The sequence below is a fragment of the Cupressus sempervirens genome, chromosome 2 (genome assembly GCF_028749045.1).
Source record: "Cupressus sempervirens isolate cs-2001-9-10 chromosome 2, ASM2874904v1, whole genome shotgun sequence".
NCBI lineage: Eukaryota > Viridiplantae > Streptophyta > Pinopsida > Cupressales > Cupressaceae > Cupressus > Cupressus sempervirens.
Genome location: NC_143119.1, coordinates 646,870,858 through 647,159,215, shown reverse-complemented (window position 1 = coordinate 647,159,215; position 288,358 = coordinate 646,870,858). Strand labels below are relative to the sequence as shown.

General features: G+C 35.1%; 1 protein-coding gene across 3 annotated transcripts; it reads left to right on the top strand.

The window, feature by feature from the left end:
* The first annotated feature begins 163,520 nt into the window (after positions 1 to 163,520).
* Positions 163,521 to 284,947, top strand: LOC149575035 (thioredoxin reductase NTRC-like). Of its 3 annotated transcripts, XM_089814898.1 has the most exons (11): positions 163,599 to 164,024; positions 183,703 to 183,916; positions 184,129 to 184,234; positions 184,348 to 184,613; positions 199,044 to 199,323; positions 233,839 to 233,946; positions 234,530 to 234,619; positions 234,802 to 234,906; positions 253,898 to 254,028; positions 277,716 to 277,760; positions 284,648 to 284,814. In XM_089814898.1, the coding sequence occupies exons 1-10, from the start codon at positions 163,757 to 163,759 to the stop codon at positions 277,723 to 277,725; spliced, it is 1,578 nt and encodes a 525-aa protein (XP_089671024.1). In that variant the 5' UTR covers positions 163,599 to 163,756; the 3' UTR covers positions 277,726 to 277,760; positions 284,648 to 284,814. The 3 variants fall into 3 exon arrangements, with proteins under 3 accessions (XP_089671022.1, XP_089671024.1, XP_089671023.1); XM_089814896.1 differs by lacking the exon at positions 277,716 to 277,760 and having other exon boundaries at positions 163,521 to 164,024; positions 284,648 to 284,947; XM_089814897.1 differs by lacking the exon at positions 277,716 to 277,760 and having other exon boundaries at positions 234,533 to 234,619; positions 284,648 to 284,947.
* Positions 284,948 to 288,358: the final 3,411 nt, after the last annotated feature.

The window sequence follows — 288,358 nt, the reverse complement described above, 5'->3', positions numbered from 1 at the left end:
AGGATGAGGATGAAGACTTTCTAGAAGAGTCTAGAACTTCTTAGGATGAGGATAAATTAGATTTTTAAGAAATAAATAAAGTTTTATTTATTTCAAGGGTTTGGGTTGAGGAGATACTTATTAAAACTTTTGTAATAAACATGAGGATTAATATTTAATCTTAATTAAATATTTAGAGTTGGGATTAGGGGTAGGAAATGATGGGATTAGCCTTTAATTAAAATTAAAGAAGGATTAGAAGATTTTGGAAGAGGTTAGTGGTCTTAAAGAAATTGGCCAAGTTTTGGGAAAAAAATAAATTTTTTATTTATTTTGAGTTTTTTGGTCAATTTATTAATTAAATAATTAATAAATAAGGAAATAATGTTTAAATAAGATTTAAACATTTTTGGGAGGGATTCCTTAATTAAATATTTTTAATTAAGATAAAGGGATTTAATGGCATAAAAATAAATAAATTAATTAATAAATGATGATGTCATCAGGAATTTTTCAAAAAATAAAAATTCTTTATTTTCTAAAGGTTTTTAGGTGTCTACAGGTATATGTATGTTGACTTGGTATGTGGTGTTGGTTTTGGATGAGTGTTCTTTCGTCTTTGGTTATATTTTCTTCATGAGTAGTTTGTGTTACCCTTGAGGTAGATTTGGCTATTAGGATTCCTTGACTAGGAATGTTTTATGGTTTGATGTTTTCGTATGTGGATCATTCATTATCTTTGCTACACGGTGGGAGTGGATGCTTGACTAGGTAGCCACATGGTTGGGAGGTAATGACTTCTTACCATTTGGGTCCCCCCCAGATCTACAGATGTTGGAAGTTCGATGATGCAATTGTACTTTTATCATTCTTATCCCTATCTTGAAGACTTCTATTCAGTTGATGTAATTATATGTTATCATGTATCTTGTATTTTGATATACTTGTATCTATTCTCGCATACTCTGCAACATGTGCAGTGGATAATATCCATTATATGTATTTCATTATATCAGTTGTATTCATGCATTTTCTTATGAGATTAATATATTATATTTTATGATAATGGAAATTGTGCTTAAGACTTAAACAATTAATAAAAAAATCTTAAACATGACTCAACATGAAAGAACCCTTTGTAACGCCCCGCTCGGGAACCCAAGAGAAATAAACCTAACGTGTTATAATGTTTATTGAACTTTTTTTTTTTTTAAAGTTTAAACAACATCAAGATAACATTAATGCGGAAGCAATATGAACATACACATCAAATACACATATGCAAATATAGATACAGTTTCAATTCCTCAAGAGTTCCTTTACGTTGAGTCACATTTAATAATTTTAAATTAATTAGTTTAAGTTCCAAGTACAATGTCTCAAGATCATAAAGAAGTAATAGATACATAATCGCATAAGCAAAGCATAAGTATATCTAATACAATGAAAGTACATCCAATCAATAACATCCACTGCACATGTCGCAGGGTATGTGAGAAAAGATACAATACATCAGAATACATGATAACATATATACATCATCTGAAAAGAAGTCTCTGAGATAAGAAATAAGAATGATAAAGGTACATCTCCTGCAATGAACCTCCAACAACTGGCAATGTGAAGGGGGACCCAAATGGTAAGAAGGCACTACCTCCCGACCGCGTGGTTACCTAGTCAAGCTTCCACTCCCACCATGCAGGGAAGATAATGAACGATCCACATACGGCTATCAAACATAAAACATTCCTAGGCAAGGAATACCTACTAGCCAAAACTATCTCAAAGGTAACACATACTACTCAAGAAGATAAAATAATCCAAAAGTAAGAACACTCAATCCAATACTGACACCACATAACCAAACATCATACACGAACCAAGTATAAACCAAATACCAAGATCATAAGATAAAGTCAACGAAAGATAATCATCTCAAGTCAAAAGCCACATGTCAAAAGTACATCATCCATGAATCACCAATCATCATCAATGAAAGTAAATAGCCATAATAAACACATTCGACAATAGATACACCACATCTAACAATAAGTACACCACCAGAGATACACAAATCTACAGAGGAGACTCAGGCTACATACTAGGGAGTGTCATCACATGGCTGCTTGAGTTACTCTGGACTGATCTCTTAAGAGACCCCGGACCCTCAAGCGTTGAGTTACCCCGGACTGGTTACTATGAACCCCGGACCCTCAACATCACACATATGGAAACTAGAAAGCCCTCTCAAGAAGACGAGGCACTCATCTCATTCCCATCCTTAGTCTATACAAGCACTCAAGGCATGGGTAAATCAAAAATCTCTAACTTATCTTTTTACTGTGTTTTCCCCCCCATAAATTTTAATTACTAGGTTATCACTTATTACATAACTTGCATTAGGTTACCCTGGTACTGACCACTTTGGGTCCCGGACCCCTATGCAAGCCACTCCCAAGTCACATACCTAGACAACCTCTCCTAAGCACATAAAAACACAGTTGTGTCCCATACCACAACACCCATAAAGATCAAACTTGGTTCCTTAACAGGCAACCTGATAACAAGATGGATCAAACTAAATCCAAATACATAAATGCTCACAAAACAAATCTCATAAGTATAAACTCCAATTTGAATCACAAGAATCATCATAACATCTAGCCACATAATAGTATCCAAGAAATCTCACAAAACCTTTAGTGTACATCCTAGACTGGTCGACATCTAAACAACACCAAAATCCAAAAAGAAATATAGACAGTACATAGAAAACATCATAGTCTCACATTTGGATTTGATTGATAATATATTGTTGAATTAATGTAAGGTTTCAATTTTTGTTTTCAATATAAGTTTCAATTTGCGTTTCAATGTATGTTCAAGTGTATACGATTCTCAGTATTACTCATACAATACACCCGTGTATTTGTTTGAATTAAGGTTTTAAATTTCCAGTTTAATACATGTTTTCAAGTAAGTAAGTTTTCCAGTTAACCTTCATAATTAACCCTTGCAATTAAACTCATTCTTGTTCATATAATAACATATCAAGACTTAGAAGTAATATTAATCATTTATTAAATTATTCGATTACTAAATAGAAATATTTTCCAATTCCATTAATAATTCAAATGGTTAAATAGTAAATATTATTAACCATATTAATTGCATTAATAAAATTAATAAACATTATTACATTTTAAAATTAATAAAAAAAAAGATTAATCAACATAGCGTATTTTTTTAAAAGCCCACCGGCTTTATAAAGGGTCGTCGGCCTCCCCATAAAGGGGTTGCCGAGCAACGTACCCTGCTGCGCAGGGTCTGCGCCAGTAGTGGTACGCTGTACCACTGCTGTCGCAGCCTACGTCAGCAGCGTACGGCGCCGGTAGGGGTTATAAAAAATTTCGTTTTTTTTTTTTTTTTTAAATTAATTTTTTTAAAATTAATTTTATTTTATTATTATTATTATTATTATTATTATTATTATTATTATTATTATATTTTTTTTTAACTAAGTCAAATTTCAATAATTTTGTTTATTAGAAGAACAACCCTTCTAATAAATTTAGATAAATTATTATATATGAAAATTTTAAGAATTGTATTATAATTCTATATTCTTTATTTTATAATATTTTTCTCAACGAACTTCATAACAATATTATTTTAATATATACATATTTTAATAACATTTACGATATTAAACTGATAGGAAAAATAAATTGAACCCTTCGAATTTTCAATCCTAAGATTTTCATTTCCAAAAACAAACCCCTTCCAAATTTAAATTTCTTAATTCCATTTTAATTCATAACCCAAATTTCAATTTAATACTAAATTTCTTTCAGAAGTAAAACAAGGTTTTCTAAATAGTTTTTTTCAATCCCGATTCCCAGAAGAAATCAAATCGCAAAAGATTCAGAAGAAAGGTAGCAAGATTCATTCAATAAAATTTGAGAAAGCAATTTCCAACAAGCACGAAGAGGACAAAGATCCGAAAGTGTTTCTAGAATGGTTCACAAACCCTACCTTGATCTGATGCTAACAATCTGGTGAAACCCTTGCTAATCCAAACCCTTCCAAGCTTCCAAAGATTTCTTTGCTCCCCTTTCCAAAAGTGTGTTCCCTGAAAACCTGTGTGTGCAATAATGACCCAAAACCCTCTAATATAGAATCTAATTACCTTTTAGGGCTTCTGTCCCCACAACTCTAAAATAATAATTACTTTATTTGATTAATTCATTCATGCACAATTAATTTCTCTTTTAATTAAAATTATTATTTTATTATTCCTTTCATGCACGTTAAGTGAATTGTTAAATTACTTTATTTAACTTTCCACTTTACTTTAATAAATTTATAACTTTTTAAATCTCATGTGCACATTATTAAAATATCTTTATTCAAGTTCACATTTTTATCTTTTAATTAATTTTATTTTTAACTCATGCATAATTCATGCGAACTATAATCTTTATGATAATTAAATATCTTTTCACTTTTAATTTCATTTTTAGAAACTTAATTGATAAAATATTTATTAACTTAAATAACAATAATATTTAGCATTTATTTAAAAATGCACTCTAAATATATTATTATTAAATTAAATAAATATAATCACGTTCTAAATTTAAACTTTAACTTTTATCTCCAATATTTAATTCTCTCTTATTAAATTAATTCATTCATGCACAATTAATTTTCTTTTTAATTAAGATATTCTTTTATTAATCCTTCATGCACTTTAAGTGAATTGTTAAATTACTTTATTTAACTTTCCACTTTGACTTTGCTTTTAAAGTTAATTTATAATTTTAATCTCATGCGTACTTTATTAAAATACTTTTATCTTCAATTTAATTCTTTATATTTAATTAATTTCTCAATTAATTAAATATAATTAAATATTCATAATATCATAATAATTTTTCATTAAATTAAATTATTAATTTAATCTATTAATTAGACTTAATTAATAGAAATTCATCAAAGACTCACAAAACAACATACGCACAAAATACACACTGGTTTAAAAAGGGTAGACAGTCTGTTACGAGTCCTCCTTGCAGGACAAGTATTATAGGCTTATGGCTAGGATTGGACCTGATCATTATCTTCCCATTCTCACCATTTGAGTATTTGTAATAGGGCACGCTCATCCTGGCAATTCAGGGAAGTCGATGCCCGGTACCTGCATCCTGCATAAAAGCCAAGCATGTACATGTATATAATATATCTAAACTAAACAGACAATGGCATGGAGTGGTTCATCGTGTAGATCCCGACTAGCAGGTGACTACGACTCCCTCCCTTAACCACATCAAACATGTCAGACAGAAAGATAAAATAAACACGCGCACCATACACATGCAAGTATGGGGTAAGTATCGTAAAAATCACAAGTCTAATATCAAATGCGCACATGTAATAATGCATCTCTATCAATACAACATAATCATCATTAAAGATATCATGTTAACATTGTTACAAAAGAAACCACATTTACTAATTAGGAATCATTAAGACATCATTAACGACACCTGAATGAAATCAACTAAGCAACAATAACTGATACATTTGTAATCAAAGTCATGAAATAATATCATAATATTACAAATCTAGTATCTCTAAAGCTAATCAAAGCATAAAATCAACCTAAAAGAATTTGACAATGATAACAGAAATGTGATCTAGGGGCAGGCACTACACCCTTGAGGAATGAAATCTATAATGTAATTGAATGTGTAAATGTTGTGTTTGTGTATATTGCTTCTGTATTGTTACTTTCTTGTTATATAAACTTTAGAAAAATAAATAGTTTAGTAAACTTTGTAACATATTAGTTTTATTTCTTTTGGGTTCCTGAGCGGGGCGTTACAAATTATATGTTTAGTTATATGGGTAAACGTTATAAGAATGAATGTAAATCTGTTGAATGAGGTTATTCATGTACTAACAATTTTTGTAGCACTTAGACATTAAACAACTAGGTTACTTTACGCAATTGAAGTTTGTTGTAGTTCTTGCAACCATATGACAAAACAACTTTGAACTAATCAAATTACATAAATTTCCTTATTGACATATCAAAGGATAAGGGATTACCAAAAACCTATTCAAAAAGAATATATTTTTTACAATAAACTAGGTAATGTCTTTATCATCTCATAGAAAATGGAAAACTATTTTTCTATAACTAATGATGTTGTATAGTACTAGTAAGACTCTTTTGTGACTGTTAATTCTTTTTATGATTCAATAAATCTCCTCCCCTAGATTTGAAGAGCCAGTTGTAGGTAACAGAAGGCTTTAGTTGTTAGGTAGCTTTATGTATAACAATTTAATGTACTTGGGACAATTAACATCATTTTCAATATATTGCTACTTTCAGTTGAATATAAAGCTTGTCTATAATTAGTATGCGTATATAAATCTTTGAAGCTTTGATTTAGTTATTTTATTATGTTAGCACAATTGGATTGTTTTTGAAGCAAGCCAACTTGCAGTACATGCCCCTGTTCTTTTTTCTTTCATGTTAGCATAGATAATTAACTTTTATAGAGAGTAACTTAGCTTCTGCTAAACTTTACTATTGGATTGTCTGATGCTCTTGCAGCTTAGACAATATTTCAATAAATTTACTTCTGGCATGCTTTTAGCTTACTTTAGATATAGATAATCTTGTATTTTTCATGTTTAATTAGTTATTTGAGAACTACTTTGTTCATTGTTTTGCATTAATCATTATTGTTCATAGTTTTGACTCATTAAATGTGTGATTTTTTAAGCAATTTTATTTTCAATAGAATATATGACAACTTGAGTAAAAGCATGCACATATAGTGTTTAACCATTTCATGCCTATGTCACTAGGTTAATGCATAAATGTGTTCTATTGTCCATAAGAGGTTTAATTTTTAGATATCTTATGTCTTAGTTTATGGAGAAGGAAATTTGTCACCCTTAAGATTGATGAAATCTCAAGGTATAAATTGACCTAATAGCATGTCACTTTACTATCACTTTGGTGAGCTAGGGAGATTAAATAATTAAATTAGAATATAAGTTTAATGTGGCTGAAAAATATGTGAAATAGAAGTAACATTATGCTATCGAGAGATAAAAATATTTAGTCTACTTGAAATAAAGGAGAAATTGGTCAGAGATCAATTGTGGGCTCTATTACTCATTGTGTTGGATGCATATACAACTCAAGGACTGTAATGTGGATTTGGAATCCAAAGCAACATGCATGTATCCTATATAAACAAGGTACAAAGGCTAAAACTAGAGAGTATGAAATCAATAGCTATAAGGTTAAAGTAACTATTCTAGAGAAAATGAGGTAGTATTAAGAAGCTACATCATTCTTCCCCATGAACCTGCACACACATTGATGAGAAAAGTGTTTGGTTGTTTACTTAACAGGCCTATAGAAGTTAGAACAAAATTTTCTTGTTTCTATCTCCATGAACAACCAGATAGATATATATGATAAGAAATAAACCAATAAATGATAAATGATAATGGGTAAAGAAAGAAATTCTTAAGATAGTAATATATTGATTGAACAAGAGAAAAGATACATGAGATAACTCCCCTTTGAAGCCAAGAAGTTGGATATGGTGGACTAAAGACCAAATGAGCCTTTGTGTGTTGGAAAGTTGTAGAGTAATAATGAAAAGTGAATAACACATTGGAGGGAGGTAGTGAGAGTTGTTTGAGTCAAGAAGTTGCAAAGATTGCTTGAGAAATCATGTGGGTGACCAAGAACTTATTTTTCAAGCTCTCTCTCTTCATGTGTGTGTGTGTGTGTGTGTGTGTGAGAGAGAGAGAGAGGGGGGGGGGGAGGAGTTTAAACAAGAAATGAGGGGTCCCAATGTCAATGGTCTACCAAGGGAGACATTATACTGCCAAAGCCAATGTGTAACATCCCAACAACTGCTTTTGGTGAGTATGTGTCATGCAAACATCTCAACAACACATGAGGAGACCATTATCCTATTTATTTCATTAGTTATTAAATTATTACCCCATCATTATAATTTTATATATTTCCAAATGGTACATTGATCATATGCAACATTACCAATGGTAAATAATGTTTGATTAACATTAGTATATTTAGTTAGTTAATAACTAAATAATAGTAAATATTATATGAATGGTGATTACAAAATGATAATTATGTTGAATGAGAGTGCAAAAAATTTCAAAGGTCCAATTTTCATAAAATGGGCATATATTCCTCATTTTTTAATGAAATTTAGATTTTTAAAATTATTTGGAAAGCCATGGAGCATGAACCCCATTAAACCATTTGAGATAATTTAAAAAAATAAAGAAGCACTATTCAATTGAAGTAAACTAAGTAAAAATAACAACAAAATAGACAATAGACTTAGTCAAACCTCTTTCATTTATTTTAGCATGAGCTATAACTTGAAAAAAGGTTGGATATTAATTATAATCCATTTATGTACACCCAAAAATATCAATCAAATCAGATTTTTCATATGAGAGTCCAAACAAAACCTCTTTTATAATTAGTTAGAAGACAAGTTACAATAGGACTCTACTTCCTAATCATTGTGTTGTTGTCACTTAGAAAAATAAATTTATTCCTTGTTTAAAGAAATAATGAGACACATATTATCTATGCTTGTTAAAGATCAATTATCCTGTATATTCAAATTTGTAATCAAGCAAAGGGTACTAATTAGTTAGAAGACAAGTTACAATAGGACTCTACTTCCTAATCATTGTGTTGTTGTCACTTAGAAAAATAAGTTTATTCCTTGTTTAAAGAAATAATGAGACACATATTATCTATGCTTGTTAAAGATCAATTATCCTGTATATTCAAATTTGTAATCAAGCAAAGGGTAGTAGTTAGTAGGTGATAATTAAGATTATAGACACCAATCTATAACAATAGATCTATAAAAGTAGCAATAATTTTTTGAATTTGTAGAATGCATTTTCAATCAAAAAAGTTACTTGTCCATAAAAAAATTATCACTTACCTTGGAGTGTAAATTATCTAAGTAAGGGCCACTAAAGGTATTGTACTCCTTTGATATTTACAGAAGAAAATTCAACAATAAATTGTTGTGTTATGACATTTTTTCAGCAACCGTTGTTGCATAGATTTATTTTCAACATTTTTTAGTAGTTTTATTTATTTATTTTAGTTAATTTCTTATACACATCAATAGAATGGCTTATAAATTCCCATAGTGCAAACATATTTTAATTTTATGTTCATAGATTGACAATTTATATGTGGCTTCTAGTCCATCAAGTATTACTCAAATAACATAACTATCCATATGTTGTGAAAGTTATTATACCATCACAAATATCAAGTGGGTATAAGAGCCCCATTATTTTTTACATTGTTTTTTAGGATGGTTTCAAGCTATGAAAGTCTCTAGTTTTCATTTAAAATACTTAGAACTGTTAGAGAGTTTTGCAAATTTAACAAGGGCAACAAAAAAAGAGATTTTCGTCCCTAAAGCATAACAACTAAGAACTAACGTAATATGAAACAACTTTGGGAATCACTGAAGACATGTTCTCCAACATAATAGAAGAATTGTGTTCATGTATTGATGGCAAGTTATTGGTTTATAAGGAGGCAAACGAAAAAAACCATGTTTTTCAAAATGAAGAAGTTGACATACATAAGGTTGTTGGTCAAGATGAACATGATATTAAATCAAAAATCCTACTTCAAGAAGAGAGTTGTAGTAAAGAAAATATCAATCCTCTCATGCATAAATGTAGAAAATATATTAAAGAAGACCAAACATGGGATGTCTTAGAGGTTTTTTTCTCAACCTTCTATGCTAAATTGATATCTTTTGTTGAAAAAAATAATGACCAGTATGCACATGGTGCAGAATTTTGTGTACTTCTATCAAATAAGTCACACAAAATTGATCTTTATAAACCAACAAGAGAATTAGCCCATCAACACAAAATTGACAAGGAGGATTTAAAATGTATATTTTCATGAGGATGCCCTATTAAACATCTATATCAAATGGAGGTGAACAAATCATTGCAAGTCATGTTTGTAGTAAAATAAGAGGTCACAATTAAAGATGAAGTGGAATGTGTAGTTGCAAATGAAGGAGAATTGTTATATCCTATTTGTGAACTAAAAAATATCAATATTTAATGCACAATTAAGTTATAAGTGAGTTTATTTATGCATTTTTTAAGGAATTGCATGTATTTATTAAATTTATACATGTGTTGCGCCTCTTTCTGGCTACCTATAAGCATGAAGCATTGCAAGTTGTTGAAAAAATGAAGCTATTTCATTAACCAATGAATGATTTTATTTGAGTAAGTTTAGTTTTCTTGTTAGCATAGGTTAGGATAAGATTATATTAAATAAGTGAAGATGCACAATGTTTTAGATGTCATTATTAGTAATTGTTGCAATATAGCTAGTTTGGTGTTCTTGTCTAGTTTTTTCCTAATTGATCTTATTCAAATGACCATTTTTGGAGGTGTGCTTGGTTCATTCATATTATGTTAGTTATTTGTATCTCAAGACATGCATAATCAAAAAAAAATTGTTAAGGTGGTTATGTCTTTGTGAGATAAAAATAAAATCTCCATCCAAATGGTATTCTTCTAGTTAACCAATGTCAATGGTTATATCAAATTTCATTAGATAGAGAGATTTTCCAATAGGAACTACTATTTTATGTTTTTTTATACTACTATATTTCGATTAAGTAAAAATAGGTTTTAAAGGACCCAAAACCTTGTACAAGAAACATAAGTCTAAAAGGATAAGCAAAAAGCTAAAAATAGAGAAAAAAGCACAGATCAACAAAAGATAGGCCTCCAAGAAGAGCAAATAGTAGGCCAACCAAAAACCAAGCTGTAAAGGATAGCCAAAAGACAACAAAAGACCAGCACCCGACCAGCTAAATAGTCTTTGTCAGGTCAGTAGCCTGGTCTACCAGAATGTGCATATTCTCTACAGTGGCCTTCACCTCTCCCATCTTGTTCACTTCCTTGTTCTACTTAGAGTGAGCTCGAGTGCATTTACTAGGACCCTGGTTCTCAACCACCAAAGGGGAATCCTGTTCTTTGTCATGCTCAAAAATTTTCAGAAGATAGCCCACCTTATCAACCATAGCCTTTAGAGATTTGCTATTATTATCTACCATTTTCTTGATCATCTTTTCAATATTATTTAGTTTGGTTTCTAGTCTAATAACCTTACCCGGATTATCTGTATTGGCCTTCTCCAGCACCCTATTTTTAACTTCGAGCTGTGGAATCTTGTTCATAAGGTTTTTAACCTCTTTAGCATTTCCAATTATCTCCAAGAGTCAGTCAATATGTTGTCCTAAGGTATGCTCTCCTCTGGCGAGTTTGCTAACCTACTCCACTTCCTTACCAATAAATCGCATTTTTTGTTTCAGGATGCCAATCTCCTTCAGAATGGTCCTAGGGTTTCTTAACAGACCTTTGGAAGAACCAATCACACCCTCTATTTTAACACCATAATTCAGATTTTGCTCCTGATCCCCCTCATCCTCTTTCTCCAGCTCCACATTCTTCAAAGCATTCTGACTCTTCTCCCCTTGAAGCCTCAAATATTTTCACTTCCTCTCCATTATGTGAGAAAGAGGTTCATCATCAGATGGGGTTGAAGTCCTACCATCATTGTGACCCTTGAAACCCTTTCCTTTGCCCCCACTCCTCTTTTGGTAATCTCTCACCATTTCCTCCACGAAATCACTTTTATGCTCAGAGTCACTCCCTTCAAAAATCTTCTTCTTCTTCTGAGAGCTACACCCAAAACCTCTTTGCAAACTCTCGTTAACCCCCTCTGCATCATCTTGAGCATCCGAGTCATAACCTTTCTCCAAGAGACTGCCCTCCATGTCATAATTTGTTGCCTTCAAGCTACCCTTGGGTTTCATAGCCTTTTTGGATTTTAACACATTCATAACAAGAACCATTAAGCCCTCATGACACACATGTTCTCCATTCAAATCATTTTGAATAGCCTGGATTGAGAGGCTCAGAGATTGCCTCAAATAGAAGAGGAAATTGATCTTCACGTCATACCTAAAGTGATTAGCTAACATAAAATGATACCCATATAGCTTTGTAAACCTACCATCCAAAGTAAGGTACTCCATAATGACAAACAACACAAATCTCCAAGGTCAAGAAACAGAGGCTGTGTTGACATAAGAATTACCTATTTTCACCAATCGGCTTCTCTCATTATTTGACTTCACAAATTCATCAATGTTCCTATCCGACAACTTCCTATCCTGAATTAAAGTTGATGTCATCCATATCCAACCCTGTAGCCTCCACTATCACCTCTTCAATCACTTCTATACACTGATTTCCAACCATGATAGAGTCATCCCTCCAAGTTTTAATGAATTGTTGAGTAATGGCAAGATTATTAGCTTTGAGTCTTTCCATATAACTTGTGAAATTCTAGTGCCTAAAAATGTCCCAGACCTTTGTTTTCTTCATCCACTCCTTGCAACTTGTAGGTTCCACTCTCCTCCTTTTTCCTCCCATATTACCCCCTTCAATGTCACTAGATTTCTCTCTCTAAAACACCTGATACACACTACTACAAAAAAAAATCACATTCGAAGGACAAAATGGTAGTAACAACCCAGAATCCATGTGAAATCAAGCTCAGCTTTCTAAAAATCATAAACCATTACACCCTGAGAGTAATCAACACACAATTACAAATCTCTAACATTATCATTATTAAAATATTTTTGCTTACACCTCAATTTATCATAATCAATAAATTGGCGACCATCAGCAAGTAAAGGCTCATTATTATCCCAAATAACTTTATGCTCACTTGAACAGGCCACATTAGCTACCCAATCAGTAGTACAGTTAGCTTCCCTAAAATTGTGGGTGATAATACATATATCAAAAGAATTGATAATATGAATAGCCTGAGAAATAATATTACTAATAGTCCATGAAGGCTGAGTAATTTTATTAAGATAATTTATGATGTTGAGAGAGTCTCCTTCCACCCAAACCTTCGTCAAATTCAAACTCTTTACATAAATAAGACCATGAAGAGCAGCACAAGCTTCAGCCACATGATTAATTTGATTGCTAATAGGAATAGCCATGCAACCCACTTTATCACCATAAGAATTCCTGATAACAACTCCACACCCAGCAATGCCCGGGTTCCCTTTAGAAGCCCCATCAAAGTTTATCTTAAACCAATTCGTCAGAGGGCTATCCCATCTAGCACTATCCATTGGATTAGGTTCCTTTTTATCCTTACATGAGCTCCTTAGGTTCCATTTATGGAACACCCAGTCTTCCCAATCATTATGAGGTTGTTGTCCCAAACCATTAGTTTTAAGATTCTCTATTATAAGGGCCTTGATTTTACAAAAAACTTGATCTAAACTAGATTCCACTCCTCTAAAGACCCTATCATTGTGCTCCTTCCAAATACCCTAGCAAAGATAACGAAGAATGAAATCCCACAGTTTTAATATCATAGCATTCTTGGAAGGAGGTTTCCAACTAGTAAAGAACAACTGAATAGTGGTAGGGAAAACCCAATCCAGATTCAATAAGTTATAAACATTACCCCATAGAATTTTGGTAAATAGGCAATGCCAAGTGATATGGTTGACTGATTCACAATCATTCTTGTAGAGAACACACCTATTGATAATGATGAAGCCTCTCTTCATTAAATTGTCAAGAGTCAATATTTTATTCTACAGAAGAATCCAAAAGAAGATATTAATTTTAGGTGTCAAGCCTTTCAACCAAGCCTTAACCTAGCAAGGTTCTTCATATAATTCAAAAGAATTAGCATAGGCTGATGATATAGAAAACATTCCACTAGGATCTGACTTCCAAATCAGAGCATCCTCCTTTTGACTTTAAAAGATAGCATTCAGACACTTATTAAGATCAACCAAGTTATCATCCATTATTAAGATCAACCAAATCTTTTTTAATATTCTTGGCATTTCTAACTGAGGCCTATTGGTGTTTGAAAATGTTACCCGTTTCCAATTATCCTGATGAGAACAAAACATATCTAGGGGTAGCTAACTCCCATTTTCAACATGCCCATTTAGACACCAGGCCAACTGTAAGGCATGACCCTTCTTCTTCTTCAGGCTCTGCAAAACCTAGGCGGGTGAACCTCTTTAGATCTGACTATGTGACCAGTGCAATAACCATATTCAGGATCTATAAAAGCAGATGAAACCCCTAATTCTTCTATGTTTAACCAGGAGATCACAAGCATGAAATAGCTAAGGACATGACTAATGAAATTGGAAAGCTAAGTGCGGGTTATACTTTGAATACCTTTCAACATAAAAGGGAAAATTGATTTATATTGAGAAAAGACAGCATGTTCAATATGCAGCAAAACTTTAATGATCCTACAAATGACCAGTGCCTTATCCATTAGGGCAATCCTACACTCCAGAATTATGCATCCTTGAACATCAATCAACATATGGCATACGTTAAGACATTCATGTTCAATCTATTCACCTTATGAATTAGACAACAATATCCAATATAACCCCATACTTTCTCACATCCTTCTTAGTTAAATCTGCAACCTTGTCTGAAACCATAAGCAATTATATGACTCCTTGAGTTAAAGGCAAGCAAACTTCAAACATACAACTGGGCAATTGGAAATAGGTTCAAGATCTTTGTTCTTGAACATATAAGATTACAAACTCAGCAAGAAAGGAGACAAAATTATATTGAAATTCAAAACCTTTTGCACATTGTATTTATCTCCTTGAAATAAGTACATTAGGAATGCATAAAACAAGATACAAGATCACACTACTGTATCAGAACTATCTATGAAATCCATATGCTATTCATACAAGACATGCTAGGTATGTGGTTTTCACAGCCTGAGCAGAGCTCTAAGAACTAAAAAAATAGAAAACCAACCAACAACCCCCTTTCTCTAGCCTTGGGATCCCACTTAAATACTGTGAGATGCAACAAGCTTTAGGCATAGAGAACTGACAAGTGTCCCTTACAAAAGATATCACAAGTTTGTAATGGAAGAAAGAAGGAAAATGATTAATAGAACATCTCGTAGATCAAAAATTTTCCTATAAGCTCCTTTTCTGTTACCACTTTTTACTGATTCGGCTCTACCACTGATTTGTTGTGTGCGCAGTTGCTAAAATCACCTTATCAATGACAAAATCAACTCTGAAAAATACGCACCAACCTAGGCCCGTGGGTTTTTTCAAGATGACTACTGAATGAGAATCATCTTTACTTCCCACTCTTTACTGATCATGCCAGGCTTTAGAAATAACAGAATCATTACTTAGCATGCAGTACAAAAGTCAAAAAACAATGTGGTTATTAAAAATAACAAAATAGGGATGCATTGATCCCCAACCACGTCTTCTTCCTTAACCAACTTCTTGCCAAAATTTGCCATCTACTAACACAAAAGGGGGAACACACACAAAAAGTGAAAAAGACTATACCCCACGGTATAAAATCTTCCTCACCCTCTTCCAAAACTATGCACAGGGTCTCCAATATTTCTGCTACCCTGGCATCAAACTAAGATGCTTTGAAAATTTGTTTAAAAGATGATGTTTCTGCTGAAAAGGTTGTTAGCTTACAAATTCTATTCCTTGTTCTTCTTACCACCTTGGTGACTTGACTATGACACCTGATTACTAGCTTTTCTCTATCAAAAAACCATACACAGGCATACGAAGCTAACATTTTCCTTTTTTGAACCATCCTCTGAAAATAAATAAATCATTTTTCAAAGTATCAGTGTCCCAGAACCAACTACTCTTAATGAACAATCCTTCCACTATCCATACCCTCAGACTTAGTGAAATCTTTAGAAACATCTTTTGAATCAATCACCAGGACTGAAAAATGAAAAGACTTTGGTATACAAACTTACTTGAAGCCTTTTCTTTTATCTCTGTAACTTCTGCATTTTATCCTTGAGCCAACTACTTGACACTCGTGCCAAATTTATCTCAATCCCAGCAGCAATTTTTTTTTCTGTTCATAGATGACTCACGAATTTCTACTCGCACAAGTTGATATTGGGAAAATCTCACTCGTTACACCCTGTTCTTTACTTTCACACGTGAAGGTTTTGATGTCTCATTAATATGCATAATGATACCACCTTCAATAGTAAAATATGCATTGTCGATCTTGAAGATCTTATAAGTTGAAATTGTGAGCATGACGGCTTCAAAATCCACTAGGCAAGCTGGTCCAGAACAACCCAATCAAAATTAGCCATGTGTGCAATTTATCTTTTAGTGGGCGCTTCTTGCTTCTAAGAAATGCAAACACGCAAGAACCACAGATCTGAATTGAATCAACGACCTGAGTCCGCCCCACATGTCAGGCTTGCGCATTCCCGCACTTCTTATCTTGCGAGCATGTTGATATAGCGGGTCAGTGCCCTCCATCGATCTAAAGAAGATCAACGGTTGATGAAGAAAATCTTGAATAACCATTGCACTGTTCCTTTATCACAAAACACGTGACACTTCAAAATGGCATGATTTGGTTAATTGTGATACGGGTCCACAATCCTTTTACCCGCATTATAAAATCATACGAAGATAAAAAAATGTGAGCAAACGCTAGCCTTTGATGCTGGCTTAGATCGACGGTGACTCAGAATTTCAATAATAGGCGGCCCATCACAATAATCCTGACCAATGAGAAAATACCTTTTATTGCATGTGTTCTGACAAACTTGACTGCGGCATTCAAAACTTTGGCGCCCATGACATCGTTACTTCCTCGCATTTTGGTCCCACTGTGCCATGCATCGCAAAGTGGCATGCTCACAATATTTATCTGCCTCTCATCTTGAAAATGCAGGTATGCCTCATTCGTCGATCTCACACAGATCGACGATGTTCATAACTTGTGCTCTTCACTCGTACAAACATCTCCTTGTGTCTTCATAAAGGACAGATGTCACTTATGCGCTTGTCCGCTTTATTTAAATCATGCTCATCTTCATCTTGCGGGCAAGCGGCATCCAGTGATCTTAACCAAGATCAACAGTGAGTCAATCTTTTGAAAAATCTTGGGCCCACGTAATCAGACTGTGCTACGTGCCCTCTTCGCGCTTCCCCGCATTTTTGTAATGGCCTCGCATTTTGAAAATGCGAGAATGCATGGTCCGTCGATCTGAACATGATCTACGATCACCGAGACTTGCATGGTAAGTTTGAAAAGCAACTTTTTGGATTTAAAAATGTGTAAACCCTAATTACCTTAAACTTGAAATAGATTTAATCAAAACATTATTTCAAGTTTGCCTAAGTTTTAAAAAGGCATGCCCTGAGCAAGGAAACGAGAAGGGGCTAAAGGATTTCAAAGGATGTGGTGGATTTGTATAAGGAAAGGTTCTTGACTGAATTCTGCATATTAAATGGGGTAGAAAGCAGATTTTAGTATTTTTTCAAAATAAGAGTTTGTCATATAACTCAAAATGACAAATTATCATCATGGAAGGCTTAGGCAAACTGAATGAAAAGTGTTAGAGACATTGAACATCTTAAGGGTCTCAAATGGACAGCCGAGTGCACATTCAATTATGGGCATTCATAGGGCTTGACTTTCTCAAAATTTCAAATGGATGCTCAAAATGGGAATGCAATTTTGAGCGCCAAAAAGGCCTCCCCCATAACAATAGATTCATCAACAAATTGTTGATGGGAGCATATTAAAGTAGAAGAGGAAGGATTAAGGCCCACAAAGTCTCCCTTCATCGCCATATTTTCCACAAATCTCCCCAAACATTTAGCTAACAGAATGAAAAGAATAGGAGAGATTGGGTCTCCTTGTCTAAGACCCCTAGAAGCCTTGAAGAGGGGAGTAGGAGATCCATTAACAAGCACCGAGAAGGAAGTCAAAAAAACCAACATGAAGATCATATCTCGGAATCTCTTATTAAACCCAAACACTTCTAGACCTCAAAGAAGGAAGTTCCAGTCCACTCTGTCATAAGCTTTGGAAAGGTCAAGATTAAGAAGAAAATGTTCTTTCTTGGAAATCGAAAGGGAGTGAATATTTTCATGAACAGTAATAATGGAATCCAAAATCTGTTTACCAGGAACAAACCTATTTTGATGTCTTGAAATGACAACTGGAAGAAGAGGAAGGATTCTAAAGGTCAACACTTTGGATATAATATTATAAAAATAATTACACAGGCTGATAGGCCTAAACTGATCCAAGCTATCTGCTCCTGGCTTCTTCAGAATAAGAGCAGTGAAAGTTCCATTCACTTCTTTAAGAATATTCCTAGAGCCAAAGAACTTCTTAACCCCATTACAAACACCAAAACCAATAATGTTCCAGTACTGATGAAAGAAGAAAAACGGGAATCCATCAAGACTAGGGGCTTTATCTCCCTCAAAAGAGAAAACAACCTTGGAAATCTCATCCAAGGAAGGGATAGAAGTGAGAAAATTATTTTGATCCTCAGAGACACAAGAAGGGATGCAATCAAGAAACAAATTATGCTTTTCCAAATCCAAATCAGGGTCACCATGAAGCAAGTTACTTAAAAACTCCACAACCTCCCTTTTAATAACCTCCTCATTTTTAGTAAAGCCCTCTTCCATTTTAAGTCTTAAGATTCTATTTTCCATCCTATGCTTCAAAGTAGTCATATGAAAGAACTTAGTATTACGGTCACCTTCCTTCAGAAAAAGCTTTCTAGAATGCTACCTCCAAAAAATCTCCTCCTTAATGATAATGTCATGAAATTTGACCAGTTTGACGCTTTCCTCCTCCCTTGAGACAGCCTCATAACCATCAATCTGAATCCTATCCTGATTATCCTTTAGTTCCTCCAAAATCTTTTTTGAATTCTCAAAGATGTTTCCAAATGTGTCTTTATTCCATTTTTTTATATTTTTCTTGACATTTTTCAATTTAGTTGCTACTTTAAACATTGTTGTACCTTCCACATGAATACCCCACCACTCCTTTATGAGGATCTCCATGTCCAGATGAAGAGTCCACATTTTTTCAAATCTAAAAGGGAAATTTCTCTGATAGTTAAGCTTATCAGCCACTAAAAAAAATTGGGTAATGGCCTGATCCAACACGGACTTGAGCACTGAGAGAACATTTGTAATATAGGAACCAATCATTGCTAATAAGTGCTTGCTCCATTGCTAATTTTTTATACTACTATGTTATTGCACAAAACCAATCAACAAATTTTATAGCTATGAATAATATTATTGAAGATAGTTCTTAAAGTTGTTGAAAATAATACTGGAGATTATTCTTGTAACCATTGACAACAAATCCAGAGGTGGTTCCTACTGTCGTTGGTATTAGTTCCAAAAATAGTTTCTACAACTTTTAATAGTAGTGTCTAAGACATTTGTTGAAACCAAAGGAACCAAAGTGTGGAGTGAATGCTCATATGATGAGATGACATGTCAAATAGTAAACATGTAACAATTTAGGGGTATGTATATGTAGTCATTTAGGGCATATCATTCAATTTATATGGGCTAGCACATTTAGCTATTCACGTATATTTTTATGAATGTCTAGTTTTTAGTAATATTTATCATTTTCTTAGTCAATTTCCTACTAATTCATTATAATGTTTAATAAATTATAATTTCTCTAACTACATTATTCATAAATGATTTATTCTTACACCATCATCCATACATTTTCAAATAAGAACAAATGACCTTTCAACTAAGGTAAAATGTATATGCCTTATATTATATCCTAGACGATAGGAGAATGACATTTCTATAGTTGTATATTTCATTAATTTCTCTAAAACCTAGTTTCCTTTTAAAGGTTAACAACTCCTCTTGATTTATTTTAGTTTCCTGAATAAGAATAATGTCTAGATTATAGTTACTTAGACAACACTTAAGTAATCTTTTTTTTTTAGGTACATTAAGGCCCCTAACATTCCAAGTTAATATCTTCATTTTTCCTTGGCAAGGATTTACCCCTTCCCTACATAAAAAAGATTAGTTAATTTGGTTTGTCCCTCAGCTTCTACATTGTTGGAGCTAAGTGTACTTGGAGACTTCTTGCCTCTTTTTCTTTTAATTCTATTTAAATTTGGAGTGGTCAAAGCTTCCTCAAATTGTTCAATGCCTTTGAGGTTATCCAATTTAACCATTTGGATTAGTTTTTTTATAAGATCATTTGCAATATATCCTTCACCACTTGATTCCAAATGTTGCCTTTAACATTTCTTTTTGGAGAATCATTCCCTCACTTACAACTTCCTTAGTTAAAGTATTGATTAAATCCTTTGTAAGCTTATCATAGAAAGAATCTTTATCCTCTCGATTCAATCCTAAGATGGAGGCTTTAGCACCTATCTAGGAGCTTGGCTCCCCCTTTGATGTTGAAAGTAGGAGAGCCTCTATGGGAGGAGCAAGGGGATTCAAAGGACCAAGCTCATGTAGCTGAGGTGGTGTGGCCCTAATACTATCGAATTGGCCACCTTCATCATCAAAGGCCTTAGTAGTATTAAAATTTAGAGCACTAGCCACAAGATTGAATTATGCCCCTCTCTCAAAGTTGAGGAAGGAGTTGAAGGGGCCACCACCTTAGCCAATAGGGATTCTACAATTTCCCCTTCCTTAATAAGAGGTTCTAGAGGAGGGAATTGAGTATGATCAACATAAGCGGGTTCTCCACCAGAGATGACAACCCCCCACCCTCCCCCAAGCCCTTACTTCTATAATTTCCCCTTCATCAATAAGAGGTTCTAGAGGAGGGAATTGAGTATTATCAATATAAGGGGGTTCTCCACCAATCATGACAACCTCCACCCACTCAACCCCCACCCCCTCCCGGCCCAGAAAATTGAAAACAATGTTAATATCAAAGCTAGGGTAAGAGTAAGGATTTAGAATCTTATGATCCCTAATTTTATTACACTTCCCACACATTATACTTCCCACACAAAGGAAGCTTCTACAAAATATTTCTTTATAAATTTCCCATATATAGTTTTGATTGGAAGTAGTATATTGATTAGATTATCTATATAGTGCTAAATTTAGTCTTAGATAATTCCATTTCTACTAACATTTTAACATCCATTGAAGAGACAAATTATTCTGCTAACCCTCTATAACTACCTATTGAATCCCCATTTTGTCTAAGAATATCACTCTATAAGAGTTCCACCAAAAGATTTTTAGAAAATATACATTTTAAAACTTTAAGATTGTAGAAGGATAAGGATCAAAATTAGGTTCCCAACTAATCAATTTAAAGTGATACCCTTAAAATAATGGGATTACCATACAAAAATTTATTTCTAAGATCTAAATTTTTACAATATAAGAAGAGAACATTGTTGCTAAGAGTAGAGATACTTACCTGGTTGTCAAGAGATGTCTTCAACCAATCTCTTGCTTTGATTCTAGACGGTTTCACCCCATACCATCTTGCAAATAAGTTATTGGTTTTTCAATAGTCCCAAATGCCACTAGTGTAAATATTGTTGAGAATTAGAGTTTGGTATTCCTCCGATGGGAGGATAGGAGCCCCAGGTATCCTAGGAAGAGAGGCATATGCCACTTCTACGGCATTGGAAGGACATGAAATGTGATGCTCAACTTTATTACAAATTGGATATGGAGAATGGATTTGAATAGGATAATTATTCTTTGGAACCCTAGGAGGACCCAAAGTGATCACATTTGTGCTAGTTGTAAAAGGAGATGTGCTAACAGGGAGAACCCACATCCTATTCTTTTCCTTTTGTAGCTTACATTGTCTTGATCCATGGGATTCCTATTAGTCTCTAATTGTCTCCTTCTTCCTTCTTTTCAAGTTAGGCATGCAATTTACCCATCCTAAATTAGCATTTTGAGATGCAAAGATGGCAAGAATCTTTGTTGAAGCTGGAAAGTCCCCCATTAATGCATAGAAAGAATTCCTAGTAGGAATAGCACCAAAGAACCCCTATTTAAAGATCTTGAGGAGTTGGATGGAGGGATCTTAATTGGAGGAGCTGAAGAAACTACAAGATGAAGGTGAACATAAAAAGGAGGTCAAAAATGTGTAGAACCCTTCTTTTTGTGAGCCACTATTTCTTTGCTTTGCTTTGGAATTAGAGAAACACGTGAACTAAAAACCCATTGAATTATATTCAAGTATACTCTCTCATTTTAAAAGTTTTATTGAAAATTTCATTAATTTAATACTTGAAAATTTTCCACTCTTTTAAGTTTAATATAAGCACTTGTAAACTAAAATTATAATTAATAGACACCACAAGATAATTTTATTAATGCTCACCTTTCTTTGTAAGATAAAATAAATTATTTTATTAGACAAGTCACTGCTTATATTAAGCAATTTACGAAAAAAATTATTTCATACCTTTGAATATATTTTCGCCTATTTTTAATTTTGTATTAGAAAAATAAAACATCAGTGTCATTTTGTTGTCTAGCAGAAATTATCTTTCTTCGTCTTACTATTTAGCTTTTGTTTTTGTAACTAAAAGAAAATACTAATCTTCTATTGTTTGATATTCCTACATTCCAAGTTATATATCAATTTAAAAGAGTAAATGATGGAGCTTGTTACACCTTTGTTATAATTTTTTCTTTCACTGTAATTTCCTTTTCCCTTCTATCATCTATGTAATTCAAGTGCTAAGTATCCACTCAAAGAAAAGATCTACTTAATTGCAAGCAAACGTACCCCAAATCCTATTAGTGACTTGGTTGTTTTCTTAATTTCCCACCCGTTCCTTACTATTTAGCTTTTGTTTTTGTAACTAAAAGAAAATACTAATCTTCTATTGTTTGATATTCCTACGTTCCAAGTTATATATCAATTTAAAAGAGTAAATGATGGAGCTTGTTACACCTTTGTTATAAATTTTTTTGTCACTATAATTTCCTTTTCCCTTCTCTCATCTGCGTAATTCAAGTGCTACATATCCACTCAAAGAAAATATCTACTTAATTGTAAGCAAACATAACCCAAATCCTATTACTGACTTGGTTGTTTTCTTAATCTCCCACCCCTTCCATATTAATATCTATTCTTTTTATTTCTAAATATATCATATGATTTTTAGTATTACAAGCTTGTTGAACAAGAATAGAGATCCCAAGAAATTTCATCATATCTCTACCTACAAATGAAGCCATTGTAATATATCAATTCTCCAAATTAAAAGTGTGTTTCAAAAATTAAGCATATCCCTGCAAAAATGTACATGTAGGACAACAAAAACCTATCAATAGTATATCATCATGTCATTGAAGCATGATAACCCAAGTGATCAATATGGATTATGTATTATGATGAATTCATCTATAATACTTTTAGATTTTTGGTATAGTGAATTAGTTTTCCATTAATCAAAATTTATTTTAAAAATTACTAATTCTAACTCTAAAGTATAGTACTTTGTAAAATAATTAAAATTTTAATAACAATTATAATTAGTATGATAACAACAAGTGCATGCCACTACATGGCACATGTTGGAAAATATAAATGATGATCTCAAGATTTATTTCCGTCAAATTAGTCTTCCATAAGTGAAGAAAAGGTCATATTAATACATGTAGAAAAACACACACAAAAATGGTTATAGATGAATACAACTTGTATCAAGTAAATTATATGGTGAGTGCTAACAATTCACTTAACAATATATATATATATATATATATATATATATATATATATATATATATATATATATATATATATATATATATATATATATATATATATATATACGCATATGTATATACGCATATGTATATACACATATGTATACATATACATATATGTATATATGTATATATTGTATATATATACATATATGTATACATATACATATATGTATATATACATATATGTATATATATATATGTATATATATACATATATACATATATGTATATATATATATATATGTATATATATACATATATATATATACATATATGTATACATATACATATATGTATGTATACATATATGTATACATATACATATATGTATATATACATATATATATATATATGTATGTATATCTATAGATATATATATACATATATGCATATGTACATATATATACATATATACATGTATATATGTATATATATGTACATATGCATATATGTATATATGTATATGTATATATGTATGTATATATATACATACATATATATATACATACATATACATATATACATATACATATATACATATATATACATATATACATACATACATACATATATATATATATATATATATATATATATATATATATATATATATATATATATATATATATATATATACATATATATATCCTAAAAATCATTATATATATTTTAATTGATTTGTTAGCTACACATACGACTAATGCTTGTGAGCTATTTATTGTATTTACTACATAATAAATATATATATCCTAAAAATCATTATATATATTTTAATTGATTTGTTAGCTACACATATGACTAATGCTTGTGAGCTATTTATTGTATTTACTGCATAATCAATTAAAATAATTAAAATATTAAATAGATTTATAGATTTTAACTAGTATTAACTTAAATTATTATATTTTCTTTATGTCTCAAATTTTGTAGTTGTAAAGAGTACAATAACTTTGAAATAGATTAGATGGTCAAATTATTGGAAACTACAAATGATGATTGTGAGTCCAATTATTCTATTATATATTTTAGTTTTTATTAACATACGTTAATGCATTTTTTTTGTATGACTCAAATTTTGTAGTTGCTAAGAATATAAAACAATTTAGTTCTTAGATAGGTTAGATGTATAATTTATTGTAAAATACAAATGATGACCCTAAAGATTTTTCTTTGTCCCAAAGATGAAGCATAACTCATACAAATACACATGGAAAGAACAAAAGATGGTCCCACTTCTTCCCTTATATGAGTCAATTGTCTAGTCAAACTCATTGACCCATGTAATATCACCCCAAAGTGTACTATTCCAAGTGAAAAGTGCTTAGCAATGAAATTTCCTAGAAGATTAAGTTGAGGAGTTAGAAATTATAATAGTGCATGATTCCAAGATCCTTATATATAAATACAAAACTCTTATTCATTAAAACACATTTAACAAATTCTTTGCATAAGTCAAATTTTTTAGTTGTGAATATTATAAAACAAATAGTTTTAAAATTAACTAAATTGTGAAATTATTGGAAAATACAAATGCTGATTGCAATACCATTTCTCTCTTTATAGATTTTAATTTTTATTAACATTCAATAATCTATTTTTTTATATGTCTCGAATTTGTAGTTTTTTTAATGGAATAGACATATCAAAATATATTATTAAAATAAGCTCAAAAAATCAAACAAGAAATATAATTGGAAGGAAAAAAACATCTCCCCCGAAATTCCCCCAGATTCATATGGACAGCTCCCAAAATTTAGTAGTTGTTATGAATAGTTCTAAGCTAGATTATATGCTTGAGTTATTGGAAAATACAAATGATGATCATAAGATAGATTTCCTTGCATCCTACAAAGGTAAAGAAAATTCATACAAATACATATGGAAAAAAGTTAAATCACAGTCAAAAGTCAAACTCATTGACTTGTGTAATACCACCTCTCCCTATTCCAAAAGAAGTGTTCTTAACAACAAAGTTTCCTCCAAGATTAATTCCACTAGACTTTGAAATTATAATAGTAAATAATTCCAAGACTTCTTTATATATAAAATTGTATACAAAACCCTTATATCTTAAAATGTATTTAACAAATTCATAGGCCTTTAAAAAAAAAAGTACATCCCTATATAAAGTGATAACTTGGTAAGTTGCCACAGTAGCAACCAACAAATAGCACAGAGGGTTGTATAGAGGTGAAGTCATAATTCTAGTCAAGTCAATCTTTACAAAACTACTAATACTAACCACCCTTTTGTAGTTGATGAAAATTGTTCATTAACACTTTATCCATCCTGAGTGCACCTATGTGCCTTATTTTTAAAATTTATAATTTTTGTTTGACCATGTTCCCTCTTAAAATGATCATTTTATATGAGACCACTACGTCACAATTCCCCTTTCAACTAATATTGTGTACATGTCTAGTTATGACAAGAATAAAGGTATTAGAAATTCAATGACTAGTAAAATTGCTTCCCATTTGAGCTCCCCAAAAATTAAACTCTAATGTTTTTTTCCCTTGAGGATGACCCTAAAGGAGAAGACTATACATTGTCTACCTCCAAGAGGAAAGGAAAAAAACTTTATCCTCCCCCTAAAGAAGATAAATTCTTTGTACAAGAGGTTAACACTGATAATAATGAGGAGGTGGAGGAAGAGCATAGTACCCCTCAAATATCCAATATACTAGTAAGTAGGTCTGCTAAAAGAGGAAAATTGCTACTTGTCGATTATGATTCTGAGGAAGACACAAAATAAGGGAATCTAGTAGTTGATAAGGAGATTGGTAAGAATAAGAATATAGAGAATGAGGATTTGGAGAATACTGATAGTGGTAGCTAGCAAGAAATCAATCTCCAAGAGCTCATCGTACACTTCTGATAAAGTGAAGGGAGGACCTATCAATCCTAGCACTAACATGTTTCTAACTAAGGAGAATGATAGTGTATCTACCATCAACGTAACTTCTACCTCAGATTTGATAAGCTTATAGAGTGAGGTGGATAGTCTTAAAAAGGATGAGCGAGAAGAAAAGAAAACTTTGAAGCATTTCTAGGTCTAGTCTCCATGTGATGTGGGACTCTACAACGTATATCTACTTGATGCAAAAAATAATTCTTGGGGGGCATAAAAAGGAGGAAGGAAATGATAAATATTTTCTCAAAATTCCTCATTAACAATTAGTCTCATGTATTACATCAATCTTGTTTCTATACTAACAATTAGTCTCATGTTACCTCTCTAGGGCTTTCTTGTATATTTTTGTTGATAGATCATGTGGCTTTTTGAACTATTTTTAGTTGTGTTATAGAAGGCTATACTAGTAGGTTTTGGGATATATTTTCAGTTTCTTTTTGTTTGTTTGGTTTTACTATGTACTATGGTGCTATCTTTCATGGGTACAGGCTGTTGAATTATTGTCTATGTTTATCTCTTTCTTAGTTATGTTCTAGGTTACTTTTGATGTTTATTTTTTATTTTTGTGTTGTGCCTATGTGACCTCTAACAATGGTGTTGTAAGGGTCGACACCCTATTTTTTGTTGTTAATAACAAAAAACAAGTCACGCATAAGAAACAAACACAAAACACAATCTCTTTAAAGTCATACAGTTTCCCAAGTCTATAATCTTAGTATTTTTTATTTTTACTTTAAAGTATGTAATATTTTTTATCATCAACCTTTGGAATCATTGTGCATGATTCATCATTGCAATGAAAATAATAATTAGAAAACATAAGTATTAATTTCATTCTAATGATGGATCATGTAATATGATGTGAAACTAAAACCAATTCTTATCAAGAACATTTGAAATCAAAATGTGTGGAATATTAAACATCATCGTTCTTATTTTCTTAAAGATCTAATTTATTACTTAATTATTTTTATTTTTTTATTTACTTAAACTACTTCTTTTCTTAGTTTAGATTTTTAAATAAATAATAATTCTAATTTTTATAAAGTATGATATAATAAGTACCTAGATGGATATATAGCTAGTACTTAGATAGATAGGCAAGAACCTACAACATAATGGTAAATTGTGAACCTCTTATCTAGGAGGTCTTGGGTTTGAATCTACTTGAACATAATAAATTATTATTATTAGTCGCGATACATAAGAACAATTAAAAAAAAGGTACTTAGATAGATGTATAACCAATTTTCTATATAAAAGTTATTTTGTTGATTAAAAAATTCAATGTCTTTATTATATTTATTGCATATTCAATTCAGTTAAGAAAATAAAATTTAATTGTATTACATATTTATATTTTTGGTAGCTATATATTATATTTTTAAATTAAAATAAAAATATATATGAAGATTCAAAATTTCTTTAAAATGATTCTATTTGTTTTATATTAGGGTTTCTAATATTATTATATTTTTGTGTACTTCATATTACTTTTGTATAACTAATGCTTGTAATTTAATAGGTATCTATTGCATTTATTATATAATTAATTAAAATAATTAAAATATTCATAGATAAATTAATTTTAAGATAGATTATATATCAAGTTATTGGAAAAATATAAATGATGATCTTAGGACTGATTTCCTTCAATTTAGTTCTCCATAAGTGAAGAAAAGGTCATGAACATGTAAAAATGTAGCAAATTAAAGGGTTTCAACACATTCTTGTACTATGGGCAAATGCCCTATCACTAAAATTAATGAACAAAGCCTATACAACTCGACACTTGGTTCATCTACATGGATGCAAAACATGCAATCAAACAAATTGTTAATGATATACATTTTAACGAGAACCAAAATGAATCTAAATGGTCTATGAATGCAAGGTTTCTAGGAATAGTTATAGTTGAACAAGAAGGATGATGATGATTGCTAGAGAGATTGCCAAATGATCAAGCCTCTATTTTTTCTTTCAAGTTTCAATTTCTCTTTTTGTGGCTTATTTGAAAATAATGCATTTAGGAGTTTATGGAAGGCATGATCCAACAATCATGTAATCTCCTAAAGAAATCAAACAAATTGTTAATGATATACATTTTAACGAGAACCAAAATGAATCTAAATGGTCTATGAATGCAAGGTTTCTAGGAATAGTTATAGTTGAACAAGAAGGATGATGATGATTGCTAGAGAGATTGCCAAATGATCAAGCCTCTATTTTTTCTTTCAAGTTTCAATTTCTCTTTTTGTGGCTTATTTGAAAATAATGCATTTAGGAGTTTATGGAAGTCATGATCCAACAATCATGTAATCTCCTAAAGAAAGCATTTTAGTGCAGTGATGAAGTTTTAGGGTAAGATAGACCTACATTTGTATTTCTTTAGGTGTTGGACCAGTGTTGAAAGAGAACATCTCATAGTTATTCCACAAGGACTTTATTGAGGAGAAAATGTAACTATCATTAGTATCATACCAACAACCCTATTATTGATACAAATGATGAGAAAAAGAATGCAATCAAGGTTGTTGAGGGATGAGATACTAAACAACTTATCCAAAGGGAAAACACCATGAGAGTATTAGCTCACAGTTTCTCATCGAACTAAAAATAAGATCACGAAAAATATTTGTAGATGTAAATTGGAAAATTCAAAACCAATAAATTGAAGTCAGAACTTTTGACAATACATAAATTTGTTATAGATTAACTTGATTAACTCAATCAATATTTTAAGTGGGGTAAGGAGTGATGTTAGTTAGCATAACATGTCCAAGTGGAACTAAAATAACCAACAAACAAAAGAGCATTGAAAACCATATTTCAGGGACACAATAGTAGCAACAAAAACCATTTTGGATACATTCAGTTGTAATGTTGTGAGAAGAAGATCATTGACCATTTCTATGACAAGTTGATTGTGGATTTATTAATGCCTTGCAAGTTTTTCCACACAAAATTTTTACATGTGCATATGGTACATTTACACATATCCTACAAACAACCTAGCCACTGATACAAATTTTAGGAAGATTGATATTGTGAGTGCTTCTGCAGGCATTCAATAATTTATACATCCACTTTTTCCCTAAATTTTTTTTTTTTTGTCACAACATCAACAACCTACACTCTTTTGCCATTGATTCTATGCTTATGATATTTTGAATATAGAATACTTGTTAGAAGTTGTAATCTTTCCTTGGTGTGTTTATAAACCAAGGTTAGACCTCCTTTCTTTATTGTTATAATATATTAGGATATAAGCCAAGGCATCCTAATATATTTCTTTTTTGTCCTTTTTCCACTACATCTTATTTTGTCCTCTAGTGGAATATGTGAGGACAAATATTTATTGTAATTTGTAATTTAGATTATTCCTCCTTAAGAGGAATCTCACACTTGGCCTCACACACTTATGAATGGTGGCATTCATAAACATGTGAGTTACATTCTAACTCCTCTCTCTCATCTCTATTTAAGAGATGACCCTCCTCTCTCATTTCTCATGAGGTTTCTTCCTCTTCTCAATTATTGTATGAGTGATTGCTCTCTCTCTCTCTCTCTCTCTCTCTCTCTCTCTCTCTCTCTCTCTCTCTCTCTCCTTAAGATTTTCATGCCTCATTCATAATGTCACAAGGGGTTTTCTTTGCTTTCCCTTTTTCAAATATCTTGTCTCATGGAGTTGAATCTTGAAGCTTTCTCTCTCCTATCTTATGGTAATATCTTTTCATGCATTAACTTGCTTAGATTCTTTCCTAGTATTGCTTATTTACATATTTCTTTTTCCATTTCTAACATGGTATTAGAGTGGTTTAATCTTTGTTTTTGAGTGTTTGCATGAAGGTACGATTCAAAGGAGACTGTTTCAAGAGAGATTTCACTAATTTCTTTTTTAATCTTCTTAAGTTGGAAAAAATTAAATTTTTTTGGGGGTTTGGCTAGTTTACTACCAAACCCGATTAACTTTTGGTTTCATTTTGTACTTTTGGTTTAATTTTGTGTAGGTTTGAGAGAGTTTATTGTTTTTTACTAATCTGGTTAAGAGGAAATTTTTTTTTAAAAAATAAAATTGGCTGGTTTACTACCAAACCCGATCTATCAAATGGATTCATTTTTTCTGGTTGTGCTCTACTCTCTGTCTGCTTTTTTTGAAAAGTTGATATTCAAAGTTAATAGCCTTGTTGCTGTTGACTATTTTTTTTTCCCTTGCGCTTCTTTGCCTATTGTCTGGATCAATGGTTTTTGGTTAACAATGTTTGATTAAAACAGAAGATCTTGAAAAATTTAGGAAATATACTCATTCCCTCAAAGATTCAAGAAAGCTCAGTTAAACTGCAATTTAAAGGGAGAAAGATCAAACTCCCTACCATTTTTTTGTTTTTTTTGGGAGATTAAACCTTGCATGAACTTCAAACAAAACCCTGTTATAGCTCTATATGTAACGTCTTCTCATTGCCTTAATATTTTTTTTATAATGCTTCCTGTTACTTCCCCTCCCTCTTCATTTTGTTTCATTTTATTCATATCACTGCATTCCTTTTAACATTTCTTTTTGGTTTGTTTAAATTAAAACATTTCTTAAAGTAGAAATCATTTTACTTAATAACATTTTTTGTATCAATTTCAATTTACATCAAATTCGTCCAGCATAATCATTTTCAACACCTCTTTTTTAATTCATCGACAGGTATACTGAAGAATTTGGTAATGGCATAAGGTTTTCATAACCGTTTAACCCCTTGTAGCAGAACATAATGTTATTATAAATTTATTTTCAGTACTAACGTTAATAGTTATACTAACATTTCCTTTGATCATTGCATATACTTTTTTAATCATTCTTAATCATTGCATAAACATTATTATAAATTATTAAATTACATGTTATTAATCCAAGGTTTGACTGTTAGTAAATAGTTTCTTTTTATCAAGTTACTTTGTCTATTTATTAAGTTTCATATTAGTAAAAACATATATTCCTAAAAGAAATGAAATTCATTTTATAAAATAGACAAGTTTCAGATTAGTAGAAAATAGATTCATTTTCTGAAATGTAACGTTTCTGACATTAGTGCAGTGACTTCTTTCAAATTATTTTATTTGATTTGCTATTGGTCGTTTTTCTTTCATTTGATGGTAGTGGTAGTGATTGTAAACTGTTATATTGACTTAGTTTAATTGGAGGCAATTGTTTTAGAAATTTTTGCTTTCATTGAACTTTTCTTGAAGACCTTTATTATGCTCTTTTTTATTATATTTCTAGTGATTTGGTGTAAATTTTTTTCTTATAGGTCTGAATTCCTAGTTCCTTTGATTTCAAAGTATCTTTCTTGTTTCAGCTCTTTTTTACGGTTAAACGTTCCTTTTCTTTCATTTGAAAGTCGTGGCCTTTCAATTTCAAGTTGAAAAACTTATCAGTGTTTTCCTTCCCTTGACGTGTTTTCTTGTTTTATCTTCTTTTAAATGGTTCTTAGAATACATCCACCTCCCGTTCTTCCTGTGACCGTTTCCTTGGTCTCTTATCTTGCGGATCTGCTCGTGAGTTACCTTGTCGAGTTTGTTCTTGCCTCAAATTCATGGCCTAAAGCTGCTATTCTTTTATCTCCTCTTCCATCTTTGTGTTTAGTTTTGCGTGGGCGGCTGGTTGTTTCTCAGCCCTTTCCATGTTGGTGTCTTTCGTTGGTCATATTTTGTTGGAGAATATCTACAGCATATCAATAGATTAACTTTTGTTTTGGTTTGTATCTGTTCTTTAGATGATGAATTAACGTTTCTTTAAGTATCAGTTAAATATTCATACCTAGTCTCTTCATTCATTTCTAATCCTAATAGCGATGTTTGGTTACAGTCTTAGTGTTCATAGTGTTCCTTATTTGCTTGCCTTTGTGACTAGAAAAGAGTCTCGTAGAACTAATTATAACTTGTTAATAGTTTTAGTCTTTGGTTCACTTTTGGTTCTATAGTTATTTGTTTATTTGGTTAATCATTTTGTTTATAACATTATCAGTTCTTTTGGTTCTCGTTTAATACTTATCACTATTGTAATAGCATTTTTAGTTCTTTTAGTTTTAGTTTTATTTGTCACCTCTTAGTCCAAGGAAACTCATGTTTGACTGTGTATTAAAAATTTCATAATCTCTACCTTTTTAAGTTTTTTAGTCTACATTTTTAATTTAGTTTTTTAACTTTAGTTTAAAGCTTAAAACTTTAATAGTTATTCTTAGTTTTATAGTTAAGTTTTCTTAAAACAAATAAAAATAATTAACGTTTCTAAATTTATTTATTTTTTTTATTTAGTTTGAAATTTTAATTCTTAAGTATTTTAATTTATTTTAATAAATTTGTAAAAAAAAATATAAATATAAATATATTATTATTATTATAAAAATTATATCCTTATTTTGAAAACCTTTAATTATCATTAAGTTTTCAATAATTTTTTGGATTTCAAATTTATGTCTTGAATAGTTTTAATGGAAAGGCCTTTAGTTTTTTTTTTAATTACTTTTAAATATTTGTAATTATCATTAATTTAGAAATTTAATAGTATTTTTTAAAAATTTAAATTAGAAGGGTGTTTTATTACAAAAAATATATTTTTTGATAATTCTTTTAAACAAAGGGAGTATTTTTTTGATTGATCAAAAGAAATCAAAGTCATTGTTTTTACTAAATTATAATTGTTCAAACAAAATTGTCTTTATAAGTATTATGAAAAGTTTAGGTGACTCCTTGGTATAAGTTCAATATAGCTAGATCATAGCTTTGTCTTGTAAATTTGCAAGTGTATTTCAATGTGGTCTAAACCACATATAAGTTATAAATGAATAGTGTTTATTGATTCAAAACTCAATATGATTCCATGTATATGTATCTTTGAACCACGTATCCTTGAACTATGGTGTTTCAAACCTTTTATAAGCTTCTTTCTTAATCATTGTTTAACATTCTGTTAAACTAACTTGCTCGTTAAATTGATTTGCACTTTAAACTAACTTCACTATTTCTAATTGATTTCTCGATCCTTTCTTTGTTCATATCTCTCTAACCATTTTCTTCATTTATTCAATTTCTTTTCTGGATACTTGTTTTTGTTCTTTCATATATTTTCCTTGGTGGGCCCATCCTTTCTGTATCCACACTTATGTTCACCTTGCATGGAGATTTTAACTGATATCTAATAATTTATGCTTATTGCTCTTCCAAATACTTCTTATTTATCTCAAATTATTTAGGTTTATGAGTTATTTTACACTATTGACTTCATTATTTAATGATTTGATTTAATTTTACTATGTTCTATTGATCTATCTACAAATGGTTGCAGTTTTATGCTTTTATAGCATATCTTTATGCTCATGGTAGTAGTTTATGGTTTTATACCATTGGTTTATATGATTTTTATTTGATTTTGTGTAAGTTGCATCTGGAGCCAATTTTTTCAAGGTTAACTATGGTGGACCCGACAATTTTAACTAACTCGTAGTTGCCTTATCTGGCCCGTGGAGTATCCCTCCAACCTATAATTGGTGTGCACTTACTTCAATGGAGTTTCCCTCCATTTGTTCCACTTTGTTCCTCAATGTGAGGATGATATTTTATGGGGATTTCCCATTCCAAACTCCTTGTCTCCTTTGTGTATGCTCCTAGTTGTGATTTATTCATGGTATGACTTCCTACACTTTGCTCATTTTTTAGTGTATAGGTGATGAGGCTACCATATCTTGGAGCACTCCAATATTGGAGACTCTATTTGAGAAAGTTGTTTTGACCCATGTTGATCTTTTTCCTCGTGGCAATGATGTTGCTTGTCCATGATGGATTTCTTATTTGAAGATAATATGTTGTTACTCCTCATAAACCCTTCCTTTGGTCCACATCAGCAATCATTCTTGGAAAAACTGTAACTTGAATTATTTGGTGCTTGAGGCACATGTTCTACTTACTTATTATTGTCTCTCTTATATTTCTTTAATAAATATACAATGTGATAATGTTCTGCATACTTTATTGCCTAGATCATGGGTCATGTAGGTGATGGAGTCACGACCCATTCACTTGTAGTGGGATGACTCATTAGTGGATTGTCTATATCCATGTGATTGACACAATGTTGATGCAGGTTTCATTAGTTGTCCTTGCTTGTGGTCATTTTTGCATTAGTATGTTCCTTTCATGAGAGATTTATTGCATCTATTATGATCATTTTGAGCTTATGACTTATTTTAGATATCATGTTAACTCCACTGCATGTTGGTGAACATGTTCATTTATCCTCATCTCTCTTAGTTCCTCCTTGATTAAATTATTATAACTTCATTTTTTTACTAACTTGACCATTCAATGTAACTCTACTTGTGGATAGTTGTCGTGTTTTTTGTTCTCTGCCTTTTTTTTTTTAGGTGATCCATCAAGGAACCTTCTCAATTTTTCACATATGAAGATGTGTCTATGCTTCCACTTGATCACATTCAAAGGACTCATGTACTTCTCTTGGATCTACAAATGTACCATATGGCTTGAAGATAATCAAATTACTTCATATTGAAGATTAAGTTGCAGATTGTTGTAAATTATGGGTTTAATACCCCTTGATATATTTACCCCAAGTAAAGATTAAAGAGGGGTGTTAGAAGTTGTAATCTTTCCTTGGTGTGTTTATAAACCAAGGTTAGACCTCCTTTATTTATTGTTATAATATATTAGGATGTAAGCCAAGGCATCCTAATATATTTCTTTTTTTCCCTTTTTCCACTACATCTTATTTTGTCCTCTAGTGGAATATGTGAGGACAAATACTTATTGTAATTTGTAATTTAGATTATTCCTCCTTAAGAGGAATCTCACACTTGGCCTCACACACTTATGAATGGTGGCATTCATAGACATGGGAGTTACATTCTAACTCCTCTCTCTCATCTCTATTTAAGAGATGACCCTCCTCTCTCATTTCTCATGAGGTTTCTTCCTCTTCTCAATTATTGTATGAATGATTGCTCTCTCTCTCTCTCTCTCTCTCTCATTCATAATGTCACAAGGGGTTTTCTTTGCTTTCCCCTTTCAAATATCTTGTCTCATGGTGTTGGATCTTGAAGCTTTCTCTCTCCTATCTTATGGTAATATCTTTTCATGCATTAACTCGCTTAGATTCTTTCTTGGTATTGCTTATTTACATATTTCTTTTTCCATTTCTAACAATACTAAATATGAGAATTTAGAATTCCAAGCCTATGTTGCCCAAGAGTAGTAGGCAATAATTTGTCGATCAAAGCATTGCATGAAAATGTTGCTAAAATATTTTCTAAAATTACCTTTAGAAATAATGTGTAAACATATTCCAAGATAAAGCATTCAATCTAATATACTCAATTTGATAGATCCAACATCTTAAAGCAAGTTGTCAATATTGTCAATTAGCCATGTGAGATTTTAGCTTAAATTTAGCAAAATATTATATAAATGTAAACAAAGCACCATCATTAATTTATTAGATCATTACATGTAAATTGGTTAAATTAAAATATAAGGAATTATATTTGTGAGAGCATGTTAATCTGCTCAATGCCATTCATGTTAATCTTCTCAATGTCATTCTAATAATGACCGGCCGTATTTTCTCTATGTTAGGAGAAAGAAGGAGAAGCCTTTGTGATCTCTCATGAAGGTGAGTCAGGAAAAAATGGGTGTTAACCTTATATAAGAAATGTACCAAGTTAATCTAGGAGAGTAGAGTAATGGTAATAATGGAAAATAAATTGCGATGATTTAGCTTTTGATACCATATATCATCAAAGAAGAGCATAGTGGAAAATGATGCTCATTGTACAATTAGAAATGTAATTAGTAATACTAATGCACTTGGACCTTCTTAGAAAGAAATTTTAAATTAGTCTTAATGTTCTTTTGGTAAATCTTCTTATATAGTAAGCTCTATAATTCTATCTTTTAAGAGTTTTTTTCGTTTTAAAGGTTATTGATTTAGATGTAAGTGTATTGTTGTCATTATTGTCAAATTTAAAAATCAGGTTTGAGTGTTGAGAGAAAATAAAACTTTGTGAAAATGATATATTTGAAATTTGAAAAAAATTGGGAATTTTAGAAAGGAAAGAAATAGAAAAGAATTAAAAATGGTCCTCCAAAAGTGGAGTTCATATAAACAACAACTTTCTTAATTTTGGAGTACAATAGAAGAATGTTTCTGGATGCAGTAGGAACTAAGCTTGCGAAAAGAGTACAATGCAACAACAGAAGACTCCAGATGAGAAGAGGAATAGAGAATTATGATGTAGTGATTGTTTATAACAATCAATTGTACACTAGGTGTTTAACTTGTTCTTATTTTTTAATCGAGTATAAAATAATCTGTAAATGTATAATTATGATAAATAGAAAATATAAATCCTTTTGTATTTTTCTTGTATTGATAGTTTTTCTCTAAATAGAATTTGCACTCTATGTAATATTGAAATTTATTTTTAAGATTAAAAAATATAAATTAAAAATAATAATGTTATTTAGGAAAGTTAAATATCCACTTGCTAATCACAAATGGAGATCATTTTAAGAAATAGTATATACTATAAAATTATTTAGCCAATCTTCCCTTCCCCAAATCAAAATGTCTAGTTGCCAGTTGTAAAAAATATATCTTCACCTAAGTCTTAAAAACTATAATTTGTCCAACTTTTAATTCAATCTATTTTTGTCAATATAATCCAACTTTTTTTTATTTTCTAAATCATATTAAAGTCTAAGGAAATCGAAGAATTCATAACCACTATTGGTCAGATTCAATCTTATAATCAATCTATCATTTCATATAAATTTATCATTCTATATCTTCATCACACACCCCTCCTCTTCATACTTTTTTCCCTCACACTCCATTCCTCTTTGTATCTTGATATTTGATTTTGATCCATCCATCTATACACTTTCTCTCATTGTGTGATGCCCTCACATTCTATCCCTCTCCCTCCCCATATATCTCCATGTCATTGTAACTGTCATTTCCTATATGAAATAGACATCACATCTTTTTTAAGTCAATAGCTCAAAACTCTCTCTCTCTCTCTCTCTCTCTCTCTCTCTCTCTCTCTCTCTCTCTCTCTCTCTCTCTCTCTCTCTCTCTCACACACACACACACACACAGAGCTATTAGGATTTAACTATGTAGTTTTTGAGTCAAACTCGTCGAATCATTTTTCATGAGTAGTGATTCAACATGAATCCATCTCTCATGAGAATAAATGGAACACTCAACACTCATTGGATCTAGGTGATGCTCATAGAGGTGAAGCACCAGGACTTCCCAGGAGGTCACCCATCCCAGTACTACTCTAGCTTGAGCGTGCTTAACAATGGAGTTTCCTCCATGGTTAAACCCACTATGCTTTCTCTCTTTATTATTCAAAAAAAATTATAATCAAAATTTGATTTTACAAGTTTATTTAATAAAATAGAAGGGTTGATTATTTTAAACTTATTATTAACTTTAAAATATGTTTGGTTAAGATTTATACATATGAAATTTTCATTTTTATTACTTTGACCTTAAAACTTGTGTCATTTCATTCACAAATGCTAAAGCATTTTTTTTTTTTTAAATGATTGAAATAATTTTAAAAATGATATGATCAAAGTTATATCCATTTTTTTGTGCAATGGGCCTAGATTTGTATACTCTCATTTTGTTATGTTATTTTGAATAAGGTGACATCTAAGATTATGATTTACATAAATTTGTTCCTTAAATTTCACATTAATAATGATAATTTAATTATATGCAACTTGAAACAATGTATATACTACATTTTTTCAGATGCTACAAATGTTGTATATGGTTGCATGAACTATTGATCATTACAATGTTTATTTTCTTATCTCGTCTAACCTTCTAGATCCAATAAATGAAGTGTCTCTTAATTATTTTGAATTTTTTCTCCTAATCCTTGACAACTTTTTATATATTTTTTGTCATATATTTTATGCTAGGATACTCTAGTTTTGAGAATGCAAAATAGTTGTACTTTTTTATATATAATGACTATAAAATGAGAATTACGAATTTGATGGCTCATTATATTTATATTAAAAAAAAATGAATGAGATGGTGATGTCTAAGATTATGATTTTCATAAAGTTGTGTCTTAAATTTCACATTAATAATGATAATTTAATTATATGCAACTTGAAAGAACTTACACTAAATAATACAAATGTTGTATATGGTTGTATGAACTATTCATCATTGCAATGCTTATTTTCTCATCCCATCTAGCCTTCTAGATCCAATAAATGAAGTGTTTCTTAATCATTTTTATTTTTTCCTCCTTTTTTGTCATAGAATTTATGTTAGAATATTCTAGTTTTGAGAATGTAAAATAGCTTTACAGTTTTATATATAATAAATATAAAATCAAGATTGAGAATTTAATGGATAATTCTATTTATATATAAAATAAAATATATAAAAATATTATAAGATCTAAATTTGATCAAATACTTAAATTTATTTACAGACTAAAAAAAAACTACTCATATAACAAATTATTGATATAATCCTTAAGAATAGTAAATAATGATTTTAAAGCTCTTTCTAGATTTTATTCTAAAGGAAGCATGGACAATATTTAATGTTGTAATGAAGACAAATATATTTCTGCACTGGACTCAATTTTCCCCATTCTACAAATTTTTCCCTCATTTCATGAATTGTCAACATCGTTCAATGTTTGCCAGTGATGCCAAATGTTCCAACATTTCCATGTCATTTATTTTGTAAATCCAAGATCCCTTGTATCTGCTCCATGCAATTTTGTGTACTCACATTAATTTTGTAGGTAATAATTACAACGACGTGTATGTACTTGGCAATTATCATTTTTATCTCATTATATATGTGATGCTAGTATACGGATCATGTGTTCCAAAACCTAACTGATACCCTCTATACGTGTAGCATACTACTGATAAAAAAAGCTCTCAGCTACCAAATATATCATGACTTCAAATAAGAACACATGATAACTACTCTCAAACATGATCATAACTCTATTTTGATAACAATGTAAATAGATGAAGGAACCTGTATAATGTCCCAAATGTTTGTTTGCCAATCACTGCTTCTATTTTCCCTTTTGTGTCTTTTCTTCAAATTGTAAAGTGTTAAAGAAAACAACCAAACTAGGACACATCGTAAGACAACCATTGAGTATAGGTGTTTGACAACATCAAGATGTCAAAACAATCTGACAACAATCCTTTCAGTAATAAGCCTATCAGTTTAATAAATTTTAACATTAAATGTTGTTCTTGGATGTGAAGTCCAACTGTCAGTTTTTTCATTTCACATTCTTCTTATTTGTATCTTCATCTTCTATTGAAGACTGTTGTATAAATATAAGGGCAAAGCCCTGTACATGTAAGCTGCAATGACTTAATAATATATTTTCTCTACTCTCAGTGTGGATGTAGCCACATTTGTGGTGAACCATGATATATCTTGTTTCTTGTCTCTATTTTGTGCATTCTTAGTTTATCTCTTAAATTAACAATTGGTATTAGAGCATGTAAGATCTTGAAGAAGAAAGCAAATTATAAAAGTCTGAGAAAAAAAAAGTATGTTGAAAAGAATGTTGCGTTGGAGAAGAATAGGCCTTGATGATTGGTTCTCTAGTTTCAGCGAGGTACAATCTATGTTGAACCAATTTTTCTAAAATAAATTGCACATTTGATAAATGAAAGACAAGTTTATTATGGAAGCATGACGTTTACGAAGAATTTGGGTATGTTTAGTTTCTTGTCGCAGGTTTTGGATTGGAAGCGGTGGCCTCTTTAAAAAGAGATAGAATGTAAGATCTGAGAGAGAAAAATCAATGACAATTGTGCCAAGACAGAGATGAAGCCCATTGAAAAGAAAGTTGTGAAGGAGTCATTAAAGACATATGGGTGTTTATGCATAAAGCACACAAATAAGCCATCCTAGTGTAGATAGTGGGTGCCCAAACGATTGGGGCTTCCACATACACGTAGAAAAGAGAGTTTAATTCTTGAAAACCCAAATATTTCTAAGTTAGGATTATGAAGATTGTGGATTGAAAGAGATTGCTGCCAAGTTTATGTGGAATCTGAAGAGGCATGGAAGAAATAGAGCTTAAAATAGGAGGGCTTCATTATTTTCAGATTGTATGGGAGATCACTTATGATTTCTATATAATGAAAAGTGTTTCATGACTAAGGGATGGAGCTGATTGTAAAAGACAAGAGAACTATGAGAGAAAAAATACTTTGCAGTGTTATATATTGAGCCTTAGATCAAAATATTATTTTCTTAGGATTCTACATATCTTCTTTAAAATATTTGGTTGTGGAAAAGAAATTGTGTGAGCAGCACAACAAACAAAAGTTAAGAGGAGAGAGAGTGTAGAAGCACTCAAAGGTGGGTGAGATGTTCCATCGAAAGGATGCTGAAAAGAATAAAGAAATTATGCGAGAGATATATATTAGAGAGGAAGAAAGAGTTTCAAGAGGAGGAGTCTTTCAAAGTACGTTGGCAGATTTTTTTGATTTCACTTCTCTAGGTTATGGAGAATTCGGTGTGATATTTGGTATCATTTTTATTTTGTTTTTTATACCATAAAAAGTTCATTGTCATCATGCAGTGGGAATTTTTTAAAAAGTGTTAGCGTGCTTTTAGCACCCACATTTTAAACTTCCAAATTAACCCCATCAAGTAAATCTCTTTTTGGTTTGTTTTGCTGATTATGATGTTGTAGAATATGACTTGTGATAAGATAGTGTTTAGAGAAAGCATTGAACTTGAATCCTAATCCTCGAAGTTTAGAAGGTCAAGTTCAATTGTTCAAAGCTTGAGATACAGTTCAGATATACATGGCACTTGGTTTGGGAATCAAATTTAATGTTCAAATTCTGACTTACAGTTTCAAAGGCCACCCTTCAAGCCCAACTTCATGAGCATGAGTTGTTAGTTCAGATAATGAGATTATCAATTTAGAAGGTCAAATGCATAGTTTAGAATTGCAAGCTTTTCCAAAGTTCAAATGTGAGTTCAGGGTTCAAAGTTCAAAATGCAGATTCAAGTTTATTTTAAGGTAATCATGGCTTAAAGAATGATGAAAACACATAGAGTATGTTTTTCCTCACACATATGGCTCCACTAGAATCGACATGATGCATGATATGAGATCCCTATGAGGTTGAGCATTGCAAGTAGGGAGATTTTGAAACTCAATGAATATGGGAGATGCCATAGGTTCTGATAAAAGAATCAAAGGAAAATCCTCAAAGTCTACATCACATGTACAATCAACATTCTAATCAATTAATAAAGACATATTTGAGACTCTTATTGGGAGCCCTAAATTGCCCATAAGATGAGCCACAAACTTCTATATAGATCCCGAGTGTCTTGTAGATGGAAACCCAATTGTATGAAATCTATTGGAAAATTCTATCAGTCGAACCAGTTACATACAAATAAGAACATTCATAAAATTCTATTTGGGGGTGAGGATGAATCATGTAGGAGCGACATGAAGAATTTGGTCAAAGTGTTTGACCAAATTTCGATAGTCTCCAGTGGGTGATTAGCTCAATGCATATGGGAGTTTCAAAATAGTTCATAATGGGATGGCATGACTGTCTTCCTCACACTAGCCACCTGCATAAATTCAAAAGGTATATATCTATGATACCCAGTGCCACTGTATAATCCATCACCATGTATGATCAAGGAGTGGAGAGGAAAGTGTCTTAGATATCACCAGTAAATGTTAAAGATGTGTGCTAGGCTTCCATGATGGGATCTTGTGTTGCCTTTATGTCAAGTGCCTTGAGGAAAATGTTGCGAGACATAATGTGTCCACACAGTGAAGGGAATGCATACAGACGAAACATGTTCAGCTGAGGACCTTCATTTAGATAAAATAAGAGGTGAAGATTGATGTCTTATACAGATGGCCTTGATCACCTCAATGTGAAATACAACCATTATATGTGCAGTGGCATGTGTGAAGCTACCAAGGAAAGAAAGAAAAATGGGAATTATCTTAACCAAGACCTGCAAACTGTTTGTTGGAATGCCAATCCATAAAATTATATTCTTGGAAAATTTTTGGGTTCCATTTCATGAGAGCCCCGTGAAAGCAGTGGCATTGAATCATTGCATTTTTTATTGGTGGCAGGCCCAAGCTATAATTGGAGGGTGAAGATATCAAATATTAAAGGGGCAGGATCCCAGAGGTAACTCCAACCGAATGCAAGATAATTCGCCAAGTATCATCCTCAATAGGTCACTCCAAATATTACACAATGTATAATCCTTTGAAGACATAAAATGGTGGCAATTAACATTTTATAATATAAAGAGTTCGAACATATCATTAGATGTGAGAAACATAAGGTATTGAATTGGCTCCCAATCATAAGGCTCGGCTGTCATTACCTATCAATTTAAAAGTTGGAGCCATTATGACACATCACAGATTACTTATCACAAGTGTCCAATTGGTATTTGATTGTGTATCGAATTTAAATTTTCCTTCCTATTAGTTAATAGATTGTCTTCCAAGAAAATACATACGAATTAACTCCAAATGCCCAAATAAGAAGACTAAATTAGCACTAACAGTTGGATAAGTTATCATTGGATTGATAACCTTCCTCTAAATTTTATTAGGTACAGCTCCCTATACATGATTTATAATGAATTAAATGTGGATACTTTTAACTAAAAAGCATAAAAAGTTTACAAACATCTACCCGTAAACACAAAGTAGATGCGAAAAACTGAGTGACTAAAAAGGAAAGAACAACAGATGACACAAAGTTCATTTGTTGGATGTTGCATTACAAAACAAAAATGAAGAATGCATCTTCCATCATCTTGAGAAAATAAAAAATTAGAGCTTTAAAGGAGATCTTGAAATGATAATGTAATCAGAAAATAATGATGTTAGAATGTATTTCAGAGAAAACTAAAAACAATACAAAGATCATGATCAGTGGAAAGAAATTGCCTCATAATCAAAGTTCTGATGCAATTATCTTTCAGTCTCCCTTCTCCAAAATCTAAAAGACAGCAAATATCCCCTTACACATTTATAGTCAAAGTCACTATCTAAATAAAACTAAAACTCTTTCCTTGCATTACATAAAATAAATCAAAATCTATCCTTATTTCTAACACATAGTTCGGAAATAAACTTTTCCCTCTCTTTCTCACAAGAAATGGAACAAATTTGGAAAACTTCCCTTCCCTACTATAGCACATAGTCTACAATCACCAAAATAAAAAGTGGAACCCCCAGTGGTTTGATAATACCTTCATAAATAGTTAGTTGATGTGTATTTTCAGTTTGCATAACTAATTCCTGGATTCGTGTAACTCTTATTTGACTACCCCCTCTACTCTTCTTATGTTCTCTCATTTATATTTTGATAACCTTATAAAACATTGATGTAAAAATTTTATAAGAATAATTTGACATATTAAATGAGACTTGGACAAGTGGCACATTTAAAAAGGTGTCACTTGCTGGTTGTAAAGTGATGCCATTGTTTCATGATAGTCATATGCAATTTTGACAGCACTGCACTCATAATTTTTTATCTAGAATGAATCTCACAACACCGTTTGGAAAGGATTTTTAAAACTATGATTTACAACAGAAATCCAAATTTTAGAGAAATCCAATAGTTTTATTGTGAGATAAAACCCTTGCAACATGACTGTTTTATTGTGTTGCATTTTGTGACTGTCCTGGGTAATTTTGATAGACCTGCACACATTTATCCATATCTCACAACCAGATTGAATTTTGAAAATTTATTCAATGAGAATTTAGATATCTTGGTTATGTCAAACATATTTCAATTTTTAAAAGATCCAATGATGGAGTTGGGAGTTATGGCTCTCAAAATAGGACTTATTTTTCTGGCATCATTTTCTGGGTGTCATGAATGATTTCAATAGTATTTCATTAAAACATGTTTAACTTTCTTTCCATTGGGAATATTTTCAAACCATTTGGAGGAATTTTAGATAATTAATTTTATTCAAACATATATAAAAATTGGATTGATCCAATGGTCAGATTTGGATTTATACCCCTAGCATTGAGACCATTTTTTTGTGATCTGCATTATGTGACTGTCATTGCTGATCCGATAGTGTTGCGCTCAAAAACCTATAACTTTTGATCCATATTTAATCTAACAAAATTATTTGGAGAGGATTTAGATAACTACGTTTGGCCATACATATCCAAAATTCAGCCTAATCCAAAGGTTTTATTGTTAGATATGACCCCCAAAATATGAATATTTTTCTATCATCAGAGAATCTGTGCTTGCAGGTTGTATTTTTGCATGTGTACTTATGTGCCTCCACTCAAGACCGTGTTTGAGTGAGTGCTGAAAAATTTCATGCCATGTATTCTCCCAAGGGAGCTGATCTCATTCACTTACCACTTGAGTTCATGGTTTCCTTTTCATGGTATGAGTAAGACAAAACAACACTATCAAAATGATGTCTTACAATTCTATGCACGAGATTATGTGTCACATTAATTGTCTCTTATTACTTGGTAAACAACATAATGATAGTGAAATCCATGGGAAGATATGCATCTTTACTCAACTTTAGCTTTCCAGACCATTATGCACTTGAATTAGAACTTTGGAGTTTGCATAGGTGCATTTACCCTTCAAATTCTTCATTTTGACCATGAGTCTGAGATCGAGAAACTGTATTTTGAAACTGAATCTGAACTTTGAGTTGTTGATCTTCTGATTCTACATTCCAAAACCTAACAAGCTGGAACTTCCAAACTTGAACTTTGGACTTGAACCATTTATGCAAATTGAATCACTTTGGACTTGAATTGTCTCTTATTACTTGGTAACCAACATAATGGTAGTGAAATCCATGGGAAGATATGCATCTTTACTCAACTTTAGCTTTCCAAACCATTATGCACTTGAATAACAACTTTGGACTTTGCATAGGTGGATTTACCCTTCAAATTCTTCATTTTGACCATGAGTCTGAGATTGAAAAATTTTATTTTGAAACTGAATCTGAACTTTGAGTTGTTGATCTTTTGAATTTGCATTCCAAAACCTAACAAGCTGGAACTTCCAAACTTGAACTTTGGACTTGAACCATTTCGAAGTGCTTTGAACTGTCAAATGCATTTGAGCCTAGACTTTGAACTGCTTTGAACCACTTTGAACCAAGTTCAAAGTAGTTCAAAGAGGTTCAAGACTTGAAACTAAAAATTTAAAATCTGGGTCCATATGTGTACCAACACTTCCCATATAAAGAACATTATCCACATCCATTGGAGTGAGGAATACGAATTGACAGGAATAGAAAAAGAAGTAAATACTTGGTAATATTATCAGAAGAATTGACTCCAAAGAATAAATTATGTCAGCAACTGAAAGGTCATGGACAAAGAAAATGTTAAATAGGAAATTCATTGAAGTAAATCAGGTTCTTCTTTTTTGCGAGAGACAGAGAGCTGGAGTAGGGAGAAGGAACTTTTTTTTTTCTGCATTTTCATTATGCATGTTAAGAGTTTGAGTTTTTGTAATAGATTTAGCATAAGCTGTGAGAAAATAAAATATGAGCATTCTTATTTGTGATGTTTGAGGCAACAGGATTTTTATTCTGAATAGGAGTATTTAGTTATTTCTCCTCTGATTATAATTAATCAAAGTATTGTTTTATTCAATTTTGGGCATCATCTTGCATCTTGTGTTAAATAATGGATAGGTTGTAGATTGGAGTATTTGTAGACATTCCTATTACAAGAATTGGGATTATTTAGCATTGTTTTTCATTTCATTTTGCACTATATTTGCATAAGTAGCATTCACATTTCATTACCAATATCAGGGATTCATAGGAAATGTGAATTCTTGGGGTTGGCTAGGTTTAGAACTGGATTCATTGCCTGAGTTAGTTTTGTCTAGGGTTGGCTTGGTTTTTTCTCTTTCGTTCTTAGGTTAAAAATGTACCTAGTTAGTTTAGGAATAAAACAAGATTCATTGAGTATCATTCACAAGGGAGCTATACCTTTCAATTCAGACAAAATCTATCAACCTAATGATAGATTATCCAACTATTGGTATCAAATTGTTTCTCACGAATTTGGGCATTTAAGAGTTAAATTAAAAAGAACAATCTATTTACCAACAAAAAGAAAATATTTTTGTCATGAGATGTTTTTCCTTTAATTTGATTGGAGATGTATGTTATTGTGTCATGGTGAGCTCTTGATTCTACATTATCAGCATTGACAAGATATAGGTTCTCATGGTAGGTTATGCTCTTTAGAGCATGATGTTCTAAATTTTGGAGATCAAGTTGTCATGTTGTGTTTCCAAGTTATGCAAGCATACAGTGGGAGTTTTGACAATTGATCTTGGTTAGTGCTCTTGGTATCGAGTACTTTGGTGGATTGACCATGGAGGTGCTCTTGAAAACTAAGAGGCTTGGGTGAGGCTGCAGTCCTCTTGATTTAGAGAACATTTTTTGAGATGGTTTCTCTTTGGAGGTTTCAACATAAAGTCTGAATAGCCTACACCTATGGATGGATGCAAGTTCATTATAGAACTAGTGGAGATTGTTCTTAGAGAAGAGTCATTGAGATTTGGTGTATCCTAGAGGAGCATTCTCACTCCCCAAGCTTGGTCTATTCAGTAGATTTATCTCCTTATACATTTAGGAGATGGTTGATATTGTTCCTAATTTTGGAATGTTTGCAGTTTGATCTTCTTTTTTATAGGAGCTTTCATTCATGGTTTTTGGGTGTTGTAAATGCTCTCATATAGGGAGGTAAAGGAGATCATACTTGACATAGTTGGGCACTTGATGGTGTTGGTAGAAGGATGAGTTATGATTTGCATTGGTGTTCCTTCCAAGAGTTTTTTTTAGGTCGTCTATTGTTGTTGTACTTCAATTTTTTTTTAACAACAATACGTGGTATTTTCATGAGGACTTGGAAGATATCATTTTTGCAGTAGGTTGGTTGCAGTTCGCAGATCATCTCAAGTTAATGCCATGCCTTCTATGTGTTGATTGGTAGATTGAGTCAACTTATAGTTGACATTTCTCGTACAATTTAAATTTCTCTATAATGGTCTTCTAGTTTTTTGCACATCAATGGCTTTTTTGGTGTGTTTTATTGGAAGATGGCATATTTGGTGAGTTATTGTATGGGCTAGTTATGTGGTTATAAATCTATTGATGTTGTATAGATAGTTGGATGTCATTAGCGATTAGTTGTGGTTGATCCGACTACAAAGATTGTCTTTTGACAACTTTCTTACCATGAGATTTGGTAAGGGAAAGTAAAGTTTAAGTGGGAGGATATTCAAATATGAGGTTGTAGCATGAGTTGAACTTCAAGTTGGAGATTGTTGGATGTGAAGTCCAACTGTCATGTCTGTTCATTTCACATTCTTCTTATTTGTCTCTTCATCTTCTATTGAAGTTGTTGTATAAATATAAGGGAAAAGCCCTATACATGTAAGATGCAATGACTAAATAATATATTTTCTCTAATCTCAGTGTGGACGTAGCTACATTTGTGGTGAACCACGATATATCATGTCTCTTGTCGCCATTTTGTGTATTCTTAGTTTATCTCTTAAATTAACAGTTGCAAGAGTGAACATGTTTGCAGATGGAATGTGTTTTGTAATACTTCTTTATTGATATAAATCCTTCTCATCAACATCGAGGCATAAAATGTAATAAAAAAATACATTTTTAACATGTGTGGAGAAAGACCCCTAACTGCAAACCAATGAATGCTAAGAGAAGCAACCTCAATTAATGGCAGCTACTTCTTTTTGTTGTTGGGTTGTCTGCCACAGCCTCTAGAGCTTATTTTCCTAGGTTCTAGCCCAAACATTACATGAAAAGAGAAATTTGAAACACCATCTGCAATAAATCTTGGAAAAATGACCTTGTTGATTATACATTCTCTAGTATTGATTATGTCGCTGGCTATTCTTCCTAAACATATTAAAAGTCAAACTTTTTTTTTAGATTGCTGAAAATACAATGATTTTTTCTCAAAAAATTTGTTGTTTTCGATTACAAAACATACAGATCATAAGAACAAATACTCAAAATTTTAGAAAAAAATTATTGTGTTTTCAATTTTTTGATTGTTTGTCAAAGATACATTTTGTAGGGATGATAGCCACATCCATTGATTATTGTGAAGGGCTCTATAAGCTCCTTCAATGTGAATCAGAACCCGCTAGATTGTTTTCCACATTTAAGATGCCTAAAGACTAAGCAACTTGGGTCACCCTTAAACATCACCACTAAAGAGGAAATTAAGCTTGGAAAAATAAGTCAACTTTGACTATTCAACACTTTTAGTCTAGAAATTTAGCCTTGGTGTGTAATGTTTAAGTTGTCTGAACAACTTGGACACCTGAGACATTTGAAATAGAAAATGGTAAAATTATGTGACACAATAATTGGCCAATTTTCGGTAGAATAATCATTGTTTAAGAGATCAGACTTCACTATAGTTTCTAGTAGGAACTAATTAAAACACAAAAAAATTGGTCATAGATGAATACAACTGATACCAAGGAATTTATAATAGCGAGTTGTCTGGCTAATCAGAGTCTTGTAAGTTTGGTGTAAATACTTCAACAATGTAACTTTGCCATGTGATTGTACATAAATATCTTCATCGTGATTCTCCTAAAAATAAATTATTGACATGTCTTTCTTCAAAACACGACCAAGGGCTTTAAACTAGTTATGATCAGTCATCACAGCATAATGATTAGATATGTACAGAATAAATTTGTTGAAAAGGCTTGAGAAACCTTCAAGAAAATGAACTGATAGATGCTACAATTAGAAATATCAAATTCAACATGCATGTGTGATGTGGTGCCCTAGACAATGATTGTGAATTGTTTTACAATTATGACTCAAAGTAGACAAAATGATTCAATGAGATGAAATAAACTGCAATATAGTAAAATATAAAATGTGCATAGAGATAGTATGTCAAAGATGTTGTTACAAACCTTCAAGAAAATACAATTGGTTATTATGTAAGTCCAAACCCATTTTTGCATCCATACTTGGCATGAATGGACTACTTTTAAAATATAAAAAGGGTCTAAAAAAGGATTGCAAGGATAAATCAAACATCATTTCATGAAAGAAATGTGACACATGAAGAGATGAATATAGGAATGAAATGGTTGATACCACAGGTGGTTATTATTCAAGAGACTACATTTGTTCTTACTAGTTCACATCGAGCACAAAAAATCATGTTCCATGCAAATGTGGATATCACTTTGAGATATCAAAATAACATGATGATATTGCACATCATTGAGAGTATGGAAATCTATTATTTTTGGAAAGAGAAAGATGATACATATATAAATGGTACATTTAGTAACATAATAGATAACAATTATTTGAGAGCTACAACACATGAAATTTTTTCATTTATTCTCCAAACTATCACAGAGATCATTTGAGAAAACTCTACAAAAACTTTTGGAGCATATGAAAGGATCTAGTGTAAGAACACATGGAGCTGATAAAGATGGATTGGTTAAACTTTCATAAGTTGATGGGAAATATTATTAGTTCATGGAATGAAGGATACATTCAATCAAGTGTAGATGCAATTGAGGAAGAAATGGCTTGTTGGTCAAGAAAAGAACATAGAGATCACTTTGATGGCATCAATGACTTGGTCTATTTTAAATATCTTCTTGTAAAAGTGATTTATATCGCCCAATGTAACTTAAGTCATGATTTGATTTCAATGTTTGTAAAAGTTAGGTAAATCCTAACTTTCTTGTAAATGAGTAGTTACTCTAAGTAATTATTATGGGTAGTTATCATAAGTGGTTGCTTCAGAGAGTTATCCTAAGTAGTTAAGAAAGTGGTTAAGTGGTTACAAGGTGTATATCATGAAAATCCTATATATACAAGGCAATTTTTTATGTAAAAGAGGAGGAACCTTTTGCAAAAGGGGATACTACATGGAGAAATTTCTCTAGAGAGTTTTGGATTTGCATTATGTACAAAAGTATCTTTGAATATGTAAATCTTCAAAGAGATAATAAAGAATGTGTTTATTCATATCTCTAGATGTATATTTCAATTCTCATTACAGATTTATCGTATGTTAAGTTGGTAATGTCTTTGTGCATTTATGTATTCGATTAGTTTCTTATCCAAATTATATATGTAATTGATGAAGGTCAATCATGCCTTGGTACCTAAGCTTGAATGTGGTAAGATGACCTCTCTCCTTGTATGTTGAGATTCATTATCCTTAGTTAATTATTGTGTATTCAAATATCATTTGTGTTAACCCCCTTTGTAATCATTCTACATTATGAATCTCAACTAATAATTGTATGTTTGTTGTTGGGAATTATCTTAACCACTTTCTTTAGTTTTTTTGTGTCTCCTTCATGTACTTTCAAGTGAAAAGTACACATAAATACAAATACCCCTATCATACAAGGGAGATGCCCCTCTCAAATGTAGAGGAAGGTTGAGGTTTGATAGTGATCGAGCTCCAATCTCTCCAATTGTTGGTATGATTGTCACTACTCCTAGGGAGAATAGGGTCATTTCCAAAGAAACACTCACAGTGACAAATCTATTTACCAACAAAGAGATAAATTGTGAAGGAAATATTTAACATCATTATTATTAAAAATAATCTAATAGGGGGGAATCTTTAAAAGAAGTACATAAATCAACCTTCCTAAGTTGTTCCATTAAGGTGGTTTTGGAGGATAAGACCTAGGACTCTTTAAGTTGGTATTGTTAGTACTGTGGTCTTTGTCCTAATTAATAAAATACACCATAGGAGAATTAAAAAAGGTTTTTTTGAATGGATATACAACCTTTATATTCATCATTTTCAATATATATCTTTCTAAGACTAACACATTCCATGCCTTTTGTTACAAAAATTAAGATAAAATTACATGAAATATGGATGAAAGTCTTAAAATTTGATTTTTAAGGGGAAAAAATATTGGAAATTCTCATGATCCCCTAGGCAAGAGTATCATTAAGGAAAGAAAGCCACATAAAATGTTTAAAAGTATTATCTATTTCATGTTATTCATAAATATAATTACTAGGAAATGTAATTACATGAGAGTTAACACATGAATCTAATTTCAAAAATTTCATATGTAATGAAAATGAAAGCCACCCAAATTAGATCTACAAATGAAGATGAATTGGAAATGTAAGGAGGTTGCATTCACCAAAATGTAAAGTGGTAAATACGATACATATATGAGAAGAGACAAATCACTAGGATGAAATGTCAAACTAGGAAAGTCTACATCCTATTTCAACTCCCATTACATTAGGAAGGAGAAAACCCACTAGGTTTACAAGACTTGGGCATTGAACATGCATAAGGGTTCTCCTTTGATATGTGGAATATGGAATGGGGAGAGGAAAACATGTAAAAGTGGAATAAAGATCAAGGAGGGACTTCAGGTGTATAGAGGAAACAATGAAGTGAAATATTAATATTTAGAACCATATATATGAGAAACCAATACAAACACTAACTTGTGCACAAATTTGAGCTTGAAATGTCTCTCAATGGAAACTTGGACAATAGGGGGTGAGTAGACTCACAATTTCTTGTGGTAGATACCCTTGCTCTACCAAATTTTGATAAGAAAACCCAAAATTTTAAGCAAATTGTTATGATTTCTTGAATCTGAATTTTAAACTTAGTCACCTATCACCTACGCAAAGAAAATAAGAACAATGTTGGGAAAAAGGGGTTTGTCTCAATACAATCTTTGTTTTAGAATTAACCTTGAGATTAAATTAAAACTACATGAATTGAAAGTGTGCTATCAGTAGAAAATGCTTGACAAATGGCTTATACTTCGATGATGCAAGTGCTTTACGGAATGATATGATAAGTGTTGATGCAATAAGATGAATCCACAAATACCTAAAAGAATATCATGAAAGACATGCCCACATAATTATTTTTAGGCTTACTAGCATGAAGAGTTGAATTCTTAATTATATTTGTATTCTCCTTGAATGTTGAATTATTTGAGTGCTTGATAGGATATATTTCCTTCATTCATTCATGGATCCAAAAATGAGAAAGGAAGGAGTTTTGTGTACCTCTTCGTGTCATTCCAATGCACAATAATTGAAGGAGCCCAACAAGGATTTGAAATCTTGCCCAAAATAACAATACCTTTCATAATTTGTCCCCAGTGAGCATGTAAAGGATGCCTCTCACATAAGAAGTAATTAATTTCATTGTGTATATCCAAGGTCTCCCTTTAAGAGGCAAAAAATGCTCAAGTTTAGTTGGGGATCAATATGATCACAGGGGTTTTGTTGTTATGTGGAGCTTAATGTTGAGATTATGAGTGTTGCACACATTGCATATAAGTATCGTTTATATTATTTTATTTTATTTTATTTTATTATGTAATGTTGCACCTAGATGGATGTGCAACATGTAAAGATTCCCATGAGATATACTTGATGATTTGTATTGTAACATTGTGATAATATTTGATGTAATTATTTAATATTAAGGGAAAAAAAATAATGTCCAATATTAAATGTGGATCAATAGGGATTAGGTAGCACATGTTTATGTTATACCATTTGGTGGTTTTGTAGGAGTCTACTACTATATAAGGAACCACAAGGGTAGTTGTAGATGTGTGAGAAAAGACAAAAAAGAAGGTTGAGCAAGACAAGGCGAGGTAGGATAGCCAAGGGAGTATTTGTGAAGGTTGGAAGCACAGCATGGGATGTTTTGATTCATGCTTGTTCATATGGATTACTTGGTTGTGGCTATGGCTTTAATGGATTCCATGGTTGTATTGCAATGGTGTTTTTGCTTAATAATAAATGGTGATGGATGCTTTTGAAGATTGGGTTTTTCCCTCAATGAGGGTTTCCTAAGGTATATCTTGTGTTAAATTTTGTGGGTATGTTGTCTATTCTCTTGCATATGGATTTTAAGTGCTTATTTATTTCAGATCTATTATGTGTTATGTGGAAATGCTAATACTTTTGTTACAATTTTCCTTACAAGTGGTATTAGAGCTATAGTTTGTTGTTGTAATCTGAGACTTAATCCATAGGAATGCATGAAAGAATAAAAGAAATGGCAAGATATATGGGTTTTCTAGATTTTTTATTGCAAATCTGAGGGTTTTGGGTTTGTTGTTATAATGTGATGTTACAAAATTTTGGGCATGTGAAATTATTGGTCAAAAGAGTTTTTTGGATATTTCATTTAAATGAGGGTTTTAGGAGGTACCTTGTAGAAATGACCTCTTGGACAAAAACAAGCCTCACTATTGGATCAAGATTGGTTTTTCAATAAATTTTTATATGTAATATGCCCTAGTTTGGCCATTTTGAGAGTAAATACATTATTGTTTTAGTTTCATCTTGTAATGACCATCAACTATAATCCCATCAAAAATTTCCTCACCAATTTTTATTTTTTTTAAATCGCTTGGAATGTGGTAAAAAGTTTGTCTTGGTAAAACAACCATAACTTTGGCTCAGGATATCAGATTTCAAACTTCTTATAGTTGTTGGAAAGCAAATTTAGAGAAGTACAATTTGGTTTGGGTTTTAATATGTGATTTTTACATTTTGTTATCTTTTAAGAGCCTAAAAGTTAGATGTCATTTATTTTAAGCATAAATTTGGGCATAACTTGGGCATACGGAGTTGGATTTTGGATTTTGAATAGTCAACAAAAAGCTCTTGGAGAGATCTACACATTAGTTTAGATTTGGTGTAGGTTTGGTATGGTTTATTAGGTGATATATTGATCTGGACGGTTTATGATATCTATTGACTGTGGTAACATTATGAGTTTATGATATTGTATATTTTGGAGATTTGAGATTTGATGTCATTGTATGCTCAGTTTATATTTCAAATTGGTCTCATGATGATATGGTTATTAGTGTTTGATTTGGATATGTATGATGACTTGTTGGGTCTACAAGTTGTACAATTTTGTAAGCAGTCTATACTTATAGGTTGCATTTATGGCTTGGATATGGGTTGTCTTTGCCCATTGATATTTCATTAGTGATGCACATTCAGATTGGTGGCTTAGAATTTGGGTTGTCTATTTCTTAAGTCACATGATTTGTTGTTTTTTCTTCTTGTAGAAGAGATTAGATGTTGTTACTAGGTACAATCATGGTAGATAATTGTGGTTGACTATTTAATGCTAACAAGTTGGATACTTTGAGAGTTGGATGCTCAATTCATAAATTTGATCATGCTTCCATGGATTTTGGCATGATATGATTAGATATACAAGTACTTTTATTTTGATTCTTGATTTGGTTATGGTGGTATATCTTCTTGGTTGAGGATTATGATTATTCAATTTCTTTTGAGGATCTCATAATCTACACTTTGAGTTCTTTGATGGTTTAATACTTTGGTTTATTTCCATGGTTAGAGGATGGTTTTTTATCATGATATAATGGATAGCTTGGATACATAATTTAGTGGGAGCTTGTGATAGTGATGAGGTGGTAGTGCAAAATTAGTTTCTAGTTTATTTTGTATATTCTTGGTTTGAAGATCTTGGTTTCACTTGGTGTTGGAACTTTGGTTGTGTGCGTGTAGACCTAGAGGATCTTCATGTAGGATATGGATATTATGATGTCATCATGGGTGACTTAGTACCACATTTGAGAGTGATTTGTTAGCATTGATATATTTGTTGAGTTTTTGTAGATGTTGGAGGATGTCTTAGATCCTATTGCTACATTAATTTCTTTGACATTTTCATGGTGTAATTTTTGGTGATATTTATCTTCATGGTGTGTAGAGATGGTTCTTCATGGTTTTTGCAGATTGTTCTTCATGGTGTGTGGAGATGGTTGCATCTTGAGGACTCATGGGGTTCTTAGTAGAGGTGTGGTTTATGCTTTATTTGACACATTATCCTTGGTGTTAGGATGGTTTTGTTATTAGTTCATAGTATACTCTTGATATGTGTTTAAAATTTTGACATGTTATAGTATGTTCATATTGAGCATGTTGTCTCTTTCTTGAGATGGTTTAGATCATGTTGTCATGTTTATGTTCATAGGCCATGGTTGGAACTTTGACATTGATATTGGTTTAGTTTCTTGGTATTGAGTACATTGATCATTTGTTGGACACTTCATTTGGAGTTGGCATGTATTGATTGGTTATAGGTTCTCATGGATACTTAGAGATAGTAGTGATGCTAATTTGTCTTGTGATTAGAGAAGTATTTGTTGGGATAGTTGTTGGTTTTAGCAACAAGTCTCACAGGAATTCACTTGTTATGGACTTGAGATGAGATCATTCTTATATTATTCTTGGTTGGAGACTTAGATATCTTGATGAGAATTCCCATTTCCCAATCTTGGTCTACTCAACAATTTACTTCTCGAGAGGTATAGCCCATTATTTCTCTCAGGTGTACTATGTTTATGCTTATATTTCATTGATATGGATCTTGAGCTATGGAAAATGAGTTAGTTTTAGAGGGTTCATTTGAGAGATAGTTTAGCATTAGTTATCTCCAAGTGTATATGTTGTTTTTATGTTGATTGAGTTTGGGAAATGGTTTTATATTAGGGATATTTCTTTGATTAGGAATGGTTATTCCTTGTTTTAGGAATAGTCTATGAAATTGATCTTCTTGTGATAAGCTTACATCCATGATTAGTTATATGGTATGGTTTGGCACTATTATGGCTTCTTAGCTAGGGTTTTATGTACAAGATTTTACTTGGCACAATTTACATCTAGAGGTGTGTATAGAAGACATGATAAAAGTTATCATTTGCATGGTTTCTCTTTAGTCATGGTTTTCTTCCTAGATGTTCAACTTCACATACATTAGATTTGAGTTTGGTTGCAGATTGTGATCACTAGTTTGTGTTCATGTATGTCTTGTGAGAGATGGCATGGTTATTCCTTTATATCTTTCCTTTTTTTATTGTGGAGAACTTGGGAGAGTGTTGGAGACTTTTTATGAGAGTTGTTCTTGTAGGTTATTAATTTATGTATTGTGGATGTCCTCGATACTACATAGATTCACTTATATGATATGTTGTGAGTGGATTGGTTATATATTTGACATTACCTTTTGTTTTGGGAGCTTCTTGGTGTATATGTGGCATGTATTGCTCTTGAGGCTTGTGATTCCAAGTTACATATTGGATATATTGATGTTGTGAGATTCACTGGGTATACCTTTGGAGGTATGGATAGTTGGATGGCTTGGCACTTTCTGTGGGTGCTATTTCAGCTATAGATACATGTGATTTCCTTTGGATTAGGTGTTTGTGCTTGTAACTTCAATTGGTATAGGATTTTATGATTCTTATATTACAAGTTGGATGGCTTTCTCTTTAGATGGCTTCTATGTATGTTCAGTGGTAGTGACATGATAGGAGGTGGGATCATTCATGTTTGAGATACTAGATACTTTGATTTTGTTGTGGGTACCAAGATGGAGCACATGTTGTACTTTGATCCAAGATGGTGGGTATGCTAGGAGGGATCGTTCTCTTATTCATTTATGTGGCTAGAAATTGACCCTATGCAATGTATACAATAAGTGGGAGATTGTTGAGATTATGGGTGTTGCACACATTTCATAATATTGTTTATATTGTATTATTTTGTTATGTAATGTTGCACCTAAAAGCACCTAGATGGACGTGCAACATGTAAAGATTCCCACGGGATATGCTTGATGAGTTGTATTGTAACATTATGATAATATTTGATGTAATTGTTTAATATTATGAAAAAATAATTAAATGTCCAATATTAAATGTGGATCAATAAGGTTTTGGTAGTACATGGTTCTAGCACATAGTGTATGTAATACCACTTTGTGGTTTTGGGTGAGCTTGCTACTATATAAGAAACCACAAGGGTAGTTGTAGATGTGTGAGAAGGGACAGAAAGGAAAGTTGAGCAAGAAAATGTGAGGAAGGTTAGCCAAGGGAGAATTTATGAAAGTTGGAAGCATGGAAAGTGATGTGTTGGTTCCTCAAACTATTGGTTGGATAACATATGAGCCTTATTTTTGTTAGATTGTGGTGACTGATCAGGAAAGTACTGTACATACTTCATAAATAGTGGGGCCAAAAAAAAAAAAATTTGGAAGTAGCCGACATGGTAGCCGACATATTATGGCCGACATATGGCCGACATGTTATAACCCTAGAGTGGTTTAATACTTGTATAAAAAGGGCTTAGGGTTGGGTATTTTATATGTGTGGTGATATGAAATTGGTTCTTGCGGCGGTATTGAGTTGTAAGGGATTACGAATTGTAATCAGGTTGTAATCACTGGATTGTAATAAGATCGGACTTGTTGTTTGGTGGACGTAGCCCAGGGATTGGGTGAACCACGTTAAATCTTGGTGCCTTGTGTTCATTTCTGTGTGTTCTATTATTTTTGTTATTGGTTATATTTGCATGTAGTTTTTATTTCTGTCCGTGGTTTATCCTAACAAGTGGTATCAGAGCCTAGTTGTTTTTCAGTTATCCTCTGCAGGAAAGTCTCACGGTTAAGTGGGAGTCTCACGATTGAGTGGGAGCAATGGCAGATGATGGTAAGCTGAGGGTTGATAGGTTTAATGGGCAGAACTTCCAATTATGGAAGATGCAAATGGAAGACTATTTATATCAGAAGGATTTATGGAAGCCGTTGGAAGGAAAAGCCAAGAATCAGGGAACTATGTCAGAGGCTGAATGGGATCTTTTGGATAGAAAGGCACTCGAAAGCATTCGGTTATGCTTGGCACCATCGGTGGCATTTAATATTACAAAAGCAAAGACGATAGAAGATTTGATGAAAACCCTAGCGACACTGTATGAAAAGCCCTCCGCTTCAAATAAGGTATTTCTCATGAAGCGTTTATTTAATATGAAAATGGCAGAAGGTGTATCTGTTGCAGATCATTTAAATGAGTTTAATACTATTACTAGTTAATTATCTTCTGTGGGTATCAATTTTGATGAAGAAATTAGGGCTCTCTTGATTTTGTGTTCTTTGCCTGAAAGCTGGAATGGCTTGGTAATGGCGGTGAGTAATTCTATTCCTGGATCAAGTACCCTAAAATATGATGATGTGATCGGTGTTATTTTAAGTGAGGAAACTCGTAGAAAATCCTCAGGTGGATCTACATCAGGAAGTGCTTTAAATGCACAAAGCAGGGGCAGAATGACTAAAAGAGGAAGTAACTCTGGAAATCATGGGAAATCAAGAGGAAAGTCAAAGGGGAGGAGGTCTCAATCGAGAGGACCAAATGATTGTTGGTACTGTGGGAAACCAGGGCACAAAAAGAAAGATTGTTGGACTCAAAAGAAAAATGAAGGAGATAAATCAGATGGAGACAAAGAGGCAAATGTGGTAAGTAATAAATCCGAAGAGGATGCTTTGCTTCTGTCTTTAGAGAGTGTTGATGATTCATGGGTTTTAGATTCTGGTGCTTCTTTTCATGCTACACCTCATAGAGGTTATTTCATTGATTATGTCCAAGGGGATTTTGGGCTTGTTTATTTGGGGGATAATGAACCCTGTCAGATTGTTGGAAAGGGAAAAATTAAGATTAAGTTGTAGAATGGGAATCATTGGCTACTACATGAGGTAAGACATGTTCCAAAGCTGAGTAGGAATTTAATTTCAGCAGGGCAACTCGGTGATGAGGTTTGTGTAATTACTTTTAATGATAAAAATTGGAAGGTTTCAAAAGGTTCCCTTGTAGTAGCAAAAGGTGTGAAAGTAGGCACCTTATATCTTTGTACAGGTCATATTGTTCCTTCTACTTTGATTGTTTCAGAGAAAAATGAATATTCAGGAACAATTATTGCAGTTGAGCAGGGAGAACAAATAGCTGCTGTAGATTCTGATACAGCGCTGTGGCACAATAGACTTGGGCACATGAGTGAGAAAGGTATGAAAGTACTTCATTCAAGGAAAGTTTTACTAGGTCTAAAATGTGTGAATATGGATTTCTATGAAAGTTGTGTGTATGGAAAACAAAAGAGAGTGAGTTTTGTAAAGACAGGGAAGGAAAACAAAAAGGAGAAATTAGAGCTTGTACATACAGATGTATGGGGACCGGCTCAGGTATCTTCCCTTGGTGGCTCTCATTATTATGTTACATTTATTGATGATGCAACTAGAAAAGTATGGGTTTATTTCCTTAGACAGAAATCTAATGTATTTCAAACTTTTAAGAAATGGAAATGCTTGGTTGAAAATGAGACTGGTAAGAAATTAAAATGTCTCAAATCTGATAATGGTGGTGAGTATTGCAGTCATGAATTTGAAGATTATTGCTCCACTAATGGTATTCGTAGACAAAAAATTGTTCCAAGGACTCCACAGGAAAATGGAGTGGCTGAACGCATGAACAGGACTATAATGGAGCGCGCAAGGAGCATGAGGTTGCATGCTAGGTTGCCCTTACACATGTGGGCGAAGGCTGTCAATACTGCAGTATATTTGATTAATAGAGGTCCCTCTACTCCTTTGGGTTGTGGTATTCTAGAGGAAGCATGGACTGGTAAGAAGGTGAGTTATTCTTTTCTCAAGACCTTCAGTTGTGAAGCTTTTGCTCATATAGACTCTGAAAATAGAACCAAGCTAGAAGCTAAATCAAAGAAATGTGTCTTTGTTGGATATGGCATTAATGAATTTGGCTATAGGCTTTGGGATTTTGAAAATCATAAAATTATAAGAAGCCGGGATGTCATATTCAATGAAAAAGTGTTGTACAAAGATCTGTTGCAGCAACATGAGAAGAAAGAAGATGATTATGTAGTGCTGGATGATACTCCAAAAGCTGATGTTCCAGCCATTCCTCATGATGTGCAACAACTGCAACAACAAATACCACACACACCAGTGAATGTTAGACGGTCAACAAGGCCAATTAAACCTCCACAAAGGTTTTCTCCCTCTTTGTATTCTATTTTACTTACTGATGCTGGTGAACCCGAAAGTTATGATGAAGCTGTGCAGGTGGATACTAAGATTCAATGGGAGTCTGCAATGAAAGATGAAATGGACTCTTTGCTGAAAAATAAGACATGGGATTTGTGCAAGTTGCCTGCAGGTAAAAAGGCTTTACAGAATAAATGGGTTTACAGGTTGAAAGAAGAGGAAGGAGGTAAGAAAAGATTTAAGGCCAGGTTAGTTGTAAAAGGATTTGCACAGAAAAAGGGAATTGATTTTGATGAGATATTTTCTACTGTTGTTAAAATGACTTCTATTCGTACTGTTTTAAGTCTTGTGGCTACTGAATATTTGCATTTAGAGCAGATGGATGTTAAAACAGCCTTTCTTCATGGTGATTTGGATGAAGAAATATATATGGCTCAGCCACAGGGTTTTGAGGTCAAAGGTAAGGAGAACTTAGTGTGCAAATTGAAGAAAAGTTTATATGGCCTGAAGCAAGCACCTCGGCAATGGTATCTGAAATTTGATAGTTTTATGCATGAGCATGGATATAACAGGTGTCATTCAGATTACTATGTTTATTTTAAGAGGTTGGATGATGATAGCTACATTATTTTATGTCTATATGTTGATGATATGCTTATAGCTGGGTCTAACATGCATCATATTAAGGGGCTAAAATGCCAGTTAGCACATGCATTTGCTATGAAGGATTTGGGGGCAGAAAAACAAATCCTTGGTATGAAGATTTGCAGAGATAGGAAGAACAGAACATTGACGCTATCTCAAGCTGATTATGTTGAGAAGGTGTTGCAACGTTTCTCTATGGAGAATGCTAAAGCTGTCAACACACCTTTACCTGGTCATTTGAAATTGACTAAGGAGATGTGTCCCAAGACACAGGAAGAGGAGGATAAGATGTCCAAGGTACCCTATGCTTTAGCTGTAGGAAGTTTGATGTATGCTATGGTATGCACTAGGCCAGATATTGCACATGCAGTGGGAGTCGTTAGCAGGTATATGAGTCATCCAGGTTTTGAGCATTGGAATGCTGTCAAGTGGATTCTCAGATATTTGAGAGGAACATCCAATAAGTGTTTACACTTTGGGGGCTCTACTACTGATTTACAGGGCTATGTTGACTCAGATTTGGCTAGGGATATTGATACCAGGCGGAGTACTACAGGTTATGTCTTTACTGTTGGTGGGGTAGCCGTGAGCTAGGTTTCTAGGCTACAGAAGATTAATGCTCTCTCCACTACAGAGGAAGAGTATGTTGCTGCTACAGAGGCAGCCAAAGAGATGATATGGCTTTAGTTCTTCTTGGAAGAATTGGGACATCCTCAGAAGGATAATTATTTGTTCACAGATAGTCAGAGTGCCATTCATCTTGCTAAGAATTCAGCTCTGCATTCTAAGACCAAACACATACAGTTGCGGTACCATTTCATTCGGTCAATTTTGGAGGATGGACAGTTAAAGCTGGAGAAGATATATACCAATGAAAATCCAGCAGATATGTTGACAAAGGTTGTCACAAGGGAGAAGCTGAACTCCTCTTCAGCTTCAGTTGGTCTTTTAGACTAAATGTGAATAAAAGAACAACAGAGTCCAGGGTGGTTTGATCCAGTGGGAGCCCCATGCGGTAGTTGTATTGCTACAGGATCAGTCTCCAAGTGGGAGATTGTTGTTTAGTGTGGAGCCTGATCAGTCCCCAAGTGGGAGATTGTTAGATTTTGGTGACTGATCAGGAAAGTACTGTACATACTTCATAAATAGTGGGGCCAAAAAAAATAGTTTTTTGGAAGTAGCCGACATGGTAGCCGACATATTATGGCCGACATATGGCTGACATGTTATAACCCTAAAGCGGTTTAATACTTGTATAAAAAGGGCTTAGGGTTGGGTATTTTATATGTGTGGTGATACGAAATTGGTTCTTGCGGCGGTATTGAGCTGTAAGGGATTACGGATTGTAATCAGGTTGTAATCACTGGATTGTAATAAGATCGGACTTGCTGTTTGGTGGACGTAGCCCAGGGATTGGGTGAACCACGTTAAATCTTGGTGCCTTGTGTTCATTTCTGTGTGTTCTATTATTTTTGTTATTGGTTATATTTGCATGTAGTTTTTATTTCTGTCCGTGGTTTATCCTAACAATTTTCTCAATGTTGTGTAATCCAACACAATTTGGCAAATGACTAGGGTTGAACTTAGAGATCGAACCCTCTTCACTTTAAAATCAATTAACCTAGGTGAGTATACCTTAATGTGAATCTTTTGGTGTAGCTTATGTGGATTTTATTGCTTGATGCTCTTAGGAAAACAAGTTATTCCCAAGGAGAAATCAATGTTGTGTGTTTAAATGTTTTATTGAATGGATGTTTTAAAGGTATTTTGAATAAGTATGGTTTTAATAATTGCAAAGCATTCAAGTATGATAAAGAACTCCACCAAATTCAATTGATAATGTGCTTAATTAAAATCAACTTAGACTAGTTCCTCACCCTAATTGAACAAAATAGATTTAATCACTAGAATATCCAAGATCATCAAAACTATTTAGAGATGGTGTGTGCCAACCATCATCACCAAAAAAAGAAGTTGAATACAAATCGTAGTTAAATTTTTTTTGAACTTCAATCTTGGAAGACTAATTGGATAAAAAAACACAAAGTTTGTGAATTTTAACTTATCAAGGGAATGTATTAAATTTTTATCTATCAATGGAAATGAAAATCCAAGAGGACAATCTATATGAAAAATAAAATATATTTCTACACAATTCTTGAAAGAATAGAATATTTTTATTAATTTCAAAAAGACTAAAATAGAGCGATGGTTGCTTGTGATATCCACTCAAAACTTGCATAGGTTGTTTGATTATGTGTTATGCACTAATTTATATCCTACTATATGGTATTAGTTGATATATCATATCTATTTTAGGGTCTCAGTACCTCTTCTTATAGTAAATGGAGAGGTGCAACAAAGTTTCAGACCCTTTCAATTTTTCTTTGACTTAAATTACTTACAACTATTGATAATATTTATGATTTAAAAAAAAATCTTCACAATCCTCAGGGGAGAAAGCCATGAAACATATCAAGCATGTCACTGATGTATGCACATTCACCCAACTTCTCCTCTCATTGTGCTAGCATCTGTACAATTGCAACCCTGACCTCTTCTAGCTCAAGTTCATGAAAGTCACTTGCATAACTAGTATAACTCTTCATGAGGTCCCACACAGCTTGATGCATGTTGTTAATGATGTCAAACTAGTTTTCTTCCTTAGTAGAAATATTAAGATATGTCACTGGTTTAGGCTCCTAAGCTGCTAGGTGTTCTTGGATTGGAAACCCCATCCTTCATTTATAATCCAAATTCTTGCACTTTGAAGAATTTTACTAGGAAAAGGACACTGAAACTTGCTTGTACATCCATCTCAAAATGAATCCTTAAATAAAATAGTAACATTTAATTAACCTATAAACTCCAAGATTCTATCGATGACATTCCACACCTATTTGGTTCTATAGATACAACATTTATTTCATTTTCAATTAAAATTTACAAAATTTGCCTTGTACTTTTCAAGATATTCTAAACAATGGTCATTTCACCTTTTTGTATGCTTATCTATCTCCCTCTTTCAAAACTGTGATGATCATTAATGCACTACAAAAACCCCTTTTTACTATTTTGAGGCATACTTCAAACAACACTTGCAATTTTGCAAAAAATTTCATTTCACATTATACACTCCACATGCTCCTTGAAACCTCAAAATCACCATTTCACAAGGTCAAATCGATATCCCTCATGAAATGTCAAAAATTTCTATTTTGCACACCTTCCCAGGATCTTCACCCAAAATCACAACTTCGCACATTTTATGGGCAACTTACTCTGAAATTGTGATATATCATGTGTTTGGACCATGTTAAATCACATTCTTGCAATTTCATGAAATTTCTCCATTTTGCACCACCTTCAATATCATGCTCGCAATACTACATTTTTTGTTGTTTCACATGCCTCTTATGTGTTTCCTTTCAAAATAATAAAAATGGAGATTTAACATCAATTTTTATCACAAATTTTAAGGTTTCACTAGTGGCTCTTTCTGGGGACACATATTACTTTAGAATATGACGAGAATCCAAATATCTCTAGTAAAAGAGAATGTATTATAGTGAAAAAAGGATTTTTAATGATACTAAATGGAAAACTTCATTTGATTTTAAGAGATAAAGGGCTTAAGGAATTGTGAGTGCATGGGGAACTCTTGAACACGTCCATATGTTTCTTGCAAGAAATAAGAGTTTCCTCTTGCCATGTCAAAAAAACTGAATGGTCCAAGTCATAACGCATCAAATTTTCTATGTTTTCCTTTGTATTTATTTTTAACATTTCATTTAAGTACCCAATCTCCAATATTAAATGCTCTCTTAGTTGACCTTTTATCATAAAGGAATTTGACCTTTTTTTGTTTTTGAGTATTTTGTTCCAATGCTAACCTTCTGATTTCATCTAGCTCAACTAATGCATTAATTTGTTCCTCCATGAAGTCAATATCTTCAAGTTGTTCCTTTGTCATAAACATATATACTGGAAATAAATTATTTCAAGGAAGTATAGCTTCTTTTTCATGCACAAGATTGTAAGGGGAATAACCTGTGGACTTCTTTACTCTAATTCTATCAACCCATACTACCAGAATCAATTTAGTATCCCAAGCCTTTTTATTACTATCAAGCATTCTTTTGATAATTTTCAGTAGTTTCTTATTAATTGATTATGCCTAAACATTTCCTTAAGGATGATATGGAGAAGAATAAGAAGTAGTTATACCATACTTGTTGTAGAACTTAGAAAATTAGTCTAATCTAAAATACATGCCACTACCCATAATTAACATGTAGGAACTCCAAATATGGTTACTATATTTTCCATTAAAAAATTAATCACAACTCTGCTAGTTTCTTGTTTGGTGGGTATGGCTTCTACCCGTTTGGTGAAATAATCAGTAGCCACAAGGATCCAATTGTGTACTCCACTTGCTTTATTTTAGAGTTCACCTATGAAGTCAATATTTAACATATGAAATAGTTTCTGAGATTTCAAATTCCTCAAAGGGAGGGCTCCATTATACTTCAACTTTTTAGAGAATTTCTGACATGCTTCACATTTCCTAGCATAGGTATGACAATCCCTAAATATATATGGCTAGTAGTATCTTGCACATAGTATCTTATGAGTCATAGTCTAAGTTGATAAGTGATTTCCACAAATTCCTTCAAGGTAACTTTTTCCTTATATGTGTCTAGAAAAAATAGTAATATTCCATCCTTGTTTCTCCAAAAAAGGTCTCCTTGAATTAAGACATATTTTGATGCTTGCAATTTTATAGTCCTTTTTTTATTTTCATCTATATCACCATGTCATTTCATATGTCTTAAATAGTAAACAAACTCTTTATACCAAGGGAAATGCTCAATACTAACAATTGTGTTTTCAAATTCTACATGATTCACCTATGTTGCTTCAAATTAGCATCAACCATAAGCTTTTCTAGACCTTGACCTCTTACCAATTTTGTAATATGAATATTGATATTAAATTCCTGAATCTAATTGATCCACCTACATCTCCTCCTAGTAGTTTATGTCCCCCTAAAGATATCCCTAATAGTAGCATTTGGTACATATGCTATTACTTCAGCACCAAGTAAATATGGCCTAAAGAATTTCACAACCTTTGCTAACGTGTAAGCTTGTTTTTCATTGATGTCATAATTTAACACAAAACTTTGCAGGCTTTTACTAAAGAATGTAATAGGTTGTTCATGTCCCTCTTCATTCTTCTCTATCATGATAGTAGTTATTGTATGGTATGAAGCAAAATAAAATATTTGAAACGGTTTCTTAAAATTAGGGGCCTTCAAGATTGGTGCCTCTTTTATTGTTTTCTTGATATCAGAGAAAGCTTTTAAATCTTCCTCATCCTAGATCATTTTATCTCCCTTTTTTAACATTTCAGAAATGGGCATGACTATCTCTATAAAATGTGAAACAAATCTCCTGACAAAGTTGATTTTGCCAAAAAATACTTGAATAGCTCCAATAATTTTAGAGACCTTAATATTGTCTCTCAGGATCTGTCTTGACTCTGTCCTTAGACATAATATTCCCATGAATTTTTCCTTTGATAACTCTAAATTGACACTTTTTTAGGTTTAAGGATACCTCATATTGAAGGGATATTTTGAAAATATTCTCTAGATGATTATAATGATCCTCTACCTTTTTTGAATAAGCAATGAGGTCATCTTGATATACTACAAGAATGAGATCAATCTGATGCAAGAGCACCTTGGGTGCACTGCTATCCTGCATGTTTTCATTTTTTCCTAGTTTTGTTGAGTTGCAATGTCTTGCATTATTGAGCTTTTAGTAGTTGTTGAGCATTGAGACATACTAGGGAAGCTTTCTTATGTGCGCAAAGAGATTGGAGTTATCATGTTAAGGTTTGAGCCATTTTTACCTTGCTGCTAGAGCTATGTTTTTATGGTTTATGGGTGCCTGTTACGGGCTGTGTAACTAATTTTTCACAATGAGTTAGATGCTGAAAATTTCAAGTATTGAAGAGGACCTAGAGTACTCTTTTTTTCAAAGGTGCAAGTCCTAATTCATTATAAATTGGGAGTTATGGCAATTCTCCTGGAGTATCAATTTCTAGTAGTTTGCACGATGGGTTTCTATGCATGACTTTCAGGATGGATGTGCAGATATCCTTAATGAATTAGCCTTTGCACACTTAAATATTTATAGAGGACCTAAAGTACTACCTTTACCTCAAAGCACAAGTTCTAATTCAATTAGGGCTAGGAGATATCATGATTTTTCTCGAGTATCAATTTTTGGACATTTAATTTTTGTTGGAGGCCAACTTGTGGCTCTTCAAGTATTTAATGTTAGGTTTATTTAGTTTTTAGCATTTTGGACTGACTTGTGGCTTAGATTGGTATAAGAAGAGGTTTTGGTGAAGTCTTTAGTAATTATTATTCATCCATCTTGGAGAAGATAGATGATAGAAGGAGGATAGGAAAGGAAAAGCATATGTGTCTGGAAATCCAAACTTGACACTAGATCTTGGGTTTGAATGTATTTTGTATCTGGTCATAACCCAGAAGGCCTTATAGTTGGGCATGTATGATGATATTTTCATGAATCAATAAATAATACAACTCTCTCTCTCTCTCTCTCTCTCTCTCTCTCTCTCTCTCTCTCTCTCTCTCTCTCTCTCTCTCTCTCTCTCTCGTGTTGTTCTCTTTTGTGTTTGCTTCTGTTGTGTTAACTCTCACATGGTGTGGGTAGCTAAGTGTGTCAGTTAGCCTTAGTTACTCACACCTCATTGCATTAGGTGGTATCAGAGCCTAGTTGTTCTTGAGTGTGCAAGCATATCACTAAAGTGTGAGGTAGTTTGTACCAGGACTTTGGATCATGTAGAACCCTGATTCAAATTTGGTTGTAGGGTTGCAGATCTGTGGATTTGACCTATAACTTGTAGAGGGTTATGATCTTGTATGAACCTAATATATAAAGATGGTTCATGGTAGAGGAAATGTTGATAATGCAATATTGAATACATTGAGACAAATTGCAACTAGATTAGATATTATAGAGATAGCCCAGAGAAGAGGATGTAAGTGATGATGAAGCAATAGTACCTGACCTTAATCCAGAACCTAAAGAAGATCAAGATGAAGCAAGATTGTTGAGAGTGTTGTCCAAGGAAAATTCAAAGCCTGCTATAGAAGTAGTTCCTTATGATGGAAAATTGGATACCAATATTGTGTTAGATTGGATCTCAGATATGGAGAAGTTCTTTGAGTATGAAAACACTCCTGATAATAGGAAAGTGAAGATTGTAGTTACTAGGTTGAAATATCATGCTTCATTATGATGGAAGCATTTCCAAACTGATAGACAAAGGAGAGGAAATGAAAAGATCATAACTTGGTTAAAGATTGTGAACAAGGTAAAGAACAAATTCCTTCCTACTAATTACCAAGTTAACTTTTTGAGAAAGATGCAAAATTTGAGACAAAAGGACATGACTGTGAAAGAGTACACTGAGGAATTCTATAGATTGGACATCAGATCTGGACATGTGGATGATGATGTTGAGAAAATTGCAAGGCACATAAATGGATTGAGATCTAGAATTGAAAATGAAATAAGTTTTGTGAAGTTAGAAAGTGTGGAAGAAGTATATCAATATGCCTTGAAAGCTGAGGAGATCTTGATAAAGAAGTATGAACAAAGACAAAGAGGTAGAGGTGATAGATTCCAGAGAGGCAGAGGAAAATCTTATGGTGAAGGTGGTAGATCTGACAATTCTATGCATGATATAGGAAAATCTTAATGGAAGAATGATGACAAAGACAAGACCGAATGGAAAGGTGGTAGTTCTTACAGAGGAGGTACTAGTTCTTACTAAGGAAGAGGTAATTCATATTCTAGAGGTAGTTTTCATGGTAATTATTTCAAATGTGGTAAAGAAGGGCATAGATCTTTTGAATGTAGATCTTCTGAAAGTGGGAAGAATAATAGAAATGTTGTGATTCAAGGAGACATTGAGATTTCACCAAGTGGACCTAAGGCTAGAGAAAATCTAATGGTGAGAAGAACCTTATGTAATAAGGGAAGAGATGAGGAACCTATTTTGAGAAGTCTTTTCAAGGGTAGATGTAAGATGACTAGAAAATGAGGCAAAGTGATCATTGATAGTGGAAGTTCAACAAATTTTGCATTAGAAGAGTTTGTTACAAAGTTGCAGGTGTAGAGGTTGAAACATCCCAAACCTTATCATGTTTCATGGATCAAATATGAGCATAAGATATTGGTAAGTGAGCAATGTATTGTGAAGTTCAAGATTGGACATTACTATGATGAAGTGTTGTGTAATGTTATACCTATGGATTGTTGTCATATTTTGTTGGGTAGACATTAGCAATATGATAGATATGTTGTAAATGATGGGAGATTGAATCAATATACTCTTTGGGTAAATGGGAAGAAGTAAATATTGTTGCCTTTGATTGAAAGTCCGGATGAGGTTAGTTGTATTGCAATAAAAGTTTGCATGGTTAATGGAAAGCAATTTGAAAAGGAAATAAAGAAGAATCAATTGTGTTTTGCTATAGTTCCTAGAGGATCGAGTGTTAGTAGTAATGACCAAGCAGTAGAAGCTAGTAATGACCAAGTGACAGTAGATACTGGTAGCTGAGTACTAGAAGAAATTGTTAAATTGTTGAATGAGTATAAAGAGATTGTTGTAGAGGATATACCCGATGGTTTACCTCCAATTAGAAGTATAAATCATTGTATGGATTTGATTCCTAGAGCTAGTTTTCCAAACAAAGCACCATATAGATTAACACCTACAGACAATGAAGACCTTAATAGACAAGTGCATGAGTTGTTGCAGAAAGGTTTGATCAGAGAAAGTTTGAGTCCATGTGTTGTACCTATTGTATTAGAACCTAAAAAGAATGGAGAATGGAGAATGTGTATTGATTCCAGAGCTATTAACAAGATTACAATGAAATATAGGTTTCCTATGTTGAGGATGGATGACAGTATTATTTATTTGAGTGGACCAAAGTATTTTACCAAGATTGATTTAAAGAGTGGCTATCATCATATCAGAATCAGAGAAGGTGATGAATAGAAGACTACTTTCAAGAAAAAAGATCACATAAGTATGATGAGTATTTCATTCAAGAAGGTATGGTGTTCAAAGGTATTCAGTTGTGTATTCCTAGAGGTTCTATGTGGTTGAATTTGATTAAGGAAAAACATAGTGGTGGATTGGCTAGACATTTTGGAATTGATAAGATGTTGAGTTTGTTGAAGGATAAGTATTATTGGCCACAAATGTATAAGGATGTTCAAAAATTTATAAAGAGTTGTGGATTTTATTAAGTTGCAAATGGAGTAAGTTAAAATACTAGTTTGTATACACATATTACTGTTCCTGAGAAACCTTGGAGTGACATCAATATGGATTTTGTTCTTTGATTACCTAAGATAGTGAAGGGGTATGATTCTATATTTGTTGTAGTGGATAGATTTTCTAAGATGGCTCATTTCATACCATGTAAGAAGACATCAGATGTTGAGCATGTTGTTGAACTTTTCTTTAAAGAGATTGTGAGATTGCATGGACTACCAAGAAGTATTATTTCTGATAGAGACAGTAAGTATGTTGGTTATTTTTGGAAAACTTTATGGAAGAAGATGAGTATTGAGTTGAAGTTTAGTTGTACATTCCATCCACAGACAAATTGATAGACAAAGGTTGTGAACAGAAGCTTTGGTAATTTTCTAAGATGATTAGTTGGGAATAAGCCAAGTAATAGGGAGATGGCATTGGCACAAGCTGAATTTGCATATAATAATTCTGTGAATAGGAGTACAAGGAAGACACCTTTTGAGATTATTACTAGGATGCAACCTAGAGGTATATCAGATTTGAGAGATGTTGTTCGTGAAGAAAAGAGAAGTGTTGCAGGAGAAGAATTTGTTGATTTTATGGAATCTTTACATAAGGAAGTGAAGTTGAGGATAGAACAAAGTAATCAGAAGTATAAGGAGAATGGTGATCAGTCTAAGAGAAATCATGATTTTCAAGTTGGTAATGAGGTGATGGTTCATCTAAAGAAAGGAATATTTCCTATTGGAACATACAATAAGCTAAAGATGAAGAAGTTTGGACCTTGTAAGATCTTGAAGAAGTTTGACAGTGCAAATCTTATGAAATTGAGTTACCTAATGATATGGATATATCCCCTATTCAATGTTGCTAATTTATACAAGTCTCATGAGACATATGATGAATTTATTGTATCAGAGGATTGTCCTAAGAAACAGATTGAAGAAGTTGAACAGATATTGGATCAGAGAGTTGGTAAGAGCACAAGGGGAAAAGATTATTATGAATAACTAGTGAAGTGGAAGAATATACCTATGGAAGATGCTTCATGGATCTCTCAATTTGATTTGGATTCAGCTCAGGTTGTAACATTTCAATGATTCAGGAGAATCATTTCTTCCAACCCTGGTTGTCTGATGCAAGAGCATCCTAGGTTGCACTGTTATCCTGCATGTTTTCAATTTTTCCTAGTTTTGTTGAGTTGTAATGTCTTGAATTTCCAAGCTTTTAGTAGTTTTCAAGCATTGGAGACACACTAGGGAAACTTTTCCTATGTGCACAAAGAGATTGGAGTTATCATGTTAAGGTTTGAGTTGTTTTTACCTTGTTGCTAGAGCTATGCTTTTCTAGTTTCTAGGTGCCTGTTGCAAGATGTATAACTATATATTCACAATGGTTTAGAGGCTAAAAATATTAGGTATTTAAGAGGACCTAGATTACTCCATTTTATAAAAGAATAAAGCCCTAATTCATTATAAGTTTGGAGATATGTCAATTCTCCTAGAGTATCAATTTCTTGCAGTTTGTGCGATGGGTTTTTGTATGTGACTTTTGGGATGGATGTGTAGATATCCTTAATAAATCAGCCTTTGCACCCTTAAGGGGTTTCAAAGGACCTAAAGTGCTACCTTCAACTTGAAGCAAAAATTCTAATTCAAATCGGGCTAGGAGATATCATGATTTTTCTTGGGTATCAATTTTTGGACATTTAATTTATGTTGGAGGCCGACTTGTGGCTCTTCAAGTATTTAATGTTAGGTTTATTTAGTTTTTAGCATTATGGGCCAATTTGTGGATTATATTTGTATAAGTAGGGGTTGTGGTGAACTCTTTAATAATTATTATTCATCCATCTTGGAGAAGATAGATGATAGAAGGAGGATAGGAAAGGAAAAGCATATATGTCTGGAAATCCAAACTTGAAGCTAGATCTTGGGTTTGAATGTATTTTGTATCTGGTTGTAACCTAGAAGGCCTTATAGATGGGCATGTATGATGATATTTTCATGAATCAATAAAAAATATTTTTCTCTCTCTCTCTATGGTGCTATTCTCTTTTGTGTTTACTTCTGTTGTGTTAAATCTTGCATGGTGATTTGGGTAGCTGAGTGTGCCAATTGGCCTTAGTTACTCACATCTCCCTGCATCACAATCATACCTTCAAAAGAAACATCCATAACCCTTTGAAAATTAGCTCTTGTATTTCTTAAACCAAATGACATTCTTGTCTACATGTGTGTTCCCTATGGAGTTGTAAAAGTAATTTTATATTGTTTAGAGTCTCTTACTTTCACCTAGTTTTAACTAGAGAAATCATCCATCATAGAGAGGATTCCATTCCCTGTTACTCTTTGCAATAGTGTTTCCATGTTAGGAAGAGCATAATTATCCTTTAGTAATGAGATGTTCAAATTTATGAAACCAACACATCATCTGATGTTGTCATTCTTTTTCCTTATAGGGACATGTTTGGAAACCCATGTGGACTGTTTGATTGGTTTAATAATCCATGCATCCCTAATTTTGATTAACTCCTCTTTCATTTCTTGTGGTAACATTGGATTTATAGGCCTTTTCTTTTATATGGATGGTTTAGCATCTGGTTTCAAAGGTATTTCATGTTGGAATAAATCATCTCTATAAGCTTTCATCTTATCATTGGACCATGCAAACACATGTCTATATTTTCTCAATAAAGAGATGAGATTTGACCAAACTTTAGGAGTCAATTTTTTGCCAATAAAGATTTCTTTGGGAGAATTTTTATTCCAAAGGTTCACTTTCTCAATTTCTTCTAGCATAGTAGTAGGTTTGTAAGTTTTGAGGTTTTCCTGTTCATCAAAGATTCTTTCTAATGCTAGCAATCTTTTGGGTATTTTGTTAGACCCGAGTTGAACAATTTCTTCTTCAAATAAAGTTTCCTTATTTTCTTGATTTTCTACAAAATTATTTCAATCAATACTTTGCTCTAGTTAAGATCCTTCACATGTTAAAAAATCAATCAAATCATTATTATTGTCAAAAACTTGCCAATGGTGCACATTATCCTGTACAGATGACCTATTTTTCATTTCATCTTGAACAATCTCTTGTAATGTAATATCAATCTGTTTGATAGCTAAATTATCCATTGTATCAGCTAAGAAGTTTTTGCTTCTGTCAATCCATTTTATTGAAAATGCATCAAAACTTTCAATCAATAGCCATACATAATTTATGTATTGCTTCAATCTTGAATTCTTAACGGTGAACCGACTTCTAATTTGAGATACTATTAATTCATAATCTCCTAAAACTAATAGGATTTTAATCTTATGAACTTTAGCCATGTTTAGCCCCAAAATTAATACCTAATATTTAATAATGTTGTTGGTGCATTCAAAATTTTATTAGAAAGGAATATTTGAATATTTTTCTAGAAGCAGATATTAGAATTACTGATGTAGTACAAGGCAAGTTTATCCCCAAAGGAGATGACCTATCCCCCAAAAAATAACCACATGGCAAAAAAATAAACAATAACCTAGAGATTTAGATCTAAAACAACATCAATTCTCATAATAGAATCATAAGATTTACATCTAACATGGTTGACTATCAGGCCTTCTGGGTTATGGCCAAATACAAAGCAATTACAATAACTGTTTAGGAAGACCTCACAAGATCTAGCCCCTATCTAGTCCAAACCCACAATCTGGTAGAAATCCCAAAAAGAATCTAAACTTGTGCTCACAAGCAACCAAGCAACCTTCTTATTTCCCAAGCCCATAATTAGCTACTAGCTCTGCTAAACTTCTCTCCTCTTAGCTACTTCGTGCTAAAATGAATGACTCTAGACATTACAAGACTCTCTACTTATACCAAACCAAGTCATAAGCTAGCCTAGCTAATTACATTAAATACACACTCAAGCCACAAGTTGTCTTGATAGACTAAATTAAATAAATACTTAGGGCATGCCCCAAGTTTATAATGGATAATTAACTCATATGATAACATAAAAGTATGTGTTGACCATTTTTGCCCCCCATTTAGCCCTTCATCAATAACTGATCAGAGATATCTTTTATGGGTTGTTTTCTTTGATGTGGGTTAACATGTGATTTGGTTGGGGTTAACATTTCGTGTTAGCTTGGTCTCTTCATGAATCAAATTGGCTTGATTCCTTCATCGACTGAGCCATTTTAATTTTTTCTTTGTCGATTTCCTCATTTTCTATGTTGCAGGTTAACATGCATTTTTTTTCGCGGTTAACATTTCATGTTAAGCATTCTTGCCATTTTGGAGAATGACTTTGCTACTCTTTCCAAAATAACAAAATTTGCTATTTCAGAAGGCTTAGCTTTTGCTTCCGTGAAATCGCATGCTTCCTTGTCCACCATGCATTGGGAAACATGTCGACCAATAGAGTTATGCTATTTGGAAAATTATTCTTTATTGGGGTTTCTTTTGATTAGACGATGCTCATATTTTCACATCAGTGCTTGGGTCTTTGGTGAAGATGCGATGACCGTCACTTTTGGCATATCTTGTGGGGATTTCCGAATGCATCTCAATTGTTCATTGTTGTGAAGAGGATCTCTTGATCTACAATTGAGTTTTATTCACTTATTGAGGATATTTTTGCAATATCTAGACCGTCTATTTCAGAATGAATATCTATATCGATGGTTCATCTTTTTGGGGGCAAATCAGATTTATTCCATGCGAGTCAACTTTGCATTTTCACGATGGGTTAACATTGTGTGTTATCCCATCTCACATTTTTTGATAGCACGTGAATTCATTTTTTGCATCCATGTCACATTACAAGGATTGCTCTTTAATGTTGAATGATATTATTTGGCTTTGTTTGCATGACACCTTTGCATCTCCATGCCTCTTTATTGATTGTAATGACCGAATCTCATGGGATTTAATTTCTTACGGTTGGGTACAATTACTTTTCCTTGCCTATCACTTCATTATAGTAGATTGATTTCAAGATTAGATTTAGTTATGATATTCATTTATTACTTCTCTTTGTAACTTGACTCCTTGGTTGGGGTTTGAAGTTCATGGTTAAATCAGAGTTATGCCTGAACTATTGCCTTGTATAGGTTATTTTTCTTTTATTCTTTCATGTTTTCATATCATGTGTAGCCTGTTGTTGAATGTTGTCACTGTTGAAGTTGATGAACAATCAACCCCATAGCTCCCAAGAATAACCTGCATGCAAACACCTATTACAGAAGAGAGAAGTAAAAAGCTATGGAGGCAGAAATTGCCAAATCCATAGAAAGCATACAAGTGCTTTTTGAAACTTTTATTTTTATTTATTTTTAAACATGCATTTCTTTTTTGTAAAAAGTGTTTTCTTCCTTTTTTTGTGATTTTTTATTTATTTTTTAATAAATAAATAAATTTTTACCTCGTGAAGCATGCTCAAATCTGAGAGCAATTTTTTGCCTCAAATTTCAACTATGTCCAAATTGGACAAATTTTATATGGGAATAAGGGTTTTTGGGTGCTACGGATCCAACGGTGAGATTTGTTTTGGCTCAAAATGCACTGAAAAAATAAACTTCCCTAAATCCAATACAAAATAACTCTAAAAATTGAAACCCTCTAAAATAAAATAAAAATACAAATCTAAAAGCCAAGAAAAAATTCTCATAAATTGAATAGGGGCATCAAAATCTAGATCTCTAATACCATGTTGAAGTCGATGAATGATCAACCCCATAGCTCCCAAGAATCACCTGCATGCAAACACCTATTACAGAAGAGAGAAGCAAAAAGCTATGGAGGTAAAATTTTCCAAATCCATAGATGAGACATTCTGGATGAGCAAAAATGAGATTTCTATAGTCGAAACTGAATGAATAATTTACAGATAGATCAATCCTTATAAAAGGAGATCAAAACTCAAAAGGGTAACCTAAAAGGTAAACCTTATTTAATAATTACTAATTAATTATTAAATAGAGAATACATAAAGTGCATAAAGTGAAATCTTAAGAAGGGAGAAAAGGTATTTTAATTAATGAAATTAAATTAACCTTTTTCTCTAACAGTCGCGTGAATTTGTTTCCTTGCAATATTTCATTAGTTTTACCTTCATGTGAATTTTGAAAGAGTAGATTTGAGCCAAGCTATGTGTATTTGGGAGTCTCAATCATGTAGTGCATCTATAGGTAGAGTTATAACTAGTCATTCTATCTCGGTGCATCACCCCCTTATCCTTCAAAATTTCCTTTCTTTCATTCTCCTTCTCTCTTTTCCCTCAAAGTGGTAGTATAGGTACACTATGATAGTAAGGAAGTCAGCCTTCTCCAGAGATTCAGCATCAGAGCGCAAGTCCCATACTTGGAGGTTGTTTCCATGTTACCCAAGGTCGCTTGAGGATCATACCTCAAGCAAGGGTGTAGACTTTTGTTTCAAAAAATTTTGATACACCTGGTGGGACAAACATTCAAAGATTCAAATCAATTTCCAAAACCTCCACCAATCATACAACAGTTTTTGGCATGCCCAATGGGACATAGATTTAGCTTCATAAGTCTGTTGGAAGCCAATCTAATCTCCATTCATTTAGAATTTGGGTTTTATTCTTAGTGAAATCAGCCTTTAGAGGCATTCATCCAACACCATAGTGACTCTATGCATATTTTGGTTTCAACAGACTAGGTGTTGATTTGTGTGAAGATCTTTTGATCTTTTGTATTTCTTCATTTTTTCTATGAAGTCTTTGTTTTAATGATTCAACATGGACCCACTTCATAGAGACCTATTTTTCAATCCTCCATATTATGAGACTAAAGAAGAGTTTTTGGTCTACCTCCACTCTTCACAAGGAAGTTGGTTATTGCAGTAGAGGAGACAAGGCTCAAGTTTTCCCAGTTGCAAGCTACTAAGGTGCAGGAGACCCCAAGGTGGAAATTTTCTTACTTCATTCAGAGCAGTCCTTTCATTTTGTAATAGCTGGAGATACACACACTACCAACCACACCATCAAAGCCAAGCCCTACTGGCCAAGAGGATACAAGTGTTGCAAAGCACAACATGGTCAAGGCTGATTTCCTTGACCCAAAACCATCAAGAGGATGTTCCATCAGGCATCTAGCTCTACAACAATGCATGTTGTCCCTAGTCATGCTCATTCTAGAGGATGAGGGTGAAGACCAAAAGGAGGAGCAAGTTTGTCTTGCTCAAGATCAAGGCATCCTAGTGTTGGATAGTAGCTTCTTCTTTTTTCAACATTGGGAAGGAATTCCATGTAGCAGAATGTCTATTATGCTTGCTACCATTTTCAGTTGCCCATGTGCATGGGAAAAGAAATTAGCTTGTGAGGAAGGGCAGCTAATTCAATGAGCCATTAAATGGCTTTATTTGATTTGTATTATTTTTAAATACTTGTACATATTAGAGTAGGTATTTTATACTTTCCAAGAAGTGCACAAGCACATTTACTCCCTTTTTTGGAGCTTTCTAGACCTCTCTGGAGTTGTTTTTTTTTTTTACTGGTTGTAGAATTTTGCTAAAGTTACAGGTGGGATAACATGTCAATTATTGGTAGTGACTCCATGACCAATGGATTTTTTAAAGCCACTGATCTATGCTTAGCAGGAAAGCATCTCCTTTGAGTCGCCAAGAATGTTGGCCATTTTTGCCCCCTCATTCAGCCCATCATCAATAACTAATCAGGGATATCTTCAATGGGTTGTTTTCTTTGATGTGGGTTAACATGTGATTTGGTTGGGGCTAATATTTCATGTTAGCTTGGTCCCTTCATGAATCAAATTGGTTCAGTTCCTTCACCGACCAAGCTAGTTCAGTTTGTTCTTTGACCGAGTGAACTCAGTTTCCTCATTTTTCAAGTTGCAGGTTAACACATGCATTTTTTTTCTAAGGTTAACATTTCATGTTAACCATTCTCACCATTTCTGAGAATGACTTTTTTACTCTTTTCGAAATAGAAAAATTCACTATTTCAAAAGGCTTACCTTTTGTAGTTGTGAAATGACATGCTGCCTCCTCCACTGTGTGTTGGGAAACATGTCAACCAATATATTTATGCCACGTGGAAGATTATTCTTTTCTGAACTTTCTTTTGATCAGATAGTGCTTGTATTTTTGCATTAGTACTTGGGTCTTTGGTGAAGATGCGATGACCATTGGATTTTGGTGTATCTCCTAGGGATTTTTGAATGCATCTCAGCCATTCGTTGTTATGAAGAGGATCTTGATCTACAGTTGAGTTTTATTCACTTGCTGAGGATATTTTTGCAACATATGGGTTGTCTATTTTAGATTGAAGATCTACATCAATAGTTCATCTTTTTGGGGGCAAATTAGATTTATTCCACACACATTAACTCTGCATTTTCATGGCTGGTTAACATTATGTGTTATCCCATATCACATTTTTTTACAACAGCGTGAATTCATTTGTTGTGGCCATAACATGTTACAAGGACTATTCTTTAATGTCGAATGACATTCTTTGGCCTTGTTTGCACGATACCTTTTCATCTCCATGCCTCTTTATTGATTGTAATGATCAAATCTCATGAGATTTTATTTCTTATGGTTGGGTGTTTTTTTTTGCCTTGCCTATCACTTCATTATAGTAGATTGATTTCAAGATCAGATTTAGTTTTGATATTCATATATTGATTCTCTCTGCAACTTGACTCCTTGGTTGGGGTTTGAACTTCATGGTTAAATCAGAGTTATGCATGAACTCTTTAAAAGGAAGTTGTAAATACTTTTTCTGTGTTCTTCTCTAGTTCATTTCAATAGCATTATGCTCTTTATTTGTAACCCTTTTGCCTTATATGAATGAAAATCTCAACTTTGCCTTATCTTGCTAGTCTGATAGATTATGAAAACTCTTGCCTTGTATGGGTTATTTCTTTTTTATTCTTTCATGTTTGCATATCATGTGTAGCCTATTGATGAATGTTGTCATGTGAATTTGTTTCCTTGCAACATGTCATTAGTTTTATCTTCATGTGAATTCTGAAAGAGTGGATTTGAGCCAATATTTTTATATTTGGGAGTAAGGGTGCAGACTTTTGTGTCAATGGTGCCCTTAGGCATAGGTCTATGTGTCATCCAATGATCCAAATTCAAGAGTGCATAAGCCAAATCCCACCGATAGAAGCTCACAAAAATAATCTCCAAGGTCTGCCAGTAAATCAGGAACATGTTACCAGCAATCACCAAAAAGGTTCTAACTCCAACATGATTACTCCACTCATTATGCACACTTACGAAAAGGTTCCCCAATATGTCTTGAACACATCCCCAATTGAACAAACTATAAGTCCACAAATCTGAACCTAATGCTCCTGCATACAGGATTGTTAACTACTCTGGGATGCTCCTACATTAGACACACTAGGTGAGAAGAAAAGATGGTCTTAATAGCTGGAAGAACACTTTCCAAGGTTCAACACATAAACCTTGAACTAGTTTTTAATATACATGTCCTTCATGTTATCAACTTATGCACTCTTGTCTTTGTTCCATTTCTAGAGATCCTTTCTAGAAACATACATCTTCACATATATCTTTGGTGTGCCACATATTTGTTTCCCATGCTGATCTCTAACCCTTCGAGAATTCTTCAACTCAATTTTCCTACCAACACTTAGATTCCTCCTTCCAAATTCTACATTCTATAAAGGAATTAAGGAGAATTTCTTGACACCCTTCTCAATAATAAAGACATTCTTGAAACAATCATGCGCTAGCCTGCAATCATACTGCCAAGGTCTATCAAGTAATATGTGTCAGCTATTTATGTCCACAATATCATACAACACTTGATCAATATACTGCCCAATCTCAAAAATTTACAAGACACTGCTCCCTCACTTCTAAAGCATGTTCATGCAATCAACTGATCCTATAGGGACAAAGATGTCTCACTCTCTTAAAACCAAGTTTCTAAACCATTTCCTCAATAACTAGGTTAGTATTACTACCACCATCCACAATCACATTCCAACATTTACCTCTAGACTTACAATGAGCCTGGAAAAATTTCCTCTTCTGACAAGGTTTCAACACTTTCTTACCAAGAAATACTCACTAAACCAACAAGTTCTCCTCTTGCTTAGGTTCATACATTGAATCCACATTCTCATTTACTACAGCAACTCTTATCACCTACCTTCTAAGGATATTAAAAATATTTGTTACCTTCTTCTCCACATTTGAAATGTGTACCCTTAAATGCACCTCTATGTTTTCTCTTCCTTTTTTATACAAGTTTTGGTTCATCCTCAATAAAAAAAATGTTCTTCACTGAGTGATCATGTTTCTTCTTCCTTCAGGAATTACCTTGATGTCTTCTCTTCAACTTCTCTTCTACCATTAAAGCATATTGATAAGCATCCTCAATTGAATCAATCTTCACCATACCAATCTAATCCTAGATATTGAATCTTAAACCATTAATATATCTAGCCACATTTCCTTAGAAAGTTCTCTATGTCCAGACTGAATAGTCAACTTGTAAAACTCCTCAATTTAGTCCTTCATATTCATATCCTTATGCTTCAAATTTTGTAATGTTTTAAATAATTCAAGGTCATAATCAGTAGGAATGAACTTAGCCTTCAACTTTGTAACCATCAATCTCCACCTAGTGATCTTTATTTCACCTTCTTCTTCTCTATCTCTTTGCAATTATTTTTAACATAAAGCAGCATGTCTTTTTAGCTTAGTTTGTGTCAATCACACTCTAAGTGGATCTCTAATATCCTCTAGCTCAAAGTAGTCTTCCAACTCACCAATCCAATCAATTAGGTCTTTTGGATTCAAAGTACCTTAGAAATTAGAAACCTTCATCTTATGCTTCATCTTCAAGTGAGCTCTAGATCTACCTAATGGACAAGTTATGTCTTCCAATGGTCTCTCCATCTGATCATTTTGGTCTTCACCACTAGATCTAGTAGCCTTAAAGTCTTTAGCATCTTCCTCATAACCATGTTCAGTACTCACATTCCTTGATACACCATCCATAGCTCTCATGATCTCAGTAACCATATCATTCTTCATCAACTCCATCTTAGATCTAAAATATGATCTAACCTTCTCAAAAAAAATTAGCCTCCACAGCTTTGCAAAGGTATGTAATTTCCCTAGGGTCAAATCTTATTGGAGGCATCTTTCAAGATCTTCTAAAACCAAAAGAAAGAAATCCACAAGATCAACCTGCTTAATGCCACTTGATGCAGTGTAAGGTAGGTATATCCCCAAAGGAGATGACTTAGCCCCTAGAAAATAACCACATAGTGGAAATAAATAATAACATAGAGATGTAGATTAAAAAAATCAAATTCTCATAATAGAATCATAAGATTTATATCCAACATGCCCGACTATAAGGCCTTCCAGATTATGGCCAAATACAAAACAATTAGAATAATAGTTCTAGAAGACCTTGCAAGAGTCAATCCCTAGTTAGTCCAAACTCACTATCTAGTAGAAACCCCAAGAAGAATAAAAACTTGTGCTCACAAACAACCAAGAAACCTTCTTGTTTCCCAAGCCCACACTTAGCTACTAGCTTTGCTAAACTTTTCTCCTCTTAGCTACTCCATGATGAACTGAATGACTCTAGAAATTACAAGACCCTCTACTTATAGCAAACCAAGATGCAAGTCATCCTAGCAAGTTACATTAAATATATCCTAACATTAAATACACACTCAAGCCACAAGTTGTCCTAAGAGTCTAAATTAAATAAATACTTAGGATAGGCCCCAATTTTACAATACATAACTAACTCATATGACAACATAAAAGTGTGAGAGCTTAGGAATAGGTCCATGTGTCATCCAACAATCCAAATCTAAGAGCACATAAGATGAATCCCATAGATAGAAGCTCACGAAAATAATCTCCAAGGTCTGCTAGTGAATCAAGAACACATTACCAGCAACCACCAAAAAGGCTCTAACTCTAGCATTATTACTGCAATCATTATGCTCACTTAGGACAAGGTTACCTAATATTTCTTGAAAACATCCCCAACCCCATGAACCATAAGTCCACAAATCTAAGCATGATGCTCCTACATCATTACCTTCCTTACTGCAAGTTCCATCAAAATTCATCAGTCATATTTTATTTCTCTCCTCATGTGGATAGATTTCCTTTTGCTCATCAATATATTGTATGGGTTTACTCAAATTCACCTTGAAGTTTTCTATATCAGTTTGGCAAAAAGTTAACTCCATAGTTCAGGCTAAAACTCTCAACCAAGTATATGTTCTTGGTTCCCTATCAATCCTAACAAATCTTCAATTTACAAGGATGGTTACATAGGACATATCTAACTAAATATGTCTACCTACCAAGTTGGGTCATTATCTTGAAAGTAACATACCATAATAAGATGGTATCTCTACTACAGTGACATCCATCTTATATGATATATTTGGACATGAGGGAAATCTAAATTCAATGTCTTTAATGATTCCTACCACTAGTATAGATCAGTTGTTCGTTGCATAATATTTCCCATAAGGAGTATCCACATTAAGACCCAACTCTTTCATGACATTGCCATGCATAATATTTACTACAACACCCAAGTATATCATAAAATTCCTCAGTAATTTATTGTTAATTAACATAGTCAGATAAAAGGGGTTTGCATGTGGTGAATTATCATTGAAATTTGTCCCTAGATAAATAATAGGTGCATCATTATCCTATTGTTCCCTTGCATTATCTTCTTTGTTTTCTTTAGATAGAAGATCTAAAACATTTCTTCCATATTATGGGATTTCAATAATTTCAAAGAATGGGACTTGAATTTTTATCTGAGACAAAGCATTTGAAATGAATGCATTAGCATTTATTATCTATTTATTTACTTTCATCTTTGGCTGAGTTCCCCTCATTTGTTGTTGATTTGGTATCACCTTCTCATTATTTATTCCTAGTGATTTTCCATACACGGGACTTATAATCCTATTTCTCAATCTATAACTACTTCTAGCTTGTTCAACTATGGCAATGGTGTACACTCTCTTTTCCTCTATAGTTGTCTATCTTATTTTTGGGCTTTCTTCTTCATAAGAGAAAATCTATTCTAAAGATCATTGACTTTCCTTCATCATGTTAACATCAGTGATATATTCATCTTTTGAGGATCATCATCTCCTAAAGTAGTTTTGATGATAAGGTTGTTGGAAATAATTCTTCAATTATATATTGTCATTGATATTACACAAGTGTCAGTATTAACCGATCAATGTAGAGTTTGCAGTATTAACCTTTTATATCTTAGTATTAACCAAGTAGTTGGGTAAAGAAGACTTTTTTGCAGCTCTTGCTCTCTCATCCTAATGATGAATCATGTAGTGTGATTTGAAAGGTTGATGGTAAAATTCCAACACAATCTAATCCAAAAGCAATAACTAACAAAAGTGAATCCTACTTGTAGTATAGACCAAGTGGTCAAGCATCAAAGGAGTCGCAATTTCAACCGAGCATTCAATCTTAGTATTGACCAAGTGATAGTAGAATGCATTTGTCAAATATTTTATTGTTTGAGGCCAACTATTTGGATATTTGTTGATGTTTTTGAAGGGTATTCAAGATGACTTTTCCCATCCTATGATATATGATAAAGGTCAAGTTGTGAGGATAAAGAAGAAAATAAAATATATGAAATAAAAATGGATATGTGAGTAAAGGGAAAAGCAGAGCAGGAAGTGTGAAAGATAAGCTACAAAGAATATCTAATCAAGAAGGATCTAGAAGTCAAACCAGAACAAAGATCTAAATCTGCATAGATAGTTGCTTCATAAATCAAGTCAAATTGTTGTTACTTTCTAACCATTGTAGTAGAAAAGAAATATCTTAATAGAATCACCTTAATATTCATTTTGTAAATCTTCTAACAAGGTGACATTTCAAGATTGAAGTGTTTGAATACCTCTAACCAAGCCACTCCTAACAGGATGATCTAAATTCTCTAATAGAGTCATTCTTAACAATATGTTTTGTAACCTTTAACATGTTGGAAATATAAGAGGAGTAACTGAGAGGGGAGGGGTGAATCAGTTACCACTAAAATAAATCCCAGATCCCTTAGATGTCAATACAAATCAAAAATCTAATTAAATTGTATTCTATTGTAACTCAAAAAACACACATGCACTTGGTTTACACTAGCAAATGTTGTAACTCTGTAAACACTAAAATAACTCAGTAACTGCTTAACATGAAAATCTTAAGATATTATCTAAGATTATCCTTATTTAACTTAGTTGCAAACACATAAAAGAAATAACATGAATACAAGTGACACCAAGATTTAATATGGAAACCCAAATTGGGAAAAACCACCAATTGCAACTAGTTATTGATTTTCATTCTTTTGAAGTGAGCCTTGTTAGGAGCCAACCCTATTAAAGGTTACAAAACACACTGTTAGGTGTGACCCTATTAGAGGATTTAATCACCCTATTAGGAGTGGCCTTATTTAAGGTCTTTGGACACTTCAAATAGAACTATCACCTTATCAGAGGATTTACAAATAGTTGTTAACACAACTCGGTTAAGAGATTTAGATCACTGCTACAATGGTTAGAAAGTAACAATGAGATAACCTAATTTATGATGCAACTAAATTGCTGATTATAGATCTCAATTCTGGCTTGTATACTTGATCCTTCCTGATCGAATGTATCTTTGTAGCTCAATAAGGATATTTTGCTTATCCTTCCAATTTGCTTCATCTAAGCATCATTAAATCTTCTATTATGTTCCACACATTCAATCCTCAACTTGACCTTATATTTATATCTTACACATTATCAAGTCAGCTTGAATACAACTTAGAATAATTAATATGCATCTCCTCAGTTGGCTAGAATGAACAAATAATTCAATTGAACTAAATATGCCAAAACAAGATAATCCTTTGTTAGCCAACCATGCTCAGGAGACACTAACTCAGAAATGATTTTCTTGTGTTAACCAAGTGAACTCAGTTAACACTGCATATTCACAAAGTTCCTTTGGTAACCAAGTGAGCTCAGTTAACACTGGTTCCATCCAATATTTCCTTCATTAACCAAGTGAGCTCATCTACTTCTACAAACTTTCCTTTGATGATCAAGTGAGCTCGGTAGACTCTGTCTTCTGAACTTGGCAAACACTGGAATACTCAGCAGACACAGGAAACTATCTTCAATGCTCAAGAGAGCTTGGCATACACTAACTGGCAATGATATGACATTTTATGTAGCATCAAAGATAATACACAATTAATCAATTATTTTCAACAATCTCCCTCTTTGACATTGATGGCAACACAACATGTCATCACACAATGAAATTTTAGAGTAAGAATAGAATAAGGAACATATCCTTAGTTTAATTATGATTCTCATTAATGAGAACTCCCTCTATTAGTGTGAACTCCCTCTACCTTCAATTTCTCCCTCTATCAGCAAAACTCTATTTTCAACATCTTCTTCTGATAGCAAACTTTTCTTCTTTGGTATCAGACCAAGTTCTCCTTATTTGACATGTCCCTCTTTTTCATCTCTTGAAGTGATAAAATTTATGTGAAATATGACAACAAACTTCCCCCTCTTTGACATCTCATACTAGAGACAATATACAGTGAATATTAATGTACCTCATGTACTAATTCATTTGCAATGTGCCTTGACAATACAACATCAACTGATTGATCTTCAACATGCTCTAGTTGATGCATCACTAAACTATATTTAGTGAACTTTGGATAAGGAATGACCCATAACTTACCTCTGAGATACAAAAATGCATCCTTAGGTAATGGCTTAGTGGATATATCTACAATTTGTTCTTTAGTATTCACATATTACAATCTTACCTCTTTATCTTATACCAATTCCCTCAAAAAATGATATTTTATAGCAATGTGCTCGATTTTGGTATGCATCATAGGATTCTTGGATATATTAATTACACTAGTGTTATCATAGAAGATAACCACTAGATCCTTGATTTCTATCTTCATACATGCCAACAGTTGTTTGAACCAAATAATATTGAAACAAGTAACGGTTGCTGCCACATATTCTACCTCTATTGTGGACTGAGAAATACAATTTTGTTTCTTTTTTGTCCAAGATACAAGTCTTTTACCAAGAAAGAATGCTCTGCCACTTATGCTTTTTCATCATCAATACTTCCTGCCCAATCAGCATCTGTGAATGCTTTCAAATCCAAATTGCCTCCTTTTTTGTACCATAATCCATAGTCTTCAGTACCTTTTAGATATCTCATGATTCTCTTGATTTCCATCATGTGATTTTCTTTGGGATTTGCTGAGAATCTTGCCACCATACCAACTACTAATGCAATATTAGGCCTTATGTGCACGACATATTGCAATTTTCCAATCATTGATATGTATGTGGTCTGATCTACTTCTTTGGAATTTTCTTTTTGGAAAGCTTATGTCTAGTAGACATAAGTATTCCAACTAGTCTTGAATCTTCCATTCCAAACTTCTTTAGTATCTCCTTGATATATTTAGATTGAGTAATACATATACCATCCTTCTTTTATTGGACCTGTAATTCAACAAATAATTTTATCTCTCCAAACATAAACATCTCAAATTCCTTACTCATCTCTTCTGAAAATTCGTTGCATAAGTCATCATTTCCTATAAAGAAAGTGTCATCCACAAATATTTTTGCCAAAATAATTTTCTTGTCCGATCGTTCTTTAATATATAGACTGTTGTTATCATTTGTTCTTTGAAAACCAATCTTTATCAAGTAGTTATGAAGTCTTTCATACCAAGCTCTAGGAGCTTGCTTGAGACCATACAATATTTTGTGTAATTTGCAAACCATATCTCTTTTGCCTGGATCTAAAAAACCTTCAGGTTGTTCTATGTAGACTTCCTTAGCAAGAATTCGATTCAAGAATGCAAATTTTACATCCATTTGATATACTAGTAAAGTTCTAACACCTACTAATCTTGAAATAAGAGAAAAAGTTTCACCATAATAAATACCTTCTTCTTGAGAATAACCTTTACATACTAACCTTGCTTTGTTTCTTAAGACTTTTCCATCTTCATTTAGCTTATTTCTGAATACCCACTTTGTGCCAATTACATTTTTATCCTTGGGTCTTGGAACAAGATTCCAAGTTTTATTCTTCTCTATCTGTTCTATTTATTCATTAATAGCTTCGATCCAACTTTCACTATCCAAAGCATTTTTAACACTTCTAGGTTCAAATTCAACAAGCAAACATGTACCTTTCAATTTGTTTCTTGTCATTGGTCCATCTAACTTGTCTCTAATGATCTGATTGGGTGCATGGTTCCTTTTAAATATCTTGCTAACATAGGTACTTTGGATTTAGAATTTATTCCACTAACATCTTCATGATCTTCTATATCAAGCTCGAGTCCCGCTATCTGTAACTTAGGTCCATCAGACTCAGTTTGCTCTGGCACTAGCTCGGTAGCTTCTGACTATGACTCGAGTCCTTTAGACTATGACTCAAGTTGCAATAGTTGCAACTCAGTAGCTTTTGGATATTTTGGAGGCTCGGGAGATGAGGCCTCCTGACTTCCAAATAGATTTGGCAATGTATCAGGTTCATAGTAAACAAACCTTTTGTAATCCCCAGGTTCTTTGTTGCATTCTTCCTCACTCTTTTATGTAAATTCATCAATTCTCATATGTGCACTTTCTATGATCTTATGAGTAGTTAGATTCAAAAACATGTATGCTTTACTTTTGTAGGAGTATCCTAGGAATATGCGTTCATCACCTTTGACATCAAATTTCCCTTTCCTAGATTTCTTCAAGATATAACATTTGCTACCAAATACTTTCAAGTAACTTACATTGGATTTGTAGCCATACAATAGTTCATAAGGAGTTTTATTTGAGTCTTTCTTCAACTATACTCTATTCAAGGTATGCACTATAGAACTAATTGCTTCCTTCTAGTATTTGATTGCAACACTCATCATTAAGGTTCTTGCACAATCCATGATGGATATGTTCCTTCTTTCAGCTATATCATTTTGCTGAGGTGTATAAGGGGCTGATGCTTGTCTCTTAATTCCTTTTTTAATGTAGAATTCATTGAACTCATTGGAAATGAATTCACCACCTTTTTTTGATCTTAAACATTTCAGTTTCTTTCTCTACTCTTGCCACATACCACTTAATTTTTTTAATAGCTTTAGATTTTTCTTTTAGATACATTATAGTCATCATTCTAGAATAATCATCAACAAATTAAATTAAATACTTATCTCCACTGTAACTCTCTATTCCAAGAGGTCCAAAAAGGTATGTATGAACCAACTCCAAGACTTCTTCTAAATGATAGTTCTTGCTTTGGAAACTAGCCTTTTCTGTCTTTCCAATTTGACAATTTTTGCATAGACCCATATCCTGTTTCCTCAGACTAGGAATACCTCTTACTCTTCTATTTTTTCTTAGCTTGACAAAATTATCAAAATTCACATGACATAAACTTTTGTGCCATAACTAGCTTTCTTCTACTCGAGCAATAAAACATGAACTTTCATCGAGATCTATGTAGAATAGATTACCTTTTGTTTGTTTGCTAGACCCAACCACATTCCCTTTTCCGTTCAATAGTTTGGCATTCCCATTCATGAATTCCACCTTGAATTCGATGTCATTCAACTATGCCACACTCAGTAGATTATGCTTTAGTCCTTCAACCTAGTAAGCATTATCACATCTAAGTTCAGTGGTTAGTGAGATACAACCTTTCAATTTATGCAACAAGGTTCATTATTTTCAAATCTCACACAAACACCATCATAATGTTCCATGTGTTCAAATTTTGATTTATCACCAGTCATATGATGTGAGCAGCGACTATCAATAATCCATGTATCATTTTTGCTAACATGAGAGATAAGTGCCATTTTATCTCCTTTATCATCAGATTCATCTTTTACAGCAATATATACCATTTCATCACCTTCACTACTATCTGAATCTTTAGCTATAAAACAAGATTTCTTACCTTTGTCCTTGTAGTCTTTTTAGTTTTTGAAATCCTTCTTGCCTTTGGACTTGTTGTGTTTCTTTTCATCTTTTTCTTCTCTATTTGGACATCTAGCAGCAATGTGTCCAACTTCTTCACAAGAGAAATAAATCAAAGGAATTTTACTTTTGTACTTTCCTTTGCCTTTGGGATACCTTTTTGCAAGTAATGCTTCAATGGCTTCAAGATCACTATCAGAACTATCTTCCTCTTCACTTTTAGATTGTTTTCTTTTAGACCTTTTGATTTTCTTCTTGAGTGATATCTTGGCTTCAAATGCAAACTCAAGATTACTAGAACTAGGAATGTAATTACCATAGTTATCTAGTTCAAATGCTGTCAAATTTCCAACTAGAGCATCCAAAGTTATCTTGTTATTTGGATCACATAACATCTCTTGAATAGAAAACACTCTAATTGCATAAGGAGGAAGAAGGTTTCTGAGTACCTTGCTTACCACTATTACATCATCAATTTTTCCTCTAGAGGCTTTGATAGCACTGACACTAGCTTTGATTCTATCAACATATTTTGCAATGTTTTCATCCTCTCTCATTTTCATCTGATCAAACCGGCCTCTCAAGCTTTCTACCTTGGCTCTTTTTATATTATCATCACTTCCATAGATATCCTTTAGTTTGGTCCACATTTCATGAGCAGTAGCACATCCTTTGACTTCATCAAATTCAACATAGTTAAGAGTTGATCCTATGTCAATCATCATGATATTATGATTTTTCTTTTTAGTAATTTATTATATAGACATTGTACCAGTAGAAGCCTTATAAGAAGTGTTTAAGTATTTCAAACTTGAATCACTGATGGTTTCCAGATGCAACTTCATAAGTTCCTGTCATCCTGCAAATTTGTCTCTATTCAACTTTGGGGTCTCCCTCATGTAAGACATCTTGATCTTTAGCTTAGGTCCTTGAAACCTTTTCTACAAACATCAAGAAGCTCTGATACCAATTGTTGGAAATATAAGAGGAATGACTAAGAGGGGAGGGGTGAATTAGTTACCATTAAAATAAATCTTAGATCCCTTAGATGTCAATACAAATCAAAACTCCGATTAAACTGTATTCTGTTGTAACTCGACAAACACACATGCACTCAATTTACACTAGCAAATGTTGTAACTTTGTAAAAATTGAAATAACTTTATAATTTCTTAACATAACAATCTTAAGATGTTATCTATGATTATCCTTATTTAACTTAGTGCAAACACATAAAAGAAATAGCATGAATATAAGTAACACTAAGATTTAACGTGGAAACCCAATTTGGAAAAAACTAACAATTGCAACTAGTTATTGATTTTCACTCTCCTAAAGTGAGCTTTGTTATGAGTCAAACCTATTAAAGGCTACAAAACAAACTATTAGGTGTGACCTTGTTAGAGGATTTAATCACCTTGTTAGGAGTGGCCTTGTTAGAGGTCTTTGGACACTTCAAATAGAAATGTCACCTTGTTAGAGGATTTACAAATAGTTGTTAAGCCAACTTAGTTAAGATATTTAGATCACTACTAAAATGGTTAGAAAGTAACAATGAGATGACTTGATTTCTTATGCAACTAAATTGCTAATTACAAATCTCAATTCTAGCTTGTATACTTGATCCTTCCTGATTGAATGTATCTTTGTAGCTCAACAAGGATATTTTGCTTCTCATTCCAATTTGCTTCCTTTAAGCATCATCAAATCTTCTATTATGTTCCAAACATTCAATCCTCAACTTGACCTTGTATTTATATCTTACACATTGTCAAGTCAACTTGAATACAACTTAGAATAATAAATATTCATCTCTTTAGTCAACTAGAACTAGCAAATAATTCAGTTGAACTCAATATGCCAAAACAAGAAAATCCTTCGTTAGTCGACCATGCTTAGTAGATACTAACTCGAAAATGATTTTCCTATGTCAACAAAGTGAACTTGGTTAACACTACATATTCACAAAGTTCCTTTGGTAATCAAGTGAGCTCGGTTAACACTAGTTTCATCCAACATTTCCTTTATTAACCGAGTGATCTCGATTAACATTCAACTTCTGCAAACTTTCCTTTGATGATCAAGTGAGCTCAGTAGACATTGTCTTTTAAACTAGGCCAACTCTGGAATGCTTGAAAAACACAGGAAACTATCTTCAACACCTAAGAAAGCTCAGCATACATTGACTGGCAATAATATGACATTTTGTGTAACATCAAAGACAATACACAATTAATCAATTATTTTCAACATAACATAGTTGGCTCCTAATAGGGCTCACTTCAAAAGAGTGAAAAATATTGTGACTAGTTGCAAGGTGGTTTTTCCAAAATGGTTTCTATGTTAAATCTTGGTGTCATCTGTGTTCATGTTATTTGTGTATGCTTTATGTTTCTACAACTAAGTTACTAAAGGTTATAATAGATTAATAATGTTAAGATTGCTTTTTTAACCAAGTACCATTAACATTCTAGTATTAACTAATTTGAACAATATTGCATGATCAATGAAAGTTTATATTGACATCTAAGGGACAAGGATTTTTTTGTGGTAATTGGTTCACTCCTCCCCTCTCATTTAAACTTTTACATTTCTAACAATTATTATCAGAGTATTTGGTGCTTGTAGGAAAGGTTTCAAGGACCTAAGCTAAAACCAAGATGTCTTACAGAAGGGAGATTCCTAAGCTTAATAGAGACAACTTTTTAGCATGGCAAGATTTGATGAAGATAAATCTATCAAGCATCAGTGATATTAGTTTGTTCTACTTGGAATAATAGATATGTGCCACCACCTAAACCCATGATTGTGGAGTGGATGAAAGAGGAAAAGGATAGCAATATAATGATGATTGATATAGCTTCCTCTCTAAACTATTCTAAATTTAATAAGGTGAAATATTTTCCTATTGTATTTGATATGTGGTAAAAGTTGCAAAGTGTCTATGGAGGTGATAAAAATGTGCAAAGAGCCAAGGTAGAGAGTTTGAGAGGAAAGTTTGATCGAATGAAAATGAAAGAAGGTGAGAACATTGTCCAATATAGTGAAAGAATCAAAGAAAGTGTGAGTGCAATCAAAGTTGTAGGAGGGAAAATTGATGATGAAAAAATAGTAAAAAAGGTACTAAGAACACTTATTCCTACTTATTCTATTAGAGTTTTGGCAATTCAAGAGATGAGATGCAATCCTAAAAATGATATAACCTTGGATGACCCTTGTGGGAAGATTAACTCCTTTTGAGTTGGATAACTTTGATAACTTTACTCCTACTTCTAGCAATCTTGAATCTATGTTCAAAGCCAAGCTAACTCTTGGTAGAAAAGGAGGAAATAAACAAACAAACAGGTTGACAGTGATGAAGAAGATGATTCAGATGAAGACCTTAAAGTCATTGAAGCCCTACTTTCAAAAGGATTTGGTCATATTGTTACAAGATATACAAACAAAGAAGATAAAGAAGAGAAAAGAAATAACAGGTTCAAAGGCAAGAAAGACTTCAAAAGCTATAAGGACTACAAAGACAAAGGTAAGAAATCATGTTACATTGCCAAATATTCAAATAGTGACAATGAAGAAGAAGAAGTAGTCTATATTGTTGTTAAGAATGAATCTGATAATGATGAAAATAAAAATATGACACTTATCTCTCATGTTAGAAAAAATGATACATGGATCATAGATAGTGATTGTTCTCATCACGACTGGTGAAAAAACTAAGTTTGAACATTTAGAACACTTTAATGGTGGAAGTGTTAGATTTGGAAACAATGAACCATGTTATGTTAAAGGAAAAGGAATCATAGCATTAACAGAAGGAATAAAATGTGAAAATGCCTATTGGGTTGAAGGATTAAGACATAATCTACTCTGTGTAGCTCAACTGAATAATATAGGATACAAGGTAGAATTCATGAATGGCAAAGCTAAACTATTGGAACAAAAGAGTAAGAGGTATACCATATCAAAAGAAACCTGAGATGGACTTGCGCAAAGAATTTCAAATTGGCAAGTTGAGTCAAAGAAGTTTCAAAAGTAAGTCCTACAATTCTAAAGAAGTTTTGGAACTAGTTCCTTCAGATCTTTGTGGGCCGATAGGTGTGGAAAGCTACTATGGAGATATTTATTTCATTTTATTTGTTTTATTATTATTCTAGGATGATGATTGTAGTGTTTTTGAAATCTGATGATTTTCAAAAGTTCAAATGGTATTTGGCCTGAGTTGAGAAAGAAACATAGAAGAATCTAAAATGCCTAAGATTAGATAGAGGAGAATAATTCATCTCAAATGAATTCAATAAGTTCTACAATGAAAGAGGAATCAAAAGACATGTATCAGCATCTCAAACTCTAGAACAAAATGGTATAGCAGAAAGAAGGAACATATCCACCATGGAATGTGCAAGAACACTAATGACTAAGAAGAATGTTGCACCAAAATACTGGAGAGAAGCAATTAGCACAACAATTCATACACTGAACTGAGTCAATTGAAGAAAGGTACAAACAAAACACCTTATGAATTATGGTATGGGTATAAGCCTAATGTTTGTTATCTTAGAGTATTTGGAAGCAAATGTTATATCCTGAAAGATGTAAGGAAAGGAAAGCTTGATGCAAAAAGTGAGGAATTTATATTCCTAGATTACTCCAATAAAAGTAAGGCATACAAATGTTTGAATCTTGCTACTTACAAATTCATTGAAATTGCACATGTGAATATTGACGAGTTTGCAGATAAAAGTGAAGAATAGAGCAACAAAGAACCTGAAGACTACAAAAAGTTTGTGTACTATGAGGGGGAACCTGAGACTTTACCTCAATCGGTTACAGTCAATCAATAGTTAGCAATACGACTCGAGTCTTAAAAAAAGGCACCCAAGTCACAAAAATCTCAATAAAAGTTGCAACCACAGGTAGTGTAGCCCAAGTTACAGGCAGTACAACACAAGTCATAGTTAGAGGAACCTGAGTTACAACCAAATAAACTAGAGGAGCCCAAGCAGAAGACAAAAGATCATGGAGAACCAAGTGAACCAAGTTTAGAGTTAAGAAAGAAAGATCCAAGACTTGAAAAATATGTTAGAAGACATCATGCACTTGGACAAATAATTGGAAGTGAGACAGAAGGCATGCTGACAAGGAACAAATTAAAAGGTACATGTTTGCTTAGTGAATTTCAGCATAGATCTGTAAAAGATGCATTAGAAAATTAAGGTTGGATAAAGCTAATAAATGAATAAATTGAGAAAATAGAAAAGAATAAGGCATGGTCTCTTGTACCTAGACCTAAGGATAAGAATGTAATTGGCACAAAATGGATATTCAGAAATAAGTTGAATGAGAAAGGAGAAGTAACAAGGAACAAGGCAAGGCTTGTATGCAAAGTTTGTGCTCAAGAAGAAGGTATTGATTAAGGGGAAACATTTTCCTCTATTGCAACACTTGAAGGAGTCATAATACTTCTAGCTTATGCTGCACAAAAGGGATTCAAAGTATATCAAATGGATGTTAAATCAATTTTCTTGAATGGAGTCCTAGAAGAAGAAGTCTACATTAAACAACCTGAAGGTTTCGTTGATCCAAGAAAAAGATACATGGTATGTAAACTTCACAAAGATTTATATGGATTGAAGCAAGCTCCTAGAGTGTGGTATGAAAGACTACATGGATATTTGGTAAAGATTGGTTTTGAAAAGACAAATGACAATAGCAATTTGTATATCAAAGAAGGACCATAGGACAAGATATTACTTGCAGAAATATTTGTAGATGATATCATATTTGGAGGACATGGGATGTTATTCAAATCATTTTCTAAAGAAATGAGGGAAGAATTTGAAAAGTCTATGTTTGGAGAAATTAAATTCTTTGTGGGTCTGCAAGTTCAACAAAAATTAAGAATGGTATATACATCGCTCAATCAAAGTACATCAGGGAAACATTGAAAGTATTTGGAATGATAGATTCCAAGCCAGTTGAAACACCTATGTCTACTAGACATAAACTCTCAAAGAATGATGACTCAAAGGAGGTACACACCAGACTTGATATTGCATTGGCAATTGACATAGTTGCAATATTTTGTACTAATCCAAAAGAAAATCACATGATGACAATAAAAATAATTATGAGGTATCTAAAAGGAACTGGAGAATATGGGTTATGGTATAAGAATGGAGTAAATCTTGAGTTAAGAGCATTTACTAATGCAGACTAGGCAGGAAGTATTGATGATAGGAAAAGTATTGATGGAGAAGAATTATTTCTTGGAAAGAGGTTAGTGTCTTGGACAAGCAAAAAACATAATTGTATTTCTCAATCCACAATAGAGGCAAAGTATGTTGTTGCAATCGTCAATTGTTCCAACATAATGTGGATCAAGCAATTAATGTTAGAAATCAAGGAAGAAATCAAGGAACTAGTGGTTATCTATTGTGATAACACGTGTAATCAATATATCCAAAAATCCTATGATGCACACAAAGGAAAAACACATTGCAATCAAATATCATTTCTTAAGGGAATTGGTTCAAGACAAAAAGGTGAGATTAGAATATGTCAACACCAAGGACCAAAGGACATATATATTTACTAAGGCTTTTCCTAAGGATGCATTCATGTATCTAAGAGGTAAACTAGGGGTTATTCCCCTATCTGATGCTCGCTAAAGAAAAATATAGTGAGCCATCAACCAAGTTTCATTGAAGATCTATCAAGTTGATGCAAATTGTCACACTTCAGGTGTGAAATGTAGAGCGTATTACATATGAATCAATACAAAGGTACATTGTAACTTCAAAAGTTTCTATCCTTTGGCATTTGATGTCAAAGTGGGAGAATTTAGTGTCAACACAGAAGAATGAGGGAAGTTTAGTGTCAATGAGAAAGAGGGAGAGTTGTAATATTTAGATGATGGAATGTACAACAAAGAGGGAGAAAATGACAAAATTTCACAATAGAGTATTGACAATAAAATAATAGAGACAAATCCAAGAAGAATCTTAGAGGGAGTTGGTATGGATGAGAATCAAAATGAAACTAAGGATATTAATCAATTTCTCATACTTTTATCAGTTTATGTTGAGATGTTGTGTTGCCATCAATGGCAAAGAGGGAGTTTTTTGGAAATAATTCTTTAACTTTATGTTGTCATTGATGTTACACAAATTTTAGTATTAACTAAGAAATGTAGAGTTTGCAGTATTGACCTTGTATATCTTAGTATTAACCGAGCAGCCAAGTAAAGAAGACTTTCCAGTATTAACCGAGCAGTTGGTTGATAAAGTGAATCCTAGTTGCAGTATCGACTGAGTAGTCAAGCATCAAAGAGCTTGAAGTATAGATCAAGTGGTCGAGCATCAAAGCAATCACAATGTCAACTGAGCATTCAATCGAAGCATTGACCGAGTGACAACATAATGCATTTGTCAAATACTTTATTGTTTGAGGCTGACTATTTGGATATTTGTTGATGTTTTTGAAAGGTATTCAAGCTAACTTGTCCTAGCTTATGATATATAAGAAAGGTCAAGTTGTAAGGATAAAGAAGAGAAGAAATATATAAAATAACAATAGATATGTGAGAGAAGAGAAAAGCAGAGCATGAAGTGTGAAAGATAAGCTACAAAGAACATCTAATCGGGAAGGATCCAGAAGTCAAACCAGAATAGAGATCTGAATATGCAAAGATAGTTGCTTCATAAATCAGGTCAAATTGTTGTTACTTCATAACCATTGTAGCAAAAAAATAAATCTCTTAACAGAGTTGACTTAATAGTCATTGTGTAAATCCTCTAACAAGGTGACATTTCAAGATTGAAGTGTTTGAAGACCTCTAACCAGGCCACCCTTAATAAGGTGATCTAAATCCTCTAATAGGGTCATACTTAATAATATCTTTTGTAACCTTTAACAAGGTTAGCTCCTAATAGGGCTCACTTCATAAGAGTAAAAAATATTATGACTAGTTGCAAGGTGGTTTTTCCCAAATTGGGTTTCCACATTAAATCTTGGTGTCATCTGTGTTCATGTTATTTGCTTATGATTTATGTTTCTACAACTAATTTACTAAAGTTTATAACAAATAAATAATCTTAAGATTTCTTTGTTAATCAAGTACCAGTAACATTCTAGTATTAAGCGAGTTGAACATATTGCTATTGTCAATCAGGATTGCGCCTATAGCAAGATGCAGAATATGGCCATCTTGTTGAAACATGGAAACTCTCTCGGGTGGTGGGTTGTCCTAAAACAAGAGATGAATCTTCAGAAGCTAGGCTAGTTCCTAAATACTGATCACCTAATCCTAAATTATATGCGAGATAAGGGGTGAGAAGTGAATAACAAACAATGAATACTAACCTAAATGAGGTGATACACCGATGGTTTTGAATGTAACTTTAATCAAATCAACATGAATTATGAAAGACACAATTGATTCACAATACTCAAACAAACATGCAACCACAAAAGTGTTTCTATGCAAGGATCGGGATCTTTTGCTTTGAGAGGAAAACCTAGGTTTTACCAATTTTTTGCAAAAAGAATAATGATCACAAACAAAGACCTATAATCACACGTATCAAGATTCAAATTTGCAATAAGGAATGTAACTTAAATGAAGGCAAACATAAAGTAAAAAATTCACAATATTGCATGAGAATCAATGAGAAGGAACTGATGAATCTCTATAACCAATGCTGAAAAACCTTAGCTACAAATTTGCTCTTACAATCAACTCAAAATCTATAATGCGCAAAAATTTGAATCTAAAAGAAGATACCTCATAATAAGGTGAATGTACAATATATAGAACTCGTAACCCTAATTCGGATTCAAAGATCATGCCTAGAAAAAATCAGTCAGAAATGATAGAAACTATGAAGAAGTCTTTGAAAACTGCCATCAACCACCTGCCCAACTGATAGATAACTGGAAAACCACCTCTAGCCCTTCAAAATCATGCATAAAATCTAAACTCGAATCCCTCAAATAACCCAAAAATATAGCATGTAAAACTCCTCATAATTATGCAAAATATGCATAAAATAGGCTCTCATCATGAACTACATGCAAAAATGGCCTTTACTGCTCCATAATCACTAAAAATAGCACTATTAACCTCAAAAATAGCTTCTCATCTTTACATGAAAGTGTTAATTGAATGTCCCTTTAGATTTCAAAAATAGACACTAAAGACTTCCCTTGCATTTAGGCATATAAAATTATTAACTCCTCTTAATTCCCTTTATTTAATTAATAAAATCAACGGTTTTATAATTGTAACCATTTGATATATTAATTTTACAATCATAAATTTTTATTATTATATTTATTAATATTGACGTGTTTAATATTATATTTATTAATTTTAAACACATCAGTATTAATAAATATAATAAAGAGAATATTAAATATATTTTACAAGTATTGTATATATTAAATGATTAATAATATGTCACTCATTTAGTATATATAAGGCTTATAAAATATTTTTATTTATTTTAAGTTTTATATGCATTTTATGAATGGATTATGATATTTGGCATTATAAAAAATCCAATGCATATGAGACTTAAGTTTTATGAATTAAGGAGTTTTTAAAAAATAACGCTTCAACCCTATTGCATGGACTTGAAATCTTGTGAAATATAGCACACGGATTAAAAGGGAAAAAAAGGCAGATGTTTTGTTTTAGTTTTCATTTTGTTCATTCATGCCAAAAGAGAATGAGGGTTTTCTTTCAAACCCTAGCCACAGATCCTCTTTCACCTTCAATTTTGCTCTTGTTTGAACGTTGTTATTTGCTCTTTCTCCATGGGAATTCGCTACTTGCATGCGCTATTGGTAGCCACTTTTGGCGGGTTCTATCCTTTCCAATTTTTTTGACACCATTTTGTTGGGTTTTTTATTTCCAGCTGTGGACGGCTTCTTGTGTTCCATTGTGGATTTTATTCTGGACACCGTGCTTCTATTCTATTACTGTCTCATGTTGGAGGAGTTTTGTCTTTTCTTCTTGGTATATGGCTTCCATTGGATGCCAAACAGCTTGAGTTTGAGGTTGAGATGCCATATCTTTGAGTGCAGGTTTCATTTGTTTTGGCATTTTCCAAATTTTAATGTGCTAGACAAGTTTCATCTTTTGCTTGGATGACTTCTTCTTTGATAGCGGATTTTCATGTCATATTGGACTCCATGAAAGTTTAGTGGTGTTGTTTTCTTGCTGATTATAGACGCCATACTTCTTTCTTGGACTGGGTAAGTTTGATCCCTTCTCTTCTTTGCATTTTTAGATGCCATTATGGTGTTCTCCATGTCAAAATTGGGTATTTGTTGTGATTTTTTTCCATGGCTTTGGATTCTAGCTGTAGCTGTGAGTTGTGGAGAGGAATCCTATGATTTTTTGTAGCTACTTTCATGATCTCGTGATTGTTATTGGTCCTTCTTTGGCTGGGTTATAGTCGTGCCTTCTTTATCTTCTATTGTTATGGTTTCCACTTGATGTTTCCTTCATGTTGTGACTGTGTGTTTGTTGGGCCAAGAATGACTTCATTCTTTTTAGCAAAAATTTACCAATCATTGGCACTAACAAATGCAGCTTCAAACATTTCTTTTTTGTTGAGATTTTCTATTATGGAAGCTTTGCCTTTTTGTCTGTAGAAATTTTAGAATATATTGAGAGTACAAATCTATTATTCTTCTCACAAGATTGTTGGAAGCTTGCTTGTATATCCCTGGACAACTTTTCTCTGTTGCATCTCTTTTTCTATCATTTTGCTTTTACTATAGAATGTTATTCAGCTCACAATGTATGAAATAATTTCAATTATTTTCTAAGTTTCCTTTAGTATACTGCTGAAACCTCCATTAGTTTTGCTTGATGCTTCCATTGTGTACTTTAAGCATTATTAGCAATGCATTTCTTTTCTTGTTTGATGTATTGCTTTAATATAAAAGAATACCATGTTGATGCAAGAATTTGTGCTTTATTTGGCAACATTCTTTGTAAAAGCTTCATCACCTTTTATTGTTGAAATCTTTCCAATTGTAACACATTTACTGATGTGTTCCACACCTAGCATTCATTATCTTTTGTGCATGTATTGGGAACCAGCTTGCTAATGATTATAAAAGAATTGTTTTAAGAGGTTCTTGTTGAATCCTTTATTTTACTATTGTTTCTATAGCTACTAGATAACCCTTCTTTGAACAAACCTTGAGAATCAAACCTTTCTTGTTGTAGCTTTTCCTTGGTGAATTCTGAAAACAAAAGGTTTCAAGTTACAATAACTTGCCCCTTTGATTTCTTCTCTTTGATATTTCACACTTGCTGAAGCATGCCAATTGTAGAAGTAAAAGGTTTCATAAATGTATATGTCCCTTTAATACTTTTGTTAAACTACTTAAATCAGCTCTTTGAGTAATCTTATTTCTGATAATCATGTTGCACAGGAAACAAACATGTTAGTAATAAAGAATTTTGGTGTGATTGTTTGCCTTTTCTATTGTTGGTAGTAATTTCATGCCATACTACTAGTGTAAAATATATTTCTGATCCATATTACAACACTCTAGTATTGTGCCATTTTTCATCATGATGTACTTCTCTCTTTTGTGACCTATACCTTGTATAGTTTATTATCCATTGAGTCACACTAGCCATGACTTATCTCAGTTGGTTCTAACTATCTCAATATGTGCTCTTGTTATGACTGATCTGCCCTGGTGTAGCTGATTGTATCCTTATTTTCCATTTTTTTTGCTATTATATATGTGATCTTGTCTCTGAATTCATATGCACGTTTATGCTCTGATCTAATCCTTTAATGATAGCAAACAACTCTCTATTTGTGTTGTATCTTGCATTACACTTATCCCTGACTGCATGCTTGTAAAGATTTGATTATTTTTGCTCGTAGACTAAGAATTTCATAAGTCCTCCATGATTTGAATGAAAGGTTTCATACCTATAACACATGTACATCCCTTTAACAATCTCCTCGTGTCTTCAATCTCCTGCATGGTTCAACTAGAAGGTCCCATACTTGTAATTTATGTATGCCCCCTCAACAATCTCCCCATGTCTTTAGTCTTCACCTCTACATGATTTAGCCAGAAGGTTTCACACTTGTAATTTATGTGTGTCCTTCAACAATCTCAAACTTCATACCTATATCTGTACATGGAACAAACTCATTAGCATAAACATGTTTTATTTTTTAGATTTCTCTCTTGCCTTCTTGTCTTTTAATATAGTTATCTGAATAACCATGTTGTAGGAATAGTAGAGTATAGATGACTGGAAAGATTTCCATTGCTCAATTCATATGAACTAACCCTCCTCTTCTTTTATTTTTTGCAAGTTTATTCCCAGATGGAGATGTGGGCTCAACCCTTCAACATTTAGCACAACAAATCTTTCGTTCAAGCAATGGATGCCTTTCCTCTTATCTTCTTCAGTACTTTTATGTTTATACAATGTGTTTATTCAGATATTATGTTAGGAGCTAAGGATGCTTGTGTGATATCTGAATGCACTGTATTCAAGTACTATTTAAAACTTGAACACTGTGTACCTTATCGAAACAGTTTTGAATATTTCAATAATAAAAAATGTATTGTTTTGGTGCTTGTATTTTGAATACAAATGATCAATTTTCTTGTTTACTGATTCCTACACTTTACTTTCTGCATTCTTTTCATTCTGTAATGTGTATTCTCGGCGACTAAAATACACTTAGCTCAGTATATAACATAGCAATTTAGGAGGTATGTTAAATTGGTAACAATTGCATGATCAATGAAAGTTTGTATTGACATCTAAGAGACAAGGATTTTTTTTTTGGTAATTGATTCACCCCTCCCCTCTTAGTTATACTCTTACGTTTCCAAAAAAGGTGTTGATAGTGGCTTGCTCCTCTCTTTCCACTTCTTCTTCCAAAACACCATGAACAATCAAGCATTGAACAAGAGCATGTGGAAACTTACAAATTTTACACCAAGGGTCATTTTCAATGCAATTTATATTTCTCTTCAAGGGGTTAGGAGTTCCATTGTTTCTTACCAACCTATTTGGTTGCTAGAATTAGATAGGAATTGGCATTTATAATTCATTGTTTGGGTGCACAAAATCATAATTAGAATTAGAAAAAAATAGAATATGGTATCCCCATTTACCCTCAAATTCAGGATTTGGTCTTTCATCTAAATAGTTGGAATTGCTCCAATTCTCATTTTAATTCCAATTTGCCAAAAACTTGGATTAAATATAAATTGAAATGAAAAAAATTGAATTCCATTTGATAGATGTGAGTGATTAAGTATCCACTTGGAGGCTACATTAATTCTTATGATTTTCTTTTGGAGGGTTTCATAAAAGAAACTAGAGATAGGGAAATGGTATCCATGGTTGGGTCCCTCAATGTTTTAATTTGTCTTATTCTTTAACTATTTTTTCTATGACTCATTGTGGATGGAATTCAACATTAGAGAGTATGAGCTCTATAGTGTCGATGGTGGCTTGGCCAATGGCATTTAATCAATTTGTTAATGCCAAATTGTTAATTGATTAAATAAGGTTTGGATTATGGATTTGCAAGGGATATGACACAATTCCCAGCAGTGATGTTGTCGAAAATATGGTGAAGTGAGCCATGACAACAAAAATTGGAAAATATATGTGTCAATGAGCACTAAAGATTAGGGAATCCATTAATGAAGTGTCCTTCAAGTCACATGTGAAAGCATTTTCATCTTATGTCCTCAGCCTCGACATCGAAGAAGATAATTGAATGTATTTTGTTCAGGTTTAATTCTTTCTTATCCCATTGATTTAGACCTCTACATGATCTAAGGACATCGGTAATATCTATTGCTAACTTACAAGTGAAAAAAATCATAAATTTTGTTTATGTAATCATTACAAAGAAAAATTATATTTATCTGAGAAATATGGAATGTCAATTTAATATGATCCTTTGCATGCTTGGTGAAAATCAAGGTGGGAAATATGGAAATTATTTTAATTGTAATATTAAAAGTGACACTTTTTTATCAATTTATTTGGAATTTCCTTGTGATTTCATGTTTGTATTATAACTTTTTTAATTAGGATTGATCTGGGTATAGCATAATCGAACTTGGAATCAAGCAACAATCCATAACTTGAACAACTCATTTTTCAAAATCATTCCACAAGTAGGATATCCTTTCACCTATCTTTCTGAATAGTTGAACTTCTTCACCTTTAGCAATTGAAATAGTTTCAGAAATAAAATAAAAAATGAATTAAATATGTTTATTTTGGTTGGTCAACCAAACAAAGAAAATTTGTATTCTCATAATGAATTTTTGGTGAACCAAATGGTCCCAAATCAAATTCCTAAAACCATAATATGGATTTCAAGTTCCAAAATACAAGATCTAGGATCTTGAATGCTAGTTCTCAAATCATATTTCATTGCACCAAATGGGCCCTACAGGCTTGCCATCTTTCTAATTGGTGTTCTATGACATATCTTGTAATCTATACTTATGGGGTCTATCATTTCTATTAGATTTTAAAGACTCACTTTTTTTTCGTTTGATCTATAAATCCTTGATCATATTAAACAACTTATCAATCTTATCCTCATCTTTATTTTGTTTTGGAACTTTGGGTATAAACAACTTAAGATCTTCTCTTTTCCCAATCTTAATTACCAGTTGCTTTTCTATCATTCTCGATAGTTGCTATAACTTTGAAGGCTTCTTGAAGTGAATTAGGCCTATGAGATCTTATCTCATAGTGAGTTTTACTATCAAAATAACTCAAGTAGAAATTTATCAAAAAAGATTCTACTGGTCATATAACTCTTGGTATCTTGTTCAAAACTTTGTTAAACCTTTTATTGAACTCTGCTACTAGTTCATTGGAGTTATTTTTTATGCTAGTCAATTCATTGGATACCAAAGATGCATCATTATGATCTCCATATTTAATAAATAATTCCACAAATTCATGCGAACTTGAAATGTAACTACTAGGTGTTTTTAAGAATTTCACACCTAGAAACTACAATTCTTAAATGGTGTTTTTTTAAAACACCATTTAAGAATTTAAGCACATGTAATTAATTAAAATCTTCATGATTTTCTTTAATTCTTAAATGGTTTTTTTTTAATTAATTACATGTGCTTTAGAAGTTTGGGTCTCTTCTCCATTTGTTTTGGAGTTGAAGTTCTCAATCCATTTGTTATAGGATTTGGATATCCCAAAATTTTAGTGAATTCAAGTTGTTTGTATCTTTTGATTACCATAGGGGCTCTAGCCTTATGTCTTGTATTTAACTAGTTTTAATTTTGCCCTCTTTAATTAATTGTTACATTTTGCTTATTGTTCTAAAAAATATTTATGTAATTTTATTTTTTGTTTATTCCATTATAATTACCATTTTGTTGACAATCATTTCCCCTATTTTGATTACGTCTCCAATGTCCATTAACTTATTATCTCCTACTTCTTTCATATAAAGGATCTCTATGTGAGTTATTGTAAATGAGATCTCTATTATGAGGTGGATTGTATTTAGTAGCTTTGTTGGTTTCTTCATTCCTATCATCATTAGTCTTCTTACAAATGACAATTTGATCTTTTTTTTTGTCAATTCTTTCAAGCATCTCACTAGGAACCCATCTTAAAACCATGGATGATTTCTTGGGTACAATAATACATAATATCTGAAAAAAGTTGCATCCAACTTGTGAGCATCTTCCTCATTCTCTTCTTCGCCATCTTTGTCACCTTCATCATCAACCTAATATGTTTCTCACTGAATTTCATTGCCAAGTGTTCCTATGTTATAAAAGGGGTTTCTCTCCCTTTATGAAGTCTTATCTCTTGAATGCTCACCTTCTTCAATAGAGGGCCCATATTCCCTATCAACAAATTTCTTGTATCCAATATACAACATGTATATTGATTGGTTCTTCTTACTCCTAGTCCTTTTCTTTGGGGTCCACTCTAGAAATTATTTTCCTTCATAGCAGATCTCCTACCCCACATACACTTAATAGAACAATGTCTACAAATTTATTTTCTTTCAAAATAATAAGATTGTTCATTCATAAAACTTTACATATAGTTATCATCTTTTCCAAGGAAATCATTTGTATGCTAGGTCTTTTGAGTTCTCCCTCTAGTAGAATACATTGAATAAAATATTTATAATTCCTCTAATTTGATCTACAAAACTTGAATCTTTGGGTAACTTCATAAAATGAATATTATGAGCAACTTGTCCCCAACATTGTCACCAATATGTTGGTTCCTCAAATTATTGGTTGGAAAGCCTATGAGCCTTACTTACTCAATGTTGGGTAATCCAACACAATTTGGCCAATGACTAGGGTTGAACTTAGAGATCAAATCCTCTTCACTTTAGTATCTACTAACCTAGGTGGGATATTTTAATGTGAATCTTTTGATGTAGCTTATGAAAATTTTATGGTTTGATGCTCTTGGGACAAAAAGTTATTCCCAGGGAGAAATCAATGTTGTTGGGTTTAAATATTTTATTGAATGGTTGTTTTGAAGGTATTTCAAATAAGTACAATTTTAATAATTGTAGAGCATTTGAATATGATAAAGAACTGCACCAACTTCAATTGATAATGTGCTTTATTGAAATCAACTTAGACCAGTTCCTTACCCTAACTAGACAGAATAGAGTTAATCTAGTACAATATCCAAGATTATCAAAACTCTTTAGAGACATTGTGCACTAGCCATCAATCACTAGACATAGAACTTGAATATAAACCCTAGTTCAATTATTTTTAACTTCAATCTCAGAAGATTGATTGAATAAAAAATACAAAGTTTGTGAATTTTAACTTATCAAGGAATTTATTGAATTTCAATCTATCGATGACAATGCAAATACAAGAGGACAATCTATACGAAAAGTAAAAGATGATTATGTACAATTCTTGAAAGAAACAAAAAAAAAATTATTAATTTCAAAAAGAGTACAATAGAGTGATGGTTGCTTGTGATATCCACTCAAAACTTGCACAGATTGTTTGATCCTATGTTATGTCCTGATTTGATGTCCCACTGTATGGTATTAGTTGGTATATCATATATATTCTAGGGTCATAATGCCTCTCATTATAGTAAATGGAGAGGTTCGACAAAGCTTTAGACCCTTTCAAAGTTTCTTTAACTTAAATTAATTACAACTATTTATAAAATTTATGATTAAAAAAAATTAAAAAATCTTCACAATCCTCAAGGGAGAATGCAACAAAACATATAAAGCATGTTTTTGATGTATGCACATCCACCCAACTACTCTTCTCTTTGTGCCAACATCTGTGCAATTGTAGCCTTGTCCTCTTCTAGCTCAAGTTCATGGCAGTCACTTGCATAACTAGTGTAACTCTTCCTGAGGTCCCACACAGCTTGGTTCATGTTGTTAATGATACTGAATCGTTCTTCTTCCTTAGTAGAAAGAATAGCTTGTGTCATTGGTTTAGACTCTTGGTCTACTGGGTGTCCTTGGATTGGCAACCCCATCCATCACTTATAATCCAAAATCTTGCACTTTGAATAATTTTACCAAGAAATGGACACTAAAACTTGCTTGTACATCCAGCTCGAAATGAGGTGTTAAATAAAATAGTGGCAATTAATCACCCATTAACTCAAAAATTCCATTGATGATGTTCCACACATATTTGGTTGCATAAGTACAACATTTATGTCATTTCCCATTAAAATTTTGCAAAAACTGTATTGTACTTTGCAAGATATTTTGACAACAGTCATTTCATCTTTTTGCATGCTTTTCTGGCTCCCTCTTATGAAAATATGATGATCATTAATGCACTGCCAACACCCCTTTTCGTCATTTTGAGGCATACTTCACACAATACTTGCAATTTTGAAAAAATCACATTTTGCATTGTACACTCCACATGCTCCCCGAAACCTCAAAATCTCCATTTTGCAAGGTTGAATCAATATCCCTTGTGAAATAAAATTGCTATTTCACATACCTTTCTATGATCTTCACTCAAAATTGTGACTACGCATAGTTTATGGGAAACCTACTTCAAAATAATGATATATCACGTTTTCAAACCATGTTAAATCTCCTTCCTATGATTTGACAAAAAGTTCCCATTTCACACCACCTTCTATACCATGCCCACAAAACTACAATTTTCATTGTTTTGTATGCCTCTTATGTGTGTCCTTCTGAAGTACCAAAAATAGAGATTTAGCATCAATTTTATCACAAATTTTAAGGTTCCACCAGGATGTGTGGATTCATGCTTGTTTAAATGGATTTCTTGCTTGTGGCTATGGCTTTGAAAGGCTTCCATAGTTGTAGTGCAATGGTTTTTGTTGAATAATACATAGTGATGGATGCTTTTGGAGGTCGAGTTTTTCCCTCAATGAGGGTTTCCCAGGGTATACCTTGTATCACATTTTGTGGGTATGTTGTATATTCTCTTGCATGTGGATTTTATGTGCTTATTTATTTAAGATCTATTATGGGTTATGTGGAAATGATAACATTTTTTTTGTGAGTTTCCTAATACTTAATCAAACTTAGAGGTTAATTATCCTCACTTCCTTCGGCACGATTTCCCCCTAGATTTGTTTCTATGAGGGTTTGGAGGCAACACCCCCATGATGGAATCAAGAGGCAACTCCCCTTGTAGGGTCTAGGGGCAGTGCCTTAGGTGGGGTCCTAGGACAAAGCCAAAAATGACCTTATTATTATAAAAGGCATTGGGAGTTAAATTTTCTATTGGGCGATATATTCTAGCCCTAAACTACTAACACAAATCTTGTATAAAATGGCTTAGGGTTAGGGATTTTATAAGGTATGATGATTTAGTAGCTTCTTGCAACAATATCAAGTTGCAAGGTATTGCAAATTGAAATTAGGTTGAATAAGTGGATAATAATATTAGACTCATTGTTTGGTGGACATAGCCTAGGGATTGGGTGAACCATGTTAAATCTCTGTGTCTTTTGTTTGGTTTATTTGTGCTTTATTCCTTTGTGTTATTGGTTATATTTGCATGTAACCGTTATTTTTGTCTCTATATTCTTAACATATTCCATAAAATAACATCAAATTAGGGTCTACTAAACAAAATGTGTGAAACGGGCCAAAATAGGCCATACCTAGTAATAAGGCCTAAATGCACAAGAGACTATGCTTGAATGAAACAATTATAGAGGGCAAATCTATAATTAAGGGGCCATATTAATTAAATAAAGATAAGGGACTTAAACATATAGTGAAAGCCTTGTAATGCACAAAAGAATGAATACACACAAAATGAGAACTACATAAGCATGTAATTGGATACACTAGGCAATGTGTACACTTTATAATGCTACAATAATTTTGTATATGCAAAAAAGTCACTCCATTTTTTTTGTCAAAATAGGAAAAATATTATTTTGGTGAAAAATAAAAAATAAAAAAATAAGCGGTAAAGAGATGAGAAGTGGATGTTTAGACAAGAGATGTTAAAAGTTATTTTCCAAACAATATTGTAAAAATATTTCAATCAATCAAAAAGAAAATTAATACTATGACTATACTAATCTAAACTGCTCCACTCAAATGTTCAATACTGCTTCTTGATATCAATTAAATAAAAACAATTATTAATAACATATTAGATCATATTATGTGACTTGTTATTAAGAAGAGATTTTTTTTATGATAAACTATACATTATGCTCCTTAAAAAATAAAGGGGAAGGAGAGTAGATAAACAATAAGACATATTTTTTTTAAAAAAACAAAAAAGAGCTCAATGGAAATAATCAATAAAAATACATATCGTAATTTGATGCAAACAACTCTTGCTAGTTTAATTATAGTCCAACTAAACTAAAATGATAAAATTATGGAATCACAAGCTTTCAATAAGATGCTTTAAATCAAAAGTAGGGAAATTTGAATTGGTCTAAAGATTGAGACACATTCTCCTTTGATTGATTTGATCAAAAGTGATTAAGTATGTAGAAATAAGAGCTAATTGAGGACAACTAAGGCCCAACATTGTGGGAGCCATACTTACCTATTTTTAGTTCTTGCCATGGTAGAGAACTCTTGTCAAGGGTTGAAGGTAAATGGTGATTAAACTTTTTATTGAGAGACAATAAGATTGTTTTGTTTACTCTTTGGGCTATGTCATTTCCAATCTTTATTAACAAAAGATGATTGAATTTTAATGTTTTACTGCCCAAAATGAATGCTAGCACATTTTTACTGCCCAGACTAAAGGCTTCATAGATTTTTATGAAAAAAGGAGTAAATATCAAAGTTAAAGTGTTGGAGTTACCATTACTACATGACTTACCAATTGGTACATTTACCGACGTATTTTAGCAAGAAACTCGTATTGGGGATACCATTTTTTTGGAGATGGAAGCAATGAATTTTAAAGGAAGATTAATATTTTTCATTGAACCAATCAAACCGTGAGATTTCTTTTCATTAATTTTGTTTTGGTTGTGTAATATACAAACCACGTATTTTTTGCTCAATGTATTGATACATATAACTTTTTTAGTATTTTATTGATCCTTTTAGAGGCTAGCAGAGGTCTTCCTAATAAGTACAATGCAAGAGAATGGATGATTTTTGCAAGAGTTACACATTAAGCAAGATCTCTTACAACGTGTCATAGGTTAGTACAAACTAAACTATTTAATTAGATGCATTAATACCACCATGTTCATCCATTCTTATATAGTTTTGAATGGCTTTTCTTATCCATGGAGTTATTATCAACTTGTGTCTCTACTTTCTCAATGGCTCTCCTTACAAGCTTTCTTTTTGGTGTCATTTATCCCAAATGTTCACTATTCTAAGGTGTTTCTTCTACTATTGATTCTATTGTACAAGACAAAATAATTTTTGTCATTTTTTCTTGATTTTGTTCTTATAATTTGATCCCTACTCTTTTCCTCTCTCTAGGAAAGCTTCATGAATGTTGTTCCCAAAATGATGCAAGGATTAAAGTTTGTAAATTTTTAAAAATGATTTCTTCAAATCAATGTCCTTTTATATATTTCTCTACTTTCCAAAAATTGATGTTATTTTTAATTTTGGTTTTGTTTTCAGCAAGTTATTTATAAATTATTATCCCTCATTCTGGCCCTAACTTTTATTTTTTATATTCAAAGAAATGTGAGCTAGAATTTATAATTTGGTATATGTACTTTATTCATGGATATATTTATATTTATCTTCCTTGTTAGAGCTCCCATTTTCCTTCGTGACATTTTTACCTAATGTATTGATACAAATAATTTTTACAGAGAACACATTACTATGAGAATTAATCAATCTCTAATGTTTTGACTTTTGGTTATTCATTCCATTATGTTTTCCTTCCACCACGTCATGTAAATTTTTCTCCATTAATTTTGACTTTTCCTCCATGATATTTTTAACCCAATGTATTGATACAACTCATTTCGACAAATAATCAAAAACCATTAAGGTCAAAATTGATGCATTGATTATTCTAAAGTGTTGGTTTATTTCCCAATTTCTTTGGATATTTCTTATCCTTCTCTAAGTTTGTTTTAAATTATGCAACTCTATTTCTTTTTTTATTTATTTCCTTGAAGCCAATATCAAATAAATGTTTTTGATTAACTAAAATAGGTTTTAACAAGTGCTTGAAACCCAATGGTTTACAAAAGAAATAGACATTAAGTCCTAAAACAAAACAAAAAAACAAAGAAACAACAATCCATAGAAGTCGAAAAGAGCATGACAAAAATAAGAGCAAGTGAGTAATAGGTTTTGAAAGGACCCAAAGCCTTATTCATTGCAGACCATCAAGATTTTCATTTTGGTCTCATCTTGTGAAATCGTAGCAACATATCAAATGAAGGTTTGGAGGACTTAACTATTTTTTCCTTTGATTGATGGTCATCCATCCTCCACCTTCCTAGTAGCCTTCTATCAATCTGGGAAATCAGCCCCATAACCAACCCCCAACACCCTCACAGTAGGAGATAAAACTTCTAAAACAACACCAACAATAGTGATTTGGATAGTAGTAGAACGGACATCAACACCATGTTGAATCAGATCCACCAAAGGGACAACATTCAAACAAACAATTCCAACAGAAGAAGAGGGAACAATAACATTTTGAGTCACCACCATAGGGACAACATTAGAATCATCAAAGGCAACAACCAAATCTTCCATCAAAGAAAGATCAATTTGAGAAGAGCTATCCTTCCCATCCATAACTGAGGATACTTTCTAAACCATGTAGTGATCATCCAAAACCCCCAACCACCAAGAAGGTGATTTCTTATATATAATTTTTTTAGAGGAGCATCGTGTAACAAGATGGTCGATCTTATGATATTTCCTACATCTGAAAGGAATTCCTTCACAATCAAGAAGTTGAATCCAAGAACCAAAAGGAGAGGCCAACTTAATCATCTTAGGGAGCCCATTGGAGACATCAATCTCCACAAGAATGCAAGCATACATCATCCTATACACATTAGAAGACTCTAAATCAACCAACAAAAACTTCCCAAGGGCCTCACCTACAGCCTCCAGGACTGAATCCAACCACAAGTGAAGGGGAAATAGAGGAATCTTATTAAAGGATTCAAAAGTTGGGTCAAAATCCTTATACTAAGGTTTGGCCATCAAGGGGAACCTCTCCTCCCAATAGAAACCATGACATAGGATAGACTTTCTATCTTTAGCATTTACAAATTTCACAATAAAAAAACCCCTTGCCACATGGTAAATATGAACTAAATCCAAAATGATAGGTTCCCAATATTTGGAGATCCGAGCATGCATATCTAAAAGAGAGGGCCAAAAGCCCCTAAAATGAAAAATAGTAGTATTAGCAAAGTAATCCATCTCATATGTGTTGATCTCATTGACAATATTTGAATCTAGGTGAAGCACAAGCGGGTTACTTATAGAAATAAGAACAATTGGACAGGCACCCCCCCCACAACAAGACCACTGGTACCAAACCCCCCCCCCCCCACCCCCTTCACAATAGGACCACCTAATACCTACCTTGTAAGTAGCTACATCCACATAGGAGATAAAAAATCTCCCCATAGTAGCTTGAGACCCAAAAACATGGTGAGCAACAGAAAAAATAGGGGCAGCGAGAGCAAGAACAATAGGAATGATTTGTGCCACAGTAGGAGGAGCAACTAGAACCACACCTTAAGAACAAAGAACCTCCCTTGAAGCAACCAATAGAAAAAGGGTGAGAGAAGCAAGAGTGGGAGTTTGAAATCCACCATGTGCAAGAACCTTCACTAGAGCCTTCACGAGAGCCACCTTTTAATGTTAGATTAATATCAAGGAAGTATTACTTAAATTATGAATTACAAGTTATTATATTCAACTATCCTTTTAAGAAGATGTTAGAATTTAGAAATATGTTTCTTCTTCTTTTCTGTCTCATATCGAGAAATTAGTTAATCAAGAAATTAGTTCTAGGGAACCGATCTTTTATTCTCACCATCAGTAGCTACATTACTAGTTTTATAAGTAGGCAACACCCTAAGTTACTCATGACTTTTAAGTTTTGTGATGAGATATGTAATGGGAATTTTGTTCACATTTGCACTCAAATTGTTAGTAGCACATTCAAGTAGTACATTCGAAAACTCACTAAAATATTAAGTTCAAAATACACATGTAAATGTATTTGAGTCTTTGTTGTATGTACAAGTATCAAAAATATTGAGGCTATAATTTGTAAAATCTAAGTAAAGTTTGTCTCATACAATCCAAATATGATATTTGGAGACTCCACACCAAATATCGCCTCTGTATTCTTTTACTAGGGAAAATTATCAATTGCTTTTAATAACAAGTACTTATTATTGTCACAGTTTTCTTATTTAGATTTTATTTATGTTATTTAAATTTATATTTTGAAGTTAATTATTTTTTAACTTCAATGAAATGTAAACTATTGAGACAAATCTTTGTAAAATTTATATTGAGAATGTTTATATTATATTGTCCTTTCAAAAAAATCTTATGCTTATATAAAAATGATTTCTTTTTATGCAAATCACAACTATTTTTATTGAAACTTTTTACATTGATTTAAACATATTTATATAAAAATAAAATATGGGCACATTTCAACTCTATTTGAAAAAAATATGAGAAGAGGCCTTTCAATACATTAAGATGTCATTCTTACTTCTGTTTGTGGTAGAGAACCCATATCTATCTATCCATCTCTTGGACAAGTTAAGATCGTAATTTTCATCAATCTTTGGCAAATAACTAGCTGATAATAGAATACAGAAGAAGAAAGTAACCATGAAGCCTAAGTCTATCAATCATCTTCTAAATATAGACAACTGGCTTGACTTCTACCATAATAGAGGGTCTTTCCATTTAGTTTAGTAAACACTACCAATGCATCTCCAAAAACCACCATTGTAATACTACAATACTGCTAATTGTAGATGATCATCGATCTTCCACATATCAAAAAATTTAAATGACTTGACTTGGCCTGTGTTGAAATAAAAAAAATTACTTCCCAATCCAACTCTACTCTTTGTTTTGAAATTGATTAATTGTCTTTCCTTTTTTGTCCAAAAACAAATTGAACATATGTAACGCCCTGCCAGGGAACCCAAAAGAAGTTAACCTAAAGTTTTACTAAGTTTGCCAAACATTTTTTTATTAAAAAGATAACATACACAATAGTAATAGAATAGTGGAAGCAACAACATACACTCAAACATAAGCAACACATAAACAGATTGCATTCCTTAAGGATCCCATGACATTGAATCACATTTAAATTTAATTAATACTAAATCCAATATATAACACATCCACATTAAAGATTAACTACAAGTTCAGATCCATTTATATAATATACAATTGTCTCGAATGCCACTTGACAATAATCAAAATGCACAAGCATCCACTGTATATGTCACAGGGTATGAAAGGCTAAAAGAATATACATCATAAAATAGATTACATCATCTCTTTAAGATCCATGAAATAAAATACATACAATAGGTATAACCATCCATCATAGTACACAAAGATAGAATGAAAGGAAATGCAAAACAAGGAACTCCAGCCACAACATCGAACTGACGGATCTCAATGGTAAAAGTAAAAAGAACTACCACCTAACCTCGTGGCAACCCAAAAAGGTCCACTCCCACTACGCTAAGGAGATAGTCTCAAGTTCCAAGTAGGATAACAAACTCAAAAGTCAAATCCAACATCTAAGTCAACGAAATCCTAAAAATAATCTAACTCAAAGGTACCAAGATACAAATGACATCTAAACCCATAGGCATTAATGACACATAGGAAATCTATTATGCAAGTGAGCAAGTGTCATCGCACAAGCCAACTCTAAGGTTACCTGGCTAGTCTTTTAATCCTTCGGCACCCTAGTGACTCTATGCGGCACTAGTATCCTTTCATACTGACAAGGCATACTAACGATGCTCTACTCCCATCCTAGCCTGTACTAGCACTCGAGGCATGGATGAGGAAAAAAACAATGACTCTTGTTAATTCATTTTACTCTCATTTAATGTAGTGTTATCACTTATTAAACAACTTACAATGGGTTACTTGCACAACCACTTAGGGCTTCGGCTTCCATTGCAAACCACTTTTTGACATCACATACAAATTACCTACCCTAGGCTCATAAAAGTACAAATCAAAGAATCACAGTTTTCGCCAATGTAATCATTCTAACATGACTGATCAAAAATCAAGTACAAATAAACTAATCCATGTCATAATGTGACATCACCAAGAATAAATCATACAAACACCTCAGTCCTATACAAGCGATTGGAAAGCAATCCAAAAATAACTGATCGAAGACTCAAACGTTAAATTAGATAGGTCACACCATTCACCTCAATTTCACATAAGAACACTAGAAAGCAATAACAATCAATAGATCAAAACTCCTTGTAGAGCATACAAGACACATTACCATGGTTAAGTATAAAAGATCGAGATCAAAACATCATTGTGACATCACAAAACAGAACTCCCAAGCCTCTGGTAAACATCCTCTTACTAAGTTATCCTGACACTCAACAGTAAAATCACACGTCATAAAAAGAGTACAACAAAAGTCATTTTCTCAATTCATTATGTTTTGAAAACACGATAGTTCAATTTTCACCAAAGGTTTTCAACTTTTCATTTTCATTTTTTAGGTATTGCAGATTCGCTAACATTTTTGAGTTCACTAGAATCCAAGATGATTCAACAATTTATATAAAGTTGGTTTAAACATTGTTTCATAGTTCAATTCATTTCCAAAGTACAAGATTCAATAAACATACACATACAGAATTTGTCTTTACAAACATGAAGGGTTGATAAAGTTTTTGTTTACAACCAGGGTTCTAGTTTTCATTTCATTGTTTGATTTCATTTTGATAAAGTTTACAAATTTCCAAAATAAAAGAACCCACACTCACTTTTAAATTTTGAATCAACTTATTATAATTAAATCACAAAATAATGTCTCTACTAGGATCATAAAACGAATTAACTAATAATCGATAATTATTAATAAAATAATAATTTACTAAAACCATGTTCATTTTGATAATAATAAAATAGATTTATTTAAAATTCCCAGTTACATCCAATAACCAATTAATTAATTAATAATGATATTACTTAAATTAATTTTAAATTTTTTAAAAAATTGATTAAAACATTTAATAAATTATAAATAATTATTAAAAAAATTAAAATTAATAATAAATTTTTTATTAATTAAAAAAAAATTTAAAAAAAAAAATTTGGCGTGTTTAAAGGCTCATCGACCTACCTAAAAAGGGTCATCATAGTAGGCCTTGCTACGACTGCAGCAAGTCCTACTTAAGTAGTTCGTACTATTATCATAGTAGGATAGCTATGACAATCCTTACCGCTAGTTAAGAAGAGAAGGGTGGGTGGGGATTGGTGGCCCCACCTACCAAGAATTATATTTTAAAAATTATATTTTTTGTTTTAAAATAAAGAAACAAAACAAAACGTCCCCCCCCCCCCCCCCATTGTTTTTGTAATAATATTTTTTATTATTATAAAAATTGCAAACAATACTCTAATAGGGAAACCCAAAAAAAGCATTTGAATTTACATTCTAGAATTCAATTTTTAATCCAAAACCCATCTGATTAAAATTTAAAAGAATGAGGGTTTCAAAAAGACTTCATTCCTCAAACACAAATTACATCAAAACAAAAATAAACTAAGATTCATGGCAGGAATTTATCAATGATATCAAACAATCTACAAATTTGTGAGAGTGGATTTATCTAGACATGAAGTGGATAGAAGATTGGAAAATAAAAATCTTTTACGTAAGTTAATCATAGGATTCTACCTAAATTTGATGCTAATACACAAACACATGAAGCATGCGAGAAAACCCCTTCCTTCTAAAAAGCTTCTTCTCTGAAAAATCCCTTCTCTAAAACCCAGTCATTCCAAAGCTGAGCTCTAGATCTCTGATAAAGAGTTCTTCCCTAAATTTAGGGCTTCGATTGTGCAATCACACGAGAAGACTCGTTGATCTTTATTATTTAATTATAATTCAATTTTCGTGGACAACCTTTTAGATATTTAATAACAAAATGTCTTTATTTATCGCAAAAAGAGGGGTAAAAATTTATTAAGACAGAAAGGAATACAACAAGGAGAGCTCAACAAGGAGCTTGATCCTGAGCAACAAGATCATCAAATTCTTGCACCATCTCAAAGGACAGTTTCCCCCTATCCCTAATATTCCAACCCGAATCATGACTAGAAGCCCATTTGGCTAAACAATCAGCAGGTCTATTCCATTCTCGCGGAATATACTTGAACCTAATGAACTGAAAAGAGGAAGAGAAGAAAAGAATCTGCTTAACAACAGTGGCCAGCTGCCAACTAACATCCTCAAGCTCTTGCGAAGAAAGCATGTTCACCACCACCTAGGAATCAGACTCACAAATAATCTTACTCCATCCCCACAAGCAACACTGTTCCACAGCATATAAAATAGCCTGAGCTTCCATGAGATTGTTAGTATAATCACCCTTATGAATTGAGAAGAAAAATTTAACATTCCCAGAACTACAACGAGCCACTCTGCCAATACCAGCCGAACCAGGATTCCCACGAGAAGAACCATCAGTGCTAATTTTCAGAACTCCATAGGGAGGAGGAGTCCAATGCCTATCCCAGTTAACCCGACCCTTCCTCTGATGGTGAAGCTACCTGGACATAGAAGGAAACCTATGAGCCACAACCCCATCCTGCAGATGAAAATTGAGGCGATTACAGATAGCAAGATCAACCGGATCCATACCCCCATCAAGCTCACACTTCACAAGAATAGTTTCCTGGAGAGAATGTGATATTTTCCACCAAAGATGCAAAACACCAAGCCGAACATCTTGGAATATGCGACGATTCCTCTCCAACCAGATGTGCCAAAGCATGAAAGATGGGCCAGCAATCCAAGCAGCATGGAGAGAAGAAGACTTGGAGGGAGCACTACCTAAGCGAGCCCAGAACTCAGGCAAAGAGGAAGCATGCCAACAAGAGCAACCCCAAGCACTCCACCAATGGTGCCATATCTGAGTAGAATAGGAGAAATGGAAGAACAGATGGGAGACAGACTCCTCTCCATTACCACACAAAACACAATAAGAGGGGCCCTAAAATACACGTTTACAAAGATTATCCCAGGTAAGACAACGGTTGTGAGCCACTAGCCACATGAAAAAATTGCACTTGGACCAAGAAACTTTATTCCAAACTTTCTTCCACCAAGGGACCTCAGCATCCCCAAATAATTATCTAGTTATCTCCTGATACCCAGTAGAGACATGATATTTACCAGACAAGGTACCGCCCCAAGCTAATACATCTGAACCAAGCAAAGAGGAACACTCTCTAGAGGCCAGAATTTGAGAAAGCTCCTGACGATCCATGTATGTACCTCCAGGAGGCCAATCAGAGGAATGCTTCCATCTATAACCAACAACAGGTCCCAATTGATAAGGAGTCTTGTAATGAGCCACTTTATCCCATCCAGCGGCAAGAAAAGAGTCACAAAGAGGCTGAAGATGAGGGTATATGGATAAAATGGAAGGGAATCCATCCCAAGCATCAGACCAAAATAGAGCCTGAGAACCTCCTTTACATATCCAAAACAGACCCCTCTTCACCAACATCGCACCTGTCTTCAAAGTATGCCAAACCATTGAGCCACGACCTTCAAGAGGAAGTGCAGAAACAGAGCAAGGATCAGCACCATGAAAATATTTATGAGTGATAATACGAGCCCAAAGTTGATGCTGTCCAGAGCACCATCGCCAATAAAGTTTAGCAGCCAAAGCTTGTCTACTCAATAGAGCAGAACAAAGACCAAGACAACCCTCCTTTTTAGGCCTACAAACAGTTGCCCAATTAACCAAGCTCCATTTAGTACTACGCAAATTACCACTCCAAAGGAATTGTTGAGAAAGAGCATCAAACTCCTTGAGAAATTAAATAGGTGCAGCATGAACCATGCTTCTATAAGTAGGAAGAGCTTGGATAACAGGTTGAAGAAGAGTAACCCGGGCAGCAGTAGAAAGCCATCTATGAGTCCAATGATTTACCTTATCCTGAAGCTTGGTAATCAAATTTTGCCAGAAGAGACGTGGCTACCTGGAAACAGCAATAGGAATGCCAAGATAAGTCAAAGGAAGTGAACCTATCTGAAACCGTAAGATACCAACAATCTTGTGTTGAATAGAATCAGGAGTGTTAAAAATTAAATGAAAGATTTGTGCTCATTAACTTTCTGGCCTGAAGCTGCCAGATAAACGTCCAAAGCATGTCGAAAGGCTTCAGCTTCCTTGATCCTAGCAAGACCGGCAAGAGCAGAATCATCAACAAATTGAAGATGGGAAAGAGAAGGTAAGCCATTACCCCACCGCCAGCCTTGAATAGAATTCTGGGACACCTGATGCTTAATGAATCTACCCAAGCCTTCAGCCATGATGATGAATAGATATGGGGAGAGAGGGTCACCCTGGCGGAGGCCTCTAGAAGCACCAAATAGTTGTGAAGGTTGACCATTAATAAGAATAGAAAAAGAGGCAGAAGTAACACAACTCTTAATCCAACTCACCCAGTCAGAGCTAAATCCAAAAGAAAGAAGAATACTCCTTAGGAAGCTCCATTTAACTCTATCGTAGGCCTTAGCCATATCCAGCTTAACAAACATGGCTCTCTCCCTTGAAGTAGCCATAGAGTGAATAGCCTCAGTAGCAATAACCACCCCATCCAAAATTTGTCTTCCAGCAACAAAACCACCTTGTTCTTCTGAGATAATAATGGGAAGCCACCTTTTCAGTCTCTCAGCAATCAGCTTAGTAATAACTTTGTAGACCACATTACATAAGGCAATTGGTCTAAAAAACTCCAATTGATTAGCACCCTCTCTCTTAGGAATAAGAGTCAAGAATGTAGAGTTCAAAGCTCGAAGCATCTGCTTGCTAGCATAGGATTCTTTAACCACCTCCAAAAAATCATGATTAATGATGTCCCAAAATTCCTGAAAAAATTCAACTGGAAAACCATCAGGACTAGGAGCCTTCCCCTTAGGCATGCCAAAGACCACCACCTCCAGCTCTTCCAAAGAGATAGGACGCATGAGATAATCATTCATTTCCTGAGTGATAAGGGAAGGAATACAGGACAAAATAATATTTTCTTCATTATCAGCAGGAGGAGAGTCCTCAGAGAAGAGGGTAGAGAAGTATGAAGTAGCCTCCTGGAACAAAGCTGGCAAGGAATTCAGTTGGATACCTTGAGAATTAACCAAAGAAGAGATAGTGCTCTGATTCTGACGAGATTACACTATTTTATGGAAAAAGGCAGTGTTTCGATCACCTTCCTGGAGCCAATCAACTCGAGCCTTTTGCTTCCAAAAAATTTCCTCTCAAAGTTCCCATTCTTCTAGAGCTCTAGAAGCAAGGGATTCAGCCTGGCCAAGATCCTCCGAGAAACCTCGATCTCTAATCTCCCTTGTGATGACATCAAGATTTTCTTGAGCAAGCCTCTTCATAAAGTGAAGATTCCCAAAGCATTCCCTATTCCATATCTTGAGCTGCCTTTTAACATATTGAAGCCTTTTAGAAAATGAGAACATTGCAGTACCATATGTAGGGGCACCATCTTTCCACCAACAAAAAACAAAATCATGAAGAGAGGAGTCACGAAGCCACATCAACTGGAACTTAAAAGGAGGATGCTTCGGAACATAAGCCCCTATAGTGGAAAATTTGATTGGCCAATGATCTGAACCCCTCCAATCAAGGATTTCTGAAGAGATAGTAAGGGTGCCACTAAGCCAGAAGCAAGAAACAAGAAATCTATCCAGGCGTTCTGAGATAGCAGCAACACCAGTCCTGTGATTATTCCAGGTATAGAGGCCATTAGAAGGCTTAACATCAAAGAGACGCAAAAGAGATATTTGTTGCCAAAGAAGAGCACAAGAAGGCCCCAATCTAGCCAAACCACCATGCTTCTCTTCCAGACTTAAAACTGAATTGAAGTCCCCTGCTAACACCCAAGGATGATAAGGATGACAATTTCTAACATATTGAATATGTTCCCAAAGTTCCTCCTTTCCCACAAGATCAACAGGTGCATACACATTAGTAACCATGATTACCTCTCCTGAGTCTAGAACAGAAGCTACCATAGAGAGAGCTGAGCGAGAAGACATCCAGCCAAGAGGAGAAATTTTTTGAGGATCCCAAAATATAGCTAAACCACCAGCACTGCCTGTTGCCCCAACACACTGGCATTGGCCACGAGACCAAATACTAGAGGCATGTTGGACCATAGACTCCACAGAGAGCTTAGTCTCTTGGATACAAAAAACATCAGGACTATGATCAACCACCAAGTTATGAATAGCCTTTTGTCTAGGGATGCTATTCAACCCCCTTACATTCCATGAGAGAATAATCATCATTGGGTAGATTTGGGAAAATGAGAATCCAAAGGTTTCACTGAACCAGACTCAATCAATATATCTCCTGTGAGTTTAATCTTCTCTTGTTCTATTTTGTGCCCACTCCTTAGAGGGGGAGAAGAAGAAGCCCGCTTAAAGGGTCGAGGCAGCAACCCCAAGGGGAGAGGAGATCCCTTACCCTTACCTGATGGTAGCACATCCTTAACCAAGTCAGCCAAAACAACATCATCATCTTCCAACACTGCAGGAGTCACCAGAGCCGCTGTCACAGGAGCTACAGGAACCTCACAATTTTGATATACTACAACTTGAGATGCCCCACAAGCATCATTAGGAACAGATCTCTCATCTGGGCAAGCTGGATCAGAAGAGATAGGAGGAGGAATACCCTCCTCTAGAACCATACTATCCAGCACCTCAAAACGGTTAAAACCTAAATCAGATAATCTTTCTTTCAAAGGCCTCTTTTGACCATGTCCCTTAGCTTGAGGATGAACAGGGGTAAATCCATCCTTATCCTGCATTGGAGCCTTACCCTTACCTGTAGCATCTTGTGGATTCATCCCCTTGGTAGTATTAACCATTTGAGATTGTCGTTTCCCTGTAGTATCTGCCAAACCACCAGCATTTCCAGCTGTAGACCGATCCACTCCTTTGAAACTTGAGTTACGGGGGCACTGCCGCAGTAAATGACCATACTCATGACAAATTCGACAACGGAAAGGGAGGGATTCATAATCTAACTGCTGCACCCAAGAAGAATCCCCCAGACAAATTTCCAAAGAATCTAGTAATGGGTTATTCAAATTAATTTCAACACAAATTCTAGCAAAAGAAATAACCTTTTTATCGAGGGTTTGATGTGCGATCGCAGCTGGCTTCCCCAACAAAGCAGCAATTTGTCGAAGGATGTTTTCACGCCAAAATTCCAAGGGAAGACGAGGCAAGCGAACCCAAACTGGCACTATTGAAGGGAGATCCTCAGTAGAATTAAAACCTAAATGCCAAGGTTTGACAAATAACCCCACATTGTTGTAGAAATAAGGGCCTCCTTCAAAAACACGATCACGATCAGACATGCAAGAGAATACAACAAAAAAATAACTATTCCCTGCCAACATAATCTCCATATCGCCTTCCACCTGCCAAGAGCGGCGGATCCATGCCTCAAGAGCGGATAGGGAAATCCGGATTCCAAGAAATTTGCATATCAAAGCATGCTTGGTCCAATAATCAATGTCCTCCATTACAGCTGTTGGAGGAATAACCAGAACAGGGCGATCATGGCTACGCAGAAGACAACCATTAACTTTTTTCAGCTTGGAGCTCTCCCCTGAATAAAATGATTCAGATCGCATTGCATGCATAGTTGGAGAAGAACCATCTGTTCTCACCAACGGAGAAGAAATCCCAGGCCCTGCCATGCAAACAATAAACCCCCAATCCAAAATTGACTGCAGAAGATCTCCAAAAACACCGACGCAAATTATGTCCAGCAGCTAACAATCCAAACAGAATAGAAAAATAGTAAAGATCAAACACCAAGAATAGGCTAGGGGAAAAACCCTAGCCCAGCCGGCAGCCAACGCTTCTCAGAGACTCCATCCATTCACCCTCACACCATCAACTACATTCGAAAGGGTTTGTGGTAAACCTAGTGTGACTCGAACCAGAGTTGATGCGTAGCACCGGGATCATTAGCCTAACACTACGCCTCACGACTCGCCTTCACACCAACTCGGCTACTCACTCACCCTTATGTCTTTATTTAAATAATTAGCTCTCTCTTTAATTAATTTTTGAAGTGTTTTTGATAAAAATATTTGTTAAAATAATAATTATATTTATCATTTATTTAAAAATGATCTCCTAAATATATTGTTATTAAATTAAATAAATATTAATACACTCCAATAGTAGAACTATAACTTTATCATTAAATTTAATTCTTTTATTTAATTAATTTCTCAATTAATTAAACATAATTAAATATTGAATTTTCTTAATAAATACTCCATTAAATTAATTAATTAATTAATTATTATTTTAAATTGATTTAATATTACAAAAAAATACACCAAAGACACACAAGCCTAAAAATGAATACCCATAACAAAGTATAGAAAACTAGATCAAACTCAAGGGTCATAATCACGAATTTACATTACTTGATGAATTTGGAAGGTTGACAACTCAGATCCTTGCCCTACTTTTTAGGACAAATGGTTTAAGGATAGGATTCAGACTCGAGTTATCTTCCCTCTCTTACCATTGAGATATTGTGATAGAGTATGCTCATCTTGGCAATTCAGGGAAGTCAATACCTGGTACCTGCAATCTGCATAAAAATCATGTATGTACTAAGACATATCCTAAATTGAACAGGCAATGGCAAGAAGTGGTACATCGTGTAGATCACGACTAGCTAGGTGACTACGACTCCCTTCCTCAACCACATTAGAAACGTCAAACATAAAGAAAGTGTACATGCACACCATACACATGCAAGTATGGGGTAAGTATCCATAGAAACTACATAAAGATCATTCATCTAACTAACATCATTAAATAACTGAAAGTCACTACATGAACATATATATCATCATTGAACAATTATGAGACAACTAAAATTACTCTCTCTCTCTCTCTCTCTCTCTCTCTCTCTCTCTCTCTCTCTCTCTCTCTATATATATATATATATATATATATATATATATATATATATATATATATATGAAGTAATATCCAACAATATAGAAAACAAATGTCACTGATCATCAAGCATATATATGTGTGTGTGTGTGTGTGTGTGTGTGTGTGTGTGTGTGTGTGTGTGTTTATGCTTGATGATTAGTGACATTTGCTCTCTCTCTCTCTCTCTCTCTCTCTCTCTCTCTCTCTCTCTATATATATATATATATATATATATATATATAAAGCTAGAAAGCTATATATATACAATCTAGAAAACAAATGTCACTGATCATCAAGCATAAACATAAAGCTATCTTTATGTTTATGCTTGATGATCAGTGACATTTGTTTTCTAGATTGTTGGATATTACTTCATATTTTGTTTGTTTATATATATATATATATATATATATATATATATATGGCTTGGCTCGTGTTGAAATAAAATAGTAGACCTTCCCAATCCAACTCTACTCTTTGTTCTGAAATTGATTCATCATCTTAATTCCTTTTTTTCCCAAAGCAAATCAAACAAAACTAAAATCCCACAAAATAAAAATAGTTCTTCCAATATCAATATAATTTTTCTAATATTTGGCATGAACTTGGTTGCCCTACAGCTAAAGTTTAAAAAGATTTTGCAAGTTATTTTAGGGTGTATTCATAAATGAAAAAGGTGGTTATAAAATGGTTAGCTCATGAGGAAGGTGAAAAGGTTAGTATAGGGAAGAATAAAATAAATATATAAGGTCAATTAGACTTGAATTTTTGGTATGAGTGTTTGCAATAAATTCATCAAATTTAGTGGGGAAATTTTGTAAAAATTGTGATGGTGATGAAATCATCACAATGATAACACTAGTTTCGTGTTTGTGAAATCAACATAATACTCTCATAGCCACTGCATGTAAAAAACTAACAATATTGTGTAAGTTAAGTGAACAAAAGCAAAAAAGCTTTTCAAAGAGGGGGCATACACCAAGGGACAAGAAAGGGTATGGAGCATGCTAAAAGACACACAAGAGATTTGATAGTTAAAATTTGTTTGACAAGTTTAAATTGATTGCCACTTTTATGTCATTTAAGACTTTGAAATCATTAGTTATCATTGTTAGTGTAAAATAATTAATAATTATTACACTTTACTTAAGTTTACTTAGGTTAATGCATTATTTTATTACTTATTAGTTAGACACCTAGGAGTATGCGTACTCATATGAGTTGTCTTGTTGACAACACAAGAGTTAGCAACTTTAATTTAGCACATTGTGTCTACAACATAGGAGTTTGCATATTTATCTAAGTTTCATGTAGACAACATAGTTTTTCACACTCTAATCAAGCACATGGTGTCTACAACATCTTTTTACATGACACACCCATGTTAAGCTTATCCTCTCATCATCGCACTAACTTTTGTGCTCAATGGAGGATAATCCACTCTTAGTGGACATGTGCTTAGTTGTGAGACTTATCACTTTGCTGACTCCTAGTCATTCTAGAGGCCTTTATATATAGGCACTTCTAGTGTGTATGTACATCAATTCAATTTCATATTATTATTTTGATCATACTTTATTGGTCCATATTGTGCTAATGCTTGAGCTTTTTGATCTTGGGTGATTTTTCCCTAAGGCAAGTTCTTACATGGTATCAGAGCTATACCAAATTCTTACATGGTATCAGAGCCATTGGAGGCCATTTTTGCTTCACCTCTCGGAGGGCCACCGATTCAAATCCAACAAGTCTATAGTAATTGGGAGCATCTTGAGCTAAAGCAGACCTCACCATTGCTTCTAGAGCATTGATTTGGTGAATTTTGACTATAAATTTTCCTACCCTAGGCCATAGTCGAATTTGAGGCAATTTTTTTTTGCAAACCAGCACCCAAAGGCCTGATTTGTGAATTTGGTATGATCATTTCAAATCTATGAATTTATTTTTTGGATCTGTATTTATTTTATTTCCATCTCCATTTCTCTGCAATTTTTGGATTATTTTTTCAATTTTTTTGGCCTATCAAGCCTATAGAGATGAATTTTTTGCAGGAATTGGGTGGTCAAATCCTGGCCTCTACAGAGGAATATTCCTTAAGATCTGACATATTCCTTTAACACACGACAGAACTGGAATACACCTCACAAATTTTGACACATAATCTGACATCGGCCAACACAGGGTGGTTTGGACTGGCAACCTCCATGACTACTTCAATGTCTATGGTTGGTGGCTTTTAAAAAGCCTGACACCCACCAACAGGGTCCATGTGAGATTAATTCACATTGCCCCTGCTGGCTTTCTTTTCGTCAACTTGTTCAAACCTTCCGCCGACGGGTTCTCATCCTCGACACTGAACATTCTTCTGGTCTCATCCGCCAGTGCTAGCTTCCTCTTTATGGCCACCAGCCCCCACTGCATTCACAGATGCCCACCACGTGGACAAGTTGTAGATGCTCACTCACTTGCCACATATCTTCTGTACTTGCCACAAACTATGCCCCATCAACGAAACTTAAGTTGCACAATCAGCAGTACAATGCATAGTCAGTGCCAATAAAGCAGCCAATGCACATTACCACATCAGATCCATGCAGGCCCTTCCGTACAGTCCATACGCATAGTTGACAGTTGATGTCATTATTCTATACTATTAACATCAGCATCCATACCTGCCACATTATTAGGACAACCCTTTTTTCACTGACATCATCCGACCACTACATTAAAATTGATGGCCATCTGACTATCACTAGTAGGCCAAATTGCATTGTCGGGGCGACCATTTGGACGTCAAATTTAACCTCGTATTTTGTTGATCAGAGCCCTCACTAGATTCAATTTTGATTTGACAGTCTAGCTTCGAGAGGCCATATCTCAATCATCCAAACTCTAAATCAGGTGCAACTGTTTTTTATTTTGGCTAAAATTTCCTGAACTTTTCAGTGGTGCTATTATTTTCTAGTTTTGGTGCATGAATTTTTTAGAAATTTCAATTTTTGGTGAGTGTACCTATCCAAGCCTGCATTTTACAACTTCAAACGCTTTGTATGGGCTCATCTGGACACATTTTCATGTTCTATTTTTTTTTGAAAGTGTTTAATTTTTCATCTACTTTCTAGATTTGCAATCAGATTATAGGCTTGTGTGGATAGAAATACCACTTTCAAAAATAGGTCCTTTTTGCATTGTATTGCTTTGATTAAACTTCAAATTTGTTGTATATCTAAGCTACATCACTAAATACCATATTTGAACTCCAAGAGGAGGTTGTAAACAATAAAATCAAAAGCCCACTTTTGTCCATTTTAACAAGTGGCCTATTATAAACACACTACATATAAAGTGCCAAAAGCATCACTTTTGGGGGGTTTCTTTGATTGAGTGAATGGGGGGGGGTGTCTTGTGTTCTTGTGCCTCTCTTTCTCTCTTGTGTTCTTTTAATTTTTTGCATCATGGGTTCACCTAAAACTCCACTTTTAACTTCACACAATTATACTACATGGAAAGATATTGTATGGAGTAGACTAATGGAAAAAGTTTTAAATCTATATGTTGATGGTACAATTGAAAAACCCACTGATGCTAATGCACAAGTTGATTGGCAAGTTAAAGACAACCAGGCTTTAGGAATTATCAGGAGTTGTGTTCATAGAGATCTCTTCTTCCACACTTCCAGCTTTAAGGATGCCAAGAGTGCTTGGGACAAACTTGAAGGAAGGGATTTCAAATTGAGGATGATCTACTTCTATTGGATCCTAAGAATTTTGACACAATTCAAGACTATGTCAACAAAGCCAATAAATTGAGAGCACTACTTAAAGATTGTGGTAATCATATGAAGGATGATAGATTGATTCATCACATCTTGAAGAGGCTACCTTTAGAGTATGCATCTTTTGTTTTGAGTTACAACACTCATAGGTTGACCATGGGAAGTGCCTTCACCAAGCCTTCATTTGATGCATTTGCAAAAATGTTGATGTTGGAACAATCCAAGTTGATAGATATGGGAATTCTCAAGTCATCCAAGTCTACAACATTGGTGGCTAGTAATGAGAGCAAAACAAATCACGGTGGAAATTTTTTTTCCAACAGTAAGAAAAAATAGTGGAAACCAAAATCACAATCAGAGACACAACAATCTTCCTCCTCACAAGGCAGTTCTTCTTCCAACAAGGAGGGAAACAACAACAAGAAGGATAAACTATTTTGTGCATATTGCAAGAAACCAAATCATGATGAGCATCGTCGCAAGTCTAAGAGAATAGATGAGTTGGAAAACTTACTTAGGAAGAACAAAATCAATGTGCCAAATGCTTCTAAGGATTCAAATCCATCCACTTCAAAGGGAAAAGGGCAAGCATTTATGGAAAGTTCAAGTTCTTCAAGGGAATGGATTGTTGATTCAAGTGCCTCACATCATATGGGTTCTTCAAGAGGACACTTTTCTTCATTGAAGTAGTCTAAGGTACCTCACATCTTTGTAGGGAATGATACACAAGTAGAATTTGAAGGGAAAGGACAAGTTGAGATGGAAAATCGAGAGTTCAAAGACATTCTTTATGTTCCTAACCTTAGCACTTATCTCCTTTCAATTTACCAAATCACTCACTATGGAGATGTCAATAAAATTGAGTTCCTTCCTAATTCGGTAATGGTGCATAATCTAAGGATGATTCATTGGTTGTAGTGAGTAAATTCAATCATGACACAAGGCTTTATTCTTTCTCCCACTTTGTGACTAAGTCTCTTTCACATGCCTTGTTGACACATTCACAATCACAAACTAAATGATGGCATGAGTGGTATGGACATCTTGCCTTCCGCTATCTTCATTAACTTAGCTCAAAAAATATGGTCAAAGGTCTACCTACAATCAACTTTTCTAAGGGTGAATGTTCAACTTGTTCAATGGATATGCATCTAGAAGAGAAATTTGACAAAGGGAAGTCTTGGAGAGCATCAATTATTCTTGAGTTGGTTCACACAGTTCTAGCAAGCCCTTTTTCAGTGAAATTAGTTAGCAAGGGTCACTATGTCCTTACTTTCATTAATGACTTTTCATGGTACACATGGGTCTACTTTCTAAATCACAAGAATAAAGTGTTTGATAAGTTTCTAGACTTCAAGAGTCATGTTGAGAAGCAATAAAGTAAAGTCATCAAGGTTCTTCATATGGATCATGAAAGTAGATATGTGAACTCAAGACTTAGAGACTTTTGTGAACTTGAGGGTATTGATCTTTATAATCTTGTAGCATTTAGTGCACAAAAGACAAGTCTTGCAGCAATGAGGATTAGAACTCTTAAGTTAATGGCAAGTTGCATAATTCAAGCTAAGTCTATTGATCCACCACTTGAAGTCAAAGCAATAAGTAGTGCCAATCACATCCTTAATAGGTCTCCTCATAATGTCTTAGATGGAATGACTCCTTTTGAGGCATGGTGTGGAAGAAAACTAGTTGTGAAACACTTCAAATTTTTTGGTTGTCTAGCATGGGAACACATATCTTTGAGGGAATGCCTAGCACCACCACCAAGGCCTTGTACTTCATTGGATATGAAGAAAGTGTTAAGGCATATAGACTTATGGATCCTGAGACTCATGAGATATTCATAGAGAGGAATGTTCACTTTGAGGAAAGTTTACCTAGCTTATCCTCTAATCCTCTCCACTTCCTACATTGTGGAAACTAATAGTGACAATAGTGATAGTCATTCAACAAGTTCAGATATGGAGGATCCTACTGACAGATGCAGGACGAGGTCACAACATCAAGAAATTCCACACGCATACATTGCTACAGTGATAGGTCCATGTAATTCAGTACAGTTGGGTACACCTTGTCTTTTGATTCCAAAATCAGGGGATGAGTACATAATAGATATTTCAAGTTTGTTTGTGGAGTCCTACCTAACAGATTTGGGAGACATTATTGATGATATACATCTTCTCTTTGATGAAGAAGATCTTTCTTCAATTGTTGTGAGGGAATACTCTAACCCTCCTGTCCATTCTCTACATGATCAATCTTATTAGGTTGATATGATTGTGGATCCTTATGTATAGCAGTTGTAGGAGGTCTCTTTATCATTTGAGGAGACAATTGGTTCTTTCGGATATGTTCTACATCCATCCTTGCTAGATTTGAAATTGTTCTTTTCAGCAATGTTGGAAGGGGCGACCATCAGTATCGACACAGGGAGAGTTGAGCAGGTTTTAGAGACACCATTCATCTTTAGGATTCTTTTTACACATTGGAGAAGCATCTCATATGTACCTATGACATTTTTTCTTCCTAAAGGGAGGAACATTATTCAATAGTGATGGATTAGCTTCTACATTCATCTTGGCATAGCTATCACCGATAGACATTCTACATTTGTTGGGGCGAGGGGGGGGACCTTTTCTTCTTCTTCTCTCTTATGGGGGGACCTTTTCCTCTTATGGGGTTTTTTCCTTCTCATACTTCTCTTTTGTATCTACATGATGTATGTTGTAATGGGGAGTCTTAATTACTCCATCCATCCATGCATCTTATTTTTCATCTCTATTTTTGGGAGGGCGTTTCCCATGAGGTTTTCCCTCTTTCTCCATTTTTAGAGAGAATGCATTGCATTTGTACATGGGTACCTAACATGGCCTAGTAGCCAGGACCATCATGCATTTTCATTATAGCTTTCGTAAGCTTAAGTGCATTCCCCTAAGTTGCACTTAAGGGGGGGTGTTAGTGTAAATAATTAATTATTATTACACTTTACTTAAGTTTACTTAGGTTAATGCATTATTTTATTATTTATTAGTTAGAAACCTAGCAGTGTGTGTACTCATATGAGTTGTCTTGTTGACAACACAAGAGTTAGCAACTCTAATTTAGCACATGGTGTCTACAACAGAGGAGTTTGCATATTTATCTAAGTTGTCATGTAGACAACACAGTTGTTCACACTCTAATCAAGCACATGGTGTCTACAAATATTTTTACGTGACACACCCATGTTAAGCTTATCCTCTCATCATTGCACTAACTTTTGTGGTCAATGGAAGATAACCCACTCTTAGTGAACATGTGCTTAGTTGTGAGACTTATCACTTTGCTGACTCCTAGTCATTCTAGAGGCCTTCATATACAAACACTTGTATGTACATCAATTCAATTTCACATTGTTATTCTAATCATACTTTATTGGTCCATATTGTGCTAGTGCTTGAGCTTCTTGATCTTGGGTGATTTTGCCCTAAGGCAAATTCTTACATGGTATCAGAGCTATACCAAATTCTTACAATCATTATACTCAAAATTTTACTCATGTAGTTTTTGGTGTATAAAGGAGCTTCAACCTTAATTTGGATATTAAATGGGAATAACTAGTAGAATCACAAATGTTCCCCCCATCCCCAATAGAGATAAATTCCAAACTTGCAAGAATAGTGCATTTACAACCACGCCAACCCAAAATGGTTGAACTTGGGTGGTTGTTGAAACAACACCACATCTTACCAATCATCAAATGCTATCACCTTCTCATTATTATCAACCCTTTTTTTCAAAATTTTCAAAAAATTATCAAATAAAGGATATTGATAATATTTTAATTAGCTGATAGGATTTTAACGTGGGATTGCTTTGGTACTTTTTGGTTAGAAAATTTGTCTCACGTCATGAAACTACTTTAAAAGTCACAAAACAACCCTTTTCTTTTCGAATGAAAAAGAAGTACATTTTTTTGATAAATTATAGTATAACAAGTTTATTTTTTCTTTAATTTAATTACTCTTTTAGCAATAAAAGCATAAAAATAAAAATAAAATAATAATAATAATAATAATAATAACAAAGTATATAGTAACCTATGGAAAATAGCGCCATCAATCCTATTATGGGGGATGTGGAAGGAAAGAAACAAAAGAATAATTAACAATGAAGAAATGTTGATACTCTCATTATTCAACAGAGTGGAAGTTAGCATAACAAAAGTTCTCAATAACCATCTAAGAAATACAAGTAAATAAGAGGGTTCATTTATAGACACAGATGCTAAAATAAAGGAAAAATGGAGCAATATTATCAACCCCCCAACAACATACACAAAAGAAAGCAAACAAGTGAGAGAAAATCGTAGATGTGAACCACCTCCAATAGGATGGTCAAGTTTAAATTTTGACAAAGCTTCTAGAGGAAATCCAGGAAAGGCAGGGTTAGGATGTATTGTATATTTAGATAATGGAACATGATTAGCTAAATGAGCTAAACCATTAGGAAAACTCTCAAATAATATAGCAGAACTTGAGGGACTAATCGAAGGATTAAACATATGCATGTATACCTCACTATAAAAAAGGTAATAATTGAAGGACGCTCTCAAAGAATCTTAAATGCACTAAGAAAGCGTAGTACCCCCAACTGGATAATCAACTCAAAAAATGAATATGCATTAAATTTAATAGATAAATTTGATGACATCAAACTTCAACATATATTTCATGAAGGAAATAAATAGGCAGATAAGATTGCAAACATAGGTGCAGACAGTGAAGATATATAGATCAAAGCAAAGCAAAGCAACTCATGGATTTAGTCTTTAAAAATGAAGAATTTTTATTTTTATTTTGTTACATATGCAACCAATAGATAGAATAAAATAATTTCAAAACAAAGGTTAAAGAGAAGAAAGATCAATCAGAATATAACAAACAAAAAAGAATCCAAACTCTAAGGGCTCGTTTGGCTGCGAGAATAGGAATAAGGGAATAGGAATAGCTATTCTGGAATACTTATTCTGGAATAGAGAATGGGGGTACATATTCCTATTCTCTGTTTGGTTCAGCCAGAATTTGATGGGAAATTCACGAACCCAAAAAATTATGTTTTCTAAAATAAATAAAACTAGAATAGGAACACGTATTCCAATTCCAACTATTTAGGTGGAATTGCAAAACCTCATTTTTGGGCCAAAATTGGAATACGTATTCCTATTTTATTTCATATTCCAGTTTCAATTTGGTGCATCTAAACGAAGAATTCAAAATTTTAAGAATTTACATATGCCTATTCCACTTGTATTCTTGTTGCCAAACGGGCCCTAAAGGAATAGGAAAAAGTAACATTATAAGATTAGTAAAACATAAAATCATAACCAACCTTGACAGATAATAGATACTAGATTAGCAAATTGACTAAACTAGAATAGGAATAATAAAAAAATAAAATTCTTAAACCATCAATATGAGAAAATTTAACTAATTAACAAAAAAAAAACTAAAAATCAAGACAAAAAACTAAAAAGCACGAGCAAATATTAAGAAATTAGTTAAGCACTAAAGGACAAGTGTTTTGCAAAGAAATATTGATGACAAAAGCAAGTAAAATTCTTCATGCTCTCAAGGAAATTCTCAATGTATTATGACTAAAAACTAACAAGAAGATCAAGATGTTTTAAAGATGTAGTATGTAGGTTATGCAGGTAATAGATCATCAAAAGAGGCAAGAAGAGGAAAATAAGTCAAATCAGGGAATAAGCACAATTTGATTGTGTGGTTAATCGATAAACATGAAAAGGAAATGATGCCTTTATAGAAATAGATAAAAAAAGATATAAATAAAGGAATGTAAGGAGGGGTATGCCCCTCCAAAGACCTCTGTAAAAAGGACAAAGGCAAATGTAAGTTATTTTATACTCCCATGGGTAAGATGCAGGAAACAAAATCAAGAAAACCAACTTGGAAAGTGGATAAAAAATGTAAACTTGGAAATTAACTAAAAAAGGGGACATATCCTCAAATAGACTAGGGAAACTAGGGTATGCCCCCTTTAATTTTGTAATTTGTATAGGACCCTAGGTCCTGGGCAAGACTGGAGGTTTTCTTTCTTCGTTATGTCCTACCAATGCTTGTTTGAATGAAGAATTTGTAAGTTTGTTTTTAATTATATATTAGACTTCGGCCTTTTACCAATAAAAAAGAATAAATAAATAATTTTTAAGTTAATTAAAATAATTATTACTAATTTTTTATCAATTAAAGACAATAATATTTTTGACTGAATTAAATTTTATATATATATATATATATATATATATATATATATATATATATATATATATATATATATATATATATATATATATATATATATATATATATATATATATATATATATATAGTGATAACATTTAAAGAAAACAAATTTTGATAATATCTTTAAAAATTTTAAGATTTTGTTTGATCAAAAATTAAACAATTTTTTAAAAAATATTTTTATTATTGTAAAAAATAAATATCATGTATTTATTTAAAAAATCTCCATAAAAAAATTATTAATAGAAAATATATGGTGTTATTATTAACTTTATCTTTTTATTGATCGTTTTGAAAATTAAAATAAACAATAACATTATATAAAATGATAGTAGAATAGATCAAAGTAATTGTATAGAACTTAAAACTTATATTTTTGGGAAAAACAAGATATGTAATAATCAAATAAAATTGCAAATTTGTAAAATATTTTAATTGCAAAAACAAGTCTCATTCTAATTAAAACAACATCCTTGAATGAATAAAAAAGAAAAAATCTAAATGTAATGATAACATGTTCACATTAAAATAAATAAATTATAATAATATTTGAAAAACTTCATATACTAAATTTAAGAGTACTTTTTATATGAACAATTAAATAAATAGTTTCTGAATGTTTTATTTTCATAAAAAAATATCTATCATCTATTTAATTAATTTAACCAAATTTAAATTTAAATTTGTTTATATTAAAATTTGAATAAATTTTTTCTCCATATGCAATATTTTCTTTATTTGTTAATAAATAACATAATTAAAATAAAGTATTTTTTTATTAAATAAAATTGAAAAATTAAAATAAACAATAATAAGATATTTAAATCTCTAGAATAATAAATAAAATAGATTTGTATGAAATAAGTTAGATTTGTATTAATTGAAAAAATAAAATTTTCATTCTAATTTAGTAATAAAACAAAAAAACAAAATTAAATTTTTTTTAATAATTAAAATAATCAATATATAGTCTATTTTATAAAATTAAAATACAAAAATTAGAATAAATAATATAACACATGTAAATCTTTGAAATACTTAAAAAATAAAAAATTATCTATTTTTTTATTATTTTAAATTTTCTTAAAAGCTATGCATAAATATTGTCATGTGTTGAATTTCTGCCTATAAATATAGGGTCAGAATATTTCAAACAATTGCAAATTTGAGAAGACACACATACTGAAAGGTATTTGACATATTTTTATGGATGAAGTTCAATTTGTATTTTAAATTGTCAGTATTTTGGTAGTTGTCTATTTTGTATAGTGTTAAATATCAATTGTCCATTCATACTGATTACAACTAAAATGTAACAACCACTACAAGCACTAATATTTAGGATTTGTGAGTTTGTTTTTCAAGGCCCTTTGAATAAACCCAAGATATCCTGTTAGAGACAACTTATCACTTGGTAATATCTACTTGTGTTTTAGATTGTAATAATTTTTTGGTTTAGTGTGTGGTATGATTTTAGGCTCAAATTAGTCTTTTGAAGAAATTTGCAATTGTTTTGAATTCAATTTTAGTAAATAATTAATAAATGGACGGTTGGTTTTTTTTTGGGTGTACTAACCTTTACTTTCCTTGCTTTTGAAACTTGCTGATAAGGATTTAATGGCTTTGTATGCAAAATATTTCATTAGCATCTCTATGATCGATATTAGAAGTAGATTGTGATAGACACTTAGTTTATTTGAGATAACTTCAATAAGACTTATTTTTCCACAAATAAGAGCCTTTAAGTAGTGTTACTCTGATTTTCTCTTCTTATTACATATGCAGGTTTGCAATTATCTGGAGAGATTCTGGCAGTTGGTCATCAACATTTTTTTCATACCTTCTTTGGGATGAAGGGGAGTTCTATGTCCAAGATTGGATATAAACATGTGGGAAGGGTTCACTTGACAATTCTGAAAATATTAAACCATCAAGCAGGCAACTACAAAACATCAAAGGACACTTGGGGTTATGCTCTAAATCAACTTTTTTTGAACCAGATCATTTGTTACTTCTAATTATCAGGTTTCCTATGAACAAAGTAAAGAGTGTTGAAGCTTTAAAAGGAAAATCACTCTTGCTTCAATACAACCATGACAAGGGAGACAAGAAGGCTTTGTCTTGCCTCAATGTCACAATGAAGGAGAATGGATTTGATGCTCCCTATAAGTTTGAGAATCAAGATAGTGCATGGTGATTTTTCCTAGAAATTTCACTAGTAGAGCAGGTTAATATACCTTACTTTCTTTCGTTTCTTGATTTATTGGGTCCATCTGCCATGACAACAATTTGGGGCAAAATAACCTATCTATTGGCAACTCTATTTTTCATGCCATCACTACAGAAGCCATGAAATCTCTTTGACTAGAGTAAATAATGGATGTAGTAGGAATTACCTAGATAATTTGTTCAATTTCACATAGTTGGGCATATAGGTACTTAAGTTAAAACAAGTACAAAATTGCCTATCGACTATTCCCTTGCACCTCCTATGATGTAAGTGAAAGTATATAAATAGATTACCTTAATGTCCAAGTTAGGTGTGATAGAGGTTTCAATGTACTATTTGTTAATACTTGTCTAAGTGTAATGTGAAGTAGGCTTCATATATCTGGAATGGAGATGGTATCATTTGAGTTATAAGACTTTTAAATATTAACCTTCAACACCCTTTTGTATTTATTCAAAATTTTCATTTTGACTAAGACAATATTTATTTGAGTTTGTACCATGATATATCATTTGAGTTATAATAATTTTAAATATTAAATTCAATGTCCTTTTTTATTTATTCATTTTTTTTCATGTTGACTAAGACATGATTTGTTTGAGTTTGTACCATGATATTTTAATAGTCCATGCTAGCTATGTTGCTAATTAAACCATACAATTTGTTTGAGATAAGAGGTTTAATTGTTGAATTCAATCAAGAGTATTTGGTAGGTCTATTTCTTGGTAAGACATTTCTAATTTATCATTAGACTTATTGGTGTAGCGATAGAAGGATGCTTGCTCTATGGTGGGGATTAAAAAAATGTTTTTAAAAAAAAATTCAATTAAATGTTTAAAACAAGCTTGCATCAAAACTAACATTTTCATATTTTTAAAATTTAATATCTAATATTGCATTTGAGGTAAAAGGTGCAATCATTTCATGATTTCATAGAGAAATATAGAGGTGCAATAGAGTGTTAAACATCATCTGGTTGATGGGCTCTACATTAAGATAGGCTTGTCGTTAAGTAATTTAGTGTTTTTTCTGTGTATAAATAGTCATTGGTTGAGTGAATGGATGATTTTAAGAACATTTGAAAGGCCAAAGTAGTATATGGAACCATCTAGAAAAAAAATCACACCCGACAAACAAAGGGTGCAAGAACATTAGGTCTTTTGAAGTAGCTTCTTTAAGTTTGCTCTTCGACAATGAATGTTGATCACTAAATTTGTTATTCTATCTAGTTGCATTTCCTCAAAAAGAGTACCTAAATTGCATGCTTCTAGACTATCCCCATAGCTGGAGTGGATGTCATTGCATGCTACATATTTCGTGAGAAAATGTCGTTCAGTCTCCACCACTCCCTTGTTGCAAAATAAACATATTCTCTCCTCCAACTCTTCCTTTGATATCGTCCATCTACTCATTTTACACATCAAATGATGAGATCTCATCCTAAGTTGAGGTATGAACATTTTAACTCTCCATGTTTGATATTTGCTCCTATGTATGCTTTCTCCTAAAATATGTTATTTAAATATATAGATTTTATTGTTGATTAATCAAATGAATAAACTTGTTCCTCTTAATTAAATTCTCCTAGAGATCTAAATCTCAAAATAATATAATTAATTTCAAATTATTATTATTATTTTAATTAAGCCAATAGGCTTCTTCTATGGAGTGAACACTCCAAAATACATGCATTTATTATCTTACACATAGTTAGTTGTCTCACACAAAAATTACAATGTGTATGTTTATGCCAGCACATTGTTTTGCTTATGTCACGTTGGTGTTAAGAGGTGACAACTAATGAATTTCCCTCTCACTACCGAGCATCGCCCGTTCCCATCCAACTTTGACAACATCTGCAGTTATTGCAATGAATTTGTGAGGGTTCCTATGCAAAGTGTTTCAGTAATGTGCAAGCTATTTTTTATTTTACATGTTTTCCTGTTTAATTTTAATTTAAGGTGTTGATGAAGATTTGAGGAAGGGTTGAGGGCCTTGTTGTTTTATATTTTTCTAACATATTAAATTTATTTTCAAGGCATTATTATGTTGTCTCTTGTTTTATAGTTTTAAAATAAAATAAAAGATTAATATTATGTAAATATTTTTGAAGAATTTTTTTACACTCAAATTGATTTATAACTAAAAGTTGTAATTCATATTTATTTTTTAATTGAATAAGAAAACATATCTTTAATATATATTTTACTAATTTATTGTTTGAGAGTAGCCTTTTTAATTATTTCTATAATGAATTAAATCTAATTCTTTTCATTGACATTTCGATTACATTTAATTCTAAAATTAAAATAAATTTCTAAAAACTTCATTTTTTAAATAAATTTATGATATATTCATATATAAAGATGTTTTCTTCTTTACTTTAGGTGAAGTATTGGTTATATATTTTATTTTGACAATATTTGGTGCTTACATTTATTTTAGGTTTTATTATATATGTACATTATCTTAAGCATCTTTTAATTTTTTCTAATAATAAATTTAACAATATAAGTGTAGAAGTATATTAATGTTCATGTTTTAAAATAATTTCATGCAATATGTCAAACTATTTGATGATAAAGTTAATATTAAATAAGTTATATCATTTTATGAAATATTACATGTTTAATAGCTTAATATGAGATTTGAATTGTCAATTAAAAAAAGTTAGTTTATTTATTTTGACATAATACTAATCTTAAACAACATCATAATTCTATTACAATCTTAAATCTAGCTATGATATAAATCTTAACTCTAACTATAATCTTAATTGTAAATGCCAAAACATAATTTCTACTACAACTTCATTTTATTTAACTTTAACTATGATACTAACCATCACATAAACCCTAACTTATTATGTAACTTGTTGAGACACAAGTATTAGTTTTATAAATGAAATAGTAATTAATATATAATTAATCAAATATAAATAATATAAACAATTATTAAATTTTTTTAAAAATTATTGCAACTTCAAGTTAAATATAATCATAAAATACAAATAAATCTATTATTTATTAATTCGTCTCATTCAACTCATATATAATTATTTGTTTACTATTATTATTTTAAAAGCATTGTTTCAAAAAATTCAATATCTATTTAAATAATATGAATATTACATTTTACCACTCTCAAAATATAATGAATAACAAGTAATGCCATTCTTCTATCAAATGTGTAAGGTGATATATCTAAATCCACTCAAACCCCAATTAGAGTGCAAGAAGAGACTCCAATAGAGGTGAGTTTTCCTTCTCTTGTACCTGGCTACTCCACATACCAATAGATCGGGTAATTAATTTGTGAATAAACATGAACTACTTCATCATTTATTACCTACATTGTTCATGAAATCAACACACCAACCTGTAAATCTCTTTTTCATATCTTCATGTGCTCCATTACTATGAGGAACTTGAGCCACTACATAAGTGGGATCTATATACAAGAACCAAAAATGTGTTCATGGTGAGAGACACAAAACCAAACATAATGCACCAAAAATAAAATAATGAATTTAAATGAAACAATTTTTAGAGACAAGCATTGATGTAATCTAGAAGGAAATGATTCCTTGATTTCTACCCAATTAAGAGAAAACATGGATTATTCAATTTGAAATAAATGAATTTTAATAAAACCCAAACTTTAAAGATATAAAAATATTTTGAGTTGCATACATACTTGATTCTATGGACACCCACATTTTCACCTCCTAAGGCTATGGAGTATATGCATCCAACAATATAACATGATGATTAAAATCTGATGCATGTACTTTTGTCTGACTTAATGCTTTACATGGTAAAGATTTGCATCAAAAACTACTCTAAAGTCTACCTATGATAAACTTATGCAAACATGATTGGACTCAACTCCTTGATACTTTAGAAACATGTTTTCTAGATTACACTATTAGAAACACCTAACATATTGGAAGAACTTACTCCTTAAGAACGAAAAATATCACATTTATTATTTCAAGTAAAATCCCCAATGTTTGGTACATGTGGAATTATTTCTCCATTTGATTTCAAACAACAATTGGAAAGTTAAGGCAAGTGGTTACATTAAGTTGGGATCCCCTAACATGTGTCCAATAGAGCTTCAACTCTAATATATTTTAATAATTATATATGAAGTAGAATAAAATTTTAACTGTCAAATATGCAAAGGAATTGAAGTTAAGATATAGTAGTTTTTGAATTATTATTTTCAAGACTTTAGCATCAAAATCTTAGAACAAACTCGGTGATTCGTCATCAAGATAAAGAGAGTCAAAGGAATAATAACTCCTTTGACTCTCTTCATCTTGATGACGGATCACCGAGTTTGTTCTAAGATTTTGATGCTAAAGTCTTGAAAAAAATAATTCAAAAACTACTCCTTTGACTCTCTTCATCATGATGATCCTCATGTAGACTGACAATATTTTCTTTAAAGTGAATGGTGGTGCTTTATGATTACAAATAATGCAAAAAATTTACCCTCAACTCCATGTTTGAATTTTCAAGTATTTCTTTTGTATCTTCTCACTAGATATAACAATCTAAACTTATCTCACCACTCTGCAAATTGCCACCCTTTTGAAGTTTGAATTGGATTTTGTCCATGGTGAGCCCTAAGCCTTCGGACCCTCCACCCTGCCCTAATTTGTAGATGGTGTTGACTTTGCCTAGAGATTTGGAGGTCAAGACAGTTGGGTGTGGGTCTATGGAGGAGGTGGGAAGGAATCTTTCTGACCCTAATCTTTTGGATAGTGGGGTCTTGGTTGGCTACTTGATGGTATGTGGTCAGAAGATGACAAATGGGACCATGGCAGGTTGGAAGAGTGGTCTTGTGGGATCCCAGGTGGTTAATGTTTCTAAGGAGGAACCCAAGATAGCTCATAATGCCAATGGGTCGATGATCTCCATCCCAGATGATTGGGTGGACTGCGTTACCTCTGGTTTAAAATTTTGTGTGGTTAGGAGATTTGTGGCCTTCAGAACCACTATAGAGATGGTGCATAAGTGGGTCAGCCAAAAATGGAAGATAAGAGGTAGTGTTTATATCTCGACTATGTTGAGTGGCCTATTTTATTTTAAATTCTCTACAGATGAGGATTTCAATCTCATACTCTCGGGAACCTGGTATTATGGGAAGCATTGTCTTGCAATGACAAGGTAGCACCCGAGATTTGATGCTAGTATAGAACTCAACAAGCTAGCTCCTGTATGGGTAAGGCTACCTAGATTACCACTTGAATTTTGGGATGAGAAGATACTAAGGTGGATAGGAAATTCCTTTGGTCACTTTGTGATTGTGGATAAGGTGACAATGCAAAAATCTAGATTAGTTTATGCCAGATTTTGTGTGAATGTGGCATTAAATTAGGCTCTTCCAATTGTAGTTACCCAAAAAACTAAATGGGGAGAGAAATACCAACCCATAGAGTATGAGAACGTTGGGCTTTCCTATTAGAAATGTGGGCAATTTGGACATCTTATTGTTGACTATAAAACCCAAATGCAGAAAGAGAAATAAAAAATTGGATCCCTTGGAATAGTTAAAGAGACTATTGGGGAACCCTCGGATGCCCCAAGACTGGAGGAGGGGATTGCTAATGTTCAAAATATAGAGGATAACATGACTCAAGATACCCTAGCTAAGAGAGTCAAGGGGCAAAGTGCACCTGAAGTAAGGGGAGATCTAGAGGAGAATAGGAGAATGGAAGAATACCCATTCAGACGTGAGATAGAGGAACTAATAAGTTCACCACTAGGGGGGCTTAAGGAAGGAGAAATTATGGAGGGTGAAATAGTGGCACACCACTCCCTACCTAATTCACCAACAAGCCAAGGTGATATGTGCTTGCAGGAACATGTTGAGGTAGACTATGGTATATAGGAATGGGTGTGTACTCCTCTAAGAGTGATAAAGGTCTCCCTAGTGGAGATCACTGCTAAGGTGATGGCAAGTTTGGAGAAAGTTGAGAAGGAATTAAGTCTCGTCTCACTATAAGAGGTTGAGGATGGGGAATGAGAGGTACAAAAAAGAAAGAAAAGTGGGGGAAGAAACCAGATGTTGGAACCTGTGGGACAACAAGAAGACCGACTAGTAGAGCAACTAGGACAAAACAAGCAATGTATATTTTAGGAAAAGGTTGATTGTGTGTTAATTCAAGAAACAAAAATGTCTAGTGCTAATTTTGCTAGACTTGTTAGTAATGTTTGACCGAGGGCTGCTTTCGTACATATGGATGCTGATGGAGCCTCAGGGGGTGTTGCAACCATGTGGAACCCATGCTCTATGACTGGGGCTGAGGTTTGGAAGGACAATTTTTTTATAATAACGAAGTTACAAACTAGTAATAAAAATGGGGGCTAATTAACATTTATGCTTCTAACAACAAGGTAGGAAGGAAGGAAACTTATGGAAAGCTGGAAAGGATTATAAATAACATGAAGTATGAACAGTTAATGTGTATGGGAGATTTTAATACCCCCCTCTATCACTCAAAAAAATTAGGAGGAAATAGAGACAACCCTGAAAGCTTGCAAGATCATCATGATTTTATGGGTAGAATGGATTTTATTGATGTTGATTTAAGAGGGAACCCATTCACATGGACTAATAATAGAAAAGAAAGAGATCTAATCCAAGTAAGACTAGATAGATTAATGGTGTCAGGGAATTGAGACCGATTGGGTAATTCCCTTCTGGAGAATCTCACAAGAACTACCTCTGATCACTCCCCTCTAATGTTTGATTGGGAGGATGGTTTAAGAGGAGGATCAAAACCCTTTAGATATGAAATTATGTGGTAGTCCCACCCGGAATTCAAAGATCATATTCAAGAATGGTGGAATATAAAAATTGATGGTACTTCCATGTACAAACTAATGCAAAAGTTAGACAATATTAGGAGGAATGTTAAGGGTTGGGCTAAGAGTTCCTTTGGTGATTTGTTCAAGATTAAAGGGGAAGTGGAGGAAAAACTTTAAAAGCTACAAAAAGAGATCGTGGAGGGTAATAATTTGGATGCTGCTACTCAGGAGGAGGAAGAATATAGAAAAAATGGAAGGATATCATTTTAAGGGAGGAAATTTATTGGAAGTAAAGATCGAGGTTTCAATGGTTAACTGAGGGAGACAGGAACACTACTTTCTTCCATTAGCCTGCTTCAAATCATAAAAGAAGAAACACGATTAATAGGTTGGAAGGAGAAGGGGGAAGGAAATATAAGGATCAAGAGGAGATGGGGAGACATGCAGTTGAATATTTCTACAAGGCCTATAAACAGGATAATAATACAAGAAAATAGGTTATCAGAAGAAGTCTGATAAATACAATCCCCTAGGTGTTTGGTGATGTGGAAACTAATTGCATTTTAGGTAACATCACAAAAGAGGAAGTGAAAAGGGCTGTGTTCTCCATGAAAGCCTATAAGGCCCCAGGTCCTGATGGTTTCCCCCCTACATTTTTCTAGCAATTTTGGGAGGTCATTAAAAGTGAACTGACATGGGCTACCAGAGATTTTTTTCAAAACTAGGAAGATGCTAAAAAGAATAAATAAAACCTTTATTGCCTTGGTCCCCAAGACCCCAACACCCGTGAGTCTACTAGATTTTAGACCTATAAGCCTTTGTAACACAGTGTATAAGATATTTGTAAAAGTGTTAGTGAATAGAATTAAGTCTTCTTGGAAAGTATTATAGGAACACCACAGAAGGGGTTTGTGCCAGGTAGACAAATCCTAGATGCAGCAATTGCTACTCATGAAATAATACATTCTATGGAAAAGAATAAAAAACTTAGTATGGCTTTCAAGCTGGATATATCTAAGGCATATGATAAGGTAAAATGAGATTTCCTATATGATGTGCTTGGAAGAGTGGGGTTTAATGATAGAGTTATAAACCTTATCAAGATGATGGTAGGGACAGTTGAATATGATGTCCTTTTAAATGGCTCTCCTTGGGGTAATTTTATTACGAAAAGAGGACTAAGGTAGGGTGATTAGCTATCTCCTTATCTTTTTATTATGGTGGTAGAGGTGTTGGGGAGATCATTTTCTAAAATGGTTAATACAGGATGTGTGAAAGGAATAAAACCCGCAACTACTGCTGATACTAGGGTTTTACAACAATTTGTGGATGACATGCTTTTGTTTGGTGAATCCTCTATTATGGAAGCTGAGGCTTGGAAAAGTATACTTAAAAATTATGAAGAAAGCTTAGGACAGCAAATAAATTACTCTAAGAGTAAGCTTTATTTTTTTAATACTGAGGTTATCATGCAGAGGAGGATAAGGAACATATTAGGTTGTTAGTCGGCCAACCTCCTAGACACATATCTTGGACTACTGTTAACCACTAGGGAGGTGACTAATGAATTTTGGAACACTATTGTTGAAAGAACCCAAAAGAAGCTGGTAGGATGGAAAGGGAAGATTTTAAGTAATGCTGGTAAATTATAGTTACTCTTTGTGGCCCTCCAAGGCATTCCAATTTATTTTTTTGTTCCTTTTTAAGATTAATTAAAATATGGCTGACAAAATAGAGAAAATACAGAGGAACTTTCTATGGTTAGGAATAGAAGATAAGAATAAATTAAACATGGTTAACTGGGAGGAGGTCTGTAAACCAAAGGAAAGGGGAGGATTGGGAGTTAAAAGACTTTGTGACCTGAATAAGGCTCTCCTTGCAAAAGTTGGGTGGAGATTGGGAGAAGGAAATATTGATTGGAGCAATATCATGAAAGCTAAATATCTATCAAACTCCCTATTCTCCCATAATCTATTTAATAATGATCTCCCGGGAGGTTCCAAAATTTGGATGAATATTATTAGGAGCAGGGGGCTGCTAAGGGAAGGGGTAAGATGGATCTTGGGTAATGGGCATAAAATAAGGTTCTAGGAAGATAGCTGGATGGGAGGGAAACCACTGGTTTATAGTAAATTTAGAAGACTAATGGAGAAATTGAAGGAGGAGATAGGACAACGAGTGGTGGATTATATTAACCAGGGAAGAAGGTTGAAGAAATTGCAAAATGATACGTACTCTCAAGAAGATATTCAACTCCTTAAAGAACTGGAAGAATTGATGGAAGCACAAAGAATCCCAATTTTAATTCAAGAGGATAAATTGGTATGGGACTTAACTCCTAGTGGCAATTTTATTATCAATTCGGCTTACAAACATCTATGGAGTAAAGATTTGTGCCCCCTAATTTGGCGTAAAGTTTGGATAAGTAATCTCCTCCCCAAGATTAATTTCTTTTGGTGGACTGTTCAGCATGGAAAAATTCTAACTTTGGACAATTTGGAAAAAAAAGGGGTTTTATTGTTCCAAACAAATGTTATCTTTGCAAAGGAGAAGAGGAGAATATCTCCCACCTATTTTTAAAATGCCCATATACTTTAAAAATATGGGAGTTTGTTTGGGAGAAATTGGGATTATTTTGGGTGTTGAAGGATAACTTAAGTCAGTTTGTGGAAAATTGAGATTGTCCCTTCTATCGTCCTAAACTAATACTTCTATGGAAAAGTGTTCCACCTTATATTTGTTGGCACATCTTAAAAGAAAGAAACAATAGAATCTTTTAGGAGAAGGAAAAATTAGAGGAGGTTGTCATGGGAATTATGCAAAAACTGCTGAAGGAAAATATAATGATTGCTAAATGCAAGCTACCAAAGGAAGAACCAGGAGGTAAAGAAACACAAATAACAGAGAGATGGGGTATCCAGGAAGGTTTCAATCATTTTGATAACTCCAAGGCCTTAAAGAGACAGAAAAAAAAATGGGAACCACTAACCTTAACACAACTTAAACTAAGTTTTGACGGTGCTGCAAAAGGGGGTATAGGAGTGGCAGGTGATGTGCTGAGGGATAGAAATGGTGATGTGCTGCTAGTGTATTCTAGGAATGTTGGAGGAGGAAGTAATAATCTGGCTAAAGTGATGGCTTTGCTCTGGGCCTTGCAATTCATACTATTCTATAGTTCATGGATTTTGTTTTTGGCCTTTTGGATGATTTAGTCTATGTGGCTGGGTTGCCCCTTGTTACTTATGTAGGTGCTTGCTGATAGTGTGCTAGTTACCAGTTATTTTTGTAAGGGTCGACCCTCTTGTTTTGGTCGCTTTATATTTCAAAAACAATCAAAACTTTTCCATACTAATATTATGTTCCTTATGTGAATATATATAAAAAAAATTTACACTCATAAATGTTTTCTTATTGTTGTACTTTTAACAAATTCTAGATAGAAAAGTCATGTTTTAAATGTCAAAGTTAAAATCCATAAAATACTCTATCAACTTATCCCTTGAACCTCTTATAGATACAAGGCTAGTTATTAAAATTTAAATATTAATAATTTGGGATGATTGATTGAGAATTAGTAAATGAAGACTAATCTCGCATAATATACCACAACTCTAACTTCATAAAAGTTATTAGCCGATAGGCTTTCCCATTGGGATTGCCTGCAATCAGAACTTGTCTCACACCAGAAATATGACTGCCAGCAAATGGTATCAGGCGGCCGAAAATAGTTTACTATCATCATAAATGGTATCAGGCAGCCAAAAATAGTTTACTATCATCATAAAATCTGCTAAAATTTGCAATGCAATCTATTTAATCTCGTCAACTGAGATACAACTCAATTTCAGTTATGGGCATCATAAGTAAACATATATTGTTTAACAAAATTATTGACATAATTAATCTCAAGGCGATCTTGAACCAAATTAGATTAAGCTAATTTATCAAACTTGTGGGAAATAATATTCCAGGCTTCTCTAATTTCAAGGTATGACATTTGAGAATATAATTCAATGCATAAATCTCTTAGGATAGATCTCACTTGTCATCAATCACTTGGATCGCCGGAGGGTGGAAGGTGCCCACCACTGAAGGGACTGGTCAGTGTTGCCTAAAAGTAATGCTTGCTAGGATGAAAGTCGGTCTGGTTTGCAGATTAAATAGTCGTCGAATTATGATGGAATGGCCGGTGATAATCATCCACGCTGACTTGGGATAAGCGTTGGAAAATATCATTTTCCTATTGCACTTCTTGACATTATTGATATCTTCAGCATTTATTATTCAAATGCATGGGTAAGTTCCACAATGTTCTCCCATTACAATGTTAGCCATGTCCCTCCACGATAATTGGACTATAAAGCTAAATCTTTCAATGTTGATTTAATGATTTGTAAAAGATTTTGTTTTAACCCATTAATGTTATGTGATCATGGTTTGACAGGCTTGCAAGAAGATATCTTACTTGGGTTGCATATTGCATCTTTAAATAGTGATCATAATGCAGGTACACTCTGATACCACTAATGTAGATACACTCTGATACCATTGACGAAGGGCCTGCTCTAATACCACTGATGATGGTACTCTCTGATACCACTGATGAAGGTAGGCACCACCCTTACCAACTCACAACCAAGAATGCAACAATATGAAGACAATGAGATAAAATGCTTCCCAAGTAACCTCCTTGTTTCTAAACCACAGTCACTAGCTCTTCTCACAAACCTAATCCAAGATCCAAGTGTAAACTACCTCACATTCAGTGCTCTGTCTACACACTCACAACTCCATCACAATCCTGCTGTAAACTGCCTCACATTCGGTGCTCTATCCACAGACTCAGGAAAATTCAGTCTTCACTTCCTCTTTCTCTTTCACACTTTCCAGCTTCACACCTTGAAGCCTTCCTTCCAAAGCTTCACCTTCCCAAGCTACTCCTTCTTAAGCTTCTCCTTCTCGAGCTTCTACTCCTCGAGCTTCCACTTCTCAAGCTTCTCCTTGAGCTTCTACTCCTCGAGCTTCCCCTTGAGCTTGATTTAGAAATGCTTATATGCCTTGCTTAAATAGGCACTTACCACCCCATGCATGACTTATCCACAACCTTCTAGAATTCCTCCACAACCTTCTACAACTTCCACAACTTTCTACAATATTCATAAATTTCTAGAATTCTACCCACACACTTCGATAAATGGAATGACAACCATTTATTTTTTATTTTTTCTATTATGCCACCTATGCACCTCGAAAATAGAAATCCTCTTTTTCTTTCTTTTCTCCTTTTTCCCCTTTTTTATTTTTTTATTATTTCTCCTCTAATTTTCGTCACTTTCTCTCTCCTCCACAAAATTTTTTTTTTTTTTTGGTTTCAAATTTTTTTTTTTAAAAATAAATTTCCCATGCAAGATGCTCTTGCATCAGACTCCCCTGGTAGATAGAAAAGTGTGTCCCACACTTTGACACCAAAAGAAAGATCTACCACCATCTTCATCTTCACCAAAGGCTTCCACCTCAACAGGGACAACAAAACCACCATGCAAATCTTTCACATCTGCATTACTCTATCAAACACTAGAATCTCAACCATCCAATTAGCATGCTCACTCCTAGGAACAAACTGAACATAATTCTTCATTACCGAACTCCCATTCACATCAACAACTAGTGAATCCATACCAGCAATAACAAGCTCCACATCAGCAGCCAAATGTATATTTCCATCAACACATGCCAAACTCTCAACACCAGCAACCTCATTGCTCACAACAAGATACTCTGCAATACATAACTCACCTCCAACAACTGGATCATCCACGACCAAGTGTTCTGCAACATACAAGTCACCACCAACATCAACTAGATCATCCACGACCGAGTGCTCCACAATCTCCATGTCAGTCTCAACCATTTGATCATGAAAACCACCCTCTGTGCCAACATCAACAACGTTAAGAATATCTTCAGCAACAACCTCTAGTTGCTCTGCAGGTTCTGCATCAGGCTTCACAAACTGATCAGCAAAACCACCCTCTTCCACTTTGACCTTCTTAGCTTGATCAGCCAATCTAGCATCCAACCGAGAAATCATCTTAGAAAAATTCCTCTCCACTATATCATGGATTTTGGCAATCATCTTAGGGTCCAATCCTCTTGGAGCCATCTCCCAAGATCTTCGTAAATCCTCTACAAAAAATCCTTCCCACGCTCCTTGTGACAACCAAATTGTTTGCAAGTCAGATTGCAACCTGCCACCTTGCACGAATAATCAACAACCACATCACAAGTCTAGGACAACGGATCTGCAATCCACAAGCTCTGATAAACTTTGCCCAACCAAGGTCCTGGTACAAACTGCCTCACACTTCGGTGATCTACTTGTACACTTAGGAACTCCTGCTCTGATACCACTGATGAAGGTACGTTCTAATACCACTAATGTAGATACACTTTGATACCACTGATGAAGGGCCTGCTCTGATACCACTGATGACGATACTCTCTGATACCACTAATGAAGGTATGCACCACCCTTACCAACTCACAACCAAGAATGCAACAATATGAAGACAACGAGATAAAATGCTTCCCAAGTAACCTCCTTGTTTCTAAACCGCAGTCACTAGCTCTTCTCACAAACCTAATCCAAGATCCAAGTGTAAACTGCCTCACATTCGACACTCTATCTACACACTCACAACTCCATCACAATCCTGCTGTAAACTGCCTCACATTCGGTGCTCTATCTACAGACTCAGGAAAACTCACTCTTCACTTCCTCTTTCTCTTTCACACTTTCCAGCTTCACACCTTGAAGCCTTCCTTCCAAAGCTTCACCTTCCCAAGCTACTCCTTCTTAAGCTTCTCCTTCTCTAGCTTCTACTCCTCGAGCTTCCACTTCTCAAGCTTCTCCTTGAGCTTCTACTCCTCGAGCTTCCCCTTGAGATTGATTTAGAAATGCTCATATGCCTTGCTTAAATAGGCACTTATCACCCCATGCATGACTTATCCACAACCTTCTAGAATTCCTCCACAACCTTCTACAACTTCCACAACTTTCTACAATATTCATAACTTTCTAGAATTCTACCCACACACCTCGATAAATGGAATGACAACCATTTATTTTTTTATTTTTCTATTATGCCACCTATGCACCTCAAAAATAGAAATCCTCTTTTTCTTTCTTTTCTCCTTTTTCCCCTTTTTTATTTTTTTATTATTTCTCCTCTAATTTTCGTCACTTTCTCTCTCCTCCACAAATTTTTTTTTTTTTTTTTTTCAATTTTTTGTTTTTTCAATAATTTTCCCATGCAAGATGCTCTGCATCAGATCACTCTCTATTTATACTTCCCACATCTACAATAACTATTCCTATTCATATCTGCATCAAACAATCAAGCTCAACTTGTTGTAGGTACTTCTAGAAACTGAATATTGCAGCTCAGGTTTATGTTTTAGTTTATCACTCTTTGTTTTTTATGCTTCAGGTTTATGTTTTCCATTTCTATTTTTTTACATCATCTTTCTTAATATAATTGTAGAAGTTTGATATCATTAGTTACATAGTATTTATGTCTAAGATACAACCTTTGAGGTGTGCTAAGCTAGATGTTGAATTGTGAGTAGAAAATCCAGGACCCTCGCGTAACTATGCCTTCTGTAGAGAATTGACAAATTCCATTCTTGCTTCAATCAAGCCATTGTAACCTGAAAGATGCCTCTCACTAAAAGTGCCTGTGCTACTTCTTTTAATGCTAGCCAAGCCAAGCACAAGACCGTGTGGGGGAGCATAAAGTCTTGAAGAGCACAATGCCATTTTTTTATTATCAAGATTTAAAGATAAATCTGATGTTGAGCTACAAATTTATTGGACTGAAGCCAATACAACCCTACCCACAATTTTGAACAAGGAATTCAAATTTGAGTCCTCCATTCAATATAGCCATAGAACAACATATTTAGAGTTGTAAATGCTATATATACCTATAGCTATTCATTCTCTTCCACTATCGAGAAGCTGTGTCTGGCATTTAGTCCGTGTCTGTAGTTGTTTTTTGAAAATATTTAAATATTTTATTGATCGTAGATATTTTAAATTGATGGTCTACTTACTGTTTGGCTTTGTGTAAGAAGAAAATGATGATTAAACCTATGAGATGTTTCAATTTTTCAATCAATCATATAGAACCAAAAGAAAAAGAACAAGAAAAAAAAAACCACATTCTACAAATGTATATTTTTAATTCAACAAATTGTCATAAATATTATTATTTTGTTATTTTTCTATTCATTATGAAATGAAATTATTATTCATAATTCATTATAACTTTAATACTAAAATTCTTCTTTTAAAATGTTCGAATAATTGAAGTCTTATTTAATAATTATAATTATCTTTTTGAAATGTGGGGGTAAGAAAGTAAATTTAAATTGAAAATTACTTTTGTTATGCTTGGCTGATTGATGCTTTACCTTACCTTGATTTCTCTGCAATGAACTTCATCACTCCAAAACCTTTCATCAAGATCTTCATTGGATTTTTTTCCCCCTCTCCATATTACAGTAGACAAAGAGGAAGTGAAGACTACTTTCTTGATGGTCTCTGTTTGAGCACATGCTTCCAACATATTATGAGCTCCTCTCACTTCAACTTTTACCATCCCCTCCTGCATGTTTTAAAATGTTTCTTTAGTAAATAGGTTTGCCAACTGCAAGAAAAAGAATGAGAAATGCATATAGCAAGAAATGTACAGTGCAATGTTCTATTTTCTTCATGCCTTTTCTATACTATGTCGTTCTATTTTTTTTATGCCTTTTTCTGTACTATGTTGTTTCTTCCATTTGGAATGATGAAATTCACGCTTATGCATTATTTCTGCAATATCGAGTTTCTTCTTCTTTGAATGGTATGTTATGGGTCACAAAGTGTGACCTGATTTGTTGATTTTTTCAATCTTTCTATGAAGTTTTTGGGCAGAGTTTTATATCCTTATAACACCTTGGTCAAAATCTTCTATGAAATATGTCTTTGATGTATGCCAATGTTTATTTTTTCCTTTCTAGGAAATGAAGTACTGGTTTATTCAATCTTGTCTCAGCTCCAATCCAAAAGTTTAACTCTCCTGTCAATTTTAATTGTTTCAGCCCTGCTATTTAGCTTTGCTGATACGTATTTGGGGGATTCCTTCTCATAAGTTATTGAAGGATTTAGCACATCAAAGATCTTAATATTATGTTCAAATATAAGCTGATACTTTATAATGAAGTGTTATATTTTTAAGTAGAAATATTAAGATTCTTCATAGCTCCAAGTCCTTTTTGGTGAGGGAAAATGGCTTCCGCATTCCAAATGCAACGTACTGGAGAAAATCCAATCAATTCATCTTTAACAAAAAATATTTAAATAAATAATAATATGAATTCAATAAACTTAAACAATTTTTTTTATTCTATGAATTTTCAAATATACATAATTTGTCTATATTCAAATTTTCTTAAATGCTACTATTATGATACACTACTATACCTTTTCATTTTATGATATTTTAATAGAGTACGATGATTTTAACTATCATAAATTCAAAGAAGGAAGTTCTACTTGTTATAATTTTGAGTTACAAAACTTAAATTACAATGTTATGCTTCAAATTTTAAAATTTGTAATTGTTGGTTTTGTTTACCATGTGTATTGTTTATGAATGCAGCTTGGGGTTTGTGTTTGTTTGCAAATTTTTATAGTTCGAGTTTTTTTTGTAAATTAGTTCAAGTTATTTTGATAAGTTTGAATTCTTGTTCATATATTACCATTGTAAAGCATTTGGTTTCATTCTTAACCATTTTCCTTTTACATATATGTTTTCTACATGTTTTTTGCTCACCAACAACAAATAGGGGACTCAAACTATTAATTTCAATACTTATACATTTCAACCCAACTCTTTAGAATAGTGTTCATTCATGCATTTACACTTATCTTTCATTAAAAAAGATACTCATGCAAATTAGTTATAATATATGGATAAGATTAACTACCATTCAATACTATCAATGTTCCTATTGGTTCTCTTTTTCATATTTAACATTTGTTTTGGTTTTTAGGTCATGGCTAATCCTCCCCAACCTCACCACATAATAGACATCTCAAGCAGTACATCAGGGGTCAATACTCCGCAACCATCTACGGGATCTAATGGGTCTATCAATTGGAATGGGTATCCCCGAACTGAAATACAAAGTCTTGCAAATTGTGCTTCTCTAAACTGTGCTCAACTATATGCACAAATGAAAGTGGCAAGCACACATACATGTGATGTTCAAGAATTTGAGATCATTAGGGTTGAGGAAGTTTTGCAAGAAATTAATTTACAACAACTTTATTACTATCATTATTGCAATTATCTAACAGAGATTCATGCTAATGAGTATTACAGACAAGGGAATGCACCTATTATTCGTCGTGCTTTTCAAGACTATCTCAATCATCCATAGAGCACGCTTCACTTGTGTTATCCCTTATTAGTGATTATTAGTGGTTACTCTGATACAACTCTCCAAAAAAAAGGGGTTTTTGATACTTCTCCTATTACTATAATACACGAGTCGGCCTTATGTTCCTCCTCTATTATGTCGTATGTTGATTGAAGTTTAATTTATACACACTTGGTTCTATTTTGAATACAACTATGCATTACATATATCTCCAACAATTATTCACTTTTCTTCTTCCTTTAGCCTTACATAGTTTACTTTTCTTAAAGAGATACCATGTTTGTTTGATAATATAAAGTGAGCTATAATGTCTACGAAATAGCTCATATATATTTAACTAGAATGATTTTTTTTCATGGCACAATTTTTTATACGATATTATGTATGCCACGTCTTCATGCATCTTTGCACACTTTTGTCTTATGTTTATGTTTGCACACTTTAGACTACAAGTTTGAGCACTCTTTTCAATCTATTCTCACACTTTAGTTGACAAACTTGTGCTTCACCAAAGCAATTGTGGTTTATTGTTTCCTTTTATGTCCTCTTATGTTTAGACAATTGCCTCACATATATGTTTTGGTTTGAAAATAAAGTCAATAGATACAATTAGAACTATCTCTTTATTATAAATTAATATCATGTTCCTAAGTAGTTCTATATACTAACATCAATAAAAGATATTCTACCGTTTTTAAAAACCAACTATTCTTTTTTATCGTACTAACCACTTATGGAAAAGATTACTCCTCATCCAGGAAAACGCTTGGCAACAAAAAACATGTATTTGAAGAAATTACTTTTGGATTGCATATTCCTGGTATGTCTTCTTACCTATATTCCTTTTGCACATGTACATGTTTTGCTATTTAAGTAAGAATCTTCGAGTATGCATTGTTTTAGTACAAAGTTAATTTGATGTTACCTTCCATTTTATTTGGCTTATATTCATAGTGGGAATCCACTATAGTTACAAATTCATTTCCCTCCTGCACTTCACCATAAGCATTCTTTCAACCATATCAAAGTCACCTATAACTACTGTTATTATACTATGACCACTATGTTCCCATGCAAAGTGGTACCATACTATAATGCTTAGGTCCAACCCTACTAATGTAATGTGGCCTGTTATGACATTGACAAACACATGCTCCTCTAAGTTGACCACTTTTTTTGACTACTATGTTTGTAAATCTGAACAAGATAATGATAGTTATTTGTCTCAGTTTATAGGGAAAATTCAATCTCCCCAAGTAATGTCTCAAACTCTTACAAAAGATGCAATCAGACTTATCAACAATGAAAACAATCATTTGCAATCACATCTCCAAGTATTTGGCATTGCACCATTTGGACAAGGAACTCAAGCAACAAATAGACACCTACAAAAAGAAACCTTGCCAAGGAAATTTAATGATCTTATACTTTCAGATGAAATCCAAAAAGGTTCTATAATACATGTCACCCACTATTCTATTCCCACCATTTGCGAGTTGAGGTAACTCCACTTCCACTCCACTTCTATTTAATGAATCCCTTCATGTTTTATTATGCAAATATGTACCCTTACTAATATTATTATTTTACCTACCTTTTTAGGTGGATTGTAATCTCTGACTTAGAGGTTCTATTTACAAAACATGATATCATTGGTGTTCCCATCTTCTTATTCAAAGAACCAGAGAAAACTATAAACCACTCCTTTGTTAGTCTATTGAGCATAGGAAAAAATGTTGATCAGATAGGAACATTAGCGCATATGACTCATACTAAATTGATGTTTGGCCTCAATGCATCTCTATGGAAAAAATGTTGCACTTTAACAATCACTCCATTTAGAAGTTTGAACCCATATCAAACAATGTGGACTATTAAAGGTTGTGTGATCATGAAAAGGGAAAAATACCAATTCAACTCAAAGAATGGGAATGGTCATATGTTTAGTTTTGACATTATCGATATTAAAAGGACTAAAGTCCACATAACTTGCTTCAATGATGTTGCAAACCTCCACTTTGATAAAGTCCAAGTTGGGAGTGTCTACACATTGTTTGGTGGTACCATAAAATCTGCAAACAAGTTCTACAATAAATTGAATAGTGATTTTGAAATCACCTTAATAGAGGATTCAACACGTTTACTATGTGACGATGACCTCTTAATTCCAACACTTCGATACACTTTTACACCCATTGTAGAGATTATGAATATAAATATTAATTCTACTCTTGATCTCATTGGAATTGTCATTTGTGTGGATCCTACGTCTACAATAAGAAGGCGAGATGGAATTGAGGTTTCAAGAAGGAGTCTCGAGATGGTTGATGTTTCTATGTCCACTATCAATATAACTTTGTGGGGATAGGCAGCTATGAAAGAAGGTGCACAACTACAAGAAATGTATCATCTACAAAAGTCAACTGTGCTTGTTATAAAAGGTGGTCATCTGGTAGAATACAATGGTAGGGTTGTAAGCACACTTGCCACTTCACAGATACTTGTAAATCATGATATTGATGAAGCCAACCAACTACAGACTTGGTTTTCTGAACATAGGCATACGTTTCTTGCAACAACACCCACCCTACTAGATTCGCCTCTGATTTTAGCACGGAAAACCATTACCAAGATTGAAGAGGAATGTCCAACTTCCTCAAAACCTCTCCAATACATTATTAAAGCAACCCTTGTTTTTGTCGTAAGGAAGAAATTTTGTTATCCAACTTGTCCTCTTGTCATAACAGGAAAGCAATGCAAGAAAAGGGTTGAACAAAATAGTGATTGCAGGTGGTATTGCCCAAAGTGTCTAACCACCTTTTTAGATTGTGATTATAAATATGTACTTCAAGTCAAGATTGAAGACCATACTAGATCAGGCAATTGCTTTTGATGATCCTGCAACTAAACTCCTTGGCATGCCTGCAAAAGAACACTATATGCTATAGTTTGATGATATTGAACCTGATTGTGCAAAGTTTGCTATATGAACTGCTCAATACAACTAATTTTTATTCACAGTTACAAGCAAAATGGAATCATATAATGACGAGTTACATTTGAACTCAACAATCTTGGAAGTTGCTAGGTTGGACTTCATAAGTGAGTGCACCTCACTCTTTGATGGAATTATAGCCCTTGTGCTAGCTGCAACTGAATAGATAATGCACCACACATGAAGGCACATGACTTTCATTTTTTTCAAACTACTATCCATACATGAAAATGATGTCTTTTTCTTATAAGTATATTTTATATGAATCACATTTTTTGTTGGTTCTCCTTAATATCCATTCTCTGTGCTTGTCGCCTCCTCTTTGTTGTCTTGACTACTATCCCCAATACTGTATACTTGTCAATAGGGTTCAAGACCCCTTCAAAACTTGTCTTTTAACCTTTTTCTAGAAAACATTTATAGTTGATGTTTTTTTTATTATGTCTATTATTTAATGTCTTTCAATGACTTAATTTTCTCTACAAATTATGTACTATTTGTTATACTTGTACCCAATGTTTGATTTGTGTTTGCAACTTCATTATTATCTAATATGTTTTACATTTGGTAATACCAAATATGTTCTAAAACAATAATCAACCCTTTACTTAGGCTAATTTAACATTTGTAAAAAGAGGTTCAACACAACTACTACTCTTACTCTTCAACATAATTGTTTTTTCCACCTATACAACTTGTGTTGAAGGGTGGATACTCTTTTGATATTATTGTTATTGTTCTTGTAGTTCCTTGCTTTTGTAATTTTATAATGGTGATAGAAATACATTTTTCTTCTTACTATACAATTCAGGATATGGCTCTCATTGTTCCTAATCAAGATAGATAGCCCATCCATAGTAATAGTGTTGCTATGCAATCACGCAAGAGAAGTCGTGTATACTATGGCCACCATAGAGAAGAAATCAGAGCACATCATTGCATTCAATGCTATCAACATTTGCAGTCAACATTGAACCAACCATTCCCCTGCCACTTGCAAGGTTCTACAGGTTCTTCTACACCACAACCTTCCATGAATGCACCACCAAATCCTAATGAGAAAATCCCTCCTTGTCAACAATCAATGAACCACATCGATTTCTAGTTTTCCTCTAAATATATAGATGCAACCCACAGATTTAGAACTAGGATAGATGCCCTCTCACAATTGAAAACACATACTACCTGTAAGGAGTGCTACCCTGGTATGAATGTGTGTACATCAAATGGAGTTATAACTTGTAAGAGATGTTTTCCTGAAAGGGGAATACATCGCTTCTTAGAAGCCAACAACATGGACCCCTCTAAGCAACCAACCATGTTAAGGGTTCTCACCCAAGTAGAGGAGATGCTTATTGCACGTGTTACTCCCATCTTGCAAGTAACACATGCTCATGGTGGGCAATACAAATATAGTGGCCACACAATAAGCTTTCCCTAGGATATTCAAACAATTAAAAAATATTTACCACTTACAATTGACCAACTAGATGTCTTAATGGTTCGAAGACTAAATACAAGTGGGAAGCATTATGATTGCTATGTTAGTAGAAGCCATGTTCACAATGCACTCTCATACAAGATCAAGTTTGACCCTTACTACAAAGATGTAGAAATAGACAGCTTGGCATTATCAATGCTACCTACTTGCACTACCAATATTTCACAAATGCTACATACAATTGATGATTGTAGTGAACCTCTCTGCCTTCGACAACTGCTTCAGTTGAAAACATACAATGTGGCATGGAAGATGCCTCCCAATATTCAACATCATTTATGATGAGCCTACCAAACAAACGTCATCAGCTACAGATCATAAAAGATTCTTTACAAGTGGAACAAGAGATAGATGACATCGGGGTTTGGTCACCGATAGGTTCAACCCCATTAATGAGTATACTACTGAGGGCTTGTTTGACATGGCCTTTCCCACACTTTTCCCAAATGGTACTGCACTACCCATGCAACCTTGAACTAGAGAAGTCAAAATCCATGAATATGTTGTGCATCTTATTCATTACCATGATAATAGGTTTGGCCAACATTCACGCTTTAGATACTTCCTCTTGAATCTTATGATGTGTCATCATAGCCAGTCTACTGCATCTGTATTTATTAAACAAAAAGTGGAAGACAATACACCATCCACTATAAAAGACCTTCACTCCCACCTAACTAACCTACTTGACAATCAACTCGTAGAAGAACTGATGCACTTTGGGTCTACTTTACGAGGGACAATAGCATTCTGGAATACACGTTGTACAAAGTTGACAAGTTTGATAACCCAAATAGGATCTCCAACATTCTTCTTTACATTGAGTGCATCAAACACTAAATGACCTGATTTGCATAGTGTTCTTTCCCCAAATGTACCATCTTCATTGCTTACCAACAAACAACGTATTGATAATGTGATTAATAACCTACATACAACATCACTATATCTACACCAACGCTTCAAAAAATTTCGTAAAGAGATAATTGAGAAGCTCATGGAGGCAACTAATTATTGGTATCGCTCAAAATGGCAAGGAAGAGGATCTACGCACATACATGGTGTCATTTGGATTAAAAATGCTCCAAATATGGACACACTTGATTCGAAAAACCCTGAAGCAGTAGAAAAGACCAAACAATTCTTTGAGAAATATGTTTCAGCTATGAACCCTCGCTCAAAAGTAGAAATGGACAACTTTCAACATAGGGCTCCAATAGAAGATCCATGTCTTTTAAATACAATTGAAATAACTTCTATTGATCCTTTAGTTGATTATGAAGAGTTGGTTAATCATGTTCAAAGGCACACCCGATGTACTGAGAGGACGTGCCTACGCATGAAAGGTAAAGAAATGAAATGTAGATATAAAGCACCTTGGAATGAATGTGAACAAGCATCATTATACCATAATGAAATAGGGTACAAATGCTTTGAACCAGCTGGAAATGATGATAGGTTGAACATTCATAACTCACATATGCTATCAATATGGAGAGCAAATATAGATTGTCAACCTATTACATCTTGAGCATTAGTTCTCAAATACATTGCTAAGTATGCATCCAAATCTGAAAGAAAAAGTGAAAATTGTGTTCAAATGTTGGCTAGAATTTGCTCAGATTCAAATGTAGATGAAAATGCCGTCAAAGCATACCTAAAGTTTATGGCTGAAATTGTTGCCAAAAGAGACACTAGTGCACAAGAAACATGTCACATGCTTAAAAAATTGCCCCTTATGAATTGCAATCATCAGTTTATGTCTTTGAATGTGGGGTGAAAAGTGTTGCACCGCCTTAAACAAACAAGTGCTGGTAGCAGAATAGAATCTAGCTACATACAAGCATACATGGAACATCCAACCGAGCTTCAATAACTTACAATAATTGAATCAACAAGATCATACACGTATGTTGCATCTCGCAAACAAGATAAATGGAGAATACGAAAGGAAACAACAATAGTACAAGTGTATTCAAAATATTTTGCAATTCCCAATGAAGACTTTGAGCATTCTGAAACCTTTTGTTGGATTGAATTGCTCTTGTACAAACACTTTCGTGATATCCACGTAGATATAGGTGTGGACAAAGATGACATTATTAGACATTGGAAGCAATTAAAAGTAGAAACATATAATGTTTGGCATGTAGACCGCACTGATTAAGACGACGAGATCTTGGAAGAGGAGAATGATTCAGATGGTGACATGGATAGATAAGATTCATTGCAACTGAATGAGTGGGAATTTTTGTCCCAACTAGACCTTGCCAGTAGTTCTAGCCTAGATGATCTTGACATGTTGGGAAAACATGACTTTGACAACAACCATCCATGGGAAGACCATAACGTTCCTTTGAATTTGCATGACCATGCCATTCAATTTATACATAGACAAAAAAATGTTGGCTCAGTTATTGGCCCTTCTACCTCTTTCTCTGCCAATAGTTACACTTTATCACGACATCAACAAATTGCACTTTCTATCATTAGAAACCACTCTGCATCTAATTTCTCCATGGAACCTTTATACATGGTCATACAAGGAACTGCTGGAACTAGTAAATCATACCTTATCAGCTGCATAAGAAATGCACTACACAACTCAATGCCAAATACAATAAATCCACTCCTTGTTCTTGCACCCATAGGCATTGCAACTTTCAATATTCATGCATTAACCATACATGCAACCCTTAAAATCCCAATTCGAGAAATGAAATCACTTTGGGGTCAAGCATTAAAAAAATACCAAGAAGACATGAAAAATATTCAATACATTTTAATAGATGAAATGAGCTTCATAGGTCCCAAACTACTTCTTAAAATTGATTCTAGGCTATGTGAAGCTATACCCCAAGAATAACACCTTTTCTTTGGTGGCATGTCATTGATTCTTGTAGGTGACCTAGCCCAACTTCCACCAGTTATGGATAAACCGCTCTATGCATCTCACACAAATGCAAAAAAATGTGTCGTAGTTTTAACACAGTGGTAACATTAGAAATGATATTTAGACAGGAAGGTGATGATCTGCTTCAAATACAATTTCGCAAAGCACTACACAATATCCGCAATGCTGAACCAATGCTACATGATTGGGATTTGTTAATGACTCGCACAAACAAGAACCTCACTCCAAATAAATAGATTGAGTTTGACCATGAAACACATTTGTTTGCTATCAATGAACAAGTTTCACTTCACAACAAAAAAATGCTAAAAGAGCTCAATGTCCCTATTGCACTATGCACTGCAATAAATACACATCACAGGTTTGAAGAAATGATTGATAATGACCAATTACCTAGAGAAGTTTTATTATGTAAACTTCAACATGTCATGCTTACAAGGAACCTTTGGGTCGTTGCTGGTCTTGTTAATGGATCTCTTGGAGAGGTCAAAGATATAGTGTATCCAATAGGATGTAAACCTTCTTTGTTGCCTTCATATGTCACGGTAGAGTTCATTAGTTATACTGGTCCACCTTGGGATCCTAAAAACCCAATAACCATTCCGATACAACCCATTTCTCGAGGCAATCATACACAAATACCTCTTGCCACAGCCTAGGCTATCGCTATACACAAATCACAGGGTTTAACCTTAGGCATGGCTACCATTGATATAGGTAAAACTGAAAGACAAGGCCCCACCTTCACAACAATCTCTAGAGTCAAATCCATCCAAGGCCTTCGTATAGAGCCCTCCTTTTCTTTTGAGCGCTTTTGTAAGATGATAAAGAATCCGTACAATATTCATAGAAAGAAAGAAGAAGCACGTTTGCACTCAATCTCGCATCAAAACCATAGCTTTGAAGCTACTTCTACAGAAAATGGTAATGCTTGTCATTCTACAAATACCCATTTTTTCCATTTACTTGTGTGTTTGTGTGGCTTCCTAAGTAATTCACTACTCTTTTCTACAGGTTGACACTTGTTGGATTCAAAAAAGTTGTTTACACACAAACAACTGCTCAAGAAACTTTCAGGTATTTCAAGTATCTTTTGATTGCTTCTAGAATTTCACTACTACTACATTTCCTACAATTGCCTCATATCTACTTCTTATAAAGAATTAATCCTATTTTTTTTTCTTACATACAGGTCTTTGCTGCTTTGCCACAAATAAGACTCCTATTACGTTTCTACTTACAATTTCAAAAAAATATTCAAAAAATGTGCAATTCAAATCAAGTATGAAGTCTATTTTTATATCCTCAACACCGAGGGAGTGGACATTTTTGGGTTCCATAGATCAAAAAATAATGTGAACTTTACCATTGAGATATGTTTCAAGACTATCTATTGTAGTGTTGGATGATCCTTGTAGTTACATCATAATGATTTATCTTTTGCGACTTGTTCTATCTTCTCATCTTATTCTTTGGTACATATTTATGTATTGGATGTGCCACCTTGATGAGATTTATGTGTATTGTTACATTTCTATTTACAATTTTAAAAGAAAATTCAAAAAATGTGCAATTCAAATCAACTCTTGAACTTTATGTCTTGCATTAAATCAAATAATAGAGTTTTACATTTTTTAACCTCCAAAAAGAAATGTCAAATGTATATGCCTCTATTCTATACATATAATCTACACTACCAATTAGAAATATTTGTTTTAAATTTATGTCTTTTGAATTTGTTTTAAAAAAAAAATCAGTGTATCTCTTGCACCTCTTCCTAGAGCAAGTGCTAGTTTATATTCCCGAAAACGTGGGCAGGGCTTTTACCAAGAATGAGAAGTCCGTGGTCAGAATATTATATAAAACAAAATAAATGCATTCTGAGAAAAATACTAACAAAATGGCTTCAGTATTAAGATAATGATATTGCTCCCAACCATTCAAAATGCCAAAAAATTGTCGTCGTATGAGGGTAGTTGCTCTTCAACATGGAAAAAGATGATCTCATTTTAAAAATCATAAAGACGTTTTTTGCTAGACAGTATACAAATTTGACTTGCGGGCAATGAGCGCAAGGCAGTGCAAGATTGATCGGAATTGTTAGGAGCAGGATCAGGAGCAAGAGCAATGACAATGGTCTTTGCTGCTGCACCTCCTGCGACATATAGGTTTCTTGTACGGCCCGAAACTCATTCTGCATATAACAACTGTAACATATGTAGCTGTTCATTTTCATCTCTTCCATCGTTTAAGATGAATTCAGTGGGAGTGTACTCTACACTTCCTACTCAATATCAAAACAATAGTTCATATAGAGGCACGAGATACAGATCATTTGTCATCCCTTGCCTGGTGAGAGCAACTGCTGTGACCGAGGAGCTGCAGGGAACACCAGGTAGTTGCTCTATTCAATTTTGTTACTTATAATGTCGTCAATCCAATCGATCCATGTCTTACATTCCTATAATCGGCTGTATTTTCTCGTATCTCTTTATTGTGTCGGATTCCAGTATACCCATCTCTGATATTTTTGAACTGTGTGGATTACGATTGATATGTTATATTGATGTGATTGAGGAGTGACGATGTTAATGCGAAAAGCTAAACAAATTGAATGCCCACTTCAATGCTGCAGCCATAGGGATTAGATGGTCCCCATCAATGCCATGAGTAAACCCTAAAGGCCTTAAGATTTCAGGCGAATATGCAGCCCTTGCCTGAAATATCTGCTAGGAGACAGATAGGTGGTGATTCACTTATGACTTAGTTGAGATTCGATTTGATCAGTATTATTAATCCACCAGCAGCTACTATTCAATATTCTAAACCTAGAGCCTTTGAAAACAGGAAGGTGATGATATAAGTTACATCAAGCCAATATACCATCAAAGGCAGTTTAATTAGATTTTATTTTCCTTTTTTTTCAAGAACAATTTTGTTTTCCTTTTTTGTCAAGAACAATTCTGTTTTAAGTGTGAATTTGAAATTACATATCAATGCGTATGTTGCTGATTAGATCTGTGAATACTGTGTGATTCAGATATTAAAATCTTACATCAAATATTTGTTGAGATGATTTTTGTATCTGCGTCCCACTGGCTCATGTACTTGCAGACTTTCAACAACCTTTTATTGTCATCAGGATTAAAATGTGCTGATTATTGGTAGTCTTTCGTCTGTATGAGCCACTGGAACCTCCAAAAGATGGAAACTTTTCCCAACAACATTTTCATTGTTCGCATGCACAAATTGACTCAAAAGGCATTAGCAATGGAAGACAAGATGATAGCTAAGATGATATTCTCAATCATTGGAGATCTAAGACAACTTTCACAGAATCAGAGCACAATACATGATACATGAAAAACAACTCCACTCTTACGAAGTGTAAATTTTAAATTAATAGGCTTGGTCAATTCAGTTGCATATAAATTAGACAGGCCAACTACTATTGACATGTTCTTAATGCTTCTTGATAACTCATGTGGCTAATTGTGACATACCATTTTTCCTAAGACAAAAGAAGAATCATATTCTAAGGGAAATCTGAATTTCACAACAGAATGATATAAGGCAGTTATATTCGTTACTTCACCTAAATGGAAAAGCTATCAACAGATATCATAGCACATGAATAAATGATACAAAATATAAAAACAACCTTTTCTAGTTCACACGAAAGGAAACTACTTTAACTTCCATAACTAACTTCTGCCAATACATTCATTAGAAAACGTCATAACAATATATAAGATTAAAAAAGTACAAAAGGAACAAGTGTCATACATGTAGCAAATAACTGTCATTGTGTTGTGCAAGCCTCAACATCTAGTGAAGAGAAGAAGCACTAGCATGGGCTTAACCTCCCAACCATGGACCATAACTTGTTCCCACACAATCTCATTCGAGAAAGGCACTCCCTACCCCGAGATTAGGCTTGGGGCACCATGGTCCAGCCACCCGAGCATTTCGATGTTAGAGTGTCGGCTGAGTAGTAGACAAGGCCATGGATATCCTCCATCAACCTCCCCTCTATCAGCTAGCACTCTGATCTCTAGTGATTGATTGTAACGAGCATGCCACTAACCTACCCTGGCCAAGGATTTCAGTGGGTTGTTAACGCATGCCACTAACGTACCCTGGCCAAGAATTTCAGTGGGTTGTTTAATGTGCCCGATCAGCCACCGCTCGACTTAACAACAAGAATATAATTTGGACAACCATGAGTAGACTCAGTTTATACAATTAATCATTTAATTACTTTCATTTACTAACATCCGTTTGCTCTTGTAGGCTTGCTTCTCCTCGCCACCCATTAATGCTTGACCCTTCCGGTCTTGTGTGTATCTTGGGAGATTTCAAGCCATGTATAATGCAAGTTTCATTTTAGCAATTCAGATTTGTTTCCATTCAAACTGATCTTGTTTTAGAGGTATATGGTGAATACCTCTGTACAAGTTGGATCAATGCCTTATGTAATGTAATATATATCAATGCTTGCTTCATATATTCATGCACAAAATATGCCATTAGCAATGTGATCGCTGAACATGTATAATGATGATGATTTATAGTTGCGGGTTTGTATTATCGGCAGCACCTGACAAGCATACTAATAAAGGAGATTCAGAAATTTCTATCAATTCCTTAGACAACATTTTGTAGCTTTATTTACGACATTGTTGCTTCGTTCATGATCAAGAATGAACAAAGATAATATAGCAAGTAGTTTACATCATTGATTGTCAACATTTGAATCAAATATGAACAGAGAGTATATGGCAATAAATCATGAGCAATGATTGCATGACCTGTTGTTGGATTGGTGTTCTGTCTAGTGCGGCTCGAGAGAAATGAGCTGCCACGTGATGAGTTATCTAGGACTACTAGCAACAATGTTGATATAATTCACAACCTTTGATATTCACTAGAAAAAATGTAGGGATTCATGATATACTATCTATGGGAATTGAATTCGGCTTGAGGCCGTGAGAGAATGCTTGCAAATAAAATATAAACTGAGAAACAATTGCGAGAAGCAAGGGAAAGCTTCCCAGGTAGCGGGGAGAGTAATAAATAGATCATCTGCACGCTAGCTCAGTTACAAGAAAGAGTGGCGGTGCATGGCCAGTCATCGGTCACAAGAAAACTCCACCAATTTAAATTTAAAAAGATTATAAACCGATATGAAGGTGACACTCACTCATCAATATGAAGCCAATGTTAAAGACATAAAGGTTATTATTCCTTATGATTTTTATATTAAAATGTATTGGCATCATGCTATTGGTGGCACCTCTAGTTGTACGTACATATATACATACATATATACACACATACATACATACATGTGTGTGTGTGTGTGTAAATTGAAGCATGTAATTCCTTTAATCAATATGTTGATTTATGCACACACACACACACACATATATGTGTAGGTGCAAGTACAAATGTTAAAAATAACACGGTGCCAATAAATAAAATTACATCCTAGTGATCACTCAACGGTCTCAATAATAAAAAGGTAACAATTTTATGTTATTAAATGTTTAATGTTTTTCTTGCTTTAAGAACTGACTAGGTAGCTTATGGTTGTCCAAGGTATACTCTTGCTTGCCTAGCTGTTAAATCCATAACCAAGATGGTTAGAACCCATACCTGATGGTTTGTCGATGGACTTCCGGTGCCTTAATCCTTTAAATCCTGTTTAGCAATGGTTTCCCTCCCTTCATCTTCCCCTGCATCCAAAAAGAGAATATCTCCACGATAATAACATATTCCTCAATCTTAAATCAAGATAACTATAATAAAAAGTACTTCATTATTGTCACAACGGCTAACCACCATTACTACTAACAACTATTTTATAACTTCTTGAAATGTAAATATTCATTTTCTGTTGAATTGTAATTGAACAACTAACAAGTCATTTTCACACGAATCAAAACGGTTAACCATAATTTCCTTTTCACAAGATCATAATATTTGATTGTTTTAACTAACTAACTAACTGCCATTCACATGAAATATATAATGATTTTATGGTTATTTTAAATGAGCAAAAATTTGGGATGTATCACTAATCTCTGCTTCTTGTGTCGGAGTATCTCCTCTCTTTGCTCATGCAACCAATATGTATCACTAGTTTAATAGACAATCCTACTTTCTGCACATCAGAACCACTCACGGGACATCTTGGGAACATTAGCTGACACATTAGAGGTTATGGTTCTCATTTTGTCATCATTGATGTTAATAGTGTGATTTGATTGTTCATTTTGATTGTGAGTTTGCATCGAGCTCTGTATTTATGTCACAAACCAAAGCTTTTTAATATAGCCCAGAACACTTGGTTCAAAACCAAGCTAGATCCTCTTGTAAGTGCTAAGTCACAGTTTGAAAAGAAACACAAACAAAAACATAATTAATGCTTATCAAAGTTGTCATAAAAAAACGAAACTTATAGTTCAGATTTCTGATATAACTCAGTACTAAGCTCCTTTTTATCTCCTGATTGAAATTGGAACTTTGGATTTGTTTTTATAGTTTGGGAACTATTAACCAGCTGCAATGTTTTTGTGACCATCCATCTGTGTTATTTTTTTCTGTAGTTTGATGTCACTTTGATCTATGTTTCTGATCTATTTAGATGTTTCTAGGACATGTTTATGAGGCCCAAATTGAATTGCAGCTGTGTTTACTGGAAGAATGTTATTGCTTATACAAGTAGGGAAGGGCCCTGATCCCATAGAAAAAACAGCAGAGCTAGGCCATTACAGCCAAGAAAATCCAACAATACAATCCCAAGAACAACCTTCAAAGAACGGACAGGCTGAGCAATGACCAAACAGATCAACAGAATGCTAGTAAATATCCATAGTAGCAATTATAAGATAATGGTCTATACTAAAGCAAGAAGGGCTACATTTTATCCATTGAGGCATGCAAGCCATAATAAAAAGAATGGATATTGCCCTTTAATCTACTAGTCAAAAAACATTACATAGAAAACATCAATATTTGGGAGCAGTGATCAGGTCCTATATATCCTTCAGTGCAACCAGAGATCTCTTCCATCCAGCTCTAGCCACCTTGTTCCTGTTCTTTCTAGCATTATTGTCCTTTGGAGCAGGCCCATTTTTCCTTCATCTGTTTCCTGATCTAGTACAGCCCTCTTGATGACTTTTTTCATTGTGCTATCAGTAATAGAGATTAAAGTACTTAAGACACATTCCATGTCTTTGAATTTCTATTTGTTATTGGCCTTTTCAACTTCAATTCCAAATTCTGCCATTTTGACTTGAAGGTCAACAATTTAAACTTTTAAACCATCAATGGTCTCATTCGCTATAGTCATCCGGAACTGCAGTGGTTTCCTCTCTCTGATTTCTACTCTCATTCTGACCCCTATCAACATCATTTGCTATTTCTTTCTTATTTGCAATGGCCTCATCCTGTAGAGTTATTTCCTTCTTCTACCTCCTGATCACAATACTCTTCATTCTCAGTCCCATAATTGTCATTGTTACTTCACTGGAATAAACTCTTCTTCTGAAGATGAATCTTCTTCTTCCTCTTCTTGGGCCAATTTCTTGCCATTGACATCTTTTCCTTTCTTCATGGAGGAAGCTATAGCCAGAGGAGTGTTTACCATGCAGGGTAAATGGATACTTATCGCATGTAGTACAATAAGATATAACACAGAACAAATACTTTATTCATATATGCAATATGCACTCCAATGATTACAGTATGATTATGATGATGTCCCAAAGTCCCTTCCGGACGGTGTACATATACTTTCTCGAAGAGGTGACTCAATCGTCACGCGCCCTTTCTGATACAATTCTACTCGTCGACTAGAATATAGAATTTACCGACAACATCATCCCCCCCAAAAAGTAAAGTCGTCTCTAGACGACAAAATAGAGACAATCCTTACAACAAAACTCAATTTACAACCAAAACAAATAATTACATAAATAATTTAGACACCAAGAAGAGGGATACGTCCCTGATGTAGTAGCTGTCCGTGCCCTAAGCTCGTTCAGCTCTGCTTGTAGCGTATACACTTGCTCCTTCTGTACTTTCAATTCTGCTTCAACCTCCATCTGAAGCTCCAAAGCTGACTGCATCATTCCAGTAATCTCTTCAAGCTCTTTCTCCTTCCCTTTTGCCACTTGTTCTTTCTCTATTGCCACCTGTTGTAGTTGACTCTATCGGGCCAAGAGTGCTGCCCGCTCGGATTCCTAGGCTGTCCTTTCTGCATCTAGTTCCACTCTCTCTGTTGCTACCTTGTAGCTGACTCCTCTCGAGCCCTCTTTGCGACTGCCTGGTCTGCCTGGCTCCTCCGAAGGGTATAATAAGCCTCCCTATGTAGCCAAACTATCTCCTCCGTTAGAGCCTCTATGCGGCTCTCCATACCTGTCCCTCTCGTAGTGGCCCAATCCTGGCGCATCTCCGTAGTCTCTACACTCTGCCATCGGTGCTCCTCAAAACAAATTGTAAAAGCTGCTGGACATGCTACCCTCATGAAGGATACAACGTGCTCCAACTCCTTTACCACCAAGTCCAAGGCAATTGTCTGTGTAGAGGCCACTATTGGCGAGCCCAAGTCACTACATCAGCCAAGAATGTCTCCATAACCTCTCTTATTGCTGCCTCTGGTCCCACTATGTATTGCTGTTGGGCACCCATGGCCGTCTCTACTGCTTCTGTGATCCGCTCAACAGTTAGTGTCGGGTGATGCTCCTCCATATGTAGAGGATCTTCCTCCAGAGCAACTTCTTGCGTAGGTGTGTGAAGGTATGTCGCTCGAGGTGTTGGTGGTGGTCCATCAGTCAGTGTCGGGTTATGCTCCTCCACCTGCAGAGGATCTTCCTCTAGAGCAACTTCTCGCGTAGGTGTCTGAAGGTATGTCGCTTGAGGTGCTGGTGTACGGTGAAACCTCGTACTTAGGTACGTGCTCAACCTCTGCACTCTGCTCTCTCTATCTGGCTTAGGTGATGCTAACAATGTTGTATCCATTGTAACCACTACATCTGAACCCAGTACGTCCAAATGAACACTCGACGTCCTCAAACCCTCGCCTGCCGGTATCTCCATCACTCCCTCCTGAGTGTCCATCTCCTTTGGAACAATTATATTAGCCTTTGCCTTTGGTACGGTTGGCAAGCCCTCTTCGCCAACTCCTCCAGGTAACCCCATGGCTACCTTTGCTGCGACTGTATTAGGTACTGTGACTGAAGGCTCGGTACTCCCTGAAGGTGCCAATACTGTTGGCCGTGCTATTGGTCTAGCTGCTACGGTGACTGGCATCATGACAACAGGTTGCCCAAATTGTCCGAACCCAAGAATGTAAACGCCTGCGGGGACCAAGTGCGAGTGGGAAGTAGCTGTGAGGGTCCTCGGAAATAGTAGAGGCGGTGCTGTAATAATTTTGACTTCCTTTTCATCATCCTCGTCCTCCACTTCCTCCTCTGAGTAATTGTCCTCAGAAGATGTGTCCTGTCTCCCACTATCCGTGTTCCCATGCTCAAAACTTTCTACCTCTTGTCGCATTCTTTTCTGTCCAATGGCCTTTTGCCCTCTAGGAATATCAAGGTGCCTCCATCGCATAATCGGTGGCTCCCCTGGTTCTGTCGGACCTAGCTTGATTTCTAATATATCATTCGGTGTTATCCATGTGGTGACATCAAGAAATAAACCAATGGCGTAGTGTGGCATGTAAAAGGTTTTGTGTTGCAGCGACATGAACTTCAGCATGCGCTCAACCAACAAGGATGCCCAATCATACACTATGCCATTCATGATACCATTCATCATGGTTACTTGCAAAAATGAAATGTATGATGCCCTACTCGAACTGGTGAGTCTGCTTTTCACTAAATCCATCAGACAATGTCAATGTCCTTCCAACACCTTAGATTTCTTTAGTCCTCTTGCCTTCGAAGAATCCATCAATGCTTCACTTTTTGCCTCCGGCCGTTTCTCACACACTAATTCTACTAGTTGCTCCTTGGTTTTCCAGTCGAGTTCCTTTGGTTTATTATTGAGTTTCCTTCCTCCCTGCGCATGACCTGGTATGCCGAATACCTTGATGAAGTCTATGGCTCTGAAAGATATCACTAAATTCTGTATGAGGTAAGGAAATGAGCATGTTTGTGAGAACCTGTCATAGGTTTCTAGCATTGTGCAAAGAAACCTTTCGAAGTTGTGAATGTAGAATATTGGCATCTGCAGTGCCCACTCCACTTGTGCCCTTTGTATGCTGTCCTTTACAAAGTGATCATTCAAAGCCTTTTGCCACCATTTTCTACACTCTAGTCTATTCAAACCCTTGAACGCCACATTCTGAGGTGTGAGATGTGTTGTTGCAGCCGACTGTGCCCTTGCTTTCTTCTTGCCTGTATTGCCTGTAATACGTACACCCGATGGTAAAGACTGCACATTCTTGTTCATTGTGCTGCTTGATGAATCCTCTTCTAGTTTCTTCTTCCACGCTCTTTTTTCGGCTGAATGCATAATTGTCACCTCTTTGTTGTTTTGCTTGAATAAAAACCGGTTAGCTAGTTGCTTCCCTCTGTACAACTTATTTCAAAGTTTTCTTTTACTTCCGGTGATGTCCGTACAGATTTGTATGGCTCCTCTTTCTAGTGCTCTTTTTGATTGTACAAATGCAATGTTTCTCCTCCTGAGACTGTACGACTGCTAGAGCTCCTTTATCAAGCATTCACTAACTGTGCTGCAATCTCTCTTAAATACTGCTTCCAATTGTCCAACCGTACGACAATCTCCTTGTGCTGCCTATGTGTGCCACAGTGATACTATGACTGACTCTCCATACGGTATTAACCTAAGTTGCTCCTTACTAAGCTCTCCGTACAACAAGCTCTCTTCTCCTTGTGCCTTTATTGCTCTTTCTGTCTAATCATACGAAATAACCCTTCAAGATGTCTGTACAATCTTATAACTTTATTCTTGTTCTGCTATGCACGGCCGTACGGTGGATTTATTCATCAATAGATTGCCGTATTTAGCCCTGGTCTGTTGCCTATCCAAGGTCGTACTATACCAATTGCTACTCCTTACAGTGCACAATCTTGAACTTTCTTTGCTTCCAATTCAATAGCCGTACAGCCTAACCTCCAGTAATGTAATAGTCGTACGGTATTCAACTTATCCCCTTTGCAATATGGTTGTTGTCTTCACCTGTTCCATTGATCGTACGGTGATGTTTCTGTTCTTTTTATGCTTGTTTGTTACCGTATGGTACTTTCCTCTTGTCCGTATGGTATTTATAGTTCCTTGCAAACTCTTCCTGTGTACCGTACAGTGTATAGTAATATCTCCCTCCATACGATGATCTCCTTTAGTGTTCTTTTGTACGGTGAGTTCTCTCCCAATGTTTTGCCTATATGAGTGTCTCTATGTCCTTTTTACTTTACTGTACGGTATTCACCTAGGCGTATAGTTTCCTTGCAATGACCTTCTGTTGCCGTACGATGAGCTTATATGCTCTTTTGATGCTGGCCATGCAGCCTTTGCTCTTGGTAGCTGTACGGTATCTTTTTGAAATGTTCTCTTGTTTCCTGTTCAAGATCGTATGCTATGAATTTATACTTCCCTCTAATTTCTTGATACTGTACAGTATTAGGTCATGATGCTTTCCTTTACTACTCTTGATACCATACGGTATGCTTGTCCTACTATAATATTTCCTTTTTACGCATATTAGTATTTATCTCTTTTATAGTCTTCAGTTTGCTATGAAAATTTTAATTCTTTATTTTACACTTATTTTTACATATATACATTAATATTTACTATTTTTATATTGTCTCTCAGTTGTTCGTCCGTGGGGGTGCATTATTTCTTTCGTGATAGATTTTCAACTTCGACCCATTCACTGCGTCGAGCATCCATAATTTGATTGCTCCATTATCGCCGATTTAGCGGATTTTGTACAGTCTTACCTATTTTGCCTTGAATTTTCTTGGTTTGATCTCATTCCATCCATTATATTTCAAAACTAACTGGCTTGGTTGAAATTTATTCAATTTTAAATGCTTGTCACGCCATACCTTACGCCTGTTTGTGTAACTTTCGTGGCCAATGGTGCCTGCAGTTGTCGCTTGTCTAGTTTATTTAAATTGTGCAATCTCTCCCTTAGGCTTTCCATATCTCCCAGTTTGCTCTCAATTGTGATCCTTAAATTTGGTACCATGAATTTCGTCGGTACCACGACCTCCTGCCCATACATCAACTGAAAAGAAGTATGTCCCGTAGTTATTTTGTATGAAGTGCAGTACGCCCACAATGCCGATGGTAGCTTTTCTTCCCAATCTTCTCCCTCAATTGCACAAGACTTATAAATCACTCCGACTAGGATCTTATTAGTGGCTTCTACTTGTCCGTTGGCTCTCGGGTAGTATGGGCTCCACAGAGAATGGTAAATTTTGAATTTTGTAGTGAGTAGTCAAATAATGTGATTGACAAAGTGTCTCCCATGGTTGCTTTTCAACTGCAGTGGAATCCCGTATCTTGTGATTATCTGCTCATAGATAAATTTAGCTGTGCTTATCGTAGAGTTGTCCGGTAGTGCCCGTGCCTTCACCATTTGGTTAAATATTTTGTTGCCACCATGATGTACCTGCATCTTCTAGTTTTACTTACCTTAAGAGGTCCAACAAAGTCCAACCTCCATCTTTCAAATAGCTCTTGTGCATGTGAAGGATTCAAAGGCACGAAGTCTCTCTTTAGTGGTTTTCCAGCTCTCTGACATGTATTGCAGGCAACTACCCACTCCTTGGCGTCATTGTGCACGGTTGGCCACCATAACCCTGCCAGAAGTATCTTTTGTGCATTTGTGTCTGGCCCCATGTGTCTTCCTGCTAGTCCCTCGTGTGCTTCCTTCAACACCTTAGGAATCTCCTCTTCCAGCATGCACCATCTTAATATTTGATTGGATCCTATTTTATATAGTAACCCGTTGATCAACTGAAATGTTTGGCTCCTTAGCGCTAGTTTCCTCCTCTTGTTCGGCGACATTTCACTAGGAAACTGTCCCATCGAGAGATACTCTTTGATACACCTGTACCATGATGACAATATTGCTATGTGAGATAGCTGCATGTTAGAAAAATCATCGTTGACTCCCTCCGGTGGCTCTCCTAATTTTATCTTCGACAAATGATCCACACTTACATGACTCTTTCTTGGCCATATCACATTTTTGAAGGTGAATTCCTGCAATAGTAACAACCACGTGCTTATCCTTCCCTGGATTATCAACTTGTTCACAAGGTATAACAATGCTTGATAATCCACATAAAATATGAACGGTGTCGCCAGTAAATAATGCCTGAATTTCTGTATTCCGTACACCAGTCTGAGTGCTTCTCGCTCTATCGTACTGTAATTTTTCTCCGTTTTAGATAACAATCTACTTGCAAAGTATATTGGATGATCCAATCCGTGGTCACCTGTCTGTGCGAGTGTTGCTCCTATCGCATAGTTTGATGCATCAACATGAACATGGAACTCCTTATCCCAGGAGGGATAAGTTAGAATCGGTGCTATGGCCAATTTCGTTTTCAGTTCATCGAAAGCTTCATTTTGCTCCGCTTCCCTTTTATAAGGTTTGCCCTTGCAGGTAAGTTTGTCCAGCGGGTAGGATATTTTCATAAAGTTCTTGATGAACCTCCGTTAGTATCTAATATGTCCGAGGAATGATTTTACTTCTGATACATCCATCGACGGTGGCATATCCAAAATTACATGGATTTTGTTAGGATCCGTCTTCAACCCCGCTTTGCAGACTGTGTCCTAATAGCTTCCCCTGTGGCACCATGAACTTGCACTTCTTTGGATTCAGTACCAGTCTCGCTTGTCTGCATCTCTCCATGCATTCTTCAAGTGCTGTTATATGTTTGTCCTCTTTGTTGAAAATTGACCAATCATCTAGGAATGCCTTAAAGCTTCCAACAAACATTTTATCAAATGTGTAAGATAATTCTCTGGAATGTTGCCGGAGCATTACACAGCCCAAACGACATTCTGTCATAGGCATATACTCCATCTTCCACTATGAATGTTGTTTTCAGCTTATCATCTTTGGCGATGGATATTAGGTTGTATTCAAAGAAACCATCCATGAATGAATAAATTTCATGCCTCGCAACTTCTTCTAGAATGCTATCAGTGAATGGTATTGGGAATGGGTCTTTAATCGTTACTGCATTTAGTTATTGAAAGTCTACGCATATTCTTATTTGAGTGGTATCCTTCTTCAGAGATATCACAATCGGTGATACCCATTCACTTGTTTGAACCCTAAAAACAATTCCTGCTTCCAGCATGCGGTCGATCTCATTAGTGACTCGTGCGACGTAATTTTTGTTCATCCAGTACGATTGCTTCCGTACGAGCACTACACCTTCTATCAATGGTATTTGGTGGACACATAACTTCGGCGATACTCCTTTCAAATTGTTATACGTCCATGCAAACACATTCTTGTACTCCATAAATATTTTGAACACTGCTGCCTTTAGGGCTGGATTCCAATCATAGATATTTTTCGGATTGGTGTCATCTCCTAAGTTCATCGTTTTTACAGTAGGCTCATCGTACTTTATAGGTTTTTCATCACTAAATGTATGCGTCAGTGTTTCATCTGCATGTGCTTCTCCCTCCTTCACTTCGCTATACTCCTTCGGAAACTCGTTCCCTTCTTTTCCCTCTTTGACTCCCAACATGTTATAGCTCAGAAAGAGCTCGTAATCCTCCATCTGCCAATGGATAAGTCTTTCACCGAGTCCAGGTCATCATCATTCGACCCTCCTAATCTCAATACTCCTTCATTAGGTTCCATTCTTTTCTTTCCTTCGTCGTTACCTTCGCCTTCACCTTTGGAAGCCAACGATGTTGCCTCCTTACTTACCATCTGTGTGTGCAAGTCGATTATAAATCTCCAGCCTCCGCCTTCCATGGACAGGGTATTCCACTTCCAATCATGTTTCACCTTCGCTTGTACTAGCCAACCCTGTTCGAGGATGGCATCGTACCCCTTTCTTTTTAACGGTATGACCACAAAATCCAACATGAATGACCACATTCCGATGGTTATATGTTGCGCCATCAGGGTCCTTAAGGGCTTGATCCCGTGCTGATCGGTAGTGAGTAATTGAAATGTAGGTTGCTAGAACGTAGGTTGTCCCAACTTTTTCCATATGTCCTCCGGTAGTACGTTTACTCCTAACCCTCCGTCGACGATTGTGTTTGTGAGTACAGTTCCCAGGATACCCATCTCTACTACTGCCGGATGTCTTCCCGTAGTGAGTGCTAGTAACATTGGGTCTATTGCAATCGCTCCACTGCCATCTTTTCCCGTCTCTTCCATTGCTTTTGGGAGTGGTGTCATGTTCAGTATCACCATCCGCAACTAGGGCATTGTAAGAAGAAGGTCATTTAATTTCATAGGAACTTCCATTTGCATTACCTATTTTGTTCTGCAGGTTCCTCTTCAAGGCGCTCGCAGTGTCTTTTGTTTGTAATTTTTTCTGTTTCCATTTGTTTTTCCAACTCCGTTCGTGGTTGTTGCAACTTCTTCTTTTCTTCCTCTTCATCTGGGTACATTGCCTTCTTTGCTTTTTCGCGAGTGATGGCTAGTATCTCCTCATCACATGTATTGATGCTCAATAGGTTCACTCCTTGCTTCGGGCATTTCGAATCCTCGTGGTCTTTTGGACCACACCATCTACATAACAGCTGTGGCGTTTCCTTCGTGGTACAGTCTCTAGCGAAGTGCCCCCAGAGGTTGCATGCACAACATTGTATCATCGGCCGTCCACTCGAGTTGTACTGTATCCGACTTCGACCTCCATTATTATTATTACCACCTCGTCCGCACCGGTTATTGTTACGGTATCCTCCAGAGGATGTGTCATTGTTTGTGTTTGTTGCTCTTGCAGTGGACACTTTCTGCGTCAGTAACACTTGCTGGTGTCCCTTTGTCTTCATATTGAATGGGCATTCCTTGGTGGAATGTTCCACAATCTGGCAGATATCGCAAAATTGTTTTTTTTGGGTAGGAGCCCTTTGTGTGGCCCTCCTCCTTACAGTCCGTACACTACAATTCCCCTTTCACTGAGTTAAGATTCTTTTTCATATTTTTAAATTCCTTCATCATCCGTAACATATCCTTTTGCAACGCTCGAACTTTCTTACTTGATTCTTCTTCGCTTCTGCTACTTCTGGAAGATGAATCGTCCGAGTTCGACAATTTGTGCTTCTTCATTTTGCTCGTTTTTTGCTCACTCTCCAGATCCATTGCTTGATTATATGCATCTATGTACGATGCTGGAGGTACAATCTTCATTTTCTTCTTTAGTGCTGGCTGTAGCCCTTCAACAAACCATCATTTCTTTAATCCGTCCACTGGTTGGCTCTCCATCTTCCCCACCAACTCTTTCAACCTTCTTGCATACACATGGATCATTTCATTCTTTCCCTGCTTTGTACTATATATTTCTGCCACAATTTCATTATTGTCTCTTAGTAGTCGAAACTCTACTATGAATTCCTTCCTGACTTCTATCCATGTAGTTAATTTCTGTGGATCGGTATCCGAAAACCAATCAATCGCAACACTTGTAGGGTGGCCGAGAACTATCGAACCTAGTCATCTTGGTTCGTTACACTATCGTCCATATTGTTTCGCATGTTTTGTAGTGTTTGATCAGATCTGCCATCCCATCACTGTTGAACTTTGGCAATTTTTCCTTCGGTTTTGCCATTGCTACTTCTGTGGTACTTGTATACCCGTGTTGTTTTGAGTACCCGCACTATTCTGCACAACCACACTGCTTCGGACAACTGCCCTACTTTGGACAATTGCGTTACTTGATGAGAAAAGATCTTCCTCAAGCGAAGTTGTTCGATTCTCTGCCTGTATTCGTTTGTCAGGTGTATCGGGAACGAAGAGTTCACTCTACGCTCCCGCTCCTTTGGCATTTCGAGCCGTGCGAGTTACTTCCCTTCTGTTCGGATTCTTTTCCTTTGGCGTATACAAGTTAAGGAACTACTCCCTTCTCTCTTCCACCAAATTCAATCGTTGTCGAGTCTCTTTTAGTAATTCCTCGGCACTCGTCGGTCTACTAGGTGAATGCACTCCCTCCATCTATGCTCCTTCACCTGCTCAGTGTCCGTCGCTAAGCTGTTGAAGCTTCTGTCTGCGCTCTGCCTATTGTGTTAAAATAAATACTTCCTGTGTTGTGCGTATCTCATCCTTATCTTTTATCTTATTCCTATCTTTATTAAGCAGATTTGACATTAACCTTCATAACACTTCCTTTATTCCAGGTTTGACTGACAACGGTGCCAAATGTATACCGTATAGGGTAAACAAATACTTATCACATGTATAGTAAGATATAACACAAAACAGATACTTTGTTCATATACACAATATGCACTCCAATGATTACAATATGATTATGATGATGTCCCAAAGTCCCTTCCGGACGGTGTACATATACTTTCCCGAAGGGGTGACTCAACCATCACGCACCCTTTCGAATACAATTCTACCCATTGGCTACAATATAGAATTTACCGACAACAATGAGATGACCTTCGACTCTAGAATGGGTAGTACCCGAAGCACCCACTTGTTTTTTAGCCTCAACACCTTTCTTGTCATCTTCCTGGTCATTGATTATGTTAAAGGTCACTCCTTTGGTTTTATACCCCTTAATATCCAATTTTCTCATTTTCAAGAACCTTGTAAGGAAGGTGAGGGTTTACATTTTAGGGTCAATTTTCAACAAATAATTTTCTAGTGGAGAACAGAGTCCTCTTTGGCTTCCTCCCCTCGACAAATGGCCTCTATTTGGAGATGGGGGCTTTCTATCTAAGTTGGTAGCAGCGATAGAGATCTTCTAAGCATATCTATTTTGCTGTAATGATTTCTGATTATTCATAAGTTCTTACTTTTCCCTACTCTTCTTGGTGTATTGGTTCGACATGGTAGTTTTCTCCTCATTCTTTATATTCTCAAAAGTTATGAGAACCTGTCTATTTGCTGTTAAGATTAATCTAGATGTGCCGTCATTTTTTTTGTGGTATTATTATCTCAGTTATCGATGAATAGCATCGTGCCTCGGAGGTAGAGGCGGATGTGGTGCAAAAGCACAGTAGGATGCCCTGTGGATGTGCACTAGAAGCGTACCTAGGGCATTTGGGAGCATCTGGATGCCTTCGGGCGAAAAAGGACCAGTTTAACTTTTTTTGACCAAAAAACAACTTAAAATCACACTAAAACATGTGCAATATATCATTTTTTAACATTTTTAATTTTTTAATTGTAATGATTTTCTGATTTGCATTGCAATTGTGAACAAAAATGTATATGATATGGCTTACTAGTTATTAGTTATTTCAATTTTAATATTTGTGAACTATTAGATATCTTCTAAGTTACCGATTTGGATGTGGATCCGGAAGCGGATATGGGATGCGGGATTTTTTTTGGGGTACGGATCCATTTGGAAACATATATATATATATGCAAAGAATTTAAGAAACTTATAAATACTAGAACTTAGAGTTAGAAACTTAGAAATATACAAACATACATAATTTGATAGTATCATAATACTTATGATACTTCACCATTGATCAACATTCAAGATATTTCATATGTCAATTAAATAGTTCAAATTTCAAAATAGAACTTCATAGGCACAAATATTCATGTTCTAGACTCCATGTCCTTCATATCAAAATGCCAAAATGGAAGCCAAATGAGAAGAGTAAACCCAGCCACAAACAAAATGGAGATTGAATGGTTGAAAGGCCCCTATTAGGACTGTTTTAGGGTTTGGCACAAAACAATTGAGATACTGATACTTGCAGGAAATGTTTGGAGCCGGAACTGGATACGCATGGAAGTGTGGATACGGATGGAAGCCTTGTGGGTGCCATTCGGAAGCCACTCACAGGTACCTAGATGCGGGCAGATGCCTGTTTCAGGCATCTGGATGTATCCGGGTGCTAGTGAGTGGCATCTTGGTGGCACCCGGGAGCTTTCGTCATCATTGACACAAAATAAGTCAAAATAAATGCAAATTTCACATAAAAACCTTTTAAGACATGTTTACTTGCACATTTTATTATATTTTTTTGTGCCAAACCCTTAAATGGCCTTAATAGAGGCCTTTCAACCATTCAATCTCCATTTTGTTTGCAGCTGGGTTTACTGTTCACATTTTGTTTGCATCTATCAAAAGTTGAACCTTTCTTGGTTCAAATGATATCAACCTTGCAGTGGATGGAGATGAGGAGGATCTAGATTTTTTTGTGAATCCTTATGATTCTGATTAGTGAACAATGACATTGAATCATAAACTTTGTTTTTGATTTTGTAGTTTGGATATGGAGTCTGGAACATGAATATTTGTGCCTATGAAGTTTTAATTTAAAGTTTGAACTATTTAATTGACATATGAAATATCTTGAATCTTGATCAATGGTGAAGTATCATATGTATTATGATGCTATCAAACGATGTATGTTTGTACATTTCTATGTTTCTAATTCTAAGTTATTGTATTTATAAGTTTCTTAAATTCTCTGCACACACACATTTATATACCTATATGTGTGTGTACACACACACACACACACACATACACACACACACATGTTTCCATATGCATCCATACCGAAAATAAAATTTTTCTTGCATCCCGTATCCAAATCGGTAACTTAGCAAAAAAATATAATAAAATGTGCAAATAAGCATGTCTTAAAAGATTTTAAAGTGAAATTTGCATTTTTTGTGACTTTTTCTGTGTGGATGCTGACGGAAGTTCCCGGGTGCCCTGTGGGTGCCAGCTGGATGCCACTCACAAATAGGCATCTGCTTGCATCTGGGTGGCACCGACAAGGCACCTGTCCATCTCTGAGCTTCCATGCACATCTGCTTTGGTATCAAATCATTCCAAGCAAGTATTGTTATCTGAGGATATCTTGATTAATGAAGTATCATACTATCAAATGATTTAATTTTGTATATTTCTGGCATTTATTTGCATATATATTATATATATTCTTTAAAAAAATATAAATATATATAAATAAATAAATAAATAAATAAATAAATAAAAAAATAAAAAATATATATATATATATATATATATATATATATATATATATATATGCATCCATAATCCACAATTTTTTTCTCTCATCCGCATCCTAAATGGCAATCTAGTTATTTATGCTATTTAAACCTGTACTCTTTCAGCATGAAGATCACATGATTGGCACTTGTACCAAGCTTTGCATGCACCACACCTACCATCTGCATATTGCCAACATATCCAGTAGGATGACTGCTGCCATAAACTACAATCTGCAGCCTCCAGCAGTATCTGGCTGTAAACTACCTGCATTTCTAATGGGCCTACCTCTCAGCATGCCTTTCAGTGCTAAGATGTCCTAGGGAGAGTTGAACCTTGGTCTCCAACATGAGAACCTGACTCCATAGACTTTGTTTTCAATTCCTCAGCGTCTCTTGCAAAATCAATATCTAAGAACAATTTCTAATACCAAAATTTCATTGAAAAAAAATATCATCTATAAATATTTCACTGGTTGTAGACAAGCTGTTGGGAAAGGATTTTTGTAAATGAGTGTCCTGAGTAAGACAGTGCGAACTGAATTCAACATTTTCTTTTTGTGAAAGGGTACAATGAGAAGACTAGAAAGGAATAGATAAATGAGCAAGCTACTATTCAATTGCAATTTCTTTTTACTTGTTTCCTTGACATGAAAATCTTATGGTGCAGTTTTATTTACCATGATAATTGTTATTTAATTTAGTGAGATAATGATCTTTGTAAATTGATCACAAACTTGATTTCCTTTGTCATTTGTAGCTTGTAACTGGTTCATCAGCAATTTGTATAGTCCTAGAGATTGTGAAATCTTCTCAAGAAAGGGGACAGAGAGGAACGGATAAATAAGAGAGCTAGTAAGATTCTTTATTTAATAAATTAATAAAGGTAGACCAGAACAAGAGACTTTGTACACACCTTCACAAGTAATTCTCCCAGATGCATATCTCTAAAGCCCATTCATCCATGGGCTAAAATTCTTGTCAATTTGATAACCCACATGCAAGATCTGGACTTGCAACCCCTTTTTGTGAGTGATCCATTGGGTATTTGATGGAGTTTTTCAAAAGAAGATTGAAAACTTCTGACAGTTGAGTGAGATGGTCCTGATGACGTAATGATCTTGTAAATTGGTCACGAACTTAATTACTTAAGTCATTTAAATTCTTGTAGCTTTTAATCGCTTCATTAGCAATTTCTATATTCTTAGATATTTTATAATCACTCAATGAAAATATTCTTGGTTAAAATTTGAAAATCTGCTGCAATAAAATTTCATTATGGTAGATTCAGGCATTATGGAATGCTTTTGGTTTGGTATAACTGTAGAAACATATTGTGTTAATGGAAAAATAATTGAAACATGTGCCACCAATACTCAAACATTTCTGTTCTAATATATGAGGTATAGATTTTACTGTTCTATGGTGTTCAAACTTCTAATTACCTAAAGGCTAATACTGTTAGGAATGCCTGATTCAATGAATTAGGTTGACTAGTTTTAACATATGCTGCAATTAGGTATCCTTCATTTTAAAGACAAGCTTCTGTACCAATTTGTGATGATAGAAATGATATTTGTTTAGAGAAATTAATCAACCGATATATTGATTAATATTTTGTGGTCAAGTTACTGTAATATATTAATCAGTAGACTAGCTTCCAATGGCTTGCCTCTTAGTGGCTGGTGTACAATTATTTGGTATAAAAAAATTAACTAATGGTGTTAAACTTTAGCCGGTCCAAGAATGACATCTGAGTTCAGAGTTATTTATTGAAGGAGCTCCACTTCTGCAATCTATTACACATCCACCCTGATTTTCAGAAGTTTCTCTAATCATTTGAACTGTAGAAGCCTGAATCTGATCCTCGGATTTTGCTCTTTTACAGTGCCTCTTAAGGGTGTTGAAAATTTAGCTATAATTGGCTCAGGTCCTGCTGGTTATACAGCAGCAATTTATGCAGCTCGTGCAAATTTGAAACCTGTTATATTTGAAGGCTATCAAGTAGGTGGTGTGCCTGGAGGTCAGCTGATGACTACAACAGAGGTGGAAAACTTCCCTGGATTTCCTGACGGTATCACAGGGCCTGATTTGATGGATAGGTTAGTATTTTGTATCTTTTGAAGAGTTGAACTATTTTTTTGATGAAAATATGTTTTTAACATTTTGAATAGTCCAGATAGAAACATTTCTTCAATTTATGGTATTGCAGAGTTATGATGAAACTGCCTACATCTACTTTCTTCTATGCTTGTAGTTCTGTTGGAGAAGCACGCTAGTAATCATATTTTTGACATACTCAAACTTCAAATAGGATGCGGCGGCAAGCAGAGCGTTGGGGTGCTGAACTTTATCATGAAGATGTAGACTATATTGATGTCAAGAGCAGGCCTTTTACGATAAGAAGCAGTGAGAGAGAGGTATAAATAGAAGTTGAGTTTTTTTGTTTAATTTTATCTCCACAATGAAGATCTGGCAGTTTATCTGGAATTTAATATTAATGATACTGCCTGAACATAGCTATTATTTCCAGGTCAAGTGTCATAGTTTAATAGTTGCAACAGGAGCCACTGCCAAAAAGTTAGGGCTGCCTCATGAAGAAGAATTTTGGAGCAGAGGAATAAGTGCTTGTGCAATTTGTGATGGTGCATCCCCTTTGTTCAAGGATCAAGAGCTTGCAGTTGTTGGAGGGGGTGACACAGCCACAGAAGAAGCAATATACCTCACTAAATATGCTCGACATGTGCATTTGTTAGTTCGCAGAGATGGGTTACGAGCATCTAAAGCAATGCAGGACAGGTGTGACTGATTATTTTAAAATTGGAAGTCAGCAGGTGCAATGCTAAATTTAATCCAGCCATGGGATTCATATTTTCATGTGGGCATATCTATTTTTGACTATGCCATTGAATCTATTGGACATTTGGCAAGGACTAATTCTTACTTCTAGAACACTGCCTTCTGTTGAATCAGTTTTACTTTGCAAAAGAGCAATAGTATTTGTGTAGATATTAGTGTGGGAAAAAGTAATCGATAAGGGTTATTACCATACAAACTAAATGGAAAGATTGCAATGTGACTATAATATCATCATGGTTATCAATGTGTGTATTCTGGATGTATTTTTTTGTCAGCATATTCTGTCATCAGCTGTGATTTTAGAATGATAAATAAGAATGAATTAGGAGAACTTACAGAATTCTTGAATGGATGTTTTTAATAACATCCACAAGGCCAAACAGCCTACGGGACCCACAGATAGCCAGAAAATAGATAAGCACGCAAAGCCCGAAACTGAAAAGTCCAAAACACTGCACTAACTAACTTTCTTTTTCCTTCTGTATCTTGGCTATTTTGTTGTGTATCTGGATCAGGAAATCTGCAACCCTTGTTATCTTTTCTTCAAAGAAATTACTCAAGGTGTTCATATTTAGTGTTTCAATGCAATTGATCCCAATTTTAATCTTTGTAGGCTGAACACTCCATGATGTAATGTCATTCCGTCTCCACCACTTCTTGACTGCGATAGCAACATCTTCTTTCTGCCAACTCTTCTTTAGGTATCATCCATTTTCTGCTTTTATGAAGCTGATGCGAACTATTTTTTATTTGACTGATTAACATTTTTGCTTTCTATTTTATTATCATTCCTATATAGCTCAGCAGGATTGAATGTTTGATGCAGGATTCTTCTTTCCTCCCAAGTTGTCCTGTCCACCTGCTTTCTTTGACTTTTCCTTACACGTACTTCTTATTTCCCCATTGTTATTGGGGCACTCTCTTTATGATATCCTGACTTCAAGGCATACTTTTGGAACATGTTCTTTTTTCTTATCCTTTCTGAATTTGCATGCACTGTATATTTTTAAAGTGCACATGTAGACAAATTTCTGTATATAACTTTTATCTTAGGCACTAGTTTTTAAATTCTGTTTCCTCTTTGCTGCGCCTTTTATCAATGAGCTGTACCTTTCAATTCTATTCTCATTGTATTAGTTTGTTAGTTTAACTTTCTATATCCCAAACTACCAGGGAGAGAATTGGTCATGTTATTCTTATTTTTTCACATAGTTTCCTTTCATGGCGCAACACATTGCGTGATCTTCTGTGCAGCCTTGTGCAGTCATACATTTTATTGGATTTCTTATACCCAATTCTTGAGAGTAAAACTAGGAGTGGTCTCAGTATATCGAGTAGCAACAGGAACTGTGTGGGTTTGAGTCCGAATTGTAATAGTTAATGATGTATGAGTGCCCATTAGGATTGGCCCGATTTCCTGAACTCAAACACTTATGCAAGCAGAAAAAAATCGTTCCATTTCAATCTGTGCCATTTTCCTCTACTCTTGTTTCTTTTGCAATGCTTTCTAAGAGTGGTTGATTTCATGCAATACTTGAGGAATTTTGGTTGAATATGTTCATGTCATGGCTCACAATTCTTGTGAGACAATATTTTAATTTGTCAATGACACATTTTCAAAATACTTTCTTTTTCTCAATAAAGGTATGAGCTCTGTGTTTTCTTTTGTTGATTGGCATATTATGGGAAGAGATCTTCCAAATATTTGTCAGTTTGGAAAGTTTTTCAAATCTCAATTGAATGATGTCAGTCTCTGTCTAAATTTTTATTTGCAATTGTCAAAGAGTAAAAGTTGGCAGTGTCAACTTTGAAGTAGTGATATATTTAAATTTGTTCTTTTAAGAGACAAACTTCAGTGGCCAGCCTGTTTTACTGACTGATTTGTCCTCTCCCAGTTTTTCTATTTTGATTCCATTACTGACCAAACGGATCCTTATTTTAGCCTTATGTATGACGCCTTTAATGATTTTTTCTTAATTTCTAATCACCAAGGTGTCAATTTCATGGAGTTTTGCAAAGCAATAACCATCACTTATGATATATATGCAGCAACAGATTCTGAAATGACCATACCATTAAGGTAGGGCATCCAGCAATAGCCACTTTGAGGAGGCCAACTTCTCCATGCCACTTTGAGGGGGCAATCCTCTCAATAGATTATGGCATCCAATAACAATCTTCAAAATTCTTTCCACTTGGGAAGCCCTTACGATATATAGTCATGCTAAAGACAATTACTACTATCCCATGTATGTGGGATGAATACTTTATGCTAACTAGCTAGTAGGATTGGAATTGTAAAAACCGGAATGAACAGAATTATGGATTGCATTATTGCATTAACAATGAGCTCTTAAATAGAGTTTACAGAGGCCAATATTAGCGTGAAGGAAAAAGCAAGGTTATCTTAATAAAGATAGTGTCTATAAATAGAACTAAAGAGCAAACTAAAAAGAAAGCCAAAATGAGCATTAACCAGAACTAGCTAAATATAGCGCGATACTAAAAATATTCTAATACCCTCCCTTAATGGTCATTCTCTCAACCACCCTGCAGAAGATAATATGTCTTGTAGATACAAATGTGATAGAACAGTCTGCTGCTACTGAAACCCTCCTTATATCTGCAGAATGGCAATGCCCAAGTGTAGCTAGAAAAAAATGGGGAAGGTGGTCCCCTTCATTAAAATTGTTTATAACAGGAGAGTAGAACATGTCACAGGCTCTTCCACTGACCCTCCCATAATTTAAAAAACTGCTGACCAGAAGTCATCACAAAAAACGCTCAACTGATGTTCGATAACTGAACTGTTCTTTCTTAGAAACAGAGGTATATACAGAGAACAACTAGTGCAATTTTGAGGAAAAACTGGCAAATCCTCCAAACTTTGCAGATGAGCATGATGGCCCAAAACAGATTGCAAGATACAATTGTTTTAAGATTACAAAACATTGTTTTTCGGAGAAAACAATAAAAACCCTGAAATAACATCCCACACAAACTTGACATATTTCAGAAACCAGAAATGATTTTCGAAGAGAAAAATGGACAAAATCCAAACACAAATTTTGAGGTGAAAAATTGATCAAAACAAAACAAAAGCAAAGATACGGATCAAAGAATAAAAAATTCCATTTTTAAAGAAAAATAATAAAACCCAGCTGAATTTTTAAAGAGAGAAAATTATGAAAACCCACCATAAATTTTTAAGGTAAAAAATTATAAAAACCAAACTGAATCCTTTTAAGGGGAAAATCTATGAAAACCCAACCGATAGGAAAAAATGATTAAAACCCAACAAATAAGTTAAGGAAAGAATTATTAAAACCCTCCCGGAATTTCTTAATTTTTTAAGGTAAAAAATAAATAAGCCCATCAGATAATTTTTGGTAATTAGAAAACCCTAATGTTGAATTTGGGAAAAAAATTCCGGATTTAGGGTTGCATCAAAAGAATGGAGGCTGCCTAGGAATAAAATTGCTGATAATCTCAAAAAAAACTGTCAAAAAAACTTCAGAAAGGCAGATTGATGTGGCAGTGAAAATCCTGAAAAAAAATCTTCAAAGACTGAAAACCTGCCAAATTTGCTGGTCTGAAAACCAGAATAGCCAAAAAATAATAACTGAAACTTCTGTAAAAATTTCACTAAGAAATTTTTAGAATGATAATTTTTTTCAAATATTAAAAGCTTCCGAAATCTTCAACTCTCCCATAAGGGAATCAGGCATAGACCCACTTTGATACCATGAAAAAATGTTTGAATGTGCCTCCAATAAATTGTGGCACCAAAAAAAACAAAAATTGCGGGTCTTCTTATGGAAAAAAACAAGCGTTGAGTATGTAGTAAAAACCCCAGTCAGGTTTTAAACAGAGGTTGCAAATAATGATTTTGAATTTCACCTTTTTGAAAAATTATTTTCTTGAAAAATAATCCAGATCAGAAGAGTGCAATTTTTTTTGAAACCCCATCAACCGCTCTGATACAATGAAATTGTATCTCTTATCCAACTGAAAGAAATCTTCAAACCATTCTATACATTTATCCTTCAAATCTAACCATGCATCTATTACATTTTCATGTCAATCCTCTTCTTGGCTTCAAGAGCATGATGGAATGCAGAATTCGAAGCTGAGCAGAAAATGAAGGTTAAAGGGCAAATCAGTGAGCAGATTTTAGGCTTAGACACTCTACCATTGATAATTGCATCTCCCTCAAGCACTTTGTTTACCGTACTGGGTAAAGAAAATAATGCATACAGACAATAGATGAGATTAGCAGATAAGAAGAGCAAAACTCCTTATTATATTCGTATACGCCAAGATATTACATTATGCTTATGATGCTGATGCTTACAATGATCCCGAAGGGAGATATAAATACTATTTGAGGAACCTTCCCGAAGGTATCCGTTAGCCACATACAACATGTCGACTACAATAATAGAACCTTCTAGATACATCCCGATACATGTTGGCCTGACGGCATACATCCCGATACACTGACGAAAACCTTCTGATACCTTGTCGGGAATCTCCTGATGCACCGTCGGGAACCTCCTGATACTTGGTCAGGAACATCCCGATACACTGTTTCCTGACGACATCATCCCCCCCAAAAAGAAAAGTCGTCTCCCGACGACTAGACAACAAAAAACCCACAACTAACCACATTATTCATAAAACAAAAAGAACATGGACTTATACATCATGAACCCGAAGGCTGTGTCTCTGACTGTGAAGACCGGTTGCGCCGAAGCTGATACACCTGATCTGTTCGAACCTTCAAATCTGCTTTGATCTGAGAGTTCTCTACCATTTCCTTCAACATCAATGCAACCTCCTAACACTCAGCTTCCTTCTGATCATGAGTTTGCTTCGCTAAGTCCTTCTCCTGAATTGCTTCTACCAAATGCTGCTCGGCTGCTGCTAGTTGCTGGTCCACTGTGGCTAATTGCTGCTCTGCTTGCTGCTTCCCTGTCTCCTCGAGTTGTGCTAACAGGGTTGTCCGCTCTGCTTCCCATGCAATTTGCTAGGTGGCAAGTCGGTTGGCCATCTCCTCTCGAGCCTTCTTGGCCGTCTCCCGAGCTTCCTGCCCAACCTTTGCTTGTCTTCTTTTTGTAAGCACCAACTCTGCCAGGAACTTGCTCTGTTCTGCCAAAATGAACATCCTTATCCTTCTCCTCCGCTACGGGTAGAGGGTCTATCACCTACACCCCTCCATCTACTTTCTTTGTTGCTGCAGCACTCTGATCCTCCATCCCCAGTACTGCGTGCCTGCAGTAGGTCCAGGTCTCATCAACTAGTTAGACTTCCCACAACTGATATCCGCCACGACTGGGGGTCTAGCGGGCATCGACCCTAGCGGGGTCCTGGGGCAGCGCCCTAGGTGCGCTCCAGGGCGGGATCGAGGGGCAGCGCCCCTCGTCGCCAAGACCAAATCAACACTCCGAAACCCACACAAAATTGCATGGAACACACTATTTTTGCGATTTCTTCTGATCACACACTCTTTCTGGCAACTGCTGATGCTTCCCCTTCCCTTTAGCATCATCCAATACTCATTCTGGACATTCATGATTTGTCGATATTTTTTTTTTAAAAAGAAACCCTCCTCTCACCCTTCTTCTAACTTGTGTATCGCCTTTCTGGAGGACTTTGCAATGTCGTACGATTCACTTCCTCACTGAACATCGTACTTTCATGACCTTTGTACGCAAGTCCTTCCAATACCTTACGCCGTACGGGGACATGGCTTCTGGAGGACGTGTTCATGTCGTACGGTATGCTGGCGAGTGAATGTCACACTTTGTTGTTTAGAAAAGGCCCTACGGGCTCAATGCCTGAACACTTAAAAATTGCATTTCAACTTGGAAAGCCGTACGGTGTTTTCATTTCCCTGCTCCTAATGCCGTACGATGACACACTTAGAATGCCGTACGGTAGCCCATCTCCATGCCATACGGTGTCCCTGCTTCAGGCCATACAGTGCAGACACTCTTCAAGCTGTACGGTGACACACTTAGAATGCCGTACGGTAGCCCATCTCCATGCTGTACGGTGACACACTTAGAATGCCATACAGTAGCCCATCTTCATGCTGTACAGTGTCCTTGCTTCAAACCGTACGGTGACCACTCCGTACTCCCCCCTGCGTTCGTACGGTGATACACTGCCAAGCCGTATGGTGATCATTTTCAAACTGAACATTGCAGACTAATGCATGACCCCCTTTGGGTGCTGTATGGTACTACTTTTTTTTTTGTAATGTTCAACTCTGTCTTTTAGCTATCTTACATATGTGCAGTAGTTACATATATACAGTATTGACAGTCGTTCTTTTCTCAGTTGTTCATCCATGGAGGTGCGTTATTCCTTCCATGGTAGACTTTTACTGCATCAGCTACTTTCTTCCCGTCGAGCGTCCATAATTTTATTGCTCTGTTATCGCCTACTTCTCGAATCTAATCTGACTCGACCCACTTAACCTTAAGCTTGCCTAGTTTGATCTTATTCCAACCGTCATACTTCAACACCCTCTGTCCGGGTTGAAACCTGTTCAATTTCAAGTGCTTATTGCGCCATGCTTTGCACCTGTTCTGTGTCACTTCCATCTCCCACTGTGCCAATAATTGCTTCTCCTCGAGCTTGTTCAATTTATATAGCCGCTCCCTTAAGCTTTCCATGTCGCCCAGTTTGTTCCCGAAGCTCGGTACCATGGACTCTGTCAGCTGCCCCTTCTGGCCGTCAATAACACCTCCACTCTGTACTGCTGCAACTTTTATTAAACCCTTCCTCTTTGTTTCATGTGCAGGCCGTACGATGTGTCTTCCTTGCTGCCGACACCTTTCTGCTGTATTTATTTCTTTTTGCACGGTCGTTCGGTGGAATCTTTCCTTCTTCTGGGTTCATACTATATGTTTTTTCCTTCAGCTTCAGCCGTAACCACTTTTCCTTCTTCCGCTTCTCTATATTCCTTCGAACATTCATTTCCTTCTTTCTTATCTTCATCGACCCTTAACATATTACAGCTTGGAAAGAGCTCGTAATCCTCCATCTGCCAGTGAAAAAGGCCATTCAACGAGTCCAGAGCATCCTCACTCAACCCTTCTTCCAGTCTCAATACTCCCTCTTCATCAGGTTCCATTCTCTTCTTCCCCTCGTCATCCTTTCCACCTTCGCCTACGGAATTCGACGACGCTGCCTCCTCACCTACCATTTGTGTGTGTAGATCAATGACGTATTTCCGCCCTTTGCTTTCAAGTGATAAAGTATTTTTCTTCCAATTGTGCTTCGCCTTGGCTTGTATCAGCCACCCCCGACCCAGAATGGCATTGTATCCTTTTCGCTTTAGTGGGATCACAATGAAATCCAACAGGAACGACTGTGTTCCAATCATCATTGGTTGGGCTGTCAGGATTCCCAATGGCTTGATTCCATGTTGGTCAGCTGTTAGTAGCTGGAAGGTAGGTGACCACAATGTCGGCTGTCCCAACTTTTTCCAAGTATCCTCTGGTAGCACATTGACACTGGACCCTCCGTCCACGATCGTGTCTGTTAGCACAGTCCTGAGAATGCCCATTTCGACAACTGTCGGATAGCGTCCAAATGAAAGAGCTAACAGCATCGGGTCTTTTGCACTTGCACCCCCTTGTTTCTCCTTTTCTTGCTTTGTTGGTTGCTTAGCAATCAAAACTATACTCGTGAGTGCCGTACGGAGTTGAGGCATAGTGAGCAATAGATCATTTATCCTGATGAGTACCTCAGCTTGCAATATTTGCCGTACAGTGTTCTATTTTGCGCAGTTCCGTACGGAGGTACCAGGCGTGTCCTTCAGGTGTGCCATTTTTGCCTGCGTTGCTCTCTGGATCTCTGCCCGTGCTTCCTCCAATCTCTTCTTTTCCTCCGTCGGATTGGGGTATAGTTTTGCCTGCTTCCGAGTGATTGTCAGAACTTCTTTCTCATCTGTCTCGATGGTAATCAAGTTTACTCTAGACTTCGGGCACTTAGCATCGTCATGATCGCCAGGTCCACACCATCGGCATAGCAACTTCGGTGTGTTCGCCATTATGCACTCTCGGGCGAAGTGACCCCACAGATTGCATGTGCGGCATTGGACTATCGGCTGGCCATTCGCATCATACTGGATTCGACTCCCGCCATTATTGTTGTCGCTATTGTTGTTGTTTTGACCGCACCGATTATTTCTGTATCCTCCCGACGTGGCACCCTCCGTACTGTTGTTCCCGCTCCCTCCAGACGTGGACGCTTCCTATGTCAAGAACACTTGTTGCGGTGTTCTTGTTTTCAGTTTGAAAGGGCATTCCTTTACTGAGTGTCCCAAAATTTGGCAAATCTCACAAGATTGATCTTTCGGGCAGGATCCCTTCGTATGGCCTTCTTTCTTGCACTCCGTGCACCATAGCTCATTGCCCTTAGTCTCCCTGTTCATGTTCTTGAATTCCTTCATCATCCGAATCATGTCCTTCTGAAGGGCACAGGCCTTCTTGCTGTTGCCCTCATCATCGCTGCTATCTTCTCTTGAAGACGTGTCGTCATCTGAATCGGATGAACTATTCTTCTTCTTCCTCTTCTTGGTCTTCTGCTCACTTTCTAAGTTCATTGCCCGGTTGTACGCTTCAATGTATGTCGATGGTGGCACGATCTTCATCTTCTTTCGCAACTTCGGGTGAAGGCCTTCAATGAACCATCTTTTCTGTAACCCATCAGTCGGCTTATTTTCCATCTTATTGATCAAGTCCTTCAACTTCCTCGCGAAGACTCGGACTGTTTCATTCTTCCCCTGCTTAGTATTGAATATCTCCGCTACAATTTCGTCATCCTTGCGCAAGATTTGAAATTCTGTGATAAACTCCTTTTTAATGTTATCCCAACTGTTTAACTTTTGTGGATTGGTATTAGTAAACCAATCAATTGCCACCCCCCGTAGGGTTGCCGGAAATTGCCTCATCTATTCGTTTGTATCCGTTATGCCATTGACCCTCCAAATTGTTTCACAGGTTCTACAATGTCGGATGGGATCAGCTGCTCCATCACCATCAAATTTAGGTAACTTCTCCTTTGGTCCCACCATCCTGACGCTTGGTATCTCGACACTCACGCTTGGTATCTCGACGCTCACACTTGGTATCTCGACGCTCACACTTGGTATCTTGGCAATTGTGCTGTTTGGTGAAAAAGGGTCTCCGTTAAGTGAATCTGTTCCTTCTGGAAGTGGATCCTGGACAAAGAGTTCACTCCACGCTCTTGCTCCTCCGGCACTCCGAGTCGTGCAAGTCGATTCGCTTCCGTCTGAATTGTCTTCCCTCGGCGAACACCAATTCAAAAACTCCTTCCTTGCCTCTTCCACCAACTCTACTCGCTGTCGAGTCTCCTCCAACAATGCTTCCGCGCTTCTGCGTCCATTGGCAGCAATCTTCTGGAACCTCCTTCTGCGTTTGGCTTGCTGCGCCAAAATTAGATCTCGGTGTGTTGTGTGTATTTCGTCCTTTTCCTTCTGCTTGTTCTTATTCTTGTTCAGCTGATTCGGCATTACTCTTCATTCGCCTGCCTTTCCAGGTCCATTGGGCAACAGCGCCAAATGTTTACCGTACTAGGTGAAGAAAATAATGCATACAGACAATAGATGAGATTAGCAGATAAGAATAGCAGAACTCATTATATTCGCATATGCCAAGATATTACATTATGCTTATGATGCTGATGCTTACAATGATCCCAAAGGGAGATATAAATACTATCCGAGGAACCTTCCCAAAGGTATCTGTCGGCCACATACAACATGTCGACTACAATAATAGAACCTTCCAGATACATTCCGATACATGTCGACCTGACGACATACATCTCGATACACTGACGGAAACCTTCCGATACCCCGTCGGGAACCTCCTGATGCACTGTTGGGAACCTCCCGATACACTGTTTCCTGACGACACACTTGATTGAAAAAAATGGGACAATCAAGGTGAGGAAGCTTATTGCTGTTTTGTGGAATTCAAGAAAGCATTTGATATGATGCCTAGAGTGTGGAATAGAATGGAATATTTAGGCATCCTTGTTGTACATAGAGCAGCTGTTTATAGGCTTTATGGGAAAGGTAGAGCTAAAATAAGAACAAGTGACAGTATGCTTTTAGTATTTTGGTAGTGACATTGGGTCAAATAGGGTTGCCTCCTATCTCCAATGCTATTTGGCCTATACATTGATAAGTTGGAAGCATGGTTAATAAGATAGATGGGGAAGGTATCCATTAAATAGGGTATGTGGTGAAGCTACTTTTATATGTTGACGATCTTATCTTAATTTTGGAAACAACTCATGGGTTGAGAGAGCCCTTGAATGCCTGAGAACACTTTTGTTAGGAGATTGGGATGCAAGTGAACATTTTCAAGACCAAAATAATGATTGTATCATTGAATAGAAAATTTAAGCAGATTATTTTTCTTTTTAAAAGGAGGCCACTAGAAATAGTGAAAGAATACAAATATTTTGGGATTGACTTCTACTATAAGCTTAGTTAGGAGACATGTAGAACAAAGAGAATACAAAAAGGTTGTAAGGCCTCATACCTACTTCAAAACAGGTGCAGGAAAGATGAACTTTGGGATTTGAAAACCAAGAAAACCCTTTTTGGCCTACTAGTCATGCCGGTTGTCCTCTAGTGGGGAAGCAACATGTCAAACTGCAATTGGAGACAGATTCATAAGAATCCAAAAACATTTAATCACATGCAATCTCAAAGCTAAAACCATAGTTCCTTATGAAATTCTTTTGGTTGAAGCAAGTTCTTTTCCTTTTGAAGCATTGGCGATAACTTGGTAAGCTATTTAAAAAAGGTTGAAAACATGGATGCCATTGGTGAACAAAAATGGTTGTGAAGGACACTCTGAACTATAGGAAGAAAACCTAGATGAAGCAATAATAAAAGGACAAACAAGTCAGGCATAAACTTTTAAGAATATGCTAAACACAAGTGAAGAAATAAAAAGGATGTGACTGAAAAATTCAGAACTGCCATGTGGACAAAGTAGATTGGACAAAAAAAGATTACTACATCAAAGAATCTAACCTAGTTGTGGAGCTTGGTGGAAAACTTGTTACAAGCTAGGTTTGTGGTTACACTAAAAGGTCGACTTGTCAATGTCCAATAGAACCACTAGACTTATAGAACACAGGAGGCGATTAAGCCATGTTAGTAATCTGAAAGAGGAACAGTGGCGGTTAGTCCGAAAATTCCAACCTCATTGTTACCCAAGGAGATTCGAACCTTTGACCAAGCTCTGATATTACTTGTTACAAGCTAGGGTTGTCGTTACACCAAAAGATAAACCTGTCAATGTTGATGCAACCTCTAGACTTATAGAACACAGGAGATAGTTAAGCCATGTCACAAATCCCGAAGGGGAACGTTGGCGGTTAGTCCAACAAAAACATGAGTAGGTGTTGCTATTAAAGGGGGAGTGATGTTGTTAGTTGCACAATTGAGGATGCAATCACACCACCATACTTGAGAGATGATGCAGGAGCATCTTGGATCACCCAAAACATATTTCTGTTTCTGTCTTTTAATAAGGGCTATTTTAGTACAAAGCTACTATTTGTGGAAACTTACTATTGTTAGTTAGTGGGTCATATGAGCTTAGAATGTTCTGATTTCATAGGTGGAGGTTCATCTTAGTTATTTCAGCTTGCTAGTCGAGCTTCATTGTCATACCATATGTATTGTAGAAGTTGTTAAGGTTTTTGGGTACAGAATCTTTGAACTCAATTTTGAAGGTCTAAAAGGCTCTAGAATGCGGTCAATCCTCGGCTAACTGGAGCTTACGCTAGTTAGGTAGTGTCGATCGGAGCTGCTGTTTTCGAAAAGTGGTCATAATAGCCAGTTGGAGTTGATTTGCAAAAGTTATGGTCTTCGGAAGTTTGGCTAACTAAAATTATAATTTGTAATTGTTTTGAGCTGATCTTATGTAATAAAGATGAAAATAATAGTTATTTGGGGGTTGGTTAGCCTCAAGAGTTAGGGCTAAATTTCTAGAACCTTCCCGGGCGATGGAAAATTGCCTATATAAGGAAGGCCTCTAGTGTTGTCTAGGTAGCTCGAGGTGGTAGTTTGTGGCTCTGTCTTGAAGAATTTTGTAAAGAAAGTGCTCATGTGGCTTTGCATATTGTATTTCTGAAAATTTGGAACTGTGTACTTATGGTGATAAAAGAAGCCCATTTTTTGTTCTTGTGAAAATTCTATTGTTTCTCTATCTTTGTTGTGTGTTTGCGGTATTAAGGGGAGCACCTTTCATCAGTGAGATTGGTAGATGGAAGCTACCCAAGGAAACTTGGGAAGGAAGAACTTGCATATTCTGCAATAAGGGAGTGGTAGAAACAAAATAACACTTCATCATGGAATGCACAACTTATGAGGATATCTATGTCTAGTACAAAAAGGGATTGAAGGTTGATGACATGCACCAACTATTTGAGTAAAAAAGATTAACCAGATGGTTAGCTTTCTTGTCAAAAGTAAAAGCAGGAAGATAGATCAAGGGAGTTGATGTTCTTGGTCCCATAGGCTGTTTGGTCTTGTGGACGACATTAAAATCTCTCATTTCATTTTATGTTTAGTGTGGAATTCTAAGTTGTGATTCATGGTCTTCCACAGTTGGCTTTTAATGTGGATGCAGTTTCTAAATAAAACGGATTTGTAAGTAGTGAATCTTGGTCTTCCATAGGTGATTTCTAGTGTGTTTGCTTGTAAAGAGCTTGTATTAGTTCTACTAGGTGCTTCGTATAGCTTGTATTGGTCTTATATTGATGCATGTATGGACATAATATTTGTAAATGATATTATATATATATATATATATATATAAAGACAAGGCTTATTCATTCCAGTTATAGAATAAAAGAGGGTATTTTACTTTGAGGAAGGCTTATTAATATTAATATTTCAGATCACAGGTGTCCCAATATCACATCTACTACTTTTTTGGTTGAAGGACATATTTTGATACACCGCTTATATATGTATTGAATAATTTTCCACTTTTATATAGCACTTTATCCTCTTTCAGTCGCTACTCAAGAACAAAGACACCACCATCACATAGAAGGAAGAACATTTCTTGCATTGATGAGATTGACTAAAGAACTACAAAACTGAATGCTGATAAAATATCACATAAATTACGAAGATTTGTCGAAACTTGACAAATGTTGATGAGTTTCTTCAATTTGCAGTAAGTTACAGTTCCTGAGCTGCCTGGATTTGTTTGGGTGTTAAACCAATTCAGAAGTGCAAGTCTTATCAGATCTGAGCAAGGTTCAGCTTCTCTTTTCAGAACTACATACTTTTAAATGGGAATAGGCAGTAAACTGCACTGCCATAACATTGAAACATGTTGGTATGATTTTTCACAAATATGATTTAATGAACTTAGGCCCTTAGGAATAGGAATCATTAAATCATGTTGCTATTTGAGATAAACTTCAGACCACCTCAGAGAAGGTTGATATTTGAAGTTAATCTTTAAAGGTACTGTTCTCAGTATCTACGAAAATTTTCAACTTTCTAATATGACTTCTGTTAAATATGGTAGACATCTACACCTTGTCAAAATATCCCATTCTATCATTTTTCGCAAACAAGTTCTTGAATGTGTAGATTTTCCTTCTCAAATTGGGCAAACTTTGTAGCACTAGCAGCTAATCAGAAATTTATAATTTTATTGAATTTATCTCACTTGATGAAAAAGGTCCTAAAGCTCTCTGTTCCTACTTTTAGAATGCAGAAAATATTGCATGATGTCAATTATAATATCCTTAGAAATATTTTCTGTCATCCATGTCATCTGCAAACAAATGCTTGTCTTTATCTCCATGATATGGATTAAATATTCTTCTTGCCAAGCTCCTTGACATTGATTTTTGTTCTGTGACTGGCATTTCCTGTATTTGGAATATTCAAGTAACTCGGTTTGATATTTTGGTTGAGAGCAACTGCTTTGAAAGTCAACAAATATTGTTTCTTAATGTTAATGTCTAAATTAAGTCTTGCACCTGGATTCCATTTTACAAGGGCTTCTTGACGTAATGATAAAATTGGAAGGGCAAACTGTTAAAACTGGCTCACATGTTTCTGTTTCATTACTGTCTTTCACATATAAGAAGTCAGGAAAGATTTTAAAACAAGAAATATCTAACTATACACATACCTTGTTGTTGATATTGAATTTACAGTCATTGATTCTATTTTGATGAAAAATTGTATCTGTGCTGCTTATTGTACATTAAGATTTTGTCAGGACAACTTAAGCTATTATTTGAGATACTTACATTTTACTTACTCTTGCTTCACAGAGTTTTCAGTAATCCAAATGTCAGTGTACACTTCAGCACTGGAGTAGTTGATGTGGTAAGCAACGATAGGGGCCAAATGTCTGGTGTTTTGTTGAAAGATATGAACACTGGTGAGCAGCGCATACTGGATGTCAAGGGTCTCTTTTATGGCATTGGGCATATGCCAAACAGCCAGCTCCTTGAAGATCAGGTTGAACTTGATGGTGCTGGCTATGTAATTGTGCAAAATGGTGGAGCTACTACTAATATTGAAGGGGTTTTTGCAGCAGGTGATTTGCAAGTGAGTTTCTAATAAACATTGAAATTAACTAATTTTGGTCATCGTTGATTAGCCATGTAATATCATTTTTAATATATTGACAGCATAAGAAAATTTAAAGTTTGCCCTGCGTTTCCAAGTATTTTTTAAGTTTGATTCTCTATTCGATTTTGGTGGAAGACTGGTTTCTGGCAAGATTAGGAACGTAAAGGCTTATTTTAAAGTGAAAGCAAAAGTTCTGGATGGAACATAATTTCCAAAGGGAAAAAACACATGACAAAACTGGTTTGCACATTCTCTGTTTGAATTAGCTAGAGTGATGTAATTCCATTCTACTAGTAAAATTATTCAATTGAAATTGCAGAAGATTGCAGAATATGAGAATAAGATCAATGCCTACTTTGAGAAAGTTAACGTCTACTTTGAGAAGTTAGTTGCTGACTTTCACTGAGTCCTTTTCCTGCCATTGTTGAAAGTCCAAGTTTTTGAGCTTCAGTTTGTTTTTCCTTCATGTTTACAAATTTTGATTGTTTGGGGAGTAAACTAACGTTAACTAAATTTATGGTAACAACAGTGCTAGAGTTTATTGTGAACCGGTTCCTGTTTTTTATTGCTTGGTAAATTGGTAAACAGTCATACATGTTGTCTTCTTTGCATGGGTGGAGTGCACTAGCAGTCTTATAATACTGTTTGGTGTAGAATCCAAGTTATTGGATTCAGCCAATTGACTCTGCCTATTTTCTGGGTCTGTTCAGGTTCAGATATGGGTCAGGACAGCCCTCTGTTTGCCCAGCTTCTGGTATACATGTGAGCAGAGATGCTAATTGTTTTTGATAAAGTTTTTTATTGGGGTTTTTAATTTGTCAAAGCTTTCCTCTTGCTGCCAAAATGTGAGCATCTACATACACTCTACCTCCAAAGAAATCTTTTGGGTGGCTGCCTTTTCAACTGGCTAATTTGTTGGAGCTGCAAGTTGTGAATGTGGTAGTTTATACTTTACAAGTGGCAAACCAAAGCTGAGTTGTCTTAAGTGAGAGACTGTCACAGGGAGGAATCTCAAGCGAGTGAGGCATGATTGTCTTGCATTTGCTGATTTCTAGGCCATAATTTAAGCAAATTAAACAATAGCTTTGGCCCCATTCTCAAAAAGGCTTGATCCCTCTCAAGAAATTAGTTTTTCTTGATCGCTCTCCTCCCATGGTACCATCAAAATATCTCTCCGTTATAAGAAGATTTCTATGGTGATCAACATAAGGTATTACTCTACTTCAAATATATGACATGGAAAATTAAACTCTCATTTGAAAACACGTGTTAATAAAGTAAGATTTTTTCTTACAAGTTTATATATATGTATTGTTGCCTAAATATTATGTAAGAAGTTGCGGGACACACTAATTACAAAATGAAGTATTTAGATGCAGTATGTGAGATATAATCTCTCCTTATTGCTGCTGACTCAACTAAGCAATAAATTCAAATTAATCTAAGATTGGATGTTGCACATATCACTTCCTTTTTTTCAGGAAGTATTTCCTCTTTCATAAATATGCACTTTACAAACTTGAGACCTTTGACAACTTCACTTTTAAGCTCTAATTGGAGCAATAATGCCAATAATCTTAAAATTAAGCGAAAGATTAATCTTTAAGACTTTAAGCATACCAGTAGACTAATAACTAAGGAATGTACATAAGCTCATAGACTCATACACTATCCTAAAATGATTTATGGCACAGCAATATGTTTAGTACAAAGATCATTGAACATAGAACTCCCTTTCTAACTTCTAATATCACAAAGAATCACAACTCAAAGACCATGTATTCACTTCTATGCAGCTCAACTTGAAAACTACAACGCAAAGTCTGTATGAAATCAAATTTAAAATTAATAACAACATAAGCAAATCATACACTTTTCTCAATAAATTCAAGGTGATATCCCTATTGCGATGTAAGTACACAACAATGATACAACAAGTTCCTCCAACACAGAGATTCAAAACACTTGCTCTTTTATTTACTTTGAAATCAGCCTGCACAAATAAAAACAAAGTTCGTATTTTGCACAATTTCATTAGAGTTTACTTGCAATGAATAATGATGTTTTTCAACACTGACCACCCTCTTTCTGTATAGTGAGGCTGTGAGAAAAAAGTGGAAAACTAGCTACTTACTGTTGACATACTCTACATTACAGTTGTATGTAATGTGACTACATGCAATGAGACTGTGCAATTGTAATTTTTCACTTTACATGTGATGTTACCACACGCAATCACAAATTTATGCTTTACATTCAATTTGTCAAAACTAAATTACAAAATGCATGATGGAAAGTAAAGTAAGTGTTTAACAAAATCCGACTCTTATTACATCATCCTCTTTAGATGTAGTTTGTCAAAACTAAATTACAAAAAGCACTATGAAAACTAAACTAAGTGTCTGACAACACACGACTCTTATAACATCATCCTCTATTAGAGAGGTCCTCTTGTTGCTAGATTGCTAGTGCGTGAAATCTTTGGATCACTGATTAGTCAGAGTGTTATTTTCTGCACTAGTCGATTAATTTGATGACATCGACTAATCACTGATTTTTATTCTAACCCATGGCTGAAAAATGTTCAAGATCCCTCTAATTGATATGCTACGACTTGCTTGGAGTCAGTCTTGAAAGCATTCTGCTATTTATGAAACTTGAATTTCATCATTTTCTCAGGCGTGGTGGTTGGTTCTTCTGACATTGATTGAGATTCTGTAGCACCGAGATTAAAAGACCAAAACAACATATTGTCAGAATTTGTTGATGTTAGTTCCATATTATTCTCCATGAATTTCATACTTTGATTTTGAAACTTGGTAGATTTCGAAAAAGTTGCTTTTTGTTGATCATGGCTGCAATTCGAAGCTAAGGTGCAAGTGAAGTTCAACATGCAACCAGGTAAATGTGAGCGTAGTTGGAATTATTGCATGTGATTGCACATGTGACTACATGTAACTGAACATGCAATTGTTGTAAAATTCCCCAAAATGCGAAAGGTATGGAGATTTCAAAGGTAATTGCACATAACAGTATATGTAATGGGTATTAAAAATCCCGATTTGGGAACATGGTAGATCTGAAACATGAATGCAAACAGTTTTTTAAGCTGTGATTGCATACAACATTACATGTAATGTTATATGCAGCCAGTATTAAAGCTCTTGTAATATGTAGTGTATAAGTATGCAAACAGAGTTACTGAATCACAACTACACTCCAAATTACATGTAATTGAGATGGAAGTTCTTATTTTCAAACAAAAAGGTATGTGTTTTATGTTTTACAAATACCCTTGTGATTGGAAAAGATACTACAGGCTGCAAATATATTTGTATTTCTATAAATGGAAGTGCCTGGTGTTTATCAGAAATTTGACTACAATGTCACAGCAAAATGAGTACTATTTTTTCAAAAACAGATACATGGATCATGATTGCATCGAGCCTCAAATATGATTGCAGTGTATAAACTAAGGGGAAACAAAACCCAAATGACTTCAAAAAATACACAAAGAGGGCTATAAAACACGTTTTTCACAAAACAGTGCAAATAAAACCCTAAATGCAGAGAAGAAATGGAGAAAGCTGGTTATATATCTACTTCTGCTGAATCAACAGGATCAACTGCTACGAATAAGAAGCAAAAATCGAACAAAAGCTTAACCCACCCGTTCGTTACCACACCTCTTGGCTCCTTGCTCCGCCAGCTGCCAGCCCTTTTTTTCTGTCAGGCGCGGCGCCGATTGATATTTAGAATTACTAAAATGATTGCAAATTCAAGCAAAAATGACTATGAGTTGGCAAAAATTACCATGAACTTCACAAAAAGAAAGAGGAAAAAGATAAAACAGTCATATACCTGATTAAGGCATGAAAAATTTGCAAAACCAATGGCTGAGCTGAAAATGCGATTGAAGGAAACTCAGAATAAACTCCAGAATAAAATGTGCAGAGGCAAAAACCATTTTCAATGAATCCCAAGGAGGAAACAAATTTGGAAAATTAATATAAACATGAGGAACTTGACGTTTTTGAAGCTCAACCAATGGTCTTTGAACTCAGAGTTTCGTTGCTCAGTACTTGACATTTTTCAAAACTCATGACTTTATTGACATTAATCCTTTGCATAGTTTGGCATTTTGAAGAAAGGTAACATTACATGTGATTGGGATTCAATCACATGTAATAATGTATGTTATAAAATATCCAAAGTCAAAAAATTGCCCGACGATTTAAAGTATTGGGGTTTCCATGTATTTTACATACATTTTGTAAATAACATTAAACACAATATGTAAAGTGAGATAAAAAGCCAGACCTAGAGTAGCGTGAAAGCTTTAATATGCTTTACATGATAAATTACATCCAATATAACATGCAATGACAAGTAAAAGATTCGCTTCTAAGTATTTTGGACTTTTTAATAGTATATTGCATGACATATTACATTTAATTAAACTTGTAATTGTGATAAAAATGTCCACTATTGAAGCATGACGGGGTTTTAATGATGAATTGTATATTATATCGTTATCCAATTTTTGAAACAAACCAATTTAAAACTTTCTGATCCTATTGTTCTATGCATGATAACCACTATGACTGGACTAATCTCTACAGTTGCATTCTTTTTTCTAACATTTCCGAATTAGTGGTGGAAAGAATCTGTTTATAATCATTGCCATGAAGATGTTGTAACAAGAATTGTGGAAAGCATAAGTTCAGATCTCACATATGCAACCAGAAATCTCACATATATTACATCCCCTATTATTAGTGCAAGCCACACAAGAGCATGGCCTCTCATTAAGATTTTGACTTCATGGAATAAATTTGTTGGAAAAACTCTTGAAACCTTAAAGCAAAAGCAATTGATGCGAGCGATGCCAAATTCCATAATCTTAGTCAGTGTTCTCTCGATACTAAAATGCGCCTTCTAAAAGGAGTGCTTCCCCAAGAGATACAAGGATTGCAAGGACTTTACAAAATGATGGCTGCATATGCCTTAATTACATAGAAGAACATTGACAGAAACTGTGAAGTCCAAAGCTTATTTTTGGATGATAACCAGTGAAATATTTTAGACTTAGTGCAGCAGACTTGCAACTATAAAGAACTTAAACAAAGGGGTTAATGAAGCTACGAAGACTTTGAACAAAGGAATTGCGGAGTTTTTTGTTATGGCAATTGATACCGAGGCTCTTGAGATCCTTCTCCATTCATCATTATTGGATGAATGATAAGAATGTGCCATATGTACCATCAAGAGAAGCATTAGGCTCAGCAAGTGGTTTCACTCATCCTATCATATCTTTCTTTGTGAAAGTAACAAATTTGAAAGCTTGAAAATGTCATCGGGAAGCTTCTTATCTAATGTAGGTTTATATACTCTACGACAATATCAATATCAGTGTCGTCGGTAGAAATTGTGTATTAGCTGACGAGTCCCTTCAAAAAGGAAATTGTGTATCAGCCGATGGGTCCCTTCGGAAAGGTTCTTGTTATGTAGCCGACGGGTCCTTTCGGAAAGGTTTTTGTTATGTAGCGACATGTTGTATGTGGCCGACGGACTCTTTCAGAAAATTTCTTTGGAAAGTATTTATAACCCCTTCGGGAAGCATTGTAATCATCAGATCTTATCATTGAAGCATAATGTACTGTTTGGCTTATGCGAATAATAATAAGAAGAGTTCGGCTGTTCGTGTTCGTGTTCATTATCTGTGTGCAATTCATAATTAACCTATGCAGTAAACATTTGGCGCCGTTGCCCGATGGACTTGGTACGATGACAGGCAAATGAAGATTAAATGCCGAATCAGTTGAACAAGAATAAGAATAAGTTGAAGGAAAAGGATGAATTACGCGCAACACACAGGAAAATTTAATTTTGGCACAACAGGCTGAACGCAGATGGAGATTTTAGCAAGTTACCGACGGACACAAAAGCACTGAAAAATTGTTGGAAGAGACTCGACAACGGCTCGATTTGGAGGAAGAAGCAAGGGAGGAGTTTCTGAACCTGCATATGCCACGGGAAGGGAATCTTGACGAAAGGAGATTGACTCGCATGGCTCGAAGTGCCGAAGGAGCACGAGCGTGGAGTGACCTCTTTGTCCGAGATATACTTCCGGAACGAATAGCTTCGGTTGACGAAACCTCTTCTTCACCAAACAACACAAAAGTCGAAAATAGCGCGGGTATCGAAAACAGCGCGGGTGTAGAAAAAAGTGCAGGTGTTCAGAACAGCGCGGGTGTGCAGAACAGTGCGGGTGTTCAAAACAACGCGGGAGCTCAGAACAACGCGGGTGTTCAGAACAGCGCAGGTACACAACAAAACCCCCAACATACAGTAATAATGGCAGGTCCAAAAGAAAAGTTGCCTAAATTTGATGATGAAGGAATCGCTGATCCGATTCGATATTATAAAAAATGTGAAACGATCTAGAGAGCAAATGGCATAACAGATACGAACGAATGGGTCCGACAGTTTCCAACCACCCTACGGGGTGTTGCGATTGATTGGTTTACTGACACAGATCCGCAGAAGTTAAACAGTTGGGATAATATTAAGAAGGAATTTATTGCGGAATTTCAAATATTGCGAGACGATAATGAGATTGTAGCGGAGATATTCAATACTAAGCAAGGGAAGAATGAAACGGTTTGAGTCTTCGCTAGGAAGTTAAAGGACTTGATCAATAAAATGGAGAATAAGCCGGCTGATGGGCTACAAAAGAGATGGTTCATTGAAGGCCTTCGCCCGAAGCTGCGAAAGAAGATGAAGATTGTGCCGCCATCAACATACATTGAAGTGTATAATCGGGCAATGAACCTCGAAAGTGACCAGAAGACAAAGAAGAAGAAGAAGAACAACTCATCCGATTCAGATGACCATGCATCTTCAGGAGAAGATAGCAGCGATGACAAGGGAAGCAACAAGAAGGTCCATGCCCTCCAGAAGGACATGATTCAGATGATGGAGTTCAAGAACATGAACAAGGAGACTAAAGGCAATGGCCTATGGTGCACGGAGTGCAAGAAAGAAGGCCATACGAAGGGATCCTGCCCGAAAGATCAATTTTGTGAGATTTTTCAGATTATGGGACACTCGATAAAGGAATGCCCTTTCAATTTAAAAACAAGAACACCGCAGCAAGTGTTCCTGACATAGGAGGCATCCCCGTCAGGAGGGAACGGGAACACCAGTATGGAAGGTGCCACATCGGGTGGATACAGAAACAACTGGCGCGATCAAAACAACAACAATAACAGCAACAACAACAATACCGACAACAACAATAATGGCGGAAGGAGTCGAATTCAATATAATGCGAATGGTCGGCCAATTGTTCAATGCCGCGCATGCAATCTGTGGGGTCACTTTGCTTGAGAGTGCACAACGGCGAACACACCAAAGTTGCTATGCCGATGGTGTAGACCTGGCGATCATGACGATGCTAATTGCTCGAAGTCTGGAGTAAACTTGATTACTGTCAAGATGGACGAGGAAGAAGTACTGGCAATCGTTTGGAAGCAGGCAAAGCTCTACCCTGATCTGACGGAGGAAAAGAAGAGATTGGAGGAAGCCCGTGCAGAGATCCAAAGAGCAACGTAGGTAGAAATGGCACCCCTGAAGGACACGCTTGGTACTCCGTACGGAACTGCGCATAACAGAACATTGTACGAAAAATATTGCAAGCTGAGGTACCCGTCAGGATAAATGATCTGTTGCTCACTATGCCTCAGCTTTGTACGACACTCACGAATATAGTTCCGATTGCTAAGCAACCAATAGAGCAAGAAAAGGAGAAACAAGGGGGCGCAAGTGCAGAAGACCCGATGCTGTTAGCTCTTTCATCCGGACGCTATCTGGTGATTGTCAAAATGGGCATTCTCGGAACTGTGCTAATAGACATGATCGTAGACGAAGGATCTGGGGTCAATGTCCTGCCAAAGGATACTTGGAAAAAGTTGGGACAGCTGACATTGTGGCCACCTACCTTCTAGTTGTTAACAGCCGATCAACATGGAATCAACATGGAATCAAGCCATTGGGAATACTCACAGCGCAACTAGTAACGGTTGGAACACAACCCTTCTTGTTGGACTTCGTCGTGATTCCCCTGAGGCGGAAAGGATACGATGCTATTTTGGGTCGGGGGTGGTTGATACAAGCCAAGGCAAAACACGATTGGAAGAGAAATACTTTATCACTTCAAAGCAAAGGCCGGAAGTATGTCATCGATCTACACACTCAGATGGTTGGAGACGAAGCTCTATCATCGGATTCCGAAGGAGAAGAGGATGAGAGGAAGCAAAGTATGGAACCCGATGAGGAGGGAGTCCTACGATTGGAAGGAGATGACGATCTGGATTCAGTAAATGGTCTTTACCACTGGCAGATAGAGGACAATGAACTCTTTCCGAGTTGTAATATGCTAAGGATCGACGAAGGTAAGAAAGAAGGAAATGAATGTCCGAAGGAACATGGAGAAGCCGAAGGAGAAAATGAATGTTCGAAGCAACACAGAGAAGCTGAAGAAGGAAACGCAGGTATGACTGAAGCTGAAAGAAAGAACATCCAATACGAACTTGAAAGAAGGAAAGATTCCACTGTACGATTGTGCAGGAAGAAAGTATTACGTCGAACCATAGATATAGTAGAAAGGTGCCAACAGCAAGGAAGACACATCATATGATCCGCACAAAAAACTAAGCGGAAGGGTTCAATAAAAGTTGTAGCAGTACAGAGTGAATGTGTTATTGACGGATAGAAGGGGCAGTTGACGGAGTCCATGGTAGTGAGCATCGGGAACAAACTGGGCGATATGGAGATGATACAGAACAGGCGTAGTAGGTTTCAGCCCGGACAGTGGGTATTGAAGTACGACGGCCGGAATGAGATCAAGCCAGGCAAGTTCAAAGTTAAGTGGGTCGGGCTGTATTAGATCCGGGAAGTAGGGGACAATGGAGCAATAAAATTATGGACTTTGGATGAACAAGAAGTGCCTCAAGCGGTGAATGGCTCGAAGTTGAAGGTATACCACGGCCGAAAGACTTCTGCATCAGAGAATGGCCTTCGAGTGACCCCTTCGTCATTGCAGACCGACGATGTTGATAGTTGAAGGGAAAATTGACTTTGCTATTGAAAATCTAAAAAGAAAAAAAGAAAAAAAAGAAAAAAACTTGGGAAAAAAAAAAATAAAGAGAAAAAAAATTGGAAAAAAAAAAAGAGAAAAAAAGAAAAGAAAAAAAGAAAAAGAAAAAAAAGAAAAAAGAAAAAAAAATTTAAAAGGAAAAGCTACCGTACGGTTTTTTGAAGGAAAAGCTACTGTACGGATTTTGGCTTGCTTACCATTCGGATTCCTCATATTATAAATTTGCCAAGAGTGTACGGTTTTTTCCCTGTACAGATTCCCTGGCAAGTGTACGAATTTTTATGCAGTACGTATTTCATCGGTTTTTCCTTGTGCGGATCCCCTGGCAAGTGTACGGATTTTTATGCAGTATGGATTTTATCAGTTTGCACACGTACGGTGTATGGATTTTGGAAGGAGCTAAAGTGAAGGCAATGTACGAATTTTTTGAGCTTTGGATAGTACGGATTTTAATATGTGATGTATGGATTTTATAACAATGATGCAGTGTATGGTCTCTTATAAGGTTGTACGGATTTTGCATTTTTTCAGAGCCTGAACTATCGGTCACAAGACTACAGGAGTGCGACGATTCATGTAAGACTAAGAACAACTGTATGGGTTTTGCACACGATAGCAAGCATTGCGTCTATCAATTTGGCACATTGGTGAACGGATTTGGACCCCTGAAGCGCACACACACATGTACTTGAAGGTCTCTGCAAATGATGAACAGAGTATTAAAAGCAAGAACCCTGGCCGTGTTCAAATCTTGAAGCAAGTGGAGATGCTACTGTATAGGCTCTGTATGGATTTCGGGTTCTAGCCACTGTATGGATTTTTTAGTATAATATGGTGTATGAGTTTTGCATAAATGATAAATATGGCATACAGATTTAGTGTATGACTTCCACCTGTTATTGCATTCAGAGTTTGGAGGACGTTACAGGATATTGCATAAGGAGTCGATACGGTGGCAAGATGTATGATGTAGCTGTACATTGGTAGCATAGAAGAGTGACAGGAGGTTTTCTAAAACAAAAAAAAAAAAAAAAAAACGTCGACAAATCAAACATGCTTAGAATGAGTAACAAATGATGCCAAAGGGTAGAGGAAGCACCAACAGTTGCTAGAAAGAGTGTGGGATCAGGAGAAATCACAGAAATAGTGTGTTCCGTGCATTTTTGGGTGGGTTTCCGAGTGCTGATTTGGTCTTGGCGGCATCCTGTATTGCGATAGGGAGCGCACCTCAACCCCACCGGGGGCGTTGCTCCCTGGACCCCCAGTCGTTGCGGATATCAGTTGTGGGAAGTGTGACCAGTTGATGAAATCTGGAGCTGCTGTAGGCATAGTGTGCCAAAGGTGGAAAGATCTACGAAACAAGCATCTTGAGAGGGGTGTTACACTTGGAGTAGGTGTTGGCCGTGAAGCTGTCTTAGTAGATGCAGGGAGAGCTCGGGAGGAGTTGATCATTCAGTTGAAGGCAGTACAACGACACTTGGTTCAGTGTACTCGGAATTGGAAGGTAGAAAGCGGCACAGGTGGCTATCAGGGTCAGATGTCAAATTGGCTAAGGTGACAGTGTTGAATACCAGTTAGTCAGTTAATGTATTTTGGTTGTTGATTTGTCTCAGAGATTTTATAATAGTAATCAGGAGACGACTTTTCTTTTTGGGGGGGATGATGTTGTCGGTAGAAATTGTGTATCAGCTGACGGGTCCCTTCGGAAAGGAAATTGTGTATTAGCCGACGGGTCCCTTAGGAAAGGTTCTTGTTATGTAGCCGACAGGTCCCTTCGGAAAGGTTTTTGTTATGTAGCGACATGTTGTGTGTGGCCGACGGACTACTTCGGGAAAGTTCTTCGGAAAGTATTTATAACCCCTTCGGGAAGCATTGTAATCATCAGATCTTATTGTTGAAGCATAATGTACTGTTTGGCTTATGCGAATAATAATAAGAAGAGTTTTGCTGTTTGTGTTCGTGTTCATTATCTGTGTGCAATTCTTAATTAACCTATGTGGTAAACAATCAGTATGCTTGCTTTGATGCAAGTGACAGATATGAATCAGAACCTCGACACCCCTTTCTGATATCCTCAATTTCCACTCTAAGATGAAAGTTTTTGGAAAGGGAAACAAACATACATCAAAGCATGTTGGTATGGGTGATTTGACAAAGATTCTTTCTATTCAGACCTTCAATTTGGTTCATGAATTGCTAAATCATCCGACATGGTCTAGAAAGCATTTTGTAGATCCTATTCAGAATATTAATAAGTGTTAATTAGTTTGAAAGCCCCATATGTAGTTGGGAAATCGAGCTTATCTTTAAACTTCTGAACTAGGTATAAAGTTACGAAGTTTGTGAATTTTCTTGACTCCCTAACAAACACATTTACAAATACTTTCAGTTTTCAAATCTCTATTGGTCCCTGACCGGCTTCAAGAATCAACAAGATACCCGACATGATTCTGCGACATCAACATATTGCAAATACATTTAAAATGACTAGTAGGTGAAACCGAATTCCATGACCTAGCAACATCCTTTGTGCTTGTGTAACTGTACAAAACGGGGAGGCCATAAAGTGTTTCTTCATCTCAAGAAGTCAGATCTTTAAGCGGGTTTGGTGTTGCTTTCAAGGATGTCCTCCCAGATGGCAAAATGGTGGGATGTAAAGCATATGTTTTGCAAATAGAAACAAGGAGATCATGAATTTCTGAATGAAGAAGCTATGATCTTTGCAATCTAACATCCCGATCTAGTAGGATATGGCTGTCTGTTTCAGTTCTAGATGTTGCTAAAAGCTGCCTCTCAGTGAAGTATTAATAAAACAGACAATTCCATACCTAGCTTGTGGAGAGGAGGTTGTGATGAATATCCTTTGAATAAGATGACATTTAGAGAATTATGTGCTTGAGTGATGCAAATTGCAAGCGTAATTAATGCAGTATTCGAAAAGGGGTGATGCAGTTGCAATAGATGTTATGAATCTAACCTAGATAATCTATAGGTCTAATGGTACAGATCGTACCTAGGCTCTTCTATTTATATATTCTTAATAAATGGCATTCAACATAATTTATATGTTCTCTATAGATGCCAGCGATCTGTAGGTAATTATCTTAGTTTGTTCCTGACTAATCTTAGTTAGACATAACTAATATTTGCATTAAGATCGCTGGCTTAGGGTTAACTAATTTATTAGTTATGTGCCAAGGGTCATGTCCCTTGAGGGACATACCCTCCAAAAGAATGTATAGACAGGTTGAGAATGTAGTTTGGAGAGACACAGATACAATACAGTCTGATTTTCAAGCATTCTTCTTCCCACGGATGCATAGCAGCGATTTTCAAATCACACAAGTTTGTGCATAGAAGTCTGGACCTGCAGTTGTCATAAATATATCCGCCTTAAAAGATCTAAACATGCAAATTGTAGAAAGGATTATTCTCAGCAACTCTGAGTTTGCATCCAAGGCTCACGAATTTGCAGAACTGTACATGGTATCAGAGCCTTGTTATCAGATCAAGGGCTCTGCAAATTTTTAGTGATCAGATTTTTTTTATTTCAGTAGTTGTCTTCCATTTCCAATAGCATATACAATCAGGCCTGAGGATAGATTCGATGGGAAGGAACACTTTGAAGCATGGAAATTCAGAATCTTGATGATCCTTGAAGAAAATAATGTTAAACAGTTTGTTGATGGAGCATCCAAACAACCACCAGTTGAACCTCACAAATCCATATGGACCAATGGAAATAGAAAAGCCATTCAAATCATCTTGGATGGAGTTAAGAATGACATCATACCTATGCTTACAAAACACCAAACTGCCTACGATATGATGAATGCATTATGGAATGCATTTGAAGTAAATAATGCAACGAGGGTCCTTGCACTAAAAAGACAACTAAATCACATCTAGATAGAGAAAGGAGAATCAATAAACTCTTATTTCCTAAGAGTTGCTGGCATTAGAGATGAATTATCAAGCATAGGAACCATCATTAATGACACCGAATTAATGCTCATGGCCATAGATGGATTGCTAGAATCATGGGAAACATCCACACAAGGTATAAGTGCTAGAGATCAACTTCCGGACTTTAATAGACTCCAGAATGATTGTCTTCAGGAAGAGTCAAGAAAACTAAAGAAAGGAGGAAAACCAAAAGTGGAAGATGAAGAACTTCATGTTCTTGATGCCAATTCTTATAAAGGCAAGAAAAAACACTTAAAGAAGAAAAAGGGAAATCAAAAGAATGGAAAGCCCGAAAAAGATCTTTCTAAAATAAAGTGTTTCAAATGTGAAAAATTTGGACACTATAGATCAAATTGTTTGGAAAACTCCAAACAACAGGCAAATTGTACAAATGTTATTAGAGAAGAAGAAATTTATGACCCTGAGAACTGTGATTTGTATTCCTATCTATCAAATGAAATCTCAAATAAGGCATGGGTAATTGATAGTGGATCCTCCAGACATATAACGGGATACAAAGAAACTCTAGATTCCTTGTCAGAGAAAGTTAATGGTGAAGTTACTATTGGTGATAACTCTGCACACTTAGTTGAAAGAATTGGTAGCTGCACTTTGAAGCTAAAGATAGGAAATACTCTTCTTCTTAAAGATGTACTATATGTACTGGGGATTAAAAGAAACCTAATCTCAATTATAGCATTAGAAGATGATGGACACAATGATGCATTCGTGGATGGCAAAGTATTAACTTGGGCTAAGAACTCTTCCATCAAGAAAGCTAAAGTAATTGGTCAAAGAAAGGGATATTTGTATGAACTGAATATAGAACCCAGTAGATCCATTCAAGCCTAGTTCACGAAGCAGAAGATTCAAATGAAATATGGCACAGAAGATTAGGGCATCTAAACTTTAAAATCTTATCAATGATGGAAAAGATGGTTACCGGATTACCTAAATTAAATAAAGATCACCCTAGTATTTGTAAAGGGTGTGCTCTGGGTAAAAGTACTAGAAGTCCCTTTCATGATAGTACTAGGAAAACAAATAATGTACTTGAGTTAATTCATTCAGATTTATGTGGACCTATGTCCGTTCCCTCTCTTGGAGGATTCTGGTATTATATCTTGTTCATAGATGACTTCTCTAGGAAAACATGGATCTATTTTTTAAAATGCAAGGAATCAGAAGAAATTCTACAAAGATTTAAAGAATTCAAAGCATTAACTGAAATTTTTTCAGGACATAAAATCGAAATCCTTAGAACAGATAATGGAGGAGAATATACCTCAGACTTATTTAAAAGGTTTTGTAAAGAATCAGGGATCAAGAGGGAGTATACTGTTCCTTATAACCCAAAACAAAATGGGGTAGCTGAAAGAAAGAATAGGACAATTATAGAAGCTGCTAGGGCTATGATTTTTGACCAAAATCTAGAATACTATCTTTGGGCAGAAGCCTCTTGTACTGCTATATATATTCAAAATAGAAGCCCTCACTCCTATCTTAACGATAAAACCCCTGAAGAAGTATTTACTAAAGTAAAACCCAATATAAGTCATCTCAAATTTTTTGGATGTCCTGTATACATTCATGTTCCAAAAGAAAAGAGAACCAAATTAGAACCATTTGGGAGGAAAGGTATCTTTGTAGGGTATAGTGAAACTTCTAAAGCATATAGAATCTTCATACCTGGACATAAAACTATTGAATTTAGCAGAGATGTAATCTTTGAGGAAGATCTTGCATTCAAAAGAGCCCTAAGTTCCAATGAACCTTCTCCTTTATCAAATTCTGAAAGAACTAGTGAATCTGAATCCCAGAAGGACGACCTAGAAGAGGTCGAAAATGAAAATATGAACCTTGAGGAAAATTCAAAGAAAAGACCACTTTGGGCCATAAAAACAGTTGAAGCAGCTCAAGATTTTGCTGCACCTTCAGGATCAGTCAGAGAAAGTAAAAGACTTAAAAGATTCTTTGGTTATACAGCAAATATGATTGATTTATCCAAAACAGAGCCAACCAATCCTTCTAATGCTATTAAACATCTAGCCTAGAAAGAGGCTATGACAGAAGAATATCAATCAATTATGAAAAATGATCTTTGGGAAATAGTTCCAAGGCCAAAAGGAAATTCCATTGTTTCTTCCAAATGGATATTCAAAATAAAGTATGCTGCTGATGGAAGTATTGAGAAATATAAAGCCAAATTTGTAGTCAGAAGTTTTTTTCAAAAAGAAGGGATTGATTATGAAGAAACCTTTGCTCCTGTTGCTAGATATACTACCGTTCGAGCTGTCTTAGCAATTGCCGCATCTAAGGGATGGAAGATACATTAGATGGATGTAAAGACGACATTTCTCAATGGAAAGATTTTAGAAGAAGTCTATCTGAAGCAACCAGAAGGATTTGAAACCCATGATCCTAACGCCTTTGTTTGCAGACTCAAGAAAGCTCTTTATGGGCTTAAACGGGCTCCCAGGGCATGGTATGAAAGGATTGATAAATATCTCACCGGCTTCGGATTCTCTAAGAATGAAGCCGATCCAAACTTATATTATAAAAGAGATAAAGATGGTATGGTAATATTGATATTGTATGTTGATGATTTATTAATCATAGGTGATGATCATCTTATAGATCAATGCAAGAAAGATCTAACGAGAGAATTCGAGATGAAAGACTTGGGTCTTCTCTATTACTTCCTAGGATTGGAAGTACGACAGAATGCTGATAGTATCATACTGAATCAATGGAAGTACACTTCAAATATCTTGAAGAAATTTGGAATGTGGAACTGCAAGTCCATGTCTTCTCCAATGGAGACCAATTTGCATAAACTTAAAGAAGCAGCTACAGAATCACTTCCAATAGATTCTACTCTCTATAGGCAGATGATTGGGTCCCTGATGTACCTAGTAAATACAAGACCTAATATTTGCTATGCTGTTCATGCCTTAAGTCAATTATGTGTGAACCTAAGGAGATTCACCTAGTTGCTGTTAAACACATTATGAGATACTTACAAGGCACTCTTAATTATGGACTCAAATATGAGAAAGTTGCTTTAGACTTGCATGGATTCACCAACTCAGATTGGGGTGGAAGTGTTAAAGACAAGAAAAGCACTTCAGGATGCTGTTTTAGTTTAGGATCAGCTATGATTTCATGGATATGTAGAAAGTAGTCTTTAGTAGCTCAGAGCTGCACAGAAGCCGAATACATTCCAGCAGCAATGGCCTTTCGAGAAGTAGTATAGCTGAGAAAGTTACTTGTGGGGTTATTTGGGCAAGCTATGAATCCTACAATTATTCATTGCGATAATCAGAGTTCCATCAAGCCCTCAGTGAATCCAGTTTTCCATGATAGATCCAAGCATATTGAAATTCCTTACCATTATGTAAGAGATATGGTAGACAGGAATTCTGTTAAATTGGAATACATTTGTACTGCAGATCAGACAGCAGACATACTCACCAAACCTCTATCTAGAGTAAAGATAGAACATTTCAGAAAGAGACTTGGTATGGTTGAGTTGTAATTCATTTGTACTCTTTTGATTATTAATAAAATAATAAATTTTATTTTTTTAGGCTATTGACTGTTATGGGCTCCACCATGCGTAATCATTATTTAAGAGGTGATGATCTCTTAGATAATGTACTATACAGTAGATTTTACTGTAAAATCCAGTTGAGTTTTAGATTGTTTTGTGACATTGACATTGCTATGTTCATGGGTCACAAATTGGATAAAGGAAGTTTTTCTTTTAGGTTTATCCTGTATTCTGGTAGATCTTAAACTTAGGATTTCGTTGTGATATAGAAATACCAGTTTCTATGAGTCACAGCATGTGTCTTATCACTAGTAGTAGTGATTTGTCATATCACAGTTATAGTAATATGACTTTATATCATGTGTTCTATGATACCACATACTAAGAAGAGATAGACATATATAGAGTATTAATTCTTGCTCAAACATCCGTAATGATGTTGCTAGATATATCTCTCTGTAGGATTATCAGGTTAAGAGGGAGTGTTACGAATCTAACCTAGATAATCTACAGGTCTAATGGTACAGATCGTACCTAGGCTCTTCTATTTATATATTCTTAATAAATGGCATTCAACATAATTTATATGTTCTCTATAGGTGCCAGCAATCTGTAGGTAATTATCTTAGTTTGTTCCTGACTAATCTTAGTTAGACATAACTAATATTTGCATTAAGATCGCTGGCTTAGGGTTAACTAATTTATTAGTTATATGCCAAGGGTTATGTCCCTTGAGGGACAAACCCTCTAGAAGAATATATAGACGGGTTGAGAATGTAGTTTGGAGACACACAGATACAATACAGTCTGATCTTCAAGCATTCTTCTTCCCACGGATTCATAGCAGCGATTTTCAAATCACACAAGTTTGTGCATAGAAGTCTGGACCTGCAGTTGTCATAAATATATCTGCCTTAAAAGATCTGAACATACGAATTGTAGAAAGGATTATTCTCAGCAACTCTGAGTTTGCATCCAAGGCTCACGAATTTGCAGAACTGTACAATAGATATGCCTATAACTGTAAGTGCAGTGGCCATATGCCCGACACTGACTGGTCCTTACTGGTGATACAAAATCTAAATTTTGGTGTTGCCTGAAGCTTAATTGATTAGAGGGTCAGATGTCAGAACACATGGATGCAATGAATCATACAATGCTATTTCTGAAGTTGCTGCCCAAAATGGAGAATTTCAATTTGTATTTGGTTTTGTTAATAGATTTTGGGCAACTCCACTGGGGAAAGAAATCAAAGTGTTGCTGCTATATTTCCTCAGAAAACTGAAGGTGACTCCCCTAGAATGAAGATTGACGACTTTGTGTTTTAGTAGATCTCTTTCGTAGAAGAATTCCACTTTATCTTATTGATCTGGTTTTAGCCTGGTCATGGGGAGCTCCAATTAGACCCTTGGCTTTGCCCCAATTCACAGCCTTGCCTAAAAGATCAAAAAGATATTTTCCAAAGATTGTTGGAGATAAGACTCAAGAACTTGATGACCATATTAAGGCATTTATTGTTGCCTATGGAATCCTTGGAGTTCATGAAGAAGATGTGTTTGTGTGATTGTTTGTTGAAAGCCTCATTAGAAGCATTGCAAGATGGCTTTAAAATTTAGAGTATGGATGTATTACCAACTGGGACACTTGAAAGGTAAGGTTTAAACCCATGGTTGATACATATGGATTGTTGCTTAATCTCTTTCAAATGCAAAATAAGGAGGATGAATCTATTAGAGATTTTGTTGGAAGATTCAATTGATGTTTTGGAAAGATTTCCCAAGATTATCAACCAACTAGAAATAATCAGTTATGTGTATTCATTACTGCATTACATCCTGAAGTTAAATTTCTATTGAAATGTAAAATGGTGCAAAATCGGGAAGATGCACAAAAAGAAGCTGTTGAAATAGAAGATGATATGATTATAACTACAAAGAAATGCATGAGTGGATGCACCACAAACGATCCAGAGCCTAAATTCCTCATCCACCATCAAAACTTTTATCCATAAAAAGTTCATGCAAAAGAATCTTGTGGAGCACAGCCAACGCCTTCTATATCCTCTAGTCAAAACCTTATAGTTTTAACGAAACAAATTTCCAAACATCTTCAGTAATTAAGGCCTGCACCTTCGATGTGCAGGAATTTATTGTCTACATGTTGATGAAACTGACCCCTTTGGAAATGCAAATACTCTTTTCACTCAATTGGAAGAGTCAGCGACTTACCCAGCTTCGATCTCTCTTGAACAAACTTTTGATAGCTTGTATAACGAGGACTCGATCAAAACTTTCCTAGAGAACTCTTCTTCAGGTTTTGAATCATTCACATTTAAAATTTCAGATGCAATTTGAATAGAAGATTTTTACCAAGTAAGCATGAGAAACCAGCACAGAGAAGAAATGTGTAGTTGTGGGCAGCTAGAGGGTGTCTCTCACACTGGTACATAAATGGATTAAGAACCGTATCAATTCATTTGCAGGCATAATGTTGAAGAACTGTTGCAGCCTGAGTTTTTGAAAAATCATAAAGGTGCTAGAAAACCAATTGAAGACAATGAACCATCCACCACCTATACAATATCTCACATGCAATCTGATTTTGAGACATTCAAATTTGGTGATGAAAGTTTTAGAGGCAAGCTGTTTTTAGAAGAGTAAAGCGGTCACCCGATACTGGAATCTTTTCATTTTGAAGGTGACTTACCGATCTTCACACAGTTCGATTGGTAATGTTTTCCTTAATGCTTGTTCTCAGTTTGAGTTATGCATTTGAATTCCTTGCATTAAGTGGAGCTATGGACATCAATTTATATTTTATTCTTACAATGCAAGAGTGGATAACATGAGTTCTGTTTGTTCCATCATGCTTGGGGCAGTAAAGACTAAAGAAACAGAAATTAACACAATGCCGTTGTATTATATGAGAATTGCCTTGTTTCACCATATCGTAGAAAATTATACACGAGGAGTACAGATTTCAGAATACTTCATCTTTATTGAAAATTAAAAAGAAGTAACAGGAGGTCCACACAAGATGTGGACATAGCCAACTCAATACAACATAAAGGGGGTGATGAAGTTCAAGTGACATAAAGAAAGTATGAGGAGAAATGAAAGAGTGCATATCCATTATTGCCTCAAAAGGTTGATGAGTTGATCTATGCTGCAGCTGGTCCAACCCTTTTCCTAGCTCCCAAGTGTGCCTGCAAAATGGTAAAACATATGTTAGAGCTACGGATATAGACCTTTCATAAATCCTGTCACTAAAACTTTAGCATAACCATCATGGCGTACAAAGTTGGCTATGAGCAGAGCATGTGTGGAAGAGATGGAAAGGAAAGACACCAGAAAGAATCCATGTGCTTGTGTTTTAATTTAACATTTATTTTTTTATGTGCAAGGACAAGTTATGCAATGATCTAAATGGCACGTGGAGCAAAGTGTGGCTCCTACAAGGGTTGATCCCAGCATGCATGAGGAACTAAAATGCTGATGTAGATTACATACAAAGACGACCTATTAAAGGGACAAACCTTTTCAGTGTGAAACCTTCTAGCGTTGACAAGAGAATACAGATTTACAAGAGGGTCATCAAAGGGACATACATTCGCTGTGTGAAACCTTTTGGTCCTAATATTCACACATTAGTAAGCAATAAAGATATAATCATAGGCATAATCTGAAGGTAATCAGCCCACATTTCATAACAGAGAAAGGCAATACATGAAAAGAGCCAATATGATTAAAGCACAAGCATGAATACTGTTTGCCAGCAATGGAAAATGAACACCCTACAGACAACATTCACATTGGAGAAAATTGCAAAGAATAAATTCTGTGCTGTCATATTTTCTATAGGGACTTCTATCATCCTGTCATTTTGGTGACAGGAGGGTAGCTTCACAACGTTACAAGCTACAGAAGAAGCAGTGGGTACCACGAGGACTTAATAAAACATGAACGTAGAAGAACACGTATGCTATGTTCTAGTGATAGGAAATCTGCAATCAGTTAGTCAAATGCAGCATAACACAGCAATGGGATTAGTTTAATATCTTCTAGGAGGCAATTCAAGTATGGAAATAGCTGCCATTATGCCGTATCAATGAAGGGTTACAATGACAAATGATGTGTTGCTGTAGAAGAGTATGTGTGGATTTAACATAAATACTAAAGCACACTGAACCAAAAAGTGTTTACATGATGAATCAAAACAAGCATCTCAAAGACCCAAACTGCTATAGGAGGTTGACCCCTATCCGTTCACAATTTCTACAGGAAGTTAATGTTATGCTGTCAGAAATGCTACAGGAACAATATACAATTTGAATGTGACAGCCCATACAAGTGAAGCGACAGTCAAAACCTGTAAGTGAAAATTGATCTGCATAAATGATTGCAGCATGGAGTAAAATGCACAAATGATCTATAGGAAAATGATGAAAGGCACACTATTTAGCATCTACTCACATTGGGGTTTCGAAGAGAGACAAGCACGGGTCCCTGTTATTGCAGTGAAATACATAGTGTTGTGGGCATACGAAAGACAGAGTAAAGCACCACGGAGGTGGCAACCATGAATGGAAAGAAGTGTACATGAGAACCCATATCACATACCACCGTTGAGACCTTGAGGGAGAATAAAGGAAAATTCAGATGGAGCAGCTACTTACTTTGAGGGTTTAAACATGAAAGAAAGCAACACATAGCTGAGGGTCCCTTTTTTTTCCAAAGAGAGAAACTGACGGGGTTGAAGTATGTCAAGAGAAACTTAAAATACAGAGATGCCTGGTATTTCTACAGTGGTAAATAAGCTCTTTAATGCAGCCATAACCCATACAGTAAAGTACGAATCTTAGTGACACATCCAAAAATGTATGCATGCCACAGGAAGAGGTGGACATGCAGACATGGTTGCCATTGAAAACATATCTTGTGCGGAGATTAAACAAAAAATGGAAGTATGACATCTCATTCAAAATCAAACAGTCTAAAAACCAATGAGAATGTTCTTGCCTGGCAGAGTTCAAAGTCCCCAATTATGCATTGAAGGCAAAGGCCCATGATCCGCAAAATAAAGCTATAGAAACACCATACGAACCCTCATATGGGTGATGCTACAACAGAGGCATAACGATGGGTCCAAAATGCTGTTTAGGGTCTCAACCCTATTTTACCATGGACCCCATACAGTTTCCCCTTTTCATTTTGTAGTGCTTCTTTGAAGTCTACAACAACCAATGTATTGGTTGAGTTATTTTCCACTCCCCATTTTTATTATGTTTTGATATTAATGTTTCATGCATTAATATATTCCCCCTTAGCATTTGCTCTTTAAGGCAATATTACTCATTATATGGACCCCATTTTTCATGTAATGAATATTATTGATATAAAATGCTAAAGTATGGGAGGTTATTGATCTTTTTTTTGCCAGGTCATGTTTATGGGGGACTTATTTCTGCCTTTTGTCAGTTCACCCTATTATTTCTGGAATGTTTTAAATGGTCCACGTTGACTAGGGGAGAAGTTTGACCCTATTTTTAACCCTCCACTTCCTATATGCTCAGACTGACTGTCTAATGGGTTGCATGAGATTCAGAGTTAAAAGACATTGTTGTTTCAATTTTTTTTCAGTTCTTGCTTTTCCTTCTATTGCAGCTCTCTTCTTGCAGAGAAATAATTGTCTTGTAACTCTGTGATGGTAATACAAAATTTTGCAGATTGGCTCCTTCATTTGAAAATCTAAGCGTTGTGATTTATCTGTCCTATCTAGTTTGATCAAAGATATGTTTATCAGCTTGGATTTGTTATGATTTTCCTAAATCCTTCGTTTCTTAGTTTATGCAAGTATTGTTATCAGACAAACATGTTCTAGTAAAGGTCATATGCTGTGTGTGATTCATATTTTTCTAGTTGTGAAGGCCTCTTATTCTTCCTTCTAGATTGACTTCAGCACCTTAATGGGAATTGCTCATGCACTGCATGCAGTTAGAGAGGTGGAGAAATCTAAGCTCTTGTTATTCTGTGGCTGTGAGTAAAGATCTGTAGAATGCAAACATGAATCTTTGGTGTATCACTATGTTATCTTAGCTCCAGTTTTATGCACTGTCTTCCCCTTTTCCCATCAAGTTCAAGTAAATCTTAAAGAGAACCAGCTCTCTCTGGAGGTCTATCCTCGCTCTAGGTGACCCACAACAGGTGAGTTAAATCCTATTTAGCTCTTAGGCACAACCTGTATTGGCAACAGTGACTACGCCAACTTTATCTCATAAGCTATCACATGAGATATGTAATAAAGAAGGAAATATTGAGATGGTGGGCAAGCTAATATCTGAAACAGGTCAATTTCATCATGTAAGTTTTGTGGGCAGATATCGAAAAGATTCAAATTCAAATAAGAATGTTCTTGCTGATTATTCTCACACTTTTTAAGAAGGATACCCCATTAAAGACTTAATCATATTAAAGATACTATTATTCATAGTGTAAATTTAGACCAACTAACACAACACAATGTCAACACATTATACTTGGTTTCATAAACTTATAACGTTGGGTGGATTTTTGGATTCAATAGAGCTTTTGCTAGACATCATTGTTGGATATTTCCTCATAGTGGTCAAGAGTTGGTAGTTGAGAATGATGCTTTTTCCTTGTGAGTCACTTTTTTGCATTGACAAATATTTATCTCAACGTGTCAATGGCTTTGCATGATTAATTTTGGGCATTTTCCAAGCTAGGGACTTTTGACCATGTATATATATTTAGGGAATTTTAGTGTGTTTTATTTAGTTTCCTTCTTTCCTTGTCCCAAGTTTTGGCTTGTTAGTTTTGGGTTTGTGCCCAATTCCCTTCCTCTCTTCTATAAACAGTACCCTATCTTCTGTTATTCTTGACTTTGTTGCTCAATGGACTTTAATGCTGGCCCATACAAGAGGTTTTCAGGATTCTCTGCAACCAATTTAGTCCTTGTCCCCTTTCAGAGTTTGTTGTTACCCAATTTTTGAAATGGACCTATTTAAAACTCTTTGATCCTGTTACTCTTTGTATGACAACCCCCGTGACTGGACTAATCTCCGTACTTTCATTCTAATATCTCCAAATGATTAGTGGAAAGAATCTGTTTATTGCCATGAAGATGCATGCTAATAAGAACTGTTGAAAGCATAAGTTCAGACTTCACATATACCACCAGAAGCCTTACATATATTACATGGCCTATTGCTAGTGCTACGCGCACAAAAGCATGGCCTCTCAATAAGATTTTTACGACATGGAATAATTTTGGTGGAAAGACTCTTGAAACCTTACAGCAAAAGCAATCGTTGCTATTGATGCCAAAATCCATAATCTTGGTCAGTGTTCTCATGATACTAAAATGTGCCTTCTAAAAGGAGTACTCCCCCATGAGACACAAGGATTGTAAGGACTGTATGAAATGATAGCTTCTTATATAGAACATACAACGTTGATGGAAACCCTGAACCCTAAAGCATATCCTTTGGATGATAACTAATGTAATTATTTTAGACTTATTGCAGCATACTTGCAACTGTGAACAACTTAAATCAAGGGGGTAATGAAGCTATCAAGACTCCAAGCAAAGGAAATGCAAAGCTCGTTATTATGGCTCTTGAGATCATTCTTCATTCATCATTATTTGATGAAGATAAGAACACACCATATGTACCATCAAGACAAGCATTAGACTCTGCAAGTGGTGTCACTCTTTGTATCATTTCTTGCTCTATAAAAGTAACATCCAACAATGTGGAGATGTCACTGGGAAGCTTCTTATCTGATGTAGTTTTATGTGCTCTATGACAATATCACTAGTAGTATAATTGCTTTGATGCAAGTGGTAGATAAGAATCCGAATGAAGGGTTCCATTTCAAATTTGACACTTCACAAGTGTGACTTCCATCGTACGACACCTTCAGCCCACAACACTTTCACTACACAACCCTTCACTTCCATCGCAGGATACTTCGCCCATACAGGGCGACTCCACCCGTATGACTCACACCGTATGTCACTTGGCACTTTGTAGTCGATAGGTGACACTCGATACTTGGCTGTTAACACTTTGCACTTGGCACCCGACACTCGGTACTCGACACTTGGCGTTTGGCACTTGGAACTAGTTAGTTGATTGTCGACAGTTGGCACTTGGTAGTCAACAGTTGATAGGTCACACCCAACACTTAGCGCTTGACACTTAGCACTCTCAGATGTGACAAACTTTGTAATGTGGCGATTTGATCTTCGTCAGAGTAGTAGCACAAAATAGTATAGCTAATAATATTATGTGGAGCTATGGATTAACATAGGAATAAATGAGTCATTGTCATCGAAGTAATTGTATTCAAATAATATCTTTTATTTCATTAATCTGACAATGAGGTATAAAGTGAAATATTAGAAATGGTATCTCCAATGACAGACTAGGGTGGTTGCTAACCATCAAAGCTGTGATTACAAAATAGGGAGGATCTTGCACCTCTGAAATTGTAACAATATGAAACACCAACTAGAATTCACGAATACAAAGAAAACATCAAATTCACCATGACTTCCTAGAATGCCAAACATGACCTTATAAAGATCTCTAGGAAGTTTCTCAAAGGGAATAGCTGACATTATTTATTATTTTTTATAACTTGGTCCCCACTTAATTTATTAAATTCAAGGTCCTTTAGAATATTATTTAAATGTTGGAACCTCTTAACTAATTAAAATTATTAAGTAGCTTTACTAAAAATTTGGGGACAAAACAAATCCTTGCCCCCTAAAGATGGCTTGCCCTGAAGCAATGCATCATCAAATTGTTTTCCTACTGTGAAGCTCTAGGGTTTCCCAAACCAGGTGCGAACATCCATGGCCTTATCCGCTGAAATCTCCATGTCCCATGATCATGTGGACACACTTGGAAGTAAGGTAGAAGAGTAAATCTCCATCAAGCTTTAGCTGCTCCACTTTGATATAAAAGTTGCCTTGCTCGAAGTCGTCAAGGTCCCAATGAAGCCAATTATCAAACACAATGATACCTGAATTCCAAGCTATTATACCATCACACCAATCAATCACTTCTTGAAAATGATGATTTGGAATATCAAAACTCATCTCAACTTGTTCGTCCCATGTAGATGCCTCTCTTTTTGAATAGCAATGATTATGTCTGCCACATATTCTACAGAAGGAAGAACTCCATACTCAACAAATTGTAGAGCTTGCCCATGAAGAGGGTCATTGGTAGTGCCTTCATCTCCATGCAGTTGAGTGATCAATGTTGGCTTGGCGGGCTGCATGAAAGTACCCTCTTCAACCTTCTTGTTGTTATGCAGGCTTAGGTTTTCTCCACTTGTAGGTGTAGTGGAAAATCCTTGCATATTCTCATGTGGCTCTTCATCTTCCTCATTACTCTTATTACCCTCACCAACTTCCTTAGCCGTGTACAAGTGAAACTTCAAATTTTCTTTAGAATGCTTGAATAAGTTATCGACCAATCTACATGTTGCAATAGAAGGGATGCATTGTTGCTTATGAATAGCCCACAACATAGTAATGATAGGTTGGGATATTACATCCATCCCCTCAATACGTGAAATCATAATACTCTCCACAATAGAGAAAATCTTATTAGTGACCAAAATATGAGGAAACATATCGTGGATCAAGTCTTGCAATCCTAGATTGAAGAGTAGGTTACATTGATTTTTGCACACATCTCTAGTATTGTATATCCCCTAGCAAATGGATCACTATTGATGTCATCAAGCCTCTTAAAGCTTTCAATAATTAAGTGCAATCTCTCTGTCATTGTGTCATCATCATACGATACTTCAGGAGTTGAGATTCTCAAAATCTCACTTAGATACATTGTAGTTGCTAGCTTAATTTCCTTGTCATGGTGTCTCAACAAATTGGGTTGTCTTAAGGCGATCTCAGTCAGAGAAAGGAGCTTCTATATAAATCCTAAAGGTGGCTGGTTCACCTTACTGAAACATGCTTCAATATCTAATGGAGTATCAACATCATCATTGACCTCTTTGCCAATCTTTGGTGGTGCATTTAACCACCATTGTCCATCACCGGGCACTATAATTAGTATTCAAACCATAATCTCTCAATCTCCTTGACAAGATGGCAAGATCACTAGCTTTGATACCATTGTAGTGTTTCTGTTTCAGACTTGGCTCTTCACTAGTGCGACTTCCTGTGTACACCACCTTCACCCCGCAACACGTTCACGTCACAACCCTTCACTTCCACTGCACAATACTCCATCCATACAAGGCAATGCCTCTTGTACAAATATACCCTGTACAACTAACTTCTACTTGTATGGCACCGCTCCACATGTATGACTCATATCGTATGACTCACTTGTCACTTGGCACTTCTCAATCAGTAATTGACACTTAGCATTTAACACCTGGCACTTGGTGCTTGGCAGTCAACACTAAGTACTTGGCAGTTGGAAGTTGACAATCGACACTCAAGACTTTGTGCTTGGCAGTCAAAACTTGGCACTTTGTAACATACAAATTTTTCCAATTTTAAAAAATAGATTATTTTTACCAAGGGTTAAGTCCCAAGTGACTGCCCTATACTATAAATATATAAAACAGATTTGTGCCTTAGAATTTCTAATTGTTAAATGATCACATAGAGAAAAAGAGCATGGTTCTACATCAAGCAAAGATTGTCTTGATAATGGCTACAGCTAAAAGTAACGTATTCTAGCTTATGTTCAATCATTTGAAAAGAATTGAAAATCATATTCTCAACATTTATAATCATTTGAAAGAAAATGATAATTCTAATCTAAGCCATTTATATTTATTTGAAAAGAACTAGAAATGAATTCTATGCTGATAATTAACAGGGGCAAGATAAGAAATCAGATTTACATGTAATTGAAATATCTACTGCTGTGCTGATCAAGCCTCAGCTTTCGGAGAAAAGGAGAAGCATTTACTTAGGCTTAACCTCCCAACCATGGACCTTATATTATCCCCACACAATCTAAGAAAGAAAGACCCTTTCTACCTCAGGTTAGGCTTGGGGCACTAAAGCCCAACCAGTCGAGCTTAATGGTGTTTAGAGTATCCGTTTAGCAATAGGCAAACATGCCTACGTAGCTGGCACCACAGACATCTTGTGATCAAAATAGGCAAGCATGCCTCTAATCAACCTTGGCCAAGGATTTAGATGGGCATTAAATACCCAATCACCACCACTCGACTTGACAATAGAGTAAAATTGGACAATCATGAGTTGACTTGATTTTTAATAACCTCTTAAAAATTAAATATTCGTGTATGAAAGTTCTAATCATGTTTTTTCTTTCCTTTGCAAGAATCCTCTCCTCTCCACCCACTATCATTGACTTCACTAGCCTTGGGTGAGTCCTCGGAGACTATCTCATCATATTGAGATCCTTATCACATGTTTTCTTTGAATAAATTTTATAGCTGGTATACAACGACTACTAGCCTGTATATCAGTATATCATAATTTGAAATCAGATTCTGTATCAGAATTCTCATAAAGAAAATAATTCGAGTATAGGAGAAGAAATGTATGAGATCCCTATGGTTATTGGACTCGCATAACGAGCCCAGGATTCAAAGTCAGATTTAATATCATGCTTAGTAGTCGTGTTTCTAATGCAGCCGAAAACAAATTATAATAGCAATGACGCCAAAATGGAAAATTTAGAATGGAGTGAATTCCATAACCTGAAGTGAAATATGTCAATGGTCGATTTGAAATCGGCTCAATAAGATACCACTACCATGAGGCTCTGACGGCCCAAGTTGCTAGTGAGAATGTGAAAAAAGAGAATAAAAAAGAAGTAGAAGGTAATTTGCAGCGTTAGTTGGTTTGAAGTTATGCACAAAATAGAATACCATCTTTGTTCATCTGCAACCGTGGAATCTTATAGCTCCGACTCAGTACCATGAGATCAGTTTCCAAGGGCATCAGTTTTTAAAAGTTCATCGTTACAAAAGATGAATGCCAACTTGAGATGGCCGCTTCTCATCGAGAGGAAATTATAAAGTTCATATTTTCCAAAGGTTTCTTTTCTTTTATGATATTATATATATATGTATATATAATTTAAATATAAGGTGTAATCATGCTATTTTGTTATATGTATAATTGTACCTATATGGTACATCTATATACTTGTGTGATTTAGAGAATATATGGTTTATTTCTAACATCATATTCCCTTTGTATATGCATGTGTATATATATACATATATTAATAAGTATGATTTATAGATATCATCTGAGTATCATGGTGACATCATATATATATATATACATATATATATATATATACATATATATATATACATACATATATATATATATATATATATATATATATATATATATATATATATATATATATATATATATATATATATATAACTCATAATGATAATATTGCCAGTGTCTCAGAACAACAGAGAGCTAATTGTTCTAAACAAGAAATTTAGATGTTTACTAATTTTAAATGTTTGACCAAGTAGCTCATGATTCTCCAATTGTGTACTCTATTGTGAATTTGCGAAATCCTTATCAAGGTAGCTAGAGATCATACTTGACAATCGAACGATGGACTAGGATAGTGCCTCATTCCTTGAATCCCGTTTAAAAAGGCTTTCTCCTCTTCGTCTGCTCCTGCAACGACCAGTGCAACATTTCCACAGTAACAACGAGTTCTTCCATTTAAATCAACATTTAGAATATATTAACTGATAATTGTAACAATGTTTAGCTATCATTATCAATAAATAAGTAGACATGATAAATAGTTAACCGATTTCCTATACACAAGATTATAACAAATCAATTTCACATGAAATAAACAGTTAACTATAATTTCCCCTTTCACATGATCATGACATTTGATAGTTTTAACTAATCATCGCAATGACTATAAACTTATTTTAATTAGGTAAAAAATTTGGGATGTAACCCACTTGGTATTTGGTACTTGGCAATCGTCAATTAGTTGTTGACAATCAATATTGGACACTTGGCGCTTGGCATTTGGCAATCGACAATCCAAACTCGGCACTTGTCACCCAATACTCGACACTCGACACTCAACACTCGACACTTAGCACTTGGTACTCTTGAATGTGACAAACTTCGCAATGTGGCGGTAGATCTTGGTCAGAGTAGTAGCATAGAATAGTATAGCCAATAATATTTTTTTAGAGCAATGGATTAACAGAGGAATAAATGATTTATTACTACCAAAGTAATTGTATTCAAATAATACCTTTGTTTTCATCAATCTAACAATGATGTACAAAGTGAAATATCGAAATGATATCTCCAATGACAGACTAAGATGGCGACTAACCATTGAAATTGTGATTATATAATAGGGAGGATTTTGCACCTCCGAAACTACATCGGTATAAGACTCCAATTGGAAGTTGCGAATACAAAGAAAACATCAAACTCAACATGACTTTCTACAATGCCAAACATGGCCTTATAAAGATCTCCTATAAGTTTCTCTAAGGGCTATAAAATAGTTGACATACTTTTTAAATTATTTTATAACTTGGGCCCCCCTTTATTAATTAACTAAAGTCCTTTATAATATGATTTAAATTTTGGAACTACTTAATTAGTTAATTTGATTCAATTGCTTTACTAAGTATTTGGGGAGTTACACAGAACCTCGACAACCCTTGCTAATATCCTTAATGTCCAAAACAAGGTGAGAGTTTTTGGAACAGAAAATGAACATACATCAGAATATATTGGTATGGGTGATTTGACAAAGATTTTTTATACTGGGAACTTCAATTTGGTTAATGAATTGCTAAATCAATTGACATGATCTACAAAGCATTTTGCAAAACCAACTCAGACTATTAAGAAGTGTTCATCGGTTTTAAAACCCAGTATAGAGCCATGAAATCAGGCTAATCTTTAAACTTCCGAATCAAATGTAAAGTTAAAAAGTTTGTGAACTCCCCCCTCGACAAAAGCATTGACAAATGAATTTATTGAAAAGAATATTCAGAGCTGGTGATTTCAGTTTTCAAATCAGTGTCATTCCTTGAGTGGATTGAAGAATCATCAAGATGCCCATCATGATTTTGCGGCATCAACATATTGAAAATCCATTATAAAATGCCTGATATGTGAAATTGAATTACACGAACTTGGCAACATCCTATGTGCCTATGTAACATGCACAAAATCGAGAGGTCATAATAGTGTTTCTTCATCTCAAGAAGTCGGATCTTTAAGCAGGTTTAGTGTCGCACTTTCAAGGGTGTCCTAGATGGGAAAATGGTGGGTTGTAAAGCACATGCTTTCCAAATTGAGACAAGGAGATCATGAATTTCTAAATGAAACTATGATCTCTGCAATGTAACATCCCAACCTAGTCGGATATGGCTTCCTGTTAGATTTCTAGATGTCACTAAAAGCTGCCTCTCAACAAAGGAAAGTATTAATAAAATAGACAGCACCATACCTAGTGTGTGGAGAGAAGGTGGTCATGATGAATATCCTCTAAATAAGATGACATTTAGAGAATTACCTGCTTGAGTAATGTGAATCACAAATGTACTTGATGCAGTAATTGAGAAGGGGTGATGTAGTTGCAATAGATATACGTATGACTCTAAATGCAGTGGTCATATACTCGATACGGGCCTTTGCATGTGATACAAAATCTATATTTGGGTGTTGCCCAAAGCCTAATTAATTAGAGGGTCAAATGTCAGAGTACATGGATGCAATGGAGCATACAATGCTATTTTTGAAGTTTCAACCCCAAATAAAGAATTTCTATTTGTATTGGGTTATGATAATTTCTATATATATTTGGGATGTGATTTTCATGGCAAAATGTTCTAGAGCTGAACTTGAAATTAAGTGTAGGCTTTGGTGGTGGAGGCAACGAGTGGTGATGGAATAGTAATGTTGTCTGAATATAAGAGAACATTTGCAAGTGTTAAACTGTCTAATGTTAATGGCACCATTACCCATGTCACACAAGAAGAAGGTTATACCAGTGAACCCAAACAAAGCCACAGAAGGCCAAATATCACGACCACCAATTACTCTTATACGAAGTATATATCTTAACAATAAGGAAAAACTGCAGGTAATATTCTCAGTATAGAAGTTGGAGATGAATTCAACTATAGGATTGAACTAGTGATTGATGATCCTCATGGGTAGTCTTAGTAGAGGACTGATTACATTCACAAGAATCATGTCCCCAAAGGTTCTTCATGAAATGGTTGATACCAATAGACATTTGCATATACTTCATCAGCCAATGGCATGCAGGGTGTCTCTGTACTGAAGTTGGAAAGAAACTAGATAAAAAGTGGATAGGAATAGCAAAACTATTATTAGTTTGTAACCATAGTAACATGAAGATGCTGACACTCCCTTTTTTCCCCACGTCTCAGATTCGGGGACGCATTGGGGACTTAGAGACTGCACCCCCGTCCCAATGGTGCCACCAAATTCCACCATCTCTGCAGAGGATGGGGGGACACCCCAATGTTGACTATTTGTTGAATAGACTATTTATGTTCAATGTTCGATATTCTCACCGGAGGTAGTCTTTTAAATAGGGAATTGAAACACAATAAGGATAAATTACCCGAATTTCAGAGCCTATGCTTGGAAAGAAGAAAAATCTGATGATTTTAATATTGTAAAGGGGGGGAGAAACATGATCTTTTGTATAGAAATAAAGATCTTGAAACTCTCTGAGTTTGTCTAGGAAATAAAGGGAACTTTTGAAACTTTACTTTCATTTGTATTTCTTTATGATTGTCATTTTCCTATGTCAATTGCAATTAGTCGTGGATGATTTCATCTGTTACAGTTGGTCATGGTGTGATTATTTTTTGAATCATTCTCAAGTATTCATGTAATCTGAAGAGAATTACTGTTAGTTTCCTGATCACTTCTTGTGGGTTTTGAGTGGATGAACTTTGTGCAATTCATTTTTGTTTCCCTTCCATTTCAAGTCTATATTCACGTCTACAACATGGCTATGCTTAGATGTTAGTTTACCTATTTTTCTTTCCTGTCAAAAGCATATTCAGAAAACCCCTAATCACATCAGAGAGAATTGTACCTCTAAATTCAGAGGAAGATATCCCATCAATGGAGAGCTCTCAAATTGTTGGTTTCTAATTTGTCTTTAAGTATGGGCACAAGGAGTTATTTTGGAAAGACAAATCTGTAAACTAATATATGACATGTAAATTATCACGTGATTGAGCTCAAAATTTCCAACTTCAATAAAAACTAATAAAAACTTTAAACAAATAAAAACCAATAAAATTAAACAAAATGTAAATTAAAAACACTAAAATTTAAGGACAAAAAGTCTAGAAAGCAAAAATATTAACAAAATCAAATGACTTATGAAATGAATGTCGAATTTTCAATTAAATTTTGTGGGGTTGCCATTAATTTCCCTTGAACGAAATTTATGACGTGTATTTTGGGATATATTAAATTGGCACCAAGAGGGTGAAACCCAAAATACAAAAAGTTTACATATACTCAGAAATGCCCAAAAAAAAGCCCTTCTTGAAGGTTATCCTAGATCTAGAGCTCAAACTTGTCGACGTCTTCTATCTCCAGCTTGGGAAAACCACTTGGCACCAGAGGGAGAGCTACAACTTTATGTATATAAAGTTGTAAGAATTGTACCAACTTCACCGATTTTGGGATTAAACAAATGGCCACATGGCAAATTCAAACCCCAAACCTGAACTGAGAACAGAGCTTTGAATTCATTTTTATCAGGTATGTATTCTGTAAAATATTAGGACTCACTCCCTGCCTCATCCAGATGGGCTGCTTTATTATGTTACAATTTACGTGCAGCACAATTGATTCCCAATGGAGTTTAAATCCTGGTCATCATTACGTCAATTACTTTGGTTTACCTTTAGCCCATGATGGTTTTGAAGTCTTATTTTACTTCTTGCTATACTAAACTAGCAATCTGCAACCTGACTTAATTGTAACTTCCAATCTAGTTTGGCAATTATGCATCTTGGTTCTTATATCATTTAAGAAGAACAGTAAAGGTAACAGGTATCACTGATGCAAGATCTTCTTTTAGAAGAGTCTTGCATTTGCATGCAAGGGTTTTATTTAAAAATGTCAATTGTAGGCACAATATTCTGTTCCCTAAAAGGCAAAGGGTTGTAGTTTCTGATCTCAATTGTGTGCGTGCATGTGTGCCCACTGTATGAATCTCCTTTCTTGTTTTAGGTTCTTGACAAAATATCAGAGATGGAACAGATAAGAGTTATTGCTCTCTTTATTTCAGTATGTTTGTTGTCTAATATATCACAATGCTTGTCTAAGATTTCTGTGTTAATACCATCTGAGTTTGTTTACGGTTACTTGGTTAACTTTTGAGTTTAAAACAGTTTCGCATATTTTGTGACTTCTACAAAGAATTGGAACATTTTCTTCATGTTTGGAGAGATCCAACATCTCAAATAAAGGTGCTGACTTTGCATGAATGATTTTGAAAATTAAAACATTCTCACTATAAATGTTAAGTCTTGATGCCTTATTTGTTTTGAAATATGTTTTTTGTTGGTCTATAAAAAACCTTTTGGTGAAGGTCTGCTGTATTCGTTACAGATGCCAGCAAGGACATGTTTTTTCTGCATGAATTTAACATTGTTTTGTTGTTTCCTTCAGTGTTTGTAAAAAAGTCATGCTCACAAGTTCTGCATATTTGTATTGTAAATTTCCTTAGGACCCAGAGTGGAGACAAGCAGTTACGGCAGCTGGTTCTGGCTGCATGGCAGCATTATCTGCAGAGCGTTATCTTGTTAAAAATGATCTCCTCATTGAGTTCCATCAGGTATATGAAAATTTAGTAATACATGTCAAAAAATGGATATTGGTCATATTATTAAAAACCTATTAAGCCAACATTTATCATTTATTAAATCGTCCTGCTGGAGTTGTAAAAATAATGTTCTTTTTTGTAGTTCTGATAGGAATCATATAAATTTGGTGCCTTCAGCCCAGTGTTTAGCATTAGTTATATGAATCCATGGAAGGGTTTCATTATTATACTTAGTTTGGAGGAAATGCATCCGACATGGACTAGATTCTCTTTTCTTGACTACATAATAACATGAAATGATAGCATTTCAAGTTTTTAACTTTTGGATGAGTTTAGTAATCGATTAAGCTTTCTAATGTCTTTTGGAGACTCTTCTGCTTATAAAAGGTGGGAAAATTGCTCTCTGGCACATGTTAATAATGCACGACAGAGAAGTTACTAATTAATGTGCTGTCAAAGGGCATCTATTTTTATTTTTTCTTTTAAAAACAATAGTAGTTGCTATAATTTATAAAGACTTTCCTACATTTTTAATCTGACAGATAGCTCTTCTGTTTCTTTAATTCTTTACATTTCTTGAATTTTGTTCTGATAGAAGGTGAAAGTAGAAGAGACTAAGCAAGAGATCCCAGACAGAGATGCAGAGATGGGTTTTGATATTTCCCAAGCTAAGCATAAGGGTCAGGTAGTTGAATCTCTCATCGATAACGCACTCTCTGCTTTGTGCTTTTTGAGTCTCTTGTTTTTCTATTGAAAACATGGAAACATTTGGCTTGGTGATTGACAACCAGGCACACTGAATTGTTTATAAATATTGGTATACTATTTTCTGTTTGCTATTTTAATATAAACCAACATTTTTTGCAGTATGCTCTTCGAAAGATATATCATGAGAGTCCTCGCCTTATTTGTGTGCTTTATACCTCGCCAACATGTGGGCCTTGCAGAACTCTTAAGCCTATTCTTCACAAGGTAAATATGGCTAATAGTTATCAAGCAGAATGTAGTATACCTGGGATGGTTTTAGATGCGACAAACACTTCGTTTACTTGTTTTTATTTTAGATAACTGAATTATTCCAAAGAAAATATAATCTGTTTTGTTGTTTCATTTTGTAAATCATTAGACTTAAATCATTTATTTTTACTGAAACCATTACTTAGGGGGCAAAGTTGCAAACATTAGGTACCCTTCAAATGTGCTCTTATGTAAGCTAGTCACTGTGAGTCAGATATGATTCTCATGTTTATTTATAGGAGTGGAGCTCCTTTGATGGAACTCTAAGCCCTTAGTTAACAAACAGAAGACTCTAAGCCCTTGATTAACAGAGGTTTGTGATATGCTTGCATACTAGTATAGTATAGTGGCATTTTTAAGCATCGTTTATGAAATCTTTTTGATCGACATGTTTAGTGCTACACACTGCACTATGGTAGATATTAAATGAACTTCTTGCTCTCAGCTATTTTGATATTGTGTAGAACATTTATGGTTTTATAACCATGCTCAGGGAACTTACTATTACTATAAATAACCATACTCTGTGTTATCCCGTGAAGTCTAAAAACTACTTTGAAGAACAATCAGCAACCTGCGCTGCTGTATATGTAGTTGAAATTGAGATAAAATTAGCAAATTTCTTGAACATGTCAACTACAACATATAGATTGTCCCTACCGTGGGTTTTAGGCAAGCTCGTGATAAATCCATAGAAATGCACTCCCATTTCCAATCAAGAATGGGTGGGGGTTGCAACAAGCCAACTAGTAAGGAGTGTTTGCGTTTGTTCTGCTGGCAAGTAGGATACTCCCTTCCTGATTCTTTTCCAAGTAAACTACTCCTGAATCTCCCTATATGTCTTAAGTAGCTGGGTTGACCAGCCATGGGAACATCACGAGGTTCTCTCAAAATTTTCTTCTTCATTGCTGATCCTTGTACATACAATATCCTTCCTTTCTAAATGATAAGGTAATTTACAGTTGTATACCTATCAGCCTAGGTGCTACCATGGATAATACCAAAAACTTATTTGTCCTTTGCATGCTTAGCAAGTTAGCTGTAATCCACTCTCTCAGAGTAGCGGCGATCTCTCCCAAAGAAAACAAGCAAGGTCTTTTCGAAAGTGCATCAGCAACAATATTCTTCTTCCCTTTAACATATACAATATCAAACTTGTAGGCTTGGAGCTTGCTCACCCTTTTCTTCTGTCTATCATTGAGGTCATGCTGATTAAGAAATGCTTAGGGCTGTTATGATCAGTCTTAACCACAAATTTGCTTCCTGCCAAATATTTCTGAAACTTGGCCAAAGCGTGCATAATGGAAAACATTCCTTAACGTAGATACTGTAACCTCTCTCTGCGCCCCGCAATTTCATGCCCTCAAAAGTTATTGGGTGCTGGTCTCATTAGTACTACTCCTACTCCGTCTCTCGAGGCATCATGTTCAAGCTCAAAAGGCTTAGTAAAATCAGGTATTGGTAATACCTGGGCATGAAATCATCACCTATTTGAATCTGTCAAAACATTGTTGCGCCTCACCAGGCCAAAGAAATGCCTCATTCTTACATCGAGTCTGTAAGAGGGGTAGCCTGCTGTAAAAACCCTTCTACAAAGCGATGGGAGAATCTGCAAAGACCCAAGAATTCCTTATGCCACATGAAATTTTTGGGCGGGAGCCAATCATGAATAGTTCAGATCTTTCCTGAATCAACTTTGATGCCTCATATGCTGATAATATGACCCAAATATAACAACTTTGTCATACCAAAAACACACTTGGATTCTTTGAAATACAAACAGTCCCTCTTTAGAATCCTTAACACCCTCAATTTGTTTGAGGCGCTCTTCGAAATCTTGCTAAAAATCAGAATATCATAAAAAATTATGATGACAAAATTCTTCAACTAATATCAAAGCAGCTTGTTCATGTGAGATTGGAAAGTGGTTGGTGTGTGTTGTTGGTAAATTCTATATTGTAGCCGACGGGTAGAATAGTATTCGAAAGGGCGCGTGATGGTTGAGTCACCTCTTCAGGAAAGTATATGTACACTGTCCGGTAGGGACTTTGGATCAGCATCATGGGTGTTATTGTAATATGCATATTGCGTATATGAATAAAGTATCTATTCTGCATTATATCTTACTATACTACATGCGTTAAGTATCCTTTTACCCTGTACAGTAAACAGTGTGTTGGTTAAACTGAAAGATATAACTAGAAACTCAAAGTGTCCATAATGGCAACAAATACAGCCTTCCCCAAATCCTCCTCTCTAACCTGAATCTGATGGTATCCAGATCACAAATCAATCTTGGAGAAGCATGCTCCATGTAGCTTATCAATACATGGGATGGGGTACTTGATTTTGATGGTCTTTTTATACAATGCCTTGTATTCAATACACATCCCCAAGGTCCTATCTTTTTTCTTGACCAACACAACTAAAGATGCCAAATGACTTTTGCTCAGTTTAATATGCCCCATCTCTAACAGCTCCTTGATCTTGTCCTTTAGCTTCTTGAGATATTTGTAAGGGCTGGTTATCATAAGTTTAACCTCTTTTTTCTAACTCAATAATGTTCTCTATTCCTCTCTCAAGTGGTCACTCGGGTGGAATATTACTAGACACCTTACCATGTTTAGTCGTCAAAGTTTGTATATCATGTGGATACCTCTGTTTCTGCTGATCAGTTACTGTAGGCATAACCAAATATTCTCCTGCCCGTTCTTCTTGAGCATGTTGGTGAGTTGATTGTCATGAGCCCAAGTTGATAAAAAATACGCCTAAAAGAATATACTTTAATTTAATGATTAATAGATTGCAATAGAATGGACTGGACATAATTGACTGCAACATTAATAATTAAACCCATGCATCGTAAATGCCAACAATTAATCCACAGTGTGATCATTGTGGAAGAGACATGGGAAAGACTTGGGGAAAGATCAAGGCATGAAGTAATTAAGATTATAATAGTTAACAAAGCGATTTTGGAAGAACGATGGAGGAGAACCATTGTTAATACATCACAAGTTATGATTATTGATCTCATAAAGTTTCTGGTTCTACCAAGTATCCTTATAAAAGAATATCATGGAAATTAGTAAGGCAATGAATAGTTAACTATAAAGTGGCAGTGATCCCGTATGCCATGAAAAGGCACATAAGAATAAAAGGGAAGGATTAATATGAAGACAATGATTAGATTAATCACTCGTTATTAAGATAGTGACGTGGCAATCAACTTATGAATAACAACACATAAGAAGTGTAATACAGATGGGTCACTATTATTAAGCCTGCCTCGATGATGCTTATTAATAACAACAGTTAAATCAATCAGCTTTAATGACAATATGAATAGTGGTGAGTATTATAAAATATATTCCAATGGGATGTGATCCATTACACATGAAAGGTATAAGGAGAAGGGTAGCACTCAGGGAGAAGGGAAGAAAAACTATTGAATATGGTTCATATATTCATGGGAGGAAAAATAGAAACAAGAGAGCAATTTGATTTGGCTGTATAAGTATTAAGAGAACCGATATTATGGACTGATTGAAGCGAAGAATTTAATAGACGACTTTGTGCGGGACAATATGTCCAAGTTCTTAATTATCGATGATAAATCTAAGACAAATAATCCTCATGAAATGTTGGTCATACATTAGAGGCAACAACCAATGAATATTGACAGCCATCTCTCTTAAACAACAATTAAACTGATATATGGTGACTCATCAGATGCGTGGCAATAATAATTAATGGTAACTATAAGGTGAGAGTGATCAGTTTGATTATGAAAATGAATGAGAACAAAGATATTTTCTATTTATCGAACAGACATATTTTCTTTCTCAGAAAACAGCAAGAGGAGAGAGGATAATACACACAAAGAGGGGATAGGAAAATTTAGGCGAACTTCCCTTTTCTATGATGATTAGGGGAGTACGAGCAGCTTATGGGTTGATCATGGGCATCAACCTGCACTCAAGGTGATTAAAAAGGTATAAAGTTATTCATTTCCATTTCAAATAAGATGTCATAAACAATATAAAATGAATATATACATATATATTATATACATAAAAATTCATATATAAAAATGCACACATAGGAAATTTTAAAATGGATAGTATTGAAATAATATTATGTTTATAATATTTGATATTTAATGAAAGATCAATATTGCCTCTTATGGTGAAGGAGATTAATCTTAAACTCTTTAGTGTCAGTATCAGAGACAGGTACGATTTCCATTTGGTTGACATGATAGAGATGAATCTTGAACTCTTCAATATCAGTATTAGACATGGGTGTAAGTCCCATTTGGATGGCACGACATAGATGGATCTTAAACTCTTTAGTGTTACTATCAGAGATGGGCGTATTTCCCATTTGGCCGACACAACCTAGATTGATATAATCTCTATAATGTTGGTATATGAGAATTGTCTCCATCTGAATGACATAATTGAGATTGATATAGTGGCCAAAATATTTTGATGAGTAAACATAGGCATATGTGGTGAGCCTTGGTTAGGGAATGATCCTTCCAAGAAGAAACTTTAGGGGGTGCACTCCAAAGAACAACAAAAGGTTAGGAAACTTGAACTAGCTTTGTGTTAGAATTGGGATAATGTGTGCATCTAGAATATTATAGTAAGCTTGTTATCGTTTAATTCTAGAATTTCTTTTGCATGTTTTACTCATCTCAAGTTAACCCTAGTAGTGGGGACATTATAGTGGTATTTGATAATGATCCTTCCATCCTACAGGATAAAAAGATAAAAACAGGACCATCTTGTTGTCAAGCATGATTGTATTGTCGTTGTCAAATATGTTGTTAGGTTGTTAAGTATGTCCTTGGTTGTTAGTATACCTGAGCGGTATGTAGTTATGGGTCGCTATGGCTCACCTCACGCTCCCTTGGGGTTTATATGTACTCTCTTGGATGAAATGTATTGACATTATTATGATTATCACTGTATATGGAGTCATAGTTGGATGTATACTTGATTGACATTAATGAAAGAGGTGGCAGTTTTTTAATTGTACGTTGCATTTTATTGTATTTGTTACATTTCTTCTATTTGAACTTGAAGTATGCACTAATTCACTTTACTGATAGCGGTAAACATTTGGTGCATTGCCTATATGACCTTGGGAAGTGACGAAGTGTGAATGGCAAAGGGAAAGCAATGGGCCAGCCAATAGACGACAGTGAAAGTAGCTGCCAAGAACACGAGGAAAATCCGAAACTCTTTGAGGGCGAATGGGTGTTGGCATTAGATTTTGTCGAATTACTACAAGCGTCCATTGAAACTCGTGTTAGGAGGGAAGCCACACGAGAAGTGCCAAAGAGCACTGTGTGGAGTGCCCTTGGAGCGAGTCCTATAGTGGACCGATTAATGTGCCATCTCCCTGATTGTTGGCGCAAACCTTCCTTGCCCTCCATAGTCATTGTGAAGAGGTGAACCGTAATAACAGAAGGCAACAAATTCTTCGAGACTACCCTCGTAGGGAAGAAGAGGCATGTGATGAAACCCGTCATAAGCAAAACAAAAACTAACTTTTGGAAGGGAAATGAAAATAAAAGATAACATGGGAGGGTTATGGTTACGTCGTTCTGGTGACGAATTGTACACATAATGAGTTAATAAAGTGTTCTTATTATATGGTGTGTTGTTTTATTTACATGCACACTAAGAATTCTTGCCAAATTTGCTAAATCAAGATAAAAGTGCAAAATAACATATAAATGAGAGAGGCTATTCAGGGGGCATTATCATTACAAAAATAGGCCGAACGAAGGTGACAGTTGAAGAGACGCGGAGGGGCTACTAGAAGAGGTTGTAAAGGGAAACCAAATTGGGGTCACGGAAGGCGAGTAGTTCGAGAGAGAACATTGTGATGGGTTCGGTAGAGAGGAACACAAAAAGGAGTTCGATGTAGAGGAACACCATCGTATATATGGAGGGCAAGATTTAATTGAAGAGACAAGAAGCAGGTTTAGAAACTTAACTCTTACCCCATGCACAGAGGTGAGGGAAGCTTGAAGGAACGAGGGAGAGGAGGCCAAGGAAAGAAGTGATAGGGATACTAGTGCAATCATGAGTGTCGAAGGACACAGCTGTATGAGAATCAAAGCAATCTATCCGGTTCGAATACTTATAGTTCAGGGATACCTAGCTCAAGGACACCAACACCGACAATAACCAAAATTGTTATAATGTCACAAAAGCAAAAGCTACCTAAGTTTATAGGCAACGGGAATGAGGATCCCATATGACATTGTAAAACATGTGAAACCATCTGGACTACCAATGATGTAACAGATAAGGATGAATGTGTTGGTTCTCGAAATTGCAAAATGGAATCTTACGAGTCTTGCCAACTCGATGTTGGGATATTCAACCGGTTATGGTCAACTTGACAAAACTAAACAGTGTAGTCCGCGAGTTCTCTGCACTACTGGCTCTGCAAGGCCAAGGCGGGTGCACTTGATCCTGGACAACAACTTAGATCCAAGATGCTTAAAGCAGATTTATTAGAATTTGAATGAAAGTTTCCTAAATGGCAAGAATTGTAGAAAACTTTAAATTTGCAAATTATGAACTGAGAATAATAAATGAAATATGAATTTTTTAAAATAGGAATAAGTATAGATTAGTGCAACAAATGAGTATATTAATTCTTCAAAGGAAAGATATGAAACAATTGCCAGCATATGGATTATGAATCAAGAGTAATATAAAGACCAATGCTTAATCAAATGGGCAAACAAAGTCAATATTATAAGTTGAAACGTACAACTTTATAAAGTTCAATGTACTTAAACTATAAATAGATTAATAATCCGGACACGACGGATCAATTATACGAACTCAATTTTAAACTAGTCTAGAATGCATTTTAACTCCTGTGATATGGAGACAAACTAGACATAATTATGGAAACAAATAAATATTTCACAATATCTATGTTCATCAAGTTTAAAATGCAATAATGATCCAATCCACTTGTCCAAATATAAAAATATTTATAGAAATTAATAAAATATCTATAAAGGACGCAACTTTATAATAATTTAAACCCTAAAACTTCTATGCAAATAAGTAAAATAAATACGCTTACTGGTTATGTCGAAATTAAAATTGCAATGAAGACACTCCTTACAGAGAATCCATCCAATGCAATTAGATTCCAAACTAGCGTAGAAAAATCGTACTCAACGATCCAAATCCACAAGCTTTCAATATATCAAGTATAATATATCAAGTGCATTCAATATGCACCAAAATTTGGGAGTAATATGAATTGCATCACTTTTTTTGCATCTATATTTATAGACAAGTAAGGGGCATTAGTTGCTTTCCCAAGCACCACACCTTTTCAATGCACCTAATCTTAGTTTTCTAATTACAAAATGCATTAGTGTCATGTTAATAATGACTGGTTATATCTGCGACATATGTTTCAGAGACGTTCCTAAATAACTTTTCAATCCCTTGGGATAACTCCTCTCCGATGCCCGCAAGTTATCCAACACACATAATCATTTAAGAAAATCGTTGAACTCCATTGGATTCGCTCTTTAAGAACGTATTCAATTCATGAGGATTTGTGTTGATGAGAATGTCTGCAATTTGGAATTTGGATCTCACTTTTCTCATCTACTAGTTTTTCGAATCTTGCTCTTATCTCGAATCGCCTCTTCCTGTCACGGGATCCCCCTAAGATTATCCAATATGTCAAAACACGATGGTGACTCTTGACGCATATTCCACGAACCTGCCACAAATACAAACTGTAATAAGATTGTGATTATCAAGTAAAAGTTAAATAAATAGGTGATATCAAATGATTCAAACTCCTATAGCAATAACCATCGACAATCGATATCTTATGTATAATACTTGATGCTTGACGCTTCTTTCATATTCATTCGATGTCTGAACTCTATGATGATATATATGTATTTAAACAAGTCAACTTTCAACCCGATTGGAGGCCAATTATCGTTTTATATCGTTTTGATGTGCGTAGCCTTAAGCATATCGAGCAATTAAAAACTATATCTAAACAACACTATTTTGCCAATTGACGACACCAAGTTGATTCAGATGAAAAATATTCAAATCAGTGTTGAACATCTTGACAATCCATTTACATACTCCACAATTCCTTTTATTGACGTCATCTCTGTATGGTGTCAGCAATGACTTTATCTTTATTCGCTGATGGTTGCTTATTTGTCTATACTTACGACTTGATTGCTTTGAAGACTGATAGAGCTCCTTATTCCGTATGACACCATGAGTATTCTATCCTCGACTTCAGAGGAATATGTAGCACTAGCATCCAATTCTTTAGTCAACAACTCGCTAGTACCTTCTTTGTAGGATACAGTGAGATTCCATTTGTTTTATGCTTCTCTCCAGTTGATTATGATCTGACCATTTTTGAATAACTAAATTGTTCAATTACTCTTTATTCAAGGGTTATTAAAAGTATTTGTGTATTCCAATATTATCATTCTCCCATTCAAGTTTTTTGCTTTTCTAGATAACTGATAGATGCCTTCCTTTGTTGATTTCATGCGTGAGTGTCTAATCCTTAATGTCTCTGTCAATAGGAATTTTAGTGGTCATCTGTTTGTATTGGATTGTAGCCTTGTAGCTTAAGTGCAGTGACAATGGTACCCTGGGTGTTGTCGGTAAAGTTATAAAATAGCCGACGGGTAGATTAGCATGTAGTCGGTAATTGTTATGTAGCCGATGGGCCCCTTCAGGAAGGTTCTTTGGGAAGGTATATGTACACCATCCGAGATGGTTGTAATCATCATTAGAAGCACTATGTAATCTCTTTGGCATATATGCGAATAATAAAAGGAGTACTACTGTGTTATACGTTCTTGTCTATTGTCTGTATGAGTTAAACTATTTACCCCATACGGTAAACATTTGGCGCCGTTGCCCAATGGACCTGGAACGAAGGCAGAGGAATGAAGATTAATGCCATATCAATTGAACCAAAATAAGAATAAGCTAAAGGAAAAAGATGAAAAATGCACTGCACAAGGGAATTTAATTTTGACACAATAGGCCAAGCGCAGACAGAGGTTTTAGCAGATTGCCGACGGACACCGAAGTACCGAGGAATTGTTGGAAGAGACTCAGCAGTAGTTGGATTTGGTGGAAGAAACAAGGGAGGAATTTCTTGACTTGTATACGCCGAGGGAAGAGAATCCAGACGGAAGGGAATTAACTTGCACGACTCGGAGTGCTGAGGGAGCACGAGGTGGAGTGAACTCTTCATCCGTGATACACTTCCGGAACGGACAATTTCGCTGGAGAAAAACCCTTTTTCACCAAGTAACGCGGTTGTTGGAAATAAGACGACTATCTGAAACAGCGCAGGTGTTTTGAACAGTGCGGGTGTGTTGAACAGTGCGGGTGTGTAGAACAATGCGGGTGTACAGAACAATGCAGGTGTGCAGAACAACGCGGGTGTGCAAAAGAGTGCAGGTACACAAGTACCTCCAACTCGAATAGTAATGGCTGGACCAAAGGAAAAATTGCCAAAGTTTGATGGTGATGGAACGGCTGATCCAATCAGACACTGTAAGACATGCGAAACAATTTGGACGGTGAATGGCGTAACCGACATAGATGAATGGGTTCGACAATTTCCGGCAACCCTACGGGGTGTGGCAATCGATTGGTTTTCAGACGCCGACCTTCAGAAATTGACTACATGGGCGGGAGTTAAAAAAGAGTTTATCATCAAGTTTCAATTGCTATGAGACGACAATGAGATCGTAGCAGAAATCTACACCACAAAGCAAGGAAAAAATGAAACAGTTCGTGTATATGTCAGAAAACTAAAAGAATTAATAAATAAAATGGAAAGTAAGCTGACAGATGGGCTGAAAAAGAGATGGTTCATTGAAGGACTATGCCCAGAGTTAAGGAAGAAAATGAAGATTGTGCTGCCATCATCATACACCGAAGTGTACAATTGGGCGATGGACTTAGAGAGAACAAAAAACGAAAAAGAAGAAGAAAAGTAGCTCATTCGACTCAGATGACGCGTCTTCGGAAGAAGATAGTAGTGGTGACGAAAAGGACAGTAAGAAGGTCCGAGCTTTCCAAAAGGATATGATCAGAATGATAAAGGAATTTAAGAATGTGAAAAGAGATGAAGGGAAATGAGCTATGGTGCACGGACTGTAAGACAAAAGGTCACACGAAGGGATTCTGTCCAAATAACCAATTCGGTGATATTTGTCAGATCATGGGACATTCTACAAAAGAATGCTCCTTCAATATGAAAACAAGAGGGCATTAACAAGTGCTCCTGACATAGGAGGCTTTTGCATCAGGAGGGAGCGTAAACACAAGCAATGATGGTGCCACTTTGTGTGGGTATAGAAACAATAGAAGAGGGCAAAACAACAATACCAACAATAATAATGGGGGCTGCAGCCGAATTCAGTACGATGTGAATGGTCGCCCGATGGTTCAATGCCAAGCATGCAGTTTTTGGGGCCACTTTGCACGAAACTGTACGTCAGCGAATACACCAAAGTTGTTATGCAGATGGTGCGGTCCTGGAGATCATGAAGATGCCAAGTGCCCGAAATTAGGAGTGAATTTGATCAACATCGGGGTGAACGAAGAAGTCTTGGCAATCACTCGTAAACAAGCAAAACTATATCCTGACCCGACGGAAGAAAAGAAGAGATTGGAAGAAGCGCGGGCAAAAATTGAGAAAGCAATGCAGGTAAAGAAATCACAATTGAAGGACACTACCGATACCTCAACGAGGAACTACGCAGAACAAAACATCATACGACAAATGTTACAAATTGAAATACTAGTCAAGTTAAATGATTTGATCCTCACAATGCTTCAACTATGGACAACACTCATGAACATAGCTTTGACTGCTAAACTACTAGGAGAACATGGAAGAGAAAAGGAAAGTAGAGCAAGTGCAGCGGACCCAATGCTGCTAGCCCTCATATTTGGACGACATTCGACGGTCGTAGAGATGGGTATATTAGGAACGGTCCTTTCAGACACAAGTGTGGATGGAGGTTTAGGGGTAAACGTCCTACCAGAAGATACTTGGAAGAAGTTGGGACAGCCAACGTTGTAGTCCCCTACGTTCCAATTACTAACGACAGATCAACACGGCATTAAACCTGTTGACGTCCTGATGGCACAACCAATGACTATTGAAACACAACCATTCCTACTTGATTTCGTTGTCATCCTGTTGAAGAGGAGAGGATATGATGCCATTCTGGGCAGAGGATGGCTTGTACAAGCGAGGGTTAAGCCTGACTAGAAGAAGAATACACTATCAATGGAAAGCAAGGGACGACGATTCATTATTGATTTACACACACAAATGGTGGGCGAAGAAGTTGTATCATCTGATTCCGAAGAAGAGGATGAAGGAAAGCAACAATTGGAACCCAATGAGGGAGGAGTCCTACGGTTGGAGGGTGGATCGACAAACGAAGATTTGGATTCGATGAACGGCTTTTTCCATTGGCAGATGGAGGATTATGAGCTCTTTCTGAGTTGTAATATGTTAAGGGTTGACGAAGGTGAAAAAGAAGAGGGAAATGAATGTCTGAAGGAATATAGAGAAGTGGAAGAAGGAAAGACGGTTACGACAAAAGCTGAAGGGAAGAACATATAGTATGAATCCAAAAAAAGGAAAGATTCCACCATACGGTACACAATAAACAGACCGTGCAGAAAGAAAATGTTATGTCAAACCACAGATATAGTAGAAAGGTGCTGGTATTAAGAAAAACACATCATACGACCTGCACAGGAAACAAAGAAGAAGGGTTTAATAAAAACTTCAGCAGTACGGAGTGAAGGTTCTAAAATCAAGAATACAACTATTGACAGCAAGGAGGGGCAGCCGATGGAATTCATGGTACTGAGTTTCAAGAACAAGCTTGGAGATATGGAAAGCCTGAGCGAGAGATCGTGTAACTTGAATAAACTTGATGAGCGACGATTGTAGGCACAATGGGCACGGAGGTGACACAAAATAGGTGCAAAGCGTGGCATGATAAACACCTAAAACTAAACAAGTTTCAATTGGAACAGCTGGTGTTGAAGTATAGTGGACGGAACGAAATCAAATTGGGGAAGTTTAAAGTCAAATGGGTCAGACCATACCAAATCCGAGAAGTGGACAACAACGGAGCAATAAAGCTGTGGACATTGGATGGGCAAGAAGTACTAGAAGCCATAAATGGTTCCAAGTTAAAAATATACCGCTCGAGAACTGCTTCCCCATCGATGAATAATGGCGAGTAACTCGTAATGGCTAAAACAAAAAAGTTGAAAAAAGTTGAAAAAAAAATTGGAAAAAAAATTGGAAAAAAAAATGGAAAAAAAAAGTTAGTAAAGATCACTGTACGGTGAACATACAGCAACTTCAGCAAGCTAATGATCACTGTACGACCAAGGAAAAAGAAATAATATTTTAAATCTATGCACCGTACGATCTTCTTATTATCCCACCATACAGTGAACTGGGTTGAAGGCAGACGAGGTCAATGCAGTGTACGACAGTATAACATCATTTGGCAGACATCGTACGGTACATAAAGGAGAGGCAAAGGATTCAAGTTAATCACTGTATGGTGATTTAACGAAACTAGGAGGAGGAAACCGTACACCGTATGACAATTCAAGGCAAGGACATTGCACTGTACAGATTCCTAGTGTTATACTACGTGCGCAGTATGGATTCAGGAAAGGGATACGCAGGCACTGTACAGAAGGGTGCAGGGGTAATATACCAATCACCGTACGAATGGGAGAAGTTAAAATACACCATCGTACGATGTTGAAGGGCAAATGCGTCCAGAAGCAGGTTGTCACACCCTACGGTCAACGCAGGAGGAAGTGAGGGAGGCCGTAGGGCCCTACAACAATTAAAAACATCCATACATAGCAGAGTAAAAAGCTACAACACAAGTGAATGATGTAGAGGATGTAGCCGTATAGCAGAAAGATATAGAGGAAGGAGCAAAGAAAAAAAACACGACGACAAATAAAAAATGTTTAGAATGAATAACGCATGATGCCCAAGGGAAGGGAAAGACATAATCAGGTAGTAAAACATAAGCAGTTGCCAGAAAGAGTGGGATCGGAAGAAAATCACAAAAATGGTGTATTCCATGGAATTTTGTGTGGCTTTGAAAGTGCTAATTTGGTCTTGGAGACCCTGCTAGGGGCATTGCCCCCTAGACCCCCAGTCGCTTTAGTTATCAATCGTGGGAAGTATGACCAGTTGATGAGACTTAGAGCTGCTGCAGGCATGGAGTGTCTGTGCATTAGAGGTGGAGGGAACAACAGAGCACGCCTTTCGAGAGGGGTGATATGCTTTGAGGCACTTGGAGTAGGTGTTGGATGTGAAGGTGTCTTGGTGGATGCATAGAGAGCTGGGGAGGAGTTGATCATCTAGTTGAGGCAGTATAACGACACTTGGCTCAGTGTACCTAGGAGTTGGAAGCAGAGAAAGCGGCACGGGTGGCTATCAAGGTCAGCTTGACTAAGGAAACAATATTGTGTTAGCAAAGGCTACAGATGCAATGCATTTTGGAGACTAGTTTGATGCAGGCACAGAATGAATGTGAAAGTGGTGTGACGGAAACATATCTATCTTGTTATAGTTAGTCAATTAATGTATCCCATTTTATTAATTTGTTTAGTATATTTTGTAATTCTCGTCTGGAGACGACTCTTCTTTTTGGGGGGGATGATGTTGTCAGTAAATTTATAAAATAGCCGACGGGTAGATTAGCACGTAGTTGGTAATTGTTATGTAGCCGATGGGCCCCTTCGGGAAGGTTCTTCAGGAAGTTATATGTACACCATCCGAGATGGTTGTAATCATCATTGGAAGCACTATATAATCTCTTCAGCATATATGTGAATAATAAAAAGAGTACCGCTGTGTTACATGTTCTTGTCTATTGTTTGTATGCATTAAACTATTTACCCCGGGCTGTTTGAAATCTGCACCAATCATTGGAAACTCACTGCTTGTACCTTTACTATCTTTTCGTTTATACATTTCCATTTTGATTTCATCTCCATCCTGTATAGAAGTCAGTAAATTCTTATCAATAATTTCCTCTTGGGATATAGCAATTAGAGTTTCCATCTCAAATATAAAGAGTTCATTGTTCTCTTCTTGAAGTTACTGTTGCTGATATAATGATACTGATTTCATTCTTCTTTTCATGAATTTTCTATTGTAAAATATGCCTTCATCACTCTTTCATCTACGAATCCTTACAACTTGGAAACTCACTGCCTGTACCTTTACTATCTTTTCATTTATACATTTCCATTTTGATTTCATCTCCATCCTGTATAAAATTCAGTAAATTCTTATCAATAATTTCCTCTTGGGATATAGCAATTAGAGTTTCCATCTCAAATAGAAAGAGTTCATTGTTCTCTTCTTGAAGTTATTGTTGCTGATATAATGATACTGATTTCACTCTTCTTTTCGTGATTTTTCTATTGTCAAATATGCCTTCATCACTCTTTCATGTACAAATCCTTACAACTTAGAAATGGAGGTCTAAATTTGGAAAATTTTTTTTTGGGCTCCATCAGTGGCTCTTGTCGGGGACACATGCCCCTTGTGGGCACGATGAGATTCCAGCTTTCTCTGGAGGAGCAGACCGAGCACCCATGCTTAGCACGATGCACAATGAAATTGGGTGGCCCCAGCCGCCCCCCTCCCAATGATCACTGACTCTTCCCTTTGTCAAACACCCGATTTTGATCATGTAATAACTAATTTCTTCTGATCATGGTATTATATCCTTGCTTTACCTGATTAGCTTTTTGAGTGAAATTCAGACCAGTGCATAATCTGTCATCATCCTTCATCACTTGTTTCAGATTAGAATTTATCTTTGTCTTATTAACAAGATCAATAGAAAGGAAATAAATTTCATTATCATTTAATCCAAATATCTGACCTCTTGCATCATTCATTTGATTAGCATACAAAGAAGTAAAATCCTTAAAAGAATTATGATGAAAACTTAGAAACATTTCCCTAATCATCTTCTCAATAAATATCATCATAGAGTCTTCAGGGATACTTACCTCGGTATGCTGCTCATACTTCATACCTGTATCAACTGCATCACTCTTATGAGCAATACCTATTGTCTCTACTTCATGAATGCAATCCTTGGCATCTGACTCTTGTTTAGCCTTTGATAGATCTTCAGGTGCTATGTGCTCTTTAATGAACGGAAGATCCCTACGGTCCTGCTTTTGATCAATCACACAAGCATCTGGATAAATCTTCTTTGCACAATTCTCTAAATGTTCTTCCTCATCACAAGAAGGCTTTGAAAATTGCTCATATTCAGAAATTATTTCTCCTCATCTTTCAAAAATATGATCAGATATGACACTTGGGGAATTTTCAGAACCATGTTTGTATGATTGTATTTCTTGCTTATAGGATGAACTGAAAAATGTTTGACCTTCTAAATGCATATCATACATTTCATCAACTCCAAAATTAGGACTTCTATCTTCACCATGATGCTGATGGACTTGATTGCATAGAAAGTCCACCTCAAGCAATGAACTCAAGAAAGTAATGACCTTGGGCATATCTTCTTGAGAACTTTCAGCTGAAACTTCTTCATGTTCATATTTTGTCTTGTATGCACTTTCCTCCTCTTCTTGAATGTTCACATTCTCCTCAAGATCCAAAAGTGTATGAGCTATATTCTTCACTCCCTTCTGCTAGTCCATCATACATGGGATCTGAAAATTCTTTGAAATTGTATCCAAATAGATCTCTTTCTATACTTAGACCACAATGCACCTCTTCAACAAATATGTCATCCTCCTGAGAACTATATGCTTCTTCTAATTCGTTGGCTTCCTTCTCATGAAAGTAATATAGATTTGACAAGATGAATGAATTTACTATTTCATTGAATGATTCATAGGGCATATTAATTATCTCATCAATATGCTTTTCTTTGTGTATTGGAAGAAAAATTTGACCGCCCTTTTTAACATGCTTTTGATATTCCATATCTAATAGGGCTGAATTCACATCCACACTGAGAGAATCCTGTTCCTCGTTTCCATATTCCTTACAATTTAATTCGTTACGTGTCTCATCATGATCAGATTCTTTTTCAGTTGGATCTAGAATGTCTTCTATATTGGAATTTGGAACATCACTTAATTCATATGCAGCTTTAGTCTCACTTTCACTCTCTTCTGTAGTCAACTTATTATCCATAAGTTTGAGAAAGGTAAGGAACTAATGATCATATAAGAGACCTAATGCTCGTATTCTATTGAAAATATTAGAGGATTGAGGTCTGTATCCCTGAAGGTATTTCTTGATAGGCACTGAACATCCTCATGAAGAATTGTACTGCAGATTCACCTTCACATCTTTCTATATTGAATAAGGTATCAAGTGGTGACATGTCAAGGTCCTCTTCCGTGCTACAGCTTTGGACTTCATGTTCAGAACAAAATCTTACCTTGCTTGCTTGTATCAGTGTGTGGGTAATGATTCATATGCATGTCTTGCATCGTCCTTAAAGGCCTTGGCAAATAGCTTCATCCATTGATCCTTTGCATCGACCTCATAGTCTTCTATGAATGTATAAAATGCATCCAAATGCTGAATGGCTGATTCATTCCATTCTCCATGAAACTTTGGTACAAGATGTGAAAGCTTTGGGGATAACTGGCTAGGCTTATAAGTTAAAACCAAACTTGCTGAAATCCAATGGCCTGATGCCATCTGGAATAAAAGACATTCTTTCAAATGATCGTTAAATTTGAAAGACTATCTATCATTTCCTTTTGAGTTTTCTCACTCAGTAGAGTCACTAACGATCCAGCTACTATCTATCAAAACAAAACAGAGTCGCCACCTCCACATGGAGGAAATAAATCGTCTTCAAGAAACTAAGTTCTTTTCGCTAGTAGAGTACACCTCATTGAAGACCAAACCTACAACAAAAGATTAAAGAAAAATACACAATTCCACTACAAGATCAAATCTCCACGAAGTAGTTTAGGATTTATAAAATAATTACGAGAGATTGAAATCCTCAAGGAATTTAAAATGCACTTTAAGGAATGTAAAGAACTCATTAATTGAGATATCAAATATATCAAAATATGCTTAACTAACCAAATAGAACTTGACTCTTACTAGTCTGAAATTAGAGACTCTTAAGGAAATTTCGCAACTCATCCCCAATAGAGTCGCCAATTTGTTGGTTCCCAAAACCGTAGATTAGAATCCTACAAGTCTTGCCAACTTGATACTGTGATATCCAACCGGTTATGGCCAACTTGATGGAACTGAACAGTGTAGTCCGAGTTCCTTGCACTTCTGGCTTTGCAAGGCCAAGGATGGTGGGGTGGGAGGGGGGGTGTGGGGATGGCGCTGTCTATGCTATATACTATACACGTGGTACCTAAAATGCTAGTTATGAAAGATGTATAACAACATAAGACAAAGCTGTAAGATACTAATTTACTAAAATTTGAATACTTGAACATTGCATTGAACATTGAACAATAAATATTAAAATTTTAAATACTCGAATCCGCAAATGGAAGAGTTCTAACTTCTATTATATAAACATTAAATAATGAGTCATAGATATCAAAAGTATGAGTTTCTCACCATAAAGGTGATTACACTGCGCAGCATGATATGATATTCAGTACAACCAATAGAATTTGTTTTTTTCTTTTAACATACTTTTTTTTTTGGTTGGACAAGGGATGCCCAGCCGTCCCTTGTTCCCTCAGGGGACACCGAGACATCTCTGTGTCTCCTTAGAGGACGTCGGAATGTCCTCCCATCTCTGCAAGAATGGATATTGTCTGTTTATTTGATATGCATTCACAATTTAGGTGGACTGTTAATTAGCACAGTTTAGAGAAATGTTTTGACAATGAAACCTAAATTATGAATGCATATTGAATAATTCCAATGAATTCTGATTACTGAACACAAATATTATATTTTAAGGTTCTATAATGTTTATGCACATGCTTTATCTATGTTTTTATATGTATATAATGCATATATGCATGCTTTATCCATGTTTTCCAATGAACATTACAAATTTCTTTATGTATTTTATAATTGCTTTATATTTTTATAGCCATCACCATTCCCGTCCCCTATCCATCCCCAAAAGTGGCCAAAAAAAAAAAGTCCTCCTAGAAACCCTTCTCCCCATCCTCCGACGTTCCTGTCCTGGAAACTTGAGTAACCTTGATCTTGATTAACTATTCCAATTATAGTTACCAGGCATTGCCAGGTACAGGAGATCCACACAAGGTCAGCAGACCTGTTTCAAAGACTAGATGAGTTTGGTAAGTAGGTCAACATTTTCAAAATATGATGTATTTTTGTAAAATATTTATTTTGTGTGCCTTCTGAAAGTGTCAGGCCTGTGTTGTGGTTTTACTATTTCTTTTTGCTGAGTCCAAGTCTGCAACAAAATTCAACTAGCTTAGTCTGAATCTGGAACTCTGATTCAAAAAGTTTCCTTAGTATGGAAATCTTGTTTGCATTGAATCATATGATGTTAAGTCATTTGTGCATACTAAATCCTTGTTTGTAAGTACTATATTGGAACATGAATGCATTACATTGATACTCTGATTAGTCAAATAATTTACAGCTCAAAGAATGACCCAATTAACTTCATTGTATTCTCAAGGCTTGGCTTCTTTTTTATCAGTATTTGGAAATCGGTATATAGCCACTAGTGTTCTCTGCTATCAGTGCACATCAATCCTTAAGATGAATTCTTGTATGTGTGTGGTATTTTTAGGAATCTATATGATTTTGTGAATCCATTCCTACTTGACAGGTAATAGACGAATTTGACAATGAGTTGCATATAGTTGAAATTGACATAGAAGAGGATCAAGAAATAGCTGAGGCTGCTGGGATAATGGGTACTCCATGTGTACAATTTTTTAAGAATAAAGAAAAACTCAAGTAAGTAAAGGAAATAATGGGCCTTTGACATCAAGCTTCTTTTTTCTAAAATCTTATAGTTTGATTTATGGTAAAAGAGAAAGATAATGGCTATTATCATGCTTTTCAAAAAGTTCTTTTCACTTCCTGGACAACTTTTGCTGGAAACTGCTTTTGCAATTCCCCCTTTTAAAAATAAATATAAATGTAGACTTTTTTTTCTTAAAAATGAAAAAGAGAAATATAGCCAAGCTGCATTTAGTAGCTCTCAAAGTCTAGAGAATTTCAGAATGAACAGCGATTCTGTCCTCTTCTTGTTTTTTGTAAGCTTATAACAGTCTGGTGCATTGCATTGTTGATCTGGAGAAAAAATCATTGCTATTGTTACCATTATTTTCTTCATTTGTCCTTTATCCATGGTACTGATGGCAATATGCACTAAATCATCAATATGGTTGGTTTTGATACCATATTGAACTAAATATAGCTGTGTTATATTTCCAAAATGAAGAATTTAACTTGTCTTAAACACTTGAGCAAGCATGCCATGCTTCAGAGCTCTTCTTGTAAATTACATGGTCCTGTGAAACTGAAAAGGTTGTGAAATAACTTGTTACTGGTAGAAAATTGTGTTTGGTGTTAATGATGTAATAAATTCATAGGAAACATAATGGAAAATGTATCTGCCTGTTGTAGGAAAGTAGCCTTAATGTTGCAATGATTTGTCTAAAACTTCTGAGCAAGCATGCCATGCTGCAGAGCTCTTCTTATAAATTAAATGGTCCTGTGAAAAGGCTGTGAATTAACACGTGTCTGGTAGAAAATTGTGTTTGGTATTAATGATGTCATGAAGTCATAGGAAACATGATGGAAAATGCATCTGCCTCTTGTACAATAGTTGCCTTAATGTTGCAACTTCAAAATTAGGTTGTAATATATTGTGTACAAATTTTGTTGAACAAGGACTGACAATTTAGCAGAACTGTTTTTAGCACTTGTTTACACATGGGTTTTGTGTACATTTGTGGTGATGTACCACGCACATATTTCACTTAGAGCAAAAGATTGTTTCCATATTGTCAAGCTTTAGGAGGATTGTATTGTCCTGACTCCAATTCCCCAATTTGGAACTTGAGAAAAACTTCTTATAATGTTATAACTAAGGCCATCAAAATGGCTCAACCTAAAAGTCCAAAGTCTTTATAATAGAAGATGATTGCTCTATTTTGGTTAGAGTAGTTGGATACGCTCATGCCCTTCCCTAGGCATGTCTATTGTTGTACTCAATTTGGATATGAGTACGATATGGCTTGATATGTGCATTGCTACCATAACTACTTGTGCCCAAAAGACACTAGTTTTCCAGCTGTATTCAAAAACTAAATGTAAAAGTGAATTTTATTTATATTGATCAATTAATGTGACTCTGCAGAGCCATACAAAATTATTAAATATGGGAATTCAGCCTGGCCTGTAGCATGGGAGGCCACAAATGGGTGATGTCCTCCATGCAACTGTAACATGCTAACTAATTCAAAAAAAAAATAACAGCTAATTTTCACCATTAATAATATTTCATGCTGATAAATAAAATTTGAACTTCTATTTTTTGTCTAAAAAACTAAAATAGAAATAAATTCTTCTCTTGTGCATATAGTTGGCTAAATAAATTAAATTGCTCTTTTCCTTCTCATAAACTGAAATTCAATAGTAGGAGTTAAAATTTATTGTTTCATTCTTCCTATCCTGGAATCTCTTACAAACCTGGACATTACTAAGACGGAGAGCATCATCAAGTGCTTTACGTCCAACCACAGACCTGATGGTCCCCCACTCATCTTCCTATTGGAAGTGGCCCTACCCTTCACGAAGGTGCAGACACAATGCTAGGTCTAATTGCTATTTGAGCCAGGTGTTTGAAACCTACACAACTCTCAGTCAGTCATACACTCTAGGTACCTCCTAACTATTATGATCATCTGACTAGAATGTGTATCTAGTTCATGTGAACTGGCAGCCACATGCAATGCACGACACCACCTTGGCAAAGTTTTAAAGGATGCAAGCACATTTACATGTTGTCAGTATTGACCACCTTTACCCAACTTGTACAATAACAATGGAGACCGACTCACTGGTTTACTAACCAACAAGAAGCTAACTGTCAAATATCTGCTAATGTGAAGGGTCAAATACTATTAACCTTCAAGGGATTGAAACTCGCAAATGAGAAACTTCTCAATGTCTACTGACATAAATGGTTATGAATGACCTTCATAGGATTGTTCACATGCAAGACAATAATATACTGCCCTTGGTTAATTCTTAAGCTTGACAGATTTCTTTTCAGCTAAATAAAACTGTCCCCCCTGTTGGGTGGACATTTTGCAACCGACAGTTTGTTTAAATACAGTTGCAAAATAGAATGACCAGCCACAACATGTGAGACAAAGTGTCTCCTACCTTAAAGGGTAAGCAAGAAGTTGAGAGATTTTGTAAGGGTTTTACCAATATTCTTTCCTCTTATCTTCCAGGAGAGAATCCACTTACCCACGGAGCGAGTAATGGGCAAGATTAAATCTCTAAATTACACTTTATCTAATAGCTGTAAATGGTGATATCGATAAATCAACACCAACTCAAAGGTTGATTGAAAGCGTACCAGTTTGGCTCAAGTCATATTTTAAACTATTTTATAAGAAAAACCTTTTACCATTGGGGCGCAAAGACTCCCAGAAGTAGGAATTTTTTAATTATTTTCATGAATTTGAGACGATAACACAAGCTAAAATCAAAGCTTCTATACTATGTATTATCACAATCGCTCCTAGACAAAGCTTTGACTTTGATTGTTTCTTAACTCACTATGCTCTATTATCAAACACACAATAATAACATGAATCAAAGACAATAGGCAAAAATTACAGTCAAAGCTTCTAATTTGCACTATCACAATTGCTCTCAATCAAAGATTCAACTTGAATTGTTTCTTTGTATTCACTTTTATTCCAAATTAGTACTACACAATCAAAGTTATGCTTGCACAATTTTGTTAGAGCTCTCTTGCATTAAAATAAGGTTAATTTTTATAATGAGGGGGGCACTTCTTGTGTAGAAAAAAAAGTGAGAGATAGGAGGAAAAAGTGGGAGCAACTCAACCACCTTGACCTGGTAAAACTAAGTGAAAAAAATTATTGGATTACATGTCATGAGGACATGCAATTGATTTACTCGCAATTACATCACATGCAATTCATCTTCTACAACTACAAAGATGAAATGCTAAAACTAGAAAGGAAAAGTTGGAAAAAGTTGAATCAACCCTTAAGATTGTCAAGAAAAGCCTTATACTTAGTACTCTGGAATCCTCATTGTCTTTGAAATGGCTTCAACCTTGATTGCATTAGTATGTGCTGTTTTTTACAACTTTGTAGTTCTCTGCAAGAGAATCCTACAAGTGCTTTGCCACAAACTTGTATGAAGCGAACTTGTTTATCATATGCAATCCAAAATGTTCTGAATCAAAAGCCACACTCACTCTGTCGGTGTACCTTGAAGTCATTTTCTCTTCAGTGAAAAAGTTATCATCTTTTGTAAGGACCTTGCATCCCATCTGTCTTAGATCACTCACGATCTCCATTTCTACTGCTTGGTAGCCTTTTAAGGCTCCTTGTATTTTTGTCAAAATCTTTTCCACCACCTGTGCCTTATGACCCATGAGTCCCTGATGTTTGTAGAATATATCCAGGGATGGAATGATGTTGCATGAGATCAAGATATCCAAATCACCATTTGCCATATGATCCCAGAGACCCAAATCTTCTTTCAAGGTATTGGTGTCTTGGTTGAAAGAAGCAATCATGTCATGGGGTCTTTCTTCAACACCTTTGATATGTTCAAGGACTTTGAGCACATCTTTGATCGATTGAACTTCTTCTGAGATAATCTCTTTACACCAAGCCTTTTTTGCCCCAACCCTCTGATTCACCCGAGTTGTTTGAGATGTGATGACCACAGGCTGCTAGGATTGTTGGCAAATGACCTCGTGAAGAGGAGCATTCTCCTGTTTCAACTGATTTTTCTTTTCCTAGAGCTCATGATTGATTTTTGACAAATTCAAGAGTGCATCTTGAGCATCCTACAAACACCCTAGCCGTGATTGTTTACCAAGTTCTGTTTTGGTGAACTTGTAATCTGAGCGATTAAGCTTTTTAGCTGGTTTATCCAGCAAAGGCTCTACAATCTCGACATATTTGGTCTTCTCAGAACCAACAATGATTCTTGAGACGACCTTTGCCTTTGGGTGTTCAGATTTATTTTTCTTTGTAGGGAGATCATCTGGGGAAAGTATGATCTTCCTCCATTTCACGGTGATGTTTCCCAACCATGCAGGTAGATTGAAACCTTCATCTACTGAAATTGGAATAGTGGGTACAACTTACATTGATCATGCTGCATTTCTATTGTCATAGTATAACGCTTCAGTTTGCATAGTTGGAACTTGGAACCATGGGTGTTCTTTGAGATGACTCTTTCATAAACATCTCAAACCTTGCAACTGAGGTATCAAGTTGGGAAACTTGATCCTCTGTGAGAGTTGGAAAATCATCAAATATATTTTTCAAGTTCTCACATTGCTCTGCTGTGAGGATAGGAGTTGTAGAAGAGATAGGGAGTGTCGACATGTTCACCTCTGAGATGAAAATGGTAAGTGAATACAGTGGAGAATGAATCAACATCACTGTCTACTACATCCAAGAACGAATCCTCCTGAATAGATGGCTCGTGGTTGTTTGGCAGTTGTGGGGAGATATGATCATTATCTCTCGTTCCTCTTTGTTTTCTTCATCAGATTCTTCCTCTAGTTCTTGCAGGGGTGCTTGAGACGAATCGGAGGGTGGAATTGAACCTTTTGTCCTTGAGTTTAAACTTGAGAGTTTAAACTAGCCCTGTGGAGGATGAACCATCTTTCTTCTTTCTCTCCACTCGAGACTTCCTTCCAACGGGCTTGAAGTGATTGCAATCTATCCCAACCTTCAAATGTACTCTTGAGGCCTATGCTTTTCAGCCACTTAGTATTCAGAAAATTAGATTGGAATCTATTAAGACAGAAATTTTATCTTTTTGTTACCATTGAATAGGAAAGGGGCCAAGCGTTTCAAGTTGAGTATTTTGATATTCTGGATCCAGGATTACACCATCATCTTCAATCTCAAATCCTTCTGGATCTTGACCTTGTTGAGGTTGATGATTTGCTGCAATGTAAGGCTGCAGTAGTCCATCTTGATGATATCTATCTTAGTGCGCAAGTCAATCCAAACATCCTCCATGTGATGAACATGGGGGAATGCCCTTTTAATCTTTGAATGCATCTCTCGGTAGTCAAAGTCAGATCTAGACTTGAACTTCTTCAAGTTAATGAGATGAAGTTCTGCTTCAATAGCTTTCGCCTTATAGACTAAATTGAGTGTATATTGACCAATTTGGAGAGGTTTGGAAGTGATAATGCTGAATCTTGATCTGTGCTGGTTGTGTTGGTACATTTGCACTTCTAGGAGCTGTTTGCCATTTCTATGAGAATGATCCTATGAGTAGGATATCTCGGTAAAGTGTATAGTTCTCCTTGAAAATACCCCTTATGTAGGTGAAAGTTGGAAATTACAAGAAAATGCTCCCAAACTGATTTACCCTTTCCCATGCCTCATCTGATACTCTTTTGATTTCGAACTTCTTGTCAAAAAGACACCTGAAAATCTCAATGAACACATCTTGTACCCTCCTGTAATGATGCTAGCTCTGTATTAGCATAATTTGATCATAGCAGTTCCAAATGAGAACTAGAGACCGATCCCCTTTGGTTGAAAGTCCCGAGAACGTTCTCATGGCTGCAACAATGTAGACCAAATATGAATTCATGTAGAATGGTGATGATGTCCCCACATGAATCAATTGTTTCGCACAATGTTGTACTTATGAGCTCTCCCTAATAGTTGGGTTCTTTGTTTTCAAAAATATGAAGGATGAGCTTATATATTCAGGGCTCAAAGTTATTAGATTCTTTGAGACCACAGATTCTACTAAGGAGAGTTATCAAATCATTAACTTTTGGAGAGAAGTTAGATTTGTGTATTATTTTTGGCCATCTAGAGAAATTGGGTTTCTTATTCTCTAACCAGAGATCACTTGTATGCCTCTGATGATTTAGTTTTCTTTGATTCCACAGTTGCACAAACATTTCTTTAGACAAATCCATACATTCTGAAGTTGGAGGGACTTAGAAGATTTGCTCAATAACATTTGGATCCAAGCTGAAAAGTACCTAACCTTTCGCATCCCTAACTGTTTTTGATTGAGGGCTAAAACGACACGCACATCCCAAGACGAATTCGGGTTCAAGGCCAGCCATAGCAAAACTGGATACCAAATGAATGTTACTCCTCTTGATACATTGCAAGGAGTTTCGAGCCTTTGTAAGAAATTGGCCATGCCAACATGCCCAATCTTTGTATTTGAGACTGATCAAGAGTAGATGAAACAAGTGATGTAGTTGTGTGAGCCAGCTCCTTATCATATTGTATTTCATCTTTCCTTTGGCTTTATGTGGTGCAAACATATCTCACGTTGGAGCTCAATGAGCCAAAAATGGAGGAAAGAGAAGTTTGGATGAACAGGTCTTCTCCAAAATTAGGTGCTCCAAGTGCAAACGCATGCAACAACCAAGAGCCTTTGAAAAATTCAAAGTTTTAATGCAGATCGTGGTCTCCAAGGGCAAACACGTGCAAGAATGAGCAAGATTTCATTGCAAAGTTAATGCAAATCGTGGTCTCCAAGGGCAAACACATGTGCATGAATGAGCAAGATTTTATTGCAAGCTTTTTTCTTTCAACGTTTTAATGTAAATTTGATTTAGAAGGCCCACATGGGCATTTTTGGCTCCATGATGCAAAATGTGGTCTCAAAAGACATTTGCATGCAAACGTTTTTGATGGATTACATGTATTTGGGCGTTTTCAATGCAAATCGTGCCCTAGAGATGTATTTGCATGAAACATTTTTGGCATGGAAGATGAAAAATGTGGACTCTAGAAGCATTTAGATGAACTCAAAAGCCAAAACGCACCTTATAGATGCAAACACATGTGGAGAAAATGCATTCATTTGTGACTTTCAGTGCAAATCATATTTTTGGGCTGCCACTACATGTGACTATTTGCATGTATTTTGAGAAACATGCTTTTGAAATGCTGTTTGTATGCAAGTAAGAGGCAAATGGCACTCTTCGGATGCAATAACATATTTTATTTTTCCTTCCAACTCCAATGTTTTCCACTTAAGAGAAAAATCACACTCTTGGAGGTGAAACACATGAAGTGAATGCATGTAAAAGAAGGTTTATAGTGCAAATTTCACTCTTGAAGGCCTTTACATGCAACACCTTGGCTGGAAAATATGTCTCCTATGCAAATCACACTCTCCAAGGCCTTTTGCATGTTTAAAAATGGGCTTTTTGGTTTGCCCAAGTCAAACATTTCCACTCGAAGAGCAAATCACACTCTAGGAGGGTGATTGCATGTTATGTTTTTGCCTTTACATGCAAATCACACTCTTGGAGTGTGATTGCATGTTTTGAAAATATACTTTTACATGTCTTTACATCTGGACGTCCAAGGCAAAATCGTACTCTCGGAGTGCATTTGCAAGCAATGTGTTAGAAGAAAAGATATGTTGAGTTGCATCACTTAAGTGATCTATTTAGCAAATGTCAAATTGATTATTGAGCAAATATCACTTAAAGGGATCAAAAATCATATTTACACTATATTTTACATATAAAGTGCAAATATGAGTTAAAAAATAGCATTTCACTTAATTGTTTTGAAATAAAACATTGAAGTGAATCTCAACACTAAATTAGACTAAATAGTGATTAAGTCACTTAAGTGAAAAATTTAAAAGCAACTCAACATCAAAATATAACATAAAGTGCACTATACTGACTTAAGTGATAAATTTATGTCATAAAATAATTTAAAAACCTTAGTTGCCGGATTCATCCTAGATAGGCTGCATCCGAATTCAGATTTGTGCTTGGATCCTTGGGGATCCGGGTAGGGTCCTTGATTCTGCTTGTGGATCCATTAGGCTCCGCGCCAACAGATCCACAGGCAGAATCAAGGAACTTGCTGGGATCCTCAAGGACCCAAGCCACAAACAGAGGATCCACAGACAGAATCAAGGATCCTGCCCGGATCCCGAAGGATCCAAGCCACAGCCTGAGGATCCTCAAGGATCATAACTTCATTTTGTAATTCAGTAATTCAATGTGAATGTGCTGATTTTCTTTATAATTGTGAAAATAAATCAATTATCAGGTATACTTAATTCATAGATCCATACTAGAATCATAGATTCATATTATGAAATGATTTAGTTCTAGTATGTATATTTCTCTCATTTTTTTAGTATATATATACACATGAATCCTCCATGAATCATAATTGGAAAAAAAAATCCTGAATCAATGGATCTAATTTACGTGCTTGAATCGGATTTGTTTCACCAATTGGCAACTAAGTTAAAAACATAACATAAAGTGAACTTAAATTATATTTTTCAAAAAGTGCAACTCAACATTAAATTATAACATTAATTTTTGAAATATGCAGTTGAGCTCTGAGATTCCACTTTTTGGGCACTTAAATGGTTATATATTTTGACTAACAAGTTTGATTAAGCCCTAAGACATACCAAATCAAAGGGAAAATCGAGAGCAAGAGATTGAACGAAACAAAAAGATTAAAATAATCCAAACTCTGTAATGTCCCCTTTTTGGGACATTAGAAATATTGAAGACTTATTTTATATAATGTTAAAATTGACAATGAGATGAAGACTCAAATTATTAAAAGGTCAATTTAACGTTATAAAGGGGGCTAAAGGTCAAGGAGGAATAAGACAAAAAGAAAGAGGGAAGTTGAAGAGTCATAGGGTAATAAAATGAAAGCTAGAGGGGAGTTGAAGAGTCTTAGTTTCTGTATTAAAAGGGAAAGAGGGTCATTCCTGAATATGCTTGATTTATTATTTCAGATTTTAGTTCTCTCTTGCGAGAGAGTCTTGAAAGCTTCATCTTTCAGCTAGTATGAGGACGTAGCCCCTCTTGTTGACAGACAGTGGACGGAAACCCTTTGTCCGAGGAGACATCAATTCAGGTGTTTCGCATGTGCTTACCAGATTCTTTTCTTAAGTTTTTCCAATTTGACTGTTAAGTTATATTTAGGATTGGATGTTGGAAGTCGGTTATTGTATTGTTGTTGTTTAATGCAGTAATGTGTTCTAAGGAGTTGTATAAGAGTTTGCTAGTCTTTTATATTCCTGGTTTGTAACGCATTTTATATGGTTGGATCTTGAATACTATTATGAGAAGAGCGGGTTAATATCTTATGGTAAATCTTTTGATTTTCTATTTTGTTCAGTAATACATCTGCCTGTATTCAAGTGCTGAATATCAGTTTGGAGAAACAACTAGATATCTATCAGTTGGATTATTTCCTGTGGTTTACACTGCTGGTTTTATATTACTGGTTTCATATGTTCAAATCTTGAATAGTGTCTTGGAAAGATGGTTATTTTCTTGTGAAGAATCTGTTGGTTTTATTGTTACATCATATTATATCTGTCTATGTTGAGTTGTACATTATATTTAAGAAGAATTTGATTAAATATCTATTGGAATTTCTATTGGTTATGATTGTGCCGGAAAATATGTGTAATGTTTTATTTTTGAATATATTGCTGAACGGAAAGTTTAATAAATATCCGGTTCAAGATATTACAAACTCACTCAGAAATGCAGAAAGGAACTCTGAAGGCCTCAAAAATCAAGCATAGTCTAATAAAATGAAAAAATGAAAAGAACTTGACAAAAGCCTTTAGTAAAAAGATTCACTATGCGAATTGATAACGTCTGGTTGATCAATGTTGGCCAATTAAATAGTGAATTATCTTAAAGAAATGTGAAACTTAGTTGAAAAAGTTTCGTACTATTACCTCCATTGAACACCACCTACTTGACGTCTCAAGGGTGCTATAGACAGTCTGCTGTTTTGAATCAGATTTTATTTTAAGGATGATTCATTATATCTGTTTAGCATGATATTTTGGCTAACCACATAGAATGATGACCAACTGATCTGATTGAGATGACCACCATAGAATGATGCAAGTGCAGAAACTGAGAATATTCGGTCAAGCAATTTGACATGTATTGATGGAATCCGTATGCAGTTCATTCTGAGATTTCATAATAATGCATAGATTGCAGTTTGCATGGAATGAATTTACCTTGGATTATAATTTTATTCCCATTACTCTTCTGTTACAGCTTGATACATGATACTGACACTAAGTCTCTGCATTATCTATCAAGATCAAGAACTAGAAGCCAACATGATTAATTATATTATGAATGCAAAGATAGATGTTCAGTTCGATGAACATTTCTTTATCAATTTCTTTACAGCAGATATACAGTTGAGTTATACTTGATTATGATTTACTCTATTGATTCAACAATAGTCAAGCAAATGCACATTGATACTTGATTATAAATATCATCATTTGACTATAAATCAAATACAATATGACGATGACATCCCAATTTGAGATTAAAATTAAGAACGATTGACTCGAAAGAGAATAAACATGTCTGATTAGACTGATGAGGGTGATAACAGAAAGATAGCTTCCTCAACATGGTCCTCCAATAATCTCTGGTTGCTGTGTTCTTGCCAAAAGCATAGCCTAAAGAAGCTCTCTTGGTTCAGGATGCCCACTATATAATACCATAGATACTTTGATAACTCATGATCTTGAAAGACAAGGTGCGACTATCAAAGATAGATACAATCTTTCTAACTCTTCAACTGCAATGCTGCCACCCATCCATGGTCTTCTCCAAAGAAATTTTGAAGTGCTAACATGGCTTGAAGCTGTCGTTTAAAGAGTTTAAATTCTCAATTTGATTGATGTTATAATGAGAATGCATATGTGTAGATGTATGTATGAATATGTATAATCGAGTCATATAATCTATATACATGGATATGTGTGTGTCTATATATATATATATTAAATACATACATGCATCGATTGTATTACTTTACAAATGCATGTGTACATACGTACACACATACATATGTACGTATGCTCCTCATTGACATATCTACATATATATTCATTTATATAACAATGCAATCATCATTATAAGATTGGTTGAATATTGAGTTCCTCTTATAAGATTAAAATCATATATCCAGTTCTTTATATATTTAACATTGTAAGTTTTCTTCAAAAGTTGATTAAATTTCATATAATAGGATTAAACAAGAGAAGGTGACCTTTACTAAACCAATTGGTTGACTGGAACCTTATGACCATTAATTGACCCTACTACTCTAGGATAATCAAACCCTAAGGGTTTATTTATCTCATGGCTCTTGGCAAAGAATGCAACTTTGATCTCTTCTTGTGTTTGTGCCTCTCTTCCTTATGATACTCGCCCTCCCTTTTTCGAGGGTGATCCAACCTCTTGCCTCCACCTAGACATATAAAGGTAGTTAGACATGATCTTCTTACCATTTCAGGTATCTATATAGCAAACCATTAGTTGCCAAAATTTACATCATTAATTCCATTAATCCATAGACAAATGTTTGAATAACTTCAAAAAACAATATCACATCTCAAACTGTGCAGTTTAAACAATTATATAAAAAGTTCCTAGAAGAGAGATGTAACAACCACCAAAACTCTTTACAGCCAAAACAATTTAATGCCCCTGATATTATTAAATAATTTTGTGTATGGCGCCAATATTAAAATAATTATCACCCTGGCCCTTTTAATTTTATTTTTGATAACACTTTGGCCGTGTCGATACTATTTGTAACCTTCTTTCGGGATGTTTCCCTAAAGCCATATATAAGGCTGGATTAATGTTGTCGTAGGTATGGGAATTTAATATTTTCTTTGTATGTGTGAATTCCAATTGGAGTTTAGTTGTCTACCATTTCGAAGGTGAAAGACCCTCCCTACTTCACATTCATAATTTCGGGAGTAACTCCTCCCCTATTCTGTTTTGCTCTCAGTCCGAGGTTATTGTAATCTTAATACAATTCCCTTTGCATATGCGAATTTCCAGACTTGTGTTTGGTGCATCGAATTATTGTTCTCTGTATCCGTTTTGTGTGAATCTACAACTCTATAACCGCATAGAGTGAGGGCATGTTGGGCTGTACGACCTTTGGACCATACATGAGCCAAGAGGAAGTGACTTTAGAGTTACATTCCTACTTGTATGGTGGCATCAAGGAGTGTATGGTGGTGACAATAGATGGTACGAGCTACCTAGCCAACCACACCATTCAAAGCGAGAAAATTGATGCCATATAGTTGTCATACAAAATGGAAGTATGAGTTGCTGCACATATATGTGATATCCCCATCAATAAGGTCCATATAATTATATAAATAATCATAATATAATATTAATAATCATGCAGTATAATTTATTATCATATTATAATAGTGCATGATATATTAATATGAGAATTAAATGTTATATTAAGCAATAAAATATAATATTTAGATTAATATTCAAAATACACAAATTAAATATATTATGCATTATATGTAATGGTATTAATATTAATATAAGAAATATAATTGATATATTATTATTACAATATATGTTATAATCTAATCATTAATGTAATTATATTATCAATATAATATAATTATTATAATATAATAAATGAAAAGACCCAGGTCTTAGAATAAAAAATTATATATATAGAATTCTAACATTGAGAGATGGTCATTCATGAATATGGAGAAATATAAAGGAAAATGAAAGGGATCAATCAGCAATCAAATCAGAGAACTGTGGAGAAGTACAGAATGAAAAAATGAGATATTTGATATGTGAAGGGAAATTGCAAAATCTATATTAAATAATTTAATGTCCTGGTTGGGGACATTACAAATGGTATCAGAGCAGCCTTCTTGCCATCCTGCGAAAAATAAAATAAAATGATGCCCTGTATATTCTCTTATCAACTATTTGCATTTAAAAAACATGAAGGACCAATCTTTCCTGAATACCACAAAAGTGTAAAAGAAAAGAAACAAGATTTATATATTTATAGAATTTCCATGTATATGTTTAAGAGAGATTATTCAATACTGATGAGGATGAAGGCTTTCCTATACTACTGTGGGTGTTTCTTCAGACATTTGATACATTGTTTAAAGAGACCAGATTCCAAATTTATCTGACACAATGTTTAAAGAGATCACATTCAGAATTTGTGAGAAGAAGTTATCATTTGGTCATCCTTACTAACACATGGTATCAAGTAAATTATTGAAGGATCATAGCGCATGAATAATATTTGGATTATATAGCTACATATCCTATACACCATCAGGGGTTTATCAAGGTTTCAATCACTTGTTTATTGGGAAGCAAATTGTATTGTGCATTCAGGGACATGAGTCTGTGCATTGAACAATTTACAGCATGTATTACTTGTTTACAGAGAGAAAAAAGAAAAGAAAAAGGTTTTCCATAACTCATATATACGTGATTCCTCCACTAACTTCTTTTGATTGTTCAGTCAATCCCTTTCCATGGGAGGCAGAAGTTTGTGACCATGATGATACATTCAAAGCACCAGACCAACAAATGCTTTAATGAGCTGATGAAGGATTCATTGTTCCCAATTCTCGCTATGAACGAAAAGATAAAATACTGATATGATTAATTGGCAGTTATAATTTTTTATTAACTGAAATAGTGAATCTCAAGGTTGCAATTGATTATTCCATTAGTGGAGAAGAATTTGGCAGTGATATGCTATCAAACTTGTCTGATCATAGCCTTGATTTTGAAGAGCTTAAGAAATGCAGGATCAAAACTAAATAAGAGAACTTGAGATTTTAATACACTTAGCAACAGAAAATCATACACAATGTATCTTTTAGCATAGCATTACATCATGGTGTGATATATCTCAACTACTTGCCATGCTCAAATACTAACGGTTAGAGATGAGTCAAAAAAAGAAAGTGTTAAAAAACAAAAAGCTAATATTGTCACCGCAAATTATATTGAAGGTGGCAAGTGAATTATAACCTAGCCATCTTGCATAGAAAGAATACCCCAGGTGGATTAAGAGGGTAGAGGGACTAATAAGTATATATATCAAGCATAAAGCCTTCCATGGACTGCTTGTATAGGGAAGTATAGTAATGTGAGGTAAGTATTATTTGCCTATTTTATTATGTATATGTAATTTTAGCGAATCTTAGATTATTAAAAATATTTAGGTTAAATAGATTATTAAATATATTTAAAGAAATAAGGAGATTATATGTTCAGAAAACATAGATTAAGATTTACAAAGTAGGTTGATTATATGTTTAAATTAGATATTTATTGAATCTATTTGAATGATCAAATATTATTATGTGAATTATTATTGAACATAGAATTATTTTCCAAATCTTATTTATATTTGATCCATGGGAAGAAGAGTATAATGTTACCAAGCAAGGGCTTGTCTAAGTCCAAGCAATTGGATATTTTATCCCAAGATAGGGTAGGGGTTAGAGACTTGTGATCCTTTGGGATACAAGCTTTGGACCTGTAAACTTTGAGGGGATCCATTTGCACATTTGCCATCTAGGCAACTTGGATAACATTCAGAGGGATTTCTTATGGTCAAGTGTTGAAGGGAAAAAAAGATACCCACTAGTTGCCCAGGACAAAGTCTGCCTTCCTAAGCACTATGGAGGTCTTGGCATAAGGAAGCTTTCTCACCTTAATAAGGCTCTTTTGGCAAAGCAATTATGGCATATCTTCAACAGTACTGGGGAATGGAGAGACACATTGGTCAACAAGTACATTAAGAGGCCTTCTATCCAGTTCTCCCTCTTTAGTGAGGACATTCCTAAAGGTTCTGCTATCTGGAATGGTTTACTTAAAGCCAGGGACCTGGCAAAGGCCAAAGTTTCTTGGAAATTGGGAAATGGGGAGGATATCCAGTTCTGGTCTGATAATTGGCTTTTTCAGGGCCCCCTAATGAACAATCCGGTCTATGATGTTTGGGCGAACCATTGTATCCAACTTTTTGGGCTGAAAGTCTGTAATTATAGGAATGACCAGGGTTGGATAGATCTATCTATAATCTCTGAAGATCTAAGTCCAATCATGTTAATGTTAAATTCAATGGTTCTCAGCAACGAGAGGGATGAAATGATCTGGGGGGACAACTCCAATGGTAATTACTCTGTTGCTTCTGGGTATATGGCTCTTTGGAGCTCAAAAGAGAGACCTCCTTGGTCGAAAGCTTGGATCCCAGGCCTCACTCCAAAAATCAATATATTTTATTGGCTGGCCTTACAAAACAAAATTCTCACTCAGGACAACCTATTAAAAAGAGGTCAGATTTTGCCAAGCAAATGTAGTTTATGTAAGAACCAACTGGAAACTAGCAATCACTTGTTCATTCACTATACCTTCGCTAGGAAGGTCTGGGACTTCCTGACCCAAGACTTAGGGATTAGCTGGTGCATGCCAGATAATCTCCTGGATTTTTTTTGCCAATGGAAATCCTTGTTCTATTCCCCTGTTTTGCAGGATTTAGGTACCTGGATCTTACCCCACTTCTGCTGGAGCATATGGAAGGAGAGAAACAATAGAATCTTTAGAGACAGAGAGGAACTTGCCATTGTCCTCGGGAAAAAGATTAACAAAAATATAAAGGAAAACTACCTAGTAAGGAAGGGGGGAGATATCGAAATGGGCGGTAGGAAAATGGAGAAGGAAAAAGAAAACTGTTAAAAAAACAGGAAGCCAAGTGGCTTTTCCCCCTAGAAGGATGGCATAAAGCCAATTTTGACGGAGCCTCGAAGGGAAATCCTGGCTCCTCGGGATGTGGAGGCATTATTAGGAATGAATTCGGGGATGGAGTTGCGGCCTTCTCTCTCCCGCTTGGATTCCAAACTAATCACTTCGCGGAAGCAAGTGCGGCCTGTCATGTGGTGAAACTGGCTTTTGAAGTTGAAGTTACCAATTTATGGCTTGAAGGGGACTCGAATAATATTATTAAAAGTTTAAATGACAAATCTCATTATTCTTGGTCGATTGCAAATCATATTAATGAGACACGTGAGACTCTTGCTAAATTTGAAAGAGTCCATGTCACTCATGTTTTTCGAGAAGCAAACTCGATGGCAGATTGGTTTGTAAATAATGGTGTCCAATCCGACCAAAAAATGACCTGGCAACCGAGAAAGAGTTTTCCGGCGAATGTTAAGAGTTTGATCGAGCTGGATAAGATCCAAGGGAGTACGGAGGAGATCAAACTGCTATTATGAATAGAAAAGGCTTATGGGGAAAGGGTACAACTCATAAAGACTGCATTGGTAAATGCAAGAAGTGGGAATTATTACATTTTATTCGGCACGCTTCATGGGTCTTTTGTTGCATTCGTAATCTGAGCAAAGACAAGAACTATTTCTTCATCCGCCATCAAAAACATGGAGAACCCTATCAGGTGGTGAGGTTTCAGAGAGCTGTGCTTATGAGAATTGTGGGAGAGCAAAGTACCAAAATGGTGGGAGAAAGGTGCAGAAAAGAACCGGTGGGAAAAATGGAGAAGCAGGGAGAAAGTTTTGGATAAGCTGGTTCAGGGCGAGATTTCAAGGTATATCACGAAGTTGCATGGCTACAACCAAAATGTGACTGACAGCATGGTCAATTCGTGGAAGGATGGTAGAGTCAAGGTGAATGGGATTGCTTTTCTGATAACGGAGGAGGTGATCTCGGCTGTGATTGAGATTCCAATGGTGGGCTTTAAGTTCTTTAGGGATAAAAAGCTTTCGGCTAGTGCTATGAAGGACTTTGCCGACAATCTTAAGGAGCTGAATGCCCTGAAAAAAAGTGATACGTTTTATGATCCGGAGTCTATAATGAAGATTTGGAGGTATCATCTGCGCGTTGTCATTGAGTACATTACTCTTGACCCTAGGTTTGATCGTGTTCGCACCCACCATTTTGTTCTTCTAAATCATTTTCGTCATGATAGCAAAGTTTCTTTCCCTTTCTATTTGTTGAATTCTACGAGCAAGGCGGTGTCAAGCTTCAAAAAGAAACCCTCTGCTAACCCTGCTCTGCATGAGGGGCTGTTACTGCTCATCTATGAGCACTTCAAGGCTCAGACGATTAGTAACATCCCGTTGCAGGCTGGGAATGAGGAAATCGATAGCTCTAGCTATTCCTCTGACTTGGATGATATTCAGAGCATTAGTTTTGAGGAAGGAGAGCTTACCTTCGTGGGTAAAAAAGCTTCGCCAAATGTAAAGAAGTCTCCCTCCCCCATCATCCCTAGAAGAATTAGCCCTAGAGATCATGGTCAAAAGAAGACCGAGAAGGAGGAACATGACACCTGTGATGAATAGGAGGCGATGGAGTTTGAAGATGAGGAAAAGGAAAGGTAGGAGGAAAAAATGGATTCCCAAGGTGGGAAGAAACGCAAGAGGGTGGGCACGGAGGATGAGAGGTTGCAGTAGGACCTGGACTCTTCCCCGATCCCTCTCTCCCCTATCCATCCCCAGGCCCATCCAGAGGAGCAGACTCAGGATAGTTTTGGTGCTGAGTGTGGGGAGGTGCTGGCCAAAGATAAGAGGAAAGCATGGAGAAATATTAATGTGAGGACCTCGAAAGTGGGTATTTTCAGGGAAGTGATGAACCCCCAGATCTTGGTGGACAATCAGGAGGAACTGCGTTTTGAAGAGCTCATTAACCCTGCGATAGTGGCTATCTCTGATAATGCCAGGGAATTTGGGATGAACCTCTTGAACAATGCCTGCAACAGCATGGTTGATAATTTCAGGTCAATCAAGTGGCTTTTTCACGAGCTAGAGGAGGTTAAGGAGAAGGTGGTTCAAATGGAAGGAGCCAGGAATCTTAAGGGCCTGGAGAAAGGGACAGGTTATGATGATAGGCATAGCCTGGTGGAAAGGAGGATCCACAATCTGGAAAATTATAATCACAATTTTTCGAGCCAGACGATCTCACCGATCAACTCGATCAATAACAACATTTTATCTTTAACTGAGTGGCTTAAAGATAGAGGCACGCAAGGGGATGTGGAAGGAAAAGACAAGGGTAAAGCCAGATCCGATGAAGATAATACAACTGGTATCACCTTTTCTACTCTAGACTAGGAAGATCTCAGGACTCACCAGCAGGAGGCCAAGGAGAACAAGATGGCATAGGAGGCTACACAGGTCATGTAGGAGCTGGAAAGAAAGATTGAGGAGTAGTTCCTGTTATTTTCCTTTTTGGCTGGCTTTTCGTTCTGGCTTTTGATTGGTTAGTTTTGTCTTTTCTTTGGCCTTTGTTTATTTCGCTGGGCCTTGTGCTATTTCAGCCTTTAGACTTGTTTCTTTTGTGGCTGGGCTTCTAACGCTTATTTTCAACCTGATTTGTATTAACTCTTGGGTTTCAGGATCCCTGTAAAACTTGTTTATCCAATCAAAAACTTGGATAACATATATACCTTCTGATTCTAAATTTAGATAATAACATCATTATTAACAATAACACACTATCCTTTACTAAGTTGAAATAATAATATGACTAGATATACAAGAACTGATGTTACTTCCTATATGGCCAATAAGAGAAGAAAATGATGTCACCAACGAGGGGCTTGTCGAAGTCCAAGCAATTGGACCTTTGCCCCAAGATAGGGTAGGGGTCAGCGATCTTTGATCCTTCGGGACATAGGCTTGGACTTGTAAACTTTGAGGGAATCCATTTGCACATTTGGCATCTAGGCAACTTGGATAACATCAATTCCTTCCATCTTTTGAGGTTGACATGGAGCAATTTTTCGTGATTCACATTTTATTGAAATGTATATATACATAAATGTATCGATGATAACTTGTGGTTGTAGGATTCTATCAAAGAATTAAAAGGAATTAATGAAGAATGCATGTATTATGTGTCTACTTCGTGTTTGCTTCGTGTTTTCAAGAATTCATGTGTCTACACCGTGTTTTCATGTGTTTGCTTTGTGTTTTCATGCATTAATGTGTCTACTTTGTGTGTTTTCATGCATTAATGTGTCTACTTTGTGTATTTTCATGCATTAAGAGGTATACTTCATAAATTATTTAGGTCTTATTGCACCTAAATATATGTTGTGTATGTTAAAACTATCATAAAGGTTTTGTATGAATAATCTTTGCTTGAGGACAAATAAAATCTGAGAGGGGAGGACTGTGATATCCCCATCAATAAGATCCATATAATTATATAAATAATTATAATATAATATTAATAATCATACAGTATAATTTATTATCATATTATAATAGTGCATGATATATTAATATGAGAATTAAATGTTATACTAACCAATAAAATATAATATTTAGATTAATAATCTAAATACATAAACTAAGTATATTATGCATTATATGTAATGGTATTAATATTAATGTAAGAAATATAATTGATATATTATTAATACAATATATGTTATAATCTAATCATTAATGTATTTATATTATCAATATAATATAATTATTATAACATAATAAAGGAAAAGACCCGACTCTTAGAACAAAAATCTATATCTATAGAATTCTAATATTGAGAGATGATCATTCTTAAATATGGAGAAATATAAAGGAAAATGAAAAGGATCAATCGACAATCAAATCAGAGAATTGTGGAGAAGTGCAAAAGGAAAAAATGAGATATTTGATCTGTGAAGGGAAATTGTAAAATCTATATTAAATAATTTAATGTCCCAGCTGGGGACATTGCAACATAATAGAAGTTCGAGTTGTTGTACAAACTTCATCAAATACCACCAAACATTGGTAGGAGGAGAGGTTCTCTGTACATGGAAGAGGAAAACCCCAAGCACCATATTGTGGACCCATTTATGTGTATGGGTGTCTAGTTTGTTGTGTAGTGAAGATACATAGCCAACACTTGAACTTTGGCCGTACAAATTGCATTGTTGGAAGACAATTCAAGCTAGTTGTGTGTGGGTAGGATAATGTGGGAACATTACAGTGGTATCGGAGCTAGTAATTTTTTCCAGCTTGTCGGGTCATGTATGCATAAAACACTCAAAATATACACTAGAAGAAGATACCGTTCCTCCAAGAATTTGGGGAACCCCCAGACCCTACCGCTGAAGTCATGGCATTGTTGAGGGAACTAACTTGAAGTCAAGATCATCTCAACAAAACTATGGCCAGAGGGGAACAACGACAGAAGCTCACAGAGGATAGATTGTGGCAATTGGTGTTGGGCAGAACAAATGGAGATCATAATGGATAAAGTGACAGTTTGGTCACCTAGAGGCTAAACTCACAACACTCACACTCCTAAGCATTGATATAAACATTTCCCAAGAGAACGAAAGGAACTCATAGGGGGCAAGAGGCCACCTTCCAGGAGTTGCAAGAGAAGTTGAATGAAGACTAGAGGAATGCAAATCTTGAGGGAGATATATCCTTCAAAGATTATGTTGAACTCTAGATGAAATATGTGGGTGACAAAGGTCTTGGCTACTAAAGTGATGTTATCGAACGAAAGGCTGGCAAGATTAATTTTTCATCCTTTGATGGGACCAGAGCAACGTTGATATGAGCTTGGGTACAAAAAGAAAATACCTACTTCTAGCTCAACTAGATGCTTGAAGATGAGACCTCCAAATTTGCAGCACTTCGCCTGAAAAAGTTGCTCATGAATGGTAGCATCATGGAATTGTTACCCTTGGCCACGATCAAATTACCTCTTATGCCAAACTCTGAGAGAGGCTTATAGACCGCTTTGATGGGAATGATCTAGAACTTAATTTTAAGGAGTTGGTGTAATTGAAGCAATATAAATTTATCGACAGTTATATTACAAAATTTCAAAGACTGTCTACACTGGTAACAAATATCTCAGAAAGGCGATTGATTGTGTTGTACATGGATAGACTATTGAAGCCTCTAAAAGGTTGGGTGAAGAAATTAAGAAGGCATGTGACATGGTGGCATCCTCTTCTTCATTTACGAGTTATTTGCACTCTAAGACATCTGTTGTTCTGAAGGACATAGTGAACAAACCCCATCCAAAGAAGCCATCATTGGATGCGATTACCAAATAGGAGCTTAGGAGGAGGAAACTTTGTTTTAGCTATAGGGAATCGTGAGAACCAGGCACTGATGCTTAGGCAAAGGAACAGTCCATTACATTGAGGTGATGCTTAACAAGGAGGACGATGAAAGTGAGCTTAAAGGAAATAGTTAGCAAGCTTCCAAGGAGGTTAAATCACATAGAGAGAATTGCCATGCTAGTACTACAAGGAGGCCCCATCACAACACTTACTAGTACTGCAAGGTGCACTAAATTCCAGGTACAGGGTACACTCCAGGGACATCAGGTCATGGTCATGCTTGATAGTGGGGCCACTCTCAACTTCATCAACTGATCACTTGTGATCTAAAGGGGTTTCCCATGGAAGCATACCAAGGGTTCACAATCAAGGCGTAGGAAGAAATCTTGTCATGTACCAATTTGGTTCCACAACTAAGCATTACCATGGGGAACCACATGGTGACACATGACTTCTTTGTGGTAGATTTGGATGACATGGAGGTCATATTAGGCATCCAATGGATGAAGATTGTTTATGTATAAACATAGAGTTTCAAGAGGATGGAGTTCTCCTTTGAAGTGGATTGTAAAAAGATAGTGCTGAGGGGGATGTTTAATGGCGGTTCGAAGGAAATCTTGATACGATGGATGGAGGCAATCTTCAGACATGATGATGTAGTATGGGCAACATATTGCTTGGTCTCAGTAGAACCTATACAGGGGCAAAAAACTTACTACCAGGATGAGAAGCTTTAGGCAGTTTTGGATAAGCATAGCATGATCTTTGATTTTCCACCTGGCATACCTTTGCTCTATGGTTTGTGGCACACCATCAAGTTGGAGGGAAGAGCCAAGCTCGTCATTATCACAGCCTACCACCATCCTAAGAAGTTTAAGGATTAGATAGAGAAGATGATCTAGGATCTCCTCAACAAAGGATGCATCAAGCCCAACTCTAGCCCTTTTCCATTGTCGGTAGTGCTGGTAAAGGAGAAGATCGATCACTTTGGATGTGCGTGGACTACCATGCATTGAACAAAAGGACTATGAAAAATAGGTTTCCCATCCCTAAGATCAACGAATTAGATGGCACAGTCTATTTTTCCATTGCTCTCGCTACCATCAGATTTGTATGAGGGAGCAAGATGTGGAGAATACAACTTTTTTGTTGCCACTAAAGATACCATGAGTTCAAAAAGCAGCTATGCTAGTTCTTGTTGGCATTCTTTGATGACATACTCATCTATAGCAAGTCATGGAACATTTGAGGTACTTAGACGATGTTCTACGAATCATGGAGTCAATCATTTTCTACTAAGAGGTCCAAATGTGAGTTTGAAATGACGAAGATATTGTATTTGGGACACATTATTAGTGCCTGAGTGGTTAAGGTACATTAAGACAAAATTCAAGCCATTCTGGATTTGCCGCCTCCCAAAACTCTTAGAGCTGCATGGATTTTTTTGATTGTGCAATCATTATAGAAGGTTTATGACGGGATATTCATAGCTTAGTGTGCACCACTCACAAGTTTGACAAAGAAAGAATCCTTTCGTTGGGATGAGTAGGCACAACACACCTTTGAGAAGTTGAAGGAAGTCACGATTCCTATCCAGTGCTGACATTTCCAGACTTAACTCACTCATTCGTCCCAGAGTGCGATGCATTGGGAGAAGGCATTAGGATGGTTTTAATGCAAGACTATCACCCCATTTTGCTTGAGAGTCAAGAAGCTCTTAGGAATGGAGTAGCTATACTCCATCTATGACAAGAAGACTCTTGCAATCATCCATGCACTGACAATGTTTAAACAATACCTCGTTGGAGCAAAGTGTCATGTAGACAAACTATGACAACCTAAGATATTTCTTGAAGCAGAGGATTTGAATGAATGACAATAAAATTGGGTTAACAAAATCCAAACATTTGATTTTCATATTAATTATGTGAAGAGCAAAAATAATGTGGTGGCCGATGCCCTGACTAGAGGGCCTGCCTTATGTTCTCTATCCCAGATTTTGGTGGATTGGAAGTCACATCTGTTGGTTGAATACAACAAGAATTCATGTTCCAACTAATGGATGGTCAAGTGTAGGATGAAAGATACAAAGTGGTTGATGATAACATTTACTACAAGGAAAGAATCTATTTGGTACATGAGTCCAAGATGAAGGAAAGAATTCCAGTTACCTTGGGATTCATCTCTAGCCTAATTTCCCCCGTCCCAATCCCAGGGACAAATGATAATAAATTTAAACAAGATAAAACAAATGACAGTCACAACATTAATCTCTTTATACAGTAATAGCACTGGCAATCGCATAAACATTAGCAGACCAAGATGTTAGCCATCATAGATGCTCATGAGCTGGAATAAATTCTTTTCAGACCTTCTTGTTCAAAACTTGCTGCTTCAAACAGAACTTCTTTTGTCCTTCTCTACCTTTAGGTGACTCTGATTTTGATGCAGAGCTGGCTGAAGCGGAATAGGAGCAGCAATGTGCTTTGTTTTCAGGTACTTGATTTTTATATTGAACATGAAACTATATGGCAGCGCTTAGCCTCTAGGCATTTTAGTTTTGTATGTTAAAGTTATTTACATATTTTCTGTTATTAAATGCATACATGATATTGACTATGAATATTGAATTCCAATTTTCGAATTTTGAATGCATATTGTGTTTTGAAACAGTGAGATGTTGTAAACTTGTATGTTAAGGTTCTATGATGTTTAACAATTTAAATGACATGCTTTACACATATTTTCTAATGAATGTCATGTATATCAACAAATTTCCTATATTTTTAATAATTTCCCTATATTTTATATAACCATCCCCTCATTGTCCCCTTGCCGTCCCCAATTTTGGCAAAAAACGTTGCTGTCCCAGAAACTTGTCCCCCTCATCCCTTGCCATCCCCGTCTTAGAAACTCAGGGTAACACTGAAGAATTCTAAAAGAAATGCAGGACTCACCCTTGTTTGGACATTTGGGATGCCTGAAAACTTACAGATAGATCTGTGTAAGGTTTTCTTGGAAGGGCCTTAAGAATGATGTTCTGCAGTACGTGCGGGATGCTACACTTGCTAGTAGAACAAATCTGAGACACCTTACCTGCAGGACTACTACAATTGTTGCTAATCCCTGACTAAAAGTGGGATGACAACTCGATGAATTTTATTACAGGACTTCTCAAAGTGCAAAGAAAGGATTGCATCTTTGTCGTGGTAGATCATTTCACCAAATATTCCCATTTCCTTGCCATCCCCACCAATGCCAAGCTACTCAAGTGGACGAGTTGTTCTTATGTGAGGTATACTGGTTGCATGGTTTTCTGTGGAGCATCATGAGTGACAGGGATAGCCATTTTCTCAAAACCTTTTGGATGGAGTTGTTTCGGTTGGTAGGAGCAGAGTTGTCACCAAGCATGATGTACCACCCATAGATGGATGGACAAACGAAGATTGTGAACAAATGGCTGGAGGGTTATCTCAAGAACTATACTTAAACACAACAAAAGCCATGAGTTTCATGTTACATTTAGGAGAACTCCATTACAACACCAAAATTAGATGGGTGGCTAAACCATCTAAGTCAAACTTGTGAAACAAACACAAAAAAAATAGAAGTCTTTAAATTTATTTTAAAAGTTTTCTTAGTTAAAAATCAATTTGATTTGGATTACTCCATTGGAACGTTATCTTCAATTTAAAAATGAGTTACATTCTTCCTTGAAAATTAACCTTTTTATTGGAAGACTTACTAATTACAAATTTCAGTTTATATGTATTTTCGTGGCAATTTCATATAATTCAATCCTTTAATTCTTATATTAATTCGATCTTTATGTCACCAATGGCTTTCGACATTTTTCATTTGGTCCATGTTTCTAGCAAATTCATCAATAACAAGGGCCTTTATTAGAAGGCGACATTTCTTACATGTTCAATCGCCACTACTTTTGTTTCCTCATATATATCATTTATATCATATACCACATTTTCACAAATATTGCCTGGTACCAAATCACGTGGATGCTCCTCCACAATCTTAAAAGAACATCAAGCACTTCACTACATGTGTTCAACATTTGCTGGCATTTTACAATACGATTGCAAGCCATTAAAAAAAGTAACTCAATTATAAATATGATCAATTGAGGACTGTGTATCACATGAAAGAAGAAAATTTCATCTTTTTAAAAGTAACATCTCTATAAAAAGATCAATGTGTTTAGTAGAGAAACGATGGACAAGTTAGAATATATAAGCCTGTTTGTTGAATACCAATAATTTTATTTGAGGGAATAAAAGAGTCTTTTTGCACTTCACTGAAGGAGTGAATGAGAAATATTCTTGAACATGAAAAAACATCCCTAGAATTATTTTGTAGTTGGTCCATTTGTAAATAAATTAAGATTTGGGAGAGGAGTGTGTTACAAGTTTATAACTAACACAATAATGGTCCCTATTTTTTTATAAAGGTAAAAGCTATGCTCCAAAAAAGTTTTTGGGATGGGGACGTTTTAGGGGACGGGAACGTGTTTCCAGTACAGGTACGGGTTGAAGCCAAAATTTAGGGGACGACTATAAAATATAGGGTATTTAAAAATTTTTATATATGGAGATTTAGACTTCTTTAGAGATATATTTCATTGTTTGAAATATGCATATCATAACAATGATAACATTGATAAACCATTCACCATAGAATACATGGAAATTGAAAACTATCAAGATTAATCATTAAAATAATAAAATCAAAATGAGAATGATATGATGATATATCCGAATATTGCATACAATTAGCAAAAATGCCCAAAGGCTCCAAGTATCAATGTATCATCATCATGCATGAAATCAAAATGACATAGTGAAAGTAAATACTAGAAGTGTAAATGAGATTTCCGACTCCATAATAATCAAAAGCAATAATGTGTTTGAGTATCTGCAAAGTGGAAAGCCAAATATATGGTTGTCCTCTAGGAATCTAAATCTCTATCTAAATCAAGATCAGCGCCAGTCTCTTCCTCTGAATCATTGGCAGGGGTAGGTAGAGGGTCCTCATCCAATGGAACACCAAGCAGCTCTGGAGGTGTGTTATCCTCATGCAATGCATCCTTGGGATTAACATCCCAACGTAGTGTTGGAGTCTATCAATACTCAAGATTCTGTCGCTCCTGTAGTCGCAATACACTGTGAACAACCACAAGCTTCTCCAATTGTCTAGAGGTAAGGTTGTTCCTCTTTACCGATTGGATGAAGCTATATGTAGATCAATTCCTCCCTGCAATAGAGGAACTCGCAACCTGTGAGAGAAGACAGATGGCAAGGCCTTTCAGCTCAGGTGCGTCTCTACCATGCCATGTCCACCATCCAATCGGGTCCCTTTGAGCTAATGTAGCTCTATTACTCCTCGCCTCTGGTCTACCAAATGTTGGACCACAAAGATTGGCAAAGTCAAGCCATTGCTCTCGAATTTTTGTAGCATCCTCTGCATTATACATTTTTGAAAGGGACTTGAAGAAGCCCTCCTTCACCTATATTGAACAAACAAAAATTTAGAAGTTAGAGTTTATAAACTTTACAAATAAAATAAAAAATTAAAAAATATGTTATAAAATCAGAAATCCTAAACATAAATTAAACTCACCTCCTCATCACTAGATGAAGGCAGTCTCCCAGGCCTTGGTGCATACCATTTGGGATTGACTGCATGGGCTGCCATATGAAGTGGGGTGTTTATAGTGTTAAACCTTTTCCTTACAATGGGCTTAAGATGCTCCTCATAGAACTCCAAAGTAGGTTCCTTCTCTTTAATAGCTTGCTTGATTTGCCCAAGCATGCTATCAAAAGTCTCATAAATCTCTCCAAGGCTAGGAGAGTCAGTATCAACATATTTAATGACTTGCACAATAGGGTCAATGAAGGAGCAAATGTATCTGCAAATGAAAGAAAATTGCAAGTGAGAAACATCATATGTTTAAAAAATCAGCAAGTGCTTAAATCAGAAATATTTTTATTAAATCAGCAATAACAATTATGAATTATGATGTCAATTATTTAAGTTTCTTACCTCATTGTAGTCTACCGGTTCTCATCCAGGGTTCTTTGTCTGACAAGTCTTCCATCCGGGGTGCTTGATTCATGCCATCTATTCCACTCTGCATTGACCACCATGGACTGTAAGGCCTCTTGGACCTCAAGCATTCTCTCCAACAACATGAAGTAGCTAGCATATCTAGTCTCCACAGGCTTGAGGAATGCTTTTTTGGAAAATATCCTAAATAATGCAAGAGATGTGTGATGATTGCAAATAAACATTTGCATGTTGCTAGCTTTAGACACCATAGTCTTTATCCAATCAAATTTTCCAAAGTCCTTCAAGGTGTTATTCAATGCATGTACACAACATGGTGTCCAAAAAATGTGTCTATATGTGCTCTCTACTATCAATCTAGCTGATTTACACACCCAGGCTGAATTAGTGACTACTTGCACAACATTTGAAGCCCCTACCTCTTCTATAGCATCGTTCAAAATCTCAAATTGGAAGGATGCATCTGTCTTTTTTTCGAAACAATCAATGGCTTTAAGAAAATAGGCCCCCGCTGTAGTAGTGACAATAAGATTGATGAGTGGCCGATGTTTGATATTAGTCCAACCATCCATGATGATAGAACATCCATCACTCATCCATGTTTATCTCATATCCTCCATCAAAATGCTTACTTTTGAGTACTCTTTGTCAAGTATAGTGGTGCGTAATTTAGTCTCTCCTGGTGGTACAAATGAGGGACCGGCAACATAAATATCTTTGCACATTTGTTTATTGAATGATGAACGGGAAACATGGTATGGTATGCCATGAGCAACAAGAAATCTGCCAATGGACTCTTCAGCTCTCTCTTTTGCTTGTATGATAAATAAATCAGCCACATTGGTATTTCTCTTGGCCTTTCCCTTCCCTTTACTAGCAGTGCTAGTGGGAGTGAATGAGGGTGTGGATGTGCTACCTATAGGACCCCTAGATTTTAATAACTCCCCCTCCACATGCAACCTATTGGCCTCAAGTTTTTCATCATCCTTAATTTTTTTGCAACCTTTCACCCCTTCCCACCTATCCATAAAAGATGACAATACACTCGTGTAGCTCCTAAAAATAATGTTTTACATATATGACACTCTCATTCCCTACTACCCCCGAATTTTTCCTCTTATTGTTGTCTACTTTTGTGACAAATTGTAGGAGAGGTTTCTTAGGGTTGAATGGGCCTTTGGCATATTTTTTTAGGGCTTTGGAAGGGCACTCAAATGGATTAGGCATCGCATCTTTCATAGGTACATCTATATTAGACTCACTTGATAAATCATCCATGGCTGCCCTAGGTCTTTTTCTTGGTCTTTGTAAATGTGATACTTGAGTTTCTTGTATGGCAACATCCATGCTATCACTACTTCCCTTACTCTCACTGCTGCTCATGTTTTTGCCTTTGGATTTTACAATGTATTATACTGCTGCAAGTTATGGAAAAAAAGAACATTTCAATATTCCATTCAACATGCCCTCTCTATGTCATTGGAAAAATTGAAAAATGACAACAAACAACAATAAATTTGAATCAAATAAAAAGAAAATAAAGAACATACCTGGAATGAAGTTGAAATGAAGGCAAAACCTCCTCTTGCACCTCCAAAGCGCACTCCTCTTTTGTTGTTGTTGTTTTGAAGTTTTCCTCTTCCTCTTCCCAACATGCAAACATTTACAAATTGAAATGAACAATACTTTTTAAGTATTTACCTTTTGTTATTTGAAGCCACATTAGGGTTCCCTTATTTTAAAAATCTCCAGCGCCCATGTGGGGCTCGGGCAGATGTGAAAAAGCAATAAAAAACCCTTTTTTTTTGGGCTTTTAACTTAACCGTCACTAGCTGGGAAAAGGGGACAGCGTTAACAATAGGGAACGAACAAGGGATGGGAATGGAGTCCCAGGTACGGGATTCTGTACCCCCGTTTCCTAACAAAAAAATTTGCAAGTTTTAGGGACGGTACCTCTGTTCCCCAATTTGGGATGTCGCAGGGGACGGCGGAAATAGTTACTTGCATCCCCGTTTTGTACTTGGTATGGGGATGAGCCTAAAAAGGCCAGAACTGCGTTCTCGTGGAGCACAGGGTAAAAGTGGACGAGGCACTATATATATATATATATTGCTATAATAACCAGATTCAAAGGCTCATTAGGGAAAGAATCTGGAAAGAAAACCCACTGCCTTGACAGCATTATCTAATTTACCGGAAATAAGTAAACCCACAGAACTATATTTGTCCCTGAATTTCTGCAAATCTTCACAATCACTATTGAACCTGTTCTCAAAGGCTGAAAAATGGTTGAAAGACAGTCCCTAGAACAGCTGTGATAGCTCTCCAACCTGCAAAACTGTTCCTGAATTTGCATAATGAAATAAGAAAACAAGCATGCCAATGGTGAACAGAAGATAGCCCGTCTTTTGTTTTGTTGAGCTGGGGGTGGATGGGGATGAGTAGGATGGTTGGAAGTGTGGTTAGGTTAGGCAACTAGTTTTGCTTTTAAGTTAACTCGGATCAGATGTTTCAAAGTTCAGCAGTTGTAGCTTAGACATGTATCCAGATCTGCTATGATGGACCATGGTGTGTGCAAAACTTATTATAGTTCTGTATGCTTGTGTTTTGTATAATCCAAAAACACAATACAGCCACTTGCTTGGGTGTTCTAACTTTTATCACACGGGCCTTGTAAATTGCTAAGCTTGTTACACTGTTGTAGGTTTAATGTAGGAGATTCCAAATTAGGAGGATACAGGAACCTAATGCTGATGCCAGAATACCAAATAAAGCTGCTTCTGTAAAAATAAAGCATGTCCTAGTTCATGCATAAGGGTGCACAGCTGCTACCAAAATTACCTCTCCCCAACTACATTTTAAGTCTTTGTGTGTGTCTTGGTGACTATTAATGTGTTGAAACACTGCTAATTGATGCTTGTGTTAAAAGGCCCGTTGATTGCACACCATTTGATCTTAGTGTTTGCAGTGATATCTGCAATTACACCCTTCCACATAAAGTTATATATTTTCTACAAAATCAGGGATATTTGGTTTTACACTAAGAATCATCTTACAAGTTTAGGTTCTCACTTTGGCTGTACTGACTGTAGATAATGTTTGGTAGATAGATTCTACCAATGACTGCGCTAAAAAGTATTAAGAATCTTTATGGGATGACCCCATCAAATTGTAATATGTATGCAATGAAATCATGACGTTCACATTTTTTTTATTGTCAAGTTTTTAGGTGAGTCTTTTGTTTAAGATGAATAGTTATTAAGGATTGCACTTATTTTCATGCTTTATTCATTGTAATTCAGGGAAATTTCAGGAGTAAAGATGAAGAGAGAATACCGGGAATTCATTAATGCCAATAGGGGATGATGCATAAATCTGGATATAATCAACGTATAATCTATGAAGTTTCTTGTAGACTAGTTAAGATCATTATTTTTTGAAACCTGTCGGAAGATGACAGAAGATTTCAGATCCTCTAGGGAGAGTTCTATCTTGAAGATGTAATAAGCCCCCAAGGTTACTATTGATAATGACGCAAAAGTGAATTCTGTATCTGTGAATTTTTCTTTTTAATATAAGGTGATTTTCACCACATTTTCGAATTGTGATTGCTTACATGAACCAATAAATTGTAAATTTGCTTTAAAAACTCTCTTAGTCAGATCAGTTAATATTGGATAGGATCATGTTTGCTAAGATGAATTATTAAATTGTAAATGTGCTTTATAAAAGCTCTCTTAAGGTGACATCAGTTAATATTTGATATTGTGCACAGGAGGTTCACAATGAAAAATACTGCATAATAAGCCCCTTTATTTACTCAGAGTTTTGATTACAAGCAAGGTTATGGATTTGCTAATATCACACTTTTGAGCTTTGAAAAGGGTATGGATGTTCAATAAAACTCTTTTTAAGTTTAACTAGTGAAAACTTCTGGAAACAATTGTTACAGCAACGTATTTGAAAATGTATAGGTTCAGGCTGAATGAATTTTCATTTTTTTGTTAAAAGCTGGACAATTAGCAATTTAGCATTGATAAAATCATAAATCTTATAACAAGAAAATTGCAGTCTTCAATTAAAAACTACCATATATATAGAAACCGAACTTGCTTCATCAATCTTGACTTTGTGGAGTACAGTGTTTTCTATCCTGTTTTACCATTCTGTTCAAGTACTATTATGTGATTAAAAAATATTTGCTAACATTTACCATTCCTAGTCTATACAGTTGCCTACATTTTTTATTGTCACAGATTTAATGGGCTACAAGCACTCGCTGGTGTTTCTATCTCATGCATTTCTTGATGATATTTGCTACATATTAGTACGATCTTTCTTTTGCTAAGCCAAAACAGCAAGTTATTACCAATGTGTGTACACCCAATTATACATATTTATTTTTTATTCACTCCAATTTACAGTAAAATCATTTAAATTTTCTAGAATTTATTCAGAGTAAAGATGATATCAAGCTAAAGCTTTGCATTCGTAGCAGTTTTATGTTTTTTGGACACTTCTTACGGTTAACAAAATATTAGGTCCCTGTATTTTTGAAACAAACAATGGATTACAGGGTCTATCAAAACTCTAATGGTAGTCAGAGATTTTAGTATACATTGTTTATCATTTTGATTTGGTAATGTTGCAAGACATTTTTTTAGTATTCGAAGATGCCATGTTCCCAAGTTATAAAAGTTTATGGATTGTAATGGTTGGTCTTGTTAGATCTCATGAGGTTGTCATAACCTAATTGAATTATAAATGGTCATTGACATGGATCATTTTTGGCCAAAGCATATAGGAGGTTGGGCCCTTTGAATTAGTAAAACTTCCAAATTCTAAGAAAGTAATTGTGGACTGTGCCTATAACTTCGTTTTATCTTTGCTTCATTTCAGACATTTATGTTGGATGTTATTTCGTCATAACTAAGAATCTGTTGTAGTTTTTGGGTTGGTATACTAAAAAAAGGTGTCAGAGCTATTTATTCACAATCTTCTTGGTCACATATAAGAGACTTGTGAATTGCAAAACACTAAACAATGCTATGATAACAGACCAAAATTGTGTCTACACATGATCATCTTTACACTTGCTAGACAAAGCTATCTATGCGAGATGATTTTATAGGTGATACTTTGATGGAGGAGCATCTTGGGTCTTTAAGCAATCTTGCATCAACCAAAAAATGTTTCTTGGTTTCTGTACCAGTCTGCTGTTCGTGAAGTAGCTGTTGTTGCTTTTTGCTTCTCTTTGTGCGTAGTTGATATTATGTGAGGACCTATCCTAGATTTGTATCCTAAGTGCACAAGTTCTAATGTTTCATAGTTCTCGAGTTCTGTGCTGTTATTTGTGGTCCCTTTTTTCATGTTGTTTTCATCCATCGAGGTGTAATGTTTTGATTGGCATGGTTTCCTATGCATATGTGGCGTCTTGCGCAATTGGTAGTCGACTCCTAATTCCCGGGTGGACCTATCCTTAAGGGTCTGTTTGGCACCAAGCATAGGAATTGGGAATAGGCATATGTTATTCCAGATTCACTATTCATGCATTTGTTATTCTAGATTAACTATTCTTGATCCGTTTGGTTCACCCACAATTCGATAGGGAATATATCTAACCTACATTTGGTTGTGCAAACCTGGAATTGGAATAGGATTATTTATTAAGTTATTATTAATTTATTTTTGGTTTAGTTGATCAATCGTATACACTTCAATGGAGCTCGTTAACGGGTAATAATATGACTGTTTACGAGATCTGTGGTTGTACTTTAGCGGAGGGGAAACGATGGACAACCTTGTCAATGTGTATATTCCGTCCCCAATGACTTTGCAGGTGAGTGTTTTGATAGTGATCGTGAGATAGTGGGCGAACAGAGTAAGGATAAGAGTGAGATGGATAGTGATCTGGAGTGTGTGTTCGACCTGCCTCCCAACTGAAAAATCCAACCTGATTGTTAGCCCCTTGACATTACGTAGGAAAATAGGTGCAGTTCTTACCAAATGAAAGCTTCCCCTGATGACAATGGCCAAAATGCAAAGAAATTCCATCACCCGATGAAAAACACCCAAATAAAATGAGCACTAGTATTTTGTCGAATGAAAATTTGAGCGCCATACTTTTCACAAACCCGAAATAATATGTTTTCTAGAAAAGTGAAAATGGAATAGGAATGGACATTTGCTATTCCACCTATTTGGGTGGAATAGCAAATGCCCATTTTTAGGACAAAGTAGCATATATATTCCTATTCTGAATTCTCATTAGGTGCACCCAAACGAGGATTTGAAAATTTTAAGAATTTACCAACACCTATTCCACTCTACTTCCGGCTGCCAAATGGGCCCTAAGTGCACATGATGTTATGCTGTCCTTTGCTTGGGTTTTGATTTACTCTTCCAAGACTAGACCTAAATTGTAATTAAATGCCTGACTAGCCAATTTGTGGCTTAGTTGGCTATATGGGAAGCTTGGTTAGATGTAAGAAGGTAGCATTCTTATAGGATAGAAGATAGAAGATGTGAGCTTGGACTTTGAAATTGCAATTCTTGATTCTATATATGACTGCAAACCTAGAAGGCCTCACAACTGGGCATGATTCTGTTTTGTATGCAAAGTTAAATAATTACACCTATAAATATGCTGCATTTGGCCCCGTGTTGTCTGCTAATTATTTGAATTCTGTAAAAGCTGTGTGTGTAACTTTGAGCATGGGATATTGGAAGGTTTCATTGAGTTTATTTCACATGCTTTCATGTTCTTTCGTCCTCCTTCTGTTAGGTGGTATTAGAGCTAATTATTTCTAGATCCTTGGATCATGGAGAACCTTGTTAAATTTGGTTGTAGAGTGATAGATCTGAAATCTGACATATAACTTGCAGAAGGTTACGATCTTGGAGGAACTATTGTCAAGATGGTTTGTGTTGATAATGCTATTATGGACATGTTTAGGCAAATTTTAACAAGACTTAAAGACGTTGAGACGACGAAGAGAAGAGGTGTACATTTT

What these genes read in the sequence shown, in the direction of transcription:
- LOC149575035 (XM_089814896.1), top strand. Translation starts at nt 163,757, where the DNA reads ATGACAATGGTCTTTGCTGCTGCACCTCCTGCGACATATAGGTTTCTT. An exon ending in GGAGCTGCAGGGAACACCAG is followed by an intron (nt 164,025 to 183,702) that starts GTAGTTGCTCTA and finishes GCTCTTTTACAG; the next exon opens with TGCCTCTTAAGGGTGTTGAA. An exon ending in TCTAAAGCAATGCAGGACAG is followed by an intron (nt 184,614 to 199,043) that starts GTGTGACTGATT and finishes CTTGCTTCACAG; the next exon opens with AGTTTTCAGTAATCCAAATG.